Raw genomic sequence first — 243,793 nt, forward strand, 5'->3', positions numbered from 1 at the left:
GCAACAGCTATACTGTGTTTTCTAAATGTCATCCATCATGCTTAACCTTTGTTTTATTGCAAAACATTGAAAATGCATCTCACTTAAAGCTAACAAAGCTTAAATTTGTCTTATTGCTATTTTGACTGCTGTTTTTCAAGTGAAATGAACATATGCAGGTAAAACATGATTCGAGACAGAAGATACATTTGACCCATGAAGTAATATTAGGAAAACTGGCCTGTAAATTCACATGGCAGCTGACTGGGTTTTGGCTGCCATCTTCAGGCTGCTGGGAGTATTACCCACCCAACACATAGATGGGACTTAGAAGCCCTAGAGCTAAACATGGTGATTGTTCCTTCATGAAAATTAGACATCCCCACCCCTAATCTCTTCTAATTTCATTCAAGGATTTGTAGAAGCCATAACCCTAAGACTTACATTACACATAATCATTAACTGCGGCATCTGTTTACATAAATGCACATTATCAGCTCGAATTCTTACAGATTTATACAAATCTTAATCATTTTCCTCAAAAGCGTGAATGGTTTATGTCTGGGAGATGAACAGCAGGAGAGTCCCCATATAAATATATGGCAAGCTGAAGGCAAAATCATCACAGTGCTTTACGCCGCCACAGAGACATTCACAGAAATAATGTCTTAATTCCCAGGTACCTTTCAGACCAGTTCAGCCAAGTTTACTTTTGGAATGACTCTGGACATATTTTTTATGTACAAATCTATCTGCAGCATTAGGTACAGTGAAGAGATGTGTGCTTCAAATCATGCTCTGCACCCTCGGGGAGTTGTGGTATTAAATAAGACCTACCTTTGGAGCATTAGTGGAATTCAATATGTGCAATGTAATTATTCTGCTCAATAAGCCACTGGAGGAGGATATTCCATTTACTACACGCTCTACAGCAGGTAGATTCAGATGCTGTTTTATGTTCGCACAATATCAGCAAACATGCTACTGGTTAAAGGAGAAAGAGCACACATACATTTTGAGAAGGGTTTGCTATTAGTTCACGGTTAAGATGAGGCACCATTTATGCATTTTAGAACGGTTGGTTTTAAATGAAGGACTTGGTATGTTTTAAAAAAATCATCAAATTATAGATTTTTCTAACATTAAATGGACAACAAAGCCATTACTGCTGAAATGATCAGTCAATCAGTTAAAGAGGTAAAAAATAATCCTGATTCTTCTCAATTTTGAAGCAAAAATGGCAATAATTTGCTGGCCCCAAATTCTCAAAGGTTGAGATTTGCTACTTTTCTCTGTTTTTAAATTTTGTCAATTGAATATTGTTGAGCTTTTGGCAGCTGGTCGGGTAAAACGAGAAAACTGAAGACTTCACCTTGGGCGACGGGCAATAGAAATGGGCATTTTTACACAACATTTAAACATTCACAATTACTTGAATAATTATAAAGAATCAGCAGACTAATGGATAATGGAATTAAACATAAGTTGCAGCTTTTAAAGCCATACACTACAGTTTATCAGGGTAGCAATATTTGCAGAATCACCATCTCAAAATACAGAGAACAGAACACGTGTCAAAAGGGATCAAAGAATATTGAAGTTATTTTAATGCAGCATAAGAAAAAAAGCTTTAATATGCAATGACAGGGCATACAAGCTCTACAGCGCTGTAGCCTGTCTGCAGCATCACCAATTCAAAACATAAAGAGCGCAAGTTTGAAAAGAGAAAGAGAGGAAGGGAGGGGGGTTTCGGGGGGTTATGCGTTTCATGCTGTCCCAGTTGCCTAAAGTGATTCTCTCAATAATGTATTAGAGCACTTGTTTATTATTTACTGTTTACACAGCTCAACTCATGCTGCTTTTGTGGAGTGACATTCTCACCCGCGCCGTCTGCGCAGAGCAGGCGAAACAAGACGCGCCGCAGACAGACAAGCCGGCCCCGCCAGCCGAAGCAGGCAGCCAACCAAACCGGGCAGCCACGCGTTCCACGCCACGCTCAGTTGATGCAAAGGCACTGGACTGAGAAATAAAAGACATCTCGGTTCATAGGAGCCGTTGTACATGCATCCTGAGGTTGTCAAAGAAAAACACACGCATGCACAGAGGGGGTTGGAAAAAGGGTGGGAGTAGGTGGGGCACTGAAGGGGTGCTGATATTAATATTTATGCAGACACCTAACTGGCCACCACCCCACTCATCTGTTTCTTCATTTTCTTTTAAAGTGGTTCTTGTGCGAATTAAAAAAAAGGGCAGTGCATGATTACAGGTGCACAATGTATTTTCTGTTCGTCATGTGACTTGAGTGTTTTCTCAGCCAGGGACTTAAGTAAGAATGACATAAAACTTTTCTCTTTCCAAGGTAATACTAAGGTAATAAAAAAACAAAGCAAATCCCCTTCGTCTACTAAATGATTGAGAATTATTTAAATTCTTCCTCACGCAGAATGGGTTTATAGCCGAAAGCAACATGATTTAAAGGCCTAATCCGGAGATTCAGTGTTATCACAATGTTCACCACACCAACAAAATTCAAAACACAGGATTGAAACCTGCTTTCGCTCCACAGAGTCAAAGTTATTCATGTTTTCAGATCATTCAAAAGGTTTGTTTGAATCAGTAATGCTTGTAAATCCAGCAAGAAAACAGGGCAACAATTTCAATTGTGATCTGTTACAAAACTATCTATGACTCAAGTTCTGCAATTATATATGTAAATATACCAGTAATTGAAAAGATCTAAGAATTTGCAAAGAGGTATGAAAAAACGCACTATTGGCACTGAGAAAGATAAATGTTTTAATGATTACCTGCCTCTTGGATTAAATAAGTATCTTGATGTTAAATATAAAACAGAAATTATCCTCTAATTATCCTCTCATACATGCGTTGCAGACTTTGCATCTCCTCACAGCACATGTGAAGTGTTTATTGGGGGAAGAGGCACACCAATATGAGTCTGGTAATTACAAATAAAAAAGTCTATCTCTGGTCATAGCAGACAATAATTACATCCTCTTGTGTAGGCATTAAAGTAAATCAGTTCCCAGGCCAATTTCTTAGAAAAAAAAATTGTAGAGGTAGACATTTGTGCACACAGGCACACACACAACAAACACTTACTGTACCCCAAAAAACAAAAACAACCACACACACACACACACACACACACACACACACACACACATACACACACACAGCATTTTCAAAGTCATAAAACGAGGGGACTTCAAATGCAGCTATTTGTTTGGGGCCTGTTGTCGTGGGAATAGGCAGTGCGACTGTGCTGGTTCATTAGAATTCCTTTCAAGTTGTGGAGTGCGGCCTCCCTGTGTTCCTCTCCCCATATTCCCTGACCCCGACGCATCTCCATGGGGCTGAGGTAGGGCGGGGCACAGGGAGGGGAGGGGGAGGTAGGGGTTGGAAGTAAAGCACAGAACATTACACTGCAACTACACACAACAAACACACTTTTGGATGAACACATACAGTGGGACACCACACAGCACACATACTGTCTCGTAAACACACACCGGAAAGACTACCTGAACTGGATGTGAAGTCACCAGAACTCACACAGAAAGGAAGAGTGAAAAATGCACGCTTGCTGCAGCAGATACACACACACACACACACACACACACACACACACACACATTATTTTTAATGCAGATAAACAAACACACACACACACATACCCAGAGCTCTCCTCCCTAACGGTGTCACCTCGCTGCATCACCCTCTCAGGGATGCAGGGGGGAGGTTCGCCTCAGCAGGCACAGCTCAACGCTCGGTCACAGGAGAGACTGCGATGTTGTGTTCTTGCCACCAGAGATGGTGGCAGAGAAATTGTTTGTGTAACGCACCTGGATCTTTTCTGGCACACTAATAATTACTCCCCTCATCTGCTGCAAGAGCAGCTAAATGTTGCCTCGAAAGTCCTCAAAATGAAGATGAATTTAGAAGTGTCTCCATTAAATGATGATTGGAAATGAGTGAGTGGCATTTGTGACGAGATTACCAGCGTGTGTACGGAGATTACAGCTGACTAAACTTTCTGAAATCCAGGCGTGGATCGAATGGATCGAAATACATGTTTTTGTAAATACATGAGGAAAAGCTGAAATCATTTCATTTGCTTCCAATGATAATCAAAATTCAAATTAACCTATTTTAACTTCAGTGTCAGGAGTAATCTCAAGACATTAATGCTTCTTTCTACAACAAAAAAGTCAAGAATTCACTTCATTTAATGAAAAAAATCTTATTTTAAGGCCCAATATGACGCTAAAATACTAAATTTTCTAACAAGATGGCTAACAGCACAGACTTATGATCCTCTTTGAGACTGACTAAATGATGATGCATGTCTATTAGAGATGCGGAATGATAATCTATACTTGACTGTAAAGGAAAAGTACATATCCAGATTTATTTTTTGGTGCTGTTTTATGATCCCAAACCATTACTGGACCTTTTTAGGATAAACTATGATAATGATCAAAAAGCTTTAACAATGATCACCAAGCTAAAAAAAAACTGTTTGTGAAAGTGCAAACACATACATGATTATTCTGGGCTGAACACAAATCAGTGATGGCGTATCAGTGAAGACTTAATGAACAGTAATATATGTAAAAATATTGGTTAAATTATCTGGCGGGATGAGTCAGCATTTCTGTTGCAATATTTAATGGAGCACTTATTATTGTGAGTGTAAATTATGAATTTTCAATGCACAGTGGCCAGTGTTGGATCATTTGTTTGCAGCGTTGTCCACTTTGCAGAGTGAAAATGGCGTGAACCGTGGTCTGTATGAGTTTTTTTTTTTCTTTTTTTCCTTTTCCTCTCAGTTGGAGTGAGGTCACTTTGGCAGGCTGGGCTCCTGGACGAGACCCCAGCGGGCGCCAGACTGCAGGGAGAGGGACGCGGAGCTGCTGCCCGTCACAGCCCACTGGTCGCCTGACGGGCCCCAAGGCTTGCCAGACTGACACCACCCCCGGCCGGGCAGGAGGTAGAGAGGGGGCAGGAGAGGGGGCCAGGGAAGGGGTGTATGGAGGTGGAGGTTGGCATAGGGGACAATCAGTATCCAATGCATTTATCTATTTCATATAGTAAGGTAGAGGTGGGGGGGCACTGAGAGGAGGGAGAGTCAGTGGTGCGCCACTGTGCCCACTTTTGGTCTATGACTGAGTTCTTTCAGGTGGTACAGACAGAGAGGGCAAGAGAGGACGCAACAGACAGCAATTACTCAGCATATAATAGATAGATAGCAATACACGCAGTACACAGCTATAATAGCGTTGTAGTTGAGTCAGAAAAAAATCTGGCTGATAAAAGTCATGTATTATCTGCCGGTGAGAAGAAAGAATGAGATAGGGGAGAGAAAAGGATAAAGGAGAGTGAAAAACTAGTTGTGTGTGTCCCAGCATGTGTCTGAAGCTGGCGTGGAGGAGGGAGGAGGGCAACACTCACAGAGTCTCTCAGGCGTGTCCAGAGCATGAGCCTAGTACCTCTACAACATTCAAGCACACACACACAAACACACACTCTCCTATACGTGCACACCTGCCGTTTTTTTTAACACACGTAACACACCCATGCACAAAGACACAAACGCAGAGTGATGTACATGCTTGCAGCTCATCGCACCGACACACACTCAAACTTTTACCCTGCAATTATAAAGTTCATGCAAAGTCATCCTGGACATGTACAGTTTTCCCCTGTTGTTCCAGCAGGACAGAGGACATCCCTCTAAATGGCTCCCTACTCTTTTTTCTCCCTCTTCCAACATCTCCCCCTTCACCTTTTAATAAGATGTCTTCTTTTACAGGAGGTAAGAAAACACAAAGACAGCTCTATTGTTTGTATCTGTGTGATATCTTCCAAAGCCGTCCTGTACTTATGTAAACATGACAGTTTTTGCATTCAGAGAAGTGCTTATCCGTCAACACTGAGCCAAGTTTGCAGTGCTCACTGCATTTAATATACACAGCTCCAGCACTGGGGGACAGGATATCACATACAGCGAATTGCAACATGTACAGTATATGTCATGTGTAAATGCATGAGTCTAACACTTACCTTGAAGATATTCAAATTAAAAACACTCTTTTCATGTACACTCTTGCAGGTACACGTTACAAACACACACTGAAAGCCAGCCGACATCACCGCACATGGAATAAAGCAGTAACTGATGAGGGGAGCAAATTGAATCTTGTCAAAGAGAGGTTCATGTTCTACAGCGGAGCGTACACTGTAACTTTGCAATTAAATAGTAAATGGATCAATGTTTGTATATGTTTGTGTGTGCACGTGTGTGTTTGGGGGGCCTCAGGGGCCCGTCCTAATGAGCTATCTGTGTGCATTTCTAACAAGAGCTCGTTGCAGCGCCCACGGCACTGTCATCCTGGGCCGCAGCTGACCTTGCTCGGCTGCTAGGCTGTGTCGTTTGCTATATTTATGGCACCACCACCATCTTGCTGTGTGTTTCTGTGTGTTTCTGTGTGTTTCTGTGTGTGTGTGTGTGTGTGTGTGTGTGTGTGTGTGTGTGTGTGTGTGTACATTCACCAGTGTGTGCATTCCAGGAGGGCGGGAGTGCAGGGGGGCTCACTCAGGAAGCAAATACTGTGTATATCAGCATAATGAATCAAGTGAGAGAGAGGAGGGGGGAGAAAGAGGGAGGGTGGAAGGGAGGAAGGGATGGAGAAAGCCATTTTCCCTCTGCTGTTTTCTCCCCTCTCTGCAACCAACCCCTGTGGTGTCTATTCCCTCTGTTCTGCATTTGCCTTTTTTCCCTTTCCCCCCCTTTTATTTCTTTGCTTGGCCTGATCAGAAAGCTCCATCTTCCTTCAGCACAGCGTTCACATCGCAGGTTAGACTGGATGCAACACTCAAGAGCTTATTTGATGCCCTCCAATGTGTTTTGTACCATTTCTGTCTCTGCTCCAGACATACAGTATTAACAATACCAATAAGAACGGGAGCTTTGAGCATTCACACAATGTACACACAGCTAAATGTAAGCTGGCAGCATGCATCAGTTCATGTTGAGCCAATGTGCATGCATGCACACAGCTGTATGAGTTTGGCACCAACCAAGCCAGCTGAATCGCCAATGGAATAATAACAATGCATGTGCATGGAATCAACTGGACCCCCTGTTTGTTTCTGGGCAGGGGAGACAGGCTGGTGCGCACACACGCACATGCGCGCACACACACACACACACACACACACACACACACACACACACACACACTAAGATACATACACGGCCTCAATATGCAAAGCTCCCCTGTGCTGGGTTAAGGGATAGGGGCGTGCTGCTGTGAATACTCATCTGAGCCTGGCAGAGGGAGCTGTGTGTATCCCCCCATAACCTCGGGGCGAGGGGCAGGGGAGGGCGCTCCATTTGCGTGGGACACACATACACAAGTGGAAACCCACACATCTGAAAACGCATTTGCACACACAGAGACACAAACAGAAAAGTCAGACACATACATGTTCATATGCCAACACACACACACACACACACACACACACACACACACACACACACACAATATAACCCATGCGTACACACATTCGCACATGCAGGCGATAAGCGAAGGAGCACTATGGGGAGGGGGCGCCGTGACCAAAAGTAAAGTTTTAATTCGGTCCTCGGGGACACTGCTTACTCATCCAACTCCCCCAAGGACCGACTTCCTCTGAAATCTATTCAAATCACATCTCTCCTCCGCCTTTTATTGCATTTCTCATATCCCCCCATCACAAAGTGACAAATCACCACACACTTCACAGAGCCAACATCACTTTCTCTGCATTTTGGGGGACAGATAGATTTGGGGGATTTTTACTTTTAAAGTGATTAGAGGAACTCACTTCCTACTGGTTTTTCCATTATTTTCCATGAGCATTACTGTACATGAGTTGTCATGTTAGGAGTCCAGAGATAACTTTACCTGACAAAAACATGCAGGTGAAATACCTGGAATCATTTTGATGTGAGGATCATTTATCCGACAAATCTGTAACTGAACCTTACACACACACACACACACACACACACACACACAAACACACACATGTAAGTACAACTTATATAGCATTTTAAGTCCCACCGCCCCTGCCAAAGAAGCTCACACACTTTCTGTCTCCCTCACAAACACACATGAAACACTAATTCCATTGCACACTCCCTCCCAAACATACAAACACACAAGTGTAGGAACACACTCTGCTACTCAAGTCCCACACTTCCTGCCAGTGTTCTCCCCTCCATTCTCAATAAAGCAGGTGATGAGAGCGTCGAGGTCTAATTAGTTTATGCAGACGTATGAAGCTGGTGGGACAGGCAGCATTGTTATTATTTCTCTGCCAGCCCACAGCAGACACACACACACACACCACAACAGTGACACTTACAACGTCGCCTGCCGCATCCCCAACCACGCTCATCGAGGATGGTTGAGGGGGGTGAAATGGTGGGGTGGGCGAGGCTGGATGAGAAAGGGGGTGTCAGGATGAGGAGAGCCGGTGTGCTAGCGTGAGAAGAGAGGGAGAGAAGCGCCACTTGATATATTCGTAATGTTCCTTAATATTTTCATTTTGATGTAATTTGTGGCCCCGGTTTTTTAAATATCCGCTCTGTAATAATGTTTAATTTCAAGGGTCAGTCTGCCAAGGAGTATATTAAAGCTGATAAAACTCATTTTCCACAGGCCCAATATCGCGCCCAGATCAGGTTAGGAGGCCAGCCTCCCTGAATATTTCATCTTTTATCATGCCGATAATGGGAAGATGACAGAGGCGCATTATTACAATGAGAGAATTGCTCATTTTCCTGACGGGGAGGGCTGCCTGGCTGCTTGGCTGCCTGCTTCCCTGACTGCCTGCATCAATGACTGGCTGGGGCTGCCGAAAGCCGAGGGCTCCACAGAGTGTTTGTCGCAATAAAAGAAATTCTTCCCTGGGAGAGGAGAGGTGACGAGTGGAGAGGAGGAGAGGAGGCGCAGGGAGGGGATGGAGGTAGAGAGAATGAGAGAGAGGTAAGAAAGAAAGTGAGAGAGAGAGAAAAGCAACTTTCTTCAACCACCTCACTTATTTGATTGCGATGAATAATAAATGTGTGGGCTTGCAGTTGGGGGGGTGAGCAATGGAGCAACAGCAGTGTGTGTGTATGTGTGCTGGTGGTGATGTGGCAGGGTAGGGGGCTAGGTGATAATCACAGATTTGAAGAGGGTCCCCATTCCGAATTAACCTATTTAATTGAGCCATTAGGAAAGAACAAAGCTGGGGCTATGAGGCGAGACGGGGGTGCAGAGTCACATGGGGAGGGGGGGTTCCAGCCCATCAACAGCCTTGGGAATGGAACCTGCCCCGCACGCAAATGACTAACTGGACCGTCTCTGGCGCCAGAGCAGCTTAATAAATGGACCCAATCAAGGCTGTTCTGGGGACCACCTGTGTCCCATACAGGTCAGAACCATTAGACCCACATTAGAGGGCTGTGATAGACGCAGGCGCCACTCCAGCCACCCCAATAATGAGGATAATAAGAGTACCATAATGGCATATTTATGGGCTGGCTAGGAAAAGAAGAGACTGGCTGCAGTGATTTGGGTTATTCCGACTGGCAGCGGAGGAAAGGGGAGAACTCTGATTCAGAGACAGGTGTGAGACTGTATGGCTTTAAGAAGTGCACAATATCCCAGCCTGCAATTTCAATTACCAACATGATTACAAGACTTAATCCTTCATATATATATATATATATATATATATATATATATATATACAGTACAGGCCAAAAGTTTGGACACACCTTCTCATTCAATGCGTTTTCTTTATTTTCATGACTATTTACATTGTAGATTCTCACTGAAGGCATCAAAACTATGAATGAACACATGTGGAGTTATGTACTTAACAAAAAAAGGTGAAATAACTGAAAACATGTTTTATATTCTAGTTTCTTCAAAATAGCCACCCTTTGCTCTGATTACTGCTTTGCACACTCTTGGCATTCTCTCCATGAGCTTCAAGAGGTAGTCACCTAAAATGGTTTTCCAACAGTCTTGAAGGAGTTCCCAGAGGTGTTTAGCACTTGTTGGCCCCTTTGCCTTCACTCTGCGGTCCAGCTCACCCCAAACCATCTCGATTGGGTTCAGGTCCGGTGACTGTGGAGGCCAGGTCATCTGCCGCAGCACTCCATCACTCTCCTTCTTGGTCAAATAGCCCTTACACAGCCTGGAGGTGTGTTTGGGGTCATTGTCCTGTTGAAAAATAAATGATCGTCCAACTAAAGGCAAACCAGATGGGATGGCATGTCGCTGCAGGATGCTGTGGTAGCCATGCTGGTTCAGTGTGCCTTCAATTTTGAATAAATCCCCAACAGTGTCACCAGCAAAACACCCCCACACCATCACACCTCCTCCTCCATGCTTCACAGTGGGAACCAGGCATGTGGAATCCATCCGTTCACCTTTTCTGCGTCTCACAAAGACACGGCGATTGGAACCAAAGATCTCAAATTTGGACTCATCAGACCAAAGCACAGATTTCCACTGGTCTAATGTCCATTCCTTGTGTTTCTTGGCCCAAACAAATCTCTTCTGCTTGTTGCCTCTCCTTAGCAGTGGTTTCCTAGCAGCTATTTGACCATGAAGGCCTGATTGGCGCAGTCTCCTCTTAACAGTTGTTCTAGAGATGGGTCTGCTGCTAGAACTCTGTGTGGCATTCATCTGGTCTCTGATCTGAGCTGCTGTTAACTTGCCATTTCTGAGGCTGGTGACTCGGATGAACTTATCCTCAGAAGCAGAGGTGACTCTTGGTCTTCCTTTCCTGGGTCGGTCCTCATGTGTGTCAGTTTCCTTGTAGCGCTTGATGGTTTTTGCGACTCCACTTGGGGACACATTTAAAGTTTTTGCAATTTTCCCGACTGACTGACCTTCATTTCTTAAAGTAATGATGGCCACTTGTTTTTCTTTAGTTAGCTGATTGGTTCTTGCCATAATATGAATTTTAACAGTTGTCCAATAGGGCTGTCGGCTGTGTATTAACCTGACTTCTGCACAACACAACTGATGGTCCCAACCCCATTGATAAAGCAAGAAATTCCACTAATTAACCCTGATAAGGCACACCTGTGAAGTGGAAACCATTTCAGGTGACTACCTCTTGAAGCTCATGGAGAGAATGCCAAGAGTGTGCAAAGCAGTAATCAGAGCAAAGGGTGGCTATTTTGAAGAAACTAGAATATAAAACATGTTTTCAGTTATTTTACCTTTTTTTGTTAAGTACATAACTCCACATGTGTTCATTCATAGTTTTGATGCCTTCAGTGAGAATCTACAATGTAAATAGTCATGAAAATAAAGAAAACGCATTGAATGAGAAGGTGTGTCCAAACTTTTGGCCTGTACTGTATATATATATATATATATATATATAAAGCCTGTTATAAAAGAAGCAGCAAACGAGTAAACCAGGAGTGAATGAAATGACTCACAAGAGACCCAGTTATGATACATTTCCATTTCCACTGGCTGCACTGTGTAAAAGATCTGTCACACACCAGGTGGGCCTATCTTGGCATTTAATATGTTAATCTGTAATCTTCCTCTTCATTCAACTATTCTACTACAGTACAGGCACCGCATTGAAGGAATGTTCTCCTTTTCTGTCTTTCTCTCCAGTACTCTAATCTTGACACTTCTCACTGCGCCACAGGCACCGGTTACAAGAAAGAATGCTGGGAATTAAGGATGTGAATTTTTCACCAATTAGTCATTTAAACATCTGGTTCGACCTTAAAAAACACTAGTCACTTAAAATAAACTTTGTGTAGCACTTATCTAATGAGCTCTGTCTCCAAATTAGCAATGTTATGTGTGTGTGGTGGAGGGAGGGAGCCCACCAATACCTGTAGCTCTATGTGGAAACTGTAATGAAATAAAGTAACAAATAAAGTTTGCTTTCACTCGGCATTTCTCTTTTCCTTCTCGGTTGCCCACTTTCACTCTCTTTCTGGTTCTCTTTTTCACTTCCTATCATCCAGCACTTATGCCCCAGCAAAAGCAAAAATACTTTTAGTATTTAGTTGAAGTGTTTTTGCAGTTTATGTTTAGTGCTCACAGAGAGCCACATGCTCGGGCTCAGGTGTGCCTACATTAGCAGTGAGTATACATAAATAGTCCAGTCTTTGCCCTCATTCCATGAAAGACAATATTCCTATTAAGCTGTTTACATGGCTAATGAAAAAGACAATTCCACTAATATTCCCATTTACGTGTAGCTGTGCATCTGATTAACATGCCCTAACACGTCATTTATCACGTCAAAATATGGAAAAGTACAACAGCTGGAGCTGCTTGTCGTTTTGCTTCTTTGCATCAAAACAGTTTCCTACCAATAGCAGACTTGTTGGACCGTGTAAACTCAGCCTCTTTCTTTCCTTCATTCAACCACTTCCTTGAAAAGTTCGGTGTTGTAAAATTTGTGCATATCCAAAAACATGTTGATTTCGAAGTCTTTCATAATATTTAAAGTAGGTTTGTTTCTTCTTCCTGCATGCATTTCTACAGCAGCCTTGCAAACAGAAAACAGGCTACATGTCGCAAACTGCAGTAAAAAACCCAACTGAAACGCTGAAAACTGAAACTGTGCTGTGTGTGCCATATCATCTCGTTCACTTTAATATATGAAAAATGAATTCATATCATGATACTTGTGACATTTCCACTTGTTAACATATAGACGTCATACTGTTACTCATGGCAACAACAAGCATGGCTGAAAGCGAAATTATTACAGACTCTGCGGTGGTTCCAAAAAGAGGAGCAGCTTCAGTAGTGTGTAATAAACTGTGGCATCGTTATGCCTGGGCGTCCTGAATGTTTTATGAACAGCCCCGAACTTTACAGACTCTATTACCGCTCAGAGGGAACTCATTCAGCGTCAGCAGCACAGTGTCTCTCTCTCCTCTCTCTCACCATGCACACATGAGAGTCGGTGTCATCAAGTGATTTTGTCATATACATTTGGTAATGTAAACCTACGTGATGCTCATGGCTCGACAAAAACCTACATAAATGCGAATGTACGATAGTTATAGTAGCATAACAGCCTGTCACAGGTTACAGTGTGACGATTAGAGGAGAAATGGCAGAGCATAAAGGTCCAGGTGGAAAAAAAACAACTCAATCATTTAGGATTTTGCTGAAAGAAGGAAATCTGATGTTGATTTATATATATATATAGATTCCAGGGCACATTTTTTGTATTTGGGAGCTGTTTAAATGTGTAACTGGTAGATTTTATTTTGTTGTACTATTAATATTGTATATAGAATCTGTATCTCACTCTGAGTTACTGTTGTTGTTGTTGTTGTTGTTGTTTTACTGAATATTTACATCAAACTTTTAGGTTGACGTAAAACTTTATCACTTATTTTGTTGCAATTTTATGTTTTTAAGTTAATAATAAAATATACTTTTAACAAATTTGCTATATCGTCAAGAATATCATTATCGCAAAAATATTGTGGTATTATTTCAGGGCTATATCGCCCACCCCTAGTCCATATAATGCTATTAAAACCCAAATAATACTGGCATATCCCACTTGTCCTAATCAGAAAATGCTTAATATGGCCTAATAAGGCCTAATTCAGAATATTTAGATGGAATATGTTGTTTACATGGCCCATATCATATACTGTCATATTTGGAATAATAGTAGAATATTAGTGTGCATGTAAATGGAGCCAGTGTTAGGTATCATCATCATCATCATCATCATCATCATCATCATCATCATCACTACTTAGAGAGAGACAGACCTACTCTAGTTGCTGTCCTGTACCTGTGCTGATCTGGGCCAGGAGAACCTGCCACAATGACTGGGTGCATGCCATCTTCCTGCAGCACAAACAACCAACCAGCAGATGCTTTTGTGTTTTCCCATTGGCTTTAGATACATTTGTACCATTCCATTCAAAAAGCATTAGATAAGGTGAGTGAGTGTGTTTTCAGACGATTAGCTTGTCTTCTGATCTGAGAGGACTACTGCAGGAGATTTAAGTTTGTCCTGCCTTCTTTTTCCACAGTGTCCTGTTTTGAGCAGGTGTGGAAAAGGTAATATGCACTTCAGAGCAATGAATTATGTATTATGTTGAACTCCAGTTAAAGGAGTCATCCAGATGATGATGTCCTGGCAAATCAATGGGCTCTGGTTGCTACGGAGCACCAAGTTCAAAGGGGAAACGGGGGGGCTGTTAGATTTGGCAACAACAGTCTGGACTAAATAACATCTTTACAAGTTTAACAGCTTGTCAGCGATGTCAAACCAGTGCCTCAGCTCGTGTAGAAAAGCCTTTGAAAAAAAGGATGACCTATCTCAAGCACAACCCACCCATCCTTAGCCACCCTCCAAAAAGGTGCCAGACACTTTGGGTGCATCCCTGTGGAGAGGAAGAGGAAGTGATGAGTACTCCAAAGGGCAAAGGAGGTCACCACTGACCAGCGTGACTGCCAATGACCCCAGGGAAGGGTGGGATGGAGTCAATGTGTCTGGACCCCCACCCCAATAATATAAAAAAAAATAAAAAAAAATCTGTCACCGTGTCAGGAGGGGTGAGTGGGAGGTGGCGGATTGGGCCAGGGCGGGGGTTAGGGGGGAGTGGGTGATGGTGGGTACCAGACTGGGGCACCTCGGGGGACTTTTGGGGAGGAAGAGCCATGCACCATGTCTCCTGCTACCAACCGTAGTTCCCTCATTTGATTGTGAAGCCATGAATAATGCATGGCGGATGGGACTGAAGGAGGGGGGAAGGATGGAGGGATTGGGGGGGGGGGGGGGGGACCTCAACCTTAAAGGGGCCCTGCCACAGTGGGAGTCATTACCGATGAACAACCACACTGATGAGCCACAGAGAGAGAGAGAGGTAGGAGAAAGAGGGAGAGAGAGAGATGCAGAATGAGTGGAGGAGAAAAACAAACAAGATATAAAAAAAAAAAAGAAGGATGCCCATGAAACCAGGCTTCTCAAACATTTCAAGCATGCCGCTTATTGAGTGTTTTTCCCTCCTCTGTTTTCATCACTCTGTAGATGTTTTGTTGTTGTTTTCATCTGTTCATTCATCTATTCATAATTCAAATCGGGGAAATACTCGACATCTTTTTCCTGTTTGTTTGTATTTGTTGCTTTGGTTCTTTGTAATAACTTTTTTTCTGTGCACAGACCAGTGGCGAGGAGAAGGCGTAAATGTACAGTAAAAACTTAACATACTGTGGTGCAAGGCAAAGCACCCACTACATAACAGAGCTGGGGATGTCAGTGACATATATCTGGTTAAACAGCTTTAAAAAACTGATCAAGAATACATAAATCACCAATGTGCACATTTGGCACATTATTTTTCACCCCCAGGACATCCCTTTAAACCATGTAGGTGTTGAAAATGGCTGAACTGATGCCGGGTTCTCATACAGCTGCTATAACTGCTCCATGTGTACCATGAACAACTGTGATCAGTGTGGCTTTCCTTAAGACAGGAACTGCAAGGTAAAAGTTTAATACCCTCATGACATGTTGGAGCTTTGAGGTTCAGTCAAACTGCAGCGAGTGCTTGTCGCCTGCAGCTCCTTATCTAACCAGTTCACTGTGGCTGCTTCTTCTTTCACTATTCCCTCCTTGCAAACTTGATCAGCCAGATTTTCCCAACAAGGATTTACAGTGTACTTATTGTGTAACTGCCTAACTTCTCTTCCTGTGTGCACACAGTCAGGTGATATAAGTTGTCAGACACCTAATGTTGTCTAGTGGTTAGTTGGACTGATTCAGAAATACCACAACAGAAAGAAGGAATGTTACATAATGACTGAGCTTAATATAACCAGTAACACTTAATGAAAATATGCCTTGTTTGACTCACACAACAATTTTACAGGATGTAAACAGTGAGAGCATATTTTATTGCTTAACAGCACATGGACACTGAGTAAAGAAAGGATGTTGACAACATTTTCGAGATGAAACAATTAGTGAATTAATCGTTAGTCAACTGACAGAAAATTAATCAGCACATAATTATCAGCAAATACTGTCTTTTATTTAGCAAAAACATCAAACACTGTCTGATTGTTGCTACTCCAGTATAAGAAATTGATGCTTTTATCTCTTTTATAAAACTGTAAATTAAAATCTCAAGGGGGTTAAAATGCCAGAAATCAGTTTGAGGACATTAGCTCTGGCTTTGGCCTTTTTTCTTTCACCATTTTCTGAAATTCTACAGAGTAATCAATGAATTATGACTGAATCAATGAATGAGTTCATAAAAATAATTAGTCCGTTGCAGTCCTATGATATCTACAAACATAAATAATTATTTGAACTAAATACAAACCCTGATACGCACACTTACACACACACACACATACCCCACCAACACACAGTACAGTGTGCTCACACTTGGACGATGACAAAAAAACAAAACAAAAAAGGAGACTCATACTTGCAAATCCATAGAAACACAATTTCTTTCCGCATATGCAAGTTGGTGGAGCAGGAGGTGGGTGGGAGAGGGAAATGAGCAGAGCCATCCAGCAGTATTGCTGCTGCTAGCAGTGTGTGCATGTGTGTGTTTGTGTGCGTGTGTGCGCAGGTGTGTATGTTATCTCGTGTGTGTATGTGTGCTTGAGAGCCATTCCTGCGGCAGCAGCTAAGGCGCTGTAGCAGGACTAGGTGTTATCACTCATTCTGATTCCGTATTACAGCATGACGGATGGGCCCCCGCGGGCCGGTGAGCGTCGCCGCGCGCTTATTACCGCAGCTCTTAAGTGGGAGTTGATTTAGCTTAAATAGGTTGTTTCATAAGGAGAAGACACCAGCGCTGTCACCACTGCTCTGCTCCTCGCTACAGCAAACTGCCACTCTAATTGAATAATGCCTCCTCTACATACCTATTAGGGTGCTTAGGTACATAGTGTGCCCCAATAATTGCTTATACAACCTGGCTAATTTGGCCTTCACCCCCTGCACACACACGCACACTTACACACACAACCCTCCTCTCCCCAATGTGTGATATTCATGTTGCTAATATAATCCACAGTATGTGTGTGCTCTATGTGGGTGAGTATTTTACAGTATTGAATGTTTGAAGATCGTCACTATTGCTCCAGCGTATTAGCAAAAACAAAACAAATAGGCCTATATCTGAGTCATAAATTCAGGATTTGATACTGCATATCTAATTTGATATTCCTTTAACCTGAATCCAATGGAATCACTGGTGTCTGAACGCTATAAAAGTGCAAATAGACCTACAGTATAAAGGATTAGTGTTTCATTACCATATCACAGGAAGATATTTGAGCATGCATGTTCCAATAATACAAGTGCCATGGTGTTTTAGCGTGGAGGTGGTTACGATGGGAGGAGGTTCGGATAAAGGCATTTCGATTAACGAAACGTTGATCCGTTTCCCTGTCTCTGTTGGCTTTAAGAGATTATTGCTGATGCAACAGTGCGATGGCATGTGAATTGTGCGCCGCTGTGGAGTGGAACCTATGCCAACTCTCTAAGTGAACAAGGCGCCATGGATTCTTGCCAGCAACAACATACTCCCGGGGAAGCCGAAGTTGGCCGTCAATCATGAGCCCTCAAATGGAAACGCACCAATTTCTCACTAGCCCCCCACTTCACTCAGTTTGTCAGACAGACACACGGATATTCACACTCATGCAAACACTAGCAAACACACAGACACAAAAGGGCACTAAAAGTGGGAAAAAAAGGAAAGGGTAAGTACTTTCAGGGGAAAATTTCCCAGAATGTCTTGATTAATCCTGAGCAGCTGCACTGAATCTCACTGTGATTTCAAGACCTCATGAACAGCATGGGAATTTCACCAGCTCAGCCTTAGGTCAGACAGAATCAGGTTAGAATATCATTTTACTCACTGGACAGAATTCAAAATATATGAAGTTGGTATCTGGTAGACATGCTGTACAGGCATCTGAGACTATCTCCTGTAAGTCCCAGCGATGTGATATATTTACACTGATCTTTAATTCAGAGTTAAATGTGTATTGTATCTATAAAAAGTCAGACATATGTTATCTGTTTCTGGTTATATTAGTCATAATATCAAGCAAAAACCTTAATTTGGAAGAGAAAAAGATTTTTGGAAATGACTTTTATTCTTAAGTACCACATCCTACTGCAGTGTGACTCTGTACTCAAGTAGCAAAGGCCAAACATGAAAAAAGGTAGGACAGAATATATCAAACTTGGTTTACTTTTTTGGAAAAGTGGGCTGGGACGATATGCTCACCTCCCAGTTCGATACTATCCCAATATTTGAATGCTGATTGAATATGTATTGCAATTCTTAAGTATTGCAATACGATAAAATGATTTATTGCAATTTTTGTTTAACTCCAGACAATGGAAAAGTCTTTTAGAGACAGTAGCCTGTATCATGAAACAAACTTCCAAAAACAATGCACCCATGGAAGTCAGTCTTTCTGACTATTATTCCAGCAGTATCATCCATAAAAAAAGCTGTAAATAAACTACTAACTATCTATATGGTCTCATTTTTAACAATTTCAACATATTATTATTAATATTAATAAGAATTAGCTAGCTAACGCACCCTGTGGTCCCACTGCCTCACTCTCCACTGCCAGAGGAGACTATTTGCTGGGAGAAAAGCGGGCAGAAGATCTGAAAACAGAGCTTTCAGTAGCGGCTGTAGCAACTTGAATTCAGGCTGCGCAAATCCCAGAACCAGTGGGCTGGGTCAAATCTGTGTAACGGTGGAGTATGAACTGCTATTCAAGTATTTGAAGATCTGTGTGCTCAGAGGGGCTACCATTTTTTTCTTCCTCGCTTCAGTTTTGTTTTTTTTTTAAAATGGACATGTCATATTTCTCGAAGGGCCATACGCATGCTGCATTTTTTGCACCCTCAAATTTATTTATTTTTAATGTAGACGCTTAAACGCCAGAGCAACGCCAGAGCAATGCCAGAGAAACACCAGAGCAACGCCAGAGCAACGCCGAGCAAAGCCGAGCAAAGCCGTTGCGGCGCACATGCTTTCCCGATCACCCATTTTTCAGCGTGCAACAACTACGCTCTGAGATAAACCGAGTTCAGCTTTTGGAATGCAGCCGCACGCACTGCATATCATGTGACAACGAACAAGCAATCACAGCCGACAGATATCTTTGTCTTCTTCTCTAAGTATCAGTCTGTGATAAATACGGAAAGGTTGATCATTTTGGTGCAGGGCTGCCAGAGCTTTTCATCTGTCCCACAGACAATATGCCTACACACTTCTAAACAGCGCCTGGAAAAAGATCAGCTTCAGGTAAATAGGCTTTGATACGGTTCTTGTTAAGGTTGCTTAGCAACCTGAGACGCAACCTGCCACTGCACTCTTGAAAGCTGGCTCAAAAAAGGCACAAAAGTAGCACATGACCTCACATCTTCCAGGCAGCTAAAGACACAGCGTGTGCACCGCCCCTTAAACTGGCATGATAAAAGTGACAACTTATTTCCATCTCTACATTTGAATTAAAGGTATTATAAAAATCTATTAAAAACACATAAAAAGAAAACAACAAAAAAGAGTTAAGTGGATGAATTTTTTTCCACCCCTACTATTAAGATGTTTTTTTTCATAAAGCTGGAATGTACCTCATTCATATTGATTATTTTGTAAAATAAAACTGACTTGGCGTTAGTTACTGTATGTGAACAAAACTTGAGAAGTACAGAAAAAATGTATTGCTTTAATTTATGAATTCACTGATAGAAAGGTGACGTTATACTTAAAATTAAATGGTAGATTTTAATTATAACACATCCAAATCCATATAAAGTTGTGTAATATCCTCACACACACAAACTCACACTTTTGCACACTTGAATACAAACAATACACCCCCTATATGGACACATAATCAAACACACCCAAATTCTATCCCACCAACACACTCTCATGTGCATACATTCATACACACAAACATTTGTACAAAGTATGTGCACACGTGCCCACACATACACAGCCCTGTGGGTGCTTTCATGTGCCACCCCGCTCTCTTTCCCATGCGTGCTTGCTGTGCCCTCTGGTTGGCGGTGATTGATGACGGCCATGGTGAGGCAGATCATTTGGGTGGCCCCATCTACACAGGACGTAAATCAAATCAGCTTCGCTAATGATTCTCAGACGCTCATCTGGCAGCCGCGGCCAGAACCCTATCGGGTCTTGCACGGAGGGACAAAAGAAACATCAATAAGTCCCAGAATGATTTTATTTGACCATCCGTTCCAGGGATTGATGTCCATTTTCTTAAAGATTTCTAGGTGAAAGAGAGGCACCTCTGTCTGCGAAAAAATCAAGAACTCATCATCTGTGCTGCATCACAAGTGTGAAATTGATGCATGTGTGGTGTGTGGGCATGTGTGTGTGAAACTCTATGGATATGCATCTATTTAGATGTGATGCAAGGTGATGTAATGTAGCTGAATAGGGAAAAAAGATTGCTTCATTGGAATATCTGATATCAGCTCTGCCAGGTAGAGAATCTAAAATATGACAAAACAATCAAACAGGTAGCGGTGGTGAAGAGAATGGAAATTCCAGAATAAAAAATCCAGCCTCCAGACCCTCTACACTGTGTCTGGACCAGTCTGTTGATCCGATCCTGTTGCTAGCTGTGATGTGATGGATGACCCTGGCAGGTGAGAGGACCTCAGCCCTCAGGCCTCCAGGGCTGACCCATTACAACTTTTCATTAAAACGTCTGTCCGGTGCATCGCCTTGATTTGTCTGTAATTTATGATGTCATTACAAGCTAATTAGTGCCAGGATCCCCCTGCCCTGCCCGGCATGCCAGGCCCTTGGCAGTTAGGAGAGGGCACACACTGCTGGCTTTAGCTGCACGAGTACCAGCACAGGCTACTCTTGCCAGTCTGGGCTTCATTTTCATTTTAAACTGTGGTTGTAAAGGTCGGTAAATACAGTACACTGCCGCATCACAAACTGGTAGATCTCACCACAGGTATTATGTCAACTTGCATAAATGGCTGAAAAGCTTTTTTCAATACACAACTCAACATATTTTTCAGCTTCTTACAGTCTGAATCACCATCAAACACCCATACAGAGCAACAACAATAGCTTTCCTTTACGAAATCTGGATTCCTTTGTCTTAACATTTATTTGACCCCAGCAGAGGCCCTGTAAAATTCAAAATGTGCATCATCTGCATACTGAGCAAATGTTTAACAGTAGCCTAGCAGAGCAGAGAGTGACTGTCCTCAGCAGCTTGTCTATAAGATTGGAGGGGAGGGGGGTCTCATCAAAGCCAGTGCATCCATGCATGAAAGTCAATCCACTGCTTGTGTGTGTTTTATTTATTCATTAGTGACACGCAGCTTGAAAAAGAAGAAGAAAAAAGACAAGAAAGTTCCATTCAAATAGGCATGGCATCCCTGGAGCGGCATTGTAAGAGAGAGAAACAAGGGGGGAGAGATAAAGTGTGTGCGTGTGTGTGTGTGTGTGTGTGTGTGTGTCTGTCTGTGTGTGTGTAGAAAACAGGGTGCTGGAGGAAAGGGAGATGAGGGAAGAGTGGGATGACTTCTTTTAATTTGGGGAACCCCTCGGGGGAAATCGAGCCCGTGAACACGCAATTACGACAGTCATCAGTGAAGCGCGCACATGAGGAAGTGGGGCATCGAGCGTAAAGAGAAAATATCAGGATGGAGAAGGAGGAAATGATATGAAGTATTATTATCTCAAGTCTCAGCCGCCCCTCCCCCACTGATAATCACTCTCATAGACATGCAAAGTGCACACGCACACACACACGTACACACATCTCCATGTGCTTCATTTCGGAAATGATAAATGTAACTAATACACAGATAATCTATTACAAATAACTAATTTGGGGGCGGGGGGAGGGGCAAGACCATCATCATTGGCCAATTATCATCTTATTATGGGTGTTAAGTGGCCTCATATTAGGGTCAGCGCCCTCATTTCAAGGGAGAAAATAATTGTTAACCTCTGTAATAGTGATACACAGAAAACGCTGAACACACACCAGTACGATCTCTCACATCTCATAGACACAAACTGTGTCAGTGCATCGGCCAGAAGTTCAAATGATATAACGGACGCTGCACTTCAAACCTGCTGTAGTAGTTTTAGGTTGATCATACTTTAGATCAGATGCATTAATGTGTAAACTTGACAAGAAGTGTTACATTAACCTCCATTGAGCTAGCTGTTAAATAGATGATATACATTGTTAAATTTAGCAAGAAAATATCTGTCAACAATTTTATAATAATAATCCTTGCATAAGTTTGATAATTGTTTTTTAGTTTAAGTTATTTATTATGCTGAAATGCCAACTATTCTCTGATTTAAGTGTCTCCACTGTGAGGATTTACTGCTTTTATCTATGTTGTACTATTGTAAATTAAGTATCGTCAGGTTTCAGACTGGTGATCAGACAAAACAGGACATCTGAAGAAGTCACTTTGGACTCACGCAACTGTCATGGACATTTTTCACTGTTTTCTAATACTTCACAGATTAAAACATTAATGGATATCCAAAATAAACAATAAATTGATTATTCTATGGTAAAAAAATAATAATTGGTTGTCAGCCAAGATGTCATGCTTATGCTAAACAGGTAACAGTGCAGTTCTGGTACTCATTTTTACATTTCTACATCACACTTTAGTTAGTGAGGTTTCATATAAAATGTTTTTCAAATCACAATAAACCCCTTTCATGTATGTCAAGTTTCACAAATAAATATTTGACAGGTAGATTTAAATGCATTATAGACACTGCAATTGACAAAACTACCACAGTGCATTCAAGACATGACTGTTCAGAACGGAAGATTGCTTGGCCTCCAGTTTTGCTGCCTGTAGTTTCTTTAAGAACATTGAGTCATTTGGGTGAAGAGGCTCACATGGCCTTCAGGAAGCCACCAACAAAAGCAGTCATTATCGTTTATGCTTGAAATGTTTACGTTTTCTACAATGTAACATCTCCAATATCTCCAGTCTTTCTCTTCATCTGTTTTTGAATGTTCTGTAGACAGAGAGCAAGCGAGCGAGCTGTATACAGCATGCATAGGTGCTTCAGTGGTCTGACAGTAAAAAGCAGTCCTGTCTCTATACAGTACACAGTGTATACATAACGCACCAGATCTCAAGAGCTCGCACTTGACACTGCACTTCTTAAAGTTTTCAGCAATACATCCAGTGTGAAGTCTATTGGATGAACAGTTGTTGAAAAAGACGAAGGACAGACACATACATACAGACAGACTCCTTCTATTTAAGTGAGATGGCCATCAGAGAGAAAATTATTTAATTCTCCCACAACAAAAAAAATATATTCAGCCTTTAATCTGACACAATCTAGAGAGACACATCGTCGATAACAAAGGAGATCGTATTTACTTTTTGGGTTGGGAATTGAATATTGCTGAACACATGACTAAGGTAAAATTCTCATTAGACTGAATCAGAATGTTTTTAAAACAATCACATCTTTGACTCATGGCGAGTGCAATAAACTTGTAGGAAGTCTGAGATTTGGCAGCATCTTTAAAAGTTGATTCCCCTTTCAAAACAGTGTAAGCGATCAAAATGGGAAATTCTCCAAGGATATATCCAGCGCTTCGCTTCACCTCAACAGTCCACAGGAAGAGACAAGAGACTCAGTAAAGTGTGCTTTCCAATAACTTTTTCTTTTGAGTCAGGTAAAACCAAATCCATTTAGCTTGTAGATAACAGTCAATCTTATATGAATGACTCTCCTAAGTGAACCAGGGATATATAATTTTAGGATATCGCTTTTTGCAAATAACTTTCAATTCCTTTCCGGCTTAAATCTAGTTTTTCAGGAAATTCTCTTTGTGGTATATTGCATCTGGCTGAGTGGCCTTTATTGTGCTGGCTCTCAGGTGGGCTGTTATATGGGAAGGCCGGACCCTGGGGTCCTTTGTCGCCTCTGGCTTATATTGAGACAGACACCGAAGTGACGATCTCCCCCAATAGCCTGACTCCCTCACTCAGCGAATCCTCTAAGTGAGTTACCTGTCTAGGAGGGTGGCTTAGATAGAATGAAACACTCACTTGTCACTTTTATTAACCCTCTTATACCCCCTTTTCCCTCCAACAAACCCCCCACCCCCCACCAAACCCCACAACCTGCTACTATCACTCTAACCCTCTCTTTCTGCCCAACAAAATCCCCATCTTTCTTTTCTTTTCTCTCTCACATTAACCCGCAATTCTCCCTATCACACCCCCTGAAGCCAAAATCATCTCCGTTTTGCATAATGCTCCATTTAAACTGATAGCGGTGACATGAGCGGGAGGGCACTCGGAGCGAGATGGAGAGAATGGGGAAGTGATGAAGCTTTGTCCTCTCTTTCTAACCCACTCTCACTCTCTGCCTCTCTCCCTTTGCGACTGGCTGTGACCCCTGGTGGCAGTTATTATCCACAAGGTCGCAGTTGGTCCCTTGTCCCATGAGCAGGACACAACCTCTGCCTAATGTAGTCCCCCACTAGGCCTGCTCCTGTGAAGCCATATACTCACTGCAGCGCCCCTCCTCTTCAGCACACACATATACACACACAGTACACAGTACACCCTGCCCATCCATCTAGGAAGCTTTACTCCATGCTTCCTCTGCCTTGTGCTCATCGTGTATGGTTGCTGGAGGCAGGGGGGATGTGATGTAAGGCGGGAGGTCTATTATGTCGTCAATGTGATACAGTACTGATTCATGACATAAGACATTATGCACGTGTCACAAGGTAGTGTTTCATTTTTATTGAACACTTAGGGGTTATTTCAACATAGAATAGACATCTAACAAGCTAAACTGTTGAGTACAACTGTTCTTTTCCATAGTAACGCAGTCAGTCAATTAAAAAAACATTTGGCAGAAAATGAATTAAACTATTTTGATCATAAATCAATTATGTAACTCTTGATCAAGGAAAAATGACAAACATTTGTTGGTCCCACCTTCTCAGAGGTGAATATTTGCTACTTTTATAAATGTTTTATCACTGTGTATCAAATATTCTTGGATTTTAGACAGTTGCTTACTCAAAACAAGTAAAATAAAGGTGTCAGCTCTGGGAAATCACTGATGTTGAGGCTAATAAACATTTAAACACTTAACTAAAAACATACAGATTACATAGATAACATATTAGATTAATTAATTACTCAGATCCTTAGACTGTACTTTTCATAGTCCCTGAAAAGACAATACTTTGGCTTACTGCTTACATTTACTTATGTATAATAATAAATTGAAAGTATCTGTAATACAGTTAGCAACTCATCCTAAGTCCTTTTCACACATGAACTGCAAACCTGAAAAAATCTAGACATTACCCGGAGCAGTTGTACGTGAGAACCAATCAGCTGGATCAGGTTTTAAACAGACTTTATAAATGTCAACACCCTAGTACAAAGTCTGTGTAATGTCTCATTGAGCCCATGTGTGAATAGGGCAAGTCATAGTCCATAGAATGCATTGCTAGTGAGTAGGTGTGTGGACGGTGTTTCTATCACGAGACTCGCGCTGGAGCAAACATCCAAGGGTGAAGAAGAAGCGCTGTTCACACAAAGACAGTAATGAAAGTGTCTTACTATAGAGACAAGAAGATTCAGGAACTGCCAGTGAGAAATCATCAGACAAATTAAAGGAAACACAGGAGACTCTTGTCTATAACCAAATTACGACCCAACTATGTAACTACAGTGTAATCCACGTCGTGTCCTGCCCCCAGGCTACCCACCTTACCCACCCCTCACCTAAACCAAACGGAGTATTTCCAACAGGCAAGAATGCTTCTAACATAGACAATCTCCTGCTGTGTGCTACACAGGGATGGGAATCGAGAACCGGTTCCTGTTAAGAACCGGTTCCAACTGGTTCAATTCATCGACATCATTAGCCTTTATGCTTAACGATTCCCTTATCGATTCTTTTCATTACGCCGAATCTATGCTCGTCAGTCAGCAGCACGTTCAACAACAAAGAAGACGTAATGGCGGAGAGACAGAAGCGGTCAAAGCCGTGTCTTCACTTCATGCTGTTAATAGCCTCCCTGGAGCTGCTAGCCCACTGTGGAGCCTCGCGCATCCCTGCTCCAGGTACACGGCGGCAGGACGCTGTTGTTGTTAGCCTCACTGGAGCTGCTAGCCCGCTGTGGAGCCTCGGCGCGTCCCCGCTCCTGTTGTCGGATTTCATGGGAACACCAAGGATTGTAAGATGAGGGCAGTTGAGTTGATTTGCACGCCATTTGTTCTTATAATATGCTGGGCTAGCTGCGTTAGCTGCCTCACCTGAGTTAGCTGCACTAGCTGCGTGGTGTTGACACACTCAGGCTGTGGGCCGGGATTTATCTCTAGATCACCAGCTAGGAGTAACATTAATGACAACTCATTGTGGCTGTTGTTGTGACATAGATAACTGTATGCCAATGCTGGCTTATGACTGTGAAAGCTGCCGTTAGTTTTTGGTGTGGTTAGACGACATCGAAACATTTCTATGCAGGAGGAGGTGTGTCGTTAGGAGGCTCCAAGGGGGGGGGGGGTGTGGTGCTTTTTTTCAAATCTTTCTCATTGTCTTTCTAAACTAGACCATGGCTTTAAGGTTCATAATAAAACGTTATGAAAGCAGGTGTCTTGGGTTACAAACAACAGGAGGTGATATCATTAATTCACAGGAGGAATCGATAAGGGAATCGATAAAGAATCGGATCGATAAGCAGAATCGATAATGGCATTGATATCAATAAAATCCTATCAATTCCCATCCCTAGTGCTACACATGTGAAAGAGAAACTGTGCACAATGTCCACACTGGACAAGTTCATACAAGAAAACAGGCCTACAGAGGAGTTTTTCAACATGAGGAATGCACAACAACTCTGCAAGGCCACAAGATAAGTGGGATGAGAAAAAAAGAAATGTATGTTTTTGCTCCACAACTTTCTATAGCATTTTTTCTTTTGAAAAACAGGTATCAAACTTTTTAAGTGAACCAGTCGGAAAAGCAGAATCACTCTATGATCAAACTGCTCATAACATATTGACTCATACAACATGAGATGAGAGGTCACATGTAGTAATCACTTCATATTTCATTGCAAACATTGGTTTGGGAACCAATGTGTAGATTAGACCAGCTCCTTTAAAGTTTTTGAATGTAAGTAAGTAGTAGTAAGTAGGGGGTACAGATAGTATCTTTAACACCAAACACAGTTGAAAAGTTAAATATTTCTTCTGTACCACCTGCACTTATGGTCACCTGTTCACTGAGATGGTTCGACTGCTGCTGACTGCCTATTTTCACTTGATGGATAGTGTAACCTTAAGTCTAACACATTATGTAAGCTTCTCCGGATGAAAGCATCTGCCAGAGGTCATAAATGTGAATATAAACATTAGCAAGATTGTGGCTGTACAAGCATTTCACCAGGCTGCAGCATTTTGTAAATCTACAAAATTCACTGTTCACTTCATCCTCACTGTCAACATTCATTCATTGATTTATGTATCAGATATTACCACAAAATGAGCAAAAAAACCCAAAAGAGAGTTCTAAAAGATCTCAGACAGAAAACAATGACAGAAACAAGCTCTGTCGACATCTCTATCTATCTTTCCTCGTGTGACACATTCTTAAATATTCCAATCGAGAAGTGGGCAGAGACGCAACACAACCTCATGAATTCAAATGGGCGATGCCCGGAATGCCAATGGTTTCAGTCTTTCCTGCTGCTACCAATTTATATTTTCCATATGGGTCCTTAAACGGCAAATGGAAGTCAGTCCGTGCCCTTCTATCCCTCCTTGCCTCCCCCCTGGGGACAAAGGCGGTCAAAAGTCAAGGAAATTCTGATTCCTCAGCACAGCACACCAAGGGCACCTAAACACAAACCAAACAGCTCCCACAATGCCTCGCTGTTGGCAAACTTAGGTTCCCTCCCTCAGAGATCTGCTAGTATTCTAAATGGTAATTATCACACACACACACTTGCAGGCACGCATACACACTACCTGGACTGTACAGATGAAATGCAAAAGACAAAGAGGAGAAAGGGAGGAGTTCAGGGAGAGGCAGAGAAGAAAATGAGGTGTAGTGAGAAAAAAATGAAGGAAGTGTAGCAGAAAAAAAGAGAGAATGTAGGGGAAAAAAAGTGGTGGGTATGTAAATGTGAAGTCAAAGAGTTCAGGAGGAGAGAGGAGGTATAATGTGCTGAGCTGACCTGGGGGCCGCGGGGCTGAGTGTCCAGGGGCCAGTGGAGGACGGTGGCCAGATCTCAGTGGTTATCATTATGTTGAGGGGGAGGTGTTCTCCATCCTTCTCTCAATGCCGCCCCCCCTCTCCTATCTCAGACTCCATTTCTCTCCCAGGGCAAAGGTGAGGCGGCCTGGGGAGCGGCGGAAGGTGAAGGGTAACGCGGGGCGAGCTCGGGGTCGGCGGCTGTCGTTAGCGGTGCAGCTTGACCTGCTCACCTATAACTTAAAGTTTTACTCCCCAAGTTTTTTTTTTTTGAAATGCTTCTCTTTTTTTGTCACCCACTGTCTCGTTCTCTCACTGCTGCCAGACCAAGCTGGGATAGATGAAATGTCCCCTCCTGAATCTTAATAGGTCAAATGTTTTTGAGGGAACTTGCTGGGTGAAGTTTGACAAAAAGTCTTAGAATCAAAAAGATAGAAATGTTCTCACGAAGAAATATGCTAACTTTGATCAGATTCATTTGGAGGGGCAATATTATGCATGTTTATTTATAAACCTCTACATCTACACATATCTGCAATAAAGAGAAGACACAAATACTGTGCAGTTTTGTCTATGCACAGAATATATGGTGTATCCAAAGGTTTCAGAAGTTCAGTATCACTTCTAAAAGATAAAACTTATCTCATTTTATTACATCTAATCTAGGTTTCCAGTACTAAATGATCCTAGAGATTCTATAATGGTTAAAAAAAAAAAGAAAAAAGAGGGGGAGTTCAAGTGTGAGATGAGAAGGTAGAAGGACCCTTACACCTTAGATCTAGGAGATCAAACACACACACCCACACGCACGTGCCTATCTAAAACACATGGCACTTTCCACAGATTAGAAATCATCTCAGTTTACAAAAGCCTCGCTCTACAAAAGGTGTTTTTTTCCATGGGGACGAGGCCGTTGGTGCAAAGAAGAGCCCCCTATCCTTTCATTGTCAAGCTCTTTCTTTTCTTTTCTTTGCCGCCAACAACACGTCCTCTTTATCAGTGCAATTACAGCACAAACAGACTCATCATTGGCCCAACTGTCCTCTCCTATCGCCTCCATTTCCACAAGCAACCTAATTAGTCCTAAACAGAGAAAAGCCGATGAGCAGAGGAGTGTCGAGAGGCAGGGAGAGAAAAGACCAGCTATCATGTCCATTTGTGTGGGTTTGGAACAGCAATTGTATGTGTTTGTGTGTGTTTGTGTACGAGTGTATTTCTCCCCTCTCTGCTTTTTCCCTTTCTTTTTGTTGTTGTTGTCCTCACTCTTTCTATCTCCTTTTTTTCCAGAGAAAGAAAGCCTTCAAAGGAGCGATTGTGCAGAGCGGCTGAAGTGGTCTGTTGGTAAGCGGACAGCAGAGCAACACAACAAACATGGCTGGCACTAATCAGGGCCCCGGCTAATGTAAACAATGTCATTTTTTGCCCTTAATGAGCCAATTTTCCGCAGATACGAGAGGGCTAACAATTGGGGCAGCGCCTTTGATGTGATTCATCTGAAGGTTTGTTTGTGATCGCTTGGCACTTTTTGTTGGAAGCCCTGCGCCCAGCTGCTTTCATCTACCCCTGAAAAGGGAGAACCACGGCTCACTTGGGTACAGAGGGAGGGGGGAATAAAAATAATAATTTTCTTTCCTTTCCCTTTTTTTTAAAGACAACCACCCTCCCTCTTTTATTATAAACTAGTGCTAATCAGCTGACCGGCCCCCTCCTTCTTGTCTCCGTCCCCTTTAGCCCCACACACACACTTCTGTGAACATGCATACATATACAAGAGCGAAGGAGCATCGTCCACGAGGGATAAAAAAACGAGCATCGTTCGTGCCGGGTGTCTATAGCGATCAAATAGCGAACTCATTAAAAGGCGCCCCGGTGTGCAAGCGGTGGACACTGACAGGGCCTTCATTAACATGGTGCTGACAAAAGGTGAGGCAGACCAAAGAGGCAGCCGGCAGGCCAGGTGTGTGTGCCGCGGCGCCTTTCAAGATGGCACCATAGCCAGAGGCAGGCGGGCTGGCAAGCACACTCCATCAAATGGCATACTGACCAAGAACAAGCTGGTTCTAGAGAGAGAGAAATAAAGAGAGACAGAATCAGATAGATAAATAGTTTTTCAGTGTGCGCTAAATCCTCAAAAACTTCCAATCTGCAGTGTGTTCAAGGCGAACTAATCCTGTCATTTTGCTCCCAAGTAATGATCAATTTCAGAAAGCAGATCAGAGAGCAAGTCTTTCCATGAAGTTCCTGGACCAGGAAATCATGCCTTGTGCTGATTATCATAATAAAGTGAACTCTTCAAAAGTTCAGTAAAAGGCCACAAAAACACGCAAATAACAAAAACAAAACAGGAAAGAGGAAAGAGAGGGATATTGATGTAATGAAGGTAGTCAAAGGTAGTGACCAAAGGCAATACATCGCCCCATGTCCAGGCCTATTCCAATCAATCACTGGAGCTGAAGTGAAGTCAACTCCAGGCTAGTCAGTCAGCCAGGCCCCCATTACATCTACGTAAACACACACACACGCACACGCACACGCACACACACACACACACACACACACACACACACACACACAAACACACACGCACACACACCTCTGCCTGCCTCTCTGGCCATGAGTCAGGGGCCCTCTGGGGCCAACCACACACACACATACACACACACCGCACCTGCTGGGCCCTGCAGTTACCAGCTGTCAACCCCACGTGTTCTCTGCCGTCTGTTTAGTGTGTGTGTGTGTGTGTGTGTGTGTGTGCCCAAAGAGTAAAGGGTTGCAGCAAAGTTACACGCCTCAGCTGGGCCATGGACAGAGAGGAGGAAAGTGATGAGGGACCTTCAAGGACATTTACCTGTATTCAATAAATGTTCCCCCCAAAAAAACAAATCCTCTACCAACAGTTGCGTGGATGCACAAGAACTGAATTTCACAAAAAGGTGCTGAATCCACAAATCAAGTCACAGCTGTGGAGATAAATGGTTTTGACTGACAGTTTCTAAGCCCATGTAAGACAGTAAAATACTGGGAAAGGACCTAAATATCAGAAATAAATGTTATTAAACTGCCTTCTCCTAAATCATCTCTACACATACTGATAAATTAGTTAATTGCTTAATCAATTAGTCAACCTGTTGAACAGAAAACAAAACTGGTAATCAATTAATTGTTAAAGTAATTGACCAAGTATATCGTAAGGCCCTATGAATTCCATTTTATTTTTTTCCGTTTTAATTTTTCTGAATTTTAGCACATTTTGTCATCAGAAATAATCATGTAGTGGATGAAAAAATTATTAAATTTCATGAATATTAATGAATTTGATGTAATACAACATTGTACTATTTTTTAATCAAATAAAGTGCATAATTACAGTTACAAAACAAAACATTCCTTTATTTTGTAAGATGTAAGAAGTGCTTCACATCTGAGCTTCACATTGTTCTGCTCTAAATTTAACTATTAGTCAGATTTCTCAGTTTTTTGGATGACTGCAGGATCCAAGAATAATGTTCATTGTCAACCCAACATCAAAGAATAAATGTATTTATTTAGTTATTTTTTTTTTTTTTTTTTATAGCCTAAAGAACGCAGGTTACCCATTTTAACATCCTGCAAATATAAACCAATTAATCTTATTTTCATAAATTTATTTTACTGTGTTTAACACTTTATTTTGAAAAGCGGACGTAGTCATATGTGTATCCTTGACCACCCGAGAGACACAGGAGGATTTAATCCAGCTTGGCTGAAAATACTTTTTTTCTGCATTTCGACACTGATTGGATTCAATTTCGCAAATACTGCTTTTCTCTGACTTAAAATCATTGTAAAAACTTGAATATCTGTCTGTTTTGAACTGTTGTGATGTGCCCTTTCACCATTTCCAGGCATTTTAAAGACTTAATTGATTACTTGGGGATAAAAACAGTTAGTTGCAGCCGTGCATCATTGTAAGAAAAATCACCCCTGCTGTTAATAAAAGATATACAACAAAAAAAGAGCAAACTAACAAGTGATAGTAACAACCAGTAATAGTGACAGTAGAAATAGCCATTAACCAGTGAAATGAATAGTTTTGGTGGAAAAATACAAGATGCATTACAGTGTTTACCTCTAGGGCATGACCTTAATCCTGAGCTCCCTCCCCACCTCTGTAAGGGACAGAGAGATAGGAAACCAAGCTCAGGCAACAATGAATAACATGTCTGTTTTGGGGGGGTGGAAATCAATAATGTGTTGTGATGTGAAACTGATTCCCCACTGGATTTCGCTGTGCTCTGTGCAAGCCTATTCTCTGTGTGGCCCTGAGGTAAATAGTGTACTTTGTTACAGTGTGTAGCAGTAAGCCTTGGAGACCTGTGCAGCGATTAAGCCGTACTGGAGCACATTAGCCCAGGCCATGTCATGGCAGGCTGAAACAGGCCTGGCATGGAAGGGAAAAGGATGAAGAGAGCGGGTACACCAAAGGGAAAGGAGAGGGGAAAAAAATCGGGATCAGAGGAGAATAAAACGAAAGAAAAACAGGATTGGAGGGCAGGCATAGAAGAGATATATGAAGGAAGGAATAGAATAGGACAGAGATTAAAAAAAACAAGAAAGAATATGTGACAGAGACATGACATTTGTGTGACTGCATCGTCATACAAGACTTCACTCCTACACGGATGCATTTTCACGTCCAGAGAAGAAGTCGTACTGCAAACCTGAGACACTTCATGGTGTCACTGCTGACAGTAAAGAGAAAGACAGCAGGGATGGCTAGCAGGAGCGATACAAGGGTGGAGCTAGGATAAAGAGCGGAAAACGGAGACAGGACAGGAGTGGAGAGAGTGACAAATTCCCAGCTGATGGCTATTTACAGGCTATTCCCTCGCACCGCAGAAACCAGAGGCCTCAACCCCCTTTCTCATCTTCTCCTCTTTATTTATCCCGCTCCTTCCCTCTCTGGTAAATCTGTCACTTTTGCATAATGGTGTTATACACTGGTGCAGAGTGGCGTGAGACACTGGTGGAAGTGGGATGGCAAGATGAGCAGCCTAAGGTGTAATGGAGGAAGTAGGTATGGTAATGGACGAGAGGACAGAGAGGAGTTGATGGCAGCAATTCCTTCCTCAATCTGAGAGAATAAAAAAAAATCTCTGACCATCTTCCTTAACCCCCAACCCCCATCTCTTGTTCTGTCCCCCTTTGCCCCTGTCACCCCTCCATCCCTCCCTCTTGTACACCACCCCTCCTCTCTTTCACTCTCTCCTTTCTCCCCTCTGCCTCTGCCCACCCCTCCACCCTCCCCTTGTCTCTCCAGGAGGCAGTTGTCAATCAAGTGCGTCTCCCACAATCCCTCTGGAGCTCATTGTGCCCGCGGTCGCTGGCGGAGGCAGGCGTTGTGAGGCGGCAGTGAGCCGCAGATGGAGGGAGCGCTGTCAATCATTGTCACTAATTATTAATTTCTGTCACTCAGGCCCCCGTGGCAGCCACGTAGCGGGGGCCTCTCACTCTCTCTGTCTCTCCCTCCTTTCCTTCTCCATCCTCATCGTCTCCGCTCATTCAGCGAGTTGGCCTGCATCTCTCTGTCCCTCCCATGCTCAGTCCCTCTCTGCCTCCCTTGTCCCTCGTTAAAGTCTCTGCCTCTCCTTCGCCTTTGCCTCTTTCGTTCAGGTCGCCTGTTGTTTCCATTTCTCCGTCCTGACTCTCTCGCTCTGCAGTCCGCTCTCCCTTCCCTCCCTCCATGCTCGCGTTTGCTCTCTCTCTCTCTCTCTCTCTCCACACTCCCAGGGTGAGTTGATTTGGTATGCCACCCCGGCCACAAAAAGTTCAACCTTTCATTATGTGGTGCACGTGCACTAAGAACTGCCCCCTCTCCTCTCCTCTCCTCTCCTCTCCCATCACCAGGTCAGTCCTCTTGACTCTCTGCTCCTTTTTAATTGTATTCTGCCCTCCACCCCTCTCAGCCTCTCATTTTCCCCATCTGACCCCCCCACCCCCCAACACACCACATCCAACTCCTCCTCTAATTCCTCAAGAATCCCAAAAAGACATTAAAAAGACCTGCTTGTCTTTTTTTTCCTTTCTTTTTTTTGTAAGCTCAGACTCGGCAGGTCTCTGCTGAGGTTCTGATTTGATTCGGTGAACTTGGTGTTTTCAATTTGCACACTGGCACTTTCGCCTGTGATGTCACTGTGATGGCGGCTAATGAGGAAGGCCTGACCCGCATGTAGTTGCGACTGAGAACGGGGCCGGTCCACTCTGCTAAGGGTTCTGATCCGCTCTAACCCTCACCTCATTACCAAAGGTAGTGGGCTGGGAGGCAAAGAGGAGAGAGTGAGGGAAAGAGAGGGAGTTGGTGATTAGGGAGTTAGGACACACTCACACACTCACACACACAGTCATTCACATATATTCATGAAAACACACGGCGTACACACAGGTCCACATCTAAATAATCCCATGCCATGTATGCTCACACAAAAGCATGCACTGTCTCACACACTGCGCAACACACAACTACATTCCATCATTATACACACACTCAGGTGCATTCATACTAAACACACACACACACACTTTGCAACATAGTGTATTTATACATACATTCATCTTATAATATGCCCACACAAGCATTTTCAGTCACATGCACGCATGCATAAACACACACATACAGTATCTGTTATCACATACCCACTTATTTACACACATGCAATGGGAAACATGCATGCACTCTTTTTTTGCAGTCACTAACTTACATAAACACACACACATGTGCATTCACTCGCCCTTACAGTCATCTCAAAATGTACAAACCCATGCATGATGTCATATACACACAGTCAGGTGTATTCACTCTCTTTAAAACACACACTCACTACATACATCTTCTCCCCCGTCTCCTCCAGGATTACTATTCGCGACAGACCTGTGCTGCTCTAATGAGGGGCGGAGGAAGAGGCCAGCTGGACACCACTGATCCTTCACCTCCCTCCCATCACTCCATCTTTACCTCTCTCTATCCATGCACCCACACACAAACACACACAGTCCCTCTGCCCCCGCAGCCCCCTGCATGCCCCACAGTCCTGCTCTGCATACAGCCATTAGCACCCCTCTACCCCTAACCTTCTGTCTCTCTGCGCCCACCACCTCCCTCCCAGCCCAGTGCCTGTCTGCCTCTTTTCCTCCGTCTCCTCTCTTTCCTGTCGCTCTCTTTTCCTCGGCACCTGTCACTTTTCCTTTCACTTTTCCCTGTCTTCCCATCTCTGTTGTTTTTTCCCCCCCCATTCTCCTCCTCTATCTCTTCTTTCTCATCTCCTCTTACCTGTCACTGTCTTTCTCATCCCATCTGATTGTCTCTTTACTCCTTTCATCTACCCACCCCTCTCTCTCTCTCTCTCTCTCTCTCTCTCTCTCTCTCTCTCTCTGTCACCAACCTGCTTTCTCTCCCTTTCTCAGTGTGTGTGTGTGTGTGTGTGTGTGTGTGTGTGTGTGTGTGTGTGTGTGTGTCAGCATTCAGCACCTCAGTGGAGACAGGGTTTATTGGGGTAATGCATTTATCACTGCTGCAAGCCAGGGCCTCACCTCCTTCTTTGAGCCAGTGAGTAATGAAAATGGGATCAGTTCTGACAACACTCTGCAACACACACACAGACTCACACAAATGCACTCCTGTGCACACACACACAAAACAAAAAAAAGGCATATTCGTGCTTGTTGCAACAAAATGGTCACATTTAAACACACAAGCAGATATACAGCAATCACCAAAGCAACCTAGACCCCCCAAGATAGCCAGACTTAAGTGATGTTTATGAGCATAAACACAGCATCTCTTTCACGTGACTTGGCCATTTCTAATGAGATGGCCTTTTTTCTGTTACATAATACAACTGATTCTTTTTCTTTGATAAACTGAATTGAAAGCAGTTGCTTTGTAGTTAATTGATTACTTTGAGCAGCTAATTAACAGCGTTGCTTTAATTACACAGAGATGAGAGGCACACAAGCTGGAGACTCTCCGTGTTAAACTGTGAGGAAGAGAAATAGTTATGACATAGCCTAAATCTCAATAAAAGGAAATATTCAAATATGTTGTAAAATGCCCCTGAGTTACATTATCTTCTCATCAACCAAGAAGTGTTTAAAATTGTTTACTTTACCATCTCTTTGGAGGGCAGAATAAAACATTATAATATGGAGGCTATGAAGACATATGGAAATTTTTCAAATTGGGGTTAGAAAGATGCTTAACATTTCAATATGTTTAAAGTGATGTCATCATCATAAATTAAAGGCTTACTCAAGGGGAGATGAGAAAAGTATAAAACTGACTTGCTCGAAAAATATGGACACAGATGAGAAGCAACTTCCATGTCTGAAGCTACAACACAGTCATCAGCAGATTTGTTGACACGCACGCACACACACAGGGCTTTGATCAATTCACAGTGATCCAGGGGTGGTATATCATGATATCAACATCTGTTGTGATACAGCACATTTTGGGGGGTAAATTCAATTGTGAAATTGTCTCTAGGTAATATAACTAGAGGTCTGTCTTTGGTTGGTTTAGTTAATTAAACCTCCAAAGAAAATTCAGGTATTTCATCACACTGCTGCAGAACTTTGTGTGAATCCAGACATGAGCAAGGATATCAAAGAGATCTACTGTACGTGATTGTAAATGGTGCAGTTTTAAGGTGAAGTCCACCAAAGCCATCTCTTAGCAAATTGCTAATATGATGTTAAGGCCCACAATCTATGGACAAATTAGCATTTGCATTCAAGGCAAAATCCAAAGACTGTGAAAAGATGTGGGGATCATTTATGGACTTAGTAGTCTTAAGAGGGTGTTTAATACAAAAATCTTATTTTTCTAGAAGTATAAAGTTGAGACCTTGATAAGTTTGGACAAATTGTACACCATAAGTACTTTTCCATTATCTTTTCTTTTATGTTTTTGTTTAACTATTTATCTATCAAGTAAATTTTGCTGCCTTTGCTTTTAATTGATAGAATTATTTTATAATTATTATACAATTGAGTGCATACATGTTTATAAGTTTAGTCTTTCTTTTATCATGTCTATATGTCTGTAACAGTTTCAAATACATACAACGGTTTAAAAAATGGTCATGTCTGGTCTTATCGCCAATCAGATTTTCTTGGGAAGTGTCAAAATAAGGCTCAGGCATATACTGAAATCAATATCTAAAAATCTGAAATTTAATAAACATCAATGACATAACTTGCCAGTTTTCTCTGCTGGACAAACTATGCTATGGTGACACTGTTACAGATCTACATCAAATATATCTTTTTTAAATTCATTAGGCGACACATACATAAATACCAATATTTCTATGCTATATATCTATGATAAGCTAATAGGACTGGACTAATGATTGTTTTTATTCTCAATTAATCTGCTGATAAGTTTCACGATTAATCAATTCATTGGTTAGTCTATAAAATGTCCAAAAATGTAAAAAAAATGCTCATCACAATTTCCCAGAGCCCAAAGTGATTGCTTAAGATTGCTTCTTTTGTCAAACCAAAATCTAAAGACTCTTCATTTACTATAATAAATGATAAAAAAAAGCAGCAGATTCTCACATTAAAGATGCTGAAAGCAGCAAATGTTTGACATTTTTTCTTGAAAAATGACTATGATTAATCATCCATCAAAATAGCTGGTGATTTTTTTTTATTGATAGATTTAATTGTGTAATTGAGTAATCATTGAGGCTCTATATGGTTGGAATCGCTTCTGACTACATCACTTCAGTGCTGGTCGCACTCAGCTATGCTTCAACTGCATAATTTTGCACCAGCAGTAACTTAATAATGCACTTCTGCATATTTTTCCTATAATATTATAAGGTTGGGAGGAAAATCTAAATTCTTGCTGGACCGCTTGTGCTACAATTGAAGCCTTAATCACTGACCCCAACCTTTATCTAAATGCCCCTGAGCAACAATATGAAACACATTTTCTTTTGTCCATGAGTTACGTCCAACTAAATTCAAAACTATAATTTTCCAGTGGAATAGACGAAAGGTAACAACATGTGCAACTATTTCAGGCATGGTTTTCTAGGGAGAAAGAAAGCAGGTAGGATCAAGTGTTAATGGCCAGGGGTGCCTGTCTAATCTCATTTGGTCTGGCAGTGTCGGGAGGGTGGGGGAGGTCTTCACCAGTTTAAAACGATACCATCACCACAGGTATTCCAGCTAGGCTCTGATTGGCCTTGACAGAACAAAACATCGCCGCAGCAAATGACTCAAGCACCTCCCACTACATCAAACTCGAGAGAACAAGGTCAGATCAGCAGCGACATAAAGTTTAATCTTAGAAAACAAACTTCTCTTCAAACTGCACCCTTAAACGCAGTGTATCGTAGCTGAGGAGAGCGTTGCTAATACACCAAGTGGTGCGTGGAGAGCCTAAGTCAAAGGACTGCTGACTAATGTGCCGAAATGGTTGGAAATACTCTGTGGTATTGCAGATGGCAGAGGTATTTGTTATTCATATGGCCCTCAAGGTGCATCCACAAGGCTTGCGTGAAAGTGTGTGTCTGCACGTGCATGCCTGGATGTCTATGTGTGTATGCTTTTGTGTGTGTGGGTGTGTGTGTCTTGTGCTTCATCCACAGTGCTGAGGATGCCATTAATGCTTGCTGCTGATCGCCCTCCCACATTTAAATAACAATAGTGCAGTCAGAGAAAGCATCGGTGTGAATCCAACCCGCAAAACACCCAGGAGCTGCGGGCCCCACTCCTGCTGTGTGTACGTGAGTGCGCGTGTTTGTGTATGTGTGTGAGTTTAGGTGCACTTGTGCTCAAACATCCACATACATGTGAGTCTGAGAAAAGATAGTAAGACAGAGACAGGAAGGAGAGAGAGGGAGGCAAGCTGCAGCACTGTCTAAAATACATATAGCCACTGTGTTGTGCAGATAGGTTGTATGATGAGAAACTCCAGGTCCATGGAGCTGCCCCATTAGCATGCACCGGTAGCCCTGGATCCCTCAGTGGATGAGCTACCTGTCTTTTAAATTGAATACAGCGCTGGGCCAAGGGTGGACAGAGTACTGACTGTAGGGTTTCAGACTTATTTTTCACCTCAGAAATAACAGACATTTCAAGTTTTCCTCTTATTGTGAAGTGTCTTCATTACAGCCGTCTAGATTGGCACTATATCAGGCACTTTATCAGCAGAATGCTCACTCAGCACTTCTGTCATTTAGAAACCATTTGGATGGCACACTATGAGCATCACCAAGCTTACCAACATTCATGCAATGAGCTCGCACATGCAATATCAGAGACTATTTCAACTAACAGGAATATCAAGTTTCTTTCAATCTGGGACCCACAGTTATTTTAGTCCTAATCTCTATAAACAGAAAACTGCATATGCAGGATCTCAAGGCGAGGGGACAAGATTTTAGTGTTGAAAGTGTACTGGTTTCTGGTTGTAGTAGTATAGAGTAGAATTTGATCAATCAAGTTTGAACGGCAGGTAAACAGTCCATGTGGAGAGGTGGAACGCATCGGCCAAAAGGAAATCTCGTAACCTTTCAGCTTTCATCTGACAATGAGTTAGCCTTTTTAATTAATGTGCATTGATATGCCTACACAGATTACCACAAAGGACTGGCGAAGAGAAGAGTAAGTAAGGTATCAGCTGACTATACCAGATCAGCCCGAAATATTGCTCCTTACCCCGAGAGGGTGTGTAGTCATCAGACCGACAGCTGATGGGTCCGAGATTGTTACTAAACTCACTTCAACCAAGCAGCACAATAGCAACCAGTCATACTCTTTACCAGTTTATAATTTAACCACAATAAATAAATCCATGCATCCATTTATCATTGTCTATGTCAGCTCATCCTGTGCAGGGCAGCAGGGGCTGGACAGTCTTCCAGCTCATGCTGGGCAATACAGATCACCAGTCTAAACAATCAAAAAGCATTCACACCCAGAGCCACCACTAAATCTAACCCACACACCTTTGGACAGTGGGTAGAAAGCAGACCACTCATGCAGACACTGGGGGAACATGCAACCCCAGTAAGGACCCAGCAAGCCCCCAAACAGCCGGTGAAACTAACATTTAACATATCTAAATTAATTCAACTCCATTTCATTATAACCATATAAACACAGAGCTATTATAGACAATTTTCAAGTGCTGGTGCACATTTACAAGCAACGAGTTAGCACTTATGAAAGGCTTTTTTCTCAGAAGACATTGTCAGAAAACTGCAGGTTATACTACCAACATACAGCAAATCACCATGCACAAAGAAGGACCCTGAAACTAGAGCAGCTAAATTAAATTCAGCCATCATTAATTTCATTATTTACACGCACATTTCTCTTACCGTGCATGTCAAAATGTCTCTCATGAAAAAAAACAGTTACAAAAAAAGGGACTTTACTGACACCTCATTCCATGGTAGTATTAGCAAACGGACACAGTCAACAGTGGTATGTACTGGGCAAAAACTGATTGATAAACCAAACAAGTGTGGATCCATTAGAGGATACTTACCAAAGATGCGTCCTGTCGCCTCTTTATAGATGAATTTGGCCCATCTCTTCTTCAAGTGGCAGCAGTGTTGATAACATATCTTTCAACCTGAGTGATGGATACGATTCAAAGGCACCAAGTAAGAATTAACAAAAGGCCTTATCCACACAGCAAACATTTTGACTTCAGAAAACTAAAGGTATTAATAACATTAATTATGGTTTCAATCTCTTCTCCTTGTAAGCCATGACAGTTTGAGTGCAGCAGCCTTTATGACACTCGGAGAAGGAAACTGAAGCAGCTATAATTATTATTTACACATGTGCTTCTCCTACTCTGACATGTCAAAATGTCATTCATGAAAAATGCCCACAACAAAAGGGAGTTTACTTGCACCTAATTCCATGTTAGTGATCATTAGCAAACTGTCCTAACTGATAAACTCAACAATAATGTGTACATATTATAAAAAGTGTGGACCCATTTGAAGGTACTTACCAAAGATGTGTCCTGTTGCTTCTTTATAGATCAATCTGGCCCATCTCTTCCTAAAGTGACAGTGGTGTCGATAATGTATCTGTCGACTTGAGTGATGAAGAAGATTCACAAGTTAGCATTTACAAAAGGTCTTTCTCTCATAGCAGGCATTTTGACTTCTCATGGTCAGATAACCAGAGGTGTTAATAACATTAACAGTGGTTTTTATCTGTTCTCTCTTAGTAGGCCATGACAGTGTAGACCAGCCTGTACGATACGAACCAACAAAGATGGGAGGCAGTTTGATATGTTGTTATGTTTAGGTTTTGTAACTGATATTTACCCGTCTTGAAAATGCTCTTATTGAGAGTTTTATGTTTTATAAAACTGAGGTTTTTATATGTGAACTTTCATGAATTATTTGTCTAATGCATTGTAATGTTACTTGTCTTGTACTTGTCTTGAACACACTCTTAATGAGACTTTGTATGTGTATACAGTACAGGCCAAAAGTTTGGACACACCTTCTCATTCAATGCGTTTTCTTTATTTTCATGACTATTTACATTGTAGATTCTCACTGAAGGCATCAAAACTATGAATGAACACATGTGGAGTTATGTACTTAACAAAAAAAGGTGAAATAACTGAAAACATGTTTTATATTCTAGTTTCTTCAAAATAGCCACCCTTTGCTCTGATTACTGCTTTGCACACTCTTGGCATTCTCTCAATGAGCTTCAAGAGGTAGTCACCTGAAATGGTTTCCACTTCACAGGTGTGCCTTATCAGGGTTAATTAGTGGAATTTCTTGCTTTATCAATGGGGTTGGGACCATCAGTTGTGTTGTGCAGAAGTCAGGTTAATACACAGCCGACAGCCCTATTGCACAACTGTTAAAATTCATATTATGGCAAGAACCAATCAGCTAACTAAAGAAAAACGAGTGACCATAATTACTTTAAGAAATGAAGGTCAGTCAGTCCGGAAAATTGCAAAAACTTTAAATGTGTCCCCAAGTGGAGTCGCAAAAACCATCAACCGCTACAATGAAACTGACACACATGAGGACCGACCCAGGAAAGGAAGACCAAGAGTCACCTCTGCTTCTGAGGATAAGTTCATCTGAGTCAGCAGCCTCAGAAATGGCAAGTTAACAGCAGCTCAGATCAGAGACCAGATGAATGCCACACAGAGTTCTAGCAGCAGACCCATCTCTAGAACAACTGTTAAGAGGAGACTGCGCCAATCAGGCCTTCATGGTCAAATAGCTGCTAGGAAACCACTGCTAAGGAGAGGCAACAAGCAGAAGAGATTTGTTTGGGCCAAGAAACACAAGGAATGGACATTAGACCAGTGGAAATCTGTGCTTTGGTCTGATGAGTCCAAATTTGAGATCTTTGGTTCCAACTGCCGTGTCTTTGTGAGACGCAGAAAAGGTGAACGGATGGATTCCACATGCCTGGTTCCCACTGTGAAGCATGGAGGAGGAGGTGTGATGGTGCGGGGGTGTTTTGCTGGTGACACTGTTGGGGATTTATTCAAAATTGAAGGCACACTGAACCAGCATGGCTACCACAGCATCCTGCAGCGACATGCCATCCCATCCGGTTTGCGTTTAGTTGGACGATCATTTATTTTTCAACAGGACAATGACCCCAAACACACCTCCAGGCTGTGTAAGGGCTATTTGACCAGGAAGGAGAGTGATGGAGTGCTGCGGCAGATGACCTGGCCTCCACAGTCACCGGACCTGAACCCAATCGAGATGGTTTGGGGTGAGCTGGACCGCAGAGTGAAGGCAAAGGGGCCAACAAGTGCTAAACACCTCTGGGAACTCCTTCAAGACTGTTGGAAAACCATTTCAGGTGACTACCTCTTGAAGCTCATGGAGAGAATGCCAAGAGTGTGCAAAGCAGTAATCAGAGCAAAGGGTGGCTATTTTGAAGAAACTAGAATATAAAACATGTTTTCAGTTATTTCACCTTTTTTTATTAAGTACATAACTCCACATGTGTTCATTCATAGTTTTGATGCCTTCAGTGAGAATCTACAATGTAAATAGTCATGAAAATAAAGAAAACGCATTGAATGAGAAGGTGTGTCCAAACTTTTGGCCTGTACTGTATGTCTTGTTTTATGTTGTTTGTTTTGTTGTGTGTGAACCCCAGGGAGAGTAGCTGATACCATAGTAGCAGTTAATGGGGATCTGTCAAGAATACTAAGACCCAAAGACTAAAGCAGCTAGGCTATAATCATATTTCCACCTGGGACAGAAATTACCTTTTTGTCCACCTAACACTTAGCTGGATGATTTTAAAATCTACAAGACACTTTATAAATTACCATTGTTATGCTTGTTTGTTTTCTTTTGTTTGTTTGTTTGTTTGTTTGTTTGGCTGGTGAGTAAAGCAAGTACAGCAGCCAATTACATATTTTACTGGCATTTGGCTGGCGCTAATTTCCAACCCTGTTTACACATGTATGCCTCGCCTACTGTGACACATCAAAATATCTTTCATGAAAAATACCTCAAACAAAAGGGACTTTATTGACATCTCATTTCATGGCAGTTAATTATTAGCTAACTGTCCTTTATAATGATACTGTATGAACTGGGCAAAAACTAAATGAAAAACTCAACAACAATGTGGACATACACTTACCGGGCAATTTATTAGGTACACCTGTTCAACTGCTTGTTGACGCAAACAGTCATGTGGCAGCAACTCAATGAATTTAGGCATGGTCAAGACGACCTGCTGAAGTTCGACCGAGCATCAGAATGGGGAAGCAAGGTGATTTAAGTGACTTTGAACGTGCCATGGTCGTTGGTGGCAGACGGCCTGGTCTGAGTATTATATTTATCTACTGGGATTTTTATGCACAACCCTGGACCCTGTGTCTGGCTAATAATGGCCACACTGGTTCAAGATGATAGAAAGGCAACGCTAACTCAAATAACCACTCGTTACAACCAAGGTATGCAGAAGACCATCTCTGAACGAACACATCAAACCTTGAAGCAGATGGGCTACAGCAGTCAGTTAAGAACAGGAAACTGAGGCTACAATTGACACAGCTCACCAAAAGTGGACCATAAAAGATTGGAAAAACATTGCCTGGTCTGTGTCTCATTTTCTGCTGCGACATTCAGATCGTAGGGTCAGAATTTGGCGTAATTGACATGAAAGCATGGATCCATCCTGCCTTGTATCAACGGTTCAGGCTGGAGGTGGTGGTGTAATGGTGTGAAGGTTATTTTTTGGCACAATTTGGACCCCTTAGTACCAGTTGAGCATCTTTTAAACACCAGCCTACCTGAGTACGTTACTGTTGCTGACCTTTTCCATCCCTTTATAACCACAGCGTACCCATCTTCTGATGGCTACTTCCAGCAGGATAACGCGCCATGTCACAAAGCTCAAATCATCTCAAATTCACTGTCCTCCAATGGCCTCACAGTCACCAGATCTCGATCCAGTTCTCATCATGGATGTAGAGCCAACAAATGTCCAGCAACTGGGTGATGCTATCATGTCAACATGAACTCAAATCTCTGAGGAATGTTTCCAGCACCTTACTGAATCTATGCCACCAAGAATTAAAGCAGTTCTGAGGGAAAAGGGGGTCCAACCTGGTACTAGCAAGGTGTACCTAATAAAGTGGCCGGCAAGTGTATAAGAAAAGTGTGAACTCCTATGAGGGTACTCACCAAAGATGCAGCTTGTTGCCTCTTTACAGACGAACTTGGCCCACCTGTTCTTCAAGTGTGGCTGACTTAACTGCTCACCTGAGTGATGGATAAAGATGGCGGTAAGCACCATAGGTAATGCTGCATTCTATTGGTAGCCGGAACCGGGATTGATACGGTTTCCGGTCCGGAAAAGTACAAAAGAACACCCGTTCTACCCGGAGGTCTCGTCATCAAACTCGGGCAAGGTCCAGGTAGACCGAGTCGGTAGAATTGACGTCACGACGCACATTGTGAATGGTAAACAAAGTTATTTGTCCTCAATTTGTCCTTGTATATGCTGTTTAATTAAGCGTTTGTGTTGTAAAATTCATACAAGTACTTTGCAATGGCATTTCTATTTCCACTGTTGATTTGTGTTGGGAAAAAAGTCTGTGCAAGCTCGTTGTAGCCTAAAGTCGTTTGAACCAGCAAAGTCTCCGTTGCTCAGCAACCATGCAAACAAAAACAAATTTACGGCGCGCCGCCATGTTTTCCGGACTGTTGCAATGCAACGCTTTCAGATCAGACGTGTCATACGGTCGTATAAATCCGACAAGGAATGACCGGCCTGGATTGCCAAACGAATGCGGCATAAGCACCACCAACCGCTGTTGACGTTTGTGACGCAGCATACAATTAACGGCATCCCCATTGAATATCTTCGATCTTTGGTGCACACGGCCTCTATTGGTGCACACGGCCCTTATTGGTAGTTCTTTAGCAACGTTAGCTAGCAAGTTTTAGCTAACTTAGCTAACGTTAACTCTGAGTTTACCCCTTTATATGCTCTGTATAATTAACATTTTATCAAATTACCGCTGAAATTAGCGCATTAAACAGAATATTATGGGCTGGTAAAAGCTGTCCCAGGTGCTGGACTGTCCTTGATAAATGGCTGTCAAAAACAAACGTTTAACGTTATAGGATAAAGTTAGCTCTGACAACAGCTAAAATTACAAACTCACCAGTGCTGTTTGAAGTCTATACGCTGGAGGTAATGCAGTTAGCTTCACGGTAACATTTTAGGAGAATTCAGTCAATTTCAGTCATAAGTAAAAGCAGCAAAACAACAGGTAGGGTACAGGTGGAGTCGTTAAACTCAATAATGTTGTACCTGCTACGTTACAACACCTGTCAAACATGGCGCATCAGCTAGTCGTCCTTGCTTAGGTAGCTAGAAGATATTAATCAGCTTTTCTGAAAAGTTAAAAACATTTTACTCCTGTTGTTTTCCTGTCCATATTCTACCACTGTACTCATGAGTTAAATGTGAATATTTTATTTTTTATATTTTAAAATAATATTTTCATTAATCAGTGTTACACCACTACTAGGTCTATTTTAATTTGTATGCAACAAAACAGCCCACTAGTCTAAGCCACTGGCACTCTGTTAAACACATGTACACAGAGATTAATATACAGTCTATTCTTCATTTAATACAGGACTCAAATGACAGCAAATTGCATTGTCAACAAATACTGTTTTTCTCAAGTATGTGTTTATATGAGTAATGTTTGTTTGCTTTCAGTATCCAGCACCTGGGAAGAACTGTGGATGTGCACGCCCTCGCTTAATGTGTGAGACCATACAATATGCCTTACTATTACATTTACATAACATCTAAATTATGAACCTTGTTCTTTCTGACCTTTAGATTAGATGAACAGCAACTGCACCTCAGCCCTTTGTGCATCCTTTATTTATAGCTGACTCATTGTTTGTAGTTTTTGTGTACTGGAGAAAAGGGAAGGTGCAACTGATAAAACAGATACTGAGTGTGCATGCTTGAGATGTGTGTATATATACATTTATCTGTGTCTAGGATGTGCCGGTGCATGCTGTGTTCAATGCGATGCATGTCTTAGAATCTAAAATGCTCTGACACTCAACTCCCTCACCTTCTACTTTAACTGCTTTCTCTTTATAATCACAGAAACCAGTCTGCAACAGCATCTTTACATCCACTCTTCAACTTCTTTCATCCATACACATGAAAATTTTGGCTGTCACAGAACACCTACTCACTGGTATGTATACACACAGAAATACACAGGCTAACATACTTTGTTGTGCCATTATGAGCGCACAGTCTGAGTGATCCCATTTTAAGAAGAACTCATTGTGAAATTAAAGATACATAGATAAAGCACTTAAAATTCTCAGATGATCCTTTGAAGGCTGTCAGACAATAATTTAATAATACTTATAAACTTTACTCTGCATGCATCTTCTTTTATTCCTCTTATGATGTGCCACAAATTGATGCCTAACAGTCACACAGCACACAAGATGAGTCGAGGAGAGAAGTAAAGAGAAGAGGGAAGCAAAGTATAAGTGGGATGCCACGGGTGTAGGGAGTTGTGAGAGACTTTTGGGGAAAAAAAGAAGACAGAGACAAAAAGAGTGAGAGGCTGAGTCTAATAAGAACCAAGAGACGGCGTGCTGGTGTCTTGTGGTGCCATTTGAATACAGGGCAGCAGCAGCTGGAGTCTGTGTCGAACAGCTCTGCACTTCACACAGCATCACCATCAGGAGAGCATAGCGCTGGTAGTACTCTGCTAGAGTCTTACGCTGCTTCACACACTCCCACAGACCAGCCTGTGTGCGGGCATGTGTGTGTGTGTGCGTGTGTGAAGGTGGGAATGACTTGGAGCTCCATGCTTCTCATTACTCAGCCGCTGTAATGTGCTCGCCTTTCTAGCTTACCGTATTGGGGCTGGTGTTCCCACTGTTGGCTTACAGAAAAGGGAAGGACCAGCCTCACCTCTGTTCTGAATGCATTAGCACACATCACATTTTCAATCTGGACCTCAGCACAGGTTCCCAGCAAGTCTACTGAATAGTAACAGAGTATGCATGCAAGTGTGTGTGTGCAAGAGAGAGTGAGGGGGGGTTGCAGCAGAGTTTAAAAATGCCCATACTCCTGTTCGGTGCTGATAAGTTGTGTTATGGGAAACTGCCGGGGCAGACAGCAGGGTCATTAGCATGACTGCCAGATTGAGAGGTAGAGAAGAAGGAAGGAGGAAAGGGAAGAAGGAAGGAAGGGAGGGAGGACAAAAAGAAATTACCCAAGTTTCCAAAGTTTTCTAAGGAAACAAGTGAGTATCCAGGCGTAAGAGACAAACATGAACCTCTGACCTTTCACTTCCTGTCTCAGCCACTTCCACACTTGATGATTGGCACCTCTACATTCACCTAAGTTCATCAGGCAAAACTTTCTTTTCATTTATGTATCGGTGTCTGTTGCCTGTCCAGGAGTGGTGGAAAGTAACAGAGTAAATATACTCAGGTACTGTAGTCGAGTACAATTTTGAGGTACTTGTCATGGATATTTCTATCTACTCTCAGCTACTTTACACTTCTACTCCTCTGCATTTCTTAGATGTAACTATGTTTTTTCATTCCAACCGCCAGTCAGCGTTGGTTTCTTTAAACCATGACAAGAGACTTCCCTTTCTCGATGTCTGCCTTCTCCTCAATATAATCGAACTAGATGGTACTCAGCCTACAATATTCCGCCACAAAATCAAAGATCACAATAAGTAAATAATTCAAAAATGAATAAATTATACATATTTTTGTTGCAGAACTTCTTACCATATTAATTAAAACCCGACCCCTAATTTGTGAACCACTCAACCAAATTACAATTAACTATTAACAGTATATTAAAGCAAGCTTTACCACAGCCAACTGCAGCAGTAAAATGCTACATGCATGTTCATACATCACTAATAATGTTATAAATAATAACGCACCAGTCACAGGGACCATTTTTCTGTATAATGAGTACTTCTGATGTTTGACATTTTGTATTGATACTCCTGCTTTAAGAATCTGAATACTTCCTCTGCCACTGCTTGTTGAGTGTGTGTATGTTGTATAAGGTTTTACATCTGAAGCACACACCTTTAATTTTATGTTAAGGGGACCCGAGGTTTATATGTGACCTGAGGATCATTGATTCTAATGTTCTGTTGCATTACAATCCCCCCTCAGTTTCTAAACGTGAGTCCACTCCATCATCTTTAAGTGCACTTTGCCAAAAGAAATTCTCAGAGGCTTTTTTGACAGCTATTACAACACTATTCTGCTGCCCAGCACCATTCAACACCAAGGAGCCTGTTTATTGTTTTAATAGCAGCTGCTTCAGTATTCTTTGTGCTGCTGTTGCTCCCTTCAGGAACAACAAATCAAGAAAAATAAAAGTCAAATGGCTAAAGGACATGCCTGGGCTGTGAAGAGAAAATATAAAGAAGCCAAACATTAATGGAAAGGCTAATAAAGTCTGTGTCCTAAAGTGTTGTGAAGGGCTTATTGCTGAAATATCATAAACTGGTTAAGGATGCAGGAGCAGTTTTTTTTTTTTTTTTTAAATGTCTAGGATCCTTTTCGGTGTTATTGACTCAGTCTTAAACCCCTCTCTTTCTCATGGAATCAAAGCCTCCCCTGAAAATGAAGATTTTTTAGAAATGTAATTTCACCAAAAACAAGCAGATGCAGATTTAAGTCTCTGACAGGGACTTGCTGTGCAGACAGGTGAAAAATTAGAGGAAAAACCTGAATAGATGAGTAGAGAAACACACTTCCATACAGGCTGCAAGGGGTCACTGAATGGTTTGATGAGAATGAACATGATGTGAATCCAGCAACTTGAGATGTGCAGAGTTCACCTCATCAAACCACCAAATGAGGGAATATCTTTTAGAAGACTGGTCCTCAAACTTTTTTTTTTAATAATGTACCAGGTTTGAAATATTTTTCAGCCAAGTACCCTCTGACTTTCAAAAAAAATCTCACACAACCCTTGCAGTACTCCAAAGTACCCCTAGGGGTACCATACCACTGTTTCACCCCTTTCCCACCAAACAGCTCTGGTTCTTAACCGGTTCTATTCAGGATTTTTGGAACCTTGGTCCTATCTCACAAATTAGCCCGCGTTTTCACCAGTTTTAAGCAGAACCATTGTAATCAAGCATGTGTCATCAACAGATGCTGATCGCTGTTGAGTGTGCGCCCCATGTAAGCTGAGTCATTTTCAGCGATCCAGATTTAGCAATCTGGATTTGATTCCCACCTACAGCCCTTTGCTGCATGTCATCCCCTCTCTCTCCCCCTTTCCTGTCTCTTTCCAGCTGTCCAATAACCTACAAGCTTTTGTCCTGTTATTACAGATATTTGTTTTTATCCCAAAAACAAGCATGGATCAACTATAAATGAGACTGCATGTGCTCTTTTTATCAATAATTTCTCACTAAACATCTCTATTGTTGCCTTCTCCATCCTCTTTTTCCAATTTGCAGAGTATGACAAGCCCACTGTCACTGTTCACTTTAAAAAAACAACCTACAACACTATTTGGGTTCTGAACCAATTTACTTTTGGCCGAAATGCTCTGAACGGTTCAAAGTTAGATGTGGGAACCAAAATGGAACCCATTGTTGGTGGTGGCTGTTTTAGAAGAGAAGTGTTCATCTCTTCAGCAGAGTTCCACAGACTTGTACAATCTGACGAAGAACACTGATGGACCAACACCTACAATTACGGAGCACAGATGACTTGCTCTGTTATGTTGGACCGTTTTTTTTGACTCAGTGCTCACTCCCAAAGCATCACAGCAAAGCTCTCAGCTCAACAGAGTTGTAAGGGACTGCCAAAACAAGATGGAGAACAGCTTAAGAGCCATCCACACCAAGAACAATTACAATAACGATGAGGATGTAAGCATCCACACATTGTGCTTGGGCTGTGTCAGCAGCTTAGGAAAATCACTGTTTCAATCTTTATATCGTTCATCAAATCACTCTGAAAGCGATTCCAACAGTATTGATTGCCACTGTTTGGATTCCCGGCCCAGTCACCAGAATAAAATGTTGCCATTGTGCATTTCTGCAAACCAGGTTACATTACATTTGCACGTTTTATATGTATCATATTAGCGTTTCTAAAGTGACGTAATATATGAGCTGACACATAATATTTTCCAAGTAGGTTTTGTGCCTAAACCTGACCACATGTTAAGCTCAGCATTGTTGAATTGCAACATATCCGCTACATAATAACATAGGTTGGGACTCCGCCATCCACCTGAGTTGGAACAATTTTAAACAATATATTTATGGTGATTGTTCCAGTTATCGTTCTTGGTGTGGATGGCCTTTTAGTCCTTGATGTATGGGGGTATCTCCGCCTTTATGGCCCAGCTGCAGACGATGATAATTACCAAAATACAAAACTTGGTTTGTGTGGCTTGTTTGTCATAATTAGTGAAATGGTCCATTGTGACTCTCGAGTATCTATGTGATCATTAGCCCTCTGTTAAAAAGTCAATTTGGAAAAATCATTCAGTTTTAGACGGGGCTCCCATCATCCGCTTCCTATTTTAAGTTTAATGGACAGTCTGTTTTCAATGCAGAGTTTGTAAAAATATTCAACGTATCCATATGTAACAGCCTAAGGGGGGCAGTAATCTGTTACTGTTCATCATTTATCCCGTATTGGAATAAATAACATCAAGTCTCTATTAATCGTTGTGCTGTGCATACAGCATTACTGAGGGATACCTCACGTTGGTTCTTCGGTTTAATGCAACATTGAACTACAATTAGTTTTTTCTCCAGTTTAAAAAAACTGCAATGAGTTCATCATCAACCTTTACTTTAGGCCTACTGCCTTTAATCTGGCTCAGACTAATCGACCAAAGTTTTATTGAAATATGTCCAATTAACATCACTGGACATTACTCTGTAACAGGCGACCTCTGTGAGAATAAAAATGTTATGTTATGTTTTATGTGTTTGTAGGAGTTAGCTCATTAGTCTCGATCTAATAAAGTGAGCAGAATTTATCCTATACCACTAAGAGAAAGATAAAAACTATTGCTACTCGTGCATGTGGGGAACCATTAGAAGTAGGACTATGACCTGTTTTGAGTGCCATGAAAACTGGGACTTAACACTAAACTCAAAAGTCGAGCCTCTCACACCGAACACAGGTACAGCAGCAAGACACGACGTCAGTACAACGTCATAACTGTCTGGTTTGTTCTCTAACACTAATGAGCAAGTGAGAGAGAGAGCACCCTGATTAGTCTGGCAGCATCAGTGTCAGACACTCAGCGGGGCGTCCACGGCTCAGTGTGTGCGTCTGTGTGTGCGTGTGTGCTATGTGTATACTCAAGCATTTGTATGGCTGCCAGTCTTCGCTCTCTCCTTTTTTTCCTCCTTGCCATTCCTCTCTTTCTCACTTTCTTCATCTTTTCTCTCTCGTTCTCTAAGCTCCAAAAACTCTGATCCCTGCATTCGCTCAGTCTGGCAAATGACTGCAGGGGCTGACAATCCACTGTCAGCATGTGCCGCCACAGTCAATAACGCTGTCCCATGTCACCGCACTACACTGGCTAAAGCTCACATTTCTTATCCCCCCCAAAAACTGCTGCTTAACAGCCCTTCTCTGCCTTTGCCAATCCTGCTAAACACATCGCCATATCCCCCTCATGTCCCCCCTCCAAAACCCCACCCTGACACATTTTTGGTTCTCCAAATGACCAGAACATCCTTGGGTGAAGTGAATGCTGCATATTTTAAGGTCAAGAGTAGCACCCAGTGAAATCTGGGACCAAATGTGATGTGCTTTTCACGACGCCCCTGAATTCTAAGCAAGTGATGGGTGACTGATCTAGCTGTCTTTTACTGTAACAAGACAGGGTCATGTAGGCTGTACTCAAATACACGCTCCAATTGCATGTGTGCATATACACGCATGCATGCATGGGGGTGCAGAGGAGCTCAGACAAGTGTTACCAAGAAATTGTAGTCTCCTCGATAATCCACTTCTCCTCTATCGTGTTCCATTAACCTCACAGTGTACACACACACTCTCTCTCTTAGCCCACACAGGCCCTACCCACACACACACACACACACACACACACACACACACACGCTCATGCACGTCTGTCAGTGTCAGGGCCTGCGTCGTCCAGCTCCATTGTATCTGCATGAGGCTGAGATAATGGCATCTGTCGCTGCTCCTTTTGTCAGCCCTGTCCCCGGCCCCTGCTCACTGCTGGTCCCCATTAGCTGGCTGCTGGCCCGCTGGCCTCTCCGCTCCACGCTCTGCTGCCTGACCGAGAAAATACAGGAGACGCCTGTCCCTTCCCTTAACTCCCACTTTCGTTATCCTTCCCCTCTCCTGTCCCCCCTCCAGCTCCTCCCTCTGCTGCAGATTACGGGTAGTCAAGTAGTTTGGTAAACTGGAAAGGTGTGAACTTAAAAAAAGAGAGCATCCAGCGGCAGGTGTGTTTCGGTTTCATGATAGATTAGAATTGCAACGGAAGTCTCACACTTGGTTTTCCGTCAGTGTATAAGCTATATGGGAACATTTAGAAAGATTTTATGCTGATCTTTTTTTCCGGATACCTTAAAATTTGCCATTTTCCAACACAGGTATTTCAATTGTGTGTACAGGGTTGGGTCATATTACTGTGAAATGTAGTCAGTTATTGAATACAGATGACATGGCAATATTTGTTATCGGTAACGTAATCTATTGGATTATTAAAAAGTGCAGTCTAATCTGATTACTTTTGAACGACTTTTTGATTACTTTAAAATCAAACATTTAAAAAAAATATTACACCTTATACTACAAAATGGATGCAGCCACAAAAATTGAGATCTACAAATGCTGACATTGCCAAGAATGAGGGCGTGTTTTGGAGCGACTGCTGCTATTCCTTCAACCTTCCACCTTTACTCGACAGGGTTTTCTTTTCTCCCACTAAGTACGCCACAAAGTGGAGCACTTGTCACCCTTAAAAAAGGTTAAATGAATGTTAAAATTGCCATATTTTGAAGACAATATCAAAAATGTAATCAAGTAATCCTTAACAATGTAACTAAAATCTAATTCACATTTTTTTCAAATGTTATCTGGTCCAATTATAGTTACTTATTTTTTGTAATCTGAGCAGGTAATCCTGATTACATGTAATCCATGAACTCTGTGAATCAACCATATAGACTTAAGAGCTGCAACTAACAGTTAATTCCACTGTTGATTAATGTGACGATTACTTTCTTATTAAATGGATTAATCATTTCACCTATTGCATTTTAGAAAATAGTAGCAAAACACAAATTCCCACAGCCCAAGATTATGTCAAAAAATGCTTTGTTTTGTCCATCGAACACCCAAAAATCTAAAGATATTCACTTTATTATCAAGTAAGACAAAAGCAGATCATTCTCACAACTGAGAAACGAACTGGTATTTATGCTTGAAAAATGACAAACGATTAACTGATAGTAAGATTTCTGTCAGTTGACTAATCCCATCACCTCTAACAGACTTCAGTTAATCTCAAATAAAACAAAACAAAACAAAAAACAGTTTTAAAACAGTAATTTCTAACAGGAGGAGGGCAGTAAAATGAAATACATCACAGACATTCTCTCTGTTTCAGATGGAACTAGAAGCACTTTGACTAACATCCAAAGCACAAAGATTATTTATGCTTCTACTTTTAAGACTCTTCTCTCAAATTCAACTGCTTCACCAGCAGTGTCTGGACTTATACTGTAATGCCTGCCATTATGTAAGTTTTACAGCTCATATCTTTACCCTTATTGCACTGGGTACAAACATTTATAAATATCAAAAGACCTACAATCAAAGTATGTTATAACTGCATTATTAAACTTGATAATGTCCCATTTTGTCCATAAGTAAAGAAGCAAAATCCATGTCAGAGACGTACTGTAGAGAGCTCTCTAAACTGTCCTTCTCAGCACCAACTCCCCTCATCAGTGCTGCATAATTACACTCACTGCTACCTTACAATATAACAAATGAAGCCTGTATTACATCCGTCACCTATCTAAGACGTCTCACTTGGTCTCATCATTTTCCCCTCGTCTTTCATGAGCACGGCTAATAAAATGTAAAGATGGGAGATAATACACCGCTGACTGAGTTTTATTAAGAACGTAATGGCAATATCATTGTTGTAATGATACTAAGACATCTAAGATGAAGGGTGGGCCGGCGTGCGGAAGTGAGCGTGACATCACAGGCAAAAGTGTGTTCTGCTTGCTTGATTTCATTATTGCTTAAGCTTCCTTATTAGGGACAAGGGGGTGAAACAGCGTTGCCTTTGATAAAGCAAGGCAATTTCAGCAGCTGCTACGGCACCAAATTACAGTTGTACATCATGCGGCTCTCTCTCGACTGCTTCCTCAACTTCTCCTCAGTCTCCCTCTTCTCCAGCTCTCTCTATCTGGGAGGGCTCTGTGTGTGATGTTGATCTCCATGTTGCCTGCACTGTGGAGCAGAAAGGCTGAGGGAGGATTGAGGGGCAGCAGCTGAAACAGCAGACAACAGCCCCATCTAGAGATTGTATTAAGTCACTGTGTTACTGGGTGGATATAAAATGATCCAGTTGCTCTAAAAGTCCATATACAGAAATAAGTCATTTTTACCAATTTCCTAATCTGAATTTCATCTCAATTTAGTTTGGAAATTTTGAGTTATCCCACGAGCTTGTTATTTAAATCACTTCAAATTCAAAGACGGTTCCTAATGTTATTTTATTACAACTGAAATGACTCATTCAGAAGGTTTTTATTAAGAATTAGCACAGTTTTGGGATAAAGGCAGCTGCCATATGGTGTATTTAATCTAGCAATAGTTAGTCGAGATCAGTGGTTCCCAACTGGTCCAGCCATGGGTCCAGATTTCTTAGTCATTTGTTCAAGGTCCACACAGTTTAATACATTCAGCATCATACTTGAGTTTGGCCATGTCGTCGAACTAGTTTGCTGTCTCTGTCAAGTAGCTGTCCATTAGTCACTCACTCTACAGCAGGAAACGGCACTTTAAAATGAAAACTCTGTGCCGAAAATTCACTGTACTTAAAAATAAAGTGTGTTTTTGACAAGCATGACACATTTGCTCAATTGCGGTCCATTCAGAATGGACCCACAACCCACTTTTGGACCTTGGCCCACTAGTTGGGAGCCACTGGTCTAGATTATATTTCATTAAATAGATTGTCATGCACCAATTTGTTCATTTTCTACATCGATTTATGGTGGAGATTGCTTTTAATTGTGTCAAAATAAGAGACCTGTCCTACTTTCATATACACTTTACATGTTGTAAATATTGAGGGGGATGCGTCCCCTGTGTCCCCCCTTGAAATCTACACCTATGGCAACAAGTGCATTCATATTTTTTGTGTTGTTTTGAATTGAAGCTTGTAACACTGGTATCTGCAGACACAAGACACTTTAAGCACCACCCAGTTTCATTCCCTTAAATGTTATTTCGAGTTACTTTTTATGTCAGTACACTTCATGGTACCTTTTTTTTTTACTTTTTCATGCTTTACTTGTATGTAGATGATTATAATGTATATGACTTCCCTTTTAAACTTACTTATCTATGCATCCATGGGTGGATTGTGAGACAGCAGGCCCTTGGGCACAGATATGCAAAGGGTCCCACCACCTCTCCTACATAGGAGCAGACACACAGGGTGCATTTCGAATCGCGTATGTTTTCTTTTTACTTTTACTATATACTGCAGCTGCCCATAAAAAGTAGTGCATGCAGTATGCACACAATGTGGACATACTACTTCCTCATAACTTTGTGCCTTGAACTTTGACCCTCTTACTCATATATCCATTACCATGGAGGTAAAACAAAATGCCGTCTGGTCAACCCGGACAGTTCTGATGTTGTTATTTTGTGATGATATAACTGCATACAGTGTAGATTCTAACATATTATATTCAGGATAGTCAAACTGCATTATTTAGTACTTACGCTCTTTTTTGTTGGTTATTTTTATGATTATTTTATTCAGTTAAATAATTAATAATCTTTTCATCATTAATCGACTGCTCATCAGTCACCTGAATGCACTGTCATCTAACATTGGTACTTCTGACAGCTGTCAATCAGCTGTTAAGCTATTATCTGTTTGTAGCTTCATCGATGTGACGTATCATCCACTGTGCAGAGGACTGTGGGTCAGAATAGCCAGAAAAGCATGCTGGCTTGTATACTGCGGAATTGGACCAGATGTAGTCGAACATTCTGGTATTTTGCCTTTGACATACGTATTGGGACATACTAAATCTTTTTCTGGCGTACTATATAGTATGGTAGTATGGGTATTGGAACACACAGACAGATTTTGTGATGGTTTTGTGTCTTCTTGTGGTTGTTATGCAACTTTTTGTTGTTTTGAGTCTCTCTGTAGTCAGTCTGTGTCTCATTGTGGTCATGTGTGTGACTTTTTTGTAGTCATTTGGGTCTCTATGAGGTAATTTTGTGTCTGTTTTTTGGTCGTCTTGTGTTGCTTTGTGGTTGTTTTGCCTGTTTTTGCACTTTTTTGTCTCTCTTTTTGGCCATTTTGAGTCTCTTCTGGATTCTTACATGTTAATTTGACATTTTAAATTTTGCAAGTGAAGTGACACTTTGAGCCCCTTCTCTAGGCCCGTTCAGTAATCCATCCATCTCTGCATCTGTTCTTTTATTTCTGCTGCTGTGACACTTGAATTCACCTTCATGGGATCAATAACATTTGTCTTGTTTCTCTTATGTTATCAACTCTGAAAGAACAATGAAGATCATAGAATAGTTTTTGAGTAACTTCATTAAAGGCCCACTGCCTCTACTCTGAGGTCTGACAAAATCAGCTCCAAATGACCTTCAAAAGATCACAAACGTGACCTCTCCTCTGAACGCCAAGTGACTCGCAGATCAACAAACCATCAGGCTGACAGGTCTAACCTATCTGCCATTAGGCCGTCGAGATATCACACTTTGCTTTAATTCACCATCTTTCAGAGTGTCACACTTTATATTCCCTGGCATGGGTAGTCTACATGCGGATGCATAATTTATCTCAAATTAGCGCCTATTTGAGTAAGCATCAAAGCAAGGCGGCTAAGGTTGGAGGAGAGCTTAAGGAACCGCAGGGAAACCATGGCCAGGATTAATGCGGGAGATTTTTATAAGAAATTACTGGCTTAATGAAGTGGATAAAAAAGCTGTCAGTGTTTTATTGCATCTAAATTGTGTGGAAGTGGTGTTTAGCTGTCTCGCCTACTCCCCACATAATGGGTCGTGACAGTAGCTGTGAGGCTTATTTAACTTAACTGGTGAATAACTTGCATGGCGAAGCTATTCAGCGAGTTGTTTTTATATGCACTAAACCAGTAAGGGGATTTTTTTTTTCTCCCCCCACCCCCTTCTCCCTCATTATAATGCCAGAAGAACAACAGCCAACTCAAGAAAACTGACAATTAACAGTGTATCTGGCTTCATATTAAAGAATCACTGAAATACTATTTTGAGCATTTATAGCAAAGGTTAAAGAGGTCGTTTAGACTTTGAACACAGGAAATATCCGTGCAACATGACTTCTTTCCAAATTGGATGTGAGCTAAAGCCTATGTTATATCAATACTGAGTAATCCAATTTACTCTATTGTTATGGTCACACTGCAGGCCCAGTAAATGAAATGGGTTCTCTCTATTGCTCATGGTGGTTACACAAGCTGCTGACATTTATGGTCGTACTTTAACAGACTGTATAATTCACCATACAGGTTCAGCAACTCATACATGCTTACTGTACATTTAACAAGTATGAAAACAGTTATTGGGTTTGGAGAAGGGGCAAAAATTAATAACAGGACATTGAGGGGGTACAGTGGAGTAGTCCTGCAGCGCCATCTTGTGTTTGCTTGTAGGCTTACAGTAGATAAATCATTTTGCCTCTTGACTCACAACTATACAAGGGATTTTTTTCATGTCTGATGTCTGGATTGTTTTGGTGTGAGATGCCTAGTGCCATAGAGATGTCTGTCTTCTCTCCAATATAATGGAACTAGATGCTACTCGGCTTTTGATGCTCAAAGCACCAAAAAATCCATTTGAAAAACTCAACAGCAATGTCTCTTTCCAGAAATCATGACCCGGTTACTCAAGATAATCCACAGCTAGTTCGCTGTCTCTGTCAAGTAGCTGTCTGTCAATCACTCACTTTGCAGCACTTCAAAATAAAAGCTCAGAGCTGGATATTCACAGTACTTCAAAATAAAGTTTTTTTTTCTACCAACGACACATTTGCAAATCACTCTTGGACTGCAACCCATCAGCTGGGAACCACTGATCTTGAGTAATGGGGTCATGATTTCTGGAAAGAGACATTGCTGTCAAGTTTTTCAAAAGTATTTTTTGCTTTTCAAGCTGAGTGCCATCTAGTTCCATTCAAGAGAAGGCAGACATTTCTATAGCCAATATCTTCATAACTCAGCAACTCACACGAAAAACTTTTTTGATTGATAAATAGCACCATACATAAGGGGAAAATATGTACTTCTGATTTCAGAATAAACATCCTTTAAAGAGCAGCTGGTTCACTCATTAAAACCGACAATAACAAAATTTAAATTTTCATTTATTTCACATAGTACAGCATCACAATACATGAAATCAATCATCCATCACAGTTCTGATGTGCAAGTGTGTATTTTCAGGTGACTTATAATGACTGGGTCGAGAAGATCTCGTGCCTGGCTCAAGAAGTGAGTTCACCAAGTTACCCAAGTAAAACTTTGCTGAGTAAAATCCAAAACAAGTTTTACAGGCACTTTACTCAGCAAACGTATCGAGATAACCTGTGAATCATCAGCTGCTTCGTGAATCAGGCTCCTGGTCTTAAGATGCAGCCAGAGTTCCCACATCTCATTCCTGATATAAAACAGGCATGGACATGTTGTGTGTCATTGTAATGGTAAATAATGAAATTTGGTCTTTTTTCCCTCCTGGTTTATCTGTTTGTCTTGGTTAGTTTCATTTTCACTTTCTTACCTTTTGAATGCAATGAGCAGTGTTATAGTTGAGAACAATACGAGTTGACAACACACCGACGTATGCATGCTTGGAATGGGTATATTTCGCTTTTGTGAATCCTGCTTAAACAGAGCCAAACTAAAAACAAAACATGGGTTAATAATTTTGGGCAGGACTGAAACTCTAAGTGGAAAAACATGCAAGTTTCAACCAGTTCATATAATCATCCCAAAATGCCTTAGTCAGCCAATGTGGAGTGTGAACCCCTCCACCAGTCCTGCGTCTCAACCTAATACATTTCTTTTTTTAAAATGGTACAAATGAGGTTTTAATCATGACGTACTTTCATTATTTTACTGTTTCTGAGTCATGTAATTATTTTGGCAGTGCTTTTGCAAAGACCATTAACAAATTCCCAACATACTTAATTTTACAACCTATCATAAAGTCGATCAAAAGTGTGATTTTCAGTGGAACACACACAGAAAAGTTACTTTCACTGATTGAAAAGAGTTTAATTATGCTAAGCTGCTGTTATTGAGAAGGACATAAACTCTTTCTGTAAAGGTCCCACTCTGGGATCTAATCAAAATCTTTCATTGACACACACACACAACCATTCATACAAACATATACACCTACACACACACACACACACACACATATTATATATACCTGCACACACACACACACACACACACACACACACACACACACACACACACAAAGACCAAGTCAGATGGACAGCACAATCCCTTTTCAGTCTGCACACAAAACCTTGTTTTCCCTTCACAAGTGAAACCAAAAAGCGAGTTTTGGGCAGCATTCAGGTAGGGTGAGGTGAGTGGTGGTGAGAGAAAGCTTGCACCGCAACAAGCTTCATCTACATAAGGCCATCTCTGAACATGTGTGGGTTAGGACTTGCAGTTCACATCCACCATCTTTTTTTTGTTTTGTTTTTTTCATCAGCACAGAAGTGGTCGGGGTGGGTTCATCACTAGAGAAATTCCTGCAAACTGACATCACAGTTCGTCCATAAACGAGAGGGTTTACAGCGAGGGTTTGTGTTCCCTCCTCACATTGTTCATTTAGAGGGACCAGCAGCTAATTATCACAGCCTTTGACCGCTTTAGGAAAATCCAAAGAAAGATCCTGAACCTTTTTCCTGTCCAGGTGCAGCTTTACTCTCTCGGACCTCCTCACAGCCAACACGGTGCCTTGCATTCGCCTAAAAAGAATGTCTGAATTTCCCTTCCGTCCCAGCTTGAGAGGCCTGACCCCCGCTGTGCTCCAGTGCTGTCTCACACGCTCGCGGCTCAAGCCGTCTCACAGTACTTTGGGTGCTGGGAGCAAGGGATTGTGATTGGCGCGCCGGTGCATTTAGTAGTCTGTCCTCTACAGGCTCTCAGGCCGTTCTCCATCTTTCCTTTCCTCTACACTCTTTTGTCTCTTTTATTTTGCATCAGTGTCTAGACAGTGTTGCGCGGCGTGCCGTTCAGTGCAACGGCCTTGCTGCAGGGCGAGCCCACCGTCTTGGGGCCCGCTGGACGCTGGGTGGAAACGCCAACCTCAAATACTTCATGGATGGCCTTCCGGAAACAGTGGAAGTTGTAGTCTATTAATCCTGAAGAAGCGAAAAAGATACAACAGAAGATTAGATTTTGTTGTGACAATATCTGCACAAAGACAGGGTGTCTACAGGTGTAAACAAGTTCAAGTTAAGAGTTTTTAAGACCACTCTGAATTAAATTTGGACAAAACTTGCGATGGAAATACACACCAAAAAGGAAACTATATTCTTTCCAGGTAAATACATAGATGTCAGTTTAAAATGAACAGTAATACTTTTGTGCTTATGGCTCTGCATGTGAGATTCCACCGCCCTGATTCCCGTTTTGCCACGTTTAAAACACCTTCGACATACAGCGCAGTTTACTTCATAGACATTTCTGGGCACTGTCATAAGCGATTTGTGCTTTCACTTGCATTTTCCCATTTTTCCCATAGCTCACAAGGTCCTACTTTAACGATGCAGACTCATCACGTGATCTAAGTGCATTGAGGGGGCAAAAAAAAGGGGGCATTGCACACATACAGGTGTTGCGTTGAAGTATGGTACCCCATCGAAAAGTGTTTCCCTCCTGTTAAAATTATGTTTCTTATAGCATCAACACCAAAAATTACAACAGTGATGTGATCAAAACACATTTAAGACCCAATTTAAGACCCATTCAATCTTAATTTAAGACATTTTGAGGACCTGCAACCACCCTGAAAAAAAGTCAGGATGTTGTTGTGTTTTGCATTCTTTGTATGGGATGGAAATAAAGTAAAGTTGGTCCAACCTGTAGATAAAAAGAGTCATAGGCTTAATTATGTCCCAAAATTAAAAACAAAACTGAAGGAAAAAGTGCTCATGTAATTATTTGGTTAAGTGTCAGTAAGTCTTGTTATGTTAGACTCTTGTATTGCAAGAAAATGAAAAGTCTGAGGAGAAGTAGTGATAAAACGAATCAAAAGAATTAAGTTGTGCATTTATTTTCATCCATCAAAAATCCATAGATTGAAGTTTTTTCCACCTAAATTAGGTTATAATGTTAATCTGAAAATGTGATACTACAAAAAAAACAACTTCTACCTGGTAAAGACAGAATAACATGAACAACTGTTAAATAATGAAATCCACTACCAAATCCAACCACAACATTTTCAAAAGTTAATGATGTTTAATCCCTGTGGAGACTGGCAGGTGTTAACCTAACTAGACAGTCATTTTTTTAGAAGCTGAGCTTTGATTTATGAGCTTGTATTGTATTGCATTATAACAGCAACACTTTCTGATCTAATAATATCATGTGTACATATGTATTAAAGTAATAAAAAAAACACACCAAACTACAAAAATAAAAATGACTTAAGATTTCCAACGTCAAAATGCAGCATTTATTGCAGAGTTTATGAGGCACTCCGCCACTTTAACAGATGAAGATCAGGGTACTCTTTACAAGGAAAACTAAGATTGTACAAACAGTTACGTCATTTCCTCTGTGGCTACTGAAGGAGCTTTCTAAAGTCTGAGAAAATAACTAAGATAGTCATCAGGGTTAGCTCGGTTTGGGCTTGAGCCTTAAGAAAGAAACACTGTGTTACACACTGGCTGCATGGAGTCTGGATGAGTTGGGACTTTGACAGGGAGGGAGGGTCTAACAAGATATGTCATTAAGTTGCATTATAAAAAGTGTTTTGGAACCTGACCCTTACTAGGGGCGGCAGTAGCTCAGTCCATAGGGACTTGGCTGGGTTGCTGGTTCAAGTCCCCATAGGGACCAAGTATGGGGTGTGAAGACTGACAAGTAATAAAGTAATTTAAAAATAATAATAATCTAAAGAGTTGTTCCGATTCCAATAACTGAAATGCCTCCCATACTCCCTACAATACTAGATCATGTATCAGTGACTATGTGAGTCTGCACCGATCTGATAACACATATTTTATTGATAAACTTTAATGAGGGTGTCAATGTCGTATTATTTTTAGAATATCTCTGGAACTTACTTTAAATTGCCTCCGCTTAGAAAATCTGTCATTTTATTAAAGGATCAACTGCACTCTTCTTCGCCAACTGGCAACCATTTTTAAGTTTCATGGCAAATATGGAAGCTGAAAATTTGTAATGACACACGCTGTACTCCCCTATGTTATGTCACACAAGTTTGGGGTTTTTTTTCCTTGTCTGTTAGATTTCCTTTGACTGGTCTGGCTTTCTCTGTTTGTTCCTGGCTTGATGGGTGGATGGGGTTGTCTTTTTCTCCTTACTGGTTCTGCGTTTGTTTATTAATACTCTGTATATCTTTATTGAATTACCAGTAAAAATACCTTGTTTAAATTGCCTCTGCTTCCTCACCATTATAGCTTTCCTACGAGGGCTCAGATGCGATCATATCCCTTTCAGAAGCTTTGAAATCCAGCTTGTTTATTTCGAGTCAATTAAAAACGAATAATTCTAACAATAATGTCTTTTGTGATTGTTTATCCATTTATTGTCGTTGGCCGTTAGCTGAAGCCTGCTGAGCGCAAGATGTATCCACTGATGCATTAGGTCAAGTCTGTTGATGAATCAGAGATTGTGTTGCTGTGTGCGTAACAGTGCTGATTCCAGAGGACATGAGCAATGGAATAACATGACATTCACCCCATCTAAGTGTCAGTAGATCTGTGCTGTTTGGACAGCAACCGAAATAATGAGTAGAATATTTTGAGTTATTTATATTTAACACAATGGCATTGGATCAATACTTAGTGTCAGAATCAGTATCAGAAAGGAAAAAATGGTATCGGAAGTTCTCTACTTAAAGCCAAAAGTCCGATATGGATCAGTTTTTACTATTGTTTCTAAAAATCTATCTCATGTAAGTGAAATATTACATTGCTGGATTTTCCCTTTAATGTATTTATTTATTTCAACACATGACAATGTAAAGTCGTCCTTGTTCTGACTTGATACTCTGTGTCTACATGTAGATACACATCGGCTGCAGTGCTAGAATAAATTGGAAGAAAATCTGAAAACACTTGACTCCAGGCCACGTCACCATTAGCCAAATTAAGCCAAATGAGCTCCAGGGGATCATGGATTTCTCTGACAGCTTACCTTTGCGCTCGAAGCTTTCCTCTCGCAGGATGCAGACAAGGGCCAAGAACTTGGTGACCTCTTTCAGGTACAGCACAGTGGTGTTGTTGAGCTTGATGATGGCCATGGACTCCTTGTCGTAGGCGCTGCCGCTGCCGTCCTCCCTCAGACTGGTGTGGCACAACATAACACAACACACCACAGTGTTCAGGGGAAAATGTGAAATAAACTGCAGCTTGTGGATTAATTAAGCAAACACATGCATAAATTAAGTTATGCTTCAATGAGACAACACGGGTAAACTCTAGATCCTAAATCATTAAGAAATGTAGGTTTTTCTGGTATTCAACATGTTAATTTATACAGAAAGTTAATCCAAAATCTACCCCATAGATACTCTTCCTTCTGTTTTAATGCACTTACTATAAAGTTAAAGTCTACAAAACACAACTTGCATCTGAATGACAGGAAGAGCTAAAAAACAACAACAACTCTGACCTCCATTACTAATGTACAAATAAAGCGCTCTCACCCATAGATGCAGGAGACGTCAATGACCACGTCGATCATATCACAGCACAGTTCATAGGACTGCATGTCTACAGGAGAGCTGTCTGTGGCGATGTAGATCTTACTGACCACGTCGAACAGAAAGGCCTTCTCTATACCTGAATTCTGTCAGTGACAAATAGAAGGCAACGAGGATGACACAGAGGAAGAGACAAAGGAAAAAGAAAGGATGTTAGGACATCGATAAGGTACATTGGACATTTGTTATCAATACAATATGATGATGGTGGGCAATATGATGATAAATTCAATGAAACAATACCAATTTGGCAACTGTCAGATTTTACTACTGCAACAACTAAACATTATTTTTCATTACTCTGACAATCATTCTCTCAATAAATCGTTTGGTCTGAAATACGTTAGACAATACTAACATCACAGTTTTCTTAAGTTAAAATTGACATGATAAAATTGCTTCATTCGTTCAGCCAACAGTCCAAAACCAGCCAAGACTTACATTTCAAAATTTGGATCTGCTGAATTTCTGCTTCAAAATAACTCAAATGATGAATCAATATGAAGATTGTTGCTAATGAACTAGTCTACTAATTGTTTGTCCTAGCCCTAGATTTTTTTTATGCCATTTTATAATGTTTGGTTATCCCTTTATTATCGAAGTACAGTATTTAGGCCATTGTCAACTAATAACACAAATCAGTGAGATGGCTTGTAGGCAATATTGGATTTTATATGATTTGCATCAATATGATGAAGTATCTGTATTTGTCATTGGGGTCAGGGGAAAAAATCAATACAATATAGTGTCACGTTATTTTGCATGGCATGACACCAAGTATTTATTTTTATTACATAAATTATTAATATTGCAAATAACAATTTAACTTTTGGTGCGAGAAAAACAAAGTTATCTTTATGAATTTAACGCCACATGTAGTGAGTAAGTGATTTACACATGGGTTAGGGCTGTGGTTCTTAAATGGTGTGCCGCGATGCAAATCCAGGTGTGCTGTGGGATTTTGTGATAACCACAGTTATGAATGAATTTTTAATTGACTGAATCAGTATGTTGTGTGCACCCATTTCCTAATAAAAAGAGGCAAACTCTACCTTTAAAAATGTAATTTGATTTAATTTAATAGACCTTCATGGGGAAGCTATTTGTCACCGTTCGCACGAGGGAATTATAAGTGTGTGACACATCAAGTTATCTTACATTATTTCCCATTTAAATGGATGTGTTATTGGTGCTTTGATGTAATTTTAAAGAGTTTAAAATCAATTCTTAAATCATTTTGTTAATATTTCCTGTGTAATGGTTGATTTGAATTGTTATTTGATATCAGTAGATAAAAATAAACATTAACATTGTGATTAGAGTGATAACACTTATTATAGAGGCTGTTGTGCACAGATATAAACACAGGTATGCCTTGGGTATAAAAAGTTTGAAAACCACTGGGTTACGGGATTCTTTTGAGTATCATGATAATATCGTATTATTGGGCCTCTGGTGATTCTCACCCCTAATTTGTCTGGTATTTAACTTCTACATGCCACAACTTACCAATACACATATTGAAATCTGCCAGAAGTTTTGTGAACATTCCTAAGGAGACCACTGACAAGTCAAAACTGCACTGAACATTATAACTGGGCTTCACCTTCTGGCACATTTTATCATGTGTACTAATAATGTAAATACATTGACAGTGATTTAAATTACATACACAGTACTGTGATCCCTTTTTATCCACATGGAAAATGAGGTCATAAGAAGAACTTGGGTTCACTTCGGTTCAGTTCAGCTGAGTTCACAAAGCTTCAAAATACTACGTGTTCCTTAATGTTTTAAATGCAGCTTTAATCGCCCGGTGAAGCCAGGATGTGTGCCAACAGACGACATCCACACAGCCAAAAATCAAACCTTTCAAAGCTGAATCTTGCAAGTCATCCCAAAGGCAGAGGCACTAAGTTCAACTGACTGCTCTTTGAAGTGTTTTTCTGGACTTAGTCATGAAATGTAACATCCGAAGAAGCTTCTCAAGGAGATATTTTTGTCTGTCACGGAGGACTTTTCTTAAACTATTTAAAGTCCCTGGATTCCAAAATATTAAGTGCAATTTGGAAATATCCTGTGAAGCAGCACAGCTTGTTGGGTTTTATATATTGTCGTATATGTCGTAGTGAATGTGAGCAACATCCACAGTCCAGCATCACAATCACAGACTGTAAGGGCAGTGGAGGAAGTACCAATCATAAAGTGCCATATGTGCTGGCAGTGACTCACATGACGCAGGCGGTCACACATAAATCACGCTGGCCAATGACAAACTCACAAGATGGCTTCATTCACAAAGTGCCGTCTGCTGTTGACTCACAGAAATGAAGATGTTTAGGAGGTTCTCCAGAGTGGGGAGCTGAGGGATGAGCTTCTGCACCACTTTACTGAAGGCCTCGAAGATGGAGTGGTCGTAAATACTCGTCAAGTAAAAGCTGAATGAGAAGAAAAAAAAAAACAAAAGGAGGAAGTGAATAAAGCAGTTACTCGCAGGATACACTTCTCACTTCCTTAAAATACATATGAAAGCAGGTAAAAATAGAAAGAGTCACAAGCTCACATGACAAACAGACACTGGATGATAGAAAGGAGCTGTTAATCAAAGCCAGTTTCAGACACAGAAACACAGAAATAAAAACACATTATTACCAAAAACCTATCACCATATGACAAAACTGGACACACATGACTTGTGGACTTTGGATGCTTCGATATATAAATAAAAAGGTCAGACCCTGAAGCCAGTGTCCTGAGCCAAATGTCTGAATACACTTGGCAGAAGCTCAACTCTGCAATACATTACAGTGAGGAAAGCACCAGAGAGCCACAAGGCAGAGCAAAAAAAAACCTTCTCAGCTCCGCTATATATCCGGAGCTGCTCTGGCTGTCTCACTGGAATAAACAACAATCTCACCCCACATAAAACACAGAGCAGTGTGTGCCAACACAGACCAAATGTCAACAGTAAAGCTGCTGCAGAGCTGACCGGGATCGGCCGGGACAGCCTGTTTAATGTTGTACACCACAAGTTTCTGCACAGTGAGTCAGGGCAAAGGCTATTAATGAGTAGTTTTATTTTTTGATTAGGGCTGCAAAACCAAAAATAATAAATATACACTGACAAACAAAAAATAAAAAAGATACAATACAACATCTGAGGGGCTGAAACCAGAGAAGTTTGGGCATTTTGGATTGATAGGAAACATTATATTGATTACCAAAAATGTTACCAACCCTATTTTCTTAAATTAACTAATCAGTCATTCTTCCAGCTCTATAACGAATAAAACGGTTGATGCCTTACAAAAATCACGTGATGAACGGCTATCAAAAATATGCCAAAGTTCAATTTATGAAGTCAACTTGTGAAAAGCAAACAAATCTTCACATTTAAAGGTATACTATGCAAAATTCTCTGACCCACTAGAGATGTGTGGTGGTGTATTTTTCTGCAGAGACTCTGCCCTCTGCCTGTATTTTCAGATCTTCTTGTTATTTTGCCATGTTCAGGATGCTCCTGGGTACAGCATGCAGGTGAAGTCTGGACTTTATAAGCAGCACGCATCCAAAAGGAAGTTACAAAAATCACTGACACAACAAATTAATTAATTCCTGTGTAGTATACTTTTGAAGAGCATAGTATCTTACTCGAAAAATGACTTAAACAATGTCTTTAATCAATTAACAATACTGTCATGAATTAGCTTTCCGTCTGTTGAATAAACCAGGGGTAGGCAATCTACGGCCCCCGAGCCACATGTAGCTCGTAAGCCCCTCTCCAGTGGCTCCCTGTGGCTTTGACAAAAAAATAAATGGATGTGAATAATGGTTATTTGTTAACATTTTAATTTTAATTCATCATTATTGTAGGTCTTAAGTGATTATGACATTGTCCAACTGTAAAAATAAAAAAAAAGTCCAGATAAAAATGGATCCTTTTATTGCTATATTTGGGGTATCAGCTGAACAACTCCAAATTAACTCCTCAAAGTCAGGAATATTAACCTTTACTTCTCTTTTGGCAAGACGTCGTATTTTACTACTGTAGAAATCTCCTAAACGCCCGTCTATATCGCTGTGGCTTCAGGATGTTACGGCCTTTGTTAAATTTGAGAAAATAAGTGACAGGCTCCTCTGATAAGTTCAATCGGAAACTTAAATTCTCTTTAATTCCATAACAACCCTGTCTTTTATTTTATTTATTTATATATACACATAAATTTTCTTAAATCAATTAATTTGCTACAAATGTATTATTTACTATTTTTTATTTTTAGTTGATTTTTATTCTTCTATCTATAACCTTACCTTCTTTCTCTTTACCCACACTTACTTTGGGGGTTTACTTACAACTGGACTATGTACACAACTATGTACAAACTTATGTCTATTTTTTTATCTATCTTTCTATCTATTCCTGTTTTGTTTACAAAAAAGGGGAATAGCACTTGTAATTCTCTGTTGAAATTGTTGTAACATTTCATCAGCTGCAACGTGCGTCACATGTCTACAGCCTGGCACCTTTTCCTCTAAATTTTGCCGAACCTAAATAGCTGTGTTTAGTCTAGGTAGACCAACTATTAATTCCAAATCCAAAACAGTAAGGAGTTTGAAAGGAAAATAGAGAATTCACTGCAACGTTAAAGAACCAAATAATCATAAATATCCCACTGCAGAAGAGCCAGCCTGTGGTAAAACATAATAATGAACACTCATTTAGACCTGTTAGTAATGTTGATAGGCTAATTTAGACTTAATAGGTTTTGTTACCTCGTTTATTATGAGGCTTAAAATGTTTTGTGGTTCCACAAAGTTATTTTTTTAGTCAAAACAGCTCTTCTAATATCAGTGGTTGCTGAACCTTGGACTAAGCCTTTAATCAAGTAATCATTTTAGCTCTACTCGAGCCTTTTGAAGGGCTATTTCCTCAGGTTGCATGACGCAGCAATATTTTCAGAAAATAACAGACCAATAAATCTCCTACACTGGTGATGGCGTAAACGACTGTGTGGTGATACTGCGGAATATGGACCAAAACTACACACGTGTGCTTCAGCCTTGTTTCTATTTCTTAAATGCGTCAGACCTTAAGAACGTGAATCATAACAGCTTTGGTATCTGAACCACAGGTCATTGTTTCCTCATTAGGAGGTCAGAGAGGAATCTCACAGTAACACTGAGAGTATGCAGGACACCGGCTACACAAACACAACTGAAAGTACAAGACTTATCAACCAATAAGCTTCTGCCCTGAACGACTGTGTCACACAAATAACTTCAAACACATGTCAGTTACAGTATGTGCTCATATTTGGTCATTTATCATAACTCTGCTGCTCCAGGAAGTCTCACATATTGATAACGCTCTTCCTCAGAGATTAAATTGCAAGTCATATGCCACTAATGATGATGACGTTGTACTACATGTGCAGACTCAGCTGAAAAAAAAAAACAGGACATCTTACACTGTTTATGAATGCAGCCTTATTTTCACTTTCAGACTTGACACAAATTTGATTCAGTGGGAGGTGTGACTGGCTGTTAACACCTACGTGTCTTGTGGAAGCACAAAGTTGTTTTAACTCAGGGAGTTGAACTGAACTGATGGATTTAACTTTAACGAACTTACTTTTTATTTGCATCAAGGTAGGCTCCCACGATTGAAATTACACCAAACCAGGCCTACAAATTAATGTAGAGTGAGCCTATTAATTCATCCCATCAAGCGAAAGACACCATTTCTAAACTGTGCCTTTCTTTTTGATCATATTTGGGTATTAAATCAGCTCAGCATCAAAAGTCTTACTGTACACACTTAATACAAAGTTTGCTGTGGTTAAAGTCCTTACTGATGTGCAAGTATGTATTAGTTAGAAAAGGAACATTGTTCAACTGATTTTGTGACAGTGACTGCTAGTTGTTGACCATACAGCTCCAATATTGTGCGTGTTTTCAAGGCTTTGTGCTAAAATTAACAGTAGCATGCAGGTAGGATACCCTGATGTGAAATGTTCCAGTGTACATCTGGTATCTGAGAAACTTTAACTTTAATGCTTATTAAGACCTTTTCAAGACAATTTAAAACCAAATTTAACACTGATTTGTGGACAAATCATCTTTTTCTCACTCAAGCATTGCAGGTAAATATGAAGGTAAGTAGTGTATACATGTGGTCTTGTATAGAGGTAGGTTTTAAGTAGAGATATGGTTATTGGAGTGAGTTAAGTTAATCTGCTTTTGCCAACAGATATGTGCATATAAAAAGTAAAAAAAACAGCATTAGGTTCAGTAGTAGGTTTAAAGATTTGTAACATCAGAAATGTGGACTTTGACACAGAAGAGCTTGACTCATTTTGACAAAAATAAAAGATGGACAAATTAAATTATATAAAATGTTTGTGGCAATTAAGAAAATTCAAATTTAAGGCTACTTAATGACTTTAAAGGCTTAATAATTTGTTAATTTGAATTTAGGACCTTTTTAGACTCTTTAAGGACCTGCAGACACCCCATGCTTTAGTGTATTTTCATAATGGATTGAGTCATTGTTAAACAGAGTTGTTCTAGTTTTGCAGCTCTAGGGTGCCTTGCATCTTACCCATTCATGTAGACATTTGTCTCACTTTGTTATAAAAAAGTTTTACATGTTATATTAAGGGACTCAGATGTTAAGGAGAAAGAAAGAGAAGGGTCTATTTGCATGACTCTAACAGCCATGCAGTGATGAGATAGGACAGCAAACTAAGATTAAACATGCATCACTAAAAGATGTGTCTGTATGTTTTAGTCATAAACTCAATAGTAACTCTCTGTACCAACATCTTCTATGACTGCAAAGGCAACAAGGATGAAATTATTTCTTCTTCAGTCTTGTTCAGATGTAGAAGTAAAATGATAGCATGTTAAATTAAGTGTACCTGAGATGCAGCTTTTCTAAGCTAGCGTCTGCCAGATCATCATTGGCTCTCTGATGGATGTCTCTCTGGGTCTCGATCTTATGATCGTCTGAGAGGCCGTCCACTTTGTGGATGAACACCTCGAAGTTGATCTCTGGATTGACCCTATAGGCCCGTGACACAGTGAGGTGAAGCCTGCCCAGGGCCTCCACGTAATCGTCCTATGAGGAAGGAAGGAAACATATTAATACACATGTGCAATACGTACATCTGTTTAGAAAGTGAAATCATAAAACTGGGTATAAATGCATTACAAAAATCAAAACTTTACGTAACAGTCCTTATTTATGTCACAATTTTCTTTTATGAATGTATTAATGCACACAATCACCATATAATTAATCACCTTTTTTCTGTCATACTGTCAGCTGAGTTAAAGCATTTGAGAGCAAAACAATTAAAGCTGGGGTACGCAGATTTTTTTTTCTTTGGTGTCACTGGGCAAAAATCCCATAACATTTGAGCATATTTAAATTCAAGTGAACACTAGACTTCAACACCTCTTGGCTCTGTTTTCAGGCTTTAGAAAATGTAGGCTGTAATGAGAGACTTTGGCTGATCACAGGTCATTTCAGAGAGAAGCATTCCTTTTGGCTGTCCTACAAAGAAAGATGTGTGTGCACATCCCTTCAGATGGTGAAAGCCTAATTCAGTGGTGGACAATCCTGCAGGGAAAGTTGTTTTTCCAGCATTCGCAACAACTGCCTGCGCTGCAAAGCAACCCAAAAAGGGAGACAGAGTTGACAATAAACAAAATAAAACATGTGTTAATCTTGGAGAAGCGTCTCAGAGATGAACAGAAATTGTTGCTATGGATTAGCTTTCTGCTAACAAGAGCCAAAGACTCAGGGTTGCGGCTTCAAGTTTACCTTTATGTAGCTAATGTTAGCTAGAGCCTCGAATCACAGTGTGTCCTCCACCTCATTTCCCACCGCTACAGACCACCTCGCAGGGAGGAGAGCAGGCAGCAGCTCCAGAGGTTGCTGCTGCTGCTTACTCTCCTTTCAGCCAAGCAGTCCACAGTAGCAGGGAGTGAGGGGGAGGGACAGCAGGGTGGCTAGCTAGTTAGTTCTTCCCTCATTTGTAGTATGCTTAACAAGAAAGAAGCTGTGCGTACAGCGTACAATAAAACATATAATTAAATACATCAATGTACGGGAAACACTGGGTAGCTGAATGGAGTGCGTGCATGTGCCCATGGTCATCAGACAGAGAGAGGAGAGCTGCAGGTGTTTTCAAAATCTGTTGTTTTTCTGCCTTTTCCAGATTTCTGCCTACCCCTGCTTTAAGCCTCTTTTCACCTTTAGATACCTCAAAATTGCATGTGACTTTCTTCTGCCTTTATGAACTTGGTAAAGAGCCATTTTAAATACTTGAGTCCAGCGAAGGATTATACGTAACACATAACCTGTAATTACATCTACGCCACAGCTAATTCCTGTTAGTTGATGAACAGGAAAATCAACACACACACACTGCCTTTTCAAAGCGTTACAGAGACAACACAAACACAATCATGTGTTGCTCCAGGACAGGGAGGTGTACGCTCTCATCAGCTTTAAACCAGGTATGAGGAAATATACTGCTGCGCTATCTTCCAAAACAGTAGGAGAAAAACAAGTCTCCTCCGATATCGCTGTGTGACCAAACTGCTGAGACTAATTGAATCTGATGCACCTCTTTGAGTACAAATAAACCCTGCAATCAGATCAGCTGTGGCTAACATCCTAGTTGAGATTACTTCTTGAAAGCACTTAAGAGCACTGGCATCAAAGCCGCGGCATGTAATTGTCTTTTTTCTGGCTATTCTGGCTGTCCATCACTGAGTTCACTCTCAAGGTCTTTTACTGGACCTTACAGTGAGCTTTATGTGTGCAGCTTTACCTTGATGACACAGAATGTGTGTTGAAGTGAGTCTGAATAAGTCAGGTGTTGTATTATTACAATTAAAAACCCCGTCAGTGACAAGATAAACACTTTCTGTTCTTCACCTGAGCATCAATGACAAATATCAACGCCCCGGTTCCTCTGAAGATCATCTCGTAATCGAAAGTGGGGTCGAAGAAGTCCACCTGACCCGGGAAGTCCCAGATCTGGAAGTTGACAAAGGAGCTGCTGGAGATGTCGTCCTTGTAGATCTTGTTGGTGCTCTCCAGGAACAAGGTCTCATTGGGAGACATTTTGTGGAACACCACCTGAAATCAGTTGTTGTAATGTTTATGTGGAATAAATGCAGATGACATGTGTTGGGGATTTTGTGTAGGTAACTTGAAGTCCTTAAATAATAGTTTATACTGGATACAAAATAAAAATTGTCCTAAAAGCTGGTATTTTATCACAGGCAGGTAACAGTTTCAACACTGCTATGTAATTTCCAGACAAACCTTTAGCCAAATGAACATGGCAACAGTGGAAGAGCAGCAGATGAGTTTATTTTCAGACTTACGGAAACTACAGTTCCCTAAAACTGCTGGTGACGGTAAAATCTCATATAAATATGACCACACTGAGCCCAGGTGACACTTGAAAATAACAACATAGACAAATAATCAACTTGGAGATATTATATAAAATTTTACAGACAGACTTTATCGAAGGTACTCATTATGGAATTTACATATCAATCAATTTAATATTTTGTTTTTATTTTTTTGCCACTCCAAGATTTGTTTAAAAATATATTTGGCATCTATGTACAACCAAGAGACTCATTTTAATGAACTGTAAATCATTCTCACTACCGTGTTTTCTGAGGTGGATCATACAGATTTTTAAAAATGAAGTTTATAAGTTCAAATTCCCTGAAAGTTAATTTTCAGACATACTGTGATGCACCTTCAGTGATTAGTCTCATTTCAACTTATGCTTTTGCTTGGTTTTAATGTTTGTTAAATGACTGTTAAACTTGTGTTAAATAGCTGAGACTTAAAACATTTTGTTAAACACTTTTTAACACATTATTTGCCTGTAAAATTATGACAAATATTGAGCATTTAATAATACAGCAAATATATAATAACTTTATATACTGACTACAATCTTTAAACGTGTTTTTAGGGGTTTCTTTACTACACAGCTGGTGATTTACTGTGAAAGACTTTCTTCCTTTACGCTATAATTCAAGCACAAAGGCATAACTCTGGCATCACATGCAGAGCAAGAGAGAAAAGGCCAAGACATTGCAGACTCACTCTGATGTAACTCACATCACTCCACATTCAGCATTTTATAGCTGCATGCTTTCAAACAGCAGACAGCAGCTGTAAAGTGTGATTAAGGGTTGACCGAGGTCTTGGTCCACTGAATACAGTTACAGGAGGAAAATAAGTAGCAGTGGGTGACAGTGGTGGACCTGGGAGTGTTCTCCCCAGCACTGCCATTTTAAAACAGTTTGTGGGCCACTGAGGTCACAGGCCAATGAACCAGCAAAAAGCCAAATCACATGTTTTTCAGCCCAGACCGGAGGCTTACAGGAGAACATTAGTCTGATACTTGACGGTGTGTGGATTCCTGCAAAACAGTACAAGTGTGTGCTTCAGTTCAGAAAACTGCCTTTTACTTTTGTTTCTTCTGTGTGTAGGATAAGCTCCTGGTGAGTCACGCTATATCCAGCCTGACTCTACGTCCCCCTTGGATTTTAACATAAATAATAAAATATTATAGACGGCAAAACTGCATCTCATCTATTATTTAACCGCAGTGCCCGCCTGAGAGCGGTTGACTTGAAAAATATAACTGAGACAGCCAACCTTGCTGTAAATGTTGGCTGGATCACAAAATAGAAAAAGGCATTAGTATCAGAGAGGCAAACCAGCTGGGCTCCAGGTTTACTGCATGTCAGTTGGTTTTGATAATTTGATTACTTGCACATTTGTTAGGGATGTCACACTACTAAAGTACAATACAAATTAGGACTTATAACTTTGTGGCCATGACTTGTAGAGGGGCCCTGTGTCATATTCTAATTCTAAGAGCTTTATTACTGTAGTTAATATTGTGTTCACGTGGTGCATATTCCTAATCAATCAAATTTACACAAATGAACACAAAATAAATGTTATTGCAGTACAAAGGTCAGGTTTTTGCTGCAGTTTTTATTGCAGAGGTAAACCATCTCAACTAAAAATAGGCCACTGCCACTAAGTTTGGGAAATAATACATTAAAGGAGCAATGTGTGGATTTAGTGGCACCTAGGGGTGAGGACTGCACATTGCAACTAGCTGAAACTTCTCCCATGTGCCAAGAGTGAGCTCCTGGTTAGGATTCCTTCAGGTTTCATTGTTAAGGAGGTATTTACTGGGAGCCGAATTATCCACAGAGGTCTCCTCCTCTCCAAAAAAAAACGTACCTGGTGATTTAAACTGATAAAAATACTGAATAAAGCAAGTTTTACTTTAAAAATCTGTGTTTTTCCCAATGGTATCTGGCACAGCGGAGGGGCCATTTACTACAGTGGTTGATGTGAATATGCGGCTGGCCCCATCCAAAGCCAGTATTTTGTTTGTCTTTACTGGCCTACTGTGGAAACATGGCTGACAGCAGTGATGGCAACACTGACTCCGCAGACAAGGACCCACTCTGTATGTAGATACAATTGACTTATTTTAACCTCCTGAGACCCGAACTTTTGTTTGGTATGCATTCTTAATTTCTCCTAACTATTTGGGATCAGTACAACCCAATAAGTACAAAAAACGAAAGTCCCAAAGTCTTCAAAAGAATACTTACTGATTGAAAGGCAGTGTCTTGGCTTGTTACAGTTGCTAAAATTGGTCAAATGTGGTTGCCAAATCAAACTACAACCATTATTAATCATAAAAAAATAAGTTTCAACCATAAAATGTGATCAGGTTTCGGACCTTGTCCACTTTTGTGTTGGGATCGGCTGCAGATTGACTTTGCTTGGAGATGGCTGCCATCTTGTTTTTACACACATTAGTGTATTGTGCTCTTACTGCCACTAGATGGCAGAAAAAAAAGTGTCCATGAACGAGGACAACAGGTCTAAGTTAAGTAGAATAAGGTATAAGGTCAAGTAAACCTAAAATGTGATGTCCTCATGCGAGGACGCAGGGTCTCAGGAGGTTAAGGTAACAAAAACACATTGATTCTTATTGTTAGGTAATACTAAACTAAACATACTGATTATATGATATTAAATTTTTGCCAATATAGCCCCCAAAATCGTACACACCGTTCCATTAAACTATAGGGAAAAACAGCGGTGCTTTTCCCACAGCAGAAGCCATATATGTAATGAGTGTGGCTGTTGTTTAGGCCTTCATGCACTAAGCACATTGATCACAAGACGAGTTGCGTCAGGATCTTGGTGGTTTACTGCCACAGCTATAACTTTTTCAGTGAGAGACGTTGGGAGCCCTGATAGCTCTGGATTTATTGCAGGCCACAGGGCACATATTGCACACGGGGCAGTTGGTGGTGGGGGGTCAGCAGGGGCCTCCTGACTCATTAATCCAGCCATGTTTTAAGTTAAAGAGCATGTTGTCCTGGCTGCAGGTGCTATGACGGATGCAGTGATTTAACACAAAGTGTTATGACTTGCAGAATGGAAGGTGTGGTCGGGTTGCAGTCATGTGAGAGCTACACATCAGACCTGCCCAATGCCTCACAGCTGGGTGGGACTAAGATATATTTGGCATGTTGGATAAGTTGTTAACCAAACAGTCACATGCTTTGTGTCCATGTATCAATACAGATGCACCGCGCGTCTCCTGTCCACCTGGTTAATAATTTACTGCTACAGCTACACTAGCGTTAGCTAACACTGAAGGCTAACTGCTTGTTAGCTGCAGGAAAGGGGGTTTTTAATTTCAGCTCTCACACTCTCGTGTAGCTAGACATGTTATCTGCTGGTTCATAGCTATCATCACCAACTCGCTAGCTATTTTGGCTAACGTCCCATTTAGTTGCGTGCAGCAGGGGGAAGGCGCCGCTCGCCTCGAGAGGCTAATAGTTCACCATCTCTGCTTACCTTCTGTATGGATGATTTGCCACTTCTCCTCAAACCCATGAGCAGGATTCTCGGTTTGCTGTCGGACGGCGTCGGGCTGTCCTCGATGTCGGCCTCCTCTTCACCATAGCCGAAATCTTTGGGGAACGAGTCCGCAACCCCGTAGCTGTCAGCCAGCTGTTCCACTTCGTACTGAATCGACATTTTGACCTAACGACGGTCGCTTCCCCTCTTCCCCCCCTTACTTGTCGGTCGCTGCACCCGTGTTTGTATCGCACCAACACAAACTAACGTTACACAGTGAAATAGTTTTATCAATAATGCCCTGGCTACTTGGAAACACCGAGCGTGATCCCACACATTTCCTTAGGATTTCCTCTCCACTGAAAAAAAACTCACCCTTTGTTCCCACCCCTTGATTCTGATTAGCTGTCGGAATTAAAACACGAAAAGTGATTGGTCGAACCGCCTGTCACTCTACTGAGGTTTGTCGCTGTCACCTGACTAGTACTCAGACCTGTTTTGTGACCTATCACCCGAATAAGTGGTAAATACACACTCTTTGCGCAGCTGTCTTAAGCCGTTTGAGTTTGTAACAACAACATATCATTTATATATTTTTATTTTCTGTAAAATAAGTAACATTTGACGACGTTTATTAAAAACGTATCAAATAGAAAGTAGGCAGTGCTGGTGTTCTGCGATATCACCAGCAGATGGCGGCAGACATCCATTTCAGTAAAGTGTAGGCGTTCACGGTCTTCTTAAAATGTCGGATCTAAAAGCGTCTATAACATGCAAGCTCTCATTTCAACCCAAGAACATAGGGTGTACTTTGTTATGAGACAAACATGAGCTAGATGGCTAATTAGTTAGCTTTGCGTCTCTATCCGAGCCATAGCCACGACTTTATGATTTTTAATCATGCGTCATGACTTTTGCTCTGCTTGTGTTCGGTGCATGTTCTTTACGAGGCACACCTGAAGGCAGCAGACCCGTTGCATGGACTATGGTGATAAACCAAACGAAACTTAACTTTTCGGGCGGTTTGTAGGCGTTTCTAAACAAGGTTTGCGGAGGAAACCGGTACTCGTAAATATTGTATCTTTCAGAAGAAAGTCAGCTTCATAGCCCACATCATTATGGCACATTACAGAGTAAGTATGTTTGCTGTCGCTTCATGTTACACCCATGCCCAGCAGAAACTGTTTTCTTGTCTACCAACTGTAAGCTAGCTATGCTAATATTAGCTAGCTAAGTGGTTCATCAGTGCATAGACGGAACACCTGTGACAGCTTTTGGTTTCCATTATGATTGAAGTTTATAAATGTTTGTGGATAAACTTAAGTTAAGGTAATGTCAACAGGCTCATTACAAACTGTTTTTTGACCACCATTTTCTGCTGCAGTTAGTAATATGACAGTTTTGTGTATTTTAATATCATTTTAATCGTGTTTTCTGACTTAAACTTGCTATAAGTTACTAAAACTGGCAGTTGAGGGTGTGGTTGGTAGTGAAATTGTTTTATTTTTCTCCTCCTACAGGCTCCAGACTCCAAAAGGGAGCAGTTTCGCAGATATTTGGAGAAAACTGGTGTTGTGGACAGTCTTACTAGTGGTATGGCACTCTTTTATTATAGTTATTTCTGTCTTTGTGCTTGGGCACTTTGTTATAAAGCAACCCAGGAGAGCTTAAGACAAGGTTATCACTGAAACTTGCTATCTATTTAGAAACAAATCCTATGAAAAGCAAACTATTGAATTGCTGTGATTTGTAAATAATACCAACTAACGTCACATTTTAGTACAAAATTAACTTTCTTAGTAATAAGGGCTACGTATTTGACATTTTGTGCCAACACAATAGCAGAGATCCAGTGCTCACAACAAAACATTTTGATATCTCATGAAGGAATACAAAATGTTGTTCTACAAAACCCATTTTCTTCATAAAAAATTAAGCCAAACTTCACAAATGCATCCATTTTAATTTTAGCCTAATACAAAGCAGCAGTGCAAGAATTTTGCCCAAATAAACACAGCCTAAAATGACCAAATGTATTTTTAAAGGTCCAGCGTATAGGATTTAAAGAGCTATACTGACAGAAATGGAATATAATTTAATAAATATATTTTCCGTAGTGTATAATCACCTGGAAAAAAAAAAAAGAATTGTCTTGTTTTTGCTAGCTTACAATGAGCTGTATATATCTACCTAGGGAGCGGTCTTCATCTATTTGTTCGTTGTGTCTCACTGCCATGTTTCTACAGTAATCCTGAATAGACAAACCAATCACCGGCTCTAGATAGGGCCGTTTATGGACATTCATTTTCACGTAGGCCATGGCAGATAGTAGTCAGTCTACGATGACCCAACAGTGTCAGAAAAACAGTGATGTTTAAATCACTGGTCTGTTTATTATGGAGGAGAAGAGAGTTTTGCAAATAAGTTGGCCCCCATTACAAACCTTTTATGTCCAAATAAAAAGATAAAAAAGGTGAGCACACAATGAATTATCAGAGAATAAAGGTCAGGGAATATGTGAGCAAAACAACAGATAAAGAGCACAAAATCTGTCCAGCCAAGGATTTGCTGCAAACATTCACTATCAGTGTCAGATATAGCTGGTACTAAAAAAAGCACTGATATTTGATACCCAGCTCTATCAGTTGTTGCCTCAGTTCTCATGCAGCTTTATTAAAGTCTTTTTTCCTCTTTGATTTCAGTTCTAGTGGCTTTGTATGAACAACCTGAAAGGCCCACCAATGCCCTGGAGTATCCTTCAATGCACACAACCTGAACCACTGAGTGGTTTCAGATAGTGTCTTTTGGTTTAGCAGGTAGTGTGTTGAGCCTTGTACTGAAATTCATGCCTGCACTCGCCACTCTAAATAAAAGGATACTAATAAAGAGAAATGTTAAGAGGGTAATAAAGGAAGCCACAGCTTGCTGTAGAGTCTTTAACCAACTCCTTCCCAGATTTGTGCAGCAGCATCTCTGTGCTGCCGCTCAGACTTTAGCAGACGCTGAGGCTCTGCAGCAGGAGGTGAACGACTTGAGGCAGAGGTGTGCACGTCTGGTAGAGGAAAACAAAGACCTCAAAACAAAGGTAAGCTTTTGCTTGTTCTTAAAAGTTGTGCATGTCATTTAAAAAAACGTACAGTGTAACATAGATGCACTTTCACCTCCATCTCTTCAGCTGCAGCAATATGAACCTGCATCTGAAGATGGCGCCACAGCTGACTAGACCACAGCAGTGCTTTGGCTGAAATAATGTAGTTTTTGTTTTTGTCACTTTCAAGACACAACACTGTTAAGTGAAAGCCAAGATTTTTTTAGGTACCTGCTTTTGTAAATCTTACTTTCTATGTTTCTTATAATCTAACTTATTCTGTACATGTATGTAAATAAGTTTGTTTCTTGTTTGTTCGGTCTTTAGTATAACTTTACTGAGAAAGTGCCCTTGTATACGACCGCATGAGTCAGTTCTTTAGACGTGGGACGTGTTATTTTTTTGAGGGGTCTATGAAAGAAAATAACCAATGCCTGATTATACTACTGTCAATTTTATTTTTCTGGCATAGTTATGAACACACACACTCTGTCCTGATTCATGACAGTGTGTAACAAAGACACACTTACACTTTGTTTCTTAAGGTCTGGTTTCAGTAAACAGCTGTGGGGGGAGAAAAAGCAAAAATGTAAGTCACCAGTAAAATAAAGCACAGTCTTGTGATTATCGTTGTATTGTTGATTAAACCAATTTCAAAAGAGCAATGTTTCAATCAGGCTTTTTATTGGAATATCAGGATGTTGATACTGTGGTCAGATACAGATGTGTGTGTCAACACTGCTACGTCTTTACTTAACATTCTACAATGAGGGTAAAAACTTCTCAGGAAGCAAACCAGATATAACAACAATACAGAGACGAATGAAGGCTTTAGGGACCAGAGCACATCTGGTTTTCTATGACAGTAATCCAACAGAATTCGTGTTGGTGAGGACAGTGCTGCAGTGTTAGCGTCTTATTGATATGCTCAGGAAACAGATGAGTGTCGACTAAATGCCCCCAGTAATGCCCTAAAAATACAGAGATAAAATTAAACAGCAAACTTGAGACAAAAAATCTTTACAAAAATATCTGGATGTTATTTTGTGCAAATGCTCACATTACTATGGGAGAGACGATTTGCAAAAGGCCCGTCATAAGTGTACATGTTTGTCATGAGAAAGATAGTTGATTGTTGAGTCTCACTCCCAGGTTGTCAGATACCACCACTTTGGGTTGGTGATTTAATCTGACAGCTGACCCAAAGCGTCGGTATTTGATGACCTGGGAATGAGACTCAATCATACAACACTTTCAAAATTATACCAACTAGGCCTATATGACTTCTTGAAGTGTCATCATGATAATCAGATGTAAATGTGCATGCAGAAAATGGAACAGGTGTTGAAGCAAGTTATGTTAAAGCAAGTGCAGTAGCCAGAACATATTGACATTTCTTTTCTGCTTAAATGATACTGGCATTTTTAAATGACACACTACAAAGAAAAATACCACTTGAGACATCTCATCTATATTTGGCCCAATGCAGGCCTACCTAATCTTGTATATAGACCACCAAGATCATGATGCAGCTATGAGCTCAGATATTAACTATGGTTAACATAAAACAGGTCATGCTAATTGGGTAGCAGTACATGCAGTTAGTCACAATAGAAAACAAGTTGATTCCAAAAGTAGGTGGAAAAAGAATATAAAATATACAGTACAAAGTCCTCTCTTGTTTCTTACATTATAATATGTCACCAAAAACAATTAAAAATGTTAATTTCATTAGTCAAACTGCAATAAGTTTTTAAATCATGCCATTTTATTGAGACAAAGGTGTCAAAAGTTGAAACCAAAAACACAATATTAGCAAACTCTCAGTTCGGAGGCAGCTTAGAGTGCTGCTTAATCCATGAGTTAAAGTTAAACTATACAGAAATTGTCAGCTACTGTTTGGGGAAAAAAAAAAAAAAGTATCACCAGCGAAAGTGAAAGTCAACCCCAGCTTTGTCCGCTCGGTGTTTCACCTCACTATATTTCTGTATCCGTGATTTTCGTAGCTTACTCTTGGATGCATGCTGTTTATGGTCTGGCACTACTTTTACTTTTACTTATAAAGTCCCAACCTCACCTGCAGGCTGTGCCCAGGAAACGTCCCGAACACAGCAAAATAAGAAAATACAGACAGGGGCCAGAGTCTCTGTAGATAAATACACCGCCACACACTTCTAGTGGGTCATTAGTGATGTTTGAGAGTCTATACATTGTATTTTTTGGAAAAACTTGCAAAGTATACCTTTAAATGTAGATATGACAGTAAGATCAGTACACCTGTAACATGAATTGCTGTAAGAACACACTTTGTGTCTGAGGTTTAAATTTGCAGGTCTGCCGCTCGTCTGCTGCTCGCATTACTTGCCACTGATGCTCTGCAGTTGGATGAAGGGGGTCTGGCGTGCCTGGATTCTGAGCTGGAGTCATCCAGTGACTCCGGGGTGGACGGCCGGCTTTGATGTTTGCCGTCTGATTTCGACTGTGTTCGAGTGATGGGAGGTCCACTGCTGGCTTTCGCACCCCCGTATGAATCCGTGTCAGAGCTTTTGCCCTCCAACACCGTGGAGCATTTCAAAGAGCCCTGGGCTCTCCAAGGCCTCCTTGATGCACTCACTGGCAGCGTGGGGAAGGAGGAAGTGTCCACTGCCTTCTGTGGGCATTTTGGAGAGTCTGGGCTCATTCTTTCATTGCCCCCATTCTCTTTACTGTGCGGGGGAAGATGCAAAAAGTCCTCAGCCTCCTGCTTTGGGTTAATCAGGGAGTCGCAGCACGGAGAGCAGGGCTCGTTTGTAGTCAAGGTGCAGTTAGAATGTGGGGGGCTTTGAACTGAACATCTGGAGTCATCCAAATCGTGCTGAGTGGGCAGCTCGCTCTGAAGCGGTAGAAAAGTTGAAGGTTTGATGAGGTTTGGGTACATGATTGTGCCCTGCACCCTGTCCAGTAAGAGGTTGTAGTCACTGGGTGCAGAAGCGATTGTTGCCTTTCGGGGTACGCTGGTGCAAATTTGCACAACAGATTCTTTTTTACACTTGTTGACATAGTAATCATCAAGTTCATCTTTCTCATCTCTCAAGTGAGGGTAGAAGTCCAAGATGCCCTTCTTAATCTTCTTGTAACTCAGATGCATGATCTCCAAGATGTTCAGGAAGAGAGAAATTCCAGCGATGCACTGCATGAACACCATGAAGACACTTTTCTCCGTCGGTCTGGAGACATAGCAGTCCACAGCATTGGGACAAGGATCCCGCTCACACTTGTAGAGCGGGTAGAGGTGAAAGCCATAAAGCAGGTACTGGCCTGTCATGAAGGCCACCTCAACAACAGAGCGAGTGACAACGTGAGCCACGTAGGTACGCAGCAGAGAGCCCCTCAGAGGAGCTTTGTTGAGCTTCCCCTGATCGAGCTGCTTCATCTCCCGCTCAATCCTCTTCCTGGCTTCTGCCAGCTCCACGTCCACCAACTCCAGCTCCCTCCGCAGCAGAGCCTTCTTCTTCTGCCGTGCCTTCTCCAGTGCCCGCAGCCTGTAGAGAGCGTGGCCCATGTAAACCAGTGAGGGAGAAGACACAAAGATGACCTGCAGCACCCAGTAGCGGATGAGGGAGATTGGGAAAGCGTGGTCGTAGCACACATTTCTGCACCCGGGCTGCTCGGTGTTGCATATGAAGTCAGCCTGCTCGTCGTTCCACACGTCCTCGGCTGCCACCCCGAGGACCAGCATACGGAAGATGAACAGGATGGTGAGCCAGATCTTGCCTACCATAGTGGAATGGATATGCACCTCCTCCAAAATCCCCCCGAGGAAGTTCCAGTCCCCCATCTTCACTCTGCCATTATGACTGGTGGAAAGTCAATGATGGAGAGAGAAATAATTAGGGAAGAAAATCTGCTGAAACAGTTAAAAATGTGTGTGTAGAAACATAATACTACAACAAATAGAGTGACAGCACACATTTGAAGAAATTAGTTTGACTTCAAGACAGACAGCAAAAGCATATTGGCAAAATAAGCAGCCAGTATAAAAACAGCAAATTCTGTAGTTAACCCCCCAAAAAAGATTAAGATTTCCCAGTAACAAGTGTCAAAAAATTACACTACCTCTTAAATGGAAAAAATGAAACATTAACTAGTAGAGAGCAAGTGACATGAAAATGCAAAGTGTCACATATTTTCAAAAAAAGGTTTTAAAAGTAGACAGGAAAGACTTGTACATCCAGTGATATGTTCCCTCGGCTGGTCAGCTGTCCAGTTTTGTGTTAATAAAACAATTCCCCTCAGCGGTGTCATTATATAGACCAGGGCAGAGATCAGTTCACTTGCCGTTTCCATTTACCTTGCAGCGGCGTGGACAGACTGCCGGTGGTGACTTAAATCTCCTCTGGTCATGCAGCCCTGACACGGTCACCAAAAAGTTTAAAAATCGTTAGCACCCTCCACATGAGTCCCTGTGCATCACCTAAACCTCAGTGACCCGCCTCTGCTGCAGTGTTGCCAGAAACAAAGTGGGAACAACTGAGCTGTTGAGGGAAGGTTGCCAACTACTCTGACCAGAGAAAGTCAATACCAACAGCTTCATCGATGCATTTAAATCATGGCCTCACAGTGAGGGGCTTGCAACCGGTTGTAACACAGATATTGTCTGCAATATTTGCAGGTTAGGATTAATTTATGTCCTTTTGTCAGACTGTTTGACCTTAGATAGAAATGCTGCATGCATCAGCAGCTGTGATAATAACTGACTGAACATATTTTTATGGTTCATTTGGGTGTGTACAATATCTGTGGGAGTAAATAACCAAGCTGTTTCCAAAGAAGTGCTTTGCAAGTCCAGACAACATGCTCAGGATTTGTTGGCACTCATTTGTTGGAGTGAATTTGCTCCATATGTACAAACAAAAAGAAGGAAACAGCCACTGTGGCTGGAATCCCCACATTATCAATACCACTCAGTTATCCACATAGGCCTTGTACGATCAATAGTTTTCTACTATAGCAAAGTAATCAATGAGTCATCATGTCCGATTTCATACCCTGCTTCCTCTCTCTGGATGTAATGAAGTTCTCATGCACTTGACACATTATTTTATCCCATTTATAAGAAATCTATCACAATGGATTAGTTAGCTTGTCAACTGCTGGTCGCCAACTTAACACACCGTCCGATTCTAAACACCTTTAAACGCCTCTGTGTGATAAATATGCTTGTTATCTGAGGTCAGTCAGGAGCTTCACCCCCAGGATGTGACATGTTTATTTGTTATTTAGCTTTATGGAACAAGACAAGCTGTCTAGAGTGGGAATATTTGGGCTAATTTGTGTGTTTCGACAAGATTCAACCCACCAGCTCAGCTCAGATGTTTATCACTTGTCTGTGAATATGAAGCTTTTCACTTCTGATCTCAAACATCTCATTCTGCCCAGCAGAGCAGGATTGATTCAAACCAGTCTGGTACAAAAACATTAGGGACACAGAGGGTTACACGTGGGCAACATACTGGGAAAATCCTAGAAATCATAGTGTCATTTCCTCTTAAGAAAAAAAACAATGTTCACTTGTACGTCACCCCCCCAAAGGGCGTCTCCTGGCTGACTGTCTGTCAACAGAATTCATTGATTCAGAATGGAAAAAAAAAAAAATCATTTAGGTGGAATGTTATGTCTGCAACCTGAAAAAAGTTTTTAAATTTTATTACCAATAAAATATTTGAGAGAAGATGAATTGCCAGAAATTCAAATAGGTGATGTATGTACAGTATACATCACACTTACAGTACATACACAATAGCTATATGAACGTATTTTGGCAATAAATTACCAAACATTGTAAGCTGTCATAAAGGATTCGAGACATATTCACTTGAATGTTTGATATTCACTGTGCAGAAGGATGTATGTGCAAGAAGGAAAGTGTCTTTGTGCTCACCTTAAATTTTTTATGAGTTTAAAGGGACGGATGAGCCCAAATTCAAAAAAAAAAAAAAAATCCGACCTGTAGTGCTATTTATCAGTCTAGATTTGTTTTGGTGTGAGTTGCAAAGTGTTGGAGATGTCGGCTGTAGAGATGTCTGCTGTCTCTCAGATATAATGGAACTAGATGGCGCTCAATTTGTGGTGCTCAAAGCGCCCAAAACTACATTTGAAAAATTCAACAGCAATGTCTCTTTTCAGAAATCATGACCTGGTTACTCAAGATAATTCACAGACCTTGTTGTGAGCAGTTTCATGTAGGAACTATTTTCTTTCTACTGAACTGCACTTACCAGCTGTATCATTGTGCAAGAAAGGAAATAGTTCCTACATGTGGATTATCTTGAGTAACTGGGTCATGATTTCTGGAAAGAGACATTGCTGTTGAGTTTATCAAATGTACTTTTTTGGCGCTTTGAGCACCACAAGCCGAGTGCCATCTAGTTCTATTATATTGGAGAGAAGGCAGACATCTCTACAGCCAATATCTCCAGCACTCTGCAACTCACACCAAACAATCGAAGTTCATAAAAAGCACTACAGTGAAGAGGAAAAATATGTATTTTTAACTTTGGGGTGAACTGTCTCTTTAAGGCATCTGCCTATGTGTATAATTTTGCATGACTTAATATGTGTGTGAAGAAACCAGATCAGACAGATTGTTTTATATGTTTTATGTCTTAAAATATTGATGATATAGATGATCTTTACAATTTGTGTCACTTCTGACTATCTTATTGGCAAAAGTCAAGTATTTATGGTCTAAAAGAATTAACATATGATAAGGTAACTTGTAAAATGTTCACCAGAAATGATGCCACTGTTTCTGTCATTTTTAAGACCTTTGGTCCTCGCCAAACCAAATTAAGAAACCCAGTTTTATTTCCAGTATTTTAAAGCAAGATCCTCATTAAGTGAACATGAAACACTACAGCAATGACCGCCTGGCAGCAAATATTGATTTTAAGATATAAAAAAAAGGTGAAATCTGGCAGATTTTAATGTTTCAGCAGTTCTGTCCTGTGACATCAGATTTTCTTCGATTGCTGTGCTAGAGAGGGCAACATACCATTTCCCACTGTTTCAGGGTCAAGGCAAACAAGCTCATGGTAATTGAATATTGATGCACTAAGTTATATTGATGAGCTGTTTGGAAACTATGGAACTTTCCATACTATAAAAAGCTGTCACTGCCATACGGGTACAATCAAATATATGTAGCAGAGTCTGCACAACATCAAACATTAGACTGCTACACACACACTATCTTATCTGCTAATTGACAATGAGTTGGAAGACCAACCAGTGAAAATGTAGTTTTTAGTGTTAATTCTGGGGATTTTAATCAGACAAAGTCAATACTCCTGTCCTGTTTCTGCATGAAATTATATTTGACATCAAATTCATCAAAAAAACATCAGGTTTTAATAAAATACTTTAAACACTGAGCCGTGGAAATGCAAAAACCAGGTGTAGGAGGTGTCTTTGGTTGTAATTTACCTGTGGTTTTAGATAAAAGTACAAACATAACATCTGTTTCTAAATTACAACATGTACCCAATGCCCTCTGCTCACACCACAAGTTTAGTGTTTCCATTTCCATACTCATGAAACAGAAAATGTACCGTCTGAAAGCTATAACTTCCACTTAACGTTCAACAGTTTCCCTCAAGTTAAGTGGGAGTATTGTATGATACCAACCACTGTTTATTTTCACTATAGTAAATGATGTTTTAAAAGCTGGGTGTTGATGTTTGAAGCCTAAGTTTTCTATTTCCAAGGTTAAAAAACAACGAGCATGACCGACAGAGATCTGTAACTCGTGTGTAATTGGCCATGTCTGGTCAACAGGATGTGACTGAAACAATAGCTTGGCATTAAGCCACGGCCTGTTGGTAAACCAGCTCTTTTCCTTACAGACGTCAGGAGCAACACCAGGATTTTTTAAAAGTATCCCATGTTTCCCTGAGACTCGTCAAATTTAGTGTTTAATGTAGTGATGTCACCATGTTTAAGGCACATTTTATGAATACTGAGAGTCCATAAGAGTCCTTGATGATTCAACAGCCTGAGCATTATTTACTTTTAAAGAAAAATGATATGACATAGGACCAGTGTGTTCAGTAATATCCTGATGACAAGCACAAAGAGATCTCACATCAAAAAAACTACAAATATCAATGACAACATATTAAAAAAGTACATAAACATTTAATTCAGTTCTAAATTACTCACTTTTTAAAGGCACGTTTTGCTCACCATTGTCTTTAGTGTAAAATATGCCTTCTGCAATACTACACATGAACAGCAGGAGGCATCCTTCCCCTTGAGCGCACACATTCAGCTCTAAAAAGGAAAATCTGATAGAAAAATAATTAAAAAAAACACCCTTTGCACTACATTTACAAACTCCCTGCAACTTTCCTCTGAACAACATCAGTAAAATACAGCTTCCTGAGTAGTGTGACATCAAGGCATTTAGTGTTAACTTAAAAACAAATAAAAGGGTTGGTGCAGCTTCATGTTCTTATGTTGCTGGGGTCAGGAAGATGTTGAAGACCACAGCGAAGATCACAAAGGCTACATATCCCAGTATACACAGCCAGAAGCGTGGGTCTTTGAGCAGCTTCTTGTTGTAAGCACTGAAGAAGACGTAGCCGATGGTCATACCGGCCACGATCCCTGCAAAGTGAGCCACAAAGGACACCTGGGAAGAGGAGAGAAGGTGAAGTCAGGTTTCAGAGTAAGCCTGTGGGGTGAAATTAAATTGGATAAAGACCCTCGACTGCTGTCATCCGACCTCACACCCTAAAAACCTGAAGGACCAGTTTAACAACCAAAGCAAAGAGTAGGGGAAAAAGAAGGAAGTTGAAAAGGTGGGGGATGGAATAAGAAATCAGGTTTTTAGAGTCTGCAGTGATCAGGTGGAGAGGCAACAAGCTTCTTTGAAGAGAGAGAATGACAGGAAGAATGCCTTCTGTTGTTTTATTCTTTGGAAGAGAAACTATAGAATCAAAGGACAAGGTCACCATTTCTCAATGTGGAATACTGATTTAAAATAAAGAAGCAGGTTGCGGGAAAAGTGTGTTAGTTTCCGTTCTTTGTCCATTATGCAGAGAGGTATTTGTCTGGAAGAATAATCAAGTCCCAACACGAGCTACTGATCTTGCCTGTAGCCACAAGCAAATTAAATCCATCACCAAACACTGTCAGCTCGGGGGAGGTTAGCTGGATCAGCGGGATCACTCCTGAGGCTTATCTGAAAATGTCTAGCAAGGGTTTTTTTTATTCTAGTAAAGTCCTGGGCTGTACAGGGGAAGGGAAAGCAGCATACCTTCATGCCAGCATCGTCGCTGGCAAATCTTCTGTAGAAGGCAAATCCAAAATCTGTGGCAACTGGAGAAAAAAGTAATTTAAGTGTGATTACAGCAGTTAGAAAAATGACAAAATAGGCTGGAAACATGCAGGATAACATACCAAATATCACTATGGCGAGGATACGAAATACTCCAAGGAGAGGGATCATCTCTCGGAAATTCTGTAAATTGAAACAGTCATCAGCTGTAAAGAACAATACTGATATTCTCCCCTCAAATAAGCCTGAAAGCCAGGGCTGTAAACACATATGTAACACTGACAGGGGCCATTTTCAATCAACACCTGGGTTCTGGGGAGAATTTCCCCAGTAAAATAGCTAAACGGACCATTTTAGAGCATTTTGAAACAAAGATCTTAGCTCGAGTTTTAATCAATTAATCAATTTGCTCTGAAAATGTCGGCGTGCAGCCTCGTTCTGTGGACGATAAAAGAGGTGCAGACTTCCATCTGTGTCACTGGTAATGAGGAAATACAGTGCAGTCCAGAGTGCTGGACGGAGCAGTGAGTGACAACAACCCCTCCCACATTTAAGAGGACTGTTTGCAGTGGAAACGCTAGGGTCTAGGTACCATGTCTGACGGGTTGCACACCGGAAGTGTTTGGTGGAAACAGGGCTTTAGAGACACTACAGTGTTTGACATTGATGGTACCTTCCCTCAGCAGTCGAGCTACAGCCTCTGCTGGGGTACCACACTTGCACAAACTACTACAGGTGTAACGATCCATCAATCATGATCGATGTATTGTTTCAATAATCAATGATCCAGTATCATTGATGCAAAGTGAAAACAGCAATCCATATTATCATCTTTAGAAAACGCCTTTATTTTGAAATTGGGCGTCACCATCAAACAGTGGCAGACACATAAGGACAAGCAGCCAGGAAAAAGACGATGAGGGTGACGTTATTTACTCGGGAATAAATCAGCACAGTGAAAAACATTTTGGGATTTCAGAGAACATATGGTCAACAGATAAAGCACACGGGGTATGTAAACAACGCTGTTATGAGATAACTCAGGATACTCAGGAAACTCAGGAAACAAGATCTACCTGCATGTCTGGCATCTCACTCTGCTACGGTGATATTAGCTGCTTTGTCTCACCAAAGTTAAGCTGAAAAAACGTGCATGCAGGCTGAAATTAAACTGTCCTGTTCTGTTAGGAAATGCAGTGACTTTAAACACGGGTGAGTAAGATAAAGTATAAATAATACATGTAATTTGTTGAGGTATGAGTAGAGGAAAGTCTGCTAGCTACTGGGCTAATTTGTGCTTGAGCTAATAAAGGTGACCATGAACCTTGGCAGTTATTATTCAGACGAATTTTTTTTGTTTTTTTGTTAAATGATCTTTTCATTAATCCATGTGTTATGGCTGTTGGGAGAAGTTTGCCTGAAGGGCTTTAAGCCAGACAGACCTGAAGTTTTCAAGAAAAAGACCATGGTTTGGGTTAAAATTATGAGTGTTATGAGTGTTGGTGGAGTCAATTTAACCTTTACTGCACTTAAGCAGTTACTATTATTTACATTATTAATCTGCTGTTTTTATCTTTTAAGGTCAAAGGCAAAAACCAAAGGGTCAGCAGTGTCTTTAGTAAACAGTTATGTTAAAAGGGCAAATAGCATCATCTCATATCAATCACAGGCCCCTGAATTGATTCAAATCAGAATCATATCGTTGCAGACTTTATGATATCCGCAAATATTTTATCATTCTCCAAAGAATCAATATTATATTGTGTCATGATTTATACCCCTACAAACAACCACAATACCAGAACCAGTAATAATAATAATAATGGCAATTTTATAATTACATTTGCGAAGGACAATTTTGGACGGTGGTGTGTGGTTTCCTTTCATGGCATTTTTCTTTTCTTTTCAGTTTTTACCAATATATCCAGGGGGACATTTTGAGCATACCTAAATATATATTACAATTACTGCCTAGCAAAAAAACAGTTAAGGCTTCACAAAGCAGAACATCGACAATAATTCTGGAGCAATGTGCTTCAAAACAAAAATACTATGGGGCTGAATGTGTGCTCTGCAGTTCAATAACATATAAAGAAACCATTAACATGTGAGCTGGTACTGAACACACACTATTCTATCTGTTAACCTTTAAACATTTTGACAATAAAATGGACCACGACAGAATTTTTTTTTTTTTTTAAATTCTGTATATACTCATCAGACAAATCTATAGTCTTGTCTGTCTCAAAAGTTTAGGTTCAAAATATACATCACAAACATCACATTCTAAAACACTGAGCTGTGGACAATCTCTTCTCACACATAAACAACACAGTAAACACTTGAGACTGAAACTCTGATGTTCATACCAACTCTGAACTCTACTCACCACCACTGCGTTCATAAAGTAGCCTCCTATCAGAGCATAAACACCCCCAGACGCTCCCACCAAAGCACTGAGAGGATCAAAGATGGAGCTGGCCAACGATCCTGAGGGGAAACACAAGTATTACCATCACTCGCTCCAACACAAACAGGAAAAACAAACTTCAGAGTCCAGTTTGTGTTGGACATCTGTCTGCACAAACACTCATCAAATCCAGGTAGCTTACTGTACTGTGAGCTGCTTGTGTAACAGCAGACCCACATTTACTGTATGTGGAACAAAAACAGGTGATGCTGACCTGCCAGGACGCCGGCCAGGTAAACCATTCCCACTTCAAAGCCTTTGTGAACCAGCTCCAGCGGGATGCCCAGCAGCAGCTGCATCACCAGGTTGCCCACGATGTGCTCCACACTACACAGAGAGAGGTGGGGAATGAGTAGGAGATATAGGAGGGTGGACAGAATATTAGAAACACCTGTAGCCCTCCAGGTGTTGATGTGTAGTTTTTAGAGCAATGTAGGTGTTTTAAAGGGTAAGACCGCTGCTTCTCTGTAGTTTTATTATTGTAAACAAATCCCATGTCTGAGTCTGTGGCACTTCATTATTTTATTTTATTATTATATTTTCTAAAGATCATTTATTGGGGCTTTTTTGCCTCTAATGACAGGATAGTTTTTGAAGCTTGTAAGGAGGAGAGAGAGGGGAAGGAACATGCAGCATAAGGCCTTGTGCTGGAGTCGTACACGTGGCCGCTGCAGCAAGGACACTGCCTTTGTACATGGGGCGCCTGCCCTACCTTCTGAGCTACTGGGAACCCCAAAATTTGTAATCTATTAATAAAAATTGTTCAGTAATATTAGAACAGCTGGGCACTGTATGTTTTCACAAATGTTACTCAAACAGGAACTATTTTCAGCTGTAAATTAGAACACGTTTTATGTAGCCAGTAGGGTGACACAATGTCCCACTTTATGAGGGACTGCACAGCATTTTTATCTCTTGTCCCATGTCACACATATGGAGACAACGTCCCACATTTTGATCAGCTCTAGTCTACAAAAGTAACAAAAAAAAAAAAGAATAGCTACAGACACACAGCTACGTCCAGCTATGTCCAGCTACATGCAGAAGAGGTGGGTTGTTAACCACTACATCACAAGCTACAATATCAGATACGAGAATGCGGAATTGGCATGAGATAAAACAGTCAGGTGATGGTACTGAACTGTGTCGCAGTGAGATGATAAGCTTATCATTTGACTGTTGGTCAAACACACTCATGGAGTGTCTGTGCCGCATGATCCTTACTACTCTGTGTCCTGTGTTTTACTGGACATCCAACATGCAGCTGCTGGTTGGAGAGTTAATGCTCAAGATGCAGAGAAACACTTATGGTTTCACTTTTACAAAACCTGCTTGTGTGCAGACTGTGTGCTAGGTGTGTATGTGTGTTGGATAGCTACCATCTACTACAGCTACCATGACTCATCACAAACGTTCAAATCTTAAATCAAAATGTGGCTGATTCCTCTGTCTATAAACTAAAGTAACACATTTCCAATATATCTGCCACAGTTTTAGAATATGTTTAGTCCACACAATAGTCACCTTTGATACTATAAAACTGAAATGTTACCCTCACCAAAAAAGTTAGTGACCTTCAGGTGTTTAAACACAGTAGTTGAGTGCACCATCTCTCAGCATTGGTGACGTTTCCCACGTTGTCCCACACAAACATACTCACATTTGGTTTGCTGGGATCTGGTCACCCTGTGCACCAGTGACTATTTCTGACATGAGACTGACGCAAATCTGTTACGTATTTTTAATGTATTTTGGGTCCACAGCACGACGTATAACCAATCAATTGTTGGTTTTCGTCTTTTCATGGGACTTGCTGACAGTAAGAACAACGTAGAATATCACCAGCCTTATCCTTAAAGCAAACATCCTGTTAGGTGTGTTTCAGTTAGTGTTGGCGAGTGACTGTGACCGCTGTTTCTCTTTCCTGTTCTTTTTTTCCGACGTTCTTCCGTGTAGTCATGATTTTTGGTTTTCCTGTGTTCCTGTGGCTTATGTGCTCATGATGTGCTCATGGTTTCTGAGACTGTTTGCTCGCCACATCACATGACTTTGCAGTGCTCCTCTTTGTAACTGTTAATATGAAGTAATGAAGGAGGAAGTGTCACAATCATGATGACAAAAACCAAACACCGGAATGCTGCAATGAATGAAGAGGTGCAGTGGTTACAACCTGCAGTCTCAAATATGACACCTCTATATGACAAAAGAATTTAATCAACACCTGACAGCATCAACAAACCTGCATCATTATGAGCTTCAAGTGACTGTGGGTATTTGTCCACTCCCCACAGTGACTCAAGCCCTGCACATGTAATTAAAGTATCTAAAAAGGACAGCCGGTGCTTACCCAGCGTGGACAAACATGTAGGAGATGAAGCGCCATGCTTCCTGCCTGCACTCAGGCTTGTATGTGAGGCGACTCTTCCAGATGCCTTCATCCAGGGTCACCCACTGCTTCTGAGGTTTCCACACAGCGTAGTAGATAAACACTGCCAGCTGATGAGGAACAGAAGATACACACACAAGTTAGTCTTTAAGTACCAGCTTTAAAAATATCAAATAATTTTACTTTTATCTGCCTTTATGTTGTTAGCAGCAGCAGCAGCAGCAGCAGCAGCAGCAGCAGCAGGTGTGGGGGTTGAAGCTAAATCCCAAACAGCTGAGAAAATAAAGATTGAGTCAGAAATACAGATGTTGAAGTGTGCTTAACCAGCCACAGAAAATCCCCCAGTGTGATCGTTCATCACAGCTCAGACAACTCAATGCTTGCATCTGTGGGAATGTGAAGAGATGGCACGCTGAGAAAGAACACTGCCGCTCAGACCATCTTCTCACGGGTAAATAAAAGTGCCTCCTCCCCCAAATAAGAGGATTCACAGACATTTAAATGCACTGACACTGGGCATGTGTGAGCTGAACGACTGAGCTATTCATCACCAAGTATGAAGAGGCAAAACAGTGATAAAAAATGAAAGTAAACAGCGGCCGCTCTGATACTATTGGAGGCCAATATTACTGACTTTAAGAGGCTGTGGCACGCCCAGTTTTTAAGCTAACATGAGAGTAGTGGTATCTTGTGAAACTAAACAACCTAAGGCATCTATTGGGATCAATCAATTTTTTTAGAAATGGGCCTGTTACTGGCTAAAAGAGTTATAGCTCTTTCATGGAAGGAAGTCGGTGGGCTGAGTATGGGTAAATGGATTTCTGAATTATCACCAACTCTGCCCTTAGAAAAGAAAAATGCATATGCTATCAGGGGGAATCAATCAGTCTCACAACATCTGGGGTTCATTCATGTGTTATCTAGAGAGGAAAGACTTAACCCACATGATGGAAGCAGTGGGGGATATGCTTTAAATGTACCTCTGCTGAGTCCAAATCTGTCCAAAAAAAAAAAAAAAGTTTTTGGTTCATTTTTGTCAAAATTTGTACATAAATATAATGTGTAATTTGTATTGAATTTTATTAAATTGAATTGAATTTTATTTTTATCGAATTTCTTTTATTTATTTTTCTTATTCATACAGTTGGGGTGTGGTTAGAATATATGTGTGTTAAAACTTCAGCCGTTGTACCAAGGTTTTGTTCGTGTGTCTTTTACATATTTGTGGATGTATATATACACACATACTGAAATGTGTGTATGTGTATGTCTTTGATTATTGTTTTTAAAATCAATTAAGACACTTGGGGGAAAAAGGCTTGGGAAAGCAGTGGTGCCTGACAAAATATGGAGGACTGTACTTTCCTGTATTCATAATTGTTAAATAAACAGCAGAAACAGGTTAAATAACTAAAGAGATTCACTGTTTTGTTTTCATTATTCTAAGGTAATATTACATAAAGTTATTTTTAAACACTGGACGACATCAACTCTACTGTGCTTTCAAAACTGTTTGCATGAACTTGTTTCAGTTGTCCAAATAAAGATTATGATTTGAAATGTCACCAGAGATGGGAGGAGTCAGTCGATCTTAAACGCATTCCTAGTGGCTTTACATTGCAATAAAAGACAGTATACCTCCCTTCAAAGCCGTAGTCTGGGGGGCAAAATACGGCAACAGCATCCCCCCTCTTCCTGTTTCAACAAATCACCCACTGATCCTCCACATTCCACATTTATTTACCTGAATCTGAAAGTCAATAAGACGCACTGGCATCCTGTTTACACATTCAGAAAAGGCATCTCTGCGTTCCACCAGTCAGGATCAACTTCACCAGGTCTAACCTAGAAGCTACAATTCATGGAAACAACTGTTTTCATTGACGTGTCATTAAGTGTCATGATTTAAAAATGTCCCACCCAGGCTTCTATAACGTCAGCTCAGTATCCGCTCTACTTAATACAATCACAGCAGATCTATACAGTAATTAACACGCTGGCAGCATATAAGCCGAATGTAGGCTGCATGCTGAATTACATCACAGAATCCATACTGATCGCCCCAGTGCCCATGCAGTATGGTGTGTACAGTCAGGGCAAAGGGTTACCTCTGCAATACTGATGAGGATGATGAAGATGGGGGGCGGGCAGCAGTTGGCCCGTTCCAGGTACTTGCTGCGGGCGTCTGCTGGAAGCATCCATTTGGAGACAGAGCGCTGGAACTTCTCACAACATCCCATCTTTCTGCCACCGTCAGGCTCGTCCCCTGCGCTCCTGAGCGGTCTCCCATCTCGGTCGACAGGAAGCGGTTCCTGCTGCTCGATGTCAATGTCCTCCATCACTGTGTCAGTCCTGAACAGCAGATTAAACACAGTTTGGGGTTGAAATCATGATTTATACATTGAGATGATAAACATTTGCCTCCCATTGCAGATTTTATACCATGGTAGCAACCACTGTAATACCTCTGAGTGTACTGGGTCACTGTGGGCAGTGTTGCAAGTTATACAGTTAGTTAATAATTTCTCAATTGAATTTCCACAAATTTTTTGGCCATACCTTGAAAGTTTGGTCATTTTAGAGGCTGTAGTTTGTGATGCTGTTGAATTGTAGTGCATCAAACAGGGAGATACAGAGATATAGTATAACAATAATAAAAATAATAATACATTGGATGTATATAGCGCTTATCAAGATACTCAAACATGCTTTACAGAGAAAAACAAAAGTAATCCAAATAATCCATAGGAAGATAGACAGAGAGACAGAGAGATAGGCAGAAAGGGCAAAGTACACTGATTTTAGAGGTTGTAGGCAGTTTTGAAGAGGTGTGTTTTGAGGGTTTTTTGAGGCGGACAGTGAGGGGGAGACTGACTCAACAACCGTACCACAAATTACCACCTCTAAGATTAACCATAAAGTTGAATCAACATCTCTTTAAAACAGCTTCAAGAAAAACGGAACATTACAACCTTCATGATGGTAGGATTTACTAAGAGGCATGCTGAATTAGGCTGCATTTGTTTTAGCTGGGTGTACCTAAAAAACTGGCACCTCTGTTAGCATTAAATTACACATACTGTGACAGAGGATTTCATCTGTATTGCTCACCTCAAAGACACTGATTACTTCTTTCATGTTTTAAAGTGCCGAGAAGTTAATCACCATGAATGCATACATGTGTTATCACAGGCCTATTCCTCACAAACCTTTGTCCTACAGGTGGGCAGAACAACTAGAGCTAAACCTGTGACCATTTTCAGTATGGATCATTTTATCATTTTATCTATCAGAAAAATAGTAAAAAAAAATTTTTAAAAAAAATCCAGTTATAATTCTCACAGCCAAAGATTTTGTCCTCAGATGTCTCGTTTTGTCCTAACCTAAAGATATTCAGTTTACTATCATGCACAACAAAGAAAAGCGTGGCATTTGAGAAGCTGGAAAAGCATAGGGTGCCCACTAGCTCACCTGGTAGAGCAGGCGCCCCATGTACAAAGGCTATGTCCTTACTGCAGCAGCTGCAAGTTTGTTTTCCAACCCATGCCCTTTGCTGCATGTCATCCTCCCTCTCTCTCCCCTGTCATGCTACATCTGTCCTCAAATAAAGGCAAAAGCCCCCAAAATATCTCTAAAAGAAGAAGCTGGAACAGCAAAAATAGCTGCAATAAGTTTTCTGTTGACTGACTATACTGGAATAACTGACTAACTGTTGCACCTTTATCTGACAACAAAATTAAAATCAACACATCTGTACATGTATTTTAAAAACATGCATGATTGGAAAGAAGAACACTGTAGCCACTAAATCTAATTTGTATAAACTAAAAAGGTATCTACAATCATATTCTTCCTCTTTTTCCCTCACTATTAATGTAAATTGTTCATCGTATTACTTTCATTTCTCTTTTGTTCCACACATTTAGAGGTGGAGCTTAGTGTATGCAGGTGGTGGTTACGTACAACACAACCAATACACAGAAGAAGAAAAGCCATTTTTGAGGAGATAAGAAAAGAGAGCTGTCATTGTTTTAAGTCAGGCCACATGTCTTTTCCCATCTATCTAAATAACCTTTGTATTTGTAAGCCCCTTAAATCTATAGATGTTTAAAGACTCCAGGTGCCCTGATAATGTCATTCAATTGACAGTCTTTGTTTGACTGAATGCTTGTTTAAAATGACTCCTAAATGTCCTGTTTGTGCTGCTTGTATAACCTGCAACATCCACACTATAAATTATGTTGCAAATGTAATTAAAAACACTCCTTCAGTAAGATCTTGCTTTAGAACAACTCTTAGTAAATAAAATGTGCAAAAAGCAGAACTTAAAAGCAAATATAAACAAGAAATAACCTAGTTTAACTTCCATATTTTATAATATTCCCTGGCTGTACAGAAGCTGACACAGTTACAGTAGTGTATGGTAGTCTTTTACAGTAACTGCAGCAGCCTGATAATTAGCATTTCCTGTTTACTGGGCGTTGCTGATACTCTGATTTTGTGGGCTACTGATCCCAAACTATTCCTTTCAACCTAAAAATAAAATCTAGTCAATGCTCCTCTCCATTGTAAAGTTTTCTCACATATTTCTTTTACCCTCACCTTGGTCTGTACTCACCTAAACCTCCACCAGGAAGAGTGCAGATGGCTCCAGACGGTCCCAAACGCATAAATATTGATCCGGCTAAACTAATCCAAAAAGCTCAATGTGAGAGCTGAGGAGTGCATAAGTTCATATACTGCTGTACTGGAGTTAAAAATACCCAACAATGACGCTTTCAGCACCACTCCTCCATGTCTTCACACACACCGCGGAGTCCCTTCTTCAACCCGACCGTCACTGTGAGATCCGGGGGAAAAACAGAAGAAGGAGCACTTGGAGTTAATTATAGACATTTCATTGCTTTTCCTGCAAGTAGCTTCCTTCCTCAGTGCAAACAACCCTCAGATGCCCCCCTCTTCCTCTCAGACACAGGACAGTTTTATAGAAACATAGAAACAGCAGTGAGTACAGATGGCTGCAGCCCTGCGCGCGACAACAACAGCCTACCTGTTTCACCGTGCCACACCTGGGATCAGTGACGTCACCGTCGTGTTATTTCACATTATCCAGCTTTGCTAACACACACACACACATACCCCCCTCCTCCCTCCACCCACACAGCCCGGGAAAAGGGCAATAAAGGCGACCATCTTTGATCCACGGTGCCATATATTCAAATAGATTATACAGAGTCTAATTCATCAAAGAGCACTCAGGTTAAAGCTGCTTTATTATTAATGCTGCATTACCTCCTATTCTCCACAAGGTGGGAGTAGAGTCCAGAACTAAGAACAATGGGATGGATTATTAAATGGGTTGCAGGCAAATAAAACACTGTACGTCTATATACAATCTCCCATTCACTCAAAATCAAAAGGTATTTTTCAGATTTCTATACATTTCCATCATCCAGTCACCAGCAGGTGGTGCAGCCCTCTGACACTGACAGTGGATGATGTTCTCATTTCATAAATACACTTTTACTTAATGTTTTTAATTTGACGATGATGATTTTATTATGACGATTTTATACCTAATATTTATAATTCTGATTTTTTTTTCCTAGTCATTATGTTAACTTTTATTGTATAAAACTGAATTGTTTGATTTTATGATCTCTGGATACATTGCTTTTTTTTTTTTTTTTTTTACTGTGTCTTGTAAGGTGTCCTTGAGTGTTCTGAAAGGCACCTAAAATAAAATGAATTATTATTAGTATTATTAATCAGAATTATTTGAGGTTAATACATTTTAAGATATTATATTAATGAAGCTGGTCCTTTACAAAAACACCAATTTCCTTCTGATTAATCTTTTTTTGTTTATAAAATGTCAAGCTGTTAAAATAAATAAATAACAAGAGTTCACACCCAAGGACATCCAGTTTACAATGATGATCAAAAATTATTTTCCATCTATCACCTTTTTGAGCTATACATCAGGGCGGGGGAAGAGACAATTGATACAGCATAGTATCATGATATTTTCGTGTGGCAATATCATGCAGTGCCAAGTATCAATTTTTATTTAAAAAAAAAAAAATTATATACATTTTACATTATTAATTTATATTTAATTTTTTATATACAAATGTTTATCAATTAAAATCAAATTATTAATTTAAAAATAGTTTATTATCTAATTAGTAACTAATACTGCAAATACAATTGAACTTTAGGGAGCCTACAAAAAAAGATGAAAATCTATTGGTTTTTCAGTCCACTTGATACATTTTGCTGCAAAACAAAAAAAAAGGCTTAAGTGAGATGAACAGACTGAAAACTTATAAGATAAAACAGATGTGGACAAAGTTTTCCTTTGGGGACATAATTTACAGTTGAAAAAAGGTAATGTATCACATTATATTTTATTGCAATACTCAGCATATCGCAACATATTTTAAATTGCAGTAATATTGCATCATGACTTAAGTATCAGGATAATATGGTATCATGGATCCTCTGGTGATGAGACTGTCTTGATTGAAATTCCAAGTTCAATTTGTGAGCCAATGCAGATGAGAAATATTCAGGTGCTCCAGGAATAATATAAATTTAAACATCCACAGTTAAACTAGGCAAACTTCATCTGCTGAGATCATGTGATGCAATGGAAAGCTCGTCAGCTATCCATACGACTAAAAACACACCCATGCTTCAAGGAAATCATTCAGGACGACAGACTTTAATCACAGAACTTTTATTTTTTTCAAAAGGGAGAAAAATCCACATTCTCAGGTAAAGAGTTGTGAGGAGGGAGCGGGGAGGAGTGGGCAAGAAAAGTGGGACGATATGAGAAGCAGGAGCCATTAAATACAGCTGCTGTAAGGTTATACAGAATGATCACATGAGCCAATAAGCTTTTTCTACAGCGCCGGCAAGAGATTTGACACAGATCTGCTTTAGTCAGGATTTCCAGAGAGAGAGAGAGGGGGAGAGAGAGAGAGAGAGAGAGAGAATATGAACAAGAAAAAACGGGGCAAAAAAGGAGGTGGGCTTCATACATAGTTTATCTTTCAGATTCTTCTAACTTTTGGCCAGCAGCAATAGTTTTGAAGTAAGAAAATGTTTGGATTGAAAAGAGGATAAACCATGGCACCCAAACAGTTTAAGATGGGAGGGGGAGGAAAATGGGGAAATAAAATGAAAATCAAGTGGAAGAGGGAGGGGGCAGTAGAAGAGCAGCCATCTTGTGAGAGGAAGCTGGGATCTCATCAATGTGAGTTCAGGAGACATCTGAAACACACAACACACACAATACTGGAGTCAGACACGATAACAATCACATCATCCTTTTTAACTCAGAACACTGATTTACACAAGAAATGTGTACGTAGACAGAGAAGGAAATGGTGGTTACTTACAACTAGCAGGCCGGGCTCCGTATCTTCGCATGATCTGGTCTTGTGTGAATTTCACAAAAGATTCATATTGTTCTGGGAAAGACAAGATGGCGTTTTTGTAAGTATCTCTATAAGAATAATTTAATCAAGACTCAATCTAACTTCACTTTCTGCATTCTGGTGATTAAGAATTACCTCACAAAATCAACATAAATACAGCTTAAAAAAACAAACAAACAAACAAACATAAATACAGCTTAATGACAACAGCCGTACACAAGCATCACCTATATTGACATTTAAGTGACCACAGAAAAAGTAAATGGTGACCAAAGGTCGTCCTCTTAAGTTCAGACTACTGGCACCAACCCCTCAACTGTGACTGAGGTCGCTTAGGCCCTGATCACACAGGACGTGAGGTAAATAGTATCTAGTCCCTTAAATGTTGAGGCAGAGGGTACTTGCTGTAGCTCTGGTTGAGGGTGAGAGGCTGTCAGTTAATAGTTTGTCGGGCGCAAGGAAATGGAGATCTGTGTGGGTACATGAGACCCTAATAAAGAGGGTGGATGATGGGGAGTACCACCAGTTGGTCCAGGAGCTTCTCCTCGATGATGGTCGTCTCCAGGCAGATTTTAGGATGACTCGGGGGCAGTTTGACAGCTCTGGGTATACGGCCCGACGATAGACATCCTAAAATATCATCCTAAAATATGCCTGGAAACGGCCATCATCGAGGTGAAGCTCCTGGACCAACTGGTGGTGCCTCCCATTACCAACTGTAAACTTGTCATGACCACCACAGAAGGATACTCAAATCGTTGGATTGGACAATAGGGAAAAGATGAGAGTTTTTCCGCAGTGAGATGACGGTTTTTCAACTTGAGGCGTTCAGGGTGCTCCGGCAAAAACACCAAGCTCTTAGAACGTAGAAAAGTGAGGCGCACCGCAACGCAAAAACCTTCATTCTCATTAAGAACTACTACAAAAGTCCTGTGTGATCAGGGCCATACTGAACATCCTCATTTTGCAAAAGCTCACATCAGTTTTCCAGTTAAACACCAAGCAGACATTTTACAATTTACAGACTCTGGAAAAGCTGTAATTGGGTACAAAAAATACCAGCTAAGAGGGGAGGACCAGCAAACAGAACCAGATTGACTCAATGTGGACATTGTCAGAGTGTCTTTTGCTTCAGCTGCTTAACAAAATCCCACCATCTTTACTGTGCTTGTTTCCTGCCTGTTTACAGTCTTGGCATCCACAAGCGTATAAACTCCGTATGGTGCCAGCACTGCAGAAGTTATCAGTGATGATATGAAAATATACTCATAAGGGAGGGGTGCAGGATGTTTCTCATTTCAGTGTGACACTTTTACTGTTCCTAAGTGCCTGAATGCAGAAAGTATGTCCAGATGAACTGTAAATGTGCTGTGGTCTTATAGTTTGTGCTCATTTTTTGGAAAAGAATGTTAATTACCTGCGAGTTTTGTGTTAAGGATCTGTTCGTACTCCTCCCGGATCTTCTCCTCGTGGTCTTTAAGCAGCCGCTCACACAGGTAGCTCACCTGCTTCAGTGTAAACGAGGGCTGGTCCTTCCTTGAGGCACCTGAGACACACAAAATCAGAATCTTTTGAACAAGGCTGAATCACTCTCATCTCCGCTGCAGCGACAGAAATGTCCTCTCTCCAGAAATAGGTGCTCGACCAGGTGCAAATTTACAGCATTGCTTTGTCGTCCCTCACCTCTGCCAGCCAACAGGGTCATGCAGCACTAATGTGGGCCCCCCTCTCTGCCCAATGTCTCTGTCTCAGCGCAACTAGAGCCCATTTTAGCTGGATCATCCTTTACTCAGTGGTCACTGAGGTCTGCTGTAAGCCGTTTAGACTAAAATGTTTGTAAATCACAGGCTGGGATGGCAGAGTGAGGATGAAGGTTTAATGGCCATCTCAGAGACAGAAAGAGGCCGGGTTAGCAACAGTGCAGTTAGTGTGATCTATGAGACCATCCTGCGGAGCGAGAAGGAAAAACACTGGAGCCCGAAGGCCTGGGGCTTGGATTACATCTCACACCCAAACTGCCAAATTGTGCATCCCTACTGCTGCAGTACAAATGTGTTTCCGAAGAGGAGCTGGAGCAAAAAGTAACCATGTCTGTCAATATGAATGATGAGTTATATTTTTCTCTATGATGAAAATGTGTAACCAAACAATGGGCTGATATAAACTATAAATCTGTCGCAACCCACACATCTTTCAGGTGCCAATGTAGCAAGTACTTATTAACCTTTGTATATTTTCAATAGACAAATTGATTGTAAAAATCTTTAGACAAGTTATGCCTCTGTGGACTGCCATTTTGAAAAGAAAAGAAACTTCAACATTGTTTGCTCTCATCATTGAATTCTATTTCTACAAATTTGCTTTTCTGGGTTTAATCTTCTGTGATGCAGATGTTTATTCGTATGACATCTGGATTTATTAACTGGTTTAAAAAGAAAAGATTGCATCATTTCTTCATTTTTTTGAAGTTTTCACATCACCACAGTAAATCTAAATAATTCCATGACAGTTTCTGCACTTCATATCAGTTTGATTTGTTATCCATTAAAGTGCTGTTTATTTGCGGACCTTTTCGGGATTTTCAACAGGATATGACCGAACTCAGATGAGAGAGACACATCTCCATATCAGGAGTGGGCTGGTTTTGGCACAAGAACTATAAATCTCCCACAAACTCACATCTGGAATCACAATCCCTCTGCCCTTGTCATAGCTCTGATGAGGAGCAGTATCCAGCCTCTTGGGACTTGAGTTGGTCATGCAGGTCCAGCCAAGGGTCTTTTGGCAGACCTTATAGAACGAATGACCTTAGCGTTCGTAACTGTTACAAACAGTAGGCTTACAAAAGGATGTCATTCTGGGGTTTTTTTGGGTTTTTTTGGTCGATGGTTTGATGGTCAAGGACTTGCTAACCGGAAAACAAAGCAGACATGTTATTTAACCACCTGTACAGCAAATGTTCTTACCCGCCACACAAGTACACCCAAAAACCTCAAACTGGTCTAAACAGTGCTCTACAGAAAGAGAGGAGTTCCTCTAATTGGACAGTCAGACTTGGATGAATCAACAGCTCATTCATTCAGTTTCCGTAACTGCTTATTCTATAGTGGTAGTAGTAGGGTAGTGGGAGGGCTGGAGCCTATCCCAGCTGACATTAGAGGAAGAGGCAGGGTACACCCTGAACAGGTCACCAGACTATCACAAGGCTGAAACATAGAGACAGACAACCATTCATGCTCATATTCACACCTACGGCCAATTGAGAGTCACCAATTGACCTAGCCTAGCATAAATACAAACAAAGTGCACATGTTTAAATTGTCCATGACCAGAAGATGTAGCCTTTGGAGTAAAAGCATAAAATCAATGTCTATGTTCAGCCAACGGTAAACTCTCCTACCTGGTGGGGAGCTGGGAGCGTTGAGGGCGGAACTGGGGCTGGGGGCATCGCTGGAGCTACAGGCCTCAGTCTGGTTGAAGGCCCCTTCCAGCTGCCGCCGCCTCTGGATCCGGCTATACTCCTGGCGGAGGTTCTGGAAGATCTGCTCTGTAGGGAGCAAATGTAAACAAGCACAAAAATTGTTTAAACCAGGACAAAGGACACCCAAAAACTTTTATTCTCAGTGTCATACAAAAAGATAAGACGTGAAGAAGTTACTTTGACCATGGCTGTTTGCTAGGCAGGTTATTCACAGTTCGATACAGGTTTTCAGAAGAACATTTTGTTCTGTGAGAGGCCTTATTTTGATCGTCAAAAGGCAAATCTGTCCAGTAGTAGTTGTCCCTGTTGCTTACCATTCAATGGCTTTAACAGTGACTCATTATCATTAACAGTATTTTCATTGTTTAGTTTTTAATGCGAGTCCTTTCAATACTACGCCCACCACAATCACACTAATACAATGCTAAATGGATTCCAGCACTATTACGGGAAGGCGTAATCATCCAGTTTTCTTAAGATACTCTACAGTTATGCTCACTTCCTCTTTGCCTTCTCTCGCCTAACATGGGTTCCAAAACACAATCATTGACAGGAAGTGGCCTGCCTACTACAGCTGTTATACACACACACAAACACACACGCACACACAGCTGACGTTAAGACACACTTTCTGATCCTGTGACTGTATCACTTTCACTTCTCTTCCAAAAGTTTTTCATGACGCTGGCATTATGCCAACGTACAGCTGGCAGAGAGGCTTACATTGAGGTCGTAACATAAATCAGTGTTCTTTACTTGGCTGTAACAAAGTAAGGGCCTCTCATTCCTCCATGGTCTATTTAGTGGTTGAATAGAAGCCTGAGGTTTTGGTAGATGTACAAAATACACTGATTTGTGTGGAAAGATCTGTGTGATACAAGACTGCAACACAGACGATTTAAAACGGGCGAGTGACGAGTGCTTCTAGCCTAACTTTAAGGTGTTGAGTACAGCTACATACTATAAGGGAACATCCCTGATAAATCATGCTAATTCATGTGACAATGACACATTCCCTCGAAGGTAGTATGCATGCTTAAGAGGATTATCTGCAGTTAGATGTAGGAGGTACAGAAAAATCAAATAACCTTGTACTTTGTTTTGATGTTTCTGAGGCCTTGAGAGTGAAACTGCAGTTTTACAATGTACAAAAAACACAGCAGCAAAAAGTTTTGATAGATTGTTGTGCATTCAGGGACGTAATTAAAAGTGGTTTTCTTTCCAAACTGCCTGCTTTGTTTGGATTCATCTTGGTGTCACAATCATTTAATCTACCCGAACTGTAAACAAGGACAGAAACTGGAAAATGGCACCAAGACCAACATTTAAAAGCACATCAACAAACTGGAGTCAATACCAGTTCGCAGTATGATGAGGGCAGTGAACCAGGCCCTCTGAAAATTGTGTTGTTTGCACACTGCGACAATTTTTGGTTCTGGTTGTGAAACTTCCATGTTGCCTGTGATAACACACTTATCTCAGTTTCACTATAAGTACACTGCTGCTGCTGCTTTCAAGGAATATATATCAAATATTTGTGTCCTGGTAGTGTCTGCCATTCACGGTTTACATTATGTTGTCAGACTCAAACCAGATCAACAGTAAGCACACAGTATCTTAAGTCTATGAAGAGGTAATGGAAAAAAGGAAGATCGTGCTGTAGATAAGTGCTCACAAATGCATTTCCACTGTGACATTTTTAGACCACGCTCAAGTTAACGGAGACAGTGGTTGCATTAGGTTTTCAGTTGTGAGAACTTGCTGCTTACCTTGGTCTTACATGATACTACATTTGATATTTTGGATTGTTGGTTGGACAAAACAGGCAGGAAATAATAGGAATAATAGTTATTCGATAATAAAAATAGCGTTAGTTGTAGCCTATTGTGATCTGCAAATTCAGATGGAGTGCAGAAAATGATAAATCCATGTACTGCATGAATTGGATATAAAAGGACAGTGACTACATAGAGGGGTTGGAGGAACCTGCAGGCAGCAGTTATCATCAGAAAATTGAAACTCATGTTGGATGTGAGCCACGGAAAATGAAGAAAGATGAGTTTTCTCTTTTTGCTCGATGTGGACATGATTGTTGTTGCAAATAACCTCTTCCCCCAGACCTCCTTATGTTACTTAAGAAATACGGCAAGCCGATGAAAGCGTACAAGAGTCTAGTGGACTATAAATATTTAGTATGTGGTTGGGTCCACCACTGAAATGACATCATCTTGTTTTTGGCCAGGTGAGTAAACCAAGTGCTTGAGTGTAACTGGCTTTTATATTTTAACTTTGTACATGGATGCACCACTGTCAGGCTAATGTTACTAGCTAACGTTAGATCTCTTTCGTTCTACCTACCAGGCCAACCGTTCCCAGAGGTACTAACCTGTTTTAACTTCTCCTGTTTATGTCCTACTTTTTTGTGATTTAAAGTGGCCTTTGTTTTTTCCCAATTTGATCAACAGGAATGTCTGTAAACAGCATGTATCATAAACATTAGTGCAGTGTTGAAAGTCTCTGCCTCCAGTTGCCTGTCCTCCATCTGGACACTGCACTATTGTATGGCGTCATATGCAAAGCAGCTATTTATACTTAACTCATAGATTAACACATTAAATTACAGGTATTAATGTGATTAAAATAAAGGTAATATAGGTACTGTGGGTACACATACAGAAAGCTATGAAAGGCCCAGAAAGCTGCTAGCCGCTTATCATCTCAAATGTGTCCTCCTAAGGATGAAGCCTACGCTGCAGCTGCTGTCCAGTGTCAAAACAGCTTAAACACGGTTCACAACCAGCACACACATATCTTATTATAAGGTTAAAGTTCAAAAAAGTCCTGGGAAAAACAAGAGAAAAACAGCACTGGCTCTAGTACAGCTGATAACCAAATGTAAAGAGGCTTTATCTTAGTCGATTCATACAGGGGGTGACGTCTCTATTCATGCTGCACCTCGATCTGAGGAACCGTGTGCCTCATTTATCTTGGGTGGGGAGAGCTAGAAGCCATGCAGCCACTTCAGCCTGCTCATCTGTGCACTTGTTTAGATGGTGAGAAAATCGAGATCTTCTCCACAAAGCCATTTTAAGACAGCTGTGTTATATTGTGGTCGTGCACTTTTGAACTGGTGCCTTGGTGACATCCCCCTCCTCCTGCTGTATGTGGCCTCTAAAACCTTCCAGCATTTACAATACAGGACCCTGATCTGACGGGCTGTTTGTTTAGCTACCACAGGGCTTTTCACTCATAATAAAGCCACGTCACTGCAGGAGGACAACATACTTCCCAGCCCACAAAAAGGGCTGTAACAAGAAGTAGACTGACTGAAAAACAACAAAAAAACAACAATTTTGATAATCTATTAGGAATTACATGTTACATGGAAGTACATTAAATATCTTTGGATTTTTTAATGTAGGTTTGGCAAGGCAAAACATAAAATGACCTTCAGATCTGGGAAATTGTGATGGGCACTTTTAACTGTGTACTGACATTACATGGACTTAATTATTAATAATTAATTCTAAAAAAAAACAGGTTATCAAAACATAACAAGAAACGATAGTTTAAGCCCCAATTGCATTTCTTGAAATTCTAATAATCGTGTATTCTATGGATTTTTATAATAAATCACGTAACTGGCTAATAAAATCGAGGTAACATATTTTTCAAATTAAATCCCATAATACTGTGGTCCTTTAGGTTGTCAGTTTCCCCCCACTGATTAAGCCCAGTCACAGACTTTCGAGGAGTAAGGGACATATTGTGTGTGAACAAAACACTGGTGTAGTGTGTTTTGTTTTGCTTTGTATTTTGGTCGGGTGGTGTGGGGTTGCAGATCTTACCACCGCTTACCAATTTCCTGGGGGAAACCCTCTCAATATGGTTGTTGTTTAAACAAAGACTGCATGAGCAGGTGAGCGAGAGTCAGTAACATGTGGGCCCCAGGAAGAACTAAAACCAAAACTAACTTTATATGCCAGTATACTTTTGTATAATTCCACCATGTTGTGTTTATTTGCGTGGACCTACAGTTGCAGACTTGAGTCTCTGACAACAAGGGATTAACCTGTGACAGCAGCCTTAAATGAATGGGTCCAATTGGACGTCTCTACTCCTGGGTACATCTGACTGACAAGTGAAAACCCTCTCCTGCTGCCTGTCACTTCCAGCTCTGCCAACTACTAGTAGCTCAACTGTGGGCGTTGCTTGGCAACAATGACCCTGCCACAACCAGGCCAAGCAATCAATCACAGAGACTTCCGGGAGCCAGGGGAACACAGTGGAGAAAGCCTCGGCTAAAAGGCTTAGGCACAGGCCAAACAGTGAATACGACAGGAGATCGGCCAGATAGATTGGACGTGGTGGTGGAGAGAAAACAAAGCTGACTCATTTCATTTCACCCTCCGCTGCTAAAGAATTGTGGGGGGAGGTGGGTTCAAAATGTCCGGACTGCCAGGAAGTAGCTTGTGATGTATTACGGGTCAGTCGAAGTTGCCCTTCTGCACGAAAGAGTGACCATTAGTTTGAAAACAGCAGACATGGGAAATGGCAACTAAATGTGTGGCTCGCAGGAGCTTGTTTACTGAAGAATAACTTATCCCCAGACATATTCAATTTTGACAACTCAAATCTGATGGGATTTTAGCTAAAGTGGGAAGAAACAGAAACTTACCTAAAACTGGTTTATATTTAACAGCAACATCCATTTGCAATCTACAGCGGACAATACAAAATTCAAGAGTGACTACTTTGTCCAAAAGATTCAACTTTAAATAGTTACAAAGAGCTTCCTGACCAGACAGCAGGCCGCGTTTAGATCAGAATACATGAGCAGTGTTGCAGCCTGAACTATGCCCTGCCCACTTTTCTCCCAAAGCTGTAAAACATGACAGACGGGGACGTCGGTAGCGTAGTGGATAGTGCCGGCGCCCCATGTACAGAGGCATTGCCTCGCTGCAGCGGCTGCGGGTTCGAATCCAGCTCGCGGCCCTTTGCTGCATGTCAGTCCCCACTCTCTGTCTCCCCATTTCACCTTCTGTCCTGTCAACAAAGGCAGAAAGCCAATAAAAATAATCTTCAAAAAAAAAACATGACAGACGTCAACTAGTCCAGCCTTTCAGATAACATCATGTCCCAGGATAAAAAAAACAGCCTCATCTAGGGGGAATTCTACCAAATCACAAGCCCAGACCGGCCACACAAGAATGAGGCGGAGGAGAATAGAGAAAGTGATCCTATCTATGTTATGAAATAATTACCCAAAGATACCTTGGCAGTGTCACATCCCTGTGTCTGGCCTGCACACACACAACCTTTCTCACCACAAGCAAACCTGACTAGCTGGAAAGCATGTATGGGTAGAGACGGGTGGGAGGGATGACAGCTGACCTTTCACTTAATACAAAACTGCTTTCACTTGGCAAACCACAGCAGAAAGGCAGGCTTGCAGCACCAGTCCCATGAGGGGCCTCTTTCTGGGTGAAGGTGAGTATAATACCTGGTATCTGGACATCATGTCTGCAGCAGAGATGTCTACATTACTTCACCCTTTGCAGCTGCTGTGCTGTGATTCAACTAGGCAGACGAACTCTGGGAGGAGTGGAACAAGAGGCACAAGACGCCTGTTGGATTCTTCACATAAAGTTCAAGCTAAATAAGCGACGTCAGACCAGGCAACCTGGAAAAATATGATCCCAATGATTCGTTTCTGCACTAACATAAACATAGCTCCACTATGAGGACTACTCTGTAAGGGAATCAAATAAGCAAGTCCGATTGCATAAATAGTGTGAGCAGTAGTGGGGGCAAGAAAATATGTCTTCACCTCCAGGCATCTGCAAGGAACTGCTGTCTACCTTCTCAGAAACAAAACACCTCTCAGTTATTATAAATATTTAGCTAAGCAGAATGATAGTTACACGGTTCAACAGAAGCTGAAATAAATGCATTTTACAGGAAGCCAGCTGTGACGCCATCTCCATCAACACCTACATCTGTGTGTGAGTTAATGCACTCAGCAAACCTGGCTTTCTCTATGAGCAATGCGCATAAACCCCCGAATCTCATCTTGCAGCGATGTGCACCATAAAGCACTTTTTTAACCAGTGCAAAAACAGGAACAAGAGATGCCATGATACGGCCTTTGTCCTATAAATGATGCAGTATTGTGCAAATTGGGTGCGAGTGGGCTCTTTATAGTTTATTGTTTTAATGAAAATAATCTTCACAAATAGCTCACATTTTGCTTTCATTTCAGGTAAATAGTCCATAAAAGAACACCAACTGAAACCTGAGTCAAGAAGCGTAGAATTAAGGGGGGGAATAACATTTCATTTGCCCTCACCTTTGTTGATTATGTGATGGAGAGACGTTAACCTCATTTAACCAGTTTAACTGCAGAAAGACGTGGCTCAACACACTGCCAGAGTAAATACAAAGGATTGATCTCTCTCCAATCAAAACGACATTTCTTCTCCAAACAGTTCCTCGCCAATAAAAAGTGGTTATGTGGAATGCATCTATGCATTTCTGATTTCTTCACTGTCAATACTTAGTGACAAGATGGAAGAGAGTAAACATCATAGCAACAGGAGGACTAACTAATACCATATGTAGCCTAACATTGGTCCTTATAATATGCTGTGCTATCAGCAATGGATTTCTAATCACAGTAGAGCACATAATGTCAATCTAGGCGTTAACAGCATGGCTTAGCACAGGTAGTACAGCTGTCTCCATCTTGTCATCCTCTCACATTTCACAGCAATGAAGCAATCACATAAATTCAAGGACGTCCAGCAATTTTTTAATTAAAAATCAAAAAGCGCAAGGATTAGGCCTCACTGCTATCATGCTGCCCAATCTGAGTGACTGGCACAAACAATATGCCTCACTGGATCGCAGTGCAGGCATCTAGGTAATTATCTTGTGTCTACTTGGGTGCCCCACACCCGTCCAATGCTCACAGCGGAGCTTTTCAAGTCAAGGAGAGAGTAGACGAGAGACATAAAGGAAATGAACAATGCCTTCCAGACCTGAAGAGGAAAAGAAATGGTTGTGGTGCATAATGGTAACCCCCACCTCAGTGCAAGACAACTGTGGCACTAAAGCCGAGGAACATTACCCAGGCACCTCCTAATTAACAGCCTGCCATGATGTGCCTGCTACTGTGATGCCATTTGTCTTCAGGAGAGCCAACAGGCTAGGCTGTCACCCATGTGTTAAAGTAAAAGCAGGATCTTTTGTTTAATCCTATCAGTTTTTAGATACACGTTTGGTTGAATATATTAATAGGTAAAATAGCCATGCTGGTCCATAATATAGCTGCAGATTGTACAGGCAAAGCTGAAAAGGGCAGTGATTTAGCTGTATTTCTCCAATGCTGGAAATGGTATTTGATTTAGCTATGCAAAGAACTTTGAAGCTAATATTTTCATGTGCCCCTCATTAGCCCGTCTAAGTTAAGCTAAATCAGCCCTCAATACAATGAGCTGGCAAGATGCCTCCGATGAATACCGATAGACAGCCACCTCTACTTTTGCGCATCAGCTGATTTATTGTGGTAAGTTATATAAAAACGATGTGTCGCTAACTTAAGCGACGACGTCCTCCTTCCTGACGTTAGCTTAGCTAAGCTAACGGTTAGCCTCCAACCCCCAGTCTGATTCTCTCAACTAACGTTAGCTAGCTATCCATTCCACTCCACCCAAACCCCCTCCCCCATGACACCCACCCTGAAACGCAGGAAAAAACGTCAAATCTGGTTTCATTTCATACCTGGAGTGAGCCTGTGTTCGCCTCCTATGGCCGGAGGAGACATCGAATGCGTTGGGCTGTCGACTGGGGGACGGAGGTTGCATCTTTGCGGGGACGGAGTGCCAGGAGTCCCCGGTAGTGGATTGCACCTTCTCCGCTTGGGAGACTGGGGACTGAGGAGGGCCTCAAACTCCATCGACCGCTTTAACGTTGCTCCACAAGCCATGTTAGCTAAACAAAACGGGAAAATATACGTTGGGGGAAAAAACGACCCGCAAAAACTGGGGTTTAACGCTCGGGGTTTGTACGTTAAACGTCGCTCTAATTTCTTGAGCCTTTCTTCCTCTCCACAACAACGGATCTTCTTCTCTGAGTAGTAAGCCAACTGCCAGCCCTGCCTGCTGAATTTTTAAAACGTCACAATGGCGGACCGTACCATTGGCGAAAAGAGGGGGGTTCTCAAATATTTACAACACATTATATTGTTTATTTCACCGATCTAAACAGAAATTCTTACCAAACCCTAATTCATTTAACGCATTACTTTATAAACAGTGGGATAAATTGTGATGTTGTTTTCTATTTTGGCGTCCTTACGCTGCGATATCTTGCCATCCAACCCTATTGTTGTTGTTGATCGCTTTCCGTTGAACTCAAATTGAAGGTTCACGAGACGTCTGCTGGTGGTGGTCAGGTAAATCAGGTAGATTAAAAAGTGCTTTTAGGATTAATCTCCTTCAATAGAAAGCAGATTTTATTTATTTATTTGCCGTCTGTCAACAACTAACAGGCTTCACATTGTATTTTCACATAATCCCGGCGAATAAACACAAAGGTTGAGGATATCTCATTGATAAATACCCTTTTACAATAGGCAACGTTCCTGCATGGTGATGATGACCTGGAATACAGTCCCTGAGCAGCAACGTGTTGAGCTCTGTACACTGTGACTAAAAACAGGAACTGTGTCGTTTTAAAACGACACAAACACATTTGTTTTGTACTATCCGATCTTATCTTTGTGGTATCAGCCACATGCTCTATACCACTCCAATTGTATCGCATGCATCAACAACCAGTCACACACTGCAGTCTATTGTCTGTTTATTGAAAATGGCAATGTCCAGTAAAAAAAAAAAACAACAATAATTTTATATGTCCTGCTGTCTCCACCGCTGGGTGTTCATCTGACTGTGATAATATTGCAAAAAGCTTCCCTGCACCCAAGATAAACTAATAAAATTAACTTTGTTGATACCTGATTGGACAGTAACTTTCTCAGTGGGATTAAAACTCTTTCTTACAGGTGTATCCTGGGTTTTTAGTGCATAATAAATTACTATGGGCAAATACAAACAAAACAAAAGCAATAATTGTTATCAAAAAACCCATGGGAAGAACTAAACATGCAGCCGGGACACTGTTTTGCAGTATATATTATAACTTTAATCTAGGTTAGAGTAGTTTAAACTGCTGGGAAGTATTTAGCAATTTAAAATGAAATAGCATTTAAGCATCTCTATGTAAAAGAATATGGGCAATCATATTCTTGATATTCCATTAAATGATACTTACATCTATATTTTCCTCATCTACTACATTTTTTTGTTGTAGTTGCTAATGATTTTGCAGGTGTCAAAGTGTATTGCATTACAGTGAAAGGTGTTTCTAATATTCAATCTACCGTTATTCATGTAAAGTAAATAAACAAATACAAATGCCAACTTACAGTGTAACAAATCTTATCACTTCTCTCTAAAAGGACAACAATTTTAACAAAATCTTAACCTTTATGAAGGTGGGATTTATTGCAGGGTTGTTTTATTAGACCTGATAATTAACTGATAACTGAATGTATATCACCTGTGATCATCCTCTAGACCAGGGGTGTCAAACTTATTTTAGTTCACAGGCCACATGCAGTCTGATGTGGTCGCAGTTGGGCCAGACCTGTAAAACCATTGCATGATTTCCTATAGATAACAAACACCTCCAAATTTTCTCCCTTTTTTTGTTTAAAGAAGTACATTTTAAAACACTCATCCATTTACAAAACAGATGACAAACAGCCTGTGATGTCTCCAGAAGAATAAATGCAGTTTCAACAATATTTCTCAGTTTGTCCACGTTCAGTCAGTCGACTACTCACAGTCAATACATATGCATTAATCCATACATTTCCACTCGTGCGTGGTAATCCTGACATCTCCACACCAAACTGAAGTGAAAGAAAAGAACTGTATTCTGGTCACTGCTATTCACTGTTGAACTTGCTCCTGAAACCTGGCACCTCTTAGCCTTCACAAGTGCATCACTACTAGGTGTGCAAGGTGATCCAGTGGGTCGGAATGGACCCTTTGGCGGGCCAGTTCTGGCCCCGGGGTTGTATGTTTGACACCCCTGCTTTAGACTTTAACTTTTAGGGAACAGTGTACATATAAAATGCCCTGCACTCATCTGTTCTCTTCTCCCATCTCTTGCCCATACAGAATTATGTATTTTTGTATTATGGCTGATTTTCTGGCATAGCAGACTCCCAGTGTTCAGCATGCCACTTTGTTTGTTTGTTTTGTCACAGAGTAAGATTAACTTATAGAATTTGCTTAAAAAGAAACATGTAATAAGTCAGAATGGAGTATAGTATGGAAATTGTGGTTGAAACACGTGCTCTGTCTTGTACGTGCAGTTGTGAGTTTAAGTGTGTCAACATGTGTTTTACGGCAGCTGCCAGTTGTAACTATCGCAAAGAGTGTTCTAGTGTCTGTGCTCGTTCTCTTGTGCCCCATTTACCTCGGCACACTGCTTGGACTCATGTGGTGAACATTGTGTGAAATCCTCACGTGCATGGGGCTTTTGTGGAGTCCTGGCATTCATGTGCAGATGGGATAACCCACAGTGTCCTCTGTTCGTGCACGCTCGGGGACAAATACTCAAACATAAACAAGCACACTAACAACAAATCCAATTTTCTACCATGTGGTGAGCCCAAAAGTTAAGTCAGCACTTCAGTTCACAGCACACAGTGTAAGTCATAGGAGTGAGAGCGGTAAAGCACAGACATGGGAGGGAGTGAGGTCAAAGGTTAAAGGTTAGATCATGGGCGCAGGTTTTGTTTCAACATTGGAGGGGGAAACATGTGAAACGGGGGGGTTTGAGGATACTCAACCAGAACATTTTAGCATCAAAAACCTAATGTCCTGCATTCTGGTGATTTTTTATGCACCAATTTGTGCATTTTCTGCTTCAATTTATGTTGTTAATGTCTTTACCTTTGTCAAGACAAAGGTCCTCTGCCACATTCATGTCTTTGTTAAAGGGAACAAATGTATATGTTCTAAATATTCGGGCATGTCACCTCTGAAATCTACACCAAATGGCCACATCATCTCACTTCAGTCCAACATAAACTTAACCTTTTGTCTGACCTGAACCAAAGCACAGAGATGAGAAACTCTATTTCCACTGGAATCTGCTACTAGTGATTAGTTCTAGCTATATTTTTAAATTATAGCACGTTAATTATACTTGTTGTGTTACGATTCAACTAATGTGTAATGGTGACAAAATATTTGCCAAGTCTAATGTTCTCTTAAGCTGCCTTTTGAATGTATATTGTATCTGCAAGTAAAACTATGTGTAGCAAATTTCCTACATTTCATAGACTGTCTGATCTTTCTACTGACAATATTTATTGTGTTATAGCCTTACTGCAATAACCTTGATCAAAAAGACAAGTTAAAGTTTTTGCCAGCACTAATAATCCGATCGAAAGAAATTCTGCTAATTTGTATTGAAGGTTTTGATGCTTAATCTACGGGAAGTTTTCAGCGATGTCCATTTCTACACCCTAAGCACGCTGCCACAAATACAGACACTGCCTGTACCGCTACTCAATTTCAGTCTCAGATTTTCTGCTTCTGATCGTTCACCATATCTGAGATCGAGTTAAGTCGGGTGGTTCTGGTCTTGGGCATCTCATCCTCAGTTACGGCAGTACAGTTGTTGTCTTCTGCAGAGGGTAATCCTGGGGTTAAATCCTCTGTAGATTTTTTACACCTTCCAAACATATGCAGCCTTTGTAGCAACTGCAGCAGAGCAACTCTTAGCTCTCGACAGCGCAGTGCATACAGCAGTGGGTTGACTGCAGAGTTGACCAGGCAGAGGGTGCTGCAAAAGGCAAAGGCCCTCTGCTGGTTGTGGGTCAGGATCACAGAGACATCAGCCAACATGAAGGAGAGTGCAGGAAGCCAGCAGCTCACTAGTATGACTAGGATCAGGCCAAAGGTGCGCGCTAGCCTGATATCCATCCTCATGCGGGCCTGGCCTGTGCCTGCTGCTCCCTGGAGGCTGGTCATGGAGGACTCATGCTGGTGAGCCTTCCACAGGATGAGAGCATAAGCCCCCAAAATGAGAGCCAGGAGCACCAGAGTGAGGCTGGTCCAGCAGGCCAGATAGCCCTGGCTGATGTAGGGAAACAGGCGTGAGCAAGGTGGATTAAGCCCTGTGGGACACCTCCAGCCCATCAGAGGCAAGAAGGAGATGGCGATGGTGGCACTCCAAAGGATCAGCAGGCTCAGCAGAGCTCGCCGGCGGGTGAGCAGAACCTTGTAGCTGGAGGCCTGCTGGATACAGAGGTAGCGGTCCAGAGCAGTCAGCAGTAAACTCCCCACTGAGCTGGTGAAGGCCATGGTGACACCACCTAATTTGAAGAGGTAAGCAGTGGGGCCGTCGCTGCGCCGAAACAGGTGAAAGTCCAGGAAGCTGGTGGTGAAGAAGCAGCTGGCGAAAACATCTGCCAGAGCGAGGCTGGCAATGAACAAGTAGGAAGGCCGCCGCCGCAGGGTGGCTGTGGCAGCGATCACTCCCAGCACAAGAACATTTTCCAGCAGTGTGATGGGACCTGCCAGTAAACAGATGGAGCCGATGGCTGTCTTCTCTGCCTTGATAAGGACCATGTAGCATTCCAGATTCTCACAAGACCTGTTCACTGTGAGAAAAACACAGGTATAAACAGTGTACTGAAACTACAACTGCACAAATAAATGCACCATTAAAGGTCCAGTGTGTAGGACGTAGGGGGATATATTGACAGGAATTGAATGGAATATGATAAGTATGTTTTCTTTAATGTATAATCACCTGAAAATAAAAATCATTGTACTTTTGTTACCTTAGAATGAGTCATTTATGTCAACATAGGGAGCAGGACCTCATCTACAGAGTCCGCCATGTTGCATCACCATGCTAACACTGATTTTTCCAATGCGAAATTGCGTTATTCAGTGTTTTTACCAGTTTAAATCACTAGGCCTCTTTGGTTTGGAGAGGATGAGACCTCTACAGATGCTTACTTAATGTCTGAATCTTAAGTTATCAGAGCAAAAAAGGTGAGCATACATTAGCACGTTGTCAGAGAAACACTGATTTGTAACATGAAAATGCTTTATTCAGTGTTTTCACTCATTTTAAACGCATGGTTCTTTTATTTTGGAGTAGAAGAGACCTCTGCAGATAATTTGGTTCAACAATGAACATTGAAGGAATCCCAACCAGGAGAAGTTTCAGCTGATTGCAATCTGCATACCCCACTGCTAGATGTCACTAAATCCCCCTAAATGTTACACACTGTTCCTTTAAGTATTACATTTGCTGGAAAACCCCATTTCAGATTGAGGGTGCTTACCTATTGGGGATGAGACATTCCCTTTAGCTTCTGTGGGTCCTAAAGATGTGTGAACCTCCCACTCCTCCATTGCAACTGTTACTGTATGAGCCAGTACTAGATTATAAGTAGAAAATAAAGAAAATTATTTCAATATGTTATTCTTTATATAGATTATGATCCTGTCTGTCGCAAAAGAACAAGACTTATTAACAGCAGAAATTTCCAAAATAAAAGTACTGCATCTTAAGCTTTTTCAGTTTTATCTTAACTTCTAAAGCACATAAAAACAATGTCATGTTGAGAAACAAAAATACAAGTAAAAAGCAATAAGTTAACGATAACTGAAGTAAATGGGTTAGACAAGACAGAACAATCAAAACATTTACAGGAAAAAAAGAAATAATCAGTGTGGTCACTGTGTCAATATTTGATGACAAGCATGTTTTACATTGTACATCCAATGTTAAAAGTTGTACATACAAGTGGATGAGACAATCAGCTTCCTGTGGAAAACAGATAAAGTAGAAGATGTAATGCCTTTTCCTCTCTTTGTCAATATTGAACTTGGTGCTTATAGGGAACATTAACATTTGTGAGTCAAGACGGAAAGTCATCTAGAGGTCAATTATCATTACAGTATCTGCCTGGGCTGATATTGAAGAGATGGATGCAAGGAGCCTTAAGCAAGACATAAACTACTTCTTACTCAATGAACAATTGCCAAATTTTATTCAAGAAAAAACCTTCTTCTTCTTCTTCTTCTTCTTTAATATGTACTACAACCTGTGTGATTAACATGGCAACCTTTTAAGGTGATTTTCAATGTGAATGTCATGCATATCTCACAAATGTTTAAGCATGCAGCTCATATATGATGATGCTGTCTTTGTATCGTGTGTGTGCCCAATGAAACTTTCGAAAATCTCTCTCTGCAAGACATCCTCTGTGCTTTAAGTGATTTTTTATTAACTGAATCCAGAGAATTAATATTTAATCCATATTTCCACAATCACTTTGGCAGGGATTTTACTGTAAGTGCATTCAGTTATCTGCAGAGATGAACATAACAGCAGCCTCATGTTGTTGGCCTATTATCACATTTAACAGGATGAAGACTGCCCCCTTTTGGAATTAGACGGGATTGTATTGTAACAAAACGGTAAAGCAGAGGCTGAAGGTCACCACAGAGATGAGCAATCTGCTGCAGAGTGCATCACCTGTATGCAATCAATAGATTAAAGTATGTGTGGGAAGCCGGTGTGAGAGGGATTTGATTAAAGTAAATAATACTGTGATAAACAGAGAGTGGCCCCCTATGATTGCTTGCAGAGAGTGGTTTAAACGTAATATATTTTATAGTCAAAACATGACCTAAACACACAAAAAAATATGAATGTAAATCACATTGATTTTAAAGATAAAGCTGGGACATTACATACATCACATAAAAATAAACATTGATATGGACTGAGGGAAGTAGTTGGCGCATGTGATGCAGTATAAGTGATTATAGACTAAAGGGAGCACTTTCACCAAATCAGGTCACTGTGCCCTTCAATTCCTTGTTTTCCTTTTATTCTATTCCTGCAACCATTATTTCTGTTTTTCATCATAAATATGACACAGCCTTATGAAAGCACAGAAAATATATATGTGGGTAAAAGTAGTAGGAGTAAATTACTTTCCAGAAAGCCCTTTATTGGCTTGAGGGGCAATATTTCCCAATACAGGCCATATGGGTGCAAGCACTGTGGATATTACACCACCTCAGGCTCTTTTCTCCCTCGTGGTGAGGAAAGAAAAAATTGATTGACACAGTGCTGTGCTTTGACTCTTAAGAACCAGTCAGACTTATAAAAAATGATTGTCTCTTCAAGAGCATACAGGAGCAGTGCATACAGGAACCTCCATATATAATAAAAAACATACAGGCATCCATTTTAGTCACATCACTGGCGACATGCACAGTGAAATACAGTGTGGCAATAACCCCTTGAGTCACTGTTGCACCGCGCCACATTATTTCAAAATATCACAAGCCCTTCTGGCTCAAGATGGGGGAAAAAATGAAAACACTAGTTCAAGTCTCGTGTTTCATAGTAGCAGGAGAGAATAAAAGCGTTAAAAAATAGGTCAAAAGTAGCATACATATAGTGCATGAATACACACAGTGAATAAAATGAAATGTAAATCACATTTTCATAGATATGGCAATGCCTTTCAAATACAAATTAGGAAGTTATTATTTCTGCATCTTAAACCTGTGATAAAATAAACTTAAAAGAGCTTACCGTTTGTTGTGTCTTTTGGGTGGTTTCCTTGTTTGCTTCCTGCTAGAGGGGCACCCGAATCAAGTCTCAGCCACAGAGCAACCACAGCATGATCGCACGGTCCTGCAGACCTGACTGGTGGCAAAGTGCATGAGTGAGGGGAGAAGATAAGGAGGGTGGTTGTGATGACATGAGAGAGAGAGAGGGAGGGAGAAAGAGAGAGACACACATGTGGAGAGATGACAGAGACCTACATGTACACTGGAATCTGTGACAAGAATAAAGTAATAGCAATAAAGTCCAATTTTTATGTGTTTTATTGTAACAGCAAAAGGTGAAAGGGACAAGATGAAACATTTACACAGTAATAAAGGCCAGCAGTATTGATCACACACTTCTTGCCTCTCCAGCAGTCTGGGTCAGGGTGGACTCCAGGGGAGGAGAGCACTTAAGCAGGTGTGAAGAACATGTCGATAAAAAAGAAGAGAAAAACGCACCATATGACCTTTATTCAAAATATGTGCACAAAATGACCTTTAAAAATCGGATTTGGCTGCAAATCCATCATCACAAACCTGTGAGTGTTTTTCTAATGCATTAATAACCTGATAAGCTCATGCTGAGTTAAGATTATTGTGCCATACTACTATCCCCCAGGTTAAGAATGAACTTTCATGCTCATATTTATAACCTCATTTGTCTCATCCAGTCAAGGTGGCTATAAAACATCTTGCCGTCGAATTATTCCTATTTGTGCAGCGACAGTTTTTCCTTCCACCTCTTTTGCTAATTACTTTCCACTCATCTTCATTTGACGGACAGTATCTACCATCACACATGCACAACACTCCCTCACATCATACTCCTTAAAGGAATACAAACATATCCAAATTTCTCGCCTTTTGTGGATGGAAAGCACCAGCAAGTTGATAAAAAGTGAGATTTTAATTACGTCTGCTTTGTTAATTTAAAGATTATAATTGTGTGCATGAGAGAAGACTGTGTAAAGAGCTCTTTTGCAAACATTTGATTGCTTTCTTGGTTAATAAAGTGTGCAAACCAGCTTTCTTTGCAACTTTGCAATCATTTTTATTGCTTCTTTTATATTACATAATTGAATAACGCCCACTGAGGCCATGTTAGTGGGTGGGTCAGAGTGTAGTACTGCTTACAGTACAACAGAGGGCAATGCTAAGCAGCCATGAGCTGGTGGACATCAGGAGTAACCTGGCAGTGAAAGGTTGTTCAGTGTTTCCGTCCTCATCATTTATAATAGATACAAAATTTAAGGTCAAGATGCAGTTTCCTCAGCAATTAAGGCCGTTTAATTTGGCTGATGTCCCTCTGGTGAAAATAAAGTCAATTAGTAGTTCGATAACAATTCAATCAGGTCATGAAATCACATACCGGAGGCATTTTGAAATGAATTAGCATCCTATTTAAGAGAAAAGTATGCTAAGTGAAACAGAAACTGGGACTAACAAATTTATTAAATGACAAGAGAGGAAAATAGGTTAGGAAGGGATGTTTAATGTCATCTTTATATTTAGACAGCATTCAAGTAAATTATGATTTGGAGGGAAAAAAAAAGGTCTTGTAATGAGACACTGATATCTGGTGCACTGCGTCCTCTCCTCCTCTCAGCTGATAGATCCAGCAGGCCAGAAGGCAGGAAATTAGATTACAGGAGCAGACAGCACAGCTCCAATAAGATTTCTTCTCAGTCACTGTCTGGTTCAGGTGCAGCACAAGAGCACAGACCACAGGACAGAATAAAGCCTGACATGTTCAGTTGTTGGTTGGATCCTGCCCCAACGTTTGTTTTTTTTTTAAATCACCCTGGACAGAAACATCAGGGCTCACTTTGCTGTTTTTCCGGTTGAATCCATTAATCAAATTTCCTCTCCTCATTTCCAGATTGCCAGACCAGACCTCCAGACAGCAGGATCAGATCACTGATGTGAAAAACACAAGAAAAAAAATGAACAGATCAAACATAAATCAAATTATTTCACAGTAAATGATTTAATAAGACTCGATTATTTACTTGGTTCTTGGAATACTATAAGGCAGTAGTAAAATGCTTGAATTATAAATTTGTAAATCAAAAGTGGTATTGAGAACTACAAATGTAGCCTACATGGATAGACCAAAATTAACAGGCTTTCGTCAAATAAACTGTAAAGTACAAAACCTAATCTCCTGTTTAAGCATTCAGCATTTACCAAAACAGTATGAAGGGGTATTAAAAACGTGTGTTTACTTGTAGTTGCATTCATGGCATTGAGGTCAAGAGTCATATTTACTGAGCTGTTCAGTCATGTTTTCCACAACATTTAAAGGTCCTGTGTGTAGGATTTAGGGAGGTATATTGGAGGAAATGGAGTAGAATATAACAAGTGTGTTTCCTTTAGTGTATAATCATCTGAAAATAAGATTTGTTGTGTTTTTGTTATAAAATTATTTCTACATACAGAGCAGGTCCTCATCCACTGAGGTCATTTTGTTCTACGATAGTAAGAACACACTAACCAAACATACCTCTAGATGGGGACATTTGCACTTTCATGATTTCTACATAGTCAGCTGTCCCTCAGCAGCAAGAGCATCAGAATACACTGATATTTTAAAAGTGAAAGTGCTTAATTCAGTGGTTTTACCAGTTGAAATTGCCTGGTCTGTTTGTTTTGGAGAGGAAGACACCTCTACAGATTATTATGGATCAGAAAGAAGATGAGCAAACATTAAGTTGAGAAGAAAGGTGAGCACACATCAGCAGTTGCTGGGCTAGCAGCCCATCTGTTTATTCAGAGTTTTCATCAATTCTAATGACCTGGTCATTGTGGATAACTTGGATTGGCTATGATGGTTTTTTCAATATTTTGAGCACATGTTAGGCTATATTTTGTGCTACAATGACATTAAGCACTATTTTAATCTAAATGTTGAAGACTTTCCATGAGTCCATAAAGTTAATGTAAGTGGAAAAGCTGTTATTTTATTTGCTAGTTGACATGATGTCAATATGGGACAACAGCTAAGTTTTTGTTGTTTTGTTTTCTTTACAACAAGAACAAGAACCACATTTTATGGCTGTGATACTGCAGGGCCAATGTGGCAATGCCATATCTCCATGATAAAAGAAAAGTCGGAGCAGAAGAGGGGCAACTGTGTCCACCTTGACAGGACAACATGGCCAGTGATGGATATAGCCATAGTAATTTCAAGGATAATCCTTTGAAAATAAACATTTGTTTATAAAGTCAATACTTGTTAAAATATCTTCCACAAAGCATTGTTTATTTTTCATGTACATAGAAAAATATTACATAGTTCTTTCCAGAAACTCTCTCTAGGAAATTATGAGGATACTGTATACCCTTAATATAAAGTGCTATCCTCTTTTTACTTAACATAAAACTTCACATAGTCAAATTATTATAAAATACCTACCATGTTCGAGATCTTAAGCGTAGAATATGAAGTCCACCCAGGTTGAAAAAATTACACAGAAACTTTCAAATTCCCAGACTAAAAACAAAGGACCTGACCTCAGTGGTCTCTATGACCCTGCCTGTACTGATGTGTGCTAAGCAGAGGTGTGGACTTGAGTCACACGACTTGAACTCGATTTCAAATTTGATGACTCTGAACTCAACTTGACAAAATCGAAAAAGACTGCAACTCGACTTGGAATTTAACACCAATGACTTGAAAATATTTGATACCTTCCCCAAATCAAAACTGTGCCACAAATCAGTTCATTTCCCTAAATTTCCTGAATAAACTAACATTAAGGCAACTTAACTTCCCAGATTCACTTGTTTGAACCAATGTAACCAAAGTTACAGGAGAGAACCATGAAGAACTAATGTGACATTACTGAGCAGCAGTTGGAAAACATGACACCAAAGTTAATTTTCTTTGCGTACAAAATGTGGTGGTTAACAGAAAAAGAATTGCAGTATGCAAAACATGTGCGTCAAAACTTACCGATGGAGATACAAAAACTTCTAACAAACTTTTAAAAAGCATATATGATTTTTTATTTACTCCATTGTAGACATTTACTTTTGTCAAGAACACATTATGAGTGTCAAAGTTTAGGACTTGGGACTTGACTTGAAATTTACCTGTTTTGACTTGCGACTTACTTATGACTTGCAAAACAATGACTTGGTTCCACCTCTGGTAATAACAAACATAAACCCATCACATTTCCTTCTATCCCTGTAGAGAAAGAGGTGTATTGGATTGTTTGAACATTTCAGCTGCTTTAAGGCATTGTAAATTCTAAAGATTGCTGGGGGCCAGACATGTCAGCACCTGAAAAATGTTGAGTGACAGATCCAACAAACTTTTCACTGTGGTGTGGGCCTGTAAAAATCTCAATTCTCCAGAGCTGGATTACCTGCTTGAAGGAGGAAACTGAAATACTGTGCTGAATGAGATTTTTTTCATGTTCGAAACACATGATAACAACTTTATAGTACTGTCAATGGTATTTTTTTTTTTACATTATTTGTTGATTTCATTATTCTTTTGTTTCAGCAGCTAAAGGTACACAATAGGGAACGAGGGTTACGTGTATCCTGGCACTGGACCTGTATAGTATTTGCGTTGCTTATCTGCCATAAATCAAGGATTTCAAAAGACAAAGTTGTGTCTCTTTGACCAGACTGTACGCAGACAATCGATAATGGGAGTGTATGTTTTTTTGTATGGGTTCATTCAGTCTCCTTTGTGTGACGTTACTGTGCCCACACCAACTAGATGGGAAAAAGAAAAAGAGAACTTGGCAACAGAAAGCAGGGATTTCATTTGAATGTGTTTACCAGTATTTCAAAAGATCATTGATATGGGTCAAACTTATTACTGAGAGGTGTGAAACTGCTTCCGCTTCTGTTCTTTCCCACTTCACTTTGCGTGGGTGTGTTTCACAAGAACTTTCAGGCTATTCAAATTCATGTGCAACCGTTTAAACCCAATGGCTACTGTAAACGGCCTATGAGACAGAGAGAAAGAGACTGAGGGAGTCGGTCTGTATGCATGGAGCTTATCTATATGTTGTGTGGGGAGAAAAAAACAGCAGCTGTTGTTTTGAATCGTATATTTTTCATTCCACTTTCCAGGATGGCCGACTGTAGGATACTGAAATTATGTTGTGGTTTCTGTAAAGAAGCCTATGTGACTGAAATTTGGATATTTGTTCGCCTACTGTGTCATGTACGACCTACAGAAGCCTCTCTGTGACCTACTTTCCATACATAGTTGACTCTTAATGGGAACAGCCCCCCTTCCAAAGGTTGCTTAGCTTTGGGGAGTGTCCTCCCATGGCCTGCAGCTGTGAGCTCTGGCTGACACACAGAGTGTGTTGCGCAAGTCCTACGACGCTTTAAACAAGGTAGAAGGGAACATAACTTTGACCGTGGACTTGTAGCCTATATTATGAGTTTATCTATCATGGTAGTTGTTTTGTATTCTTTAGACTTGGACCTGCAGACTCCCATAAAAACAACTGTAATAGTATCACCCATGACTTATGTCCTTATAAAGACAGGAACGTTAGAGTGGCATCTTTCAAAAGCAAACATTAAGTGAGTGCTGAAAGAAACACTAAAAATTGAAATATGAAGCCCAAAAACTGAACGGTAATAGAAGAGAAAATGAATCCAATAAAACAATGTAACTTGGGTCGAACGATATAGAGGGCAAATTTTAAGATTTAAGAGCCCAGATAACACAAAAAATATTAAGAAGTTCCATTACCATATTAGCAAATGCCCAAAATAGTCTTGTATGTACTGTCATTTTCGTTCTCTCTACAAGTTAAACAGTCTTTTTCCCATACAAACCTGAGTCTACTAAAAACCATTTGAGGTGTTGTGGGTTAATTCAGCACAACTTAAAATTAAAGGGAGGAATGTTCCCACTGAATGACCTGTAATGACTTACTACAGGTATAAAACAGTATGACATTTATATGGTGGTCATTTGTGTGGTACTTTAACTCTGAATTTGGCCTTTGTATCAGCGCTCACACTGGATTATGGCACAAAGGTTAACTTCATACAGTAGGCCTACTTTGTGTATTCAAAAGATAGTCTGTAAATCAATATTTGAAGATGGATAAGGATCAAAAGTTCACATTTCCTTACTTCTTTTCATTTCACTACTCTTGCACCAGTTGAAATATGATGAGAGGGCTAAATGACTGGTTTCAATAAAACGGTCAAGGTTTTGTTAAAGCAAGAAGACAGATAAGACATGGGGGATGGGCATCTTACAGACAAGAGCCATATCATTACAGCCTGTTGCAGCTGTGTGTGAGCAGCACAACAGGTTTCTCCTACGCAAACAGGAACTGAGGAGCAACAAATCCTTTTGTCACCTCGCAGAAAAAAGTAGGAAATGGGTCAACAAATCGCATTTATTTTATTATTTAAACGAAGGGTTGACGTTACATAACACTAAACTATATGTATTGTGGATTTAAACCGTCAAATGGTATTTAATGTAAGCGCAGATTTCATTCTTATGCCACATAGACGGATTATACTGTTTTGAAAGCGCTTGTTTTCTCACTTCTCTCAGGAGCTCCAACAAAGGAAAGGAGAGGAGGGTCGGCGATTGACGTCACCAGTCTGGCAACAGGCGTGAATGCGTCTGTCATTCTCGTCGGTGATTGGTCGTCGCGGTGGAACTCGGCGCGTGATTGGTCAGATCTGGGTTAGAACGGGCTACATATCTCTGCTGTAGATTCCATTTTGTTGCAATTCAGACGGAGTCAGGAGAGAGGAAGAAGTGGCGTCCTACGGCCACTGTTAACACCACTTAACCTTCGAGGGCGACGGATTTGTGGGAAATATAGCTTGCTGTGCTTTCTTACAAAGTCCGCCGAGGGATCTCAACGTTCAAACCGCATATTTTCTCGGACGAAAGGCTTCGACAACCAAGCCTGAGGAAGTCGGTAAGAGAATCAGTTTTGTGCCTCGTCGCCATATTGAGTTCACCGTTTCTTTGTTTTGGTTTGGTGCCAGAGCGGTGTGACCAAGAATTTTGACGCGTTATTTACTTAACCAAATGTTGGGAGTATGTATAAATCATAGCGTCGATCGAAATGATGATTTTAACGGCGTTTTGTCGCAGAAGATCTCCTTTATGATCCTCTTGGTAGGACAAAGCGTCTGCATTAAGCCGTTAAGCGCACAAACAAAAGTGGGATAACATCGCAGTACGCTTACGTAAGATTTTGTTATGATGAGTCGCCATCATTTTATATATAACGTTTATGTTCTGACGAAAGGATTCGTGGTCAATGTTACACCAGTTATTGATTTTTTTTTTTTTTTTTTTGCATTGCTGGATGCAATGACGCACTCTAAAATAGGACGTCCCATCATAAAAGACAACACTATGCTATTCTAAATTATAGACGAGCACTGCTAATTTACTAAGTTTATTTAGCATCTCTAATTGACATTTTTTGCCCCCATAGCCTTCGACTTCTTGGATCAATCGTGTGCCGAGGTGAATTGATGTTCAGCTCGGCTCCACGGGAAAACAACGCTCATTGGCACATGAAAACTTCGGACCTTGCTGGACACAGAAGTGCAGCGAGAAGTAGACAGAGGACTACTTCGAGGACCTGGGGACCGGTTGGAGGTGAAAGATTGAAGAGAGAGCTCTGCTTCATCAACTTTCTGACAACAAAGAGGTGAGCTGGGGCTGTTTTGCTCTGGGCTGTGTGTGTGGGGGAGGGGCGGCGCAGGCTTGGCTGTCTGGTGTTCCTGCACGTAACCCTCTGTGCTTGTTTTCGTCGAGGCTGGTGCAAGCGTGTACGTGCTGTGTGGACGGATTAGGCTTTGTCCCGTTTACACTTACAATAAATAGAAATTTAATCGATCACAATATATTCCAAAGATTTCAATGCACTGAAGTAATAATATATTTTAATCGTTTAGGTGACACGTAGTGCAGAAGCAGCATGGGAGGTGGAGAGAGATATAACATTCCAGTTTCCCACCCTGAGCGCCCTTTGCCAAAGAAGAACCATCAACTTGGCCGGGCTAAGCAGAGAAGCCGTGACCAGAACGGAGTAGCAGCTTCTGCAGGAGGGGCAGGTGGCCTTCATCATCACGGTCACCGCCGAAGTGACAAAGGCGTTGCATACCACAGGTCTCCGGAGGCGCGGCAGGCCGCGTCTGCAGAGAAGAATGCTTCTGTCCGCTTTGCCACCTATGATCAGAACTGGGAGGGTGCAGTGTCTCACCTCAACACGCTCCTGGCAACACAGGGAAGTCCAAGCTACGCAGGGCCTAAGTTCAGCGAGCCACCCTCGCCCAGCGTGTTGCCCAAACCCCCCAGCCACTGGGTGTCCTTCCCAATAGGCTCCTGTGACAACAGGGAGATGATGGCCTTCCAGCTCAAGAGCCTCCTCAAGGTGCAAGCCTGAGAGGGATACCCACACTCGATTGAAAAGCCAATGTATGAACTGGGACTCTTCAGAGGGCACCCACTCACCCACCAGGAACACCTCAGTGCTGTAATACTTTTTAGCTGTTTTTAGATCGACCTCTTTTGGTGTAGAGAGCATTTGCAGTAATGTTGACTGTAAATGTTTATTCAACACATTTTTTAAACCAATGTTTCAAAATATTACAGCCTTGAAGTCTTGCTGGTCGGTAATGCCTTCAGCGGAGTCAGTTTCTGTGACTAATGATGAACTGGATATCCTTTCTACTTCTGTTTTGTTATTTTTATTGTTGGCTGTCAAAAGCAGATTGAGTGTGCTTTGCCACCACAAACAAGGGTTATAGGATAGGTCAGGTAACTTCCCATCACTTTTACGGTCCATTTCTGTGGACAGACATGCTTTTTCATTTCACAAGTTTTATGATGAGCCTTTGGGGTCACCTCTAAAGCTTCAGGTGCTAAAGCAAAATCACATTTGTAGCATATTTTTTGACTAGGGCCCGCCTTTTCATTTGTATATGACAATCCTTGTTTGGGATGGGAAAAGACACTCGACTGCAATTCTGCAGGGAAAGAAGCTATCTTACTGGAGGTCAAAAGTATAACCTCAAACTGAAGGGTAAAAAGAGACCATGGCACACGGGCCTTGGACTGTCAACTCCTGTACCTTTTTTATTGCGCTGTGCGCACATGCACTATAGGAGTTGAGCTGGTCCTCGGCCTACAACACTCTATCATAGCATTATTTTGTACAAGTCCTTGATTGTTGTGGTTGAAAGATGTATGAAGTGTTTGTAACCAAAGCAATGTTTTTGCTGTGTTTTTTTTTTTCTCCTTTTTTGGACAAATGTGGTCGGCTCTTTTGCCATTGCCACTAACCTTGCCAGCCCGAGTGGTGAATGGGTCTGAGCCCCCAGGGTCACTTCTAGCTGTTCATCTGTTCCAATCAGTACTGTTATGCTCCCCAGTCTCAGCCTTTTCAGGACAGAGCTGCAGCTTTAACACGCGGAAGAGGGCCTGGCTTAGTTGTGGGACTGTTGAGTTTCACTTTCTAAGCCATGTGACGTGGTCCTGTTGGCTGCATGCATTTGTAAGCAGTGTAAGGCAGAGCTGAGGACGCTTTCTGAATCGAAGTGGCCCCAGGGACTCAACATGAGGCAGCAGGCTGGTGTTTATGTTTACAAAGTAGGTCGTGGTGGTTGACCATCCCATAATCAACAGACACTCTCTGCCTCTTGCCTCTGCCTCTTGTTTACCCTCTTGCACTGCAATCAGACTAGTTTTGAATAAGTTACAGGCCAGGATGCTATTGAAATGATGGAGGCGTAATTGACTATCTCCCTATGGATTCTCTATTTTTGTGATTCAATCCTCTGTTGAGGCTCTTTTTGCTTTCCCCTTGCAGAATTGTTGGTGTTTATAGCCAGCCTAAAGATGACAAAACAAAGTATGAGAGCTTGTTAATGTGTTCAAGAGCCATGTAAATAATGAAATAATGAAATGTATAAAGTACTTGTAGCATATGTACATTTGCAGGCCGAGTTTGAGGCCTGTATGACAAAAGTATTTTTAGTAATAACACTGAATGTATAAGACATGCTAAGGACATGTCTTGACTTCAATACTGAAGAATATTTTTGTTAAAAAAACTGCCTATAGCATTTCTCAGTACCCCTGCACTGTTATCTTTCCAGAGATCTTGCACATGTTTTTTATTGTTTTGTATTATGCAGTGTAGGGTGAAATATGCATAGTGCAAATGACATAAAACTGCAAACACAATTGGATCCTAGAGGAGACTTGCCCATGTATGAATTCAAGTTCTGAATGTGCTTACAGTCTGTAAGCGTGATGCTTTTAATCTTGAGTTGACCTGTTTGTGCCTAAGTTGAAATCCATGCTGAAACTGAATATTTTCATTAGGTGGCAATGCCACAAATTGACCAAATGTTGTTGTTTTTGTTTTTTTTTTTTAAACCAGAACCATCTTCAGTTCTCAGCTGTTCTTCCGCCAGCTGACAACTGAACTTGGCCCCATGCTGTTTAAGTTCTACGTTCAAAGGGTTCATGTTAACATTTTCTTTCTTGCTGTGATTGAATTGTGCATGGCAGTCTCCTGTATTCAAAATTTTAAACATGTAACGAATTGGCTGTTAATTTGTCCCCCCTGATGAAATGTCACCGAAGATAAAATGAAAATGCCCTGTTAATGATTGGTATGAATTGGATGTTTAAAAAAAGGCAAATGTAAAAGAATGCACTGAATTGATGACAAATTTTTACAAAAAGAAAAAATAAATCCCTTTCCCCTCCCCCTATTTTTGTCTGTGCTTGAGTATCTTCTCACTGGTGCTAACATTTAGCAGTAATATCACCCAGGAATAGACTTAATGTATTCATTGCCATCATATCCAGTGATTTGTTAGAGCAGGGTGTCTACAGGACACTTTAATTGGTTTTAAAGATGTTTACAATGCCATTTCTGACCAAAGCCTGACAATTTAGCTTTTCATATATAATGCACTGCAGGTAATTTTTAGGCTCAACAAATATGTATGTTGTCCTTTGCAAAGGTAGGTTATTAGTTTGTTAATCTACAGCAGGATTGTTAAATTATAAATTCAGTTGGGCTGGGACCAGAAAAGTTTCACACATTTTCAGCAGCGAGCAACCTATAAAAACCTTTTTAGCTTTTGGTAATGACCAAATGCAAATTGATGTAGTAAAAGTAGCAATGTTTATAGTGTACGACAGGTTGCCTCCTCCTGTCTTATCTATAAACTTAATAGTTACTGAAATATCTATCAAAGGGCTGTGGGTCAAGTAAAACACAGACAGCTTCTCCGAGGAACTTGATCCACTTTTATCTCCCCAAATAAGGAAGGGCAACTCCAAATAGACAAGAGTGGCATCTCACCTCTTGTTTATCACTCCGCCAAACTTCATTACTCTTATTACCTGCACATAAGTTGTGCAATAGTAAATAGTTCCCAAATGTAATGTGAGGAGCAAATTAAATGTGTGTCGTGAACATTAAATAATGTTGCTGCAAAGTAACTAACAATGAAAAACAAGACATTGTACTTGATTCGTCCTCATGAAAATAAATCCCCTCTTACAGCAGTTTCACATTTTAAATATTCTTAGTCACATATCTGACCGAGGAACATCCTACTATGCAGAAAAACAATAAAGAGCTACCAATGTTCTCGACAGAGCACAGACATCAGTATTAATCATTCATTCTGCTCTCTGTCCCCCCTCTCCTGCGAGACTGTCTGCAGGTGGATTACCTCAGGTACATTTTAGATAAGTGGCAAACACAAACATGAAACCACACCTTTAGCAAGTAACGATGTAAGAGCCAATAATACTGGTTGTCTTTAATTTGACTCTGGGCCTCTGTATGTTTCCCTGGCCAGGCCACTCAGATTGCTCCTGGGCCAGATGTGGCCCACAGGCGGCCAATGTACAGTACTCTTAACAGATAAGTATAAAGTAAAAAGACAGTATTGGGTTCAGTGGTAGGTTTAAATATGTGTACCATTAGAAATGTGGACTTATATACAGAACAACTTGACTTGTTTTACCGAAAAGGGATTAAAGATGAATGAATGAAATCAGATAAAATGCATGGCAATAAAGACAGCAAAAATACAAACTTGACCACTATTAAGTGACTTTTAAGACCTAATATTTATTAAAGTGAATTTAAGATTTTAATGACCTTTGGACCAGCCTGGACTGCAGGAGCTCTCATTTGTTGCAATCTGAGTCACAGTTCAACTTGTGGGGTCAGAAAATAAGCATTGAGGCTTCTTCAGTTCTTTATTGACAAAGCATACCAAGTAAACTAGGATAACAGTACTAAGGAACACTTGAAATATTCGCTGGAACAAAGTACAAGAGAAATGAATACAGTTTATCTTAAACATATTGTTACATACAATACTGGACAAAGTATAAGGTAGCAAATAACTGTCATTCCATTCATCATCCATTGCTACAGTATTTACAGCTACTATAGTATACAGCAGTATAACAGTGCCCCTGACACCGGGCATCCAAGAACAGCATAGTTAGTTAATACTGGTTAGTCAGGGCCTGAAATTCAGATTAGTAATTTGTGTTTTTATTACACACAAAAAATAGAGCCAAAGTGAAACAGGCATCATACTAACAAATGATGTAAATATTGCTAACTCAGAGTACAAAAATACTGGCAATGCCAAACTTTATTTTACCTTCAGCAACCCTTATTATACAAGTCCAAGCATAAACTGATAACGATCATCTGTGCTTTCATAGATCACTTTAGAACAAAACACATTTCCTCTAAAACAAATGTCTGTGCTCCTGCTGCTCTCTTACCTTTGGCAACAGACTCCATAATGTGGTGATAACAAATGCAAACACTCTACTTATCGTAGCCGAACAGAAACATCCTCAGAGACAGATTAACACAGCTTTGGTGGGACAGTCAGTCAGTGGCCTCCGGACTTGCGTCCGGCCCACGACCTGGAGCGAGAGCGTGACCGGGACAGGGATCTAGAGTAGGAGCGTGACGGGGATCGTCCACTGGGCTGTTTGTGGGAGCTGGAGGTTGGGTGGAAGTCCTCAGCCGGGCTGTGGGATCTGGACTGGCTCTTTTTACCTTTGGGCATGGGTCTGGAAGGTGAAGGGGAGCGGGACGCAGAGTGGCTTCGTGAGCCTGCTGCATGGTGTGTCCTGTGGTGCTCACGAGGAGGACCTCTGTACCTGGAAGGATGATCATTAAGTTTAGAATGATACAACAGTCTTTACTTATTTTACATACTACAAGATGACCAATGAGCCTACTTTTCATTTTCATGGCTTCTGCTCCGTCTGTGTCGACTGTAGGACCGAGATCTGTAAAGAGAACAAAAACACAAACCAGTTTTTCAGGGTGTAACTTAGACATTATAAAAGACCTGGTGCACCACCTTATTCCTGGATAGAGGAACAATGACGTCTTGTAATTTGGCAGTGTATAACTTCCTGCTTTTTTACAGACCAAACTGGTTTATACCAGCTCCAGAGTGCCTAAAATAGTCAGAATACACAAGTACCTTAAGGTTAACTGCACTTAGATATTCTTTTTCTTTTTATTAGTGTGCTGGGGAATGAAGAGAACGATCACACCTGAACTAAAACCATACATGGTGCTTCAGATATGACGTTATGATGTATCATGTGATGTTATGTAACCTAGATGTTAGTTTAAGTCACAGGTGGGTTCACTTAAAAACCCTACTAGGGTCAGGTATTGAAAATATTTGATACCAGAGCCAATATAACGTCATGTCAGTACTGACACCGAAACAGTACTTTTCCCACTACCTTAGTTTGGATAAAATTTGGAGCTAAATGTTGTGCCTGGAGCACATTGTGTATTGATACTCCTTACCTGGAGAGCTTGGAAAATGATATACGTTTCTTCCCTGTTCCAAAACCAAAATCAAACCCTGAAAAGTGTAGGGTTAGCTAGCTAGCAAGTCAAGTCAAGTCAAGTCAAGTCAAAATTTATTTATATAGCACATTTAAAAACAACCTCGGTTGACCAAAGTGCTGTACAGTTCATCCAAAGAGTGAATGAATAGCAAAAACCACAAAAATTATCAATAAGATCAACAATAGGTTTAGACAATAAAACATCAACACTAGAGTACAGGTTAAATACAAATAAAAGCTGTAAAAGACATATCTGTCTCAACTAGAGGTGAAAGCAAGCGAAAAGAGGTAGGTTTTTAAAAGAGATTTAAAGTGTTCCAAAGTTCGGGCTGCCCTTATATGGAATGGTAAAGTATTCCATAAATTTGGCGCCACAACGGAAAAGGCTCTGTCACCCTTGTTTTTAAGTTTAGTTCTGGGACAGGCCAGCAGCAGCTGGTTGCTTGATCTCAGTGCTCTGGCTGTCGTGTGAAGCTGAACAAGCTCAGATAGATAGGATGGAGCTAAGCCATTCAGGCTTTTAAAAACAAATAAGATTTTAAATTGAACTCTAAACTGGACAGGGAACCAGTGCAAGGAGGCCAGTATTGGGGTGATATGATCACGTCTTTTCACAGCCTGCAGGCGTTTCAGTGACTGCTGGTCCAATCCAGCATAAAGAGAATTACAATAATCCAGACGACAGGTAATGAAAGCGTGAACTGCCCTCTCAAAATCAAGTGGAGGGAGGTAGGGCTTTGCCTTACTAAGTAGCCTTAATTGAAAGAAGCTTGATTTGACTACTGAACTAATCTGTTTTTTAAATTTAAAGGCACAGTCAAAAATTACTCCTAGGTTCCTTGCAGCAGGGTGACAGTAGGAAGCCAATGGGCCAATGGCACTGTCATAGCCATCTAAAAGGTCAGACTGGCCAAATAAAATAATTTCAGTTTTGGATTTGTTTAGGTTCAAGAAATTTGAAGCCATCCATGTGTGAACATCATTGAGACAGTTCAGCAGAGCTTGAATGGAGGCAGAGCTGTTTGTTTGAAGAGGAAGGTAGATCTATAAGTCATCTGCAAAGCAATGAAATGTTATATTGTACTTTCTAAATATAGCACCCAGGGGCAGCATATAAATGGAGAAGAGAATGGGGCCCAAGATGGAACCTTGAGGCACCCCACAATTGAGTGAGGATGCAGCAGATCTATACTGGCCCATGTGAAGAGAGAAACTCCTTTCTGATAAATAGGATTCAAACCATTTGAGCGCTGTACCTTTAACACCTACACACAGGTCAAGACGTGATAAAAGAATCTTATGATCTACTGTGTCGAAAGCTGCAGTCAAGTCTAAGAGCACCAGAACAGCAGTGCTTTAAAGCCCGACTGGAACTTTTCAGAAATGCCATTTAAGTCCAGATGCGACTGCAGTTGTTCATACGCTACCTTTTCTAAGACTTTGGACAAAAAAGGGAGCTTAGAAATAGGTCTGTAGTTCGACAAAACTGAAGGGTCAAGATTATTAGCTACTGAAGATAAAGCCTACTGAATGTATACACATGCTGCTTTTGCTTTTTAATGATTATAACAGTGAAAAAAAGACCGACCCTGCTGTACAGGAACCAGTGAAGGGAAGCAGGGAAACTGCTGATATTCAACCAGCTGTGTGTCGTCACACTGTGGGCAGATGAACATTGTTTGACTTCCCCTGGAGATCCCCGCGATCAGCAGTGATGTGGTGGTTCACTTTTACACTGTGATCTGTAGCCTATAGTTCGGCTTTAGCTTCTAACTATCTTTGTCTTTTTAACCTGTTGTTGCTGCTGAGTCAGTTTGACATCCTGGATATATCCTTCAAACACAGACTGTAGACCCCTCTGTCTGCTTCTCTCTGGAATCACTGTTTCATTTTCCCAAAATATGATGGTATTTCTTCAGGGAGTGCAGTTAGTTACAGTGTGGGCTCCATGCTTACTCTGACAGCTTGACGGACCATCACAAAGGGGCGGGGCTTAGTGAAGGGTCAGTTGAGTGTGGATAACATGATAAACCTCAGCATTGCAACAAAGAAATCATAGGTTCCATAACAAAGTGATAAACAATTTAAGTTTTTCATTTAAGTGTCTGAAGAGTTACTGTAGGTGCAATAAAACAAAGTTACCAACAACTCACTCTCTAGGGCTCTCAGACCTCCGGGGACGGCGCTCATAGGAGGGGCTGCGAGACCTGCGTCTATCGTAGCTACGGCTCCTGGACCGTCTTCGACGACTATCCCGATCATCGTCATAGCGGGAGAAACTGCGAGGAGAATGGCGCTCCTTGGACTTCATCTGGTTAGGGGCTTGATGAAGAATTTACATCAGAACATTAGGTGGTTATGAACTCAGTATGTTATGATGTGGAATTCAGATTACAGAAGTTAAATGTGCGCTGCTTTGAACTGCAAACTCTTCATACTCTTTCTGTCCCCCTGGGCGAACTGGATCTCGATCTGACGCCCACAAACCCATTTACGATCCAGGTTGTGAAGAGCGTCCTCGGCATCCCGGACATCTTCAAATGTGCTGTATTGTTAAGGCCTTTTGATTTTGAAATGTGTAAAATTGGGACAGAAAAAGCTTCACACATGCACAACAATTACAAAAATAAAGGCTGCCATACAGGTTGACAGCTGCAGTCTATAAAACACAGCTACTGGAGTTAGATCAGTGTGGTGCAACATCAGTTATTTCAGGTAATTTAAAAGTGAAATTAATGAAATTTCATTGTCTTCAGTCTGCAATTAAAAAACATAAAACTAAATCAATGGGCCCACTTGTGATTTCAAATTGTGAAGACAAGACAAATATTGATGGTGATCAAATTCAGTAGGATACAAAACATTAGACTTGTTACCTTTAACATGCTTGACCTTTGACCTTGAGCTTGATCTTTATTGTCTTGGCAGAAGAACTTGAGGTTTCCTGCTTGTCTTTGCCCAATAAACACTTTGCTTTTCCTCCCTTTGGTAGACAAATGGAAGCCTGGGTGCTCTCTTTTCTCCTCTTTGTATCTTCATGCTTTTGCTCTCTCTTTATTTTCCCAATTCCACTACCGCTTGTCGCCTGGGTGTCTTTGGCTTGAATCTACTCTACAACCGCCTTTCAACTTTCTTTGGTGTGGGGTCTCCAGAACTGTATCTTTATCATTCTAAGGCAACAACAACAGAAGAAATATTGGTTAGGAATAAGTTTAAATATGAAAACAATATACTAGATAACACATCATACCTAAAGAATAAAATTACATTAAAAAACAAACAAACATTCCCATTGTCAGGTCAGGTGTCACCGAACCAACTGTAACCCAAAAAATACATTAAATACTTTACAATCCCTCTGTGAAAACACAATTTCTAAATTAACATGAAAAGAATAAAGGATATTGAATGTAAGCAAATCCTCTTGCCCGTCGTGTATAGAAGTCAAGTGGAATGTAGACATCTACAATAGGCCCATAACGACCAAACTCACGTCGTAAATCCTCTGGCCTAAAGTGTCATGAAATAAAACATTTATTCTGTTGGCTGACATATGAGCTTAGCTGGAGCCCCGTGTTCAAGGTATACACAAGAGCTGGTGCCAGCACAGCATATGACAAAACTTATTTGCAGACATATCCAATTACTGTCTCACTCCAAGTGTACGCTTCCTTATTTAAAAATAAAAACCCAGCCAATTTATTACAGTGACATTTCAGACATTCTGTGGACTTACAACATGAGCTATTCAAGGATTTTGAACATGGATACACTAGATTTTAGGGTCAAATAACAGAAACACATTTAAATGTAAATCAGTTGCTGGGAACTATTTCTTCTGTGTAAACGCAATTAAAAACTTTGCAGAGCAAAGTCTGTGTAACTGCAACTTTCAGAGGGGGACATCTTAATACCCTGGCACTGGCACACATAAATCCCAAATTATCCGCCAGATAGCCATCTCTTGGGGCAAATGAGAGATTATGTCTTTTGTGATTTGGGTTAACTTTAACGACATTGTTTATTTGTGTTTCATTAATAACAGAAACAACATGTACTTCTTAAGAGGTATTTGCAATTCCAAATACATATAAAACTCTGCAATAGCTGAGTTAAGACAGTTTTTGCCTTCTTAACATTAAGTGGGAGGATTAATTATACTTTAAAAGATGTCAGCAACACACACCTAATTGGCTTGAATTTCTCGTATTGTGTTGATGGACACCATTTTGTATTTTATAAAAGTATAATCCATGAACAGTGATGACAGCTCCAGTTCAATCTCGGACAACAAAACTACAAGTATTACAGGCTTAATGAGGCATTTCGCCTTCCTTTATTACGTTTCCGACATGTAAATGTACAGTGACCTTAACTTGACATTTCATAGGAGTCTGCCTGCAACAGTATCCGGTGCATGTCTATTTTCTGCTCCTGTTAGGTAACATTAATAATTGACTCAACTGGGGGCGTGACGTTTATTAAGGGTTAACGGTAGGGTCTAAAACAAAAATAGACTTTGTCTTCAATGTGCACGTAACGTAATTCCCACCAGACAACACAGACTATTACTGCAGCCAAGCTAGACTATTAATATACCTGTATGCCCATAATATAAAATGCATCTTGCTTTAAGGGGGGAGTGGCGTGACGTCAGCAGCAACAACACCAGCTTCTTGGTTGCTAATGTTAGGTGTCAGTTAGCAAACCTTATGCGGGGAAATGTACCGAATAATGGGGTGTTAGCTGATATCCGAAACAATATTCGGTTAAAAAATAACTACCACACCTTTTTAGGTCCATCCCCGATTGTAATCATTCGTAACGTTGACGTCACGTAGCTATTTGGTGATGAAAATATGTTTGCTAACTGACTAGCATTAGCTTGTCCATGCACGTTAGCAGGGGTAAAATGACAACATACCTGGACTCGTCGGCGATGTTTCTAACGAAGAGAGACGTGTTAGGCGGCCTCAGGTACCTCGCCATTTTGTAAAGGCCCGATACTGCGATTTAGCGGCCGTGAATTTATTTACTTAGGCTGTATTTTCAAACCCTGGTGCTTTACCTCAGCCGACACCAACTCAGCTACGTGGTCACACTGTTTCCTGCACACTGCGCATGCGCAGAAATGTACAGCCACGAAAACAGGCATACACACACACACCTGACCTCTCACCAAACTATTATGTAATATAGATTTACATTATTCCATTGTTTTCTTTTAATTATATATTTAGGCCTGCTGCTTGCCTGACAGATATACAAAGGACCTTTGCAAAGGGAGCTATTTGCCCAAAAAAGATGATGCAAACCAAACTTATTAGGCAACACTTTTATTTAAATAGACACTGGTTTCTTCACTGCCAAGTTTACATCTTCTTGCTCCTCCTGATGAGAGTGGCTGAGCCCATGGTCAGAGTCTGAAAAGCATAAGGAAAAAGGAAACACATTTAATTTGTGAGCAGGAGAGGCATTACATAATTCATTGAGGTGAACCACAAAGTGTGAGTTCTGGTAAGATGTGCCGCACCTCAACCATCTCTCCTCCCTTGAGCTCTTGGATGTGGCAGAACTTGCCGGTTTTGCAGACCATTTTGCCACCCTCCATATTGACAATGCACTGGGGATCAGAGGAGGAAACAATGCATGTCACAGAAACCCCCAAAACAGGCATGAGAGACACTGTACACCTGTAGGCTCATTACTAACAAATAATATAATTACGTGTATGTATACTGCACTAAATCAGACAAGAAATCAAAAATAAAAGGTAGTGAATTAGAGTAACGAACCTTGAGCTTCTTGCCGTCCATGGTGGTGATCTCAGCCTCCTTGCCGATGGTAAAGGAGTTGGTCACAGACTTTCCCGGGGTCTTGGAGGTGACAACAAAGTCATTGCCTTTCTGCTTGATCTCAGTAATTGGCTTAATGTCCTTGGCCATCTTGATGACATCCTCTGGGAGCTCTGGTGAGCAAAGCACATGTGTTTTTGTTAAGTCCTGCACAGGAAAATTGGTAAGGACTGATGAATCTGGACTGCAAAGCTGTGTCCACTGTGTGGTTATGATAAATATTAGAACGGTGTGACCACATCAAAATAGCCACTTTGTCTTCAGCTACCAAAGATAATAGATGTATTCATATTTTTTGTATGTCTGTCAGAGTCCCTGGTTTTGTTGTCTTACCCATTGCCCTGAGGAACTCCTCGTAGTTCTCCTGGGAGTAGACCTGCCATGTTCCGTTGAAGTCCATGTTTTCTAGAAGATCTGGGTTCTCCTTTACCAAGCGGGGCTGGAGGCTGAGACAGCTGTGTGAAGCTCAACACAATGTGGAGGATGTGACTGTAGTGCTGCACCTTCTTATAGAGGACAGCAAGGAGGGTCCCAGAACCGTGTCTAATGAGTAACAAACCCCTCTGAAGTAATCACTGTTGTTTGAACAACCTGGAGTTCACTTACTCCTGTTTGGCCGAACCTCAGCTTACACCAGAGATGAATTTAGATGGTCATTTTTGTCAGGTGTGTTCAAGCACTTTCCTGATAGAAAAAAAAGGTACAGATTTTCATATGTGCATCATTCTGTGAAGGTGCTTTGGCTGTCATAGGCCAAGTTATTAAAATTAGACACCATCTTGTGATGGGATCATCAAGTTAAAACAAATATAGGCCAGGGGCGTAAAGTGGAGGGCAAGGATTCCTGTCTCTATTTCCTACCCACTTCTTCTGACACTCTTTCTCAGGCCACACCAATCTTCAAATTCTGCCTTATTTTGATCTCAGTAACACACCTGTAAAGTTTCATGAGTTGGGAGTGTATACTGAGGGGCCAGTGACTCCTTCCTTATGTCCTATCCCCCTACTTTAGATGCCCTTTTTCTGGCCACACCAATCTTCTAACTCAGCCTTGGTTGTGATTTCATCTACACATCTGTAAAATTTCATGAGCCAGGGCATGAAATGGGATGGTCTGGGGCCTTTTCCCTACTTCCGGCACCAGACCATACCCATCTTTACAGTCAGCCTTCATTCTGATCTGCACTATACACCTGTAAAGTTTCATGAGTACATCTTAGACGGTTGTGATGCTGGCAAAGTACTGGTACAACTGTGGCAGTTCCTGCTACAATAGGTGTTGCCAGGATCACATTTTGCCCTGATGACACACCCACACACACATAACAGACTCACAAGGTGAAAACAATACAAGCCCCTCGCTTTCGCAGCTAATAATCATTTGCATGATCCTCACTTACTGTAAAGTTGAGGATGGTAATCTGCAGGATCACAATGAGAAAATGATTTATTTAAAACACCAATACCTTTATCCACATGCATTTTATTTCAGGACTCATTAAACATTAATAAACCTAACAAATGTCTGCAACCTCCACAGAGTGTCGTTGAACCTCCTAATGTAACTCCACCCAACTGACCGGGGCCCAGTAGTAGGGTTAATGACCCTACGGACTGTGTGCTTTTAAAGTGCAATACATAATCTCTGCTTGCAAAATCATACGCAAAAAAAGTTGTAGACCACATCTGAATAAGGATATTAATATATAATATGGTATTAGTGTTCATAAAAATAATACACAAGTTACAATCACTTGAATTTGCTTTATTCACAACACACAATCAAATGACAATGATTCACCTAAAGCGGGTTTTGCAGTTTTTGTTATGACAGTCTTAGCGAACACTTAAATCAAGACAATTATCCAATAAGGGTAAATAATTAAACGCTACGTTAACAGCAGCACAAGTAGAGAAGAGTCAAAGTCAGCAAACTGGCCATGTCATGTCAGTTACAGAAGCTATAAAGCAATCTAACCTGCTGATTAATGTGCTTCCAGCTAATTGTAGCCCATTTTACCTAACATACAGTCACTTATGGTAGCTATTAGCAACTAACTAATGTTATCTGATGTAAACCTGTTTTTGGTTAGATGCCTGAAGTAAGATCTGTGGTTCACACAAGTTTAAGAGATTTAACGTTTGGTTCTACAACATAAAATACTTCAATAAATACCAGACTCATGAATTTATAGGTTTTTGTGTGTCTTAAAGAAGGTGGTTGCTAACTTTTGACACAGAACTTATTTTCTGCAATAATCCAATATCCTATGGAAAATTCCCATTGAACCAGGGTGATGCTAACCTCACGTTGACCTACTAAAAGATGTCATCCCTGCAGCACTCGGTTAGGATGCAACAGACCAAGTAGGCTAAGTCTGTAGCAGCAAATCCTTGGAGTGTACTGAATTGATTAATGGTGCATTTTACTGCTTATGAAGTCAGCTCGTTATATGCTGGAGGAAAATGACGCAATTTCTCATTTCAAAAGATACATGGTCTCACTTTAATAAAGAAACAGTATTTATATCGAATGTCCATGAAGGCAGCTAAATGAGTTTGACTAACAGGTCTTTGCAGTTCTGCATCTCCATCACAGGCTGAATGTGACATTTTTATGGCATACACTGTCTAGCAAATTAAATTATATCAAGTTTGCAGACTATAGGAGATTACAGTTTTGATTAAACATAAGTGGATATTTTTCAAAGGCTCAATAAGATCTCACATGCTCAGTAAAATTTCCTAATGAACAATCCAGCATCATTCCACCTCTACGTTTGTTTTCCTTGTTCTCCCTATGCAGAAAATTCTCAGTCTAAAGCACAAAATCCCTCATTTCTGACTCAGCTTTCAGTCTTAACCCATCATCACTGCGTGTGCTGGAGGTATCTCTCCATGCTTGTAAACGCTCACGGTCACATCAACCGTTTCAGAGCCATACTGGTTGCGCACACAGATGCTGTATTTTCCAGAATCTTCCAATTTGATGTTGTGGATGGTGATGGTGCTGCACGTGGGCTCTTTAGTGATGGTAAAATGGGTCTGGTCAACAATCTCCCTGTCGTTCCGAAACCACATGATCTGTGGGTGTGGCTCGCCCTCGATGAAGCACGTCAGACACAAAGTCTGAGGACAGGATGAGGAGCAATCAAAAATCATAAATTATAGACCACAAAAACGTTAAAATCTCATGGATGTGTCTCTAAATCGTGTCTGTAATGTTTTCCTGACAGTGTCGTACCTTGCCCTCCATGATGGCCACCACATCAGGAAGACCCTTTGTCACTTTGGCCCGATCTGAAACAAAACAAGCAACATTAACTCCCTGCATGCAGCCACTGTGGGATTATTTAACCTACACTGTGAATAGAAATAATTCAGGATTAACACACAATATGTGACTCACGTTTCTCAGCGATGGCTGCTTGCCTGAGGGATGAGAAGAAAGTGTCGAATCAATATGACATTGCACAGTGTAAGACAACAATAATCTCAGTTGAGACATTCTCAGTGAATGGTTTTCAACTCCATTACCTCTGTTTGCTCAGTGCATTCTGTTAGTGTCACAGCAAGCCATGCTTGACGCATCATCTACTGCATGTTGTGCAGCACTTACTTCAACCTCTGGTGCTCCAGCAAGGCATCAGCAAAGGCTGTTGAAAATAATTAATAATCAAACTATTACCATATGTGCTCCGAAATCTTCTCTTTTTAGATCTTTAATGTCAACATGTTTTGTATACCCACCCTGTCCAGACAGGTCAAGAAACCGCTTGTGTGTCTCTTTGCCATCGAACATCTCCAAAGTGTATTTGCCTTTATCATTCTCTGTTGGGTTAGAGATTATAATCCAGACTTCCTGCGCATTGCTACCAGGCTTTGTCCTGGCTTCCTGGTCAATCCTCTTCTCCCTAAATGGACAGAAATATAAAGTTATTCTTTGCTACTGCTTTGTATGCTTTAGACAGACTTTCAAAAATCAAATCCATACCAAAACATGCATGTTAAAGACATACTCTTAATTTTCCCTTACACCAAAGCACTGTGCTCAGATCTATAGTTGGTTCTTTGGTCACTAGACACATGCAGCACTGCTCCTGGTAGTTATGATCAGTTCAATGCGAAAAAACAAAACAAAACCAAGTGATGTGTCCAAAATGTAGTTGGCAAATAAACACCATCTTTTCTTCCTTCTCATTCCAACCTCATATTTTTCAGTCAGAGGAGAGTAATGAAGGACATGGATGGATACATGAATGGGCCTACCAGGCACAGGCCTAGGGGCCCAAAGTGTCAGGGCCCCCCGGCCTTCACCTCAAAAATATCACTGAAATTAACACGTACTGACCAGGAAGAGACTAAAAATGACCAAGAAACCCCCCCATAAAAAGACCAAAAAAGAGACACAAAGCAGCTTCAAAGAGATGCAAGACAGCTACAAATAGACACAGAGACTCACAATGATCACAAAAAGGGAAAAAAACAACCACAAAGAGACACAAAAGGACTATACGGAGATTCAGAATGACCATGAAGAGACACTAAACAACCACAAAGAGATGCAAAACAACAACAAAAAAGAGGTTAAACAACTATAAATTCTGTTTGTCCATCTCCTATGACAGAGATGTGGTGGGGCCTTCTGTACATCTGTGTCCAGGGGTGAATTGAAAATTCAGGTATTTTTTCAGCTAGGGTTCAGACTGGCAGGGTTGGGAATATCTGAGGGTGGACATCATAGAGATTTTCTCCAGTCACTCTTTCATAAAAGCAGCAGGTGGTGCTAGTAGCCTTACTAAAGAAAGCAGTTCCACCATAAACCATGCAATAATTATGTTTAGGTGTAACTACTATAGTTCCTTCAAGTAATTGCAATTCTGTTAAATCTAATGCAACTGGATCTTTCAATGTGATGACACGTACATGCATGTTTAAGTGTTTAAGCTAAGAAACAGTTTTCTGGAGTCGCTTTCTCTCTTGCTCTGTTATTTTACAAGTCTTTTTTAATCATTTCATACACATCTATGGAGAACGTTTCCATTAAAACTTTTGGCCTCCTCTTTAAGTTTAAATAAATCTCTGTGGGTATCAACAATGTTTGGCTGCACTGAATTATGTGCAGTGTTTATGGATTACAGCAGATAAGCAGGATGAGCCAGGTGTCTCAGTGTCCAGATGTGTCCCAGCTGCCATATGAGAACATTTGCATGCAGACATCAAGATCAGGTTGTTCTTTCACATTTAGATCTCAAACTTTTTAAGCTGTCGCTAGATGAACTTTGATAAGCATTTCAGAGGCTGAACTTTAGTAAAGGAGCCCCGGACATTGCCACCATGAAGAGAAATGTCACAGCAAATTAATATACCTCTTGCCTCCATTGGGTTTTGTGTGTGTGTGTGTCTGTGCAGCAGTCAGTATGTGTGGTTTCCTTTTTATGGTCTGTGGTCTCTGATCTGCAACTGTGGTTGTGTTGTTTGCCTACAGTACCTTGCACGCCATAGAGTAATCTGCCATGCTGGTCAGAGAGCTCTGCAGTATTGTGTGCATTGTCCTGTCTTTAGCTTGGCATTTACAGTGTTGTAATTCTGTGACAATCAGTGAACAATGTGACCTTACTGCTGGATGGTGCTGAAGTCAAAACGGACACTTTATAAAACGTAAAAAATACTCTGCTATGACCAAGATTTTGTTTAACACCATTTTTTCACATAGAAAGAAAAAATGGGGTCGGGGGGTGATGGAAGCAGATCTATGCTGTCTCCCTTAAGTCATTCTGGCCTCCGCCCACCATTGTTGCTTGGCATAAGTTGACCAGTGTAAGACAAGTGCACTTCAAGATGGTTAGTGTTAGCATTAGAGGAAACATCAGAGAGATTCGTCCATACATGTTTCAGTTTCAGTTACACTCAGACCCAGAATCAGATGAGAAGTCTGTTGTGCACCACGACTAGCAGATGCATCAGAATGGTGAGTATAGTTCAGGCTGTTCTCATGCACTGTTTGTACGTTTACCTACAAAAGGTAGTGCAGCAGAATTTGTACATAACCCACTTAATTATGAGACAGTAAGTTGTATATAACCCACTTAATTGAGAGGGCTGTGATCACGTGACTAGTGCGCTGATGGGTGTAAAGATGGAAGTAGTATAAATAGTGAAAGTTTGCATAAGGAGGCAGGTGGGGGTGGTGGATTGGTCAAAAATGACAGGACTTCCCCCCCCAGGAGTCTGGTGTTTGTGTCCTGTGCAAATGAAGTTTGAGTTATTTTACGGTACGTCGTCAACATGTTTCTTTTTCTGAACTTAACCGATGTAACTTCAAGTTAAGTACGTAACTTTACATTAAGTACATAACATGATGACACCATTTGTCGGGCACTAATTTGTTGGATATCATATGAAACACTGTATGTCATTTTTTCTTAAGATTGGCTATCAAACAAACGGTTATATGAGGATATATTGTGTAGTTAGCATCTTTTCTTTGTTTATGTTGTTTGTTAGCTTTTTAGCTTGTAGGATAACTGGCAGCAGCTGACATTGCATTAGTGGTTGTAAAACATACTATAATATCTGCTACGATATTTCGGTGTATTCACATCGGTCCAGTTTGCTGTCAGATCTTTTACTATGCTAATGTTAACTCAGGTGTTCCCCCCGTTGATATGTGTTTTCCGTATCAGACAGCGACTGACCTTCATATTTGTGACATACCTAACCTAGCTTGCCCGGTATACATTTGAATCTCAGATTTTAGGATATAAGATGTATTAGGGACAGCTGTGGCTCATGAGATAGAGCAGGTCGTCCACAAATCGGACGATCAGTGGTCGATAGTCGGCTCCTCCAGTTTACATGTTCAAGTATTCTTGAGCAAGATACTGAACCCCAAGTTGCTCCTGATGGCTGTTCTATCAATGTCTGAGTGTGTTAAAGTGTTGAAGTGCGTTAAATTTAGCTACTTTTTATTTGCTTTCCTGTGCAGGTGTTTACGCACATAATTATTTTCAGTATATTCATTCAGGCCTTACTTAAAGTTGGTCAGAATTTAAGTTAAGTTTGGAATACTTTGTCCTCAGTAGCAGCTGCACATAGGGTGTTGGGTCAGAGAGGTGCTCTACATGTGGACTCACTTAAAGTACCAGGTGGTCTTCAGGTAGCTTATGTAGTATTTGAGTGAGCAGTAGAGCTTGAAACCCTCAGCGGTGCTCTGAATCTTCAATGGGCTGGCCGACAATGCTGCAGAGATAGAGCGAGAGAAGGCAGCACCCCTGGTTAGTTCCTATACATTTTGAGTTTCCTTGGCGATTTGAATTTAAACACATTAATATTCTGAAACAACCCTCAGCACAGTTAATTAACATGACTTTCAGTTGCATTATCCTCATCCCAACACAGCACACCTGCTGTAAAAAACAAGTCATTGGCACATTTCACAAAGATAGAGCTTCCAACTGTGAATAACTCACCGCACTGTTTACTCAGCTGCTGGAGAAGCTTGTCATACTCTGTAAATAAAAAAGAACAATTAAGCGCTCAGGCAGTGTTTTATATTGCTTTTGGATCTCAATAAATACTAAACGCAAGATTAGAGGTAGGTAGCTGAATACTGAGGACACATAATGAGATAAGAAGGGGGAAAACTAAAAGACATTAATCGGCTCACTTCCATTATGGATGGAAATGTGCCAGCTGAAATGCACACAGGAACAAATGGGGACTACTGTTTGTGGAGACTTGTTTGCTGGTGACAAGGTCGGGTCTCACCATTATCCCGTAAGTTTAAGGTGCTGACATCCTCTCCTCTCCCATCTGACACCACAGCTTTGTATGAACCTGTCTCTTTCTTTGTAACCTGAGGGGGAACCATCATCAGCCATATTAAAATTAAACATATTCATAGCTTCTGAAATGAAATATTGATAACTCTGGAGCACAACCAAATACTTAAATTCAACTTTTATTGGAACTTAAAATACAGTCCAAGGTGAACCTGGAAATTCAGTACAGAAATCATATAAACATCAACTGTCTGTTTATCCTGGTCCCCTCCAAACCTTAAAGTCTGAAAACAGAGCAGAGTCATATTGGATACCTGTGAGATGGTGAACGTGCTCTCCCCTGATGACTGGTTATACGCAACTTTGGTCAACGGCGCACCCTCTTTAAACCATTTGAGTGACGTGTCCTTGCTTGTATTTGTCACCTGTTAGGGGATAAATATACCATACCTGGAATAAGAGTGTAAATGCTATCCTTTTAAATTGATTGGTTTAAAATTAATTCACGTCATAAAAGCATGTTTACTCATGAAAAGAGTAATAACTGGTTAAAAAAAGTTACAGAAATCAAAGCAGTGGTTTCCAACTGGTCCAGATACGGGGTCCAGATTTGTCCTCGGCCATTAGTTCAAGGTCCACGCAGTTAAATATATTCAGCATTATACTTGCGTCTGGCCATATCTTCGAGCTAGTTTGCTGTGTCTGTTAAGTAGCTGTCACACTCTAAAGCAGGAAAGAGCACTCCAAAATAAAAGCTCTGTACAGGAAATGTGTGTTTTTTACTAGCTTGACAAGTTTGCGAGTCACTTGCAGTCCATTCAAAATGGACCCATGACCCACTTTTGGACCGTGACCCACCAGTTGGGAACCACCAATTTAAAGGAAAAGTTCTACATTTTGGGGACTGCCTTTATTTGCTTTCTTGCAAAAAGTTAGATGAGAAGACTGATACCACTCTAAAAGGTTCGTCCATTCAATATGAAGCTGAAGCCACAAACCAGTTAACTTAGCATAAAGACTGGACACAGCTTGCCTGGCTCTGTCCAAAAGTAGTCTGACTCAGCAGATGTAGACTGCGGCTATAAACCTGCCATTGGCAAGAACATTTGGATTTTGCTATAAGGTATGGCTGCTTTGTCCTTTCAATAAATTGCTGTAAAGGTCTACATCAAATAACTCAACTTGTTAACGCACTTCAGAAAAGCCCAGACCATCTTACAGGACTCTAATGCCTGATGTTGATCCGCTTTGTAACATGGCCGGTTGGAGTTGATTTGCCACACGTTTTTACCCTTACATCGGCTTGTCGCAGTGACTCACTTTACTACCACTTCACACAAGGTTCTGTGATATCCTGTAATAATGTTCTGCAAGAGCCACTTACAGTTAACAAACTGTCTGTGGTTTTAACAGGTCCAGTGAGCTCCCCCAGAGCCGAGCTAAAGTACAGTCAGGCTTCACCTTTAGCATACCAATTATCAACTGTTTTTTTTGTTGTTGTTGGTTTAATCACACAGTCAACATGTCTGTTTTTTTCTTTCGCAAAGAATTAGCCATTTTAATGACAGTACTTACCTCCTTACACGCAAATGTTTCACCAAAACTAGCCCCCCACCCACCACTATTTTGCAAGAGCATGGTCACTACATCCTGGGCTTAGTGACAACGATGATGATTGGTTTAAAATAACACAAACAAGCCACAACACTTCTTCCCCTACAGGAGAATGATAATGCATACTTCCAGAACTTTCTCTAGCACTGACACAGCACTGGCTACATGAGACTGGTCCAATGCCAACAATATCTGCCTACCATCACCTCTAAAGTTCACTTATTAACATGTTACATCTTGTTTGTTTGACTTGTACAAAAACTGTTACTGTGCTTAAACAACTTCACCCAAGTCACCCAAAATGTTGAGCTACTCCTTTAATTTGTAATACTAAAAGGATAACATTGTTGTGGCTCCAAATTAATTTAGCAACACAAATTTACACCTGTAAAAGAAGTAATTATAATTATTATTAAGTAATAATTAAACATGAAATCTAAATTATCTAAATATGATGTTAGGTTAGTTCTCTTGTTGCATGTAGCAAATTTCTTCTGTAAAATGTAAAAGTACCTTGCACTTTATAATCACTTCACAATCCTCATTTACACTCCATGACAAGTATTCCTCGAAATACGGTCCTTGGGAAACAGAACACATGATTATCCCTTTAGAAACAACAACCATCAGACGGTAATTTATTTGGAGCAACCAATGAGACACTAATGCATCATAATATGGCAGTTTGTGGCAATTACTGAAAGTTATGGCTGTGTGATAAAACAGAGAACTGACAGTGACAGCTGCCTGGGAAAAGAGTGGTGGGACTAACAACACCAAGTGGTAAACAATTTTTGTATTATTTATTACTGAGTTAGTTTGCAGGAAATATACAAAATGTGGTATGTGGCCTCTGAGTCTCACGTGGACTTTGAGTAGTAGACATGATGTGAGATAGTCTGTTTGCGCAAGGGGACACCGGGACATTGGCCTCTACGCACAAAAGAGTTGTATAGTTTCTCCTTATCGCATCTGAGAGCTCAGGTGATAAAAACACAGAGTTCAGTAGCACAGGAAGCTCCTGTTCTTTCTCTATGTGACTGTATAGTTAGAGAGGTTTGGCAGCTGTGTCACTACACACAGGTCGTCAAAAAGCTGTTGCAACTACTGAATGTAACTGTATTTACTGTACAGTATGTTTGGAGACTTCTTACCAGACTTTCTCTGATGGTCACGTCGGTTTTTAGCAGCCTGGGCCATCGTCTGACGAAACTCTGACAGAGACACAAACAGAGTACAAAAACACAGAATCACACAGGTCGTATGGGGAGAAGTGATGATGAGGTGTTACTCCAAAAAGTTCTTATTCACATTTTAGGAAGGGTGTATGTATGGGCGAGGAATTTTTGAGTGACAGTGGCCAAAAATCAATAGTAGAATTAAACTTGTACACATTGTAGAAACAGATAGAGAAATAATCAAATGAATTATGAACAGGTCATTGCTGTATATAATATTTTCTCTGCTGAAGTCATTGTGGCACAAATCAGCTTCCTTAATTGTTCTTCAAAGAAGGAGGCAATTAAAAAAGTTGGATATTTGCTATCCAGAAAAATCTGCATCATGAATACAGACTTCCTAAAATGTGACCTCATGCAGGACATGTGAATGTTAATGAAAACTGCAAACAATAATACCATCACACATTCTGAATTCTTGTGACTCCACCTTTCTTATCCCAAAAACTTACTCTATCTCCATAACTGATATCGCTTTGATTTATAATTAAGAATTATCTGGTTCTTGTGGGTCCTGGTGGTCGAGTGATTAAGATGCATTACATGTAATTGCAACATTATTAGTCCTGACCTGACTCAGGCTAATCATTTTCTGTTTTTACTCATCTTTAGTCCAAAAAATACCCAGAACAGGAGCAGATCAGTTTAAAAATGAAAGACACACACTGAAGTTATTACATTTAGAGACACCAAACAACCGCCACAGTTTACAGTAATCAAGGTTCTCCTCTGATGAAAGCAGCTCAGGAATTCCAGGGAGAAAATGCAAATGAGCTGCTTCATCTAAGTAAGTAAGCTTTTTTTTTTTTTTTTTAAAAAAAAAAAAAGCCACAGTTGTACAACAAAGCATTTGCATTGCAAATTGTATTTTTTAGAAACTATTTTCACCAGATATTGGATTTTCCATCATTTATTTATCTATTTAATATAAAAACCCCACAAACTTTCTTCATATTTTCCTAAAATAATGAATCCCGTTTATGTGTCTCAAAGGGTCATATCTTTGGTTTTAAAAAATAGACACACAAAAGGACTTTATCATTATGTTTAAAAAAAAACCCAAACAAACAACTATTCAAGTCTTTTTTTTGTTCATTTTATTTCCTGACATGAAAACCTAAACATTCAAAGTCCTCTCTACTCAGCCAGGAATAAAAATGTGGTGGGGAAATTTTGATTTATTTATCCACTGTAAGTAATTCCAATTTAATAATAATAATAATGGGATAGTTCCTAAAGTTGCTACGGCACCCAACAAATTCACAGAAAAAGGACAGAGGACATGACCTCAGTGGCAACTACAGCCTGAGTCTGAACCAAACACCCTGTTTAAAGGGAAGTTACATCATTTTCAGGAAGTAACGATAACATTTTATCACTGTGTCAGTATAAATTGAGATAGTGCAATGTCACATTTACATTAATGACTGGTCTGCTCTTTTGTTCCTCTACATTTGTGCTCATCTTTTCAGTGGTGGAGGAAGTACTCAGATCTTTTACTTAAATAAATGTAGTAATCAGTATAAAAAAACGCTGTTAGAAGTAAAAATCCTGCATTAAAAAAATTACAAAAGTATTAGCATCTAAAAATCCTTAAAGTACCAAAAATAAAAGTAATAATTAGGGCAGAATGGCTCATACATACATACATACACACACACATACATACATATTATTCCCAACTTGTCAAACATCAGCTCTTCGTCAGTGGCCCTACATGTCCAACTATGACGCTCTCATTTCCCCGTTTCATCATCAGTTTTGGACAGTTTTGGTAAACATATTTTTTTAAGTTTCCTTCCTGTAGTTTTGGCAACAAAAGCAAAAGGTTAGGTTTAAAAAAAACATCACGGTTTGACTTTAAATCAGTATATTTGTTACTAATGTAATGTCACATGTCTCACATAGTAGCACACTACGTTGTTATTAAAATAACGTTTGGGGGTTACGGGCAAACAGCTCTCATTAACTTCTTTGTTCTACTTGTTGCATCACATTTTGAAAAAAATTCTTTGATAAGGATCTCAAATCTTTGTTGACAGTTCTTTTATACTTGGCTAAAACGTGCATCTTGCTGTGATGGCCTGCTCCACAGGTCCCCACGGTTGACATATTGTTATCACAGATATCAGCTGTGCTTCCCCCTGAGAAATTGACTTATGATCTCAATAATAAATCAGACAAGTTCTGGCAATTTTGGGAACCATTACACTCTTTCCTCCAGAAACTCTGACTTGCTTATCCATGGAGAGCAGAAACTGATTGCTCCATCTGTTGATGTCGGTACCACTTTGTTGTACAATCTCTTTTTTGAAAACTCATTAGCTTATTCATTCTTAGTTGTAATATACTGCAGCGTTTGTTCTTTCAGGGTGTTTTTTTTGGTATGGATATTCTTTACTATACTCCTCTGTCTTGTCTGTTTTTATGTGTAGGTGCTGCTTATGTTGGATTGGCTTTATTTGTTTATATATGTCTGTGCTTTATTTGAAAAATCTAATAAAAAGAAAGGGAAAAAAACCTTTTGGTTTCATATGGGACACAAATAGCAGTCTCCCGGGTTAAAGTCCAGAGTTTGTTTGACCCATCCACCTCCACTACCAATATGTGGACTATCTCACTGTTTATACTACTACTTTATAGTAGTTGCTTGGAGTGTCAAAAAAATGCCCCCGTCTAGTGTGTCTCATACTGCTGCCAAAGGGAGCCTCTGTGCCTCTGTATCTGATGTAGAAGGCCATTGACCAAGCTGCTGTATTTGACAAGTTGGGAGTAAAATCAAGGTGGCTATTGACGCATCAATGTGTTCATCACTTTAATGTTGCAGCTGGTAAAAGTGGGACTAATTCTAACTACTGTATATACAATTGGGTATTCATTCATTCTTTTTCTGTAACTGCTTATTCTGGAAAAAGGGCCCATCCTAGCTCACCTTGGGCGAGAGGCGGGGTACATCCTGGACAGGTCACCAGACTTTCTATTGTCAGACTACATGTCTTTGGATTGTGGGAGGCGGCTGGAGTACCCAGAGAAAGCCTATACTGACACAGAAGGGCTCACTCACCCCCTGTGATGGGCTCGAACCAGGAACCTTCTTGCTGTGAGGCGTCAATGCTAACCACTGTGCCACCACAACTAGGTATCGTAACCTATAAATATACATTATATTTTTTTTAGCTGATTCATATTTTGGATTATTGATCTCAACCAGGAATGTAACTAGTAACTAAAGTTGTCCAGTGCATGTAATAGAGTACATTTGCCTCCCAAATGTAGTGGGGTAGAAGTTTAGAGTAGCATAAAATTGAAATACTCAAGTAAAGTACAACTACCTCAGTACTCGAGTAAATGTACTTAGTTATATTCCTCCAGTGCATCTTTCATTGAGGTACAGTTTGTAACAAAAACCAACATGACAACTTAGTGTCAACTGAGTGAACAACTTACTGTCATCCACAAAGACCAAAGTGCACTGGTTCTTGGCGCGGCCGTCCTTCAGCTGAGCCGTGTACGAGCCCTCGTCCTCTGGAGTGAGCTGGTCAAACAGTATCTCCACCAGACCTTTGGCCCTGTCAAAGTTGATCTTACGGTGCTGCAGAAGAGCAAACAAGCATTGCCACACACATACAGTGCAGTACACATGAGCTCATGTGCAGACAGATGAGCCCAGATGGCAGGTAGACACGGCGTGTGCAATCTACGGTGTAGATGGGTAGTTATACAAAGAGAATATAGTGTGAATCAGAGCATGAAAAGGGTCTGAAATGACAAAATACACTGTGAAGACAAAATACTTCACTAACAGAAACACAAACAAACAGGGAGCAGCCTTCGAGCTCATTTTTATGACTTATATGTTCATCGAGATAAGTGTATGCCTTGCATGTTGATAGGCTTCAGTGCTGGATGTGATTTGTGATGTATGGCAAGCCTGAGGGCCCTAATCAGCTAAATGGCTTTTGAATTCACAAACCTCAGCTGTGATCATTTAGAAATAACGTGTAATCAGTACTGTTCAGATGGAGCCCTGATATTGGGAAATAATGGAATAAATGAAAATGAAATAGAAGCAATGAATGAAAGCTCCTGAATATAAAGCAGCCGGGCAAAACATAGACACACAAAAATGTATCTGACAGAGTCATGAAAGCACAATAAATATACTGTGTTGTGTTTGCTTTCACCCTCTGTGGACACATCAGTGCACGGTTCAATAACCTCGACGGCAGCGTTGATTATTTTTAACTTGGTGTCACAACATATATTGGTGCTGAGGAGGGTTGTTCACATTCAGTTAGTGTTCCTTGATGATTATACTGTTTTGTTTTAGGTCATCTGAGGTCCAAATGCACTTTAGAATAGTGAGTGAAATTCATCATGTCGCTATTTTTCATATCCATTTCCTGCTGTAGCATAAGGCCTAAATTATTTTGTCAATAACAGTGTAAGAAGGACAATTTTGTTACTGTTTGTTGCAAATAGCATTGCTTTCACTGAAAAAAAAAATTGGAGGTCATTTTTAAGATATATGAACACATATTACATGTCCAGTGTGTAGGATTTTGGGGGTTATATTGACAGAAATAGAATATAATGTACTATGTGTGTTTAATTAAGTGTTTGAACACCTGGAAATAATAATTGTGTTTTCGAGGTCAGAGGAGAATGGCCAGACTGGTTCAAGATGATAGAAAAGCAACAGTAACTCAAATAACCACTCGTTACAACCAAGGTCTGCAGAAGACCATCTCTGAGCCAACAACACGTTGAACCTTGAAGCAGATGGGCTACAGCAGCAAAAGACCACACCAGGTGCCACTCCTGTCAGCTAACAACAGGAAACTGAGGCTACAATTTGCACAGGCTCACCAAAATTGGAAAACAGAAGATTGGTAAGACGTTGCCTGGTCTGATGAGTCTCGATTTCTGCTACGACATTTAGATGGTAGGGTCAGAATTTGACGTAAACAACATGAAAGCATGGATCCATCCTGCCTTGTATCAACGGTTCAGGCTGCTGGTGGTGTAATGGTGTGGGGGATATTTTCTTGGCACGCTTTGGGCCCCTTAGTACCAACTGAACATCCTTTAAACACCACAGCCTACCTGAGTATTGTTGCTGACTGTGTCCATCCCTTTATGACCTCAGTGTATAACACACCATGTCACAAAGCTCAAATCATCTCAAACTGGTTTCTTGAACATGACGATGAGTTCACTGTACTCCAATGGCCTCCACAGTCACCAGATCTCAATCCAATAGAGCACCTTTGGGATGTGGTGGAATGGAAGACTGTCATCAAGGATGTGCAGCCGACAAATCTGCAGCAACTGTGTGATGCTATCATGTCAATATGGACCAAAATCTCTGAGGAATGTTTCCAGCACCTTGTTGAATCTGTGCCACCAAGAATTAAGGCAGTTCTGAAGGCAAAAGGGGTCCAACTCGTTACTAGCAAGGTGTACCTAATAAAGTGGCTGGCGAGTGCACATTGCTCCTTTAAGTGCTTTAAGTGCTCTTGTAAGTATGCAAATGATTTGTGCAAAAGATGCCATAGGAAATACACTAACAGAGGGGACATATGTCTATCATGTCTAAATATATTCTGCATATCAGGCCTTACATGTGCAAAGTAGTTTCAAAGAGCCTTTTCAGCAACTGCTACAGACCCACTGTTACCCAATGACATACTGATGATACTGATGATTTATTGCCCTAAGAACTGAAGAAAGCTGTCCAAATTGTCTCTTCATTCCACCTTTACTTTTCTTTGGCATACAACCAAAACTGACACATTCACCAGATGTGTGCGCTCCACCTTAAGCTCAGTTGATCCTCCTGTCTCCCAGACTTTGTGAAATTATCTCAGCTCCCAGACCTCTCTGCTGCCTTGAACACCTGCTCTTCATCTCTTGTTGGCAGCATCTTTGCTGCCTTCCAGGATGTTTATTAAAACACTAATTGCTGTTTTCGAGTCATAGTGACTTGTCATATTCGCAGCTGTATGCGCCTACACAGTGTTACATAAGCCTTGTAGAGTTGCATGACATCTGTGCTGTTTCCTACTCTTTCAACATTAGATCGAGAAACTTTAAAGCCGCGTTTTTGTCACTTACTTAAAATATTTGATTTGATATTGTAAATTTTATGAATGGAAAGTTTTTAGCCTGATAATCAGACTGAACTGTTGTTTGGTTTCACTTCATTCATTCAGCTTGACAGTGTGTTTATGTTAGCAGATTTCCGCCTGGGAGGGGAGGTATTTTGTTTGGGTTTGCTCTAACCAATCAGCAGTGAGTGCTGTATCTCACACACATCCTTTCCTGTCAACATGGAAGCTGTGATAACCAGTGGTGGGAAAAGTATTCAGATCCAATCAGCTTTTTAGCTGTTGTAGCTGATCTAGGCATTTTATAAGGTCGTTTAGTCACAAGATAAATCTAACAAGTCATGAGATGATTTATCAGGTAGGAAAGAGGAGAAAATAAGTTCTGTGACACAAATATGTTTTGTATTATTCTCCAGTCTCAATCAATGTTTTTCTTTGCACATATGTTGGAGAGTTTTACCTCCTTAGGCCTCAAGCTGATATTTAAATGAAACCAAATGAGAGCTTTAAGGGGAAGTGTCCCTTTGGTCGAACCACTATCAACTCATTGATCTCTGCAATGTGAAATGTTTCTTTAAAGGTTTATGTGACATTCAGAGTATTATTGTAGCAGCAAACCACGACATAGTGGAGTGATGGCGTCCTAAGCAGAGAATGAAGTCACATTCCCTCTGTCCGAGCTGCTCTGTGGTTTGTTGAGATAAGCTGATCCGGCCATGCGTCCGTGTTAGTGCATGTGTGTATCTCACTGGCTAGTTCAGTGTTATGCCGCTGCTTTGTACTCTGCTCATACAGTGGTTAGCACTGATATGTGTAGTGCACACACCCTCTAGTTCCCCCCTGGTTAACAGCGTTAGCTCTGGCAGTACTGTTGCTGTTGTTTAATGCTGTTTGGACTTAACACTGTTAACGACTAGCCGACGACTCAGCCACCTCCATGTCAAAGAAGTTAAAATATCAATAGGCAACACTGACGTTCTTCGCATAGCATGGTCACCATTTTGGACAGGATTCTGCCTTGATTAATATCAGAGAAAAAGCATAAATCCTCAGTTATGTCCGTCATGAATAAACACGAGCAGTGTTCCACAATCATCTGCCAAAATTATCAGAGTAGGAGTCCAGAGCTGGCCTTTTGATAGATTTCCCAGTGATACTGACAGGTAATTATTTACAAAAAAATTACAAGAATAAACACTTAACTAGTGCACATGTTGCAGCTCAGCAAGCTAGTCCTTACGTTAGCTTAGAACGTTAACATCAGTTCAGCAAGCTAGTCCTTACGTTAGCTTAGAACGTTAACATCAGTTCAGCAAGCTAGTCCTTATGTTAGCTAAGAACGTTAACATCAGTTCAGTAAGCTAGTCCTTATATTAGCTTAGAATGTTAATCAGTTAAGCGAGCTACTCTTTACGTTGGCTTAGAACATTAACATCAGTTCAGCAAGCTAGTCCTTACGTTAGCTTAGAATGTTAACATCAGACAGCTACGCAAGCTAGTCCTTACATTAGCTTAGAACGTTAACATCAGTTAAGCAAGCTAGTCCTTACGTTAGCTTACAATGAAGAAAAACAGAAAATTTCTGAAAATCCGCCATCAATAGGTCAATTTAAATTTTCTTGTAAAGTATATTTTTAAGTGATGAATCCAATACAACTGAATACAACTGTAAATTATCATTATAACATTCATGAATCTATTGTGATCTCTCCATTTATAGTTTATTTTGACTGTTTGTAACTTGTAATGGAAATTAATACCCTTATTTCTAAAACCTTTTCCATATATTTCTTCATCTTTCACAGTATAATCCTGGCTGCTAAACAGAATTGATTTTACAAGGTATTGTTGCATTTATTGCAAAGAAACAGCAATATCAATGTCAGCAATGTGCCAACAAGCAGCTAAAGAAAGAGAATGGGAAAATGTTTCTGTCATTGCCCTTGTTTACTTGCAGTTTAAAACAGATTAATCCCCTCATGTAAGTAGAAATTGCATAATTTACAAATCTCTGTTAATGCGAGCCAACCCAATGGTGTGCTAAGCTAAATGACTGTGAAAATGTAGTATAGCATTTCGCACACACTTCACCACCATGCAGGGGCGAAATTATTTGCATATGGTTTGGTGGGTTAAAATGGGCCCTGCAAATGTCTCCTTCTACAGTCTATTAAATGTCCAGAACTGGCAACCATGAAGTCGGCAACTTGATGAGTGGAAGGTTGACAAGGTTAAAGGACTCTTATCTAACTACAGTAATACCCTACCTCACAATACGGACGTTTTTAAGAAGTGTGGATATAAAACCCTCTAACCCCGACAAGGTTAGTGACATGCTCGTACTTTCTGAGCTGCAGTGTTGCAGGATGACCTGTGCAGCGGTCCTTACCGGAGTACTGGAGATTTCGTGGTCATTGAAGATGAGACGGAGCTCAGCAGCATCACTCAGACTCTCAGTCTGCAGCCAAAGACGTACTTCACCTTTCTCTGAAACCTCCACCTGCCAGCCTGACTTCAGAGCGATCACTACCAAACAACAAACAGAGGGCATTTCAGGACATGTGTAATTTCTCCTAAATGTCAGTTTTTTTTCCATGATACAGCACAATGTCTTTGGTACATACATGGATTTCTGACTTGCCAGCTGAGTTCTTTGAGTCTTTCAAGGTCTACGAAGAAGTAAAACAAGTAGCAGAAGGTTAATTAAACTTTGAACAGGACCCACATTTCTTAATACCGACATATTGTCAAAGAACAATGGCATGCACCGTTCTCCTTTTAAGCTGAAAGTTGATTGAGAATAAATGCTTAGTTGGACGAGTGACCTTGTGGAAGTGGTTGTGAGAGGCATAATTATTTGCTTGAGAGAAAAGCTTGATAACCCTTAAAATTAAAAGTCCTGCTGCCATCAGCTTTTTCGATAACAGGAGACAACAGATGTTGAACTGTGCTCCTGTGCCCGATATGAAGTTGTGAATAAGACAAGACAGTCTCCTCACCCTCTACTCTCTTTTAGTTTACCTTCAGCGGTGAAGTCATAGCTGGACGACAGGTCTGGGTCGTCGCTCATCTCCACCGTGTACAGGCCCAGATCCTCCTCAGTGGGGTCTGTGAAGGTGAGGACTGACCTGATGGACAAATTGAAAAACAGACAGATCCATCTAGTAGAGAGCACCTTGGGCTTCTTGTTTATCTATCCATCCTGCAGCAGAGGGTGATGTAGGTGCTGTTTTGTGCTGTCAGCCATCAGGACTCACAGTACTTTCTGTATCAACAGTGTTATCCCAATGCCTTACAGCCAGCTGAACTTAAAATTAAATTACTGTTTTATATGATATCAATGAGTGTGAGAGCTGGCATGCAGGCTTCCCTAAAGCTAAAGGAAGGGATAATTAAAAGAGACAGGCCTTTAGTAGGAATTCCAGTGAGAAATACTCCAAAAAACACATCTTATGTTAATATAATCTCTATTAAAATCCTGTTACTTAAACACATAACAAAAGTAATATTGCATATGATATTCTATCCCATGGCCCTGGTTACATTGAAATTAAAGCTGCAGGGTAAACTGCATTTATTGGGTCACTGCTGAACAAACCATAGACAGCAGCAAAGGGACAGTTTGCCCCAACATAGTTTTCCTCTTACCTGTAGTGTTATTTATCAGTCTAGCGTGTTTAGGTGCGAGTTGCTGAGTGCTGGAGATATCCATAGAGATGTCTGCCTTTTCTCAAATATAATGGAAGTAGATGTGTGAAAAACTCAACAGCAATATCTCTTTCCAGATATCATGAGCCAGTTATTTAAGATAATTCATAGACCTTGTTGTGAGCAGTTTCATATGGGAACTATTTTCTTTCTACCTAACTACACCCGCCAACAGTATCACAAGGCAGAAGAAAGTGTGCATCTATTGCTAGCTCACCTTGCACCATGAGCTAGTTAATGTTGTAGCTCAGCTGAGGAGGATGCAATGCACATATTGTCATTAGTAGATGCACGCTTCCTTGTGTGCAGTGATACAGTGGTGGATGTAGAAAAGACAATAGTTCCTATGAAACTGCTCACAGCAAGTTCTGTGGATTATCTTGAGTAACCAAGTCATGATTACTGGAAAGAGACATTGCGGTTGAGTTTTTCAAATACATTTTTTAAGGGCTGTCAAATTAATTTTGATTAATTAATCACAGAAACAATAACATTTAAAAAAAATCAAAGCTGATTAATCAAATTCTGCGGTGCCCTTTGACCCAGTGCATTATTGAAGGCTTTGTCACATGATGGAGGCAGACGAGACGATGCTGCTTGGCCCCATGAATGGAACATTTAAAACATGCCTAGATGGACGAACTAACTCCCTTGCCAAAGGGATTACAATGAACTGCAGACCAGTTTCGGTGGTAGGGGACAATTGTGTCCAAAACCCAGCAGCTTTGATGTATGCGATTACTTTAGATTAATTAATCACAGACCATGTAATTAAGTAGATAGTTCTTTTAACCACTTCACAGCCCTAATTTTTTTGGGTGCTTTGAGCTCCACAAGCTGAGCGCCGTCTAGTTTCATTATATTTGAGGGAAGGCGGACATCTCTACAGCAGATACCTTGAACACTCTGCAACTCGCACCAAAACAATCTAGACTGATAAACAGCACTACAGGTAAGAGGAAAAATTAGTGTGAAAAGCACAGAGACGCTGAGCGATAAAGAGGACTGAACCTTTCTAAATATCACCTCTTGTTCATGTAGACAGCCACAGATTTCCTACATACAGTGTTGCACATGAACAACCCTTACGCGTTCTCTTTGATTTCTGCCTGAGCTCTCTCAGGGTCAATGGGGTCTGTGTAGTCTTTGCTCCACAGGAACTTGCTCTCATCGTCCGTCTTATCGGTCTCGTAGCTCAGGAATATGAAACCATCATCGTCCACTCCAATCTCAATGTCTTTGGTGCCTAAGGATGAGAGGGTTGGTTAGTGTGGCTGCAGTGTGCTGCAGACATCATCAGCAATTATGTTTACTCTCGGCAAGAAATAAGCGTATATCTACTCAGTTAAAGAAGGAAACTGATAACTATTATACAGTTTGGAGTGTGTCGATGCTTTTTTTGATTATTATGTATTGTATCTCAGGTCCTGCCGCTCCAAAAAGCTGTGGAGGTGATTTTTTAATTACAGTATTTGTGTTTCTGGAGCAGTGATGGCTGACCTGGTTTTGTCTGAACTGTGACCGGCTCAGTGGGCAGAGAAGCAGAGCCCACTCCAGCCTCATTGACAGCCAACGCACGGAAACGGTAGGTCTGACCTGTCTGAAGACCTGACACCTGTATGTCATCAGAAACACATCAAATATTTACACATCATTGTCATAATTCATCACCCATAGTATCACAAAGGAATGAAACACTGAAGCAGGGTAATAATAATTTACTGGCACTTACACTATCAAATACAATTATACTTTATCAGGTAATTGACAAATTATAAAGCATTTAGTTTCTGTTATGCTGAAGTGAAGCTTGTAAATATTTTCACAGCTTCACTTACCTTGTAATGCGTGTCAGAAATCGGCTTTTCATTCAAAGTAATCCAATCGTCAGACTGGTCACCCTGGCTGACTTCCAGGAAATAGCCAGTGACAGGGCTCCGTCCTTCGTACAGCGGAGCTGCCCACAGCAGCACCAGGGAGTCGTCTCTCACCTCCCTGACCTCCACATCATAGGGACAGCCTGAAAGAAAGGACCAAGGGCCACAGACAAGCTGTGTATCAGGGTCAATGCTTTTGTGCAGGGGAGCTTCGAGTGCAGAGGAACAAAGTGTTTGTGTGAACAAGAAACTGAAAGCTCACACTGAAATAACCTAAAAGAAAAATATCAAAACCAACCAAACTGGTCATTTTTGTCACAATGGGAAGTCACAACAAAAGCAAATCAGAAAAACAGTAAAGTCAAAATGAGTACAGTGACTTTCCTTAATCTACCCCCACTGACTCAATGCCGGCACTTGGTAGTTAATTTGCTTAATGATTTTCGGTCACTTTTAAATTATTAACGGCACAGAGGAAAGCCCATTTGCCAAGATTAATGAGCTGCGCTTTAAAAGTGGCGTGTGTGAGAGAGCCTCTCTCCATTTTCAATATTAATGTCACAAGAAGCTGATAGAAGCCGGACCAGAACTGCCGGGCTGTCTGCTCAACATACAGGAGTGACTTTGTGGGCGAGTCTGTGAGTGTGCGTGTTTGTAATAATAATGCAAGTGTGTAGAAGATTTCCACTGGGGGATAGGGGTTGCATGGCCCCCTCACTTTTCAAAATCCTATTTGTGCTTCTCCACTTTTATTGTTTCAGGTTAAAATCTCTCTAAACATAGTCTTTTTACTGTCCAGCCACCACAGTCCAAATAAGAGAAGAGATGAGCTGATAAAAACCTTGTTGTCTTCCTAATGTATTTCTTATCATGTAATGTAATGTATATTTTTATTTACAGTTATTATTCTCCTATAAAGATACTTGAATAAAACATCAAATATAAGACAGTGAAGGACAAAGTTCCTCATTGGAATTTCTATCAAGAAAACTAAACATGATTTTATGTATTGTTACTGTATGAACAATACAACACAGATCAGTGTAGAATTTTTATTTTTTATATTTCAATGTTTTTGCTATACTGCCATTAATTGGGAAAAGACCATTACCAATTTATTCATTATTTCTTAAGTGCTAGATTAAAGGAATACTTCTCCCTCCAAACAACCATTTGTATTTCAGTTATTCACCCAATGTTCACATTGAATTTGGGAGGAAAACTGTTTTTATCGCATACCTTCAGAGTGAACAAAGAACCCAAAAACTGAGAAAATTCTTGAGGAAGTTATAGAGGTCCACTGTTTACAAACTCTTACACAACTGCTGTAAAATCCAAGTCTCACTTATCTAGTTGTATGCTTAGGACTTCACAAACACATACATTTCGGCGGCACGGTGGTGCGGTGGTAAGCATTGTTGCCTCCCAGCAAGAGGGTTCCTGGTTCAAACCCAGGGTGGGGTTCTGGCTTCCTCCCACAATCATGCCCTCAGACATGCAGGTTAGGTTAGTTGGTGACTCTAAATTGCCTGTAGGTGTGAATGGTCGTCTGTCTCCATAGCCCTTTTTAAAAAGGAATTGTGCAAATTTGCAGGAAAGCCCAATCAGTCTTCTTTCAGCATTGGCAGTACAAAAACAAAATCGGGGAGTGCAGCAAAATGCTGCCTGTCTACTTTTGTTTATACAGAATGTGCTTTTTTCGGGGCAATGGGGGGCGTGAGCAAGTAACAAAATGTGTAGCTCAGCATGTGACGTAAACAGTGACGTACTCCGAGGGAAGCCGCGGCTGGTCAGACCTGCGATTCTCTCATAAGTTGGCCCGTCCTTCACCGTTCCCGTCATTTGACGGTTAATGGCCTCTTCATTTGCGAGGACAAGGAGGGCGCGCAATTCCTTGTCTCCCCAGTTGCTCATCTTTACAATGTCTGTCAGGTTTGCATTTCCCTCTTGCTACTAGCTCCTCATTCCTGCCATCAGCTGTTTCCTGTTAGTCCACCGCCAGTGGGTTGCACATGCAGCGTCATCAACAGCTCCTCCCACAAGTCTTCAACTGCCCCTCCCATTGGTGGAAGGGCGCTTTGTTCTTTTCATACCAAAAAAGTTCTGCCAATTTGTTTACCCCTACGCAGACCATTAACAATCTTTTCATTATTTCTTCAGTGCTATGTTAAAGGAATACTTCACCCCCCATATGACCATTTGTATATCAAGTTATTCAACCAGTGTTTATGTTGAATTTGGGAAGACAAATGGCGAACGAAGAATCCAAAAAACAAGAAAATTCTTGATAAATTGAAGTCAGGGGGTCCGCTGTTTCACAACAGCTGAACTATTTTAAAACATCTCTTTACAAACTTTTAAACAACTCCTGCAGTACAATCCAAGTATCATTTATCCAGTTGTATGCTCAGTACTTCCCAAACACATACATTTTCACTAAAACATTACAATTTAAAACCTTTGTGCCGAAACAGCGCAGGTGCTCTGCTCATCTGTGTAGACTTTATGCAAAAGTGTTTTGAGAATAATAAGACAAATAAGACTTGGATTATGCTGCACAAGTTGTGTGGGAGTTTCGAAAAGGATGATTTGATGTTGTTAAACTCAGCCCCCCATGGCTTTAATTCATCATGAATTTTCCACATTTTTGGATTTGTCGTTCACCGTGGACTTTTCTTCCCAAATTCAGCATAACAAGGGATGAGTAATGGATGTACAAATGGTCATTTGAGGGGTGAAGTATTCCTTTAACTGTAACAAAAATACAGGTTGAGTTATGTGTATATTTGTTCATGTGACTTTCAATTAGTTACTTATTCTTTCATTATCTGGCTGCTGGGTTGGTCTCAGTCTCAGAGCTGTGTGACATCCTCTTTCACATTCTGTGTATCATTTTGCCATATATATTGTCTACATTGTAATTTTATTATGTTGGTTTAGTCCATTTGCACAGCATCGATTGGCTGTCTGTCCATCCTGGCAGAGGGATCCCTCCTCAGTTACTCCTCCTGAGGTTTCCTCCATTTTTTCCCCATTAGGTCTTCTTGGGGAGTTTTTCCTTATCTGAAGTGAGGGTTGTAAAGGATAGAGGGTGTCGTATGCTGTACAGATTGTAAATCTCCCTGAGACAAATTGTGATTTGTGAAATGGTACAATATAAATAAAACTGACCTGACTTAAATCTGTTTTTGTTCGCCACCTTTCAGAGCACCTACACAAAGGGTGACAGGTGATAATGGATCCAGTGTCTTGCACAAGGATACTTCAGCAGCACAGACAGATTAGCCACCACCCAGGGCAGTAGTAAAGGACAAGTCATACATATGCAACACATAATGAATTCCACAAACTACCTCTAACCCGAGCCCATCATTTTATCTTTTATTTCACAGCTGTGTTACGCACTTCACCGCTGACCTCTGCCTCCATTCTGCAATTTAATGGCATAATATGCAAATATCCCGTTTTTATTCGGTTGCTCCGTTTTGACCTGATCTATTTTGTTGTGAGATGACCGTATGCTCTTTTAATGGTGTAATTTTTAATGAAAAGAAAATGTTAGTGAGTAGTAATGGGTCATCCAGGTGATGGATGGTCACTGTATCCATCTTTCCTCCCTTTCCAGGCCGGGGTCAATTAACTCACACTTTGTGAACTAACAGCCTCAAGAAGAAACTGCAGGTCAGGGTGGTGATAGTGGAGGCTTCAATTCTCAATGCTCTGAGGTAACTTAATTTAGAAATGATTAATTTCTAATGTTAAAGGTTCTGCATGCAACATTCAGAACATTAATACAGCAGCAAACCACCATTTCCTGTGTAAAGATATAGTGGAATAATGGCGTCCTGAGCAGATAATGAAGTCATGCTACCTCTGTGTGTCGTAGTCTGAACTTTTCCATGATTTGTTGTGGTAAGCTAAGCCAGCCGCATGTGCATCTTTGTACATGTGTGTATCTCACTGGCTAGCTTACCTGCTAACCAGCAGCTCTGCACTATGCTCATATGGCTGTTGCTGCTGATACTGGGATGGAGTTGTTGCAGAAGCGTAGCACCCACCCTTTGGTTCCCCCCTTATGAAGTTAGCACTGTTAGCTGCTAGCCACTAGCTCAGCCACCTCTTACTTATCGCTGTTTCAGTTGGATGTTTGATCTTCACTGTTTTCAGATCCATCTGCTGACAAAGGAAAGTTTCTTTGCTCCCCCGAATCTCATGTACATACCATGAGTAGACATCTTGTATCCAGAAGGTAAACTTTTGAAATGACAAATATTTGCATGTTTTTAATTAATGAGGCAAAGGGGGTAAATGCCATTTTCTAACCAGGAAAATTTCATTTTTTTTTTGTTTTGGAAAAACCTTAAAGGACACAAGTTATGATTCAAAGTGACTCATTTTTATGTGTCTTAAAACATGTTTGGAGATGACACTTGTATAATCATACCAGCAGTGAGCAAGACAGTGTTTTCAGTTGTATTCCCTCTGATGCACCTGTCACACTTTTCGGTGTGCAGAGAAGCATTTTCAGTAGTTTCTGAAAGATTTGAAAGGGAATCAACATTTCTAACTCACCTGGCTCTGGCATCGTCCACTTCTCACACAGGAAAGCTTCACTGGGCTCAGAGGGCTTCCCGACGCCGGCCATGTTGGCAGCAATCACACGGAATTCGTAAAAGTGTCCACTTGTCAGGTTGCAAACCTGTGAAAATATATCAGACATAGAAAGGCTGATTCACTAAGATGATTAAGATGATTAAGAAGGTTTTACTGTTCCCCGAGTCAAGCGGAAGGCAAACAGGTGCAGATTACAGTATGTACATTTACTTTGTATTCTATTCAAAGAAGACAAATGGCTTGAAAATATCTTGTCCAAACCAAAGTTAAGGACATGTGTGAATATTAAAAAAAAATAAATAAATAAATAAATAAACTGTGCTCCTGGATCATACGTTACATCTCACAGCTCACAGTTGTACAGTTGAGAACTGTTTTTTTTTTCTTTGGCCACTGAGGTGGCAGAATCCAAAGTGTTTAGGAGTGAAAGTGTGACTGATGACTGCCAATTTTCCATTAAATGGTTTGACAAATCCCAAAGGTATGTAGGTGTACAGATGGTCAAACACCGTTGTTTAATTTTGATGTGTTTAAAGAGACAGTTCACCCCAAAATAGAATTACATATTTTTCCTCTTACCAACCATATTATCGCGCAGAAGGAGGCATGCACCTATTCAAGGACGAAAGACTCATTAAATGTTAATGGCGTCCTCCTTGGCTGTCTCAGTGGCTTAGCTAGCTCATTAGTGCTACATGAAATTGAGCATAGCATTAGTTCAGGCAGGACACGATGTCAACCTCAGCTCATATCCCAGCTACATGAGCTGATGTCAAGCAGACCAGTCAACTGATGGAGCAGCTGATTGATGGAAGGGAGTCAGCTGATAGATCACATCTCATTCAGGGCCCCCCTATTTAAACTGCTCTGACCTGCCTACTGTTGCTGCTTCCTCTGCAAGCCGCTTTGCAACCTGCCTCCACCCCAGCTCCTCCTTTTCATCCTGTGTCTGACTTATCAATGTCATTTCTGTTTGTCATTGATACTGCTCTGTTCTGTTCCCAGGGGGTCTTTGCTGCTACTCTCCAGCTTTCCATGTAGGCGCATGGAAGGGCAGAGACGTTTGCTCTCTCTACCGTAAGGCTTTACACATAGGGGCGTGGAAGGATGATACAACAGCTACCTCAGTATTGAGAACCATAACAACTCACACTGCTAAATTTTGCTTAGAGCCCCTTTAAAGTCTCAGTAAAGTCAAACATATCTTTTACTTATGGCTATTTCACTTGGATGTTTGACCTTCACTGTTTTCACATTTAGCTGCTGACAAAGGAAAGTTTCTGTGTTCCCCTAAATCTTGTGTATGCACCATAAATGGACATCCTGTATCCAGTAGTGAAAATGACAAATATCTGCATATCTGCATGTTTTTAGTTAGGCTTTCCATGTAGGCGCATGGAAGGGCAGGGGGGTTTGCTCTCTCTGTCCCAGGCTTTCCACATAGGCGCGTGGAAGGGCGATGCATGCTTCCTTCTGTGTGGTGATACAGTCAGAAAGTGTAGTTCTGTAGAAAGAAATTACGTTCTACATGAAACTGCTCACAACACGGTCTGTTTGTCAGTCTTGACATGTATTTTTCTTTGTGCTTTAGGCACCACAAGCTGAATGCCATCTAGTTTCAATATATTAGAGAAAAGGCCGGCATTTCTACAGCTGATATGTCCAACACTCGGTAACTCACACCAAAACAATCCAGACTGATAAGTAGCACTACAGGTAAGAGGGAAAATATGTTTGTTTGATTATGGCTTGAACTGTCCCTGTAACTTTGTTAACTGAAAAGCCTGGCAGAGGAGGCCAGATGGAATATCTCATTTGTATTTATTCTGATTACTGCAGTGTAATAAAGCCCATCTGTTATCATTGATCTCTGAATTTTATTGTATAAACATCATACTTACTTACTTCTCATAAATGTATTTTCTTTCTTTGTTTTTTTACTTTTTTGAAGCATTGTTTAAACATGTATGCAGCCTTAAAACTTAGCTCATTCATGTAAATCACACACTGTTATTCTAGCTGTTGTTAAGGAAAACACAAATCAGATGTCATACAGAAGCAGAAGTTCCCTGGGCGTACAGTCACACCAGACTCAAGCAGGCATTTTATAAGGTATTAGCTCTGCTGCTGCTGCTGCCACAGCATTTTTTTGCTGAGCCCCCGAGACACTTTGGCTTTGGGAAGAGAAGGGATTCAGCCTCATTGATCTGTTCATTGATCTTCCTATTCACAGCCACTTAGACTTTAAGGCCCTTATCGCCTCTGTGAACAGTTGTGAACTTGTGCTGCTGCTCTCGCCTCTCTCCTGGCAACTAATTGACACAACCAGAGGGAGCTTATTTCACAGCAATAGCAAGCGCTATCTAAAAACCAATTTCCCCCCACCTACCACCCTCTTCATTATCTATAGATCCTGCTCTAACCACATTTAGATAGAACGGCAACCTTCTTATCAGATCGATATACAGTCTACCCAGAGAAATGCAAAGGTTGTCTGCCAAAATAAAAGTACAGCTTTCATCCACTAGATGGCAAACAGGCTGCATTTGAATAATTTCACTGACATTTTTTTTATCCGCCGGTGGGAAGTCAGCCTTTGTTTGGGGTGGGAAACATCAGCAGATTTAGTTACGACAAACCTGCTTACAGTTAAGCAATCCTAATACTCCATTTATAATTACTTTTAGCAGTGATGGGGGAATAACTAAGTGACATAAGTGCAGTTCTTAAGTACAATTATGACTTCACTTGAGTATGTCCCTTGAATGCATCTTTTATTTCTACTCTACAACATTTCCTCTGCTACATTTATCTGACAGCTATAGTTACTATTCACATTACAGGTTAGGATTTTACATTAGAATAGTTATGATAAGCTTATAAAATGAAATGCATTACATTAAAACATGTTTGACCTGTAGCTGAGCCTGTTGTCATGTTTCATTGAAGAGATATTTCTCATGAAATCTTCTTCTTTGATCGAGGCTCAAAGAGGGAAAATGATCCAGTTTCACCACAAAAAAAAAAAAAAGATTAAAAGATTGTAGACAAAAGTCAGAGAAGTGGATATGAATTTGCTAAGCAGATCTTTGTTTTTTTCTATTTTCATTCCTGATAAATGATCTCATGAAAACTTATTTTGTGAGCCCTCAGAGGGGGTCGACCCTTATATTGACAGTAATCACACAAATCTACTTTAATAGCTAGTACTAGCAATCTAATAATGTGACATATCGTGTCATATCACTCAAAGGATAATTTTTTTCTGTAGTATTTTTATTTTTGATATATGGGTGCTGTGATATATCAGCATTGACGATAACTGACATTTAAATATATGAAATTGCTCTTTTTGTACAATTGTGTGCAGCTATGATTAAAAGACTCTCCTCACCTCCCAACACTCGTATTTTTAGTGTATGTTGTTGAAGATTCTCAGTCATCCATGGTCATGGTAATCTTAAGTGTTATAAGATAAGATAGACCTTTATTGATCCCACAATTGAGAAATTCCAGTAAGCAACTGGACTTCTTCAGTTCTAACAGAGGTACAGAGTTGCAGGCTTTAAACTCTGTGTGTGTGTGTGTGTGAACCCTTACAGAGTAATTGAGGTCACATGTGAGTTGCTGACCCACCTGACCATCATGTGTCCTTAGGTTTAGGTGGGTCCAGTTGAGAGTGGGTGTGAAGTCGTCTGGGGAGGGATCCAAAGACTGCACTGTAGGTGGGTGATAAGTGGTGTCTTGATATGTCTTTCAAGGACAGATGGTTTGAAAGAGGCGTGAAAGAAGCCATCTATGTCAAATTGGAATGACCATTGTTAAACAGCGGAGGTGGCCTACGACACCACTTATCACCCACCTGCGATGAAGTCTTGGAATCCCTCCCCAGATGACTTAATATCCATTCACACCTGGACCCACCTAACTCTAACAACACACATGACGGATGGGTGAACAACTCACATGTGACCTCAACGACTCTGTCAGGGTCCACACCCACAAAGGGTTTAAACCCTGCAACTCTGCATCACTCCGTTAGAATTGAAGAAGCCCCTTGGATGAGAGGTGAAACATCTCAAGCAAGTCCAGTCGCCTATGATATAACACTTTTCATATGCCACAACAGAGACAAAATGCTCAATAAACAAAATTAAAGATGAATTTGACTGACAGCATTCTCATTATTTACCATATTTTCAAATTTTCTGTAGATATCGCAATCATTTTGTTATTGTGAACTCTATTTCTGAGTGTTAAGTAGAATTTTAAATGGAAAACTTTGGCTTGTAGTGTAGCATTTTTATATTGTTGTCTTGATACTTTAACTGGGATAAATTATCTGCATATTTTTAGATAGTTTGTGGTGGAATTTCAATCCAATGAGAGAAAAACACAAAAGGTTATCATCTGTTTTTGTTCTGATGAGGCAGAACTGGTGACATCCTCACAGTTTAAGTCATGCTAAATTTCACAACATTTTCTGCTCCAATCCGTTAAAAAAAAAAGGATACAAAAAAACAATTTTCAGTTTATTCTACTTTACCTACAGGGATTCAGAGGCCTAATTTAAATAACATCATACAGCAGCTAATATGAAAAGAGGAGAATGGACTTTTTGAGGACATGAGGTTGTTGAAATTGCTCATTTACCCCAAAAGGTGGAGCTGCATGTTCTCATCAGAGGGTTACTTCTGAGAAAAGGGTCTTCAATCCCCAAGACTCTGCACCTCACAACTTAGCAGGCTAATCTTCGTACACAGTCATTTTCTTTCTTATTGGCTTTGTCTTTGTTTCTCTGGGGAGCTAAAAACAACCACTCACATATAACGCACTCGCACAATGTCTAATTATAGAGCACCTGTAATCTCCCTGAGACAGGTTAAAGATTTAACTTTCCTCCAGGTCTCCATGGACACTGCTTGTTGCCTAGTGACACAGTCAATGTGGATGAGGGAGCTTTAGCCAATATTTCCATTATTTTGAGGCCACTGCTAAATGGAGAGGTAACTTATTGAAAGTAAAGCCCTTATTGGTGCTATAAATCTCTTCGTTGTGCTTACTGAGGGACTTTTCATTGACTCTTTTCACCCTGTTCTCATTAAAAGTTGAAAAAAAAATAAATTCTTTGTTCTTATACATGTGTCAGTGAACAGAAAATACATTGTTGTACATTATGGATACTGCAAGTTCACATGTGCATTATGCAAAACCTCTGTCCACACTGCTTCATGCATATGATGAGGCTGATGATATGAGAAAAAAAGTCTGCACCAGAAACAAGAGTCTGCAGCCACGCTAGCAGCTGTGTGAGGCTGTACTTAGGCATAGCAGGTGCTATAAGCAAAATGTTAATGTCTACTACTACTCCACCTAGAGCTGTAGAAAAGCATGTGTTGCTTTTTGATTTTTATTGCAAAGCACTTTGAGCTTCATCTCCTGTACAAAAAGTCCATAAATAAAGTCTATTATTATTTTTATTTTATTTTATTTAGCTGTCAGTCAATGTCAGGTCAACTGTGTCTGGCTTTTATTTCAGCTAATTCAGCCTACTGAATTACCGTCAGAGACAATTGAGCCCGTCGATGAAATCACTCTGATTGGCAGTTCAGCTCACAGCACAAGATGAGAAATGAAAGTGAGGAAAGTAAACAAAGGACCAAAATCTAAAGGGAGTGAGATTGAAACAAACTTGTTATACTAGGTAAGATTATGCAGTTAGTCATTGAACTCTTTAGCAGTAACGGTTTGTAATTGTTTGTGTTAATGTTCAGTAGTGCACGGTAGTTTTCATTTTTATTTTTAACATTGGGTTGTGTTGTTAATGTGCTAACTGGCTAACTACCTGTCAGTCTTCAGATTTGCCTTTTTGAATGTCAAATACAGACTACAGAAAATTGGCTTCAAAGCTCAGCGCTTTTCCTCAGGGCTTAGGAGTGACTCACTGACCTGTGGACATACCGCTAGCATCACACCATGCCATAATTGCATCACGCTGCAGGTTTACTGACCTTATACTGCCTCTCTTTGACAGGCTTGGCGTTGACCTCTCTCCATGTTGTCATGTCCTTTTCCCTCTGGTCCAGGTAGTATCCACGCACAGGATCTCCCCCATTTCTGGCAGGGGCCCTCCAGCCCAACACCATCTCTGATTCAGTGCACAGCAACAGGGCGATGGCAGAAGGAGCAGAGGGAACAGCTGGAGCAACCAGAAGGAATTAAAACAGAAAAAATATAGGTGATAGAGGAGAAAAATCTCAGCAGGCAACCGTTCTTGCTAAATAGACCGAGAAACGCCAATAACTCCTGAGCCGACTTCAACGCCAGTCTGGAGCTGCAAATTCATAACCCTATACTGAGCATTCCTGAATGAGAGTGGAAGAAATATTCAGCTCATATACTGCTTGATAAAAATGTATTCCTCACAAAGAATTGGGCTGCAGCCATTTATCCTCAGGTAATGGCTGAGTGGCAGAGTAGATGTGAGAATATTCTGGTGAGTGAGTGGCAAGCAAAATGAGTCATCATTGTAACGTGCCGCAGACTGCAGAGCACATTATCTGAGGCTGCAACGTAGGAAGTAAGAACGATCAGTGGCTCTTCAACAGGTACGTCTCCACACTGCTATAAACCAGCCACAATAACAGGAAGCATTCATTTGATGTACAGTCATCAGGTGATGGCTACACAACAAAACATAAGGAGACTGACATTTGGAAGGAGCACAATCTAAAAGAAGAATATGACTCCAGCTGTATTAAAAAGTGTTTTCGCACATTATAAGCTGTTCTTCCCCGAGCATACTTTTCTTCCTTGTCCAATTTAAAGGTTTTTTATAGCCTCTTTCCCACCAGACAAAAACTCACTAACACCCGCTAACATCTGGCTTTTGTATTTAATGGGAAAGGTTACAATTGGCATTCACTCTCAAGACAAATGACTCTGCAGTATTCAGGGTATTTATAAATTCCAGCTCTGATTGGCTTTTACCAGCAGTGATGGAAATGCAACACCCAGGTGGACACACTAATTTAAGCCCTTCTGCCAGTGCAATGCGTTGGGCGGCACAGCTGGATTTGCTGCATAACGGAGCCAGCGTTTGGCGTACATCCCAAGTCACATTATATTCGCTGATCAAAGCCGTAACTGTGACCCTCACAGCGGATGAGGAAAAACTCCGCAAAAAATCCTTTAACGGGGGAAAAAACGGTAGAAACCTCAGGAAGAGCACGAGGAGGGATCCCTCTTCCAGGACAGACAGACGTGCAGTAGATGTCGTACAGAACAGATCAACATAATAAATTAACAGTAATCAGTATGACACAGAAAGAGAGACAGAGAGACAGAGAGAGACAGAGAGACAGAGAGAGAGAGATGCAGGACAGACGGTAATGACAGTAGCTTACAACAACATTAATGAAAACAATAATAATAATTAATATTACCTACAGCCTATTAAACATTATTCCACTCACATGACATGCAGGACAATTAATGATGGGCAAATGTGTTTGTGCATGTGTATGTGTATGTGTGTGTGCGTGGTGTTATATCACTCGAGCAGCTGCACATTTAACAGCCACGCATCACAGACAGTCCGCTGAACACCGCAACGGGTTGTGAATGAAATAAACTTAATTACAACATGACAGTCTTGCATGAAATATCATTAACGTTACTCTTTGTAGTCACGTAGGCATGTGAATTACAGCGTTTCATTGCAAAGAATGCATGTAACGGGTACACTTGCACTATTTCTCCGCCATCTCATTCAAATGAGACAGACGAAGGGGGCGGGTATTTATACCTCATGGCCTCAAGCTGAAAAAGACTTCCTGTTAGGAACCTCTCTTACCTTACTCATCGCACCTAACAGATCCCTCCTAACGCCTAAAGCCTGATTTATGGTCCTGCAGTGTACCTACAACGTACCTACGTCGTTGCCGTGACGCCGTCGTGAACCCTTCGAACTTCTCCGTCACTCCATTTCGTCGCAGTGCAATTCACCACCAGAGCGGTAGGAGGCTGTAGAAGGCTGCGTTCCTTTCCTGAATGGTTATCGTCATCTTTAGTTAATTCTTTGTTTAGCTTCCAGCTTTTCCGGTCACAGAGAAATGAACGCGGAGCACTGACAGACGGCTCCGTCCGTATCCGTATTGAACGCTGAACATAAATGGGCCTTAATACTGCAACATATGTGCAACATCTACATCGCAACAGATGTTTAAAGATGGTGGGGATGGCGCAATCTGGAAATATGGAACCGGAAAGGCGCTGCTACCAAGCAAAACAATCACAGCCCTCTCGGTCTGCGCTGGGTCTGCGTCGCCTCGACGTGTAGTTACATTTTTGGGGAGGTGCACGTCAGGCTACGCCGGGGGCTACGGCAAGCCTTCTGCGTAGCCACGTACCCTACGACGTAGCAACGTCGTTGATTTAACGCAGGACCATAAATCAGGCTTAACGCTAACTCCTTACTGGCAGGAATAAGAGACATGAGACGGCCTTAAAGATGGCGGAGCTCGAACGACTTCCGGTTCAAGTAAGGAGTTAGGAATTAGCAGTATAAAATAAGAGACTTGGGACGTACCCCAGGAATGCAGTTTAGCCTTGCTGTCAGTTTTTTTTAGTGGCAACTTGTAGTATTGCAGTGAAAAAATTTACCATTGTAAAAAAGACGTCCATAGAAGTGTTGACAAGACACCTAGAACTGCAAACGAGGTCGTTATGACCCTTTCTATTATGAATCTTTGATCCATGGCTGAGAAAAATGATTTAAAAATATGTGATGCCATCATAATGTAAAGTCTCTGAGCCCAGCGCAAACTTGCAGGCGGAGCCAGCAAGAGAGACACTACTGCGTATATTCAGTGGGCCGCATAACATGGAAGTAAATCCGGAGGTGTATTGCGCCAGGCGAGCAACTCCATTGGAATGAATAGGTGCCATCTTACCATCCGGTGTCTAGTTATTATTAAAATCTATGGCAGTTATCTCTGAATTAGCAGCGCCGCTAGCTAGCTCCCACCCAGGTGATGTAACATGCAGAGCAGCCAAGGCTAGCAACTAACGAGTGGAAACTGGAGGTTGGGCAGTTGGCACGATTCCGCATGTTAGTGCTGCTAGCCAGCTATTTGTCAGCAAAGCCAACAGAAACTAAAATAAAAGGCAAGACATTTACAGTAGAACAGGAGCCAGAGCCTTCAGCTATCAGGCTCCTCTTTTGTGGAACCATCTTTCTGTTTCGGTCTGGGAGACAGACACCGTCTCCACATTTAAGAGCAGACTTAAGACTTTCCTTTTTGATTTGATTTCCTATTTAAGCTTATAGTTAGGGCTGGCTCAGGCTTGTCTTGGACCAGCCCCTAGTTAGGCTGACACAGGCCTAGTCTGCCGGGGGACCTCCTATAATACACTGAGCCCCTTCTCTCCTCTCGCTCTCAGATTCTGAAAAGTTGGTTCTTCATTTGATAACAGTCATGTCCTATTACTGCATGTCACAAACTCAGCTTTACTGCATGTCACTAACTAACTTCTTCTCCAGAGCCTTTGTGCTCCACTGTCTCACAGGTTCCCTCGTATCGCAGCTACGCCTGGATCATGTGTCGTGGTTACGCTGCTGCTGTGGTCCTGCCTGATGCGTCCTACTGCTGCTGTTATTATTAGTCATACTTGTACTGTTATTATACACACATGATTATTATTGTAATATTCATATACTATCATATATTGGTATATACTTACAACATATGCTACCAAAATTACTGTTATTATTATTACATTATTATTACAAAAATTAATGTCATTGTAGCTATTGTCATTACTGTTTGCCCTGCATCTCTTTTTGTCTCACTTTATATACCATTTTGTCATATGGATTATTGTATATTTATTATGTTGATCTGTTCTGTACGATATCTACTGCGCGTCTGTCTGCCCTGGAAGAGGGATCCCTCCTCAGTTGCTTTTTCTGAGGTTTCTACCATTTTTTCCCCCTGTTAAAGGGTTTCTTGGGGAGTTTTTCCTTATCCGCTGTGAGGGTCCAAGGACAGAGGGATTCCATATGCTGTAAAGCCCTCTGAGGCAAACTGTGATTTGTGATACTGGGCTTTATAAATAAAATTGAATTGAATTGAACTGAGCACAAAACATTAAAATTTCACCACCTCTAAGTGGAGAACACTTTGGAATGCAGCCCTGAAGCTCACTGACTCAATGGAGCACTGGACTAAAGGGAAGGGCCTCTTTTATTTTTCGTTATATTTTTTCCACAAGAAAAAAAAAAGAACTGGTTGGTTACTGGTTAATGGGTGTCAGGCTATTGAATGCAAAATTTGCTACTAGCTTCACTCCCTGCTGCTCAGAGATTACTTTGCCCAGAGGAGAGCGGACAGCAGCTCCAGAGACGAACCTTCAGTTAGTGACTGTAATAGCTCAAATTCAGTCGGCACAAACCTCAGCAATAAGTGAAGGTCCGTCCCTGGGCTACTGCTGCCACTACGGATATAACAGAAACACAGTGTGACCTCTGTGTTGTGGTGGGTGCTGGTCATTTGTTGACGTTAGCGGGCTCCATTTCGTGGCTGTTAGCTACTGTTGCACACTGCAGCGCTGTAGGGGAGCTGAAGGGAGCTGCCAGAACAGGGGTTCTTGGTCAAGGTTCATCACATCCACAGGCTGTTAAAGGCAACTGAGAAAGTTGGGGAAGGTTTCAGATTTTAAGTTACATTACAATCCATCCACCCACTGGCAATAAAAACAATTAATGTATGTAAAAAGTTACATACACGACCTTTAAGTAAACATTTTTAAGTGTTTCTGTCTTACCTGACAAGCTGCAAAGTTTTCTACAATACATTTTTCAACTTCACAGAATGCATTATCAGAGAGGGCTCTTGAGGCTTTGAAAAGAAAACTACAAACATCAATAAGTCTGTTTGGAAAGTTCTTGACAATTATACTTATAAGATAAGATCCAGTCAACACTGCACTGCACACACACAAGCAAAAGTTTTTGATCTTACATGCTGAGAAAAGATGTGTATTGGTCTAACTCTAACTCAGAGTTACACAGAAAATGTCTCTGATGTAATGTGGAGAATCTATCTATCTGTATTCTTTACTGTGTTAGCACTGGGTAGCTCTAAGAATAAGAAATCTTTACAAACCCTCTGACAAAAATGCAGCAGTTGATATTACCTGCTTTGAAATAAACCTCTGCAAGAGTTTCTTGATTAGTAAAAGCAACAGAAAATGAAAGGAAATATCATGCCCACTATTTCTGGGACCTTGTTCGTGGGTGCACTTACATATGGCGGCTTTGACGAGGATGGGGTCAGACTCATCTGAGTAGTTGCTGTTTCCTGCGTGGCTCACAGCCTTCACCCTGAACACATATTTCCGTCGGTTCTTGAGACCATGGACTGTAAATCTGAGGAGGAGGGATAAAGTTCAAGCAGACTGAATATGAGTCACATCCTGGTCAATGACTACATCTTTAGTTCAGTGTGGCTTTATTAACTGAAATATTTAGTGGAAATGTTTCTTTATTTTTTTAACGTTGTTGTGTCCTATTACCTGGGATTGGTCACAGGCTTGTTGTTGACGGTCTGCCAGTCTTGTTTGCCACATTCACAGCAGTACACGTAGTAGCCCACGATGTCGTCTTTGTCTTTAGGCTCCTGCCACTTGAGCAGCACCGAGGTGTCTGTGTCTCTGTAGGCTATTGCAGAGTGAGGTGGAGCTGGCACCGCTGATGGGAATCAGAGGACAGGCTGTCACGGAAAACTTTAGCTTTAATCATCAAATGGAAATTAACTACAAGATTTATTTCAATCAACTCATCCTTTAATTTTGGAAATGAGCAAACCTCATATAGTGATGCACATAAGTTTAACCTTTGTGGAAAGAGACAAAGTAATTTACCCAAGTAGTGCACTTAAAGGTTGGGTGTGTAGGATTTAGGGGGAGATACTGGCAGAGATTGAATATAAGGTAATAAGTGTGTTCTCTTTTGTGGATAATCACCTGAAAATATTGAGCATTGTCTTTAGGCTACCTTAAAATGACATGTTTACATCTACATAGGGAGTGTTTCCTTGTCCACAGAATCCACCATTTTGTATTACCATGTTTCTACAGTACTCCAGATCAGACAAACCAATGACTGGCTCTAAACAGGACCGTCCGGAGGGAAGTCAACGTGAACAAGGCAGCTGGCCCAGATGAAGTGCCCAGGCGGGTATTAAAAGGTTTGTGCTGGCCAGCTTACAGGAGTGTTAACCAACATATTTAACCTGTCATTACAACAAGCTGCTGTCCCAACATGCTTCACACCTACATGATTATCCCAGTGCCCAAAAAACCTGCTGTGAGGTGCCTAAATGCCTACCTTTCTGTAGCACTAACTCCTATTGTCAGTAAGTGCTTTGAGAAGCTGGTGCTCTCACACATTAAGGCTGTAATTTGCTCGCACGCTTCCTTCTGTGTAGTGATACAGTTGGCAGGTGTAGTTCCGTAGAAAGAAAATAGTTCCTACATGACACTGCTCAAAACAAGGCCTGTGGATTATCTTGAGTAACCAGGTCATGATTTCTGGAAAAAGACATTGCTGTTGAGTTTTTTAAATGTAGTTTTTCAGCACTTTAAGCACCACAAGCTGAGTGCCATCTAGTTCCATTATATTAGAAAGAAGGCAGACATCTCTATGGCCGATATATCCAACACATTGCTTGTTATACTTCATCAAAGTGTATGAGTATCGGAGTTCTAGCCTCTGAAACATATCACAGACCTATTCATATCACCACACATATCACTACTCTTTCTAATCTTGAGTGATAACTGTGCACATTCAACGCAGCGTGCAGCAACACACGCAAACAAATGATCTCATATAAACTAATCTCCAGAAGATCAAGCTGAACATAACCCGTTATGATCATCTATGTTTGCACAACTGCAGCAGGTACACCTCTACAAAATCCAATTGACCTTTACAACAGGCAGAGTGATGAACGGTTACAGTACGGCACATAGCACATTTCTCACCTTGTGGCTTTCCCAAGGAGATCGGCGCGCTCGGCTCGGAGGGGTCACTGACACCGTACTTGTTGATGGAGCGCACTCTGAAGCAGTACTGCTTGCCCTTGACCAGGTCAAATACTGGGAACCTGGGAGAGTTTACCTCCATGTCCAGATTGGCCAGCTCCCAGGTGCTTGTCCCTGCCAGAGACTGATCCAAGAGCAACATAAAAACACACACACGCACACACACGCACACAAAGATAATTTCAAAAGCATCTATCTGCATCTATCTCAAGGACATGTTCATTATTCAGTATCCTTCAAATATGCAGGAGGATCCATGTGCCAAGACTGCCAAATGCTCTTTAAAAAGGCCAACAACGCTTTCTGATTTTTGTACAGTCACTCTGTAGTTTAACTGGCGGTTGCAGAGGTTTGAAGCAAACCACTTAACATGCAGACAAAGGCTAAGAGGAATAAGGATTGGCAGTTTGGTGTGATAGTGAAAGAAAGTTGCAGACAGAAGTATAAATACATTTTCAGATTCAGAAAGGCAAAAGAAATTTCAGATAGCGAGTAAAAAAGACAGATGGATATGCAGGTAAACAACCAGTGACTCATCCTGACATATATTATCCATCTTTGTCAGTTAGTTGTTTTGGCAAATGATGGTGAGCCTTCTCTTTTATAGTGTGCGCTTACTTTTCAGTTCTTCTCCTCACTGTCATTTCCCTGTTTGAGGAGGAAAACCTAACAAAAGAATATTGGAGATCAGTGATTATAAAGTGCTTGCTTAAGGGCGAGAGGGATATTTGAATGTTCCCTTCATTATATAAGCGGAAGTGAGGCTGCAGACTTTAGTAATTTCAGATGCCTTTGACAGATTTGACAGTTTTATTACCCCGGCAACTTATAAAAGTCCAATAAAAATCTATTTCCTGTGGCAGTTTTCTGATTATTGGAGCTAGAGGCTGTCGGGCGTCTGGGTTGATATTGAAGAGCGGAGGCCCTTTATTGTTGTATAGAATAGGTCAGTTGATATGTTGGAGGAAAATGTTATATTGCCATCCTTTGAATCATGTGTTGGGTGACAGAAAGCTGGATTTTCTTTTCTAGACATTACCTTGTGTGTATCATTAAAAAAAGGTTACGTTAATTATTAAAACTAGAACTTCTGGCTCATTTTGAGCCAATCAAAACCTTTAGATCTAACATCCAGGTAGTTTTAAATCATCACTTACAAAGTAAAAAAACTCAAGCATGCAGGCAAGAAAATCAAACCCCCGAAGCCAAAGCACACGGCGCGAAAGAGCAACATCAAGGTCTGCTCGCTTTTAATGAGTCCACAAATTCCTATTTAAACTGATACCACAGTGGTAGAATTGTGTGTGTTTCCTCCCCCTGTCTCTTTAATTAGTGCTGTGGTCAGGAGCCTGCTGTTAATTTGGCTCATGCTCCACTACCTGACTGCCCGGACCCGGCGAGCGACTGGAGGAACTGATGATGCAAGAACATTGATTACTGTGTTCTGTGGATGTGTAGGTATTACTGATTACAACAATGGGCCGTGTTTGAACGCATTTAAACTTGTGTACATGTGTTTTTGTGAGTGAGAAAGATCTTTTCTGTATCTGATTGTTTTAGTGAATATTTCTTTGTAGGTTTGTGTGTGTGTGGGTGTGTGTTCTCTTGTTTTCTACACTAATGAAGAAGCTCCACAGTGGCGGCATTTTCCTGCTCATTACTTCCTTAAAGGGCTCCTAGGGGCAAACAGTTTCTCTTTTTTTTTTTCATCCAGCATATCCGGAGCAAGATTAGCATTTATTTGAAGTTGTATGTCTGGTAGTCTGACTAATGCAAGTCTCCTTTTAGCTCTGTTTGACTCTCCACCCACTCCTGAGGGAAATATCTGTCACGTGAGCAGCTAAATGTTTCACTGCATTACATTTACATGTTTCATTTGTATCATATCAATGTCTCTGATGCGACGTTGAGCAGGCATTGTCGTCAGGAGGTTAAGGTATTGGTGGGAGGCCGCCAAGCTACAGATTACTGTTCGAGACCAACAAACAACAAAACTGGTTGTGTTTTAGCGAGTCATTGTTGTGTTTCCAGCAGCTTTTTAGGCTCCGAATGTGGGTGTTTTGTAGCGTCCAGTCGGCGAGGATAGTGCCATGAAAAGCTGTTACTTTTTACTAAGACATTGCTTCTTTTTCTGCTGGGATTGTGCACCCCAAAACAAGGTATTTTAAGATGAAACATCTTTTCCTAACCATTACCAAGAGGTTGTTTTGTTTGTTGTTTTTAAACATAACCACATCATTGAAACGAAATTTTTCAATGCACATAATAACGTGCAAATGTATCGAGGTGGTCAATGCCATCCTTTTTTGCCCTTACGATTTATTTGCTATCTATTGTTTGGTATCAGGTAGATAGCAAAGAGTAGGTTTATAAGAGCAAGACTGACTCAAAACAGTAAATTTGCTGTAAAAACCCTTAACAACCCTTAAAAAAACAAAAACAAAAAACAACATTATGCTGAAATATGCGTGGAAAGTGGATTCACGTGAAATTTTTTGTTGGTTTGTCACTGAGAGTGACCTCTTTTTACATTACACAAACCATCTGATGCATTTTTTATATACAAATATCAATTACAGCAGCTTAAACTAATAATCATGTAACTGGTTCCCATTTTATTAAGGTTACCATAAGAGACTTAGACTAATTTCCCACTTTCAAGGCAGCCATTGGTTTCTCCTCATTTAAATAAGGAATGCAGATTAACTTGTAGAGACCAAAAAACGTACTTGAGACTGTCACTAAAGGACCATATCAATCATTCATAAAGTCTAATCTCCAACAAACCTGAGTCAAAACTTACTGTAACTGAGTTTTGATTCAAGAAGTTTGACCTCTGATGCCTTGAGACCAAATTTTTTTTTTTTGAAGAATGACAAAACATCTTCAGTCAACACTCCAGACAGAGTGGTTTTCATCATTCCGTCCTCCAGACATTGCATCACTTCAATGATCGAGACGAAACTTCACAGACAATCTAAGTTTCTGAACTCCTTATCTCCACACCCTCACACCATACTTTCAGGTCCTCTTCTGCAATCCAAGTCACTTCACCATCTGCTCACTTGACCACCATGGGTTATAGAGACTTCAGCCGTTCTGCCCCCGACCTTTGGACCTCCCTCCCACAATAATATTGTTTCTATCTCCACTTTCATGTCCTGTCTGAAAACACACTTTTTTAAGCTGGCATATTCGGTTTGATCCATTGGTGACACACATATTAAGATTTGTGCTGATGATGATTTTATACCCAGTTCTTATAATTATTATTTTTGCCTCATATAATGATGTCTGGATACATTGCTGCTTGTTTTTTAACTGTTTCTTGTAAGGTGTCCTTGAGGGCTCTAAAAGGCGGCTATAAATAAAATACATAATGATGATAATAATGATGATTATCTGTCATCATTATTATTATTGCTGTACAATAAGCACAAAGAAAGTGTCAAACTTGTATGGAAATGTTTAAACTAGAATTGCCGTTCCACAGTTGTATATGTCCGTGCACCAGTCAAGTTCCTCTTAGTTTACATCCACGTCTGTGAAATATAGATGCTTCATCTTCTTCCAAGGATTTGGAGAGGGTCATTCATGCCTTCATATCATCAAGACTTGATTACTGTAATTCTCTTTATGTTGGTTTAGATCAGTGCACCCTTCGTCGCCTGCAGCTAGTCCAAAATGCAGCGGCTCGCCTCCTGACTGGCACCAAGAAGCGGGACCATATTACACCTGTTCTGATATCCTTACACTGGCTTCCTGTTCATTTTAGAATACATTTTAAAATGTTGTTTGTTTTTAAAATCTTACATGGAATGGCCCCTCAGTATCTGGTGGAGCTGTTAAAAGCTCACAATCCAGTCAGCCTTAGGTCTTCAGGTGATCTGCTGCTTGAAGTGCCCAGATCAAGGCTTAAAACCAAAGGCGATCGAGCATTTTCAGTGGCTGCTCCCAAGCTCTGGAATAGCTTGCCGTTGCATGTTAGACATGCAGAATCCCTGGAAAGGTTTAAATCATCTCTAAAAACTCACCTTTTCTCGTTGGCTTTTGAACCCGCTGTGAGCCAGACTTGACTTTGTGTGATATAGGTGTGCTCTGTCTCAGGTTTTGCTATGTGTAATTGATGTTGTTGTTTTTGGTATTTTGTATCTGTTTTTATATTTTTGGTATTCATCATTCTATTTGTATGGTATTGTAATTTTTCACAATGTTCTTGTAAAGCACTTTGGTGACTTCCGTCTTTTTAAATGTGCTATAGAAATAAATGTGACCTTGACCTTGACCTTCATACACACTTCCCCCCAGCAGCACAGAAGATCTATACAATCAGCACAGTTTCAAGGTGGGCACCCAACATTAGAGTTCAGTACTACATGCAGAATATCATGATGTCACTGTGAAGCTGACATAAAATGTCATCACTTATCAGTTATATCCTATTAGACATTTGTGTGAAGTTTTGTCATAATTAGCCTAAGAATTCTTGAGTTATGGCCAAAAATATGTTTTGTGAGGTCACACTCACGGTTGACCTTTGACCTCCAGCCACTAAATGTGAATCAGTTTATTCTTCAGTCCAAGTGGACATTTGTGCCAAATTTAAAGAAATTCCCTCAGGGTGTTCTTGAGATATCGTGTTCATGAGAATGAGACGTATGCAAGGTCACACTGACCTTAATCTTTGACCTATGACCACCAAAATCAAATCACATTGAGTCCAAGGGGACGTTTGTGCCAAATCTGAAGAAATTCCTCAAGGCATTTTTGAGATATTGCGTTCATGGCAATGGGATGTACAGAAGTATCCATTCGGACAACCCAAAACATTATACCTTCAGCTATGGCCAGCGCGAAGGCATAAAAATGTATATACTTGTCAGTGTATTCAAAAAAGCACCCGGATCTGGCAGAAACATTTTTTTAACACACCAAATCACCTAAGTTCTCCATGACAACACGGCTCAAAAATAGCAGCCTGCTCTCAGACTTCAGATGTCAGTGCTTCCTTCAGTGCATCAGCTTTTAAACCTCCTATGTGTCTCAAAATTTATTGCCATTAAACACAAGATTGTAATTGTAATATGGATTTATGTGTGTGTGTGTGTGTGTGTGTGTGTGTCCGTGAAGATACTGACCCGCTCCACGTAGAAGGAGAGCGGCTCCCTGCCTCTGGGTTCAGGCTCAGTCCAGCTGAGCACCACATAGGTGTCACTCACCTCGCAGGCGTGGACATTTGTGGGAGGGAAAGGAGCTTTGACCTCACCTGCAGAGCACAGAGAGGAGGAGGAGGAGGAGGAGGAGGAAGAGGAGAAGGAAAGCGAAAAAAGTTAGAACAAGGTCAGAGAGAATGACAATGTGGAGTCCAAAAAGTGCTTGCTGAGGCCTTTTTTAACGCTCTTTTTGTTGAAATATTTGCATCAGGAAATTTAATGCTTTGTCTGGCAGATCTGAGTCACTCACACAATGGGTGAGATTTACCTCGCTGCCCCGAATTTCACCTCCATTCCTAATACATAAGTATACCGGATAACATGCAGTCAAATGGCTTGAGTCAGCACACTTTCAATGACTCTCCAAGTGACTCAAGGACGATCGAAGTGTTCAGATTTAGTCAAAAGTCTTCTGTAAGTCTTGTCTCTTTATTTGTAGAGCTGCCGAGCTGCAGCGTGGATCAGAGACGAACTCCACAGCAAAGAGAGTGCGGTGAAATGAGAGATGCTGATCTGGTAGAAGCAGCAGTCCTGTGTGTGCGTGTGAGTGTGTGTGGGTGCACACAGTGCAGTCTGTTAGTATTTTTTCATTATAGTAGCTCTGCACACAAGCACATTGGAGTTGAAATGAAACCGTGACTAAGAGGTTAGATACTTCATTTTAAGGGTGAGGTGGTTGTTCACTGCCACACTGGGTGAACGGTGTAGGACTCATAGGCCTTTTGTATTTTAGGACAATACAGCAGGAAAATGATCCAAAACACGCCGCTGAAGAATCCAAACCAAAGAGGGATTTAGGGTCAAAGAGGGGAAACTGTTCATGATAGGTCAAGATAGTTGCCTGACCTCATTTCAAGATGTGTTTCACAAGCTGACGAGTCTGATGACAAAATATCTGATACAAAACCTCAAATAAATAATTTCTTTTTCACCACTTAAAGGTGTATTTTATCTGTTGTATTTAAAGGAATAGTGAATTTACTTGACTGCTTTTTTGCCGAGAGTTGGATGACAAGATTGATACCACTCTCACATCTGTCCGTCAAGTACTGAGCTGGAGGCGATTAACTTTGCTGTATGTCATTAAATAGTTCCAGCAAGTAATTCCCTGTAAAACCACAACTTGTCATGTTTAATTTCTTGTTTATGTACTAATTTAAACAAGATGAACAAAGTGTTAGTTTCAGTTACGCATATTCTTTAACTTTAGCTGGAGTCAGGTTACCAGTCTTTATGTTAACCTAAACTAGTCACCTCCTGGCTCTAGCTTCATACTCCATACCTTGCCGAGTGTTGGCAATATCAGCCAGAGAGATGTCTGCCTTCTCTCGATTATAATGGAACTAGATGGCACTCAGCTTGTGGTGCTCAAAGTGCCAAAAAATACACTTGAAAAACTCCACAGCAGTATCTCCTTCCAGAAATCATGACCCAGTTACTCAAGATAATCCACAGATAGATAGATAGATAGATAGATAGATAGATAGACAGATATTTACTGTCAGTGCGTATAAAAAAACACAACAAAATTTCGTGTGCAGCACCAAAAGTCAGCATAAAAAGGGCATAAATTGTTGTAAGCAGTTTCATGTAGGAACTAATTTCTCTTTACCGGACTAAACCCACCAATCGTATCACTGCGCAAAAGTTAGCATGCACCTAGTCACGGAGGAGAGGCTCGTGCTTGTGACAATACGAGATGTTAACAAATCATGGCGTCCTACTGGGCTGAGCTGTAAGGTTAACTAGCTCAGTGGTGCTAGGTGAGCTAGCAGTAGATGCAGTGGGGTAAGGCAGTTACAATGGGCCCCAGTGCACGCTAGTTACTATTTATGTGCCGAAACTTGTTACCGTGTAATCTTATTGTCTTGTCACATGATAAAATGGAGACACTGTATAACACCAACATACATATTACCCAGAAATAATCATTGCATATACAGTACAGGCCAAAAGTTTGGACACACCTTCTCATTCAATGCGTTTTCTTTATTTTCATGACTATTTACATTGTAGATTCTCACTGAAGGCATCAAAACTATGAATGAACACATGTGGAGTTATGTACTTAACAAAAAAAGGTGAAATAACTGAAAACATGTTTTATATTCTAGTTTCTTCAAAATAGCCACCCTTTGCTCTGATTACTGCTTTGCACACTCTTGGCATTCTCTCCATGAGCTTCAAGAGGTAGTCACCTGAAATGGTTTCCACTTCACAGGTGTGCCTTATCAGGGTTAATTAGTGGAATTTCTTGCTTTATCAATGGGGTTGGGACCATCAGTTGTGTTGTGCAGAAGTCAGGTTAATACACAGCCGACAGCCCTATTGGACAACTGTTAAAATTCATATTATGGCAAGAACCAATCAGCTAACTAAAGAAAAACGAGTGGCCATCATTACTTTAAGAAATGAAGGTCAGTCAGTCCGGAAAATTGCAAAAACTTTAAATGTGTCCCCAAGTGGAGTCGCAAAAACCATCAAGCGCTACAACGAAACTGGCACACATGAGGACCGACCCAGGAAAGGAAGACCAAGAGTCACCTCTGCTTCTGAGGATAAGTTCATCCGAGTCACCAGCCTCAGAAATCGCAAGTTAACAGCAGCTCAGATCAGAGACCAGATGAATGCCACACAGAGTTCTAGCAGCAGACCCATCTCTAGAACAACTGTTAAGAGGAGACTGCGCCAATCAGGCCTTCATGGTCAAATAGCTGCTAGGAAACCACTGCTAAGGAGAGGCAACAAGCAGAAGAGATTTGTTTGGGCCAAGAAACACAAGGAATGGACATTAGACCAGTGGAAATCTGTGCTTTGGTCTGATGAGTCCAAATTTGAGATCTTTGGTTCCAACCGCCGTGTCTTTGTGAGACGCAGAAAAGGTGAACGGATGGATTCCACATGCCTGGTTCCCACTGTGAAGCATGGAGGAGGAGGTGTGATGGTGTGGGGGTGTTTTGCTGGTGACACTGTTGGGGATTTATTCAAAATTGAAGGCACACTGAACCAGCATGGCTACCACAGCATCCTGCAGCGACATGCCATCCCATCCGGTTTGCGTTTAGTTGGACGATCATTTATTTTTCAACAGGACAATGACCCCAAACACACCTCCAGGCTGTGTAAGGGCTATTTGACCAAGAAGGAGAGTGATGGAGTGCTGCGGCAGATGACCTGGCCTCCACAGTCACCGGACCTGAACCCAATCGAGATGGTTTGGGGTGAGCTGGACCGCAGAGTGAAGGCAAAGGGGCCAACAAGTGCTAAACACCTCTGGGAACTCCTTCAAGACTGTTGGAAAACCATTTCAGGTGACTACCTCTTGAAGCTCATGGAGAGAATGCCAAGAGTGTGCAAAGCAGTAATCAGAGCAAAGGGTGGCTATTTTGAAGAAACTAGAATATAAAACATGTTTTCAGTTATTTCACCTTTTTTTGTTAAGTACATAACTCCACATGTGTTCATTCATAGTTTTGATGCCTTCAGTGAGAATCTACAATGTAAATAGTCATGAAAATAAAGAAAACGCATTGAATGAGAAGGTGTGTCCAAACTTTTGGCCTGTACTGTACATATTTGACAACAATACCAAAGAAGATAAAGAATTATTCATTAAATTGAATATATATATATATTTTTAAAGATATTTTTTTGGGCATTTTTGCCTTTAATGCACAGGACAGGTAAGTATGAAAGGGAGAGAGAGAGAGGGGATGACATGCAGCAAAGGGCCACGAGCTGGATTCGAACCCGGGCCGCTGCGGCAACAGCCTTATACATGGGGTGCCTGCTCTACCACTAAGGCACCGACGCTCCAAATTGAATATTTTTATAGCTAATTTATAGTTTGTGTAGAATAAGAATATATTTTATGACATATTTTGTTATAGATTGTTACTAAGAAAACCATGATGGTGATGGGTTTTTCTTTTTCAAACGCATATAGCCTAGCAAATGGCACCATTTTTTATATTAAATGTGAGTTTTTTTTAACACAGGCATATATCTAAGGTGGCAATCTGAATTACCTGCAAGGCCCCGTTCTCTCCCCTACATATTGGAAGAGGACCTGCTCTCTCTGGGCCCCCTAACCTCATGGGCCCCAGTGCCCCTGCCTGCACCATCTATATTTATGCCTCTGAGTGGATGCACGCTGTTTATAGGTCATAGATTTAAGTGACAGCAAACAATTTGCAACCAAACATTAATGTTATGTATAAATATTCTATTTAAATGTATTTCCCTTAATTGGGGGATTACCAACAAAAAGGACCACAATTTCTTTACTGTTTGTCTGCTTTCAAATCCAATGTGCTAAACCAATGACATAAAGCATCCCTTTCATCTTACTTACAGACCACACTGTATGTGTGTATGTGTGGACAGTATGGGTGTACATATGCTGAGTGACTACACAATGATTTGCCTTTAAACAAGCCTGACTGATAGCAAAATTTACCTCTCCATGGGCAATCAGGTCTCACTCCCAACTAGTCAAATACTGACGCTTTCTCAGTGGTCCTCGGCAACAGATACTGATGCACCATTCACTATCTAGAAGTGGTATGAGACACACCAGGTAGTGGCATTTTTTGAAACTCTGTGCAACTGTTGTAGTATAAAGAGCAAAATAGTCTGCATAGGGTGGGTGGAAGTGGAGGTGAACGGGTCAAACAAACTCGGACTTTCACTCAGGAGACCGCTGTTTATTTGCCATGTGAAACCGGAAGTCAATCAAGTCATTTTAATAACAACGTAGTGTGCTAGTATGTGTAGCATGCTACAGTAGTCATGTATATTGATAATAAATGTACTTATTTTAAGCCAAACCATGATGTTTTTTCTCTAAACCTAAACACATAATTTTGGTTCTTAAATCTAAGGAAGTAAATTCCATTTTTTTTCTCGTTTTTTTTACCTATGCTTTAAGTTTATTTTGAAAAGAGACTGTATGCATTTATTGAGCAGAAACACATCCGATGCTTGCTTTCTGTATTTCTCTAACACATGCAAACACATTTTCTGCTCCATAAAAGAACAGGATAAAGGAAGTATGGAGTCTTCTCTGGTTGCCTCCTTAAACATCTTCCTCCTCTCCCTTTGTCTCTGCCTGTGAGTTACATTGCCAAGGTTATCAGTCCCCTTCACAGGCATTCACACTTCCTCCGGCCATTATGTGCATTTAGGACACCACCGGGGGACTGTTCATTCTTTTCCCTTCTGCAAATGGGAAAAATGCTCATTGCCTCAGCCATACAATTACTGCAACACGTTGTTAAATATAATATGAAGGTACATTAAGCCACGAGCCCGAGGCAGCCCAGAGGTGAGGAGGCGACACCCTGCATGCCTGTAAAATGTAGATGCTGTTTGAAATCAGGGGTGAAAATGTTCAAATGGCATCTTTTTATGACAAAATTATACACGAGGAAATAAAAATACAGCATTCTCACCTTCAAGATCATCTTTTGTAATGGTGATCGTCCTCCCTCTGTGTACTTTGACCACTGAGAGACACGGGGAGACAGAGAGAGAGATAGGTTGAGGGCAGAGGGAATAAAGAACAAAGTCATATCAGGGTAATGAAGTTATATGAGCAGCCATGATAACACTATTAGTGCTAATGTTAGAGGAGCATCCACTGATAAGAGAGCCAGAGACACAAAGAGGTGAAAGAGACAGCGACGTGAAAGGATGGAGAGCAGGCTGGAGGCAAGTCCTGTCTGTCCTTCATCTGTGTTTAATGATCCACAGCATCTGACCAGATCCCATCTGTCCTCCCTCTAACACACACACACACACACACACTCACTCAACGACCCATGTTAAGTCTCCTCATTCGATCGTCCTCATCCCTCCTCTGTATAAAGTATTTAACAAAACCTTAAACGCCGTAAAAGTAATCTTTTAAGAAACAAAATGGATGCCATTAAAAAGCTGTCGCAGTTAACGTCTGCGAGGACCTTCCGGCTTTATAAAATGAGATGCCGCATCCACACACATCTGTTTTCTCTCGTAGCGCTGATATCTGTGCAAGTGTAAACACAGCAACCAAGGCAGATGAGGTGAGGTAACAGCAGGAATGAGCCACTAACACATTGCTGATGCTCTTTGTAGTAGCAGATGCAAACAGGCAACAAACTCAAGGAAAAACCTGAATACATTAGAAACATAATGAACGCAGATGCTTCCGTTTGGGGCACTGGGGGTCACCGTAGATTTGAAGAGTAGGAAAATGATGAGAATCACACGCTATGACCTTCACAGTCACCAAACCTCAACCCAAACTATGGAATATATCTGTGTTAAACAATCATCTTCACCACCATCATCAAAACACCAAATGAAGAAATATCTTTTGTAAGAACGGTGCTCATCCCTCCAACAGAGTTTAAAGGACTTAAGAATTGAATTGAAGCTGCTCTGGCAGCTCACGGTGGCCGAACATCATTAGCGCTACATGGACCCACGCAACAGCAAGTCATGCTGCACTTCAGCTGCATCACATATTTATTTATCTTCTCAGGTGAGCTCGAAAATAAATAATTGAGTGTGAACATAAATAATATAGACTGCAACCGAGCCTCGTGTATCATTACGGACAGGTAGAGGAGTCTGAATGTGGCATTACAGCAGGGATAGTTGTGTGATTGCTACTTGCTTCACTCACTTTTGTGTTATTATGGAGCTGGTTAAGTACACGGTGTGGGATACAAACTCAGCACACCTCTGTTTTTATTAGCTTCTCTGAAAGAAGAGCCTACGTGGTTACTGGGTGACATTGCAAAGATTTCTCAAGTGTTCATGATCAGCATGTTGATTTAGAGGTGGTGTAGCTTTTGAGTTACAGTTACAATCACATATCAGTCACTAAATCCTGTGGTTGGCCTGTTTTGCTTTTGCAACACAAATGAATTTTGGTTGAACCCTGTAGTTTTTGCTTTAAAGTCTTGATGAAACCATGGATGTGTTTAACGTGACCAGGATACAGAGTTGGAGGCAGGGCCCTGATCAGTGGTGCATGAAGCCTACAAGTTTGACTTCTTGGGTATAAATTACCTTAACTTTCCACATTATAAGCGCACTACTGACTTTAGCAAGCCAGGCAGCTAACCTCTGGTTTAGGCCTCCTGTAACTTGAATGGGTGTACCAGGGTCAGTTATACAGCAGTGATATGTGTTACCAAGTCAAATGTACATTTGTGATATTAAAGGGATAGTGCACCCAAAAATGAAAATTCAGCCATTATCTATTCACCCATATGCCAAGGGAGGCTCAGGTGAAGTTTTAGAGTCCTCACATCCCTTGCGGAGATCCAAAGGGAGAGTAGGTAGCAGAACAACTCCACCTAATGCAGGCTGGGCTATTTTGTGGCTTCAATTGTGTGTTTTTTGGACGTTTTAATCCTGGGCGCCGTCAGCCTGCATTAGGTGTAGTTGTGCTGCTACCCACTCTCCCCTGGGATCTCCGCAAGTGTTGTGAGGACTCTAAAACTTCACCTGAGCCTCCTTCAGCATATGGGTGAGTAGATAATGGCCGAATTTTCATTTTTGGGTGCACTATCCCTTTAAGTATTATAATTACAAAATTTGTTTCAGTTGATATTACCTGACACGCTCAGGCCTCCATAGTCAATACCCCTACGTTCACCTTTGGTGGTACCCCACCTATAAAGGGGTGTCTCCTGGCTGATCTCTCCCCTTTAGCTGTTGTACTCCATGGGAGAGGTAAGTGACATTGCCCTCATAGTAATTTCCGTGTTTTAGTGCTGTTAAGCTGTTTATAAGTTCATTTTATGCTAACGTATTCCTGTGTCACTTCATTTCTGTAGGGGCTGGAGTTTATATGGTTGTATTTGACGGGGATTTTGTTTTCACCTCTTGTTGTCAGCTGTCAGGAATAAATGGAGATGGCCTCCAAAGATATCCACGGTCTGGGCCTTTTCATATCAACACAACGCAGACAACACTAGAGTCCACTGGTTACATGGTGATAAAATTATTTATTTGTATGGCTCCTCTAGACTTTCAAAATGATATCCGACCAAATCGCAATAGAGAAACAAATCATTTTGCAGGGGTTGTGATGCTAACTAAAAATTTTATTTACTGATTTACAGACGTCTCTTTCCCAATGTAAGAATATGGGAAAAAGTCCTTTAGGCCCTTTTCCTTCCACCCAGTTCCTGTGTGAATTCGTATGGTGTGGCACGAGACGAAGATAAGCAAGCTTGCAAATACTTCTATCAAGGAAACAGCATGTTTCACAACACAAACACATAAAACACTATGTACAGTAATATAGATAAAGAAAATGTCATGTTGTTTGATTCACTGTGCACACCGTCATGTTACTATGACGTCTGGTGTGTTCATGTTGGTGAACTTAGGCTCGACAGATCTTGTCCAAGTTTCCAAATTGTACCGTTCTATTGCACTTTTCCATATTGAAGGTAATTTTTTTTCAGAGTTCTGAGTATGATGGATTGCAGCGCTAGCTCTGTGTGGGTAAAAGTTGCAAAATGATTAATGAGTGGATGTCATAATATTATTAGTGGAAACTGGTTGGTGCTAGCTTACATAAGCACATGTCATATTTGGTTTTAGTGGAAGAAAACATGATGACAAAGAAATTTAGTTTTTTTTTTTTTTTTGGCATATATTGTTAAACAGGTGCACAAAATGTCTGGGGATGTGATCCAAAAGGGCTAAAAAAAAAGCATTTTCATTTCATCTCCACTTTGAAATTAGTCACCCATATGTGTTTCTTCAGCTGTGGTGATGCAACATGTTGCAGCTTTTCATGTGGCAATTCGACTGGCAGGGTGTGTAATGTGTTACCCATAGTCCTGCTGGGTTCCATGGGGTCTGCAGTACGGATGGGCTTCGTAGCCTTGGAGGGGCGCCCTGCTCCAGCCTGGTTAACAGCACGAACTCTGAACTGGTACAGAGCTCCTTCCTTCAGCCCAAACACCGGGTAGTGGCACATTTTCTGAATATGCACATTGCAGCGCACCCACTCACCCTGACTGAGGTCACATCTGTACGAGAGGATAGAAAGAAAGAGAGGAAAACATTTCAATAAGAGGTAAACAAAGAACAAAATCAATAATATCTGAACAATGTTATGTGCAGTCTGCAGAGTGTAACATTATAAAAAAACAATTTTAAAGCATTTTAGTCTGCACAACAACACATCTTAGTCTGTAAGTATCCCACCAAGACCCATAATTGTGACCAGAGACCATCATGTGTAAATAATGGGCCTCCGAACACAGTAAAAACTGATTTTTAAAGTCGAATGCGAGCTCAGATTACACAACATCGATAACAAACTGCTGCCACTTGCAATAAACAAAGACAGAAAATAGTGCAGTTTTCTAACCATAAGGAGGTTGCTAGGGAACTGGGAAGTATCTTACATTTTCCTCTCCTCACCCAAAAACCAATAACATTCAGGAGATGTAACTTCTGCACTGAATAAAGAAGGTTTGCAAGAACACAAAACACACATACAAATATACTTCATATATACAATTCCATTTCACAAAAACAGTTACACAAGAAAATGCACACACTAATGAACAAGCTTTCTCTCTCCCTACACACACACACACACACACACACACACACGCATACAAACGAATAACCCTGATTGATTGGTGTTGGTGATAAGTGCAGCACCTGTTCTCCTGCGGGAGTCTTTGACTCTGTGTCGAGGGCTGATAATTACCATGTATACCATTCATCTCATGTGAACTCTGCCAAATGGATACAACAACACTACTGCTGGCCGCCGCCACCATCATCTTTATCTGCCTCCAATCCAATTTCCTCACCAGCAGTGCGCAGAGCGAGACAAGGTTCAGCTGTATAGTCTCACTGTAGGTCTATTATTGACTTACAATACAGGAAATGGCTTTATATACAATCTAAAAATAAGACTTTTTATGGAGATTTAGTAAATGTGAGTTCACTGTAAGACACCCAAGCTTTGTGCTTAGTCTTCCTGGCAATGTAAAATAAAATGCAGTTAAAAAACATTTAAGCATACTCTCATTTTACCCAGCTGACCTAAAAAAAATTAGAACAAATTACTGTTCTAGATACATTTAAAGTAGCCAGTTTGGGGGGGACATAGGGAACATGGTCCCTTCAATAGAAAATGTGCATTTGTCCCCTTCAATAAAAACATGACAGTAGCAGAGAACTTTTATTTTGACGAAATCAAAGACCTTTACATCATAAATTAATTCAGAAAAGGTACAAATGCAGTAAATGAAGTGTTAAAATTTTGTGGCAGAGGACCCCCAAACCTCCTGTTTCATACGTTTCACTCCCAGTGTTAAAATAAAACACACACCCTTGGTCATGTGTAACAAAGAGCAGATTGTACTGTGCAGTTTGTTATTATTAACTAACTGATAAAATGAATGAACAAATCAATAAGACAGTAATTAATTAAACTTAATTAATCTTAATTCTTAATTTAAAAAAGCCTCAATAATCTGATATGCTAAATATAAAAAAAATCATACATTATATATATTATACATACATTATTTCATTTTTTTTTTTTTTTTTTTTTAAAAAAAAAATCATTTTAATTTTTTTAAATTGTTTTAATGATTTTATTTAGAGACGTTTTTGATTGATCGATTAGTCAGTCCACCTATTTTGACAATTAATCCTTTTGGCCATTCTTCAGTAAATATGTTTCCAAGCCAATAGGTCCCAGCTTCTCATTTTGGAAGATATTCTACTTCCCTTTGTCTAATGTGCCAGCAAACTAAATATCTTTGAGTTTTTGGCCAACTGATCAAACTTAATTAGATATCTTTTTATGTCAGCTTGGGCATTTTTATATTATTTATATTTATATATCAAATGTTTAGTTGGTTAATCAAAAAAGTAATCAGATAAACTGATAATTAAACCAATAATTAGTTGCAAATTAAGATTATTACATTTAACTTAAGATTTTCCGACTGCATTGTTGCTCAGAGTGCAGCCCACGGGGTAATTCTGGCCCTCAGAGACATTTTGTGCAGTCCCCAAGCATGAAATGAAATGCATGCATTATATTTTAATCATTAGCTGTCCATTTCAAAGCGTTCACTTTTAATAGCTTATATTCAATACACTACTAGGCAACTGCTGCAGACTGTACCCTCCTAACAAGCATCTGTCACATAGGAATTACAACTTGTTAGAGCTACTGGTTGAATTCCTACTAGTGGCACCTTATGAATGTCACAGGAATTACATTCTGTCACCAATGTTAGTGCTGTTAGCTAAAGTTGGTGATTTAGATGGACAGCTGGCACCTGCACTTTTCCTGAGTGGCCCTCAATCATATGCTGGCTCTCTAAGTTGGCACTCAGTCATCAAACTTTAAGCAGCTTTGTCCTACTGCCTGTTTCTAAATAACAGTTTCTCTGCTGAACCAAACACCTGTCGGTCATTTTCCAGATTTTACAGAAGCTGCCGCTGGGTAAAGAATTTTTATGTTATTGAGAGTCTGTATTCACTCTTGTGAATAAAATGGAACATTGGATATATATTATTATCCTCAATAAGGTCCATAGTCCAACATATTAAAGAAGAACAGTCCTTAAAATTGTCATCGAAATGGAAATTCAAACATCTTCATTTCACTGACAACTCTTTCTGTTTGAAGAAGGCTGCGCGACAGTCAAGTGCTCCTTTATACCAAATGAACCTTGTGGCGAAATTGTGGACTCCTGTGTCTGAGCTAAAGAAGAAATTTTCAGTGTCACTGCCATTTTATTTCCCTCTATTCACTATGATTATATGAAGTATTTGAATTGCGATTAAATGGTGATTCAGGCCAGTCCTCACCGTTCTATATAGTAACCCTGCACAGGTGAGGCTCCATCAGCACTGGGTGGCTGCCAGGTGAGGAAGACGTAGTCCTTGTTGATGTCAGATACCTGGACAGCCAGAGGAGAGGCGGGGCCTCCCACCACTGCAGCTGATGCATCTGCAACAGCATCAAGAGGAGAGAGTCAGTAACAAGTGCAAAACATACCTATGGACTTGAACTCACAACCTTTAGACACAGATAGCAAGTTGTTATCAAGTTGATCTCCCTCACTAGTGTAGAGTTTAGAGGTGACATCACACTATGATACAGCCAACCAGCAGGGTGCAGCATAACAGCAGCACATATGTACACAGGCAGATTTTAGACTAGTGTCACTATTTCAGTTATCACGACAAAATTCGGAGAAATTGCATACTTCATCAGCTTTAATTCTGATGTGTTGTTTCCCTCTGTAGAGTGAGTGACTAATTGACAGCTACTTAACAGAGACAGCAAACTATTTCAATGACATAGCCAAAGGCAAGCCTGACACTGAATATATTATACTGTGTGGACCTTGAACTAATGATTAAGAAGAAGTTTAGACCCTGGGGCTGAACCAGTTTGGAACCACTGAGGTAGACAACATAGATAACATCTGGGATGTCTTTTTACAAAGACTGATTGATCCATAAGTGAAAAAATTATGCTTAAAGATGCTCTTTTTCCATTGATTGCAATAGACTACATGATGGCAGAATTCAAAATGCTGTCAGTGATATATATCTATGAGTATTGAGTTGGTTTTTTTTGTTATAGAACTATATTCTGGTCAGGGTGGAAAAGCCTCTGAAGCAGCATTTTACATGCAGCAGCTACGCCCTTTTTACCTTGCTCCTAAAATCCTATACCTCTTAGCATAATCATCTAGAGTGGGCCAGATTGGACCCTTTGGGACATATGTTTGACACCCCTGCTTTAAACAGTTGCCATAGCGCCACCATCAGGACTATTGGCCCTTTATTCCCACTGAGGAAGTTTAGCATGGGACTGGACCCAAGTGCCAAGTTTGGTTTATTTTCATGCATGGGAAGTTGGATTATCTTGGAAGGAGAAGGAGAAGCAGGAGAAGGAGAATACTGGCAAATACAAGAGGGACTAGCAGCAGAGCTATCTGATCCCCAAAAACTAAGGAGGAATCTATACTTCTGCACTGAATCAACGCTGTAGCTACTGCGTAGGCTCTGCGTCAACACGGAGCCTGACGTGCACTTCCCCAGAAATGTAACTACACGTCGTGGCGACGCAGACCTCCTGTTTATTTCTGTAAGCTGACACCATTTCTTTCAGTGGAAACTAAGCTTTTATTTACTTTAATTTCACAGATAAGAAACAATAAATTGTGAAGACAATAAAGCCTCCACAAAAATAGCATTTTAAGTTGTGTGTGTAATTTATCCTTAAGGGATTTAATAATTCGGGATTTATCCTGGCTTCATATGAGGCTAGGCTAATTTAACCAATGTAAAATGCCATAGGCTTATGTTAATAATGTTAGCATGTTATATTTGTTTGGAAAATGTGTTTAGTATAAGACAGTTGTTTTGTCAGTGAACCTTGTGAGTTGTGATGGAGCCAAATTGTGTGCTGTTACCTTTGTCAAATGTTGCTGTTGTCCCTGGTTTTACATGAGAAGAGGAAAAGATGGCTAGCTGCTAGGCTAATTTAACCAATGTAAAATGCCATAGGCTTGTGCTAAACACATTAGCATGTTGTATTTGTGGGGAAAATGTGTCCAGATAAAGACAAATACTTTGTCTGTGAATGATGCGATTTATAGTGAAGCCAATTTGTGTGCTTGTGTTTGAAACTGTTGCTATTAAGCATGTTTAATGTGTGTTTTGAATCAACTAAACTTTACAGCACTTCACAGAAACTCTGTCGCCAACTAGTGTTCTGGAGGTGTAACTGCAGAGTGACACAGACAAATATAAATGCTCACAACGATGTAGGCTACAGTGTTGGGTCTGCCACACGAGTATAAATCCCACTTAAGGAAAAAGAAGGAGAGACTGGAGAAACAGATATATAGAGGAAGAGGAAAGAAGCAGATGAGATAGAAAAACAAGAGCAGTTGAGGAAAATGTATTTAAGGTATTCCAGCTCATGGCTTTCACGTATTATTTGGGCCACAGAGTAAATAATGACGGCTGGTAGATATATTAACACATGCTATTCAACATGCAGCATATAATCACAACCAGTGGATGAGACAGAGAGAAGGGAGAATAAGAAATGAGGAAATTATGCAAAGCGGATTGAAGCGATAGGATGTGTTCCCAAACCTTTTCTTTAGGCTGGGTATAGATGTTTTTATTTTTTCCTGACAAAAGACTCAAGCCAACATCAAGGACACCTCTTTCCTGTTTTAAATTTGCATCCTCTTCCTCCTTCTCTCTCTCATTTGTTTTTGCTCTCCTGTACTGTGTATTTGTAATGCAAATATGACGGGTGAATGAAGGAGAAAACCCACAAGCAGAGAAGTTTGTTGATTCATTAATTAGTACCTCCAGCTCTGGAAAAGAAAAAAAAAAAGAAGAAACTCCTCTATAAGAAAGAGAGTCCTAAGCCAAGATGTTAAAGGAAGCTTTGCAGGAAGATTGATCCTGCATTAAAGTGTTTGTATACGTGTGTGCGTTTGGGCCAGTGCATGTTAATCTTTGATGCATGTGCACACCACCAGGTTCATGAATGATTCAGTGTACATTACACCGTGACTGTGGCAGTTAGAGTGCAATACATACATGAGTAAGCACTGGTATTATATTGAAAGATGCTGAGGCTCCTTGCAGAGCTGCCCAGACACATTTCAAATGTTTGATGAGTCAAGTGGGAGTTGTTCTCTGGTTTATATGCATGTGGCAAACAATGTACGGGAGAAAATAGCAGTCTGTGAAGAATATAGAGTTTCATTGAACAAAGTTAACAAGCCCTCTACAGCAGAACAGCTTGATTGATGGTGCAATTTCCCCATATGAATCAGGGTAGTTTGCTGACAGGAAATGAAAGTAGCACCAAAATTTGGTGAATACAAATAGTGTTTTGAGTGAAGGTTTCAGTCAAAACACTATTTATCCATCTTGGGACAACAAATGATGATTCCATCCTCTGAAAACACTGGTATTTTTATATGCAAGGGTCTTGAGGTCACTCTGAAGCATCTGTCAGGTTTTTCAAATGCTAAATGGATCATTTCAGAATGAAACATATCATTTAAAAAAGCCGTCTGGCAGACTCTTCAGAGACACCACTCAGTATTGGAAGGATTCTCTGATCTGATCTGATGTGACAGCTATTTACATGCTTGCCATAGTGCCCCACAGCAGATGCAGACTTTATAAAGAACATCCTAAAAGGAGTAGTTTGACATTTTGGGATGCTTGTGATGTCAAGACTCCAGACAGTCAAAGTACACGGCCAAGAATAACCACATAATAACCCGTATAACCACAACTTGTTTGTTTCTACACCTTTACAAGAACAAGATGCACTGCCATTCAAAAGTTTAGACTGCCTGCCACAAAAGATTTATTTAGCACAGTCTGACGTCTGAGAGGAATACTTCATATTTTACTTTTCAAGCATTTAGGTTGCATACATGGGTGGATTATGAGACAACGGGCCCCTGGGCACACACATGCAAAAGGCCAAAAAAGGAGCAAGACACAGAGTTTGTGGTGGTTTGGCCTCTTTTGTTGTTGTTGTTTTGCATCTCACTGCAGTCCTTATGCACCTTATTACGGTTTTGTTTCTCACTGTGGGAATTTTGTGTCTCATTGAGGTCATTTTGTTTCTTTTTTGCTTGTTTTGTGTCTCTTTGTGGTTGTTTTGCCTCTTTTCTTAGTTATTGTGTGTCTCTTTGCAGTTCCTTTGCATCCCATTGTTGTCTTTTTGTGTCTCTTTGTTGTCATTTTGAGACACTACCCAGTCAATACATGTTTTTTGGGACATTTTGCAGGGGAAGTCTACAAAGGTCCCTGACTCTGACATCCATAGTTGTAGAAAGTCTTCTACACAGTTATATTTGTTTGTATGAAGGGTTTGTTCTGTATGGAGAACAAAACGTTGAGCAGTGGTTCAACCAGACTGATGATTGAAAGGTCAGAAAGAGACAAAGACACCTCTGAGCAGCAGTCGTTGGTAACAGACTGGAAGCTTAGCATCACAATGTGTGCAGATTTAATAGGAACATGTTCCTGTTTCAGTGTCAAGTGCACAATAATGCCTCTAACAAGCTGGAGTTAACAAGCAATGTGTTGTTTTAGCAAAGCTATTCTTCAAACTTTTAAATGGAAATAGTCTCAGGTTAGCACTGTTGGAATTGGATCAGGGGTCATCAGCTGAATATACTATGGAAGGACAGACAAATGACAGTTTAAATGTATTCAATCTCACCTCTGAGTAGACTGCAGAGGGCCCAAAGAAAAATGGCTTCCCAAAATAGTTAGAGCCTAATTGCACCATTGTGGTTCAATAATGATTAAGGGCCACTTACTTTTCTGGACTTGAAAACAAATTCAACATCAAGGTGTGCCTGAGGAAAAAAAATGTTTATTCTCCCCTCTTATGCATCATTATGGAGACATTGAGTAAATGGAAGTTTTAATCATTTAATTCTTATTTCAGGGCCCAAACTATTTTAAACATGTATTACACATTTGGTGTTTGAATTATACTGTTTATCGACTGTACCATACTGTTAAATTAAATAGCCATTATTAAAGAAAAGAAAAATACTTTTGGACAGCTGCGTACACAATTCCATGCTAACATGCTATTTAATACGCTAAACAGTATGTGCGAAAGAAACCTTTGTTTGAAACCAATGATAAGTGAATTGGATGCTATTTCCAGTGGAAATAATACAGTATGCAAACACAGGACACTACACCAGCATAAATATTGCACAATGCAATGCACTGGAGGACAGCGTTTATAGGGAACAGCGACCAAGACAGCTCTTTAATGTCAGTAACACTTCAGTTTAAGTGTAAGAATTGACTTTGCAGGTGCAATATATTTTTTAAATTAATGTAAAACTGCCAGTGTGTGGAGGTTGGCACCGGTTACCATGGTTACGTGTCTCCAACCGGCAAGGAGGTTCTCAGAAAGTGATGTAGTGATTAGCCTACAGGTTTAGTGCATCCGAAGAGATACATGCCATTGTTTATTTACACAAAAGTATGTTGAACGATTTGACACATATTGAGTATGCATAGTTTGCGATCTCAGACACAGGGCCTGTTTTTGGGGTTTATGCTAAGCTAAGCCAAATGGCAGCAGCTTCATATTTACTGTACAGACATGAGAGTGGTATCGATCTTTTAATCTAACTCTCAAGAATTTTATAAGCATATTTCCCTAAATGTTGATGTCATAAATTCAGAGTGCTGCTGGAATGTACCGTTCAGTTTTTCAGAGCACCATACTCTTGAAGCGACAGACCGCACACTTGGCACTCTGACTGGGGAGACGGAGCAGCAGAATGCTGAATGGTGTGAATGTGTGATTAACTTAAGCATTCATTAATTCATGTAGAAATCGAGCGCTCCGTTATCCCAAACAAAAGCACTCTCATTTTGGTGTAGAACGTCAGATTGGGTTTACGAACACACCCCATCTCTCAGTTTTCATCAGTGAATTGAATTAGTTATCATCATATGGCCTAAGTATGGAGCTTCAGTGTCCATCACAATCATGGAAACTCCATCTGCGGATAAGAACTGTGAATGGTTGAAAGCCTTTGGAAAAGCTATTGAGTGAGTTGTGTTTAGATTGATTGGCCAAACTATGATTTTCAGTGTTCAAAACTGAACCTCTATGCTCAAACGCAATGATTACGGATACATTCTGTTCTAAAGAAAAATAACTTGATGTTTAAGAAACAATTTAATGATCAAACGTTTTACAAATGCTACATGATTAGGAAAGACTGAAGATACATTCAGTTTTTACATCCAAACCTGTCATGCTGGTCCTCACCTTTGACATAGACAAAAGCACTGTGCTCCTTGATGTCATCCCAGGTCCTCAGCTGAACACTGTAAACACCTTCATGCTCCTTGTATGCAGCCCTTAAAGTGATGGAGGCCTTGTTGTCGAATGTCTGAATGTCAACATTGTTAGACGGATGCAGCTGGACACCTGGAGAATGACAATATCAACTGACAAACCTTTAGCACACATCTAAAAAGCCAAACATCTGGCTCATCTTTAACAGTACTTACCATCTCTGAACCAGCTGATGCCATGCTGGGAGGGCAGTAGAGCTGAGGAGAAGGTACACTGCAGGGTGAGGCTGTTACCCTCCTTCACCCATGTCGGGGGGAAGGTGGTGTCAAACTCGACTTCAGGCCTAAAGGCTGTAGGGGAGAGGGGGTGAGCAAAGGTGGAGGAGGTGACATGGTGAGAGGGGAGGGAGGATTAAGGGGAAGGAAGGGAGAGGAAAGAGAAGATGAGTAAATAGCAGGAAAACTGGCTGATGAATCAGCGAGATATAAGAAAAGTAAAAAAATAAAGTCAAAAAAGAAAAATGAAAAGGAGAGAGGCACTTTTCATTAAGCACATTTGCTTTCCTCACTGGTGCTGGGCAAAGATAAAACTGATATTGAAAAGTAGGTCCACTTCAGATACGGCCTTACTGCAGGATATTGCAGATGGTAATCATTTTAGGTGACTGTTGCACTGTAAAACTGCACAGACCTCCTTTGGACTGCTGCAAAGGAAAGAGGCATGACAGGTAAAGGGGAGAGGAATCAGGAAGAAGAGGATGTGCAGGAGGTAAGTGGTAGACAGGGAGAAGTATGCTGATTCCTGATGATAAGAAATGAGAGCTCATCTCCCCTGCTGTGTCACCAAACCTGGTCAAAAAAGCTCTGATGTCTCTATACCATCAGGTTTGAGCTATGACATCAGGTTTTCATTATTCTCTGCAAAGCTAGCAGTAACAAGCTCTTCCTTGCTCAGTTCCTCTCACCAGTGGCGGAGAGTGAAACTGAACAAAGCAACCTAGAGGGTCTTAATTAACTAGAAAGACCATCTTATGCCGACTTGCAAAGCCATAATAGACAAAGACCCTCTGCTTAAACCGAGAGCGCGAAGAGACAAAGGACAGCCAGAAGAGACATCCCCTGGAGGAAACAACAGAAGACGGCAGAGAAAGCTCAAGATGTGACACTTTTTTTTTTTTTTTGAAAGTGAACAATTCCTGACAAGATATTCCTTCAGCTGCCATTCTCTCACTTGTCAAAGCACTGAAGCAATACAATCTGGAAGTGAGAGATATATGTGCGCCACGAGGTCTTGTCAAACCCCATTCTCGGCGATGAATCTGAGAGACTGTGACATGTTTCTTATAATGATCTTGTTCTGCTTAGCAGGCCGGGCTATCACAGGAATGTGCGTATGGCTTCATTAAAAAACACACCACTTGGATCTTTGTTTCTCATCATTCATAACCTTCCCTCAGTGGCAGCGATGATTATGATAAATTCACCCTGGTTTCACTTTTGTGTATTGAGTGATGGAAAATATGATCTGCTCCGTATGAGATAATCAAGTATCAGTTACATAAAAATGGCAGCATGCAATTCTTCAGCACTCCATGCAGCAAACAGGCCCCACGGCCATTACACGCTGATGAAGCTTCATTCAAAATGATTGCCACTTAATTTCTGAGTGTGTGGGGAATTTATTGCATTGTATTGCACCTACATGTTACTTCTGCAGAAGCAAAGGTGTATTCACAAGATTAGATGCGTGTAGGATGGCTTAAGTTTGGCAACGTCATTTCAAAGTAAAATAAAAAAATTGCACATATAGAGCACTGTCTTAGTTTTAAACCAGTTCATTTACAATCTACTCACAACTTAAGGCCAGATCTAAGAGTATTAACTTTCTTTTAAATGAAAATGGGATCATGTGAACAATTATCTTTGCCCATCGATACTTTCTTAAAGGCCCTGACATCCCAAACCGACAGTCAGCTGTCTGTCAATGTCAGGACGTGTGCGCCTGTTTCCCTAGTTCTTGAGGTTGGGGCTAGTCGGCCCTTGTTGGCTGCCCATTTAGCATGTTGAATCAGTGTCAGAGAAAGTGGAGCACTCTGATTGGCAGTTCAGCTCTGCCCGAGATGAGAAACGACAGTGAGGAAAGTAAACAAATGGCTTAAGTCAAGTGGGCATGGGATCGAAACAAACTTGTTACTTGAATTAGGAAAGATTATTTATTAGCCATCAAGCTCTTTATCATTTGCTCTTTTAACATTGGGTTGTGTTGTAAATGTGCTAACTGGCTAACTAGCATCTTGCATCTAGCATCTTTTCCCTTTTTTTAGTGACACATACAGACGACCGCCGTCTGCTGGTGTGGAGAGCGATTGCTATGGAGAACGTATGTGCTTGTTGGCCGCTGGCTGTAGTCTTTGCAAAGTGTTCATGCGCAACTTTTTGGGCAAGACACAGGCGATGTGATGCAACAGTCGGCCTTCATTGCCACTAGTTCTTTAATGTTGGTTTGGTGTGTCTTGGTGACTTCCTGACTGAGATGTGAGCTGAGATGTGAGGACTTTAATGTGACACTAGACAACAGGGCAAACAGCACAAGCAGTCAAAGAAGCAGACAACAGCTAAACATATCCCAACTTTAATCCAGTTATGCAAGCCACAACTGGTTGTGAAAATGAGAGGATGCACCCAGAACGCTCATTAAAAAGAACGTTTATTTCCTTGTAAAACTGCATGTTTGCACAGCCGGGCTGACAATTAAAACAGCAGATTCAAGCAGAACTTCAATGAATCGCTGCAAGATTAGAACATAACTTCGTTTTTACTTCCAAATACCAGCGAGTGCTTTATATGGTTCAACAGTGAATTTAAAAATATCGTCTGAATGCTCATGTTTTTTTTTCTGTTTGTTTTTCTCCAAGTTGTAAAGCGCAGTCTCTAGCTGGGTGTCTGCTTCCCCACATCCAAGCAACTGAGTTTTTGTATGATGTTCAAAATCTTACTCATAACTGACAGGATATATATAAATATGTACATATACGAAACTGCTTTATCAGGACCTGGGAAATCTCAAATATGTGTGTGGTATGATGGGAGTGAAAAGGTAATTATAAGAACTGTGTCTCATTCTCAACCATAGACTGTATAAAATAATGGACGTAGTTACACTGATGTCACCCATCGGTTTGTGGCAATCACCATCTTGTTTTTTTTTTTGGAGTCAAAAGTGACCATATGTGGATGAGAGGGTGGAGCTGTGGAATAAGAAGGGGTGGATCTAACTCATAGACTGTAGTAGTGATACCTAGAGGACAGTGTGTCATTCAGGTGGCCCCACCCTTAATTAACGTATAAATTTAGGCCTTAATAAAATGTAAACGGGTACGTTTTATAAACATTCACCCCTTGTACATTCATCATGAATGGAGAAATAAGCTACAGAGCAAAGGGGTTTTTGTACGACGCTGTAAAAATGTTAATTTCTACTGTAATGCTGGGCATTTTAATATGGGTGTCTGTGGGGATTGACTCACTTCTGGAGCCAGCCTCAAGTGGCCAGTAGAGGTTCTACAGTTTTTCAGACTTCTGTATTGGCTTAATTTTTCAGCCTCGAAGGTTGCCGCTTGTTCTAAAGAAGCCCTCTCAATACAGTATCACAGAAACACGTGGAATGGACGCAACCTCTTAACAACACATTACATGGTGGTGGACACAAATTGTGTTAATATGACATGCTAGCAACACGAAAACAATGCCAATGCAAAGTCTATTATGATTAGTCACAGTGTCATTGTGAAACATTCACAGTTTAGTAAGGTTTAGGAAAAGATTGTGGTTTTGGTTAAAATAACTGTGTGGGACGTAAGTGACGAAAACTTGCTTACTTATTAACGGGCTTCACACAGAACACAGTGGTTTCCTTGAACACAGTGGTTTCCTTATTGAAAGTCAATGTTTGTGGAGATTTTCGCATGCCATGAAAGTTGCAAATATAAAAAGGCCTTGCATCCTTTTTACGTATTTCTTTGAGTGTGATTATATTAGCATACGTTTCGGCGAACTGAACACAAGGGGACAGTCAACAGACATCGCTGTTCACACCTGTATCTATCATGCATCTGCAGCTGACCACTTGTGCTTGGATTTGGTTACTGCCTACATTACTTACACTATAAGGTCAAAGGGCCCCGTGCAGTTATTATGTCCACACTCTCACTAGCTGCTAGTTAGCATGCTCTCTTGTCTTTCTTGTGGTTTGTTTGTACAGCTGGAGATATCGCTGCGAGCAGAATCTCACGTCTCCTTCCATAGGGCAAAATGATGGATGGTCACACAACACTTCATCCAACTCATGGTGAAATGAGCAAGTTTTAGAGCGTTAGCACACTGCCACCAAAACAACCACCACATCCTGCATTCATGACTTAGTTTTGTCAGGACGTATTACTGTTCATACTACAACAGATATGTGGTCAAATGTGTCCCAGACCACCTCGGCTAGTGGTTTGAGTGATTGGATCACAATACATCTTGGTGGTTGTTTACAATTGTATTTAGCGCTGTCCACTTGTGATTGGATCACCCAAGTCCCATATTAATACCAGGTATAAACAGGCTCTATGAGACGTGGGTGGCCCTCCATATGAAGCTTTAAATGATGCCATTCATCACTGCCTGCCATGCAACTCATATTTGTATTTTCAGCAAGACAGAATCACTCAATGCCTTCCAAAACTGGCCGATAATGGTTAGGTAAACATAGAAATTTGGGGTAGTAAACAGCTTTGTTTGTGATCACAGTTAAAAAGAAGAACTACATGAGTGAGATATGGTGGTCATGATCAAAATAAATCAGTGTTGGTAGGAAATGGTTGACATTAAAACATAATCATGCTACGTTTGCTGTTGTTTCCTTTAGGCAACAGTCATAATTCACATTGCAAGGTCAAATTAAACAGGTTTTTTTTGATGTGAAGATGCTTTTGTTTTTCTGGCGATAACCTTATTCAAGGCAAAATACCATCATAGCTCTCATCAACAGCTAGCCAGATCAGACACTGAGCAATCATGTGGGTACAGGCTGGAAATGTCATGATCCCCACACATGGTGGAGCCTAATCTAGGCCAAAGTGTGCCACAGCCAATATGAGATGCTCCACAGCTTGGAGCAAAATGGAATAAATCCCCTGCTGTCCCTGAAATGAAATATACATGACTCTCGTTGTTGCTCAATTGGTAGCAAGTATTTCTATCCCTACAGCATCTATCCCACAAATAGTCTTACTTACACCCATCGACACGCACACCCACCCACGCAGAAACATAAACTCCCATGACAAACAAACACCATCAATGCACCGCTCCCTTTCAATGCATCCATGTCTTTATGAGGTGCAGCACGGACAGCAGAGCGCAGCGTTGTGTCACAGTCTTCAAAGCTAACTCAGCCCTCCCTTCGTTCACTGGTGGAGGGAAAGAACTTCAAAGGGTGGCAGAGAAAATGAAAGGGGACACTTTTCATTAGACCCTGGTGTGAAACTTACCGGGGGTCTGCGAGTACTCTGAACCAGCCACGGCTCCTTGATATGCTGAATCGCAGGGCGGCGGAGCGGCAGAGCAGGACAGATTGGAGAAAGGCAGCGAGGGTCAGAGATGGAGACAGAAACAGAGGCAGATGTTGTGAAGCTGAAGGAGCATGAGATCGAGAGGCACAACAGACAAATCAAACCTGGCAATGCCACATTTATGCAAGTCACATCTAATATTCCCTTTAACCTATTTTTAACAACTGAAGAAAGCATGTGAAATATAAATGAGAGGGAGAAGCCTTGAAGTGCATCATTAAAAGCCCCGACTGTCTAATTGATCTACAACATTGGGGAACTTTACTGCAGAGCACCGAGCCCTTTACAGACAGGGTGGGTCATTTAAAAGGTGCACAGAAAAAACAAAACACGATTATTGTGAAGGTTTCTGTCACAATGATATAACTCCATGATGCTCGCTGCAGATGTTTGCCTATTAGTCACCACTGTCCTTATTATAATTCATAATGCATGAATCCTGCAATGAGATCTGTTTTACTCATCACTTTCGTCTGGTGTTGATTCTCATCCACACATCAAATTTATACAGAAACTAGGATAACGGGGACAGAAAACTACACTGTGCATGGGGGGAAAAATAGCATCCAAAGTAGAAATCATTCCCTATGGGCTTTCTTTAAAAAAAAAAAGAAGAAGAAAATATATCTGACTTGAGCAATGACAAGATTGGAGGTATTAGGAGGATGGAAATACGGATATGTGGTAAAATTTGGCCAAGACAGTATCAGCACCCCGGGGGGATCAATAAAAATCTGTGCCCCTGCAAAATAAAGTGAAAATTGAAATGCTCATTTTATAGCCCGACTGATATTGGATTCCTGAGGCCAATACAATATTAATAGTCGAAAGTTTAAAAATCTAATAACAATATATCTATAGCTGATATCCACTTTTCAGACTTTACCTGCAGCATCAAATATTCCTGATGGTTAAATGAAACTGATATTTAAGAACTAGATATGTCATGAAGTTGAAAAATAAACATGTTACTGCCATGTGGTGGACAAAGTAATGCTGACACCATTTCTAAATTACCTCAAACATGTCATATTAAAGGTCCAGTTTGTAGGATTTAGTGGCATCTAGCAGTGAGTTCACAGATGAAACTTCTGTGTGGCGTGTAGATGAACTACAGTGGCCGACATGGAAATGCAAAAGTGTGAAAACATGAAAATTCATGCATTGGTTTGTCGACCTGGTCTCACTCTGAAGCTGGTGAAATCCAGCTCTTGGCAGTGACTTGCAGCATCAGACACAGATGATAAAAACCCTCCTTTAACATCGGCGTGATACGCGGCCGGTCACCGTTAAAGTTTAACAGTGCCCAGCGGGCATCAGAGGGAAATGTGGTGGGACAAGAACGAAAGTTATTGCGGCAGAAGTCCAAGTGAGGTGGGCTGGAGGTGGGATGAGTGGGTCCAACAAACACCAACTTTCACCCGAGAGAGCAGTGGTCATGTCCTGTAAGATTATAAACCCAGACCCTGTTCTTTTTTCCAAAACCTAACCATGTGCATTTGTTGTTGAAGGGAACAAAATGCCAATTTTTATGGTCTTGAACTGATGTAGTGCGTTTATTTTGAAAGAGATTGTATATAAACATTACATTTCCTGTGAAAACAGAAGTGTATTTTGAAAAAAGACAACGCATGTAACAGGCAGAACTTGACGCGGTGTCCCAGAACGTCAACAACCAACGCATGTCGTACCTGGACATGGAAAGTCCATGACCATAAGTCGATATGTGACGAGGTCAGAGTGAGAATGTGTTGGGTTTGTCCGTTCTGGGCTGCTGTAGAAACAACATGGCGGACTGTGGACCAGCTCTGTATACAAATATAAATGGCTCATTTTAAGGTAAGGAAAACACAACAATTCTTAGTTTCAGGTGACACACTCATGAAAACTGCCAATATATCCCTGTAAATCCTACACACTGGACCTTTAAGTGTAGCCTACTGCAATTTTTTGTTCCTCATTGGTCAACATATACAACAAGGCTATCAATTCATGTGGCCAGTTTATTAGTATCTCTGTTATGAGTTTTGGCCTTGTTGAAAGCTGGCAAAATAATCAGTGTCACAAGAGATAGTCACGTTGTAATCCCCAGTACAGAATTTGGAAATTGTTCATCCGAGGTGGCAGCCTAAAGCACGCAGATTCTGACACATCTCGACTCATGATCAATTTAGTCTATTAGCCTATTTGACAGCCTGAAGAATAGGCACGCTCATAAAATGTAAGACAGGGCTCTTCAGTGTTTTATAGGGTAAGGACCCCTCAGCTGAAAGAGAGACAGAGCATGTTCACCCTACTAGGCCTACATTGACAGGGCAGCCTAAAGTACCTCGTATAAACATACCTTTATGGTGCATTACATACTGAGCTATTAAAACCATAACTTTTGACTGATTAATATATACATCATGGGTTCATTTGATAAGGATTCATGTGTAACAGTCAGCCTGTCATCGACATTGTGTACTGTAAATTGATCCTTCACTAAGTCCCGCCCCTCAAACGCAGACTGGCAAATCATACTGTAGCAGTTGCCAACTCTGACAGGGGTCCGACAACAATATGGCTGTGCTCCACAGACTCTCACATAATCACACCAGATTTTCTTTATTTTCTAGCTGGATTTGTGGCAAACCCTGAAAAGTGTCGGGTTAGCTAGCTAAGGTTAGCTACTGAGGGTATAACTGAATGTACACACATGCTGCTTTTGCTTTTCAATGATTGTAACACTAAAAAAAAATCAACCCTGCTGTACAGGAACCAGTGAAGGGGAGCAGGGAAACTTTGCTGATGTTCAACCAGCTCTGTGTCATCACAGTGTGTGTAGATGAACGTTGGAGCTGGAGCTCCCCGCCCATCTGCCAGCAAAGGCTTGGGTGGCAGAGGACCATCGGTTGGCGGTGGCATGGTTGGAAGCCAAACACCGTTCATCTGCACTAGGGATGGGCAACACAAGCAAAAACACTATTCGAAAATCGTGGCAAGTATTCGTCAATTTTTCGAATAATCGCGCCCGAACATACTCGGGCGGAACGGACTCCACGGAGGTCCGCGCGGACTCAAAGCGGACGTCCGCAAGCCCTGTGCGTGCACACCAGTGACTGCTCGGCATGTATTTTTCACATCGCGGGGATTTTTCACGGACATTTTTACAGGAAACTACAACGCGGAAGTGCGCTCGACTATGAAAGCCCGAATGACTGCGGACATACCTCACGGAGTAGTAGTCTCTGCATGTTTCTCCTGTTTGTAGAAGAGCATCTCACACCGCTGTAGCAATCCTAGACTGCCCTTGTGCTGTTAGGAGCTGAATTGCATGTCAAATAAAGGGGGGGAAATAAGACGAAAATCGTGACCCATCCCTAATCTGCACACACTGCGATGCCACACAGCTGGTTCAATATCAGCAAAGTTTCCCTTTATATTCATTGTCTTCTGTGGCGATCAGCAGTGATGTGGCGGTTCACTTTTACACTGTGATCTGTAGCCTATAGTTCAGCTTTAGCTTCTAACTATCTTTGTCTTTTTAACCTGTTGTTGCTGCTGAGTCAGTTTGACATCCTGGATATATCCTTCAAACACAGACTGTAGACCCCTCTGTCTGCTTCTCTCTGGAATCACTGTTTCATTTTTCCAAAAACATAATAATATTTGTTCAGGGAGTGCAGTTAGTTACAGTGACGGACCATCAAAAAGGGGGCGGGGCTTAGCAATGGGTCTATTTTGTTTGTCTGTTTTACAAACTGGTCAATTTATCTTTGTTAACAATTGGTTGCATTAATGTAAGTATTTTGAGATGTAGTATTCTAGTTAAAAAAAAAAAAAATCTAAAAATGATCAAACTAGTAACTCTGAGGACCCCTAGGGGCCACGGACCCCCTGTTGAAGACCCATGATATAAAGCATATGGTGTGTGACATAGCACCACCTTGGCTGTTTTTGCTAATGGTTCATGTGTTCATTTCATAAAAGTGTATTCATTTCTATGACGTTATTGGAGTGTTTCAGCTTTTCATAAAGACTGATGGAATTCAAGTGGATTTATTGTTATAAGTCTGACATTTACTTCCAGTAAGTTCTGCAGCTGCCCTTAAAATGTACACTGTTGCATGCAGTATGCACACAATCAGGACATGGTACTTTCTCATGACATTACGAACATTACATTGTGAACTATGACCCTCTTGCTTTCACCTACTATGTATTGGGATATACTAAACCTTTTTCTGGCATATTATATAGCGTAGTAGTATGGGTATTGGAAGGCACAGAGAGCAGAGTTGCTCCTCATTGAAGCAATCAGCGGGTCCGCTACATTTTAGTGCGCCGGTGCGCCGCTTTAGCGTAACGGCGAGGGCCGGGATAGCTGTTTAAATTGAGTGTTTTCTGTCGGCCAATGGCAGCAACCACTAACTGCCAGCTGACCAAACAAATCAATGTCGACCTACATGGCAAAAGCCACAGTAGCTTACCTAGCTGACAGATATTTGCTGCTGTCTGTCACTGCTCAGCGGCGGCTCCGGCGCACAATACACGTCAAATGGTGAGCAGACTCCACGTACTCGGCGCACAACAGGCGTATGCCGGTGTCGTTATGGTGCGGACCCTGCAGCTAATTGGCTCATGCTGGACAGGTGCTGCCTGTTACCTCCCAGTTTCCACAGGCCGCTTGGATGTGTTATATTCACAGCGTCTCAGACTGTTTATCCAAAAGTTTTAAACGCTCATTAGCGATGGTATCACGACAAAGACTGGTTATACGTCACTGCCAAGACATGCTGGGTAACATTTCTACGGTTTTGACTGAACATCCAGGAGCCACGCTTCACACACAGATGGCCCAGCCGCTGACCTTGGATAAACACCTACCTGCAGATCCCAAATGACTGACTCCCACCCTGAGATGCTTCAACTCCAACCCTGGCTGACTTTAATGGTGAGTATTCTCTTATTTATTTAACCAGTTAAGAGCCTGTGACAGAACTCTTGTATTTCACTCATTTCCATCTTTGTATCCATAATGGTTTTCCAGCAAGCATATGAAACAAGAAACTACTCACAGTTCACCACGAGTGTTGCAAAGGTCATAGCTTCACCCAGGGGACTCTTGGCTATCACTTTATACTCGCCAGCGTCATCAGGAGAGCACCTAAAGACATTTTAAGCAGCTGTAGCTGAAATAAAAATGTATCTGTAGGGTGACAAATATGTGCTTTTATTGCACTTTTCTTTTACCCGCCACATACTTTACTCTGTTGTTATTGCTGTTAAATGAATCCCAAATACAACATAAAGACAAAAGGAGATGTGGTGTCTTACCATGAGACCACTCAACTTAATTGACTCTTCGTTCTTTGAAGTTAGGTAATGGAGCAAACTTACAAAACAGCACCAGCATTTATTTCTCAGTTTGACAGCCACATTTTTATCTCATAACACCACAATTTCCTGACCTCACCCACAAGGTTCTTAAATCAGTAATTTGATCCTCAATTAATCAAAGGCAAGGTCGTGCTCCCCACACATGCCCCATCTTAATCAGCCCTACCCCATACTCATACAGAGATTTTTAGCCTTAATTAGCGACCTACCTTCTGATCTCCAGTGTGTTAAGACCAAAATGTTGTTCGAGGTGGTAATTCCACGGCTGGTCAGGCATTCTCAGTGGCACGCCATCCTTATACCTGAGGCAGGAAGTTTGAAATAGATCAGAGTCAGTGAAAGTTTAGGTTTTTTGGATATCAAAGGGAAAGTGAACAATGGGCTTCTCTTATGGTTCATGATCCTGCCTGCTGATTACTTATGCTCGTCTCTGACTAATCAAATGTTAGTTTGGCTGAATCCATAACAGCCAGCGGGGCACTTTGATCTCTTATTCTGTCTTGTGCTGGGCACTGTTGAGGGCAGCCTTTTGCAGCTCATTGGGCTCGATGGGTCCCATATGGGATGGTGAAACCCGCAAGCCTCAAGTTATTCTGGATCTCAGCTTAGGTCCATGAATACTGAGCACACTCAGGCTATCCATCAGCGGGTCTCACAGCAGCTCAAGTATCAAGGCTGACAGTTGGGCACGTTGCCTGAATTAACTCAGGTAATTTCATATTAATACAGAGGGCGATATTCAAGTCAGGGTTCAGAACTGTAGTGTCATGATTTTCTTTTTTGTTGCAAACGGCTCATAGGCTTTGAGTCTGTCTTTGTGTTCAATCACTTGCGTACATGTGTGGAACCTAACCTAGCACCTTAACTCTCACACTGTGTACCTCTAATGATCTCATGACAAATTCAACAGTATGTCTCTGTTTTATGGATGAGTCATGAATTATTAATACAACGTAGGGCTGCAACTACGCACTATTGTCTTTATCAATATTTTTTTTCAATAGTCAGAAAATAGTGAAATGATATAAATTGCAATTTCCTACAACCAAAAGGGGAATTTTTCAGTTGTTTATTCATCTGATGGTCCAAAACCTAAATATATTTAATTTGCAGTAACATGAAATAAAGAAAAACACCAAAAGATCAAATTTAAGAAGTGATAAATTACTTAATTTATCTTTTTATGAAACTGGGCTGTCTGTACTGTAGAAAGACACAAATCCTTTGCAAGTGGTGCCATATGACCAGAGAAAAAAGAAGAAAAGGGCTGTAGTATTTGCTTTTGCTCATAAGGTAGAAATTACAACCACCAAAATGCATTACCTCTCACTAGAGCAATAAATTCTTCCGCTGGTCAGTGACATGATGGGAGCTTGGCCATTTTTCAAAAGGAAACAATATGGTGGGCGGCAGGTGACAAATGATTTCAAATTACAGTTAAACGGTAAGCTAGAATATGTTTCTGGTTGTGTTTTAGGGGAGAAATAGGCAATACAGCAACAGAATCTTGGTTTTAATCGATCAGCACTGCTTAGTTTTACCGTTTGATGAGTTTGGTCTGCTTTTGAGAGAGAGCAAGGGGTGGGTCTCCCTCTTGTTCTGCTGCTTTACTCTTTAGCCCCATTTCCACCGAGCCGTACCGTAGTTTAGTTCGGTACGCTTTTTTTCCCCGTTTCCACTGTGAAAAGTTGTGGATGGTACCAATGGAACAGTTCCGTACCGTCCCCATTTTTGGTCACCCCTCTGATGGGCACACAGATCTGGTACTAAAAGGTGGAACAGTGAACACTGCAGTCCTTTGATTGGTCAGTGGCGGACAGTCACTCTGCTCAGGGCTGAGTTGTGGCTGGTTTTGAGGCTCATGTAACCACTGTTCATACAGTGGAGAGTTTTATTAGTAAACTGTAACTATAAAATGAAAGGATGTTTTGCTGCCTCTCGCAGCAGCTGGAGTCTGAACAAAAATAACTTAATTCACCGTGTCAACTGCTGACGACTTTAAAGGTGGAATGTTAACCTGTAATGTTACTCAGTGCATGAGGTGACGACTTGAATCAGTCAACACACCTTAAATTTCACTGTGACAACTTTGACCATTCCATTAGTTTTTATATGACATTCGCTTTTAGTAATGAGTGGATCTTCAAGCATTTATATGGATAAGTTTTGATAGGGATGGCATATATTCGAATCCTTACGAGCTTTGTTCCTGTGGGCTCCGGCAACACTAAACCCCTGAGCTTGCCTGAGAAGGACTAAATGCACAAACCTGCTATTTTTGAGTATCGTACGGAGAGAGACTCTCACTGCAGCCTGTTTTATTTTGTTCTGAAAATGTCAGCGTGCAGCCTCGTTCTGTGGCCGATAAACAAGGTGCAGACTTCCCTCTGTGTCACCAGTAATGAGTAAATACAGTGAGTGCTGGACGGAGAAGTGAGTGTCAACAACCCCGCCCACATAAAGCACTGTCTGCTGTGGAAACGCTATGGTCTAGGTACCATATCTGAAGGGTTACTTTTGGTCCCAAAAGCACCATACTGACAGTGTTTGGTGGAAACGGGGCTATTGTGGCAGGCATATGAAAATGCGGAATACAATCTAAAGTCCGAGCCACAGCCCCACTGGATGATATGTTTTGAGCTGAGGGATGAGAAGGGAGATCTGGATGCTGGTAAGCTGGGGAGAAGTTTACACAGTTCATCTACACATACGACCCACATTTTTATGATACAAAGCGGGTTAAAAATTGACATGTGTCCCTTTTTAAATGATTATTAATCAAATTAGTTGTCCATTAGATTTCTGTTGATTGACTGATTGATTAATTGACTGATCGTTCTCCGCTTTGTTGAATTTAGATATCAGTTTGGCACATCTTTATACACCTTGTCTAGCTGTTCTCTAAACGTTAAAACTTTGGGCCGTGACACTTTTTCTGCTCTATCCCACTCCAGCCAAGCAGAAACTAAATTAAAATGACACCAGTTTGCGGTGCGACCGGAGACTTTAACAGAAACTGCTAGAAAAAGAATTACCATAGGCCAATGGAGGCCAAAAGAATGGAGTGCAGCAGAGATGGACGTTCTTACCATGTGACCTTTGGGGGTGGACAGCCCTGTACGGTACAGCATAGTGTGACTGTCATGCCCTCCCAGACAGTGTGAGCCCTCAGGGGGATTGGAAAGTCTGGGGCCTTCTGACTCAGACGCTCCAGGTACTTCATGTGGGCAGATGCTTTCTTTTCAGCCTGTAGTGCAGATAGAGCCGGGAACATGCTGAATAAACTGATTTTACAGATAAGAGCAAAAGCAATGTTCTGATAAATATATTATATATATTTCTATCAAGTAAACTCTGTTTTCTATAGCAAGCATCCAAGTACTTCACAAGTCATTCAAACAGAGTAAAAGAAATAAACAAAGGAAACACACAAATTATAAATGAACTGTTAATGGTCTGAATAATGTGATACATGTGAAACATCTTAGTAAATAACAAGTGAAAAAATACATATATTTAGCCACCAACTATTTTTATCTCTGATATATCAAAGTTGATTAAACTAGGTCACTGATGTGACCTTGTTTTTCACAGTGCTGTGTTTTTTTTTAACATCCATCTCAAAGAAATTGCAGACACTCGCTTTGTATTTATTTTAATCAGTGCAGGGGACATTTTAAAAAGCACATTATGTTCTAGTGTATTAAAGATAGGAAATCACAAACCTGGAAGATCTAAATTTAAAGTCTTACAGTCTTTCTACAAATAACTTTTTAAAATTGGATTTATTAACATCAGATGGTTTTATTTTATTTACCAAACAGGATGGTGTTTGCCCCTTAAAGCGCTGGTTAGCTCATATATGATAAACCAGATACAACAATCAGACAGAACAGAAACTAATAGAATTTAATTGCATGAATATCATAAGTAGTATAGTGGATACAGCATGACATAACACAGAGTTTGTCATTAGGTTCTAAAACTGAAAGTACATGCACCAATTGTGAAAAGTGCATGTATCTGTTACTTGAATCAGTGGTTCTCAGCTATATATCACTGGGGACTTAATAAGGCTGCCTCCTAATAGTCGACCAAACGTTAGTCCACCCGAAAGGTCATTAGTTATCAAGATTTCATTGGTCACTTAGTCACAGGAAAAAAATGTTACGTTACAGTCACATTACAAACCAGTCACAGCTGACAGATATCTTTCCCTTCTTCGGTAAATATCAGTCTGTGATGAACACGGTAAGGTTGATCATGTTAGTGCAGGGCTACCCAGAGCTTTACATCTGTCCTACGGACGATAGGCCTACACACTTATAAACAGCTCCTGGAAGATGATCAGCTCTGCACTCAGGATTTTAGGTAAATAGGCTATATGATGCTTGTTAAGGTTGCTTAGCAACATCATACACAACCTGCCGCCATGCTCTTGAAAGCTGACACAAAAAAGGCACAAGAGTAGCGCCTAGTACCTGCTGTTTCCAGGCGGCTAAAGACGCAGCATGTGTACGGTGCCTAATTTCCAGGGCTGGTACCTGCGGTTTTTCCACAGGCTTGTTAATAACATGTCGGGCAGGAAATCCAAAGTGTGGGATCATTTTGAGAAGGTGAAGGACGAACCCAAGGTGATATGTAAACTCATCTTCATTGGTCGACTACAAACATGACGTATCATCTGAAACATGTCAGTAGCTACATGCCCATTAGCCACTTAGCACAATCATTACTGCTTTGCTGACAGCGTCATTAACAGGCGGCTCGCTCAGTGTGTGACGTGCACTTGTAGATAAAATATAGGCCTATATCTTAAAAGAAGGTTCATTAGTATGGTTTTGTATTTCAGTGTTGATGATGTTAGTGATACTATTCTTTCTCAGACCTTGAGTTCAAATCATTGTGTTGCCCCGCCCAAAATATATTATTTAATAATTAAGTGAATATTGTAAAACATGCGGACAACTAGTTGACTAATGGCCCTAAATGACAAAGAAGAAAGAAGAATTGATACCTGGTATATAGCAAAATATTAGCCGTCAGCAGAATGTCAGCAATTTGACAATTTCTATGGGGTTTACTCTCTGTGTGTGTTTACTTATGTTTTACAAAGGGTGTCATAAAACATGATAGCAATCATTCCACATCCATATAGGCATATATGACAAGTTCAGGTATTGGGAATTAAAAAAATGGTATCAGAACACCTCTTGTCAAGAACTTGATGAACAGGGTTGAGAGTATAAGTGTTATTGTGTTTACAAAGCTGATTATAAGACAGTTCTTGGATATTTCTGCGACCAAAACTTGACTTTTACCTGCATGCGTAGAGCCTTCGTGTCAACGCGTGTACGTAACAAATGCTGGTTCCTGATCACGTCCAGCTCCACCTTCTCAGCCTCGTTCCCAAACCTGGTCCACTTTTCTCTGTAATACTCTCCACCGGCAGACAGAGTTTCCTTCAGGATTTCCCTGGTGGAACACAGCCCATTTTAATATATTCACAACTACTGTTTTTTGTTATATTTGTAACTGTAATTAGCTAATAAGTGTGATGAATGCAGACGCAGAACAGATAGATGGTTGCGTACTTGTTGCAAACTTAACAACAACCCATTAGTGAAATTTCCAACTCTCACATTTTACTGCTGAAGTGTTTATTTTCAGTGTATTTTAAACCAGAAGCGGACATGAAGTAATTTGCTTTTTTTGAAAATTTGAGTAGGCTGTCAAAACAATTTAGACCTTGATCAAAGGAGGTTATAAGAAGAGACAGCAATTCAGACAAAGGCTTGAACACGGTTTGTAACAACACGGGTCGACCTCTGAGCGAAACAAAACGGCAATTTTACATTGATTTCTTTTGGCACATAAACATTTCTTCCTGTCCCGGTCCATTTGCAGACAAACGCTAGTTTTATGATATTTGGCAGTTGGTTGTTTAAAAGGCTCGGTGACGAGGTCGGGCGGTTTGCTGCTCCATTTAAACCTACGTGTCATTTCACATGAGCACCATTCTCACACACACGTTCAAAGGTTTTGTAGAAGTTGGTCTTTTTATGAGTGGAATATCAAGCCCCGCTGCCACTGCTGATTCACATCACTGTGAAGAGACACGCTGCTGCCAGTGCTCTCGCATGATGATGTGCGCCTCTCCAGGACTCCTTCAGGTGTGGACAGTTCAAATTGTTGCTGTGTGACATCCTTGAGTTCCCTTTCATCAAGTTGGTTGTCATGGAGATGGCAGGCGGTCTTTTCACTCAGGAGAAACATTTTTTTTTTAATCTTTCTTTGTCGGGGCAGCAAGGTGGCATAGCAAGTAGGGCAACTGTCGTAACAGGTCCAAAGAGTTAATGATATACGTCCTTGTTAGGGGTTTGTTAAGCAACACACTGAATCCCCACCAGCTCCGTGGGTGCTGAACCTGCGCTCCGAGCTCATTGGAAAGGCTGCAAACAAAACCAGAAGGCCCTCTTGTAGTCAATAATACATGCACATGTGAATGGCATGCTGTAGCTGTGAATATATCAATATGTCCACGACATCGCACATTCTCCTGTGTACATGCAGTTCATCCATATGCATTGAAGTTTACGCACTCCAACGCACACAATCGTGAATTTTGCCGGCCTTATAAATGCGTTTTAATACTCCTCACTCTCATCGCCAGAGGGGTGTGTATCCTGAACCATCTTTTGATTGACAGTCCCCAGGGCTTAATTATTTGAACACATACTTCACACACACTCACACGCGCACACACACACATTGCCACAATAAACAGAAAGACAGAATCTTAAATATTCACAAACACTTCTCTGAGCTTTGATGGCCACTAGAGCATGAATGGCCCTACAAATGCTTGCCATAATTTAGCGAAATGCACAAACAGCATGAATAAATATGCAAATAAAAATACGTGCATGCGTAGATGCATATGCAGACAAGTGCGTCCCCACACACACTCGCACTCCCAGGCGCTCTGAAACATGGTTTTGACTTTTTTCTGCCACGGGCTCGTTTAGTAAAGAGTGTGCCTGTCAGTATTTTTAATCTCTGTGGGCTCAGAGATTTTAAGCCTTGAGGGAATGAACCACTGGAACACATCAAGTCAGTGGGTATGAGAGGGTTTTATGGCTTAATTATTGCTCCAAATGGAAATTTTAATATTGCTTATTGGCGCGAACAACAGCAAGCCCCTCCTGCCAAGACAAACCAGGCACGCATGACTCAGCTGCATAACTTACATGTTACCCCCTCAGCATGAGGAGAAGATAGTAGAGAACCCATTATGTGAGTCACATAGTAATGTGCAATTGGAGTCACACTTGCCAACACACAAAGATCTAGTGCATTCATTTCCACACAAATCAAAACAAATGTCATGCTCCACCATCCTGCACCACTTAGGCCTTTCCAGAAATAGTGTGCCAATCCTCGAGAGCTTTCAACTTCATCCTTCCGTCCTGACTCTCTTATCCTGGGAGGAGTCAATCATCTCCAGCATTGCTAGATTTCCAGCCTTCACCTTAAAATATCCATCCATACCATGTTCGTCTCAGCACCTCTCAGGGGGATAAGATTTGTGGAGAATTGAAGCTCGATGGTGAAATTGCGAGAGGCAAGCTACCTTGTTTGAAGAGGTAGGAGGCTTTAACGAGTGGAAAAATTTGAAGGGGATACCACACAGATGAATTAGTGCTAAGCATGTTAGCAGATGGGATTGACACTCACTGGTCGTGGCGTGTGATAGGGCACCTAATGACATGCCAAGTTGGCAGGGCCACGTCGCTGCAGCTGAGGCTCCTCGCTGTCAGATGTGTTTTATCTTTCAAGAGGGTTTGATTGCACCCTCTATGACTTCCCCCATTTTCACTCTCCCTCCTTGGCAACCAATCTATTGGTATTACCCATCTTCTCCTTCAATACTCATTGTGACCTCTGTCCATTCACCCACTTACAGTTGCCAGCAATAGCTTCTTTTCATGGCTTGAAGACGAAAGAAAAACATTATTCTGGACGGATTAGAGAACAGGAACGACGCTGCCACCAAGCCTCCAACTGTAAAAGTGCTGCACACAGACTGTGTGACCTAGACAGGACAAGGTGCCCCTACAGTAGAAAAGAGATTTTGGTAAAGCAAATCCCGTCACAAGAGGCAACAATCTCCTCACTTCCTGTTCTCGGTGACCTAAACCTCCCTATTCTGGGACTTATTTTTAGATATTTGACATCCTCTCCATGACAGCTGAGCAGTAATCCTGTCCCCGCAACATGATCATAAGACACTTAAAAAGTAAAAGATGGCTCATACATGTCATCAAGGAAATCCTCTCTGATTCTGATTCACTAATAAGTTAAAGACTTTCTGTACTGGCAGGAAATTAAGTCCAGCTTCCAGTCGGCTGCCTTCTATTTTAAAATTTCAGTCGACCTGTTACTTCTGTGGGTCTTAACTTCTTGTTATATGTTGTCTCATCTCTACTAGGGATAGGATTTGATATGATTTTATTGAAATCAGTGCCATTATCAAGTCTGTGTGGGGAGGGAAAAAAGAGGGCTTACAGAGGGTTTTAGCGTCAACACAACTGTCTAATTATCTCTGAGTCTGAACACTGTGTAGAAACATACATGTGACTCACTCTGGTGTGCAAAAGCTCCACTGTTTAACTTTTTTCTTAGTCAAATAAAGAATGTGCTCACCCTGCCCGTGTGGGACAAACGTTATTATATCAGGATATTTACCCTCAGTAACGGACATGTACTCGGTTGGGAAGCAGCAGCACTCGAGCATAGAGTGTCAAATACATGTATTTCTGGAATTAAAGCCCATGTTGCATGGAAAAAAATGTTTCAGCATATTTCTGGTGTTTTACCCTTTTCTTTAATTATCATTACAGACATTAGAAGCAGCACTGTTGTCATATTTCTTTCTCTCTGCCGCAAGTCCTTCCTGTTGCAAGCTTCAGATGCATAGATGCATTAATGTGACATCATTGTTTTGCAATGCCCAATAATATTAAGGATAATTTTATTTATAGAGCACTTTTTGAGCTGAAAGCACAAAATGCTTTCCAAGATACTAATAAAACATAAGCATATACATACGCCGACACTAACATATACACTTAAACACATATGTACCATTAAGCATGCATACATATACACATGGCTGCAAACACATACACTCCCACACACACAAGAAGTCTATCAACTGTCAGGAAAGGCCAATCTGTAAAAGTCAGTTTTCAGATGAGCTTTAAAGACGTGAGCAGAGTCAGCTGATCTGATGCTCAGAGGGAGGCTGTCCCAAAGCAGAGGAGCATGAACTGAAAAGGTTTGATCACCCATGGACTCTGGGACAGATAGAAGACCCGGACTGGTGGACCTGAGGGGACTGTTTGGACGGTACTGTGAGAAGCTCAATTATATACTATGTTGCCAGATCATTGAGAGCCTTGTATGTCATTAAAAGAACTTTAAGGAAGCAGGATCGTTCTGTTTCGGTCACAACTGCACAACTATCAGAAAAACATGCCGTCATTGATAAAAGGAATTGCTAAGCTTGGACGCATACAATTTCGATGGATCAGACAATTGGAACCAGTTCTCAACTGGAATCAACTCTCCCGTCCTTAGTCTCTACAACTGTCTGCGAGGGCTGCAACTAATGACTATTTCATTGGTAATTAATCTGCCAATGATTTTCTTGATTTAAAAAACACTACCACAGTTAATTAGGACCCAAAATTAAGTCTTCAGATGATTTTTTTTTTTGTCTGACCAACAGTCCAAAACTAAAAGATATTCAGTTTACTGTAATGTAAGACAAACCCCCCCCAGCTAATTCTCAAATATGAGTAAGTAGAAAGAACGTGAAGAAAACATGCAGCATCTTTCCTGTCCATCAATTAATTGAGTAATCACTTCAGCGCTGCTTTCTTTCGACAGGATATGAGGCTTCCTCCTCTTTCCCATCAATACAAACACAAAGTATCCCACTGTAAGGCTCAGCTGAATGGCTATGGCTTATTGGCTTCAAGACATCCGTGAGACAGCAAATGATGGGACAAGTCCCCAGCTGGCCTTTTACAGACAGATGAGAGCGAAGAAATAGCCCTGATTTCCGATGTTTATTGAGACTCTATGTTGGCATAAGAGCTCATGTGCTGTGAATGACTTGCAGGGCAAAGCACCAGTGAAATCTGACCCACTCTGCTTTATTTGAGAGAGTGGAGAGAGAGGATGCGGTGGTGACTGCTAATGGAGAGGCAGAATTTTATGACAGGCACACATCATCCAGGAAGGAAGTCCTCTGGAGAAAAGCGGAGGCTTGCTTACTGTCCTTCAGTTCAGCATGAGAAGAAAAGGCTCATTCACAGGTGTTGCTAATTTTGTGGCCACAAAAGACTCAAATCCAAAATGAGGGAAAAAAGTAATGTTCCCAAGCTGAGAGCTGCAGATGGAGGCTATTAGAGTAGGGCTGCAACTAATGATTACTTTCATTATCAATTAATCTGAAGCTGACGAGACTTGAATCTGCCCCATGCATGGATTTGTTGTTGATGGCTGCTGGAAGTTTTGAAAAATGTTGTTATCAGATTAACTACTTTTGCTCTATTAAGTTTCCAGCAGGGTGTACAGCTTATCAGTTGTATGATTAGATATAAATGGCTGTTTAGTAAGTCAGTTTGCTACCTATGGACAACAAATGTGTGTCACATTTGAGATGTCTTGAGCCTATACACCAAATCGACATCAAAGAACTGGTGGCAATGAACACAACGTCTCTCATCTCAGCCAAAAAGTTGCACCTGAACACACCACAAAGACTACACCCAACAGCCAACTAGCACATATGTTCTGCGCCTGGGTGGGGGGAAATAACTGTCCAGCAGGTGGCAGTAGTCTGTATTCATCATTAAAAAAGGGAAACAAAAAGGCAGACAGGCAGGGCTGCACAATAATGGCTAAAATGATAATCATAAATATTTTGACCAGTATTGAGATCATGATTATTTATCATGATTATCCCTTGTTTTTAGGAACAAAATAATTTTTATTGTACTCTCACATTTAAAAACACAGAGCACTGCTTTTACTGACATTCTGCTACTGATCAAATCCTTGCATCAAAATAAGACTGAATATAAAATTATTCACCTGAATTCAGTGCATCTTTAATGGATACGTACCTGCTGCATGGATACTGTGATGTGACTTGTTGCGGTGTTACTGGTAGGAATGTCTGAGTTGGCAATCGACAAGGACAGGAAATGACGGTACAGTTATGTTAGCGACGTTATTCTTCTTGGCCTTTATGCATTCATCATTCTGCAGATTGTGGTGGTTTTTCAGATTGTTTTAACAAGTCAGTTATGTTGCCTTGCAGCACAGACACCTCTCATGCAATCTTTGCAAATGAAATGTTCTCTCCAGTGTCCAAACAACAATGATGATGATGTTGGTTGATGATGGAGGATTTTCATTTTGCGGGTTGGCAGTTGCAACTTTCAGGAAAGCTTGACACAGCCATGACGCCTCTTCAAAAGTGGAGGCTGCAGTTAGTTTGGGAAGCACTTGGTTTGTTTTGCAGTGGAGTTTTCTGTGAGTTGAGCCCGCATTTTAAAAGTCAATATTGCAGTCGGTCATGTTCATGTAATTATGGGAAGCCATTATTGTGATTAATATGTAATTAATTGTGCCGCCCTATCGTCAGGACAGATTCAAAGCACCAGTTAGCATGATGTCACACTGTCTTTGACTTTATTAGTTTGTTTGCTTTCCTCATTTCGCTTCTCTTTTCGTGCACTGATTTGAACTGCCAATCAGAGTAATTTCATTCAACGAAAGTCTCCACTGTCTCCGAGCCAATGCAACATACCGAAACAGCTGAATAAATGCCGACAAGGCAGACCAGTGCCAAAGATTTGGGAAATACCACCAAACCTAAGATGACAGATGTTCACGGATGGCTCAACATTGACAGTTGGCTCGGTGTGTCGGGCCCTAAGGATCAATATTGGGGTATAATTTAATGGATAACACTGATCAAATGCCAGGTCTTTCTTTACTGTACTGTGTTTTGTCTACCTTAGCTTGTTACATTACACATCATCTGCTGCATTGTAAATATAAGCATGGTGTTGGGCTCAGTATAATCAGATACCAAACATGAAAGAAGCTTGATAAGGGCCAAGTAAAGTTTGTTGGGACACCCATATTACCAAGCATACGGATGGGCGATATGACAATACTGTTAGAGCTTTGTGCTGTGGTATCTATCTCTGTAATTCCTCAGGAGATTATGAGACTGTTGCACACGATGTCGCTAATCAATGAGCAGGACTGCTTTATGGCAACATAACATTTATTTGATGCAACAGTGTGACACTCATGTCTGATTAATTTACCCGTTCAATCTTACAAGTTCTTAGATTTGCTGGAAAATCTATTGTATTATGATGTGTAACTACATACTCCCCAGTAGGGGCTTTTATCCATATATTCCAGCCCTCAAGAGCATCCACTATATTTTGCCAGATCTTATATCTCACCATGTCCTGTGGCGGGGGAAGGTGTCTATGCCCAGGATCTCCTTGACGGACATCACGTCACCGGGGATGATGGGAAAGTAATCAGAGTAGGAGGGTTCCTCATCACTGTTTCAATCAGAGAACAATGGAAAAATAATACACAGCCTGATTAACACAGGATATTTTGCATATCATCAAATGACACAGGTGTAAGATTAAAAATAAAAATATGTTTTCCCTTGTCTTCCTTCACAGTTATTTATTCTGTTGATGGGAGGATTGAGTGTTCGCATTAGCATGCCTGTTCATTTTGTCATGGTCCACGGCACGTTATCCAGCCTCAAGTTCATCAGACCTTTACTCTCCTCTGCCACTAGAAAGCAGCAGTGGTTCTCCTATTCCCTGTCTGAACAGCAGAGGTGGCCATACATCACAGAGAGCTCTGGTTAATGACGGCAAACATTATATACATGGGGTTTCATTTATTCAGGCACTCAAGGGATTCAGTTTAAAACCGAAAACTCCTATCTTATCTCCAGACTGAAAATGGCTTTGATGGATATTTTGTGTCCGCTCTCTTCCTGTTGTGAAGATCTGGCAGGGTAAACATTGACAAAGCAAAATCAAACAGAACAACGTAAACCACAAAGAAGTGAGAAATCCATGAAAGACAGACCCTCCTTTTAAAAAAGATTTCAGTATAGTTTGTCGCACTAATACCCTCTGTCAATCTGTGCAGCTCAGGGTAAGCCACAAAGTGTGGTTTATTGTGTGGCACAGCAGATTTGTCACTGCTCAGTATAAACAGGCTCTACAGTGTTTTCTTAAATATAACAATGGCATTTGCAGGCATCTTTTCTTCACAAACCAGAGATGAGGGTTAAGAGGACGTCAGTTACGATGGCAGCACTGTCAGTTGCACAGCTGCTGGATATAAACTGTGTACTCTCTTCTGTGTGGTTTGTTTTTTTTAACAGGAATGCATGCAATGTTTTTAAAACTCCTAAGTACTTTATCTGATTGTTCTACAAGTTGTCTCTCATACGTGTGGTACAAAGCCTAACCCAGTGGTGGAATGTAACCACTTACATTTACTTAAATACTCAAGTACAACCTCAATTCCCACAAATTGGGATGCTTCATAAAACATACATAAAAACAGAATGCAATGACTAGTGAATCCTTTTTGACAAGATTTTCACTGGAACTTTCTAACTTTTTGTAAATATACACTTATTCTGAATTTGATGCCTGCAACATGTTCCAAAAAAAGTTGGGACAGGGGCATGTTTACCACTGTGTTACATCACCTTTTCTTTTAACAACTCTCAGTAAGGGTTTGGGAACTGAGGACACTAATTGTTGAAGTTTTAAAAGTGAAGTTCTTCCCCACTTTTGCTTGATATACAACTCCAGTTGCTCAACAGTCCGGGGTCTAGGTTGTCATATTTTGCACTTCATAATGTGCCACACATTTTCTTTTTGCCTTGAGAGAGAGAGAGAGAGAGAGAGAGAGAGAGAGAGAGAGAGAGAGAGAGAGAGAGAGAGAGAGAGAGAGAGAGAGAGAGAGAGAGAGAGAGAGAGAGAGAGAGAGAGAACCCATTGGGCAATGGGCACTAACTCTCCCCCATACCATCACGAGAGAGAGAGAGAGACTACCCATTGGGCAATGGGCACTAACTCTCCCCCATACCATCACGAGAGAGAGAGAGAGAGAGAGAGACTACCCATTGGGCAATGGGCACTAACTCTCCCCCATACCATCACAGATACTAGCTTTGAACTTGGTAACAGTCTGGATGGTCCTCTCCCTCTGTAGCATGGAAGACACAACGTCCATGGTCTCCAAAAACAGTTTTAATGTGGACTCATCAGACCACAGCATATGTTTCCACTTCGTGTCTCCATTGAGCTTGGGCTCAGAGAAGTCAGCAGGGTCTCTGGATGTTGCTGATAAATTGCTTTCACTTTGTATAGTAGAGTCTTAATTTGAACTTGTGATGCTGCGACCAACTGTGTTTACTGATAATGGTTTTCCAAAGCACATGCAGTAATGCCCTTTATACAATAATGTCAGTTTTTAATGCAGTGCTATCTGAGGGGTCAAAGGTCACAGGCGTTCAGTGTTGGTTTTCAGCCTTGCCCCTGATATGTAGAGATTTCTCCAGACTCTCTGAATATTTTGATGATATCATGGAGTGTAGACGGTGAAATCCCTAAATTCCTTGCAACTGTGCATTGAGAAACGTTCTTATACTGTTGCTCTTCGACAATTAACCCACCCAGTTTTTCACATAGCGGTGAACAACTAAGCCTTTTAATGATGCCCTTACATACCCAATCATGATACTACCATCTGGTGCCAATTAACCTGTTTACCTGTGGAATATTCCAGCGTGTTTTAGGCATTCTGCAACTTTCCCAGTTCCCAGATTAAATGTAGGGTGCTCATGGTTGTAAAAGTGGTAAACTCCAGGTGAGTGCAAGCTGCTAATGAAGTCAGACTGGTCAACCATGGGAAAGAGGGAAGCCACTGGCTTACGTCAGGCACACTATTATCAGGTCAAGAATGCATAGTTAAAATGCTTTCATTAGTTTAGGGGATTTAAAAGTTACAGCAGTAGAACGACTGGTTTCGCCCCATACTTGGTCTTGTTAGGGCATAACTGATAAAGAGTCAAGCTTTTGTTGCCACTGTCCCAACTATTGGAGCGTATTGCAGGCATCAAACTCAGAATGAGTTTATAGTTGCTGTATTCAATTGAATATAGGTCAAGTCACAAATCATTGCATTCTGTTTTTATTAAGCGTTCCAACTTTTCAGGAATCAAGGTTATACAAACTGAGGTACTTATACTTTACCTGAGTATGTTTGTTTTTGATGCAACTTTTTTTTTTTCAATCTCTACTCCACTACATTTCAGAGGGGAATACTTTTTACTTCACCACATTTATTTGACAGTTTTAGTTATTCGTTATTTTACGATTTAAGTTTTTAAGAATGTACTAACACAACTGAAAACAAATTTATCTATAGGACGATTGACAGAAAATGAATTGGCCACTATTTTGATCATTTAAATGTTTTTCTTTTTTTTTCATGTACAAATATTTGATGGTTTCTATTGTGAAGTCATTTCTCACTATTTTCAGACTTTTTACACACCAAAATATAAATCAATTAATGGAGATAATTTAGATTGAGCTCTAACTCAGCCAACTACAACAGTAAAATCCTTTTACATAAATACATAAGTAATAATAATCCAATGATCAAATATAGTATTAAAGTCACAGTTGACATTTTCCCCCTTTATTACTTTAAGTACATTTTCCTGATTATTCTCAGTAACATTTTTAATGCAGGTCTTTTACTTGTAACAGCAGATTTTTTTACAGTGTGATGTCAGTACTTTAATTTAACCTCTGGCCTACTCCAAGTACCCAAGCAGGGCAGTTTATGACCTGTTTTTGAGAAATATTATGACCATTATCAGCTGCTTCTGCTCTGCCAGTGTTCCCCTTTTACTCACTGGTGTTCAAATACACACGCTATTGTCTACAGGGAGCTTATATAATCAGGAAGAACAGTGGCTGCTGATGTGTGCGTGTAAGCAAACGATGACAATGCAGTGTTTATGAGCCAAGTGTTTTGGCTCTGAGCCAAAAGGTTGTTCATGGTACAATGACAATTGTAATTGTTGTGGCATCATAGCATGCAATTATCCGCAGTGTTCAGTTTTTAATGCATAATGTGTCTGTGTCAACTGGTGGCCGGGCGTGTTCCAGTTGATGAACTGGAACACAAACTGAACATGATGAACCAAACACACAGAGAAGTCACTGGACACACACAGTAAAGTGATCCTAAATCAAAAGCGCTGACAGCTGCTGTCTCTCTCTGTAGGACCTTTTAAATTAGTCTCTTCATCATGGTCATGCAGACACACACACACACACACACACACACATATATATACAGACAACAGGCACATGTGTGTAAGCCCACACTAAAGCATGAGCTCTCAGTTGAAAGCACCAACTATAAACTGAGCTGACCTTATCTATGTGCTCCCCCATAAACAGGAGAGGGGCATTTGTTGTTAGCAACAAGGTCACATGAGGGAATGAAAGGCATTTTTGTAACAAGAGAGGGATTCATTTTTGCCCCCCCTTCATCCACTGATGACTGTTGCTCTTATTATATGAGTAATTACAACCACAGTGAGAGGATATTTTAACTTTGAATGCTTTGCTTGTTTAATTACAGCATGCTTTTGCCTAACATTGAAGTAAAACACATACAGCACAGCTCAGCTCCATTGAAAAGGATAAATACAAAAATAAAAATCTCAAAGCTTGTGTGCCAGAACTGTGTATTTACCCAGGTGTGTACTACACAACCCCCAACTACCGTTGCCGCTAACATCTCGCCTCAGGCATTACTTTCAACATGCCATCTTACAAATGGCAATGCAAATTGACATGACTTCTCGTTTTCTTTTGTTTGTAAGCTGGGAAATTTCCCCATTCAGAGGACAACTTCTGCTTTTGCCGTCTTAGTTTTCTCTTTTCCTTTGTTTAGGTTCCCTTTGAGTGTGCGCTGAGAGGCTTGGGCCGTTGAATAATGCAGCGCAAAGCCTACGGCTGGGCAGTATCGCTCAAGTACAGCCCACAGATATATACACACAGGGACACAAACACTCACGGCATGCATATAAACAGGAACATGCACACACATGTGCACCCACGCAAGCAAACAAACACTTATGGGAGTGCTGATAGTGCTGCTGTGTGCAGGAGAGTGGAAGTTGTGCATTAATGTGTTTATAAACAACATGCTTCCTCAGAATATTAACTTGGTGTAACTCAGAAAGAGGCACTGGATGGTTTGCCCTCAGTGCTGTACGCATGTCAACAACTTGTATTTATAATAGTCCGACACCTAAAACTAAACTCTTTGGGCAAAACTGTTCTTCAGTAGTTTTGGTTGCTAATCCCACCCAGAGGCTACTTTGTTAAATCTAACATGAAGATAAATTTGAGTGTCAGCCCACTGAGGATGTCCTAAGTATAAATTTCACAGCGCACCTGCTCTCTCTGTCTCGCTTGTTTTTAACAAAGATGAACTCAAAGTTTGGCTGAAAAACCCTGATGGAATAATTGCTTATTTTCATCATCCCAAAGGAGAAAAATGGCTCCAGTTCCCTTTTATTCTGCGATGGAGATTGCAGACCTGCAGGTTAGCCTAATTTAATAACACACTGCAGCAGGGGGCCTGTGAAAATGGAGGCAAATTTGACTAGAGACTATTAGGGCAGGTCCAGAAGTGATTCCTATTAGATCTTACTAGGACCATCTGGGAGCACTGGTGTGCCTGCTATGTGATTTTCTTTCTTCTTCCTTTTTTCACGCCTTCTGCCACAGCACAACTGGACAAGGCCAAGTGACAAGTGTGTGAGTGTCTGCATGTGTAGGAAGAGACACAGATATCCTCATAGTATGATGGAATAGGCTATTACATCGCTGTTTTACTTGAGTAATAATTTGAGATCATCTTAAAGCTGGTGAAGTCAGTGGCTTGAAGAGCAGCAAATGGATTGACTTACAGAAACAGTTTAAGCTAGAATGAAACATCACAAGAAACATGTCTTGTGATGAAAGTATGTCTTGTGTGAAACTCATCTCAAGGTCCATTGAGTAGGTTTCATGGTGCTCTCAGTCATACCACATAAGCTTCATCAACAGCCCAACTGTCATAGGAATGTAGAAGTTCATTTTTTCATTTTTTTTTCTGAGCCCCTTAAAGGGAAACTTTGGGATTTTTTTTAACCTTGACCCTATTTTCAGATGTCTAATAGGGCTTTCACATCAGGGAGCTGACATTGGGTGAAAGACAGGGTACACCCAGGACAGGTCGCCAGACTATCACAGGACTGCTCACATTCACACCAACGGCCAATTTAGAGTCACCAGTTAACCTGAATGTCTTTGGACTGTGGGAGGAAGCCGGAGAACCCAGAGAAAACAAGCGACAGTGTTAACCACTGCACCACCATGCCGCTAACCATTCCAATTTAATACTGATGCCTCTTTATCAGATGGATCTGACTTTGCTGCCGCCTACGACCTGCAGCTCTGGCGGGAGATGTATGAGCTTTGCGACTGACAGCAGCGGCTCTACCTCCGGCCAGGAGCAGAGCTTCACCTCGCTGCCCTGCAGCGCCCGCTAATGACGGTCCAAGGGGTATCATTGTCGACCTGCGGCACCCTTTTCCCGACTGTAGTTAGACCACAATCTCACACAGATGATAACGCAAGTGAACTCAGGTACAGAGCACCATTACTAATGTGGAAGCTAAGCGCAGGGGGGAGGGAGGGGGGCAATTGTACTTGAGCATGGAATGAATCAATCCTAATTAATATGAAAATGCCCTAAGTGATGAATGGGTACAACTATTTTTGAAATTGGTCTAGTATTGAGTAAGAGCACTGCAGTTTGCAGCCGCAAAATAGGCTGCAGTGTAATCCTTGAGGACAATAGAGCATTGCACGTCCACTAAAAGTGCTTGTATTTGCTACTGACAGGCTCAGATTGTTATTAAAAGTTTCTGACAACAATATGGAAAGGACTCTTCAAAGAAATAAATGTTTTTTTATTTACCTTTCACCTGATCCAGTCTGTTTGTTACTGTCTTCCTGCAACAACTCAACTGTCACAAGACTTCAGACTGAGACTTCTTCTTGACTGAGACTTTGTTAGACACAATAATAAACAGACAGGATCAAGGAGGAGGTCAAGTAAAACATTATTTCTCTGTAGGGTCTTCACCATAATGTTGTTAGACACTTTTCATAATATTATGGGCCTGTCAGTGGCAAAAACAAGCACCTTTAGTGGACGTACTTGATGGTGCGCTATTGCCCTGAAGGATTACGTTGCAGCCTGTTGTTCACATAAACTTTTTTTTTTTTTTTTTTTAAGATTATTTTTTGGGGCTTTTAAGCCTTTAATGGATAGGACAGACAAGTGTGAAAGGGGGAGAGAGAGAGGTAGTGACATGCAGCAAAGGGCCACAGGCTGGAGTCGAACCCGGGCAGCTGCGGCAACAGCCTTATACATGGGACGCCTGCTCTACCACTAAGCCACCGGCGCCCCCACATTACACAGAAACATGGGAATATAGGGGTTGAAATATACCAGACTTTCCTCTTTAAGGTACTTTCTGTGTGTTTGTGTAAAAGGTGAAGTTCATTCTAAATCTTAAGATTGTTTTGTCAGCCGCCATTTCCAAGGTCAGGGATTAACTCTGACCGTAACATCATATCTCAGACCTCACCCCAGGACAAAGTGGCAGCAGTTCATGTATCACGCTGACATTAAAAGTGAGCTGCTGTCTGTTTCTTATTTTAATCAGACTTATTTTAAGAGCTGATGTGTCTCAGAATGTTTGCGTTATTGCAGTCCCACTTGCTGCTGTTCATATTTGTCTTTCAATGCACTTGGCTGGAACGCCTCTCATTTACAAGACTCGATGCTCCAGCTCATATCCATGCTACGATAACACTACACAGTCACTGAACTGCAGCTGTGCGCAACGTTGTCTTCATTTGTTCAGTGGTGTACTCCACCCGGTAGTGTGTGTCTTCACTCCTGAAACAAGCTGAAAACTCCTGTGATACCATGTCAGAATAAGTTTTTGCAGAGGATTAATATATATATATATGTAGAGAAACACTGTATTGAAGTTAAAGCTTAAGGTAGTAAATTCGTCCCCAACCAGAGGCGTCTTAATACCAGAGACAGACTGTGTTTGTGAATACTGTATGTGAATGTGTTGTGCAAGCAGCTACCACCAGCGGCCCACAGGGTATACTTGGGTGGATGTAATGTCTCATTGAGCTCAGAATAACCAGCCTGCCATATGTTTCTCTTTAATAAATACTTTGTCATCCACCAACTGAAAAAACAAATCAGCTGTGATCAATCAGGACAGCTTATACAACACAATACTAATCACATTTACCTTCTTAATTATTTATAAGAAGGGCAAAAACTGTAAACACCACAGAGGCGTCTTTTTTTTCTGATACAAGCGAATTTCCTCTGCTCTTGGTGAGATGCAGGTTTATTGCAAAACAATCTCAGTCTAAATATGTAATTTAATCCTTTAATCCAACATAAGTTTTTTTTTTTTTTTAAACAAATGAATAAATCTGCCTATGAGGATGAGATAATTTAACTTGGTTCCCACATTAATAAGCTTTTTTTCCATGAATTTTGTAGCCTGAAGTGCCATTTATCTGATATTCATGCAGCTATTTCTCTTCTTTTGTCTCATTTCAAGAAACTAATTTCTGAAAAATGCCTGAAACAAGAGATGCTGCTCTGGAAATAAAACTGCATTATCTCAACTCGTTTGCAGAAGTTTCCTCTTGTTGTAATTGCAGTCAGGGTTAATGGCTGAATATGAGACTTAATGACTTCAAGATGAACATCATGTTTCTCACTGTCGTAGTGTTACAGGTTGTAACTCTTAAGCCACTACCAAATAATACTGGTGATTATACGGCTTCTTTTTAGGCTGGAAGTACAGAAGCAGTGTGCCAAAGGTTAGGGGAGTGTGTTTGTGTTCAGTGAACTCGCAGATCAGATTCCCAAACCAAGAAAACTATAATAAAGTACTAAAAATTAATGAGCCAGTGTCTCCTGTCCCTCCCCAGCAGTCACCTTTAATGCGTCATTGACTGTTGCACTTGAACTCTGTAAATTAGAGCTCCGATCAGGCCCAAAATATTAGTCCCTACACAGTTTCCATGCCCGACCCCAGCCAGACCCACAGCAGCAGCTTGGGGCCTGAGTCCAATTAAACACCCAAATTTTGGCTGTAAAATATGTGTATTAAAATTATTGTTTTCTAATATTAAAACATTAATTACAATATAAGGGTTGATGTGTCTCCTCACACTACTTCTCCTTCTTCTCCTCTTTATTTTAATAGTCTGTCGTCTCGTGCATGACATGTTCAGCAGAGTGGGCTGTGCCCCTCAGTGCCTCTTGCGCGCACAGCAATCCATGGCGCAAATGATGATCACTGCTCTTCGCTGCAGGTTACGCACATCTCTCCTACTGTTGGGGAGGCATATGGAAACACTGCCAACCAAGTCTCCTTACTCTGTTGTTTCCTCACTTTCCCTCTCTCAGTTGCCGATCTTTCTGTCTTTCCCTCTTGATTCAGTCCATTAACACTTCTGCCATTTACGCATCAGAACTGCCATTGAAATTAGGGGGAACCTGACCCGATTCAAGCCTGGGGGCAATAATGAGATATCACAGCTTGGCCTGACCCGAACCTGGTGTGTTGGGTCAGGCCCATTCAGGGTCGGGCAGAGAATCAGAGCTCTGCTGTAAATCCATCTACAGTAAATCCTCTAAACTGTGGTTGGAATTGGAAGCTCAGAGCTTTGACCTTGTTTTACTTTATTAAAGTTATGCAGAGTGTTGCTTAAAGGATAAGGCTGGTGGTATTCGGTATTCTACTATTGTTAAATCTCATTAAAAGACAAAAAACATTGATGCATTTGTCTATTCCTTAAAGCTACAGTTGGTAACTTTTATAAAAATAACTTTATCACTCAGTACGTTTACACGTTTACATGCACCTAGAGAAAATGGAATTATTGGCTTAGTCCGGCTGAAACCGGACTTTAAAATGCATGTAAACAGCTTAGTCCGACTGAATTTGGACTATCTGTAGCTTGACTAACACACCTACTGTAGATAATTCGATTGAAAATCAAACTATTGCTGCATGTATCCACTTAGTCCCACTGGAGTCGGACTCAGCATTCTGCGCATGCACCACTTTTTCTTTCGCGGGCTTTCACCCAGAAGAAGAGGGAGATGATGTAGCAGCACTGCAGTATCTCCTGGAAAAACAAACAAACAAACACCATGGCAACCGAGAAGCAGAAGACGCACTTCTGGATGGACGAGAAAACTACATCTCCGCCATCTTTTTCCTTCGAGTCATCCGGAAATAGTTCAGTACGCACTATATTAAAAAGGACACTGCGCCGCCTATTGAGGCAGAGTCAGGCGCACTTGGTCAGAAATTCGATTTTCTCTTCTGCATGTATACTCAGACAAGACGAGAAGTCTGACTTGACTGATTAGCTGAGGTATGAGCTTAGCTCAACTACTGCGTGCATGTAAACGTACTGAATGTGATCTGGTCTGTGGACATGGCTTGGTGCTTCACAAGACTGTTATCAACATGGCGATCAGGTCACAAACTTTCTCATTTTACAGCTACACAGTAGAATAAATGAATAAAATTAATAAAAAAATTAATAAATAATAATAAAAAAAATAATAAATTAATAAAATATGTCTCTGAAAACATCTGAGGTGAGAAATGGGCAGTGTAGTCACAGAATCATGATTCATATTTGATCAGTGCTGCCCAGTTTGACTGTTTGCAGTTCAGGAGGCGTTATGAACATGATTGACAGCTACATCCTCCCCGGGTCTGATTGGCCGTTTGTTAGGGCACGAATTAAAATACTGTTATTTTCTCTATCATTCTTTTGCTATGATATTAGAATTATGTAATTTAAGTAGCACAAAGAAAGGGCAGAGGTGAGCTGATTAATTTAATAGGTGCACCAGCCTAAGCTTTGGCTGCTGCAGGTATAGAGAGAGGGTTGCTGGCTTGCTCTGATGTAATTAGTATCAGCTATGCAGTTGCGCTTCCTTTGTTTGTCTCCTGCACAGAGAAACAAGTCGGAGAAAAGTCATTTGCATCAATGCTCAGATGATCGCAGAGACGCTATTGGTTTGTATATGTGCATATGTTACATGCATTACAAAGGGGTTATCTGACTGTATTCTTTCAGTAAAAAGTTTATATGTTGAACATAACATTCATTCTGTCACTCTAGATCTTTTCGCCATGCAGGAATGTCTTGTGGCAAAGCCTATTCCCAGATATTTTTCAGCTTTATTGCCCAGTTTACGACAATTGTTGGAAAAGTGATCAAAGGTAATGAGATAAAATATATTGATAGAGTAATTAAAATAGTTCAATATCTTGTTACATTTTAACAAGGTAACTAGCAATCTGTTGCATCACATTTCAAAAGTTACCTTCCCAACACTACTCTTGTCCCACTGTTCAGATTTAGTGACAATGTCAGCAAATATCATGAAAGTTACCAACTGTAGCTTTAACTGAAAGATCTGAAAACCTCTTCCGCCACTGATGTCAGGAGAGCATGTTTGCACCTGGAAGTGAAGGTCTTCTTCTTGATCTGCGAGGACAGTTGCATGCTGTGAGACATCTGGGACGACTGCTCCTCCTGCTCTCGCTGCATCACCACCCTGGTTTCCATGGTAACCTCCCAACTGGCACCTGTGGAGGGGAGGGGAGGGGAGGTGAGGGGAGGCTAGGAGTGAGCGGAGGTGTGTAGGAGGCAGCGCGTTACAGAGTCAATGGGAGTCAGTCAGACACTAAAAGCACTGTAGCCAGCTCGGAGCTGTATGCTTCATATTGAGTGCAGCTGAGTTTCCAAATTAATGGCCTCTTTACACTGTAGACACCTCAGCCTTGGCAAGAAACACAACTATTTGGGATGAGACCTCATACTACACTATGTATCTCTCTGAAAGATTAGGGCTATCAAAGGGGCACACATCTTCTGATATCTTGGAGTGTTTCGGGACAATCAACCCAAAGACAGAGCAGGGTGCTTCTAATAACATAATGTTTCTGAATCAATATCTGCTGCAATTACATCCTGGATCAAAAGAATCATACATCAAACTTGTGTCAGCCGCCCAACTTCCATTTGCAAAGGAGCACCAAACACACTCACCATAAGTGGGTTTCGATTCAAAGTGTCATTTATGCACTTTAGAGAGGAAAATTGGTGTCTGAAATCCAATACTTAGAAAACAGACACAGTCTTTAGATATGGAGTTATTTAAAAAACATTTCAGAAAATTCTGAACTTTCAAAGTAACTTGGGCTGAATGTTTTCAGTGTTTATTATTCTGATAATCGATCAATAGGTCGATGTACAAATGTCAGAAAATAATGAAAAGTGCTGACCCATTTTCTACTTCTTGTTTTGTCCGATCCCCAGTCCAAAACTCAAAGATAGTCTGTTAGCTTTTATAGAAGATTAGTGAAGACAGCAAATATTCCAGCCTAGTTGCCAGAATAAAATGTTGGCATTGTACATTTCAGCAAACTATGGATGCTCAATGTTGCATTTGCACCTTACAAACATGTTTACGTTCATTAACATTTCCTAAGTGATTAATTTCTTATTACATGTGTATATGAGGTGGGTTTGTCTTTGTGACCTTGGTGGATGTCCTGACACTAAGGGTGAGAAGCTGGGCAATTTATCAATCGTCATATGAAACTAGACACCTTAGAGTTAGATTAGGCAGTAATATGTCAAGCATTTTTTCCCCTGGTTTTAAAGGTTTCATTACAGTGATGTAATTTTCTGAACTTGTGTGTACTTATCCATAGACAGTATACTACAAACAGTAGATGTCAGTTGGCACGCCCCCAGTTTGGAGAAGCAGGCTGGAGTCCAACATAGAAGCTAAGCAACCTCTGTGAGGGGGTTGGCAACAAAACATATTTTAGCCACGTAGAAAATCAGTATCAGTTTAAGTGTATGCTATATTGAGGGTATTTTCACTGCTTTACCTTAATGTCAGACAGTGATTTTCAACAGGAAAATTGCTCGCTCTCTTCAAAACCAGACCCCATTGGAAAAAAAAGAGTGATTTAACATTGCTGAACACTGGAGCTGCTGGCCTACAGCTCCCTCAATCAGTCAGTTTATTTGTGTTATTGTGTGACTTTGGCATTTAAATGGTTTGTTCAGATTCACCAAAGTCAATAACACAATCTAATCAAAGCAGTGGTAGACCAGCAGCTCCTGTATTCATTGAGCCAAAATTACAGCTTTTCCCAATAGAGCCTGGTGGCTTTGACGAGATAGACATAGATAGGGTATTGAAATCAATAACAGCTTCTCCGTTGAAACAGGCTGTTGATGGAAAGGTAAAGTGGTGAAAATACTCTCAGTGTAGCGCACACTTTAACTGATATTGATTGTTTCAGGTGTGACTTTTAGTAGGTGGCTAAAATATGTTTTGGTTGACCCCCATCCACAGCAGTCCATTGCTTAGCCATGCTAGACTGCAGTCTGCTTTTCCAAACTGGGGGCATACCGACTGGCATCTACTGTACGTAATACACTGACTATTGGTAAGTACCACATACAGCCCTATTTCGAAAGACCTGAAAAAAAAATATTGGGATGCTTGATTTTGAGCCCTAATTTTATCCATAGATGTTTTTGCATTTTTGTCATTTGTCTAGCCATTTTAAAATGAAATACTTCAAATCAAACCACTCTGTATATCATGTTGTTTTTTTTTTTATCTCAATGGAGTCCAGTGTGGTTTTCGGTGTAGGTGCGGAGAGAAGGTGTGTTTCAGTCCCACGTTACATGAATCAGCCCTTTGTGGTCCGCTGAGCCACTAATAATTCATCAGTTGAGGTCCGCCATGCTGCTGCCCTCACCCTGCCCATCATTAATCACGCGACTGCTCTGGGGAAGTGAATGCAGAATGCGCCCAACAAACAGAATCAGGTCACGGCTGAGTGATAGCTTCATTCATCCACTCCCAATAGCAACCACCTGTTTTAGCACCCTAAACAAGCGTAATGTGTTACTTCTTCCCATCCCCTTCAATTACATTGTGGAAAACAGCAGCGAGTTAGCTTACAAGCTAATATGCTACAGGGCCAGCTGATTCCCCTGTTGCTTTTTTTGAGGCTCACTATGGTGCGAGGAGAGAGGTTTGTTTGAACACTGTTAATGGAAGGTCGACCTCTGGCACATTAAAATTGATCAGTCTCCATGGGTAGGTCTGGAACCCGGGCCCCTGGAGGGAGCGAGAGCAAAAGCAAAGCAGCGCTCTTTTTCTACACACTGTGCAGTTTTCAGTCTCTGGAGTCAATTGAGTGCTCGGTTTCCAGGTCTCTGATAATGATATATATATATATAAAAAAATCAACAGAGGAACAAGGGGACAAATGATTTACTATTCAACTTGTTGAAGGGGAAAGCGTTGTCTGAACATGACAGGAGCTTGCTTTATGCCATCCCCAGAGAGCAATTAAAAGATACATCCACCGAGGCCATCAAAAGACGAGACCATTAAGAAGTTCAACTAGCTGGAGAAACAACAAGAGGAAAGAAGCCTTTCTGACAATACAAAGAAAGAAGAATAATTAACAGCATTATGCCGATGTACTGTGGAGGCACAGTGTGCACATTTTATCTGGGCTTAGTGTTTTGGTTTTTCTATGCCAATGAGGGTTATCACGCACTCTAATGCATCAGTAACCTGTCTTAGCTGATGAAAGGCAAAAAAAGCTGTGTGCTGTTTGTGCTAGATCGAGATGAAGGCTGAGTAAAAGGAAATCCCACTCACGCTTTCTTTAAAGGAACAGGTGAAGTCCTCTGGGAGTCAGAGATCTGTAGGACGGATATATCCCACTTCTGTTTCTGTCTGCCTGTCTGTCTCTCTCTCCTTGAAGATCTTCTCCAATATGTCTGTCTCACCTGTCAATATTACGTCTCTCTGTCTGTCTGTCTGTCTGTCTGTCTCACTGCCTCTACCTCACTCTCCCCTGTCTCTGTGATGAAGTGATGAGGGTGACCCTGGGCACAGTGTCCTTCAGTGCCAAGAATGTGGACAGCACAATGCTCTGTCATTTTTAAGTTGGTAAATATAGACCAATGACACCTCCCTTGTGTATACACACACACACACACACACACACACACACACACTGGACACACACACTGGACACACAAAACCACCACAGGCACACAGGCACAGATCATTTCCATCCACCAGATCGATTTACAGACAGCTCAGAGGACAAGCAGCTAAGACTGTACAATAAGAGAGGCCGGACCAAATGACCCGAACAGCTGAGAGGAACAGCTGGAACGGCCTCAGGAGAACAACTGGCTGCAGTGGAACTATGAATGTGTCTGCCCAATAAATGTCACTAAGAGAAATATATATTTATTTCAGGCCTGTCGGCGTTGTCCCACCTGGGTGCAAAGAATGCAAAATTAAAGGCTGGGAAATGACAAGCGGGACGAGAGAGGAGACTGAGGGCTGTGGGGAGAGATGCAAGATGTC

The 243,793-nt window shown here is 40.9% G+C and overlaps 10 protein-coding genes and 1 long non-coding RNA gene across 11 annotated transcripts; 2 read left to right on the forward strand and 9 right to left on the reverse strand.

Moving 5' to 3' along the window:
• Positions 1 to 40,915: 40,915 nt before the first annotated feature.
• Positions 40,916 to 46,210, reverse strand: LOC117266412 (uncharacterized). Its single transcript, XR_004502490.2, has 4 exons — positions 46,062 to 46,210; positions 45,076 to 45,153; positions 41,382 to 41,467; positions 40,916 to 40,991 (listed from the first exon to the last, which is right to left on the reverse strand). It is a non-coding gene; the product is annotated as an uncharacterized LOC117266412 (long non-coding RNA).
• A 13,351-nt stretch (positions 46,211 to 59,561) lies between these two features.
• rragca (Ras-related GTP binding Ca) lies at positions 59,562 to 78,518 on the reverse strand. Its single transcript, XM_033641498.2, has 7 exons — positions 78,146 to 78,518; positions 74,144 to 74,347; positions 72,114 to 72,313; positions 67,517 to 67,631; positions 65,137 to 65,279; positions 64,626 to 64,774; positions 59,562 to 61,597 (listed from the first exon to the last, which is right to left on the reverse strand). The coding sequence occupies exons 1-7, from the start codon at positions 78,326 to 78,328 to the stop codon at positions 61,443 to 61,445; spliced, it is 1,149 nt and encodes a 382-aa protein (XP_033497389.1). The 5' UTR covers positions 78,329 to 78,518; the 3' UTR covers positions 59,562 to 61,442.
• A 613-nt stretch (positions 78,519 to 79,131) lies between these two features.
• LOC117265335 (c-Myc-binding protein-like) lies at positions 79,132 to 81,897 on the forward strand. The gene is made up of 5 exons (XM_033639771.2): positions 79,132 to 79,281; positions 79,669 to 79,741; positions 80,851 to 80,899; positions 81,104 to 81,233; positions 81,324 to 81,897. The coding sequence occupies exons 1-5, from the start codon at positions 79,267 to 79,269 to the stop codon at positions 81,369 to 81,371; spliced, it is 315 nt and encodes a 104-aa protein (XP_033495662.1). The 5' UTR covers positions 79,132 to 79,266; the 3' UTR covers positions 81,372 to 81,897.
• A 1,520-nt stretch (positions 81,898 to 83,417) lies between these two features.
• gja9a (gap junction protein alpha 9a) lies at positions 83,418 to 85,743 on the reverse strand. Its single transcript, XM_033639770.2, has 2 exons — positions 85,567 to 85,743; positions 83,418 to 85,072 (listed from the first exon to the last, which is right to left on the reverse strand). The coding sequence occupies exons 1-2, from the start codon at positions 85,617 to 85,619 to the stop codon at positions 83,557 to 83,559; spliced, it is 1,569 nt and encodes a 522-aa protein (XP_033495661.1). The 5' UTR covers positions 85,620 to 85,743; the 3' UTR covers positions 83,418 to 83,556.
• Positions 85,744 to 87,859: 2,116 nt separating this feature from the next.
• Positions 87,860 to 100,469, reverse strand: rhbdl2 (rhomboid, veinlet-like 2 (Drosophila)). Its single transcript, XM_078171738.1, has 8 exons — positions 100,030 to 100,469; positions 97,520 to 97,763; positions 95,373 to 95,521; positions 93,240 to 93,352; positions 92,945 to 93,045; positions 90,678 to 90,738; positions 90,535 to 90,596; positions 87,860 to 89,907 (listed from the first exon to the last, which is right to left on the reverse strand). Exons 2-8 carry the CDS (start codon positions 97,748 to 97,750, stop codon positions 89,728 to 89,730), a joined length of 897 nt encoding a protein of 298 aa, XP_078027864.1. The 5' UTR covers positions 97,751 to 97,763; positions 100,030 to 100,469; the 3' UTR covers positions 87,860 to 89,727.
• Positions 100,470 to 102,137: 1,668 nt separating this feature from the next.
• akirin1 (akirin 1) lies at positions 102,138 to 114,494 on the reverse strand. Its single transcript, XM_033641361.2, has 5 exons — positions 114,120 to 114,494; positions 106,257 to 106,403; positions 104,274 to 104,402; positions 102,818 to 102,889; positions 102,138 to 102,689 (listed from the first exon to the last, which is right to left on the reverse strand). Exons 1-5 carry the CDS (start codon positions 114,322 to 114,324, stop codon positions 102,679 to 102,681), a joined length of 564 nt encoding a protein of 187 aa, XP_033497252.1. The 5' UTR covers positions 114,325 to 114,494; the 3' UTR covers positions 102,138 to 102,678.
• Positions 114,495 to 114,872: 378 nt separating this feature from the next.
• On the reverse strand, positions 114,873 to 122,180 carry cnr2 (cannabinoid receptor 2). The gene is made up of 3 exons (XM_033641463.2): positions 122,055 to 122,180; positions 119,782 to 119,877; positions 114,873 to 119,085 (listed from the first exon to the last, which is right to left on the reverse strand). The coding sequence occupies exons 2-3, from the start codon at positions 119,849 to 119,851 to the stop codon at positions 118,001 to 118,003; spliced, it is 1,155 nt and encodes a 384-aa protein (XP_033497354.1). The 5' UTR covers positions 119,852 to 119,877; positions 122,055 to 122,180; the 3' UTR covers positions 114,873 to 118,000.
• A 6,607-nt stretch (positions 122,181 to 128,787) lies between these two features.
• pnrc2 (proline-rich nuclear receptor coactivator 2) lies at positions 128,788 to 132,826 on the forward strand. Its single transcript, XM_033641701.2, has 3 exons — positions 128,788 to 129,003; positions 129,532 to 129,750; positions 129,998 to 132,826. The coding sequence occupies exon 3, from the start codon at positions 130,021 to 130,023 to the stop codon at positions 130,486 to 130,488; it is 468 nt and encodes a 155-aa protein (XP_033497592.1). The 5' UTR covers positions 128,788 to 129,003; positions 129,532 to 129,750; positions 129,998 to 130,020; the 3' UTR covers positions 130,489 to 132,826.
• A 1,496-nt stretch (positions 132,827 to 134,322) lies between these two features.
• srsf10a (serine and arginine rich splicing factor 10a) lies at positions 134,323 to 141,161 on the reverse strand. The gene is made up of 6 exons (XM_033641700.2): positions 140,905 to 141,161; positions 139,386 to 139,490; positions 138,419 to 138,522; positions 138,134 to 138,302; positions 135,348 to 135,398; positions 134,323 to 135,266 (listed from the first exon to the last, which is right to left on the reverse strand). Exons 1-6 carry the CDS (start codon positions 140,967 to 140,969, stop codon positions 134,993 to 134,995), a joined length of 768 nt encoding a protein of 255 aa, XP_033497591.1. The 5' UTR covers positions 140,970 to 141,161; the 3' UTR covers positions 134,323 to 134,992.
• A 139-nt stretch (positions 141,162 to 141,300) lies between these two features.
• Positions 141,301 to 142,351, reverse strand: fabp10a (fatty acid binding protein 10a, liver basic). Its single transcript, XM_033641702.2, has 4 exons — positions 142,169 to 142,351; positions 141,776 to 141,948; positions 141,514 to 141,603; positions 141,301 to 141,403 (listed from the first exon to the last, which is right to left on the reverse strand). Exons 1-4 carry the CDS (start codon positions 142,233 to 142,235, stop codon positions 141,353 to 141,355), a joined length of 381 nt encoding a protein of 126 aa, XP_033497593.1. The 5' UTR covers positions 142,236 to 142,351; the 3' UTR covers positions 141,301 to 141,352.
• Positions 142,352 to 143,579: 1,228 nt separating this feature from the next.
• myom3 (myomesin 3) lies at positions 143,580 to 243,260 on the reverse strand. Its single transcript, XM_033641227.2, has 37 exons — positions 243,071 to 243,260; positions 239,828 to 239,954; positions 228,562 to 228,666; positions 221,323 to 221,476; positions 219,091 to 219,248; positions 216,211 to 216,303; positions 215,680 to 215,768; positions 210,539 to 210,583; positions 205,218 to 205,352; positions 204,973 to 205,134; positions 198,966 to 199,107; positions 195,945 to 196,144; positions 192,557 to 192,610; positions 187,029 to 187,156; positions 181,831 to 182,014; positions 180,358 to 180,532; positions 180,090 to 180,211; positions 174,792 to 174,979; positions 168,739 to 168,865; positions 164,128 to 164,309; positions 163,790 to 163,904; positions 163,379 to 163,535; positions 161,603 to 161,709; positions 161,206 to 161,250; positions 160,971 to 161,107; positions 155,919 to 156,063; positions 152,388 to 152,447; positions 151,747 to 151,814; positions 149,934 to 150,044; positions 149,606 to 149,693; positions 149,308 to 149,346; positions 148,972 to 149,077; positions 145,586 to 145,749; positions 145,455 to 145,491; positions 145,245 to 145,267; positions 145,080 to 145,135; positions 143,580 to 144,964 (listed from the first exon to the last, which is right to left on the reverse strand). Exons 2-37 carry the CDS (start codon positions 239,932 to 239,934, stop codon positions 144,695 to 144,697), a joined length of 4,278 nt encoding a protein of 1,425 aa, XP_033497118.2. The 5' UTR covers positions 239,935 to 239,954; positions 243,071 to 243,260; the 3' UTR covers positions 143,580 to 144,694.
• Positions 243,261 to 243,793: the final 533 nt, after the last annotated feature.

This window comes from Epinephelus lanceolatus, chromosome 10 (genome assembly GCF_041903045.1).
Source record: "Epinephelus lanceolatus isolate andai-2023 chromosome 10, ASM4190304v1, whole genome shotgun sequence".
Lineage (NCBI taxonomy): Eukaryota > Metazoa > Chordata > Actinopteri > Perciformes > Serranidae > Epinephelus > Epinephelus lanceolatus.

Bases quoted from the DNA above. Each gene is read 5' to 3' on its own strand.
- rragca (XM_033641498.2), bottom strand. From the start codon at position 78,328: ATGTCGATTCAGTACGAAGTGGAACAGCTGGCTGACAGCTACGGGGTT. The intron at 74,348-78,145 runs GTAAGCAGAGAT...AACTGATTTCAG, and splicing joins GCAAATCATCCATACAGAAG to GTGGTGTTCCACAAAATGTC. The intron at 64,775-65,136 runs GTGAGAGCGCTT...GTGCCACACCAG, and splicing joins GACGTCTCCTGCATCTATGG to TCTGAGGGAGGACGGCAGCG.
- LOC117265335 (XM_033639771.2), top strand. The intron at 80,900-81,103 runs GTATCCTTCAAT...ACTCCTTCCCAG, and splicing joins AGGCCCACCAATGCCCTGGA to ATTTGTGCAGCAGCATCTCT. The intron at 81,234-81,323 runs GTAAGCTTTTGC...CCATCTCTTCAG, and splicing joins ACAAAGACCTCAAAACAAAG to CTGCAGCAATATGAACCTGC.
- gja9a (XM_033639770.2), bottom strand. From the start codon at position 85,619: ATGACCAGAGGAGATTTAAGTCACCACCGGCAGTCTGTCCACGCCGCT. The intron at 85,073-85,566 runs GTAAATGGAAAC...ACTTTCCACCAG, and splicing joins TCTGTCCACGCCGCTGCAAG to TCATAATGGCAGAGTGAAGA.
- rhbdl2 (XM_078171738.1), bottom strand. From the start codon at position 97,750: ATGGAGGACATTGACATCGAGCAGCAGGAACCGCTTCCTGTCGACCGA. The intron at 93,353-95,372 runs GTAAGCACCGGC...CTCTCTGTGTAG, and splicing joins TACATGTTTGTCCACGCTGG to TGTGGAGCACATCGTGGGCA. The intron at 89,908-90,534 runs GTATGCTGCTTT...TCCTCTTCCCAG, and splicing joins GCGACGATGCTGGCATGAAG to GTGTCCTTTGTGGCTCACTT.
- akirin1 (XM_033641361.2), bottom strand. From the start codon at position 114,324: ATGGCTTGTGGAGCAACGTTAAAGCGGTCGATGGAGTTTGAGGCCCTC. The intron at 106,404-114,119 runs GTATGAAATGAA...TGCTCCCTACAG, and splicing joins CGAACACAGGCTCACTCCAG to AGCAGATCTTCCAGAACCTC. The intron at 104,403-106,256 runs GTAGGAGAGTTT...TGTGTGTCTCAG, and splicing joins CGCTCCCAGCTCCCCACCAG to GTGCCTCAAGGAAGGACCAG.
- cnr2 (XM_033641463.2), bottom strand. From the start codon at position 119,851: ATGGAGGAGTGGGAGGTTCACACATCTTTAGGACCCACAGAAGCTAAA. The intron at 119,086-119,781 runs GTAAGCACCCTC...TTTTTCTCACAG, and splicing joins GAATGTCTCATCCCCAATAG to TGAACAGGTCTTGTGAGAAT.
- pnrc2 (XM_033641701.2), top strand. From the start codon at position 130,021: ATGGGAGGTGGAGAGAGATATAACATTCCAGTTTCCCACCCTGAGCGC.
- srsf10a (XM_033641700.2), bottom strand. From the start codon at position 140,969: ATGGCGAGGTACCTGAGGCCGCCTAACACGTCTCTCTTCGTTAGAAAC. The intron at 138,523-139,385 runs ATATCCTTTATT...ACAATACAGCAC, and splicing joins AGAGGATTTGCTTACATTCA to ATTTGAAGATGTCCGGGATG. The intron at 135,267-135,347 runs GTAGGCTCATTG...TCATCCTTCCAG, and splicing joins AGAAGCCATGAAAATGAAAA to GTACAGAGGTCCTCCTCGTG.
- fabp10a (XM_033641702.2), bottom strand. From the start codon at position 142,235: ATGGACTTCAACGGAACATGGCAGGTCTACTCCCAGGAGAACTACGAG. The intron at 141,604-141,775 runs GTTCGTTACTCT...TCTGATCCCCAG, and splicing joins TGGACGGCAAGAAGCTCAAG to TGCATTGTCAATATGGAGGG. The intron at 141,404-141,513 runs GTGCGGCACATC...TATGCTTTTCAG, and splicing joins AGGGAGGAGAGATGGTTGAG to ACTCTGACCATGGGCTCAGC.
- myom3 (XM_033641227.2), bottom strand. From the start codon at position 239,934: ATGGAAACCAGGGTGGTGATGCAGCGAGAGCAGGAGGAGCAGTCGTCC. The intron at 180,212-180,357 runs GTAATAGGACAC...CCTCCTCCTCAG, and splicing joins AAGCCTGTGACCAATCCCAG to ATTTACAGTCCATGGTCTCA. The intron at 149,078-149,307 runs GTGAGTTATTCA...CTATCTCTGCAG, and splicing joins GCAGCTGAGTAAACAGTGCG to CATTGTCGGCCAGCCCATTG.